General features: G+C 41.5%; 3 protein-coding genes, 1 long non-coding RNA gene and 1 other non-coding gene across 7 annotated transcripts; 4 read left to right on the top strand and 1 right to left on the bottom strand.

The window, feature by feature from the left end:
* Positions 1-9,384: 9,384 nt before the first annotated feature.
* On the top strand, positions 9,385-20,102 carry LOC122639919 (ataxin-2 homolog). 2 transcript variants are annotated; one of them, XM_043832960.1, is made up of 3 exons: positions 9,385-9,600; positions 17,202-17,483; positions 18,594-20,102. In XM_043832960.1, exons 1-3 carry the CDS (start codon positions 9,445-9,447, stop codon positions 19,863-19,865), a joined length of 1,710 nt encoding a protein of 569 aa, XP_043688895.1. In that variant the 5' UTR covers positions 9,385-9,444; the 3' UTR covers positions 19,866-20,102. The 2 variants fall into 2 exon arrangements, with proteins under 2 accessions (XP_043688895.1, XP_043688896.1); XM_043832961.1 differs by having other exon boundaries at positions 17,220-17,483.
* Positions 20,103-27,551: 7,449 nt separating this feature from the next.
* On the bottom strand, positions 27,552-27,979 carry LOC122639920. Its single transcript, XR_006329601.1, has 2 exons — positions 27,793-27,979; positions 27,552-27,663 (listed from the first exon to the last, which is right to left on the bottom strand). It is a non-coding gene; the product is annotated as an uncharacterized LOC122639920 (long non-coding RNA).
* A 5,617-nt stretch (positions 27,980-33,596) lies between these two features.
* On the top strand, positions 33,597-53,392 carry LOC122639827 (callose synthase 12-like). Of its 2 annotated transcripts, XM_043832819.1 has the most exons (3): positions 33,597-38,993; positions 40,042-40,051; positions 53,146-53,392. In XM_043832819.1, exon 1 carries the CDS (start codon positions 33,612-33,614, stop codon positions 38,985-38,987), a length of 5,376 nt encoding a protein of 1,791 aa, XP_043688754.1. In that variant the 5' UTR covers positions 33,597-33,611; the 3' UTR covers positions 38,988-38,993; positions 40,042-40,051; positions 53,146-53,392. The 2 variants fall into 2 exon arrangements, with proteins under 2 accessions (XP_043688754.1, XP_043688753.1); XM_043832818.1 differs by lacking the exon at positions 40,042-40,051.
* On the top strand, positions 36,625-36,705 carry LOC122641228. The gene has a single exon (XR_006329874.1). It is a non-coding gene; the product is annotated as a small nucleolar RNA J33 (small nucleolar RNA).
* Positions 53,393-58,290: 4,898 nt separating the features above from the next.
* LOC122640182 (two pore calcium channel protein 1B) lies at positions 58,291-235,750 on the top strand. The gene is made up of 24 exons (XM_043833336.1): positions 58,291-58,484; positions 72,161-72,304; positions 73,192-73,299; positions 89,093-89,188; positions 106,645-106,775; positions 108,905-108,965; positions 109,888-110,054; positions 115,109-115,214; positions 115,430-115,507; positions 126,781-126,842; positions 139,739-139,811; positions 165,925-165,990; positions 166,144-166,284; positions 166,841-166,898; positions 167,803-167,910; positions 168,949-169,012; positions 170,463-170,631; positions 189,101-189,165; positions 189,431-189,521; positions 210,377-210,463; positions 212,602-212,679; positions 229,017-229,051; positions 229,163-229,269; positions 235,673-235,750. The coding sequence occupies exons 1-23, from the start codon at positions 58,296-58,298 to the stop codon at positions 229,248-229,250; spliced, it is 2,265 nt and encodes a 754-aa protein (XP_043689271.1). The 5' UTR covers positions 58,291-58,295; the 3' UTR covers positions 229,251-229,269; positions 235,673-235,750.
* The last annotated feature ends 7,392 nt before the right edge of the window (positions 235,751-243,142 follow it).

Here is a 243,142-nt window from a genome sequence, read left to right on the forward strand (position 1 = left end):
TCACAATTTTCTTTGTAGACCAAGTGACCAACCAAGAAATATTCACTGTTAAACAAATGACAAAATATTATGTGCGTGGCGGTGTATGTATATGACTCACTTCAGTCATCAACTAATATCATTTTGGGAAAATTACAAGATGAGCTAACAATGGGTTTTGGTTTATAAAATTGAGGAAAATTTTCACGTACCTCCTCTGTGGTATCACATAATTACAAAAACACCTGTCAGTTTTGGAAAATTATGTGATCCTTTTGTAAAAAGTTAACAAGTACACCCGTCTTTTTAGCTTGGGACTAACAGTGTTGGAATTAAAAGGTAAATTGATCAAATTGCCCTCATATTCCTTGAATCTTTTAGGGTTTGAAAAAGGGAACACATCTCTTTTGCGATACCCGCAACTCATCTTCCCCAAATCAACCTAGCAACCACCTGAGGAGATGTGTTCCCACTGCCCCATGGTTTTAATCAAGTTGAAATTCAGAACCTAAATCCGAGCCGGGAGTGCTGAGAAATTTAGGTTATAATTTCAAGAGGGCTTTTGCTTCTGTGATAATTTTATTAGAGAAGAACCCACAATCACGTTCGTCCGAAACCATACAAATCCTATTACAGTCAATGAAGTCAGCAAACACTGTTTGTTGTTCCTGCATTTTCTTTGATCAAATCTATATTTAAGAGCAGGTGTTTCCCTCCTTTTAGTCTTTGGGGAACTATGCTTATTGAAATTAGCAGGAAAAAAATGGTAGCCTTGTTGCGTTCTTACAGGTTTTTAACGAGAACTGTAGAATCGCTTTGGATGAAAAATTAGATTACATGAAGTCTGATTTGGCCGCTTGTAATGCTGCCCTGGAGGGGTATTGTTGTGATCTGGGGTTTTTTGGTGATGCCCAAAATGGAGCTTGAGATCATGTCTATCTTGGATGTTCGACCAGAGTGCCAGACGAATCTGAGTTTTGGATTTTTTGCAAGCCCGTATGCACTGAAGAGGCTTGTAACAAGATCATTAAATTGAAGAAGCTGATGGGTGGTTTTGATTTACCATCAAGAAGAACATTTTACGTTAATCTGATTAATGGTTACTTGAAAGCAGTCAGTTTAGAATTTGTCTCTGCAACTGGTATAACGTAGTTCGCAAGAGGGAAAAGATTCGAATTTTGCCAAAGAAACTTATGGTGGGGGATTGTGAAGGGTTTTCTTTAAAAGGGAACACATCTCCTCTGATTAAAGCTGTGGGGTGGTGAGAACACATCTCCTCTGGTGGTCGTTAGGTTACGATTTGGGGAAGATGGGTGCATTTGTTAACTTTTTACAAAAGTAATGGACACGCATAATTTTTCAAAACTGATGAGTGTTATTGAAATTACATGATACCTCAGGGAGTTATATGAAAATTTTCCAAAAATTAACCACTAATGTTTATGTTAATTTGAACAAGTCAAGTCGAGTTTGGGTATTACAAAAATAGCCAGAACAGTACCTCACCGTCGCCGCATGTATTTTTTGACAATTTTGTCCTTTCATTTTTCCTCCCCTCAATTACCCCATCGTTGCCAACCTCACCCCTTCCCTTCCTTGTTAGTTCGTGTAACACCTACAACTCTCTTCAAACCCCATTTGGTTCTCACCACTCTCTTCCGGGATTCCCTCCCATCCTTCCTACAATTAGAAGCAAACCAGAATCTACCCCTAATTTGTGTAAATCGAAAATTTCAAACCCTAGTTCGCTTCAATTCTCCCTCTCTACCCTAGCACTGGAGCTTGAATCCTTCTTTCCATCCACGTTGCTTCAGTAGAACACATTGAAGTAGAGCTGTACGTCTGGCAACTGAATTTCCTCAGTGCATTCTGCATTCTAACTCGAGCTTTTGCCGATTCTGTGGCAGCTATGTATTTAGCATTGCCGCAGCCCCATCAACGGTATTTGAAGGCAGTCCATGGTGACGTATCCGGATGTAGTTGTAATAGCTGGATCCTAAGCTTGGAGTGTGAGCCGTTGGGTAGCTTCATTCTTCTCTTTCGCATCATGGTCTGGCCTAGCGTAATTGTAGAGGCGTTGTTCTGCACAAAGAAGGCGTGACAGGGGACTGGTGGGGCGCAAGGAAGAATGGGGTAGGGTGGGGGCAAGGGAAGGCTGTGGGTTACAAGGAATTTGGGACGGGGTGGACATGGGGTGGGACAAGGGAGGGTGGGGCTAGCCGGGGGGGGGGGGGGGCGGGGGCGGGGGCGGCGGGGTTGTCTAGCAGTTGTAGGGAAGGGAGGGGCCGAGTAACTGATTCTTCTTCCCTGGTAGAGGTCGGGTCTTTGTCGTCTCCTGCGATCATTGAAAAGAAGAAGAGTATGGGACAATTGGATCAAAGCTTTACAGTGTCTGATTCTTCGCAGCAAACCAGAATCCCTAACCCCTTTCCGAGGAACCCCCATTCATCCCTTTTTCTTCTTCCTACAACACCACCCACCCCCACCCCTTGCTGCAATTGAACTCACCCAAGAACCCACACCCAGCGATGGCAGGAGTGAGCCAATCCCCTTCGTTGTTCTCTCGATCGTGGGCTCGGATATGGTGGATCACTATAAATAGAGCGTGAATCTATGAGCTCAAGTCCAACAATGGTCCCCAAGAGTACAACAATCTGCCCAGTTTTCAACTTCTGTGCGAGGAGAGTCTTTGGGTTGTAGGTTTGCATCATGCTATTTTCTGTCATTGCCCACCCGAGGTCGGCCTCGATAGTGAAATTTCTCCCTACAATCCTCCTCTCGATCACCCCATGGTCAAGTTTGGGTCTTCTCAGGTCTCATCGGAAGAACTGTGATCGAAGAAGGGGGGTGGGGGTAAAATTGTCAAAAAAAAAATCTTCAATACAGGGAGGAATACTATTTTGGATAGTTTTGTAAACCTACCTAAAAGAGTGTATTTTTCTTAATTGAAACAATGAGTAGATAATTTTGTAAGAGCAAACTTGAGTTTGTCTAATTCTATAATTTTCCCTATTATTTTTATCCCTACAAGACAAAGACTTTCTCCCTAAAATTTTATTTGTGATCCTTTTGTAACCTGGATATGAAACATGTATTTATAATTCAGTTCGGTCTAGGTCTGGATCTAACCACTAAACCGATGAATCTAACTGAATCCAAACCCAATTACCCACCTCGTTAAAACCCTAATAGCTTTTATCTTTTAGTTTGTAGTCGGTCTGGATCCGGATTCGATTTTCGATTTCGGTTCCACATTGACACCCTTACCTTCCACACCCATCTTTCAACCCAACTCAGAACTCCCACGTGCACCTACTCTCTTCTAAATGTATCCATCCCTTATCACTTACTTTACATAAAAAAGAAAAAAAAAAATTATCATGTGATCAACTCCTCTGCCTTTGCTTGGGTTGAATTCCTCAAGGTCAACATGAAATTGTATGGCAGAAGTAACCGCTTCAAAGTCTTCCCTCAACCAATAAGTTATGTTTAGATATAATGAGACAAAAATCACGATAATGCAATGATTGACTTATGTGCCTATCTCTTTTCTCAAATTCAATTTTTTTATTAAAAGGGAAAGTTTTTCGTCGTGGCTCTGCACCAGAGCAGGCCAGTGGAAACACACACAAGAGCATCAATAGGGGTGGGAATTCAGCTTTTCATGTGCCAGGGCAGAGTGATCATTTTATGGGGACCTGATTTTGGGTCATTTCCCCCCCCCCCAAAAAAAATTAATAAAAAGGGCAAGGCATCATTGTTTGGTCGTGTAGCGCCTGCACCATTGCGAGGCTAATGAGAGCACATGTAAGGGATTTGGTTGAATGGGATTTTTTTATTTCATTGAGAGCTGAACGGTAAATTCATGCAGTCCTATGTTTATTGCGTTCTTTTTCCCTAATAAAAAATGGTAAAAATTGATGTCGGATACGAATCGGCCGATACGGATTACTAAAACCATGCTCCCAAACACAAATAGAAGTAACCACGAAGCTTGCTTAGCTTAGGAATGGCTTCCAACACCACTTCTCATTCCCCAAATTTTTTATTTTGGGGAAAAGAACATTACTTGGTTATGTGGTTCCTGCCTAAACACAGAAGTGCGTGAAAGTATCACGCTGCCCCCCCCCCCCCCAAAACCCATGAAATAAAAAAATGTCATTGCTTGCCCCTATGCTGCATTCGTTCTCATTGGCCCGCACACTGGTACAGATGCTAGAGGCCCAAACAACGGTCTCTTTCCCTTATATATATATTTTTTTTCAAAAACAAAATGCACATCCACTGCGACTCACACAACAACACTGCAACCCATTAAAGAACCCATAAGAAGAGCTATTTGTTACTACGACAAAGATCATATGTTGTTGGTCTGGGAGAAGGTAGAGGTGGGGTGGTGGTATGGGATGGGGCCGTGGCTTACGGCAGAGGCGGGGCGTGGGCAAAGGATAGAGATGGTGGTGGGTCGCGAGGAGTCGGAGAGGTCGGAAGCTTTCATGAGGACTAGGGATATTCATCAGTGAAGCATATTTTTCTACAAAAAAAACTCTTATTCAGTAAAGTGGGTAAATCATCAGATGATCCCAAAAATGACATTTTGGTGTGAATTGTCAGGTGGCCGATTAGCCCCATTAAACTGATCAAGATCGGAATTGGAATCGGCTATTCGGATCCGATTCAATTACTATAACCATTTCTCCTATGCTCTTTTAAGATATAAGTATATTTTTTAAATGTCATAACCCAAGTCTCTATTTTCCTAGTATTCTTTATGGGAAAAAAATTTCCTTCAATGTTGGTTAAGGAAAAATACACTAATTTAAGGTTATTATTACTTTATCTTCTTACTACACGGAGTCAATACTACCCTCATACCTTTCTTCATACCCGTCCCAAGACACCCAAACCTAAGGGCAAAGGATTCTTCATTCACCATGAGTAAAGAGAAACTCTGCCTCCATTCTTAAGGGGTACTAAATTGCTGTCTAGTTGCGTGGGTCCGACATCTAGACATAGGAGCATATGAAATTACCACCCCACCCCTCATGGAATAAAAATTTCCATCCATGTGCCCTACGCACGCTCTCATTGGTCCCTACGCTAGTGCAGGACCACACGACTAGACAACGATCTCTTGCCCCATTCTTAAATTAATACGAAATTGACCATGTCCCTTTCCTACAAAAGTTTTAGGAATTGGTATCAGATAGGGGATTGGTCTCGGCCAATACCGATTTCAATTGCCTTGGATCAGACATATTTGCACTTGATTTTCAAAAAAAAAATGTTTTTTTAAAGTTTTTTACCCTTGGTCCATATCAATCCATCGATACAGGATAGCCCCAGAATCAGTATCATCCACAGTCAATTTTGGTACAAATCGCCTGATTCGGGCGATCCAATACCAGGCGATCCAATACCAATCCCTTGAACCGTGCTTCCTTCAAAAAGTAACACCTCTGCCCATATCTCTTCCTCATTTTTTCCCTAAAAAAAATCTTCACGAAATCCCATGCATTTTGGTAGTTAAATTAAAATTAAGAAGGACAAAAAATTACTCAGACACAAGAAGGGCAAAATGATTGTCCCGCCCCCCATGAAATGAAAAACCCCACATCGGTTGGATGCTCCCACGTGCGCTCACCCACTATTAGCAAAAACGTATTTCAAACACGTTCTTGTTTTTAATGATTTAAATGCGTTTTATCGTTTGTTTCTCACACAAATGGAAAAAAAGGTAAATATCAAGCATTCCCATTTTAAGCGTGTTTAAAATACATTCCCCTTTATTTGGTGTTTTTTTTAATGCAATATTGCTTGTCATCTGCACTGACTCGTTTAACCAATGATATCTTTCTCTCCCGAACTCCGATCGACCTGATTCTATCACTGATGTAAAAATGACTCAAAAGGCTACTTTTTTCATGATATCACCTTCAGCTCAAGGTCAATGCATGGACCTTGAAATCGAGCTACAAACTGATGCATCTACTGAGAAGGGTTTCTAAAGTGATGACTCCCAACTCCGATTGAACATGCATCACTTCATGAGTGTGAGTGTGTTGGTTACATTGACAATAATGAGCAACACCATAGCCAAGCCACATTGCTCAACAAGACTTTCGACATTATGGTGTATGAATTAGGAATTGATATGGAATGACACTAGATGACATGTCTTGGAACTTCCAATGGGTTGTGTAATATATATGGATTAATTTTGAATGTTATAGTTATTTTGAACATTAGACTCGAATAAAAAAAATGCCGTAACCGATGCACAAGGCTCCTCCTACATTTAGCAAGGTATGGGGAAGGTCAAATGTACGCAGCCAGACCCCTATTTCCAGGGAGGCTGTTTCCAGGACTTGAACCTGTGACCAAACGTTCAGCAAGTGAGCACTTAGCCAATGCGCCAAGCACGACCTTCAGATATTCAACTAAAAATTACTCAATTTCTGTGAAAATACTACCTTTTTTTGTTTACGTTTTTTTTATTTTTTTTAATTTTTTTTTATTTTTAAATTATACATGTTTAAAACCCCCACCGCCCATATCTTGTTTTATACCTTTTTTTACCATTTTATTTTGCCGTTTATTTGCACTTTTTTATCGTTTAAAACCCATACCATTCGTTTCCGTTTTTTGTCGTTCCCATTTTTTGCTAACTATGCTATCACAAGCCAGGGCCTCATGGGTCACTCAACGTTTCCCTTCCCTATTAGAACAAGAGGTAGAGGGTTCTCTGATCATGTAGCAAATATATGAGGACAAGTCACTTCATATGAAGGAGAGAGTGTCAGGCACAAACGATGCGTGTGTGCCCTGCAACAGTCAGATAACCTTTTCCCTAACAAAATAAAAGGGAGAAAGAAAGCTACTCGGTCCTGTGCTTAACGTGGCGACCACGCCCAAACACAAAACCACCTTGGGGCGCCTATAAATGACCGCCTTGCCCCCATATAAAGGTGGATTTTTCAGGGCACGCCAAGGGGGTTCTGTGTTAGTGCACGGTCCCAGGCAAGGCACTAGATCGAGTGGCATTCTATTCACTATCCTTATATATTTCCCATTTTTGCTAACTGTGCTCTCACTAATCAGGGCCTCAATGCCACTCAACGTTTCCTTTCCCTACTAGAAAAATAGACGGAGGGTTCTCCGAGCATGTAGCAAATATATGAGGACAGTGAAGTCATTTCATATGAAGGAGAGAGTGTCAAGCACAAACGATGCGTGTGTGCCCTGCACCAGTCTGATAACCTTTTCCCTAAAAAATAAAAGGGAGAAAGAAAGCTACCCGGTCCTATGCTTAACGTGATGACCACGCCCGGACACAGAACCGCCTTTGGGCACCAATAAATGACCGCCTTGCCTCCATGTATAGGTGGATTTTCCAGGACACCCCAAAGCGGTTTTGTGTAAGTGCCTGGTGCCATGCAAGGCACCGGACCGGGTGGCGTTCTATTCCCTTAATAAATAAAAAGAGAAAATTACACTACTACCCTCTGAGATTTATATTAAATACAAAATGACCCCCTATGTTTCTAAATTATATAATCGTACCCCTTAAATTCTCATTCCATTAATTAAGTGTTACGATGTTTGGTTAAGTTTGCCTTTAAATGACTAATATACCCCTTTTAGGGTGCTTTCCTATACAATCCAGTTGTTAATCACCCAAGAGAAGCTCCTTCGTTAATTCAGGGACTCTTCGTAACTCTTCATCACCATAACCCTAGAATGGTTCCTCTACGGCCGCCCTAAGTAAGTAGAAGTCTGGCTTGACCCATGGGACCCCCGAAGATTCGGCGTAGCAAAAATGGTGCAATTTTGTAATGAGAATCCGGTGTTCTGATGCGGATCATCACTCCCTTAGGCGGTGATCATATTCTTCTGCCCAGGGTTTGGTCTTCTGACGAGAATCAAGCAATTCTGGAAAACCGCTGCTGCATTCCCAAATATGAAATCGATGGTTCCCTGAATCATGCATTCACAGTACAATTGCCGGAAAGAATGTGCGTATAGGGTATCTTGATAGGACGAGAAGTTGCAGCGGTAGAAAGCCGAATCGGAAGTTACTCGCACGGCCACTGCCTGGTGCTTCTCCGGATTTGATGTGTTGATCACCGTCAGGTCTCTTGCTAAGAACTTGTTTCCAACTATAGCTGCAATATCCATGATTTCATCAGTTTTTGAAAAACAAATTCACATAGATAAAGAGATTTCTTACTTAAAAAAAATTCAAGGACCCTTCGTCGGGCCATTGTAGAAACTTGGGCATCAAAGCGGTTTCAATGGCAGAACAAACCTCAAGAACCAATTTATGGCAAGTAGAAATGCGCAACCCGAATCACTTAGAGATGAGACGAAGAGGCTCACCAGTGGCTAACCTCCACATGCAGACGGCGACACGTTGGCGAACAGGGATCGCAGCGTGAAGCATGGTATCCTCCTTTGTGAAGACCGAATTGAGCTCGTCACATATGAAGTCGAAGGTAGCCCTGCTCATCTGAAACACGCGCTTGAATTCGATCTCCGGTAAATTGGGATGGTTACATTGGTCCCACCAAGCCCTCGAGCGGTCCTTGACCCCCAGAGACGACGGTGGTGACCGGTGGCGGCACCGCCACTGCTGATGGAGGAAGTGATGGTGGCTTCGGGATTGGAATTAACGGAAGCAACGGCAGCACCTGTAGCAGGGACAAAGAGGCGGGAGCGCTTGGCACGCAAATGGGCATCGGATTCCTCCTTGTCTGATTAAGACTCTTGAAGGTGAGACTAGTAATCAAGCATGCCTTGGGTTTTTTGTTTGTGATTGGTCTCAAAGACCTGCTTCTCGGGCTATGAAGCCTTAGCCCATTCGTTCTGGTCTGATCTGTCTTGCTCTTCCAATAAGAAAAACGAAGTAAGGATCTCCTTCAAGCCCTTCTTCCCTTCCTTGGTCTTATCTTCATCTTTGTTGTTGTCGTCTCCATCCTTCCTCCGCCGTCCTCCCTCCATGAGAAAAAAGAAGTAAGAATCTCCTTCAATCGAGAACAAACTTAACCAAAACTGTAAAACTTAAATAACGGATTTGAAACTCAGGGGGTGTAGGTGTATAATTTAGAAACACAGGGGTTCACTCTGTATTTAGTACAAACCTCAGGGGTGGCAGTGTAATTCTCCCAAATAAAAACCTTAAAAAACCATCGCATTCGATAATTTAAAAATGAAAACTCGAAAAGATAAGCAATTAATCTGATCGCAAGGGAATCTTCCTTTCCCTTTGACGTTTATATATTCGCCGCTTCCGCCCTCTAGAGAGTTCCTTCGCCTGTAAGCGAAAATTTGAGAGAGAGAGAAGATTTATCCTCTTCGCTTTTATATCATCTTCCCTTCTTTCGCTGCCCCAAAAAAAGTCCGTCTTCTTTCAAACCCTAATTTTCTCTATCCGATCCTCATATTTATTGTACAAACGGGAAGCGAATGGCGTCAGGATCATCTGGTAGAACTGGTCACGGTGGTTCTAAAGGGTTCGATTTCGGCTCTGACGACATTCTCTGTTCTTACGACGATATTGATAATCAAGAAGCTCTTAGCGGCAACCACAGAGATCCTGTGATGAGTGGCAGCTCGGGAAAGGTTCTCTCTCTCTAACACTCTATCTTATCTTCTCTTCGTTGTTATGTTTAAGATGTTTAAGTCACATGGAGTTAAATTTCGGTATCACTAATGGAAAGAAAATGGGTACCGCGTAAATATTGTGAGAAATTAAAACTTTTTGGTTACCGCATAAATTTCGTCTGGATTTTATTTTCAATTTGTTGATTCTGTTCGTTTTGCTGGCCATAAAGTATATGAAGTTTCGTTCTCAGGGAGATCCAGCTTTCGATAGATTTAGCTGTAGTCATAATGCGAAGGTCATGTGTATATGACTATATGTGTTAGTAGGGAAAGTCCCTTGCTGTGCCTGTAGATTTGGAACCTCGGAGGTTGTGTGGGACAAATGGACGGTGATGCAGAAATGGTATCATCGCAAATGTTGAAGTCAAAATCAGTTCATGGGTTCAGTAATTACCTGATCAATGCTGACCGTTTAGTTTTCCCGTCATATAGGATTGGTTGCTGAAGCTGTTGAATTCCGAGGACAGTGTTGCTTGTGTGGAAAAAAATAGCTACTTGAATGGCTGGTGAATATTTGTATTAGTTTGATTGTTAAGCTTGAATGTTTTGGAAACTGACCGAGCAAGTTTGTTATATGTGGGAGTAAATTGTTTAGTTGCCTGTGACAGAGGCCCAAAGATTGATGAGATTAATGTTTAGTGATTTGACAGCCTGATCTCATACAGAAGGGGTTTAGTAGGTCTCACCAGTGATTTCTTACTTTCAGAATACTAATTGTGATCCAATGGCTCAAATCTATTAGTCAAGATTCTTCCCCACCTCCGTTCAATTTGTTAAATAGGATCACCAAGTTACTGTATAATAGGATAAACAGGAAAATACTTATCTTTTCCTTTCCCTCCCCCCACCCCCCTTCTAGATGTTTCTATTAATCTTCCTAAAGAGAAATGAATTTCTTGTGTTTTGAATGGCCTTTTGTCTCTTGAACTTCTTAGGATGTCTTGGTGGGTTAAAATAACATCAGAAGGATGTTTCTTGTACTGATGCTTCTTCGTCAACTCTTGGTTGTGTAAAACTATTTGGTGTGGAATCAATACGTCATTGTTCTATAACATCCACACGATATTCTTGAAGCGTCTCAAAGATCTGATATAGGGTTTCTTAAACGCTTGCTGGAATAGAATGTTGTGGCTCACTGCTGACCATGAGCTCTGATTCCAATTGATGTGTTAAACTAACCTGTTAAGATAGCTTTAGGAAACTAAACCACAGGACAGAATCTCAGTGATTAAGTATCAGGTAGAAATAAGACCAAAATTGATGGTAATCAAATAATTTAACATCCAACTATCAGATGAGGCTGCTTGATTAGGGCTTATATGCTGCAGAATATGTGCTCTAAAATTCAGACCGGTCTAACGGTTGGATCTGCCGAAACTGAGTAGGGATCAAAATTAGTAGGTATGGGAACCAGCAATTAGATACTGGATAAGAACAGAAAGAACTTTAGATACAATGATCGGATGGACTTCCAGTTCTGGTCGAATGATGCCCTGAAGATGGAGAAGAACTTCTGAAAATATAACCCAATCTGAAGGATGAATTGACTGGATCTACAGTTCAAAAGTAGAACTCTGGATACAAAGGCAGTAACTGGGTGGAAACTAAAACAGAATTTGAATAATTAACACGGGGACTATCAGCAGCAATAACAGGGGAACTCAAGCTCAAAACCAGACCCCAAACAGCAGTTCAGACCACAAGACAAAACACCCTCTCTTGCTGGAAACTAATGAAAGTAATGGAGGAAGAAGAAGACGGGAGGAAGATATGGCTGAGGCTTCACCAAGAAGGCCTGCGGGTTGTCTCAGCACCAAGGAGTGTTGTACTTCATAAGAAGAGAATACAGTATTTAATAGCCAAAATTGTGGGGGCTGTGCCCTCGTCTTTATTTATAGTAATGAAACTGGATTGCAAACTGATTAACTCTCCCTACTTGGATACTAAGTATCTTAAGAGTAGTAACCCTGAAAATAGCAACTCTTCTAGAAAGAGGATCTAATTGCTTTTACACAAAAAGGAAAGAAACGAAAATAGAAACTAGTAAGTAACACAATACTTCTTAGCTAAGGAACTAAAAATAGAAACATACTAATAAAATAACAACACTTCTAAAATCAGCCCCCAACAGAATCTTCCAGCAGCATCTAGTCGTCAAACAAAGGTCCATGCATGCTGGAGCCAAGATCCACATATGCTAGACCCAGATCTGTGTAAACCAGTACCGGAACCAGAATCATAGGGCAAATCATCCCTGGTTCTGGCCTCTCTTCTTCATGCGTGTGTAAGGCTTGAGCTCTGCATTAGTGATTAGATGTGCTTTTACAATTAGGAAAAATAGTGCTGGTGATTGGTAAAAAGAAATACTTTATTCCCCCATTTGATGCATGACAACATCAAACAAAACAGGTATACGAGTACCATTTTTTGAAAGCTTTGATCAAATCTTCCATGTGTGGGTTTGGGAAGGTTCTAGGGACATGAGCGAACATAAGGCAGACCCTGGGAGGATTAAGGTGGAATGTTTTGCCCATCTGAGGGCCTATTAGGACAGATGCAGATTAAGGGATTTACCAAGCAACAGATGGGCTCTAGGATTACCGGTATCATTGAACTTATAAAGTTTCCATACCGAGGCCCTCAGATGGGCTCTAGGATCTTTAGCCCATCAAACTTATCAATTTTCCACTTGAACTTCTCTGGAATATGGACATCCGGGAAGAAACACCTTCCCTCTGTATCAACTATTTGGTCTTCCGTCCCTTCAACATTCTTCAGGGTGTTCTCTAGTTTCTCCATTTTCTCTGTTAACACCCTTGTCTCAACAAATTCAGAGAATACCTGAGGTGTAGGATTGGAATTGATTATTATATCATCTTCATCCAGGAACATATTTGGATTATCTTAGGCATCCACGCATGCATTACAAGTCAGAATATGGTCCGAAAAACCCCTATAATTAGATGCTTCAGCTCTTGCATTTCATTATACATTTGCTCCAAGTTGATCAGAGGATTATCGTTGGTACTCAAGTTGGGTTCAGTTGACAATCCCTGAACGATCCAAAATTTGAGTTAGATCCATGATTCTGAGTTTGAACTCACTCAGAAGACTTATCTTACACCAATTCAAGTTGAATGGTGTCTGGTTGAGTTTTCCTTTAACATGAATGATGTGAGATTAAGGCCCCGTTTGGTAACACTTCCGTTCTAGGAGAATGTTCTTTTCATAGAAGTGCTCTTTTTCGATTCCTTGCTGTGAGAATACTCTCGTGGAAGAGAAACAATGTTTGGTAAAACTGTTCTAGAAGTGCTCCACAAATAGAAAAAGAACAGAAACAGTGTTTGGCAGACATTTTACAAAATCACTTCTTTTGTACAAAACCACCAACCAACCAACCATCTGTGCAATGTGTTTGAAACTTGAAACAATGGATTGGGAGCAGTGAAGGAATCATCTTAAAAAAAGGGTACAACCCCACCATTCATTAATTAATGTCGTTCTTCACAAGTAGAGGGGCCTACCACCAATATAGCTACCATGAATATTGATGATGATGATTATGGAGTTGGCCCATGTAAAGTATGGAAGCAGGAAAAGGCCCCAAATATATTTATTAGACAACCACACACAGGTTTTAGGGAGAATCTGGTCATGTGTGGATGAAAAGACAAAAAAAGGTAATAAAGAGAAAGTCTAATAGTTCACCTTGTAAGACAGTCCTCTGGATATAACTCACCTTGTCGTTCAATTGGTATGACCATGAAGGATGTTTTCAGTTTTGACTTCAGGAATTAAGGCAAAATTTTATGGATAATCACCCTATTATAAAATACAGAAAAGAAGAAGAAGAAGAAAATATGCAGTCTTTGTATTGGAGATCGAAAAAAATTACAGAGGATCTCAATCGAACAGAGGGGATTTGCAGGTTACTGCCTGCTGTTCGTTACAGAAACCAAAGCTAAAATCTTCAGTCTTTGTATTGGAGATCGGAAACAGTTACAGAGGATCTCAATCGAACAGAGGGGATTTGTAGGTTACCGCCTGCTGTTCGTTGCACAGAGAGAGAGAGGGGATCGTACCTTGTGAATGAATTGATGGAGTTGCAGAGAGAGGGAGACTAGCTCAGCCGTGGAGTTGCAGAGGGTTTCAGGCATGAGAGAAGGGTATAGCGTGAGAGAGAAGGGGTTTGCTTGAGAAAGTGGGTTTTGCGTTTTGTGTGAGAGAAGAGTTTTATCGGGAACACAACTCTATTTTTTAATCTTTAAGTTGAGCTGAAGAATCGAAGAAGCTTCTAATTGGTATTTCTCAATTCCTGATCTTCTCATGTTTTTTGAACCGGTTCAGTCCGTGAGAACACAAGATTGGAGCATGTGTGCCAAACGCATTTCTACTCTATGTGCACTCCCGTAGAACAAAAGAACACCAGAAGCACTCTCCAGGAGTGTTACCAAACGGGACCTAAAACCAAGATCCAACTTAGGTCGGATTGAATTGAACTGGAAGAATTGTTTCTAAGTTTCTTTTGAAAAAAAGTAATGGAAGAATACTTTCCTTGACTTCAGTTTCTTTTGAAAGAAAGTAAAAGAGATCGTACTTTGAGCAAGATTGTACTTTTTTTTTTGGCTGAAGGTAACATTTCCTAAGCAGTTACTTTAAACTAACGTTTAGGAAATCAGGAGTCTCATATTGATTAGCTGAGGTAAAATTCTTGTCCCATAGTATCAAAATGGGATTTGGTTAGACATAGAGGGACCCCTTGTCCTTGGTACAGAGTTGTTTGGTTTCGTAGCCACATTCCTCGGCATAGCCTCACTGCTTGGTGCACCCTTGCAAGCTGTCTTCCTACCCAAGCCTTTCTTCTTCATCGGCATATTCAGGTCCCCTCCAGCTGCTGTCTCTGTTGGAATGGGATTGAAGACGTCGATCACCTATTTTTCACTTGCCCATTTGCCTCCTCCATATAGACCCGAGTTCTTCGCCATTGCTGGCCTGATCGGCGCACTCCTCTTCATCTCAGCAGGGAATGGATTTGGATCGACATGACATACAAAGGGAAGTCGATTTGCGACTCGGCTGGCAAGATCGTCTTTTGTGCCACTATCTCCCACATTTGGATGGAACGAAACCTCAGAAGATGGACATCCAACTCCCGCTCCTTAGACATGATTTGGAAGGCCATCTTTTTTGATGTTTCATCTAAAGTTAGATCCCTCCCCCTCATGGATGTTAAGGATTCCCCAAGGAACAGGCTCATTGTTGTCTCCTGGGGTCTCCCTTCTTCCATTTTGCGCCCTAACTAGTCCCTAGTTTTGGCTTTTTTGCCCTTGGGCTTGTATATTCCTTCTTTTTTCTTCGTAATATATTTTTATTCATCCAAAAAAAAATTTGGGGTCTCAAATCAAGTTGAAATCTCAGGAAAAGAGTAGTTGGGTACGGGCACAATTAGTGAACCCCTATTCCAAAGGCCTCCAAATAGGCTAGCTGATTTCTGATAGTTGCTGTTTCAGGTTACTGAGAACATTAAAACTAATTAGCATAGACAATTTAGTATTTTTATAGAAGAAGCCACCCTAATTTATCCTCATCTCTCGAAGTTCTGCCATGGGACTGATCTTGGAGCTCTAAAAGCCTCTTTTTATACCCATGGGTTGATAATCTTTCGAGTCTCTCTAACATCTACTGATCTTCAGTCAGAAACTGATGCAGTTCAAAAGAACAAGAAGGCCAGCAGCAAATCAAGCCATCAAACTGGACCAAGAATGGACAAATATGTTCAATATGGAGTGTCAAATGGGTTATATGGACCATGGGCTTAGTGTTTTTGAGTCCTCTATTGTCATGGGCCAATTCTATAAGCCCAAATATTAGGGATTTAGGTCCTATACAGGATTATGTAGTTAGTTTCTAATTTGTAGCCGTCTAGAAGCTTTCTATTTTGTTCTCTAGAACTCCTGCTTGTGCATGAAGTTACTATTTTCTTGTAATGTTGCAAAGTTATAAATAAAGCAGTAGGGAGATCATACTACCGGCTACGATTTCAACAAAAAACTATAGCTCTTTGCTGTGATTTTCTGTAATTTATGTGAGATGCAATGGCAACCTTGGTGGGAAGCCAAGTAGACTGGTGAGATACTGGTCAAGCCCTAGGTGGGAGGCCTAGAATATATCTTCTTCTATTCTTCTATTTTCTTCTCTCAAGATATTATCCTCCTCAATAAAATAACTCTCACCAGTTGTTTATTCTGTTTTGATTTTTTAATTGTTTTGTCCTCTTAACTCCTGTCGAATTTTTCTCAAATTTTAGGACATATTCTGTTGCTGAAACAGCCTCCAGCCACCCTATCGATTCCACATGTTGTTGGCAGTACACTGCCCTCTTCCAGTGTCCTACGGCAACACCATATGTTGCTGTTTTCATACTAGCTTCTGATTCCAACCTTTCTTCGCTTATATCCTTCTGTGTTTCTATTTTCAATACCATTTGCTATTCAAGTCCTGTTTATTAACTAATCTTTTTTTTTCTATTCTCTTTGATTCTCACTTAATAATCTTTGTGACAGTTGCTAATCTCTATAGTTTCTAATTCTGAATCTGTTTTCAACCACTTTCTATTTTGTTTTACTAGTTACTAAACCCATTCCCTAGTTTCTATTTTGGATTTACTTGCTATTCTTTGTTCTAGTTGCTGTTTTACACTTTTATTGAATTTACTAAATCTGACTACTGTTTTCCAGCAAGTGCTATTTTCATGTCCTATTGATTACTCCAAATCTGACGCTTAGATTGGCCCAATTTGATTGGTACATTCCTAATCATGCCTAGTCCAATTGACCAGACTTTGTTCCTCATCACATGATCCCTGATCAGGTTGATGATATTTCTCTTTTGGAGGGTTATTGAGAGACCTGCTGTTCTAGATCTTTGTAGGCTATTGATTCCCAGCTTTGGGTAAGTAGATAGCATTAGAAACACAAGGAAAAGACACACTTAGTTGAGCTGGAGTTACAGGCTTGAAGTAAGTCGCCTGTTATCAATAAATTTTAATTCAAACTTGTCGAGCTCAAAAGCCAGAAGACTAGCTCTTGCTAGTTATTTGATCACAGGGAGATGGTCCTCAATCGGATGGATGGTTCAGAAGGTCCTAATGCTCTTGCTTCACCATTTGTGATGGCTTTGCTGATCAACATGCATCTCAGGAATCATAGTTGTCAATGCGTTCAGGTGACCTTTGCTGGAAGGGCGCATTGGTTGCCTAGGCGCCTCGTTGGTGTAGCCTTGTTCCTCCCCCCCTTCCCCTTACCAACGCCTAGGGACGTCTAGATGCCGTGAGGCCCGTGACAACTATGACAGGAAAAACTTATTTTTTTTTGTTTGCATTCTGTGTTGTTAATGTTATTGTACTCCTACATTCATTTTTGAATTGTATTTTCATCTCTTTTAATTGTAGGAGGAATTTAGTTGTCATATCAAGCTATAATTTCATTCATTATGTTTCGAGTTTGTTGTTATCCTGTGTAATTCATTAATTTATGGTTACTGCACTCTATATTGAGTAGGACTTCCGCGAATGCAACATGGGGAGATCATCATCATTACATGCCTATAATCATCAAGAAGAATCCCTCAATCAGGATCTGATTTCTACTGTAGAAAAGACGGTGAAAAAATATGCTGACAATCTACTTCGTTTCCTCGAGGGAATTAGTAGTCGTTTGTCACAACTGGAATTATATTGCTACAATCTTGAGAAGTCTGTGGGAGAAATGCGTTCTGATTTGGTTCGAGAACACAGTGAAGCAGATTCAAAGCTTAGGTCTCTCGAGAAGCACCTTCAAGAAGTAAGTGTATACCTTCATGAATTTATACTATTTGCTAGTAACTCCCAAAAAAATTATATATACTGGTTGTAATCCTAATATTAACAATTTAGTTTAACAGACATCCAATATGTGTTTAGATACTTCCACTTCACCTATCAATGGTAACCCGGAAGCTAACATGACACTCTTTAATCATCTTGTCATTCTGCAAGCTTGTGGCTTTTTTTTTTGCTTTTTTTGCTGAAGGTCAGCAAGCTTGTGGCTAACTGACTTTGCTTCAGAAAAATATGCCATTTGACAGTTCACACTTAAAAGCAAGCATCTATGCATGGTGAGAGATATTGGCTTATGTAATTAGAAAATTTATGAATGCGCCAAACATTTGTCTGTGTAGAATTTTCCCTTACAGGTACCAATTTGTACAACTGTATATAGTGTCCATGGATGTAACTATATGCGTGCTTTCTGTCTACTTATAGTGGTTAATGCTATTGTTTGATTATCGAAATGTTGTGGTGCAGGTTACCATGTTTGGATGTTCTTTCTCGTACTTAGGTAGTGCAAGTGAAGGCTGTGAATTTTGAACCGAAATTGTTTACCGAAATCAAACACCATTTAAACCAGAACTGATAAACTGATGAATAATCTGTTCAGTTTTGGTTTTGAAATTTGAAACCGAATAATTAATTGGTTTGGTTTGGTTTTGAACCAATAAACCATCGGTTCTAAACCGGTTGAAACCTATTAAAAGTTTAAAACCAATAAACCATTAAACCGTTTATTGGAAACTAATTAAACAAACCAATAGGTAAACCGATAGTAATTAACTGAAACCGGTTAATAATTGGTTCGGTTTCGATTTCTGTCCATCATCAACGAACCAATTAACACCCATGGTGTAAGCATCATATGTGTACTGGATGACTTCAATGACCACCTAATTTTAGTATAAATAAAGATAAATCCTCTATTGTGCGTATGTGATTTTTTGGTGGTATCTTGGAAACAGAAATACTATGCATTCTTGAATGGTTTCTTCTCCTCATTTGAATGGCTTGTTTATGTTTGTCTTTAATTCATTCAATCAATCTTGGGCAGTTGGCATTACTGTTTCAATGCTTTTTTCAGGTCCACAGGTCTGTGCAAATCCTTAGAGATAAGCAAGAACTTGCTGATACTCAGAAAGAACTAGCCAAGCTTCAGCTTGTACAGAAGAAAGAATCCTCAAGCATTAGTCATTCACAACACAAGGAAGAGGGAGGTGCACAATCTGCTTCTGATAGCCAAAAAATTGATAGCATGCCAGAGGGGCAGAACCTACAGTTGGCTCTTGCTTTACCCCACCAAGTGGCTGTATCGGCCTCACTCCCACCTAGACCTGTGGAACAGCAGCAGGTTTTGTCGGCTCCACATCAAGCCCTTCCTCAGAATGTTCATACTCAGGTTCAACCACCGTCCTATTATCCCCCACAGAATCAGTTGCCTAATCCGATGCCCCAAACTCAACATCAACCTCAAGACCAATATTTGCAAGCAGATCCCCAATACCAAAGGCCCCAAATGCAAGACTTGTCCAAGCAGGCACCACAGCCAACACAATCATCACAGCCTCAAGTCAGTCAGGCCCAGCAAATGCACTCGTTTCTGCCTTACCAACAGCAGTGGCCACAGCCGTTTCCCCAACAGGTACAACAACCACAACCACAACCACAACCACAACAACCATCTCTGCAACCCCAGGTTAGACCACAGACAACACCAGTGTATTCATCCTACCCACCAACTCAAGCTGCAAACCCATCTCCTGAAAACTACTCAGGAAGCATGTCAATACAGGTCCCATTTTCTGGACTTCCTCCATCTGGAGTGGGCCATGCAGAATCTATGGCATATGGTTATAGTGGGGTTATTAGACCAACAGTTCAGCCGTCACTTCCTCCACAGCTTAACATTCAGAGGCAACAACAGCCTCTGACGAACCAGAGTACTTTTGGAGTCAATCTCAATGATGGCTCCTTCTCAGGAACTGGACCCCATCCTCAACAGCCTCAAGGGCAAGGATACATGATCTATGATGGTGAGGGTGGAAGAACTTCTCATCCACTGCCCTCACACTACACACAAGGTGGCTATCCTCCAACACATGCCTCTCTCCAGAATCCAAAGCCTCCTGCTGCTGGTAGTCTCTTGGTCCGCCATCCAAGCTCATCACAGATGATGCGCAGCCATATGTATAGTGAGATGATTGAGAAAGCTGTGAGCATGGGTTTCATGAGAGATCATGTTGCAGCTGTGATCCACAGGCTGGAGGAAGGTGGCCAACCGGTGGATTTTAACAGTGTTCTTGACAGGTTGAATGTGCACTCATCTGGAGGTTCTCAGAGGGGATGGTCTGGCTAACTCCATATCTCTAGTCCACCTGTGTAGCAGCAAGTACTTCTATGTTTGGTGCCTCGAATAAGATTGACATGGAATGTGGAACTTCTTGATGCAGACCTTAAGTACCCAGATAATTGTATATTTGTGGCATTATTCCATGGCTTGGTCTTATTTTATTGCTAGGTCTTGGATGTTTATCATGTTTATTTTTTCCTTTTTTTGTCGGGATTGGTAGATGCTATGATACTTTTGATGTCCTCGTTCAATGTTCTCAATAATACTGTTATATATATTAAAAAAACAAAAAAAAACCTGATCGATTTCTCTTCTTTTGTGGGCATATTAATGATTTTCCAATGAGCCCTATGTGATTTTGATACATTCATGGTCATATTTTAGTTTCTTTCCCAGAAGAAGTAAAGGCTTTCAACCTAACGAATCCAATCATTCAAGTAACACCATCTAGGAAGGCAATTTCTAGTCTGGAAAAGCTCCTAGATGGGCCTCCACAAGAAGGAAGATAAGTAAATTCTTTCAAATATATTTATGCCCAAAGGTTTCACGCACGATTGCGTATGATGCATGCCATGCTTGCAACCGATGGATGGAGATGAGGGCCGGCCTGTGTATTATAAATGATCATGTCCATCCAATGGTTGAAAGCATGATCATGCACCATGCACGGAGATTAGCTCATCTCCAGGGAGGCCAGCACACCCAAGTGCTGCCAGCCATTGGGCTGTGCTGCACACATCCCTAGGTGTGCGTCGAGATGTGTGGCACAGCTCAGCCGTTGGATGCTCCCTGGCAGCACTCTGGGTGCTGGGCTCCCTGAAAACAATCCTGATCCCCATGCACGTTCGTGGTCGAAAACTCTCTCTTATAGTTGTTTAATTCTTAGGGAAATAAAGTGCTACTGTTTCGGACCCTATTTCCTCATTAAATTTTTTATTTATTTATTTATTTTTTTGGTTTGGTAGAAGATTTCCTCATTAACATGCCATGTAATTTTATCATATGGAATTATGGATAAGTGTATGGTAATTTTGACCATTGGATATCTAGGGAATGATGTGAATTGACAATATCAAAATTCCATCGGAATCTAATCTGTCACGTGCAAGTGTTGGCATTTTAAGTGGCCGGTTAGGTGGGCCGAAATTTTATTTATTTGTCTCTTTCTACTTTACTTATATACTTGCTTTGGGTCCTTTTTTTATAATTTGGGTGAATAATAATAAAAGGAAAAAATGTGCTATATAAGAATAATAGCTATCTGATTGAATTAAGGCCCTAAAGTTGACATTTGATGAAATGGTGGAATCCCACTTGATAAACTATATATAAAAATGAGGTGCCATTGAGGGGAGATGCATCCTTTTTAACTTGTCTACAAAGTGATCGTAGTTGTGTTAGGTTACGTTACTTTTAGACACTAATCTTGACTTTGGAGGAGAAGATTTTTCCATAATATCGCACCTCCTCTTAAAAAAAGGCATGAAGCTTCTCAATGATATATTAATTTGCAACTGCAAGGGAGATGTAAATGTAATGCGCTCTTATGTTTATCCCTTTAGATGCCTTGCGCCTTTTAGGGACATTTTATACCACAAGCATGGGAGTTAAATTAGAAACAATCCTTTCTCCTATGTAACCCATAATGAATGCAATAATAAAATTACGGGAGAAGGTTTTTCTCAGCGGCATCAATAGGACGATCATTACCGCCTTTTATAGAGGACGGGACGATCAATATTTCTCTCCCTTCCTCCCCTCTTTTTGTTTGGGTGCAGCGATCATGCTGCCTCTCAAAATTCTTTTTCTCTAAAATTAATGTAAGAGTTTAAATTCTAAACTGGCGAGAGACTGCATCAATAGTGCTGCCCCATCCTGTTATGGATTTTTTTTTTTAAGAGATTGAGATTCATTGCAGGTTCTTTTGGACCATCAATTTCCCAACTTGCTCCTTGCATTCCTCCACATGTTTCAATAATTTTTGGCCCATAGAGTTAGACTTTTTCAATAATATTTTTAGCACATCTAACTTCCTAGGTGCTACAATTTAATATATGAGTTAGGGGCCTTAAGGGTACAAATCTCAACAACAATGGACCTAAAAAAGTGCCCAGCCATAAATCATGCTACCCTAATTTAATCTATACGCAAAAGTTTTTTTCATTGAAGGTGAAGAGAATATAGCCATTGGGGTATCATTACTTCCTCTGCTCTTATTGTACGAAGCCCGAAAGACCCTTAATACTATTTCGGAAGTCTCATCCAATCATCAAAAATCATAAATTAAGAGATTCTTTCTTCACTGTGAATAGGGCTGCAATAGGGTCGGGTTGGGCCGGACTTTATAGAACCCTAGCCCAACCCTAAGTCCCCTTAGCTGGGCCCAAGTTTGACCTGACCCTGACTCAGGGCCAGAAAAATCCAACCTTGACCCGCCCTCAGGGTCGGGCCGGGCTGACCTTGATTGGCCTTGATCATGGGGAGGAGAAGGAAATGCATGGGCTGGAATGGACAGGAGAGAAAATTAACAATTTTACGTAAAAAAAAACATTGTAATAAAATATATTATATCACTTATTTTCTTCATATATAATATATTATATAACAAAATGTAGGTGACATTTAAAGTTTGTAATATATATATTATATGAATGTATATTTTATAGTATAACTTAAAACAGGGTCGGGGCATGCCGGGCCAGGCTTAGTCTAAGACCTCAACCCTAGCCTGACCCGACCCTGACTCAGGGCCAGAAATTTTCAGTCCTAACCCGCCTCTGGGCCAAATATCTCAACCCAAGCCCTGTTTGGGCTCACGGTAGGTTCGAGCCAACAAGGCCAAACTTACACTCCTATCTGTAAGTGAAGGAAAACTTAGGCATAAGCTCTATTAGAAGAATGAAGAACATGATTAGAATATGTAAAATGATGAAAAAAAGATTGCTATGTTACTCTTGTACAAATTCCTTTATACCATTCTCATATAATAAACAGTGGAGCTCACTTTTTTTGGGTAAGAGTGGAGACATTGACATACTCTCTCCTTTCATGCCCATGTAGGCCCCATGTGTAATCCATATGAATGATAACATCATTCAGCCCCTTATTGGTGCACTGTGGAGATTCCTTATTACACTACCCTTGTAGGATGCCCTCCCCTTATAATTGTGTAAAAAAAAATATTTGTTCTTAAAAGATAGTTTTGTCTTCAGATTGAGCAGGAACTAGGCAACACTCAAATCACTCTTAAATAAAATACTAATGGGGCGGTGTTCTCTGTGTCGCAGTGCAGGCTGTGCCCAAGCACATGGGGATGGACGCAATGACCACCCTACCTCCCTGCATAGGCTGCCCATATGCCTGGGCGCAGCCTGCGTTGCGGCATAGAGAACATTCTCCCAATACTAATATACATATATTTACAAGTCATATGTATATAAAATAAATAATAATAATTTAATTTCTAAATAGTAATCTATTTAACAGTCACCTTTGACTTTTCATTGGGATGACTAGGGGTGTCAATGGGTCGGTTTCGGTTCGGGCTTTTTGGTTTCGGTTTGACTTTTATAGAAATCGAAACCAAACCATTAAGAAATGTTCAATTTCGATGTGGTTTCGGTTTCGGTGCGGTTTGGTTTCGTGTCGATTTCGATTTATGAAAACGGGTTGATATCGATTTGGTACCGGTTTTATATAACTAATAAGGTCCGGTTAATGCTAATTTTTCTTCTCTTTATCTTTTAAGTACATAAAATATTTCAAATACAATGCATATTTGTATCCTATGTCCTATGGCCTATGGATACAGTTGGTTGGGTAATCACTAACAAAAGATATGAGATAAAGTGAGAAACTATCACAACACATTTAGGGGGCAATGGGGCATTAGGCATTTATTGATTTACTCATTTATCGGGTTAGGTCAGTTCGGTTTGGGTTCGGGCCTAATGGTTTGGGCTACCGGTGCACCATCGGGCTAGCCCAAACCAAACCAAACCGCTTGCCTCTCTGGATCCACAAACCGAACCCGAACCATTAAGAGTTCAGTCCGGTGTGGTCCGGGCTGGTTCGGGTTGGGTATTGACACCCCTAGGGATGACGATGATTAAGTGATGTTAGTCTGACGCAACCTTACTTAGGCCTGATTTGGTATGATTTTTATTTTAATTTTAGATTTAATTTTATATAATAATCGATAAATAAGTTTTTTTATCTAGAAATTAAAATTGTTCGATAGCATTCATTTGAAATATTTCAAAATAAAAAAATCCATTTGGTAGTTCAATTTTTTAGAATAGATTCTCTATATTTTGGGAGAGGATTGTGGTGGTGGCAGTGGCAGTGGTAGTGGCAGGGGTAGGGTGGAGCTAGGAAGTCGGTGAGTAGGTGGAGGCGATGGTGGTGAGACCAGAGAAGAATAAAGGTTATGTTTTATTTTTTAGCTGAAATTACAATTTTGCCCATCAAATGAATCATGTGCTTGTTAAAAAACAAGAGTGAATGCAATTTAAATTTCAAAATTGAAAGAACTTCTCCTGTTTAAAATTTCAATGAAATTTGATTTCTATTTCACTTAAATAAGGTGCAAAAATCAAATAACTTCCAAGATAGAAATCACCCCATGAATGTGAAATAGAAATCATACCAAATCATGCCTTAGTGTGATTCCAAAGAACGTTTGTTGTGTTTGATTGTTTACCTCCCAACTTGGCAAGGAAAAGCAAGAGAAAAACTAAAGATGCAATTTTTATTATGTTTTACCCCAAATATTACCTGGACCAGGTAAGCCCCTGAGATACTAAAGATGCAATTAGTTACTGTTGCTGAGCGGTGAATGAATAACGATCCTTGTAACCATCGTCGTTTTTGCGACCCTGTTTCGACCCCGCAACACACACAAACTAGCAGATACTGGGGCCCCCATGTTTACCAGGGGAGTTTCCTCTTAGGTGGGTGGCCCCAAAAGGAGAGATGGAGTCGAACTCAGCTTCCTTAGGCCTCGTCCCTTGCCAACTGTGCTGTTCCATGGGTTCATAAAAAACCTTTTTTTTAAAAAAAAAAAATAGAAAACCCATTTGTATGAAGGTAAATACCATAAGGCTCTAGCCTACAATGCTGAAGGGCAGAGCAGGGCAGGGGCAGAGGGGCACAGGATGGGGTGCTGGTAGAGAAGGGTGGGGCATTGGGTCAGGGGGGTGGGGAGTTGCAGAGGGGTTGAGAGAGAGAGAGAGAGAGAAAAAAAAAAAGAGGAGGAGTAGAGGAAGTGGAACCGACAAAGGAGACGAGAGGAAGGGAGAGAAAGAGAGAAAACTATAAAAATAACCTTATCTAAAAGAAGTTGTAAATAATATATGGGGAAAGTTTTTATACACGAATGTGTAAGCCGTGTATGTGAGAGAGTGGGAGTTTCAAGGCATTAATTAATGGGTGAGGGTTTATGATTTTTCCATCTCTTTGTGAGAGGAGACACGACCATGCATGTTTACACGGCTATGTATAAAAACTTTCCCCATAATGTATCTAAGGGCAAAAAAAATGATGTTACAACAATCAATTGTAACCATCTCGTTACAAACAGCTTTACCCTTATTAGTTTAGCACATATACTCTTGTTATATTTCTCCATAATCTTGTACACATATAGGAAAGAGTGTTTTCCTAACACACTCATCTCACGTATGTCCATGTACGTCTACGTTACTCCAACCATAAATTGCTCTCTCTAATAGATTCTCAAGAGGCTCAATTTTTTCTACATGAAAATTTTTTATATGATTAAAATTTGACATGTGAGTAGCAAATCTATGATTCTAACTATCTATAGAATTTGGGTCCCATCTAATTTGCCAAGTCTTAGAATACAAGAGATCTCTTTTATTAAAAAAAAAAAAAAAGAATAAAGAATACCAGAGATCTCCACTTGGTGGTGTTTCCTACACCCTCTCACAAGACACCGTGAGAGCCCTCTCACAAGACACCGTGAGATGGCGTCTCTGCCCCCTGAATAGATATCCAAGCGTGCTCACACATTAGAAAACGTATGAAACACCACCAAGTAGAGATCTTTTTCCCATTAAATAAAAAAACCATATAATTAAAATGAAGCACCGAATTTAGCATTTGATCAAATCATGGAATCCTATTTTCCTCCAACAGTTCGGATTTGCCAATTTAACATTCCATTACCAAAATAAGATGCCACCGAAGGAGACCTTATTATTAATCTAGAGTAGAAAGTGATCGAGGATAAGATTCTTTATTAATATTTCACTTTTAGCCATAAGCCATCCATCAAAAGTGGCTTGAATCAAGCATCTCAAAGACGTTTAGAGAAGGAGATAAAAAAATATTAAAGAACTTCATATGAGAGGGAACTAGTATATTCTAACATTGTATGGATTCTTTTCCTTAAAAAAAAAGAGTTTATATTCTAAATTAGCCGAAGATTGCGTTAACCATGTTGCATATGCAAAATTTTCAACATATAGACATAATTGCAGATTTTTTTGGAACCATCAATTTGACAATTTGATCTTTTATAATTTGTATCCATCTATTGTCCTAAGCACATTTTTGTAGATTTAAATTTTTGAGAAAAAAATTTTGCTACTATCAAAAAAAATATATATATTTTTTGAGAAAAAGGCTCTCAAAGGCGGACGAAATTTTGCTATTACATCTGTAGAAGAAATGTTTCTGCTATTTTGCTACCAACAAAGAAAATGGGTCCTAATACTAAAACTTAGGAACGTATTGATGAACAGAAAAGTGAATTATTCCATTTCCTTGGCTGCCGGCCAACAAGATAGTAGGAACATTTTTTTTTTTTGGTAAGAAAGGTAGTAGGAACATTACTTCTACAAATGTAGCAGCAAAATTTTTTCCCTTGAAGCCTAAGATGTACACACTGTCTCTTGTAATTATATTAAGGGAGAATTACATTGCCAAGCCCTGAGTTTGTATTAAATACAGAGCAACCCCCTGGATTTTGAAAATATACACCTAACACCCCGAGCTTAGAGTACTTGTTACACTCAGCCCCCATCCGTTAGACCATTTCCGATTTTCCGATAGTTGCTGATGTGTTGATCATTTATGCCTTAAAATGACAAATATACCCCTAATGAGGTGTGAGCTTACCATTTTGCCCTTAAGAAAACTCAAACTTCACACCCCCTTCCCTTCCCTTCCCTTCCCCTGCTACTCAAACTTACCTGCGACAGGGAGGCCGCAGCAGAAAGGCACAAGGGTCACATTTGGGCGCAGTGACGATAGGAGGCAGTGAGTCCAGTGACTAGGGGGGCTGCGTTTGAATGCAGGGTAGATACCAATTAATTTCAGAATCTTCAATTCTGAAAAATCACTAGAAATAGAGTATCGCCCAGCAGAATGGGAGAAAACCAACTAGGAAAATCTGAAGCTCTGATTGGATCCAATTTTAGATTGAATGACCTTTCCACTGGTGAACAAACCCTCAAAAGGGGATCAAAAACTTCTGGCTGGATGTCAACTAACTTGATGTCGATCTGCCAGAAAAAATTTCCAGAATATTGATGTCGCAAGCTCTAATATGGATGAATCTGAACTCCAACTGATAAATAACCCCATCAAAGGCATGACAAGCATAGTAGATACAGAAGAGCTATATTTACAGATGACTAAAGAAGACATTCTTTTTTTCCCCACAGAGAAGAAGACTAAGTTCATTTCACAAGCAAAGTAACCAAAGATTCAAAATTATTTGCAGATGACTAAGAAGACATTCATTTTTCCCCCACTTTTCTTTTTACAGTTCTTCCTACTCAAACCTGTAGGGAAACTCAGAAAAAACAAAAAAAAACAAAAAAAACAAAAAAGGAAAAATGAAACTAAGCCAAGAATCACAAGTAATTGTTCAGATCAAGCTCTTTAGCAAGAACAAATCCTTCACCTAAGAACAGGAATGGCAGATTTTTGCTGAAAGCAGAAACTTCCACACCAGAGGAACAAAAAAACCAAGGTGGAATCTGCAAACAAGCAATCTATATTAAGGTTAAAACCCATCAGTGCCATGACGAAACTGTAAGAAGTGAAACATCATTCCAAGCAAGCAAAAGAAACCTAGGTGAGGATTCCATTAAAGCACACATAAAACTGTAATTCTTTCGGTCTCGGAGTGACGAATGGCATTTCACTTTGGCTTGTGGATGCAAATTTGCACATGGAACTGTAATTCTTTCGCTCTCCAGTTGGGTGAATTCGATTGCTAGGAACTTCACCACTCAAGCCCTAACAAATCATGGAAGAAGCCTGGAGCTGCTGGGTTGGCCGGAGTGGCGACGATGAAAGCAACGACGGCAGCGAAGGAGGAGAACAAGCCAAAGAATAGGAAATTCAATAGGTTTATGGTTCATAATCTTAGAAGAGGGCAAAGTTGATATTTTCCATTGAGCATTAATTAACAGGATATTAGAATTGGGCAAAGTTGGGATTTTACGTTGTTATTATTTAGTGCCCGTCCACTTAAGGGGTGCGATTGCATATTTTCAAAACACTGGGGGTCACTCTATATTTAGTATAAACCTCAGGTGATGGCACTGTAATTTTCCTTTATATTAATTATAGAGAGAAAAGCAATGCTTAAAAAACTAAGGGAAAATTACATGATTAGCTACTTTTGGACTTTCATTTACAAAATTGTCCACCTTATGTTTGAGTTAACAAAAATAGACAAAAACAAACTGAGTTTTACAAAACTAGACAAAATAGTGACTCTCCTTCCTTCCTCCTCGACAATTCCCCTCTGAAAAAATCTCTTTTTTTTTCCTCTGTTACTTGGGGTAGCAGAGAATGCCGGTGGCTAGGACAAGGGTAGGGTTGCAGGGAACAAAGGATGCCTGACGAGAAGGCAATGACAAGGATAAAAATGTTTGAAAAAGTAAGTGTGGAAGGGATAGATACTATTTTGTCCAGTTTTGTAAACCTTAACTTGTTTTTGTCTATTTTTGTTAACTCAAACATAAAGTGGACAGTTTTATAAATGAAAACCCAAAAGTAACTAATCATGTAATTTTCCCAAAAATCAATGTGACTATGTGAGGAAGTATAATGTACTCTATTTGTTCATAGAACCTCTCCCTAAATTATTTTATGGAAAAAGAACGTTATTTGATCACGTGGCCCTTACACCGTGACACAAAAGCATAACTATGTCATAGGCCATGTAGTGTATTTTGTTTGTTCAGAGAATCCTCTCTCCAAAATTTTTTAGGAAAAAAGAACGCTGCCTGGTTGCACTCTGTGCACCCACATAATGGGGGTGCAAAATAACCACCCGCATCTCTTGTTGGATGCCCTTATGTTCCCCCTTCCCCCCCCCCTCATTGGCTCCCACACCGACGCAGGGGCTATGCCATTGAGTAGAAGAGTTCTTTGTGGGGGAGCGTAGCCCCTACGTGCATAGGGACCAATGGGAGTATGCAAAGAAGCATCAACAGGACAGGCATTTTTCCCTTTCATGGAGGCAATGCAATCATTTCCTCCTCCCTCGCCCCACCCCTTGTCTGAGCGGAGGGGCCAATCTCCCCCACATAGATCTTTTCCCTTTTAGTTAATATGTAAATTAAGGGGAAAAGAATGACCTCTACGCATAGACACAAGTGGGTATGAAATGACCATCCCACGTCCATGGAAAAATGGAAATTCCACTCCCATGATGCTTGCATGCATGCTCCTATTGGCCCTCGTGATGACGCAAGGGCCACGTGAGTAACATTCTCTTGCGCATTAGTTAAATACTGTAAGATCTGCTGATCCGGCTCCTCTCTAGCGTGGCATAGTGTGCAACACACATCCAACGGCTGAGTTGCCACAATGCTGCATTGGGATGTGTGCTGGTACAGCATTGTGGCAACCTATCCGTTGGATGAGAGGAACCCAATCCAGGATCTACCTATTCTATAAATCTTGGCAACCTCGCACCTAAACATTTTTTGTTTTCTTTTTTGGGGTTCGTATCTCGAACTTGAACAATGTGCCCTGCCATAAATCATTTAAAGATTTTTATTTTATATTTTAGGAGAAAGTTTTCATACACCCGGCTGTGTATGTGAAAGGGTCTCTCACAAAGAGTTGAAAAAGTCACATATCCCCACCCATTAATTAATGCCTTGAAACTCTCACCCTCTCACATAGACAGTTTACACAACCGTGTATGAAAACTTTCTCTTATTTTTTAATAGCAATCATAGAAAGATCTGAAACGCTATTAAAAGATAATGGTGTAAACTAGAATGTATTTGGAGCGGTATGAAAAAACAATGGATATGCTCTTAAAAGGTCATTTTGATTTTTGACTTTGTTCTTATCAAAATTTTTTTTTTTTTTTACTTTGTTTCGACTTTCAAGATATGGGCTGGAAGTGGGGTTGCATTCAAAATAAACTTTTCTTATTAAAATAAGCACTTAGATATTATGCTCGACTGTGCACAAAGTGTTATAATACATCCTCTCCTTCAATATATCCAACGGTTGAAAACACAATCGTTTATATATAGGTAAATTACACGTCACCCCCTGATTTTCAAAGAAACTCAGATCATTCCCTGATTTTTAAAAAAACTCAAATATCTCCCTAATTTAGATCCCAATATGACAAGTTAGTCTCTACTGTTAGTTTTATGCTGTTAAGTGATGATGTCAGTCAATTAAATAAATTTAAATTCTTAAACTACCCTTGACCAATGTTGAAGATGAAGGAAGGGTAGTATTATAAATTTAATTCTAATGTTTTAGTACAAGGGTAAAATAGTTTTTTCACACCAATAACTAACAGCAGACTAACACCGTTACTGTAGAGGGGATGATTTGAGTTTTTTCAAAAACCAGGGGGTGATATGAATTTCGTTTGAAAACCAAGGGGTGATGTGTAATTACAAAAAAAATACTACAAGATGTTCTCTTTTTCCATAAAAATGTGTTCGCTCAAGAAGGGCTCTAAAAGACATAAATGAGAAGATTGTTTACGAAGAAAAACAAATATGGATTCGCATTTAAATACATAAAAAATATATAGGAACAAGCTTTATTGTTCCCTAGGACTCGCTTTGGGCCTTTCCTACGCAACTTAGGTGGAGGGCAACGAAGGCCTCCTTCCAGGGGGGCCCGAGCCATCAGTGAGATACCACTCTGGAAGAGCTAGAATTCTAACTTTGTGTCAGGACCTACGGGCCAAGGGATAGTCTTAGGTAGACAGTTTCTATGGGGCGTAGGCCTCCCAAAAGGTAACGAAGGCGTGCAAAGGCTTCCTAGGACCGGACGAGATTGGCCATATAGGTGTGTAGGGAGATTGCCATATAGGTGTATAGATTATAGGTGTATTAAGATTAAAATCCTATCCAATTCCCTATGATGCAGTGCAGTGTAGTTCGGGTGGAGATGTCGACACTTGACAAGCATGACATCCAACTGTCCAAGCTGCACCACCCCAGTTTTTTATTTTCTTTCTTCTGGAGCTTGGCACCGTTGGATGTCGCACCTACCAGGTGTCAACATCTCCACCTCGAACTGCACTTTTAGGGAATTGGTGAGGTTTTATTTTTTTGTATATATATAATATTTGGGAAAAATAACTTTGTCCGGTAATGAGTCTATCTCTTTCTATCCCCATATGAAAAGACACCTCTATCACTTTGTTTTGACGTGGAGAGAGATAGACAAGTGGAAATACTAGCGTAGGCCACATTCCCCAACAGAAAACTATTTCCCTATTGTTTACCATTTAATAATAGGGAAGCAATTTTCTATCGCAGAATGAGGCCTATGCCAATACTCCTATGTGTCTATCTCTCTCTTCTTTAAAATAAAAGGGGAGAGCTGTTTTTTCATATGGAGAGGAGAGAGGATAGACTCATGGGAGTGTTGGTGTAGGCCACACTCCTAGACAGAGTTCTTTTTCCCTTAATAATAATATGGGAAGCAGTTTTCTGTACGGGAGTGTGGCCTACACCAGCACTCCAATGTGTCTATCTCTCTCCCCCTTAAAACAAGGGGGCAGAAATATCTTTTCACATGGGGATGAGAGAGATAGACTCATGAGAGTGTTGGCGGAGGCCACACTCCCGGACAGAGAACTTTTTCCCTAATAATATCACTTATATAAAATGATTACAAGTGAAGTCATATGAATGCTTAGATGTTTATAAATATTTTTATAAAGTTTTTAAAATTTTCATGTTCTTCTTCTTTAGTCCAAATGTGAAATGCCCCCTTGGTGAGAAACAATAACCCTAAAAGGCTCAGACTGCCAATGTGGTACCCATCCATGCCACTCCTCCTTGCAGATCGCATTCAACGTTGAATCGTTGATACCGCCTTCCCTCCATCCCTTTCATCTCCCACTTTATTTTACCAAAAAAACAAAAAATTTATTTCCCACTTTATTTTCGAACTTGAAAAAGTACATAAAATTTCAAAAGCTTTTATGTTAAGTTATTAGGGTTTACTTTCCATGTAAAATAACAACCGTTGGGGAGATGTTGAAATGGTTGCGGTCGTTTGAGTGTTTGACGCGTCCTTCAGTGTACGTACCGCGACCTTTTTGTCTTATTTTAATATTTAAATATAAAAAATTCTTCCCTATCAAAAAAAAAAAAAAAAAAACTCTTACTTTGTTTGGTTTCTCTCTCTCTCACTTGTGGCCGCGTGGATAGAAAATTTAGAGATGAAGATTATTCAATGGGTGCATCTTGTTTCTCACCAAAATGTTGAAATGAGCAATTGTAAGTTTCCTTTGAATTTTCCTTTATTTTATTCTTAAAAGTTATTTAATGTAGAATAAAAAATATTTTTAAAATTATGGAATGATTTCGTGGCCTTGTACCTAGACATAAGAACGCATAAAATTATCACTTCACCTATTATGATATCAAAAGTTTCATTCATGTTGATGCTTCTTCGTCCATTGACCCCTGTGTTAGTGTAGTAAATAAACGATCAAACACTAATTTTTGCCTTCAAAATAATTTAAAAAATGATTTATTTTAATATTATAGGACGGAGTTTTCTATGTCGCCTTGCACTAATGCGAGCCGATGGGATCACACACATGAGGCATCCAAAGGGAGCGATAGGGTGGTTATTTCCCTGCATCATGTGAGAGGACATTGGAGAATGTTGCCACAACATTTTTTTTTCCTTATAAATTATGAGAAAAGAACACTATCTAGTTGCATAAGGAGCACGGTAGGCTTAAACACAGGATTGCGTGAAATGATCTCCATACCCCCATCAAAAAATGAAAATTTGACGATCATTTTGCACGATCCTTTGTCTAGATACAAGACTACAAGAAATACTCGACCTGGTAGTGTTCTCTTTTCTGGAAATTGGTTTTCGTTTTGACTTCTATTTCTTCTGCTATTCCTTCTTGAAACCCAAAAAAAAAACACGGACTGAGTTATGAGTCTTATGACTGGACGTCTTGACCTAGTCGTTTCCTTACCCGGTCACCCTAAATTCCAAAACGGATATAGCTGACAAAATTGAAAAACCGTAAGGTTCGTAACGCGCAAATTGTCGATTTTTATTTTCTCCAGTTATAGAAGATTTTTCTTTTTTATTTACTTTAAATTTCGGTTTAAACTTCCCACGTTGAGGCCCACACCGCGCCAAAAACCACGCTAATTCGATCCATCTGCACAGCTCAGGCCCTAAAAGTCAGAAAATCGCGCTTAGCGTACATTTTGCGAATCCGAATCCGAATCCGATGCTATGAGCTTGAGACAGCGACCACCTCCCTCCCGCACTGCCTCCGTCGGCACCGGAGGAGGAGCGCCGCCGCCACCACCACCACAGCCCTCCGCCTCAGCAGGTCCTCCAGCGGAAGAACCCTATAACATCATTCCCGTGCATAACCTTTTGCACGACCATCCATCCCTCCGTTACCCAGAAGTTCGTGCCGCTGCCGCTGCCCTCCGCACCGTTGGAGATCTCCGGAAGCCTCCCTTCGTCGTTTGGCGCGATGGTATGGACCTACTGGACTGGTTGGGTGCCTTCTTCGGCTTCCAACGCGATAACGTTCGGAACCAGAGAGAGCATCTGGTCCTTCACCTCGCCAACTCCCAGATGCGCCTCGAACAACCTCCGGACAACATCGACACCCTTGAACCTACTGTCCTTCGCAGATTCCGCAAGAAGCTCCTCAGAAACTACACCTCCTGGTGTTCTTATCTTGGTCATAAGTCCAACGTCTGGATCTCCGATCGCCGTGAGCCCTCCGCTTCTCACCACCGCCGTGAGCTCCTCTACATTTCCCTCTACCTGCTCATATGGGGCGAAGCTGCCAATCTCCGATTTGTCCCTGAATGCATCTGCTACATCTTCCATCATATGGCCTTGGAACTCAATCGCATCCTCGAAGACTACATTGACGAGAACACGGGAAGACCTGTTATCCCTTCTATCTCAGGCGAAGACGCTTTCTTAAACCGTGTTGTCACCCCTATCTATAATATTATTCGTGCCGAGGTCGACAACAGTCGGAATGGCACTGCCCCTCACTCCAATTGGAGAAATTATGATGACATTAACGAGTTCTTCTGGAGCCGCCACTGCTTCAAGCAACTCAAGTGGCCGATCCATGTTGGCAGCAACTTCTTTGTAACTAGGGCTCAGGGTAAAGGTGTCGGTAAGACTGGATATGTTGAGCAGAGAACGTTCTGGAATTTGTATCGCAGCTTCGATCGCCTTTGGGTTATGCTCATACTATTCTTTCAAGCGGCTCTTATCGTTGCTTGGGAGGGCAACAGTACTCCTTGGGGCGCGTTGGGCAATCGTGATGTGCAGGCTAAAATGCTTACCGTGTTTATCACCTGGGGGTGTCTTCGATTCCTTAAGTCGCTGCTTGATGCTGGTACCCAGTACAGTCGGGTGTCATGGGATACGATGTTGGTTGCGTTGAGGATGATTCTGAAGTGCGTTTTTGCCTCGGGATGGACTATTGCATTCATTGTTCTCTATGTAAGGATTTGGTCACAGAGGAATCAGGATGGGAAGTGGTCTGCGGCAGCAAATCGTAGGCTGGTGACTTTTCTTGAGGCTGCCCTTGTTTTTATCATCCCTGAGCTGCTTGCAGTGGCTCTCTTTATTCTGCCCTGGATCAGAAACTTCCTGGAGGAGACGAATTTTAGGATCTTCTACGCTTTAACGTGGTGGTTCCAGACAAGGTCCTTTGTGGGTCGCGGCCTCCGGGAAGGGCTTGTCGATAATATCAAGTACACCTTGTTCTGGGTTGTGGTTCTGGCTTGCAAGTTCACCTTCAGCTATTTCCTCCAGATCGAGCCCATGGTCGCCCCAACCAGAGCTCTTTTGCAGCTCAAGATCACTAATTTCAAATGGCATGAGTTCTTCAGTAACACGAATAGGTTTGCTGTTGGACTGCTATGGCTTCCTGTTGTCTTGATCTACCTCATGGACCTGCAGATATGGTACTCGATTATCTCATCCTTGGTTGGGGCTATGGTTGGGTTGTTCTCACACCTGGGTGAGATTCGAAACATCCAACAATTGAGGCTTAGGTTCCAGTTCTTCGCAAGTGCAATGCAGTTTAATCTCATGCCGGAAGAGCAATTGTTAAATTACCGAGGGACGCTGAAGAGCAAGTTCCATGATGCCATAAACAGACTGAAGCTGAGATATGGGCTAGGCAGGCCCTTCAAGAAGATTGAATCGAATCAGGTTGAGGCGCACAGGTTTGCACTGCTGTGGAATGAAGTAATTGAAACATTTAGGGAAGAAGACATCATTAGCGACCTTGAGGTTGAGCTTTTAGAACTGACACCCAACTCTTGGAACATCAGGGTCATCCGCTGGCCTTGTTTTCTCCTATGCAATGAGCTGCTTCTTGCTCTTAGCCAGGCAAAAGAATTGGTAGATGCACCTGACAAATGGCTCGTGAGGAAGATTTGCAAGAACGAGTACAGGCGGTGTGCGGTTATAGAATCTTATGACAGCATCAAGTACTTGCTTCTTGAGATTGTCAAAGATGGCACAGAAGAACATTCAATCATTACAACCTTGTTCCAAGAGATTGATCATGCAATTCAGATTGAAAAGTTCACACAGACATACAAGACGACTGCGCTGCCACAGATGCATTCCAAATTGATAACCCTTCTTGAACTCATTAACAAACCAAAGAAAGATATGGGCCGGGTGGTGAATGTATTGCAGGCCCTATATGAGGTTTTTATTCGGGATTTCCCAAAGGTGAAGAGGACCACTGAGCAGCTGAGGGAGGATGGATTGGTGCCTCTCAGGTCTAACACCAGCACAGAGCTACTATTTGAGAATGCTGTGGAATTGCCTGGTGTTGAAAATGCATCCTTCTACCGGCAGGTACGGCGTTTGCATACAATTTTTTCCTCTAGAGACTCAATGAACAATGTTCCAAAGAATCTTGAGGCAAGACGGCGTATTGCATTCTTTAGTAACTCCCTCTTCATGAACATGCCCCATGCTCCCCAAGTTGAGAAAATGATGGCTTTCAGTGTCCTTACTCCCTACTACAATGAAGATGTCATTTACAGCAAAGAACAGCTGAGGAGTGAAAACGAAGATGGTGTATCTATCCTGTTTTATTTGCAGAAGATTTATGATGATGAGTGGAAGAATTTCATGGAGCGGATGCGAAGAGAGGGAACAGGGGATGACAGTGAGATATGGACAACCAAGCTCAGAGAACTCCGTCTTTGGGCATCACACAGAGGTCAGACGCTATCTCGCACTGTAAGGGGAATGATGTATTACTACAAGGCTCTCAAGATGCTTGCCTTTCTTGATTCTGCATCAGAGATGGACATCAGGGCAGGGTCACAAGAACTAGCATCTCTTGGTTCAATGAGGGTTGATGGTGCTACGGATGCTCTAGGTACAAGTAGATCACCATCTTCCCGGAGTCTTAGCAGGGTGGATAGTGGCGTCAACCTGTTATTTAAAGGCCATGAATATGGGACTGCTATGATGAAATATGTATATGTGGTCAGTTGCCAGATCTATGGAGCTCAAAAAGGGAAAGATCCACGCGCTGAGGAGATTTTATATCTGATGAAAAACAATGAAGCCCTCCGAGTTGCCTATGTTGATGAGGTTCACACAGGGAGGGATCAGGTGGAGTATTACTCTGTCCTTGTGAAGTATGATACACAATTGGAGAGGGAAGTTGAAATCTACCGGATCAGGTTGCCTGGTCCTTTGAAGCTTGGAGAGGGTAAGCCAGAAAATCAGAATCATGCCATTATCTTCACTCGTGGTGATGCAGTTCAGACCATTGATATGAACCAAGACAACTATTTTGAGGAGGCCCTCAAGATGCGGAACCTGTTACAGGAATTCAAGACCTACTATGGTATCCGTAAGCCCACAATCTTGGGAGTCCGTGAACATATCTTCACTGGTTCTGTTTCTTCACTTGCTTGGTTCATGTCTGCTCAGGAGACAAGCTTTGTAACCTTGGGACAGCGTGTTTTGGCTAACCCTCTAAAGGTGCGAATGCATTATGGCCACCCAGATGTGTTTGATAGATTCTGGTTCTTGACGCGGGGTGGCATTAGCAAGGCTTCCAGGGTAATCAACATCAGTGAAGACATATTTGCGGGATTCAACTGCACACTTCGGGGTGGCAATGTGACACATCATGAATACATTCAGGTTGGTAAGGGAAGGGATGTTGGATTGAATCAGATATCGATGTTTGAGGCAAAGGTTGCCAGCGGCAATGGCGAGCAGGTTGCAAGCAGGGATGTCTACCGGTTGGGGCACAGGCTGGATTTCTTCCGGATGCTCTCATTCTTTTACACCACTGTTGGATTCTTTTTCAACACAATGGTGGTCGTCTTGACTGTTTATGCATTTTTATGGGGCCGCCTTTATCTTGCTCTAAGTGGCATTGAGGCTGCTATGATGGAGAACTCTAACAATAATAAAGCTCTAGGCACAATCTTGAATCAGCAGTTCATCATCCAGATGGGTCTTTTCACTGCCCTCCCAATGATTGTGGAATACACTCTTGAGCAGGGGTTCCTTGCTGCAGTGTGGGATTTCTTGACGATGCAGCTCCAGCTTTCATCTGTTTTTTACACATTTTCAATGGGTACTCGTACCCATTTCTTTGGCCGGACCATCCTTCATGGTGGTGCGAAATATCGAGCCACAGGGCGTGGTTTTGTTGTGGAACATAAGAGCTTTGCAGAGAACTATAGACTCTATGCTCGCAGTCATTTTGGGAAGGCAATTGAGCTTGGGGTTATACTGACTGTTTACGCTTTGCACAGCTCTATAGCAAGGAATACTTTTGTTTACATAGCCATGACAATCTCAAGTTGGTTCTTGGTAGTGTCATGGATCATGGCTCCCTTTGTTTTCAACCCGTCCGGATTTGATTGGTTAAAAACTGTATACGATTGGGATGATTTTTTGAACTGGATATGGTATCGTGGTGGAGTATTCACTAAAGCAGATGAAAGCTGGGAGACATGGTGGTATGAGGAACAGGACCATCTGAGGGTGACTGGTCTCTGGGGGAAATTACTGGAGATAATTTTAGATCTCCGTTTTTTCTTTTTTCAGTATGGGATTGTATACCAGCTGGGCATTGCTGGAGGTAGCACCAGTATTGTTGTTTACTTGCTATCTTGGATCTACATGGTTGTAGCTGTTGGTATCTATGTGATAATATCATATGCTCGAGACAAGTATTCCGCCAAAAAACACATCTACTACCGGCTGGTTCAGCTCCTTGTCATTGTGCTCATAATTCTACTGATCGTTGTGTTGATGCAGTTCAGCCGTTTAAAATTTCTGGACCTTTTCACAAGCTTGATGGCATTCATACCTACAGGTTGGGGTCTCATATCCATTGCTCAAGTACTCAGGCCCTTTTTGCGCTCTTCTGTGGTGTGGAAGACTGTGGTTGCCCTCGCTCGTCTATATGATATTTTGTTTGGAGTTATTGTTATGGCTCCTGTGGCGCTACTCTCATGGCTGCCAGGGTCCCAGGCTATGCAAACAAGGATCCTCTTCAACGAAGCATTTAGCAGGGGCCTCCAGATATCTCGTATTCTTGCGGGCAAAAAATCTAATCATTTATGATTTGTGGTATTCTTCATTCAAAAATTTCAGTCTTGATTTTGAAATTTCTTGTTGATGCTTATTTGTGTACAAAATGAAATAGTACTTTTAGGTTCTGCACTTTTACATCTGAATTATACAATTTGGATTTTGGGCTCTGTTTGTTTATATGTAAGATATTGTGCATGTTTTCCAGAGAATTTATGTTATTTTGCACTTAGATAAACATTATCAGCACTATGGATAACAGAAAATTTAGGAACCATCAACTTTTCCTCAAGATGGGCATGAGATCTATAATTGCATATCATTTTCTTGAAAAATATCTTGTATATGTCTTTTCAAATATTTCACATCAAATCAAAAAGGGACCTAGGTCATTTGAATTGTGCAATATGCATTTTGTGATGCTGTGCATTGAAACTCTTGTAATATGCTTCTATTAGCCTTTTCCTATGCTCCCAAAAGAATTTGCTCTTATTCATCTTTCATGTAGAATGATTTTGGTTATTGTGTGATTGAAGTTGGAAAATCTCTGATATATGAAGGATTCACCAAAACTATGACGGCTTATGCCTAAATTTTTGCTTTGTGCTCATCTTTTGCAGATACAGTATATAGGTAAATATGAATGCCCTTATTAACTTGAAAGTCCAAGAACCAGTCAATTCTCCAAGTTTATAATTCTTTTTTCATATGTTTCTTTATCAAGTGTAAAATTTTGACCAGTGTTGGTATACGGTGTTTGACCGTACACTCTTATATTAGTATCGGTTGGTTAGAGTTGACCCCTATGCACTTGCAGTGGTTCTTGTAGAGTTTATGGCGATTGAATTGAAAGAAGAATATCTCGATTAGGATTTCAAACTAAACAGTGAGATATTGCAAGTAGGTTACATTTTTAAGTGTCCAACATGATATTTACATTGAACATAGAAGTGTCTGCTGTGATATGGCATTTTTTCTAAGTAGATGTATAGAGCATATGTTTCAATTAGGGATTAAGTAGTTGGGTCTTAGATTATCAGAATGTGATAAAACTTGAAAGGAATGGATTTTAGAGCTGATACGGAAGTGAGGTTGAGGTTGAGGGACAGAGTGGTATCCATAAATCTTGACGTAGTACCGAAAGGATTCTCTTTTCTGAAACTCAAAGCATAGTAACATTAACTACCAAGGTTTCCCTTACCCCCCGCCGCTTGGATTTGATCCTGATGCAGTCCTTGGTTCGGAAACCCTGTTTGGGAATGCTATGGGCCCACCCAAATGCCAAATACCAAGTTACAAGGAAAGAATGGCAAATCTGTAATTTTATCACAAATTTTCAAACGGGAGCGGAAAACTTGTAATAAACCAGAATTCAAACGGGCTATTGTTTGACTCAATAGGGAAGGATACATACTGTAGAATACCTCGAACCAGTGGGAGATCAATTGCAACAGGATTAATAAAATAGGGAAAACAAAACTAAATAGAAAAATTTCTCTCTCTTTCTCTTCTGTTACAGGTGAAAGAATAAAATAAAAGGATATGATAGTGGTTTGGGTCTCTCACTCTTACCCAGACATCTCACCTCGAGGTCTCTCACAGCTACATGGTTAACAACCACACTCTGTTTTTCATCTCATCGTTCTTTTTCTGAAACGTCCCTCCCCTCTTCTTATAGAATGTAAGCGAACAAAGAAATAAAAACTTCTTAATTCTAATGCAGGTTGTATATAGTAACCTGATTACACCAAAAGACTTGAAATAAAACACTTAAATAACAACTTAAATTAGACCACATGCCTATAATTTAATGAGATCCTCCACGCTAAGTAACATACTGGCTTGAAGATAAAGCTCATTAAATCTTGCTAAATCTGTCCTCAACCAGGCCCACAAGTGCTGTCCTCTTATAATAAATATCTTCGTGTGATAATTCCCCAAAACAACTCCTACAAAAAATAGGATTTGTATAACTTCCATAACGTAAGCCATATCTCCTCCATATTGGGCCAACATGGGCTGATTTTAAGGACCTGTAGTTTCTCCATACATGGGACATAAAGATGGTAGTTTCAGTTTCCTAAAATAAAGGAAACTTGTAGTTGGAGATAAATTCCTGGAAAAGAAGCCGTAAGATACCAGTTGGCCTCAGGCCGGGACATATTGATTGGTCATTGCTATCTATTTTGAGGCCGTAGTTCAAGTTAGTGTTAGACGAGAGTTCGGTCAGCCTCCTAGCCAATCTGGACATCTGTTGCTCAATTTGAACCTTGTTAGGCGGGAATCTGCATCAATACAAGTGGGGATTATATTTATTGAGTGAGGGTAGACTTCGAAGTAACTCAAAAAAGAAGGATACAAGGGGATAAGAGAGGTAGTGAGGGGCATTAAGGGAAATTGAGGGAATAAAATAAAACAACCAAAATCATGTGGGAGGGGTTATCGTCTTCAACCTCCAGCCAAAGCAAGGAGGCGGAAAACCAAGAATCCACGAAGAAGAAAATGCCTTAAATTGTTATTGGTTGAGCCTGAAATTTCAGGCGTAGGGCCACCCAGGGATAAGGAGTGGTTTTCCAAGGTTGTAAAGAGGGAGGGAGGGGGGTGAATGTTAGGTATTTGACCAATACGCCAAAAGCTCCATAGTTGATGGAACGTGTTATCAAGCCCTTTAACCTATTCCCATACTAGACTGGCCTAATCTAGTGCCTATCCACTAGATCGAGCCCCATTAGGCACATAACAGACCACCACGCTTCCGTAAACGTTGTCCTCGGCGGTAGATAGCCCTTTCCAAGTGGCTCCACTCTGCCCTAGGTTTCTGCCTGGCAGTAGGTAGCCCTTTCTTGACGATTTTCACTCTACTCCAGGTAGCCCTTACCGTGACAAACCCATGACATGGTGCCTGGCTCTGATACTAAATGTTATGTACTTGATTGGTGCTCCAAAAGCTCTAGAATAACAATGAAGGAGATCGATGGACAGCATGGATAGCTGGGTTTTCATTGAACATAATAGGGAGGGAAGATAACAGAAGGAAGGGGAGGGGGCAGAAAAAGAGAGGAGGAAGAAGCAAGGGAACTCACCGAAGGAGATAAGAACATCCGAGAGAGAGGGGAAGGCGAACAAAACAGACCACGCAGGCACTCACAAACTCGATTCATTATTCCATTCTTCAAATCTGAAATCTTTGGTGGATACAAGTATATAAATAAGAAAAGACTCCTACAATTCTTCAACACAAATAGAAGTAATATTGGACTAGGAAACTATTACTCCTACATAACTTTCTACCAAAATAAAACAAAGTCAAATAAATTAAAGGCAGAAAGTTCTCTGTCCGGGAGTATGGTCTACACCAGTACTCCTAAGAGTCTATCTCTCTCCTCTCCATATGAAATGACATCTTTACCCCCTTGTTTTGAGGAGGAGATAGATAGACACATGGGAGTGCTGGCTAGGCGACACTCCCGGCCAAGGAAGTGCTTCAATTTCTTGATCTCATAACCATCATCTCCGGTTACCACATTATCAACATAGACTATGAGAATAGTTACTTTATTACCAACTCGTTTGATGAACAGTGTATGATCAGCATTGTTTTGCTTATTTCCCATTGAAACCATAGCTTTGTGAAGCCTACTGAATCAAGCTCTAGGTGATTGCTTCAACCCATAAAGAACACGCTTCAATTTATAGACCTTGCCCTTGGTCTTATCATCAGAGAAGCTTGGTGGAATATCCATATATACCTCTTCCTCTAGCTCTCCATGGAGGAAGGCATTCTTCACATCCAACTGCTGAAGATCCCATCCAAGATTTACAACACAGGACAATAACACTCTTACAATATTTAGTTTAGCTACTAGTGCGAAGGTCTCCTGATAATCAACCCCATAAGTCTGGGTAAAGCCCTTTGCAACCAGGCGGGCCTTATATTGATCCACAGTCCCATCAACCTTTTGTTTGACTACAAACACCCATTTACATCTCATTGGTTGTTTCCTTGGAGGAAGAGCTACAAGATCCCGAGTATTATTTTTTTTCAATGCTCTCATTTCTTCCAACATTGCTGCCTTCCACTTTCCATCTGTATAAGCTTCTTGCCAATTTTTAGGAATGGAAATACAAGAGAGGACACAAATGCACGAAAAGATGGAGAAAGAGAACTATAAGAAGCAAAGCGTGAAATGGGATGCTGAGTGCATGTCTTAGTACCTGCAATGAGCAATAGGTAGGTCGGAAGGAGAAATCTTACCAGGAGAAGTAGGGTTTGGATCCAGAGTCAGCAACTGGATAGGTATTGGTACTACAATGGATTAAAGCTGCCCTTTTCTAGAACATCCTTTTTGATAGGTTAAAATGTTGGAGTCGTCAATCCTCTTCTGAAATTTACCTATGATTCTCTGAATTGGAGGCAACTCCCCCTGAGCAGGAGCTTTCCCATCACCATTTTCCATAGTCTCCCCCTGTATAGGATTATCTAAAGGTGTAGGGGAACCAGGCAAAGGAGATGGGGCAGTAGCCAAAGGAGATGGGGCAACAACCAAAGGAGATGGGACAACAGCCAAAGGAGATAGGGCAGCAGCCAAAGGGGATGGGGCAGCAGCCATAGGAGGAGATGAAATCTCAAGAATAGTAGGCTCAAGTGAAGGAAACACATCTTCTTTAGAACTTTCCCTCTGAAGAGGTGGTGAAGAATAATAAGAAAGCCCTTCATGAGTAACATCCATATTGACTAGAGTACGACAGGAAGGGGAATGATAACACTTATAACCCTTCTGGGTTGTGGAATAACCCAAAAAAATACACCGCAATCCTCGGGGTTCAAGTTTGCCAGGGGACTTAGTATCCCTAGCATAACATACACAACCAAGTACCTTGGATGAAACCACAAAAGAGGAATTCCCAAGTAAAACCTCAGCTGGACTACAGGAGTCAAGGACCCTAGTAGGCAATCTATTAATGAGATAGGCTGCAATGAGAACAGCATCTCCCCAATATTGGGAGGGAACATGTCAAGCAAACATCAATGCCCTAGCTACCTCTAGTAAGTGACGGTTCTTCCTTTTAGCCACACCATTTTGGGCTAGGGTATTAACACAACTAGTTTGGTGAATAATACCATGGTTAGCAAGATATTCTTGGAAGTGACCCTCTTTATACTCTGTTCCTTTGTCACATCTCAAAACTTTGAGAGTGGCCTGGAATTGAGTTTGGATCATCTTATGGAAATGCTGAAAACATGAAAAAACCTCACTTTTTGTGTGCAAAAGGTATATCCATGTGTTTCTAGAGTGACAATCTATAAATGATACAAACCAACGATGCCCAAAAATGGAAGTCTTACGACTAGGGCCCCAAACATTAGAATGAACCACATGAGAAAAACAAGAATTTCTTTTGTTAGATCTGGAATAAGTTGAACGTGTCTGTTTGGCCAGAACACAAGCCTCACAATAGAATTCATCTTTATTACAACCCTTGACTAAAGCAGTAAACAAATGAGATAAAGTTCCTAATAGGGGATGACCTAATCTAGAGTGCCATTGGTAAAGTTCAGAAGAGACCAATGAATTTTGATGGAGTGGAGAAGGTAAGGTTGGTGGAGAAGGACGACCATCATCAAGCAGGTACAATCCACCTTGCACTTTACCACATCCAATCGTCTTCCCTGTCACCAAATCCTGAAAAACTCAACGAGAAGGAAAAAAAGGTTACTTTGCAATTAAGCTCACGAGTAAGACTACTAATGGAGAGAAGATTAGTAGTAAAATTAGGAACGTATAAAACTGAAGACAAGGTAAGGGAAGAGGTGCAGTTAATAGATCATTTTCCAGAGATGGAGGAAAGGGAACCATCAGCTACCTTGACTTTGTCCTTCCCTGAAGTGGGAGAATAACGATGAAAAAGACTAGAAGATCCAGTCATGTGGTCTATAGCACCATAATCTATGATCTAAGGATGGGATGCTACAGAAGCACTGTGACCACCAAATGGGATACCTAATCGAGCAAAATATGAACTTAAAGGAGCAGAGGAATTGGCAGTAGCTGATGTAGTAGTAGCGACAACAGTAGAAGTCTTTAGCATACGTAGGAATGCCTGTGGATCATCCTGGGATAGACCAAGGTCAATAGCAAGGGCTGTGGTAACAGTCTCAGTGTGATGAGCCTTGTCCTTTGATATTTTCTTGGTAGCCCATTTTGCTTCAAAGTCGGCTGGTTTCCCGTGAAGCTTCCAACATTTCTCTTTGGTGTGGTAGGGCTTGTGACAATGCTCACAAGTAACAGTGCCTGTAGTAGAATCACCAAGAGAAAGGTTTCCAACAGGTGCAGGAGTAGCCAGGGTAGCAGTCTGGAGGGCTGATTTGTCAGTGGTAGGAGGGTACAACATAACAGCCCTACGATTTTCTTTAGAGGAGACCAAAGCATAGGACTGTTCAAGTGTGGGAAAAGGGGAATGGCCCAACACTTGAACACGAATCTGGTCATACTCCGCATTCAAACCAGCCAAAAAACATAAACTCTTATTTTGTCCACATGCTTCTTATATGCAGCAATATCGACAACTATAGTGGGGTGAAAATCAGAAAAATGGTCCAATTGCTGCCAGAGAGTGTGCAAGGTAGCATAATATTCGGAGACTGATAACTCCCCCTGAATGGTATGAGTGGCCTTTTTTTGGAGTTCATACACTTGGGCATCATTACCAAGCTGTCCGTATGTTTCCTTTCAGGCAGACCAGATCTGATGAGCTGTATCAAGAAGAAGAAAACCACTTGCAAGGTTTGGTTGCATTGAGCCAATTAAATAAGACATGAGTACATCATTATTGGAGATCCACCTTTCCAGAAGAGGACCAGGTTCAGTTGGCATAACGGTGGTACCATTAATATGGTCAGTAAGCCCACGACCAGCAGTGGCAAAGAATGCAGAGTGAGACCATATCAGGTAATTGGAGCCATCCATTTTGATAGGATTAGGGAGAAAGTCACGGGTTTCAGCCCTACCATGCCCATCAACAGCCGAAGTGCCAGTAGATATTTCAGAGTCATCCATAAGTGCAGCAGAGAAATCCAAATCGTAGAGAAGGGCTGTTGTGATGAGAAACCCAGTAAATACTTCAAGAGAAGGGCCAGAAATTGAGGGAGAGACCTTTGTAATGATGATAATAGGTGTCTCCAAAAAACAGCTGCAACAGACAATCCAATCCCCTAGATCGATGCAGGCAGGGTGCTGGTTCCTATCGATCAGAACTCTTTAGCATTTTATGAGGTGATGGAGGGCAGCAGCTGGATCTATTGATCACCTCATCAGTGGTGCCCTATTGTGAGAATAGAGAACAAAAGAAGGAAAGAGAGGAGAGAGGAGGAAGATCGAGAGAGAGAAATGAAAGAAGAAGCCGAGAATAGAAGCATAGTTGTCATGGCGTCGCCATGGCGTCTGGCGCTGAGAGGGCTGCATGGCGACCTACGCCATGGCGACCCTCTTTGATTTCTTCTTCCGACTCTCTTTCCCTCTTCGATTTCTTCTTCCCTCTTCGATTTCTTCTTTCCCTCTTCAATTTCTTTTCGATTTCTTCTTCGATTTCTTCTTCCTGTCTTCTTTCCCTCTTCGATTTCTTCTTCCTGTCTTCTTTCCCTCTTCGATTTCTTCTTTCCCTCTTCGATTTCTTCTTCGATATCTGAATTTTCTTCTTAAAACTTGAGAAACAATAGAGAAAAAATAAAACATGGCTTGAGTATACATCTATTAACACATTAAAAATAGAGAAAATAAAAAATAAAACATGGTCGACATGCTCGCCATGGCGGGCGACATGTCGATATATCGACGTGACACCCCTCCACCGACTTGGATCGCCGTGACGCCGTGACAACTATGAATAGAAGAGAAGGAAAGACCCTAATTCGAAACCTGCTCTGATGCCATGTTAACAGATTCAGAATTAGAGTAAGGCTTGGATGATTAAAGACTGATCCCAAGCAATGTATTTATAATAAGAAAAGACAATTACATGGACAGAATTGTCCCTTATATGACCGACTCAATACAAAGAATAATTAAAAGAGGAAAAGACCTGAATGCCCCCCACGGTATTCCGTCCCATATAACCAACAACTACGCTGGTCCAAATGAGAAGACCAAGCTCCAAATCCCGAAGAAGAAGAGGAGAAAGTGAAGGAGGAAGAAAGGGAGGGAGAGAAGTAGAAGGAGAAGGGGGAAGGAGGAGGCCAACCTCACTACCAGACTCTAAAACCTGGTGAAGAAGAGTTAAAAAAAGGAGGAAGAAAGCAAGGGCAAGAGGCGGGGGGTGGGGGGAGAGGAGCACGGCCGGGCTGCTCCTCAGCGGTGGCGCTGGGTTTTGCTTTTGTCGTTAGGATTTTTTTTTCAAGTGAGGGATAATTATTCAAGGGAAATCAGATGTTAGTGGCAGTATGGATACTTCATATAACTACTCATCCATCCCACTTTAATTCTCAGTAAAACATCATCATCTATATCACCTTCTTTATTTATGGCTGACCCCAGGTATCTAAAATAGTCAGTTTGCGGTATTTCTTTCTCCTGAATTTTCACATGTGATGTAGTCCTAGATAGGTACAAGACCTACTAGGAGCCAGGTAGATCAGACCCTCACAAAGGTGCTGACTGATTGGGGTATTTAGGGTCGAATCTAGGGTTAGGTTTATGAGAATGGATTTGAATCTTATATGGTTTTAATGGGCAAGTCTAGGAGAAGCTAATAGTGTAGGTTTGAACAAAATTAAAAATTCCAGAAATTAGGATTAGGGTTTCGGGTTTTGGGTTTTAGAATTTAGGTTGAAATTAGGGTTTAGAGTGGAGTTTTGGGGCTGAGCTTGGGATCAAGTTTCCTAAACAGTGAGGGGAAGACTCGATTGAAGTTTGATGAGGAATGGATGGCTGGAAGTATGAATTCTGTGTTTTAGGTTTTTTTTTGGGGGTTTAGTGGGAATGAGGGAATTAGGGTTTTGATGGACAGTTGGGGCTGTAGGTTAGGTCGAGTGGAGGAGACGTTGTAATGGATTTGTGGTTGAAGTTCGAATGGATTTGAGTGGAGGGATAAGGCTGGACAGATTTTAGAACAATTAGGGTTTATGGGGATCGATTAGGTTTAGGTGGGAGGATTAAGAAGAAGATGGGAATGCTGAAACAGTAAGTAACTTACTGATTTAAGATCTTCAATGGCACCAACCTCGAAGACAGCTTTGAAGAAGAACCTCCCGATCTAAAAAATGCAAGGAGTCACTGGAGATCCACCAGCCCTTCACCTTGATGTTACTCACAAGGCAAACTCATGTAGAGCTCAACAGCAGCTGCAATGGCAGCAGCAAAACAAATGTTTTTTTCAAAACTAAAACTGTGGGGGAGCCTCCCATGATTTCTATATTAACAATAGAAGGCCATAGGCCAAATCCTAATTTAAACAAAACACTCCCTCACTAAATCGTGGAGGGGTGGACCTAATTAAAACTGTTTGAAATTTTAAGAGTTAAAAGACTTATCTACCCCTAATAACTTAAAAGATTAAAAGAAAAGACACTTAATTAAATCACTTAAACTAGACCAACTTAAATTGAACCAATTGGATGCAACCAATTTGAACCGGTTTAGTTAAAAACATAAAAATAAAACTTAGTATAGAACTAATCTAAGGCTCCTACTATGACCCTATGCCTAGGGTGGTTTCTTCAACTTGAGGAGGCTTGGATCTACATCTTTGGGGTGAACCAATTGAGCAATACACAATTGAGCTTTCTCCAAAGGGGCTGACTGGCTGAGGGCCTCTAGCACAAATGAAGTTCCAAGCTGCTTTAGAACTAAATGGACCAGAAGTGGTAGAGGACCAAATTACTAGGTCATCCCTCTTTGAGGGTCTTCTATGAATGGAAGAAAGAGCATCCCACACATTGTTAAGCATTGGGTGAAGAGTGGCCGGGGGTCCCAGCCATTTTCAGAAATAATATCAGCAACCAAAGATTGTCTATTCAGACCACAATTGTAGATGACTCTTGGAGAGACCAAGTGAAGAAGAATCCCGAAGGTTGTCTAGTCAAAGACAAGTAGAGTTGCCATTACCAATCTGAGAACTAATAGCTCCTAAGGCAATAGGCCTAAGAGCAAGGATCTTGTGCCAAACCCATGAGGCATCTGAAGGGACTGAGTCCGTCCACATGGAATCATTCCGAAAAGGACCTGATTGAATCCAGTCAACCCAAATACTACGAGTTTAGAAGCAATCTTCCAAATCAGCTTTATGATACTGGCTGAATTCACATCTTTGATACAACGAAGCCCTAAACCTCTCTCTTCTTTGGGAAGGCAAATGGAGGTTCAGCTGGTGGGATGGAGAAATCTGGAAATTTCTTTACCTTTCTAGAGAAAAGAAGCCGTAAGGGGTTCCAAAGACTTGATAGTGGAGGAGGGAAGACCGAATATGCCTAACCAGTAAATGTATAAGGATTGCAACACTGATTTGACAAGAACTAACCGACTGGCATAAGAGAGAAGCTTTCCTTTCCAAAGTTGAAGCTTTTTCCGCATAAGATCTAGCATGGGGGAGTAGTGATGTACAGTAAGCCTAGCAGGCATAAGTTGTAGGCGCAAATATTTAACTGGAAATTGCCCAAGAGAAAACCCAGACATATCAATCAGAGAAGCTTTCTTAAACTCAGTAACCCCTGCAAGGAATAATAGCGACTTTGTGGGGTTGATTTGAAGGCCTGAAAGATCTTCAAAGTGTTGCAGGCAAGCCATGATATTCTCAAAAGAACTAATGGAAGCTTTGGAAAAGATCATAAGATCATCAGCAAAGGCAAGGTGGGTTAGCTTGAGAGCTTTGCACTTGGGGAGAGGAGCTATAAGCTGCTGACCTTACGAGTTTTAATGTTTCTTGAGATAACTTCCAGAGCCAAAGTGAAGATATAAGGGGAGAGAGGGCAGCCCTGATGAATTCCCACTGATGAGGGAAAATACCTAGCTAGGCTTCTATTTACTAAAATTGAGAATTTTGGAGAAGAAATACATTGAAGCCCATCTTGTTCAAAACTTTATCAATGAAATCCCCCATCTCAAAGAGCCAAAGGCCTTGTGAATGTCAATCTTCATGAGGGCTGCAAGGGAGTGAGATTTTCTGTCAAATCCTCTTACAATCTCATTGCATAGGAGATTTTTTTTTTTCAGAAATGCTACGACCAGGAATAAAAGCTGACTGGTTTTCACTGACAAGGAAATCCACAACAGCCTTTAGTCTAATGGCAAGGATCTTAGCAATGAATTTGTAGAGAAGGTTGCAAAGAGCTATTGGCCTAAAGTCACCCATATTTGATGCACCCTCTTTCTTGGGAATAAGGCAGAGGAAAGTATGGTTGATTCCTTTGATTTGATTGGAATTGAAGAAAAAACTCTTGACAACCTTTATGAGGTCCTCTTTGATGATGTCCCAAGAAACTAGAAAGAAACCCAAGCTAAAGCCATCAAGCAGCCACAATTTCGTCTTCAGATGGAGTGGCCTGGAGAGAGGACTGAAGCTCTATTGGAATTGATTTATTCAAGAGATTGTCTGGGATTAGGCCTGAGTCCCCTTGAGAGCCACTAAACAGATTTTTAAAGTAGCCAACTGCTAAATCCTTAATGTCTTTGACCCGATGAACAGAAGAACCATTTGTATCTGTAAGCTGAAGAATAAAGTTCATATTGGTTCTAGATTTCATAGAACGAGGAAAATATGCCTAGTTGGAGTTACCTAATTCCTGCCATTTAATCCTGGATTTCTGCCTTAAAAAACTTTCCTCTTGGAGTAACAAAGATGAGAGCTCATAGGAGGTAACTTTTCTTCTTCTGTTAGCTGGGTATTGAGGAAATCAATTTGAAGTTGATCCTGTGTGGTAGAAAGCTTGTCTCTACAATCAAAAAACCCGCTGAGAGATATTACCAAAAGAGATAGTATTCCAATCTTTTGAGAGCCAATTTAACATTCTTAAGCTTCCTGGCAAAGGTAATGAGGGGGAAGGAGAAAGCTTGAACAGGTCTATCCCAAGCCTCCTTAACAATAGGTAGGAAAGAAGGGTGGGAAGACCACATCAAAATATTTGAATGGTTTGGGCCCAAAAGAAATATAGGGTTGAATAAACAGGGAAATAGGACAATGATCAGAGATACCTGGATTGTCAAAAGTAGCATGAGAGAGGGAAAGGAGGAGAGCCAGGCTTCATTTCCCATCACACTGTCCAACTTGCAAGCAATACAGGGGTTACCAGCTCGTTATTGTTCCAAGAAAATTTAGAACCAGCCAAATATCACTAGCTCCAATATCCTCAATGCAGTAATTGAAGGCAGCCACATAATCTAAGTCTAAATGATCCCCTCCTTGCTTCTCATGATCATATCGAACAACATTGAAATCACCTCCCATACCCCACGGGAGAGTAGCAATCGGACCTGCTAGAGAGTGAAGATCATTCTAGAGGGATAACCTTTCATCTGGGCTGTTAGAGGCATAAACCAAGGTAAAAAGGAAATTGGAATGACCAAGGCAATCCGAGAAATTGAGGTGAAGGTATTGGGAGGACGACGAAAGAAGAGAGATTTTGATTTTTGACGGATCCCAGATTAGCCAAATATGGCAATTAGGGTGAGAAGGGTAGTTGGCTAAGAGAGATCAACCAGGGGCAATGGAGCAGAATTAGCCTCTTTTATGTGAGTTTCTAAGAGGCAGCAGAAGCAAGCATGAAGAAGTTTAATTCTAGAACAAACAGCATAATGTATGGAGGGGGAATTTAGACCCCCGGTATTCCAAATTTCTCCTTGATTCATTGGAACAACCGAGGGTAGGAGCGCAAAGGATAATGGGAGGGATTAGCCAAGGGGATTTTGGGAGTTGAAGGAATCTGGGAACTGAAACGAGAAGCAGAATAGTCGGGTGAAGAAGCGGAGGCAGAGGTTATTGGGTTTGGGTTGGTTTGAGGAACCCGAGAGTCCATAGGTGGTTGGTTTGAGGAACCCGAGAGTGAGGGGTAGAAGGAATTAAAGTGGACGGGCTAGGGTGGGAGGGCCCAGTGTCAAGAGGGACAGATTTAGTAAAGATAGGAGGGTTATAAGGGGTGGGGACCACAGGGAGCGAAAGCAGAGGAGGGTTTAGGACTTGCCTCGATAAAGAGCCCAGGCACGAGTCTTCTCGCCTCGATGGAGAGTCCAAAATACCTGTGCCAGAGCAAAGAAGAGCTGAGCCATCGCCAGACTGCAGGGACAGAGGTACATAGAAGCTTCGATCATCCTTGCTCAGAGAGGATCAATTTATCAAGGAGGGAGTTCAGAAAGGCTTCGATCAAAGTTGACCTCAAGAGGGAAAAAAGCCTTGATGATTGCGACCTATCGGGGATAACCGTCCAGAAGGAGTCTCGAGGCTGGAAGTAGGTACTGCAGAGTTGTCAGAGCACAGAGCTGCAAAAAGATTGTATCCAGTGCGTAAATCACTGGGTGGTAATTGCCCAGCGGACACTGCTGCTTGAGAGCCTGGTGCCGGAGTCGGAGTTTCTTGACGCTGCTTTCTCTGGCGGTTCCTGGTCCTGGTTCTTTCTCTGGAGTGAGGTGAGATTTACTCCTCTTTTTATTGGAAGAAACACAATGGTCTGGTTAGAATATTGAAGTATTCCACTGCTGCTAGTGGCTTGTTTGTCCAATCCAAGTCCTGTGATGGTTGCGGGGGGGAGAGATATTATATAGGTTCAGTAAAAGTCATCTTATTTGTGTCTCTGTTGCACAGTTATTTACACTGAGAGGGCAATCTGGACAATTCAATTGGTTCACCTTCTGAATGGTCCATATTTTATGCAGCCAGCAAAATTTTAACATATCTTCTAGAGTAAAACTTGTTTTTTGAAAATGGTGGTAACAATCAGCAAAAGTAGCCGACACATTGTTTGAACTGTGTGATGTTGTGTAGAGCCGTAGATGGGCTGTGTATATTATAGCATCAAGCACAATAAGACTTTCTATGTACAATTCACTATCAAATGGTTCCAAGAATGGCACAGAAGTGTTAAAGTTTAACAACTATTCCAATTTGACATAAGTGTCTAAATTATTTCATGAATTTATATACATGCGTGCCTCTATTTTTATTAATCTTACCTGCATTTCTCACCGAATTAATGTGTATGATTTTGCAGGTTGGAGGGGGACTAGTTGTAAAAAGATATTGAGTAGCGGTATTTTTTTTTCTTCCGAGGGAATTTGTTGGTGTGTATGGAACTGTGGTTGCTGCTATTTGTTATTCTTTTTTTCATCTTCCAGGTGAGGGAAGGACAATCGGACTGCTTTTTGTCTTTAGTTGCATCTTCCCTACTATTGTAATTAATTGAGTTTACACTTCATGCCTGGAGTCTTTTCTGAGCACCCTGTTACTCATTGGTAGAAGCATTTACTAAGATGTGCTCATCATCATCATCCTCCTGGTTTATAAGGTATGATCATACATCCCCCTTCTGCAGCTTAGTATTGTTCATTGATAGCTTTTTATATTCTGCAAAGTAAGTTTACACTTCTTTGTTTAATCTAAACTGTGGGAACACAGTTTAGATTTAAAAAATGTAAAATGGATGGCTCATATTTATCTTGTGATTTTTGGAAACATCACCTTCCATTGTTACAGATAATTAACCTTTTTTTTGTTTTATTTACGTTGTGTAAATTTTGAATACAATCAATATTCATCGGAAGAGTAACAAGCTAAGTTAATTTGGTTGAGTATTATCTAAGTAAAGGGGAGGCTCTAAGTAGTCAGCAATGATATCTGCTGTCCCTGCAACCTTGCAATGGCAATGACAGTGGCTCAATTCCTCCCTTTTTTCTAAGCTAAAGACAATTTCCTTTACATCCAGGGAAGTCTTGCAAAGAGGGGGACCAAGGAGGAAAACAATCCCAAAACATCTGATCACCCAGGCTCTTCAACTCAAGCCGTTTAGGCTCATCATCACCATTTCTCCAATTCACCTTACAAACCATGAAGCCAACCGTTACCACTTTATACTGATTCTATTTTGTAGTTGTATTTTAAAGAATTTAAGATTCAGAACCCGTCAATGTATGTTTGTAAAGGTTTCGATTCCTCACAATTCATGCACATTCTTCTTTCACGTGCATGTTTTAGGTTTTTATGACCGTGGAAGGAGCTGATTGATCGGAGTCTCAGGCAGTCTACCGAAGTAGAGGACGAATTTTATTGTTGGACATCATCTATGAATGCTCTCATTTGATCTCCAAACTCTCCTTCAGTTGTGTTTTCTACACTGTTGTTTTGCCAATCTTTGGTAGTTTTTCTTGAAACTTGTTGAGTACTACTCTTAGAGTCTCCATGTGTCCGTGTAGTTGAGTGCAACAGCTGCTGGTAGGGTCTACTTGAGCTATTATATTTTGAAGGTTGATTTGCAAGAATTTAGTTTGCACTAAAGGGGGTTAACTACGATCATATGGAGAGTAACTAGTAGGGATGTAAACGGATCGGATTCACCTTGGATAATGCTATATTCGCATCCGATTAGCTTTTGGACATGGATATAGATCAGATATTTTATTCGCTTACATGTATATATAGCTTTTCAGATAGCTATAGCCTATCCGTATCCGCCTCCGTTTAGCTTTCGGGCGGATTTGGATAGTGTTAAACGGATATGGACACGGATTTAGGCTATTCATTTACATCCCTAGTAACTAGTGACATGCCTTATCCTGCCTTCAATCTTAACTTTTGAAGTCTTGTGATTATAGTTTCCATTGTTCGTAATCGTGTGTGAGATAATAGAGTATGACTATTTAAGATATTCTCACTGCTACCATTTTTCTAGGTTAGGGTTTTTATGCATCAGTGCATATCATATTGGTCGGTACATATTGGTATGAATATACATTTGGATGTTGGAAATTTGAGAGATTTATTGGTAATGTTTAATAATGGAGAGTCCTTTTAATTGTTTTGATTCATATATATTTTTTTATGGATGGATATGGATATTGGTTATTTGTATGCTTAGATAAAATTTTTGGAACTTTGAACTATAGTTGGAAAACCAGGTTTTGATTGGGGTGAGTTGTTCGAGTCGAGTTAAAATTTTGGAAAATCTGGTCAAGAGTCACATAGACTAGGTCAGGGTAAAATATGACCAGACTGGATCATAAATCGTTTGAGTCAAATAAGACTCGGTATTGTTACCCGAGTCATGACGAACTCGGCGAGTTTAATCATTTTTTAAAACGCCATGAATCTGATTCACTTCTCTTGTTCAAAATGCATTGATACAGTCAGAAACCATCAACTCCTCTACTCTCTTGTCTTGTTCAATAGTATAAATTCAAAATGCATGCATTGATACGTGATTCCCTTTTATTTTTCCCTGGGTTTTCCATTCTTTTCTATAAATTTCTGTTTTTTACTAATTTATATATATTGCATTCAAAAATTAAAACATGTGACTCACCTTGACCAGGTTTGACAAGGCCTAGTCATCAGGATTTTCTGAAAGACAAGTCGAGTCAGAAAATTTGGGTTTCCAACTATTTTGAACACCATAATATTGCATAGAACCGATCAAGAACAAGAACTGTTCCACTCATTAATAAACGATTATATGGATTGCAATTTTGGAACTGATTGGATAAAGATCTTAACCCCTTAAGACCGAAACTAATTAGGAACCAGATCAATTATCCATAATCGGACCAATTTACATCTCAAGTGAAAGGGTTGAAGAGATGTATGGAATTGGTAATTGCATCCACCATAACGCCAACCATGGTAGGATCCCAACAATTGTACAACAAAACTCTCTGAGGAGGCCGCAGAGCTGATAAAATTTATTTTGAGAAAACAGATGTATAAGACATACAGAGTACGCCACTATCAATTCTCTCTCCTCCTTGATCACATAGATATTTGATATACAAACTGTGACACGTCCATTGGGTTGGCATAGGAGATTCCATCATTGTCTAAACTAAAAATTGACTTGTGAGCATGTTCACCAAATTTCAGTCTTAGATATATTTTAGTTAGAATCTAAAACAACTTGTCATGTGGCTGTAGTTAGCTTGCCGACGAGATATGTTTTCTAGTTGGACCAACTCGAAAATACAAATTAATTTCTAAACTATATGGTGGAATATGACAGTTCAAATTCCAAGTCAAACTCAATTAAAAAGTCTTTTTCAAATTGAATGTGTTTGGTTGGATGGATATTATTGGGGGCTAACTTGAATAAACAAAAGAAAAAAAAAAGCAAAAGAATATATATCTTGTGGTCACCATCATCTTTGAGTCGGGTTCTACTTTCTAAATATGGAAATGGAGATTAAAATATAAAGAGAATCGCGTGGAAAGATTAGAATCATTTATTTAGGATAAGTTAATGCATGTCTGGACTTTCTACTTTGAATAAGCTAATGGGATAAGATTTAATTTTTAATGATAAGAGAAAGATCTATATGCTTCTACTTATATTCGCATTTCAGATATAAACAAATAGTGAGAGTAGTGAAACCTCATATGATATATCCAAGGTTTACCAAATAAATAAAAAATCCATATATTCAAGGGAAAAATTCCTGTTAGGCCTCCTACATCTATATATATTGACATCCAGATATAGGACCATGCAAAAATGATGCTCTTACCCCTTAAAATAAAAATTTGTATCCCATTGATGCCTCTATTTATCATTGGCCCCCACACTTATGCAGAGAAACTATGCAGTCTGACGACGATCTTTGCATATATTTAGTAAGGGATTGTGTTATTAACATTTGACATCTCCTAAGCCCGAAGATGTCAATAGATTTTTAATCTTATTTTTTTGCCTTTTATTTTATTCCCTAAAATTATTTAATGTAGGAATAAAAAAAGATTTTAAAAAATTGAAAGTCATTTAATATGACATTTAATGCAGTTCTTATATCAAATGACATATTTAACCTAATTGAAATATCGAACGAATTTCCCTTAGTCCACGGTCAATGAGAATCCATTCAGGGAGGTGAGTTAAAATGCGCATAGGGTATTTTTGGAAAAATAATAAAATCTAGCATCAAGTGGTGGATAGAAATTTGATCCTTGCAAGACTTTGAGAATAATTAAACGAAGGTATCAAGTTCTAAATCCATCATTAATGGTATTAATTAGACACTCTTACATTTCATGAAGATAAAGAAAATGACCAATATGCTTAATGAGGACTGAGAAGAGAGTGAAAAACAAATAGAATTTTTCTGCTCCATCAAATCTACTTCTTTGCAAAAAAAAAAAGGCCAAACGTTTTCTATGCCGGGGCGCAGGTTGTGCTGCGACATAGAGAACCTTAGCCAAAAAAAAAATAAAAAATCTAGTTCTTTGCTATTGGCGTGGAAGAGACGATTATTCCATATCAACCCATCCTATTCATGACTTATTTAGTAGTTTTTAAGTATACGACTTGGATTGGCCATATCATTATTATTACTATTTTTTTCGGACTGCTATAATTTAGCTCACTAGGGAGATCCATCCATAAGGATTTTATTGGGGACAGACCCACAAAGGGCCAAGACAACAAACCCATAAGGGTTAAAAGGGATTCACGAAAGACCCACACTTATTCTAGAAAATACTTGACTTAGCTGCAGGCGATAGGAGAGGAGGGATCTCGAGCTTGAGACCAAAATACCCCATGCACCACGGCGATCAATGACCAGATCATTATTGGTTGACACTAATAGGCATGGTTTGAGGTATTGGATCGGATCGGGATCGGCCAAGACCGATCCCGGTACTGATCCGATCCAGCTGTATGGACAGGGATAAAAATGTAAAAAAATCTGATTTTTATAAAAAAACAGAGGCAAGAGTGTCATATTTGCCCGAGTTTGGGCGATCCCAATCCGATCCAACCAATACTGAGATTACAAACCATGCTAATAGGTGCCTGGTCGATTACCGATACCTGATCGGTGCATGGTACAACCATGGGGGCATAATGATCAAAATACCTTATGATGTCGGTATCTTTAATGGTAAAGTAAAACAATTTTGCTGTTCAAAAGGTGGCCAATAAATATAAACCGCCTTAACGAGCGGAGGATATAGTAGTTGAGGTTCCCGTTGCGTAATTAAGTCAAAAAGTTTTCATCCATCACCGACCGGTAAGACGCTTGGACTTGCGCTGTTCAGTTAAGCGTTTTATGAAAGCTTCTTGAATAGTTGAATCTAAACCGACACACACTCTGTATTATTCTCTGCAATTCTTTACAAACCTAACTGGTCTTTACTGATACATTTTACTATACTCACCAACAGATGACGCGTTCTCGAGAAATTCCTGGAGAACTAGAAGAAGGAGAGGCAAGGAAGATGGAGACGCCATTGCTGGATGGAGAGAGTAGTAGAAATCAACAACCTGGAAAGAGGACGAAGGTGTACCAGAGAAGATCAGATGCCATCACTCAAGGAACGCCTTATCAGAAAGCTGCTGCACTTATTGATCTGGTCAGCTCACTTCTCTGGCTGTGCAGTTGGTGTTCTATTGAGGATCTTGTGAATAACTGAATATTTTATTTTATTTTTGATTATGGATGAGCTCACTGGGAATCTGAATCCAACAGGGTAAGGTAGTTCTAGGAGTTTGGTGCTAATGATAGTTAGTTATTGGATTCTACGAATCAATGGCGGACTGCTTGTACACTTTTTAATTCTTTAGTTAAATATCACTGGATGGTATTTGGTGCGAGAGATGAGCATTGCTGATTTCGGGAGTTGAGAGGAGAAGAGTAGGCTTACTTCTGGTGGGTCTCATGGTTGGGCCTCCTTAATGATTTTCACTGATCTCTGGCCAGGAAAGTGGTCTCTTATGAGACAAGCCATGCTAACTGTCCTAGGTTTTAAGAAGATTCCTAGAACCGAAGAACAGGTTGTGTAGAACCATAAGTTTATTAGATATGGCATCAGAAAGAGTTTTGTTTGATTTTGGTTTTCAAATTCTATTCAATTCAGAAAATGTTGTTGGTGTCTTTTTACTGTTGAAAAGAGTTTTGGTTGGGGTAACTATTTAAGGAGTTTCATTGTCTAGACACCCCCCCCCAAAACCATGTTGGATCGTTACTCTAGATATAGGAGTCATCTAGACTATCCACCTTTAGAAATATGCATAAGAGAAACATATATGTTTAATTGGTTGCCCATTCGGAATAATTTTCAAAGCATTTAGTGCTTAAAGTTTGTTTCCTCTCTCTTGGCCATTAGATTCTGTTCTTTGATCAGCTATTTTTGTTTTAACCTCTTGGCCATTAGAATTTAGAATGAAGTTAATGGAATTCAAAATCGACCAATGTGCTGACCTCTTACAAAGACTGCACAAAGTTCCTATTCATCTCATTGCTTCTATTTTATTCTTGGCCACCAAAAGGGTCCAATCTGTAAGGAGGTTATGCCATCTGGTTGAGCTTTATATTTGGTCTAAAATAGTTAAAAAAAAAGGATTTTACAAGTTGAACATGTTGGTGATGCAGAACCAGGGTTCTACAATTTTAACAGTCTTCATAGAGTGAATCAAGCCCCCAAATTGACCTAAAACAATAGGATTTATTGGTATTAGGAGAGAGAAAGCTTGCTGTTTTGGTTATGGAAATGGTAAAGTGCAAAGGGAAAATTAGGTTTATGTGTTAAATTAGGGTCAGCATTTAGAGGTGTTGGTTGATGGGATAATAGGCTTGTCAGAATGACAGAGAGGCCAGCCTTTATTTATAATGAATAAAACCCTAATATGAGAGAGTACAAGTACAAAAATATCCCTATGGACATAGCTACCCTTACACTCAAATTACAATACTCCCCCTCAAGTTGGTGCATATATATCACGCATGCCTAACTTGCACACAATTGGATGAAACAACTTACTACTTAAACCCTTAGAAAAAACATCAGCTAATTGGTTCCCAGATTTGACAAAAGGAACACTAATAATTCCATTATCTAATTTTTCCTTAATAAAGTGAAGGTCAATCTCCACATGCTTCGTACAATCATGCTGAACTGGATTGTGAGCAATAGTAATGGCTGATTTACTGTTGCAATACAACCTCATGGGCAATGGAACACAAACACCCAAGTCTTGCAGAAGACTCTAGAGTCATAACAACTCACAAATATTGTGAGCCTTAGCATAGAATTCTGCTTCAGTGCTGGATCAAGCAACTACAGCCTACTTCTTGTTTTGCTAGGTAACAAGATTGCCACCTAGAAACCAACGGTTATTAGGAGAACCTGCACAATCTACTTCAGTAAAGGCTTCAACACGAAGATGGTCATGGGGAGAAAACAATACTCCTTTGCCCGGGGCAGACTTCAAATAGTGCAGGATGCGAAACACAACTTCTAAGTGTGTGGAGTAAAGATCATGCATATACTGGCTGACCAGACTCGCAACATAGATAATGTCGGGCTGAGGTATGAGAAAGGTAAATGAGTCTGCCAACTAACCTCTGATATCGTTTGCGATCAACTGGTTCACCATCCTTGCTCAAGGGATGACCATTAGCTTCAATAAGAGTGTTAGCTGATTGCAGCATTGTTGTCATAGTACAACATCATAGGAAGATGAACAAGAACACCAAGGTCTTGTAGCAAGCCTTTTAGCTAAAGTAACTCACAAATGCCCTGTGCCATAGCACGGAACTTTGCTTTAGCACTCGAATGAGCCACCACATTCTGCTTCTTGCTATGCCAAGTGACAAGATTGCCCCCTACAAAAGAACAATACCCAGAGATAGATTTTCGATTTGCAGAACCAGCCCAGTCAGCATCGGTATATGCCTCTACCCGTAGGTGACCATGAGGAGACAGAAGAATGCCTTTTCCAGGAGCTGACTTCAAGTAGTGAAGAATCCGAAGAACAACCTCCATATGAGAATAATAGGGGTCATGCATAAACTGACTCACAGCAACAGCAATGTCTGGATGTATGTGTGAGAGATAAATCAGCTTCCCCACTAGTCTTTAGTAACGGTCTTTATACAGGTTCACCCTCCTTTTCTTTGAGACGGACAGTAGCCTCCATAGGAGTATCTAAAGGGTGACATCCTAACAAACCAGTTTCAGCCAACAAGTTTAGGACATACTTCCTTTGGGAGAGAAAGATGCCTTTAGAAGACCTGGCAACCTCAATCCCTAGAAAGTAACGTAGCTTCCCTAGATCTTTAATCTCAAACTCCTGCCCAAGCAACTTCTTCAACCGGTTGATCTCATCACCATCGTTGCCAGTAACCATAATATCATCCACATAGACTATAATAACAGTGAGTTTTTCACCAGCCCTCTTTATAAAGAGTGTGATCAGCATTACTCTATTTATAGCCCACAGAAATCATGGCCTTGTGAAACTGACCAAACCATGCTCGAGGTGACTGCTTCAGCTGATAAAGTGCTCGCTTCAATTTGCACACTTTACCTTGATTATTGTCACTAGAAAACCCTGGTGGAATATCCATGTACACTTCCTCATCAAGTTCTCCATTTAAGAAGGTATTCTTCATATCCAGCTGTTGTAGATCCCATCCAAGATTGACTGCACAAGATAGCAAAACCCGAATTGTATTCAACTTTGCAACAGGAGCAAAGATCTCTTGGTAGTCAATCCCATATGTCTGAGTGAAGCCTTTTGCAACCAGACGTGCCTTATATCGATCCACAGTCCCATCAGCCTTTTGTTTGACCACAAACACCTACTTACATCCCACTGGTTTTTTCCTTGGAGGAAGGGCTACAAGATCCCAAGTATTATTTTTTTTTGAAGCTCTCATTTCTTCCAACATAGCTGCCTTCCACTTTCCATTTGTATGAGCTTCCTGCCAATTTTTAGGAATAGAAACAGAAGAAAGAGAGGACATAAATGCACATAAAGACGGAGAAAGAGAACTATAAGAAACAAAGCGAGAAATGGGATGCAGGGTGCAAGTCCTAGTACCTTTGCGATGAGCAATAGGTAGGTCGGAAGGAGAGGTTTCACCAGGAGGAGGAGGATCTGGATCCTGAGCCGGCAATTGGATAGGTATTGGTGCCACAGTGGATTGATGCTGCCCTCTGTTGGAGCATCTCTTTTTGTAGGTGATGGTATTAGAGTTGTCAATTCTCTTATGAAAATCACTGATGGTTCTTTGGACTGGAGTCAACTCCCCTTGACTAGGAACATCACCACCATTATTTCCTACAAGCTCCCCCTGTAAAGGAATCCCTTCGGAAGAAGGGGCAACAGCCAAGGGAGATGGGACAGCAGCAATAGGAGATGGAGAAGGAGGAACTTTAAGGGGAGGAAACACAAACACATCTTCACTAGAACTAGAACTCTCCCTCCTAAAGATGTGGGGATGGATAATAGGAAAGACTTTCATGAAAAACGACATCCATACTGACCAGAGTACGACGGGAAGGGGGATGGTAACACTTATAACCTTTTTGGGTTGGAGAGTAGCCCAAAAAAATACACCGCAACCCTCGAGGTTCAAGTTTGCCATGAGATTTCGTTTCTCTGGCATAGCACATACAACCAAACACTTTGGGAGGAACCACAAAGGTGGAACACCCATGTAAAACTTCAGCCGGACTGCGGGAGTCAAGAACACGGGAAGGCAACCGATTAATGAGATAGGTTGCAGCCTGGCCAGCCTGGCTGTGTTCCTCATCAACCTGGCCAGCCGGATTCTCAAAAGGTTGAGACGACTTTGAATGTACACGTCCCTCTTCCTCCATATAGTCATCATAATGCAAAGTCGACCTCGAACTAGGGAAACCAACGGTAGATCGATTACAGCAGGATCGATACAATGAAAAGGACAAATTTAAAAAAACTACAACTCTTTTTTTTTTAATTGCTACTTTTTTGTTACATATGAAGAAACATAAAAAAGGATAAGAAGGGTTTGGAGGATTCGGCTCTCACAGCCAGGCTCCTATTAGCCCTAGGATTTTGGCTCTCTTAGCCTGGTCTCCCAGCCTTCATGTCACAACCATTGGACAAGAGAATCTTTTGCTTCAATGCAATTTGTTTTCATTCAACTATTCAAATCGTCCCCTTTTGGCTTCTAAAAGCCTTACATATAAATAGGCAGCAGTAACTTGCTCCTCAAGTAACAAAAGAAATAGAAACTTAACATAATTAGAAACTAATATTTAGAAACTAAATTGGATCTTCTAAATAAAAGCTAAGCGTACTTTCTAAATCTGAAATTAGAGACTACATAAGACTATTGCAATGAAATACAACAACAACAACAACAACAACAACAATCATAACCTTATCCCAACTAAATGGGGTTGACTACATGGATCTGAAAAGATCATGACAATAATAGAAATAAGAGCAGGAGAAGGAAATAAAAAGGTACAAAGGGGTTAAAAAAAAAAAAATTACTAAAGGAAAAAGTCTACGCAATAGTCAAAGCAGCATCCCAAGAACATCCCTCTACGAGGGATCGACTACATGGGTCCTTGTCCTCTAAACAACTCTATCCATGGTCATACTAGGATCGAGCCCTACCATATGCATATCCTTTCATATTACTTTTCCAATAGTCATTTTAGGCCTGCCCCTACCTCTATTAGCTCCTTCAAATTGAGTCTGGTCACTCTTTCTTACTGATGCATCCATGGGTCTCCTTTGGACATGACCAAACCACCTCAAGCAGCTCTCACGAAGCTTGTCCTGTATGGATGCAACTCCTACTTCGGTTCTAATACAAACATTCTTTACCCTATCTCTCTTGGTCTTGCCGCACGTCCTCCTCAATATCCTCATCTTATCTATATTACTCTTCTTAACTGCTCAACATTCCGCTCCATATGTCATCGTTGGTCTTATTACTGTCCTGTAGAATTTTCCCTTAAGCTTAACAGGCATGCGTTTGTCACATAAAACTCCTGATGCTCCTCTCCACTTCATCCATCCTACTTTAATTCTGTGGGAAACATTATCCTCTATATCACCCTCTTTATTAATGGTTGACCCTAGGTATCTAAAATATTCACTTTGTGGTAGCTCTCGCTCCTCAAGTTTCACCACTTCATCACCTCTCCTTGTTTAACTGAAGTTACACATCATATATTCTGTCTTTGTTTTGCTTAACTTAAAACCTCTTGATTCCAAGTTTGATCTCCATAACTCCAGCTTCGCATTAATCCCTTTTACTGTCTCATCTATCAAAACAATATCATCAGCGGATAGCATGCACCAAGGGACCTCATCTTGAATATGCCTGGTTAAATAATCCATGATGAGTGCAAACAAATAGGGGCTTAGAGTTGATCCTTGGTGTAACCTAATTGTAATTGGGAATTCACTACTTTGTCCCTCTGCAGTTTTGACACTTGGCACCACGCCCTCATACATGTCCTTAATTATATCCACATAGTTACTTGAGCTCTTTCTCTTTCCTAGGACATGCCAAATGAGATCTCTAGGAACTTTATCATAGGCCTTTTCTAGGTCGATAAAGACCATATAGAGATTCTTTTTGTAAGCTCTAAAGATTTCCATAAGCCTCCTAAGAAGGTAAATAGCTTCTGTCGTGGATCTCCTTGGCATAAAATTAAATTTGTTTTCCGATATATACGTTTCTCTTCTTAGGTGAGCTTCAATGATTTTCTCCCAAAGTTTCATGGTATGACTCATTAGTTTAATGCCTCTGTAGTTATTACAGTTTTGGATATCACCTTTGTTCTTATAAATTGGGACTACAATGTTTCTCCTCCAATGATCTGGCATTTTCTTTGTACTCAAAATCTTGTTAAATAGCTTGGTTAGCCAAGATACCCCTTGTCCTCCTAAGCTGTTCCATACTTCAATTGGGATCTCATGCGGTCTTGGTGTTTTGCCTACGTTCATCTTTCATAGGGCCTCTTTAACTTCGGCCTCACCAACTTGTTGTAGCTGTCCATGACGTGTGTTGGCTTCAAGACTATTCGTTTCCACTTCCGAATCCACCCCATCAGTCAAGGTAGCTCCATTTAGTAGATTTTAAAAATATTCACCCCATCTCTCCATAATGTCTGCATCCCGTATTAGTACTCTACCATCCTCATTCTTAATGCATCTAACATGGTCCAAATCTTTGCTCTTCCTTTCTCTTATTTTAGCTATCTGATGGATTGCATTTTCCCCGTCCTTTGTATTAAGTTTTTCATAAAGTTCATCATATTTCTTCGCTCTTGCTTTCCCCATAATCTTCCGAGCTTCATTTCTGGCTGCATAATAGCTCACTTTATCCTCTGCCTTGTTAGTCCTTTGCCAGGTCTTAAAACGATCTTTATTAGTCTTAATGGCTGCTTGGACCTTGTCATCCCACCACTAAGTCTCTCTAGGGCCCAGACGCATACCCTTTGAAATCCCAAGGACTTCCTTAGCAACCTTCTTGATACAAGATTACAAGTCATCATATTAGTCCACATCTCATTGGTATCTCCCTCAAAATCCCACTTCCTCGTAGGGCCATTTTATCGGTACATGATTCTAGGAGAGCTCCTTGTAGTCGGCCCCATCTTATCTTAGGACAAACCTGTTTCACCTTCTTACGTTGCCTCGTACCAAGGTACATATCCTAGACCACCAATCTATGTTGGGTGGTTAAGCTCTCTCCTGGTATAACCTTACAATCCTTGCATAAAAGTCTGTCATACCTTCTGGTTAGGAAGAAATCTATTTAACTTGCATGTTGCCCACTCTTGGAGGTAATTAAATGTTCATCTCTCTTCTTAAAAAAGGTATTTGCAATGCACAGGTCAAACGCTTTCGCAAAGTCTAACACTGATATCCCCTCTTCATTCCTCTCCCCAACTCCATATCCTCCGTGAACCTCTTCATAGCCTTTATGATCTCTGCCCACATGTCTGTTAAGGTCACCTCCAATAATAATTTTCTCTCCCTGACCAAAACCTTGCATCAAACCATCCATGTGTTCCCAGAATTGTAATTTAACACTCTCATCTAATCATGCCTGCGACGTGTACGCGCTAACTATGTTGATAACCTCATTGTCTAGCACCAGTTTGATAGATAGGATCCTATCTCCAAATCTTTTAATGTCCACTACTTCGTTCTTAAGGTCTTTGTCCACAACTATGCCCCCTCCATCTCTCCCGCTTTCGTCTCCCAAGTACCATAGTTTGAAGTCATTTGACGCCTTGGCTTTGTGACTCTTTGATCTTGTTTTTTGAATACATGCAACATTAATCCTTCTTCTCCGCATAACATCTATCAGCTCCAAACTCTTACCCGTCAATGATCCGATGTTCCAAGATGCAAATCTAATCCTACGCTTACACACAAGATTAGTATTAAATGACATGATATACGGAAATGTAAGGGATAATAAAAAATATATAAATAATTAAAACAAATAATAGGATCCATGCAAAAGGGGATTGGCTTGGCAGAATATAGTGCTGGCTGCCTACCTGACGTACCAATAAAGATAAGAATATATAAAGGGTATTGCAATGAAATATTCTTTCTAAATTTGAAAATAGAAACTAATCAAATTAGAAGAGTGAAAAGAATCTCAGCAATCCTCCTCTAAGCCAGCTGTCAAGGCGGGCCCACAGCACTATTCACGTGAATAGTGCCACGCGAACAGTAACTTCTCCTGAATTTTATTTTTGTTATTTTCTTCTTCGTGCTTTGATCTACATCACATCCACATTAGTACCCATCGAACTAGCTATGGTGGGGTCGGGCTTACCCCCGGTCTGATCCATTTCTGGTTCACCTCGATCCCTCACCAACTGGTAAAGGGGATCCTCTTCCTCATCTGAGTCCTCTTGGAAAATGTCTGGTTCGGTTCTTTATAATTCTCTTCCATTTTTTCACGTATGTGCTTCATCCTTAGTCTCTTATTATAGTGCACATACACCAACTGCTCTAGTCATTTGTGTCCCAATCGGTTCCGCCTCTTGGTGTGTATCAATGAAAATATACTCTAGTTGCGCTCGAATCCGGAGGATGAACAAGTCTGTGAGAGCTTGCTATTTTTCTCAAGTTAGGTGCACTTGAGCTATATTGCACTTACCAGTCGGCTGTATTACAAATATATTATTAGGAATATATATAGGTATATGAAAAAAATTAGAATTTATAAATGTAATGCCAGTAGGCAGTAGTGGACCTACTTGGGTCTGACTTTTGTCTACCTTCCACTACAGCTTTTCGACTGAAACTCATGGAAGCATCTCTGAATTATTGGATCTGTTTTGGTTTCAATGTTCAAATATGCCTTGAATTTGTATTTACTATTTAATAATTAGTACACAGTACAATAAAGTAACTACTAAATATATTCCTTTGCTTACTACCAAGTCTTACACTCTCACCTTATTATTTGCATCAGTCTGTATTGTTGCAGTTGGCTCCAACTTCTCAATGACATTTTCAAGTGCTACTGGTAGTTCTGATTCAAGTCCAAGATTTTTTGGTATTGATATTTGAGAGATAGTATGCTGGTAATGACATATATAACTTGTTAATGCTTTTGTAAATGTAAATGTAAATATGACTGTAAAGTGTAAAGTATGTTGAACTCACCAGCTTTAGGCATTAGATGACTCTAGTGCTTCTCCCATCGATTAACAATGACCCTAATGTATGCCTCCGAACTTCGGGGTATCACAGTTCTTACAAATTCCTTCATCTTCTGAAGGGCAACATAAATGTGGTCCAAGGTAGGCTTTTTCTCTGTATCTACCATCCTTAATGCCCTTACCACTAGCTCTAATATAGCAACCGCTTTATTCAAGTCACGCCAGAATTGGTCACTTGCGATGGTCTTTTGTTCTGTCCTCCCTTTGTCCGTATTTGACCCTGTCTAACCAAACCACTGTTCACTGGCAAACGTAGACCTCAAACCGACAACCTTGGTCGGAAAGATCTTCAATGCAATGTAGTTGGTGGCAAATCGAGTTAGACCAGGCCTCACCAAATCACTATTGCATTTCTCCCTCAACATTTGTAATGAATTACCATGGTTATATACAAAAGTGATCACTTGTCTTGCCCTCCTGATCACACTTGCTACCACAGTTTTCTTCCCCATGTCCTTCAGCATTAGGTCAATGGAATGCGCAACACATAGTGTCCAAAAGAGGTGGATCCTCTTGCTTTTCTTATTCATCAACTTTTCTCTAGCCTTTTTGAAGTTAGAACCGTTATCTGTCGTAATTTGGATAATGTTCTTTGGCCCTACCTCCTCCACAACTTTCTTCAGTTCCTTGTACAAAATGTAGCATCCTTTATGTCCTTTGATGCTTCCAAAGACTTCAAGAAGATTGTCTTACCATTACAGCTGACCATGAAGTTGATGATGGACTGTCTAGTAGGTCCAGTGCAACCATCAGCCATAAAGGTAACTCCATATATCTCCTACCTTGGCTTTAATGTATCAATATAGTCTTCCAAGTCCTCCTCCTTTGGCAAGTAGACATTCATCACTTCGTATGGTGTGGGCCCCTTCATTACTAGGCCAGCCCTTCCTGCAGCGTCGAGGAATGCATGATAGAATGTTCCCTGAGTTGCATTAGGTGGGATGCTATTATAGATTACAAACTTGCTAAAGGTACCCTGTGCTGCAACTTGTTTATTACCAAACATTTGTGGGATGGTTGGCTGATATGCATCTTGTTGCCTATATATGGTGGGATCCTGCTGAAGAACGGGAACTGGGGAAGGTGCTCGTGGTTTGGGTGGGGGCCGCGAGGGTTCCCTCACACTCTGTGCTCTCCTAAAAGGAGGAGGAATCTCCCCCTCTCCATGTCTATGCTTTTTCCTCCTCTCACTTCCTTGCACTGGTTCTATTGCAGCTGAGCTAGATCCACAAGGTTCTCTAGCCTGCTCATATGACCTTATATTTTCAAAATGGAAAGATTGTCGACTAGCTGCCAAAGTTTGCTAGTATTGTCTCCACTCAGCCTCTGACCGGAAATCCCCATGAGGCCTATTATCACTATTAGAGTCATCTGCATCGACCTCTACTGCTACTCTTAACACTGCCTCATCAAACTCTCGCTGTTGCCGTTCCCTTTCAACCTTCTTTAATCTTCCTCTTCTTAAGTGCCTTGATATGGCTTGCTGTACCTCATAAGGAATTTGTGTGCATTTGGCCACATCCTTATACCCACCAGCCAAATGTTGCTTCAATCTAGTGGCCCCTCCAAAATTAAGCAACTTCCCACAATATCGACACTTGGATTTCTTTTTATCTGCCGACATTGGGTTTCCATGTTGCCATGCTACCCCACCACGGTCAGCCATTGTGTTACTTTTTACACTGTTACATTAAAAAGTAATGTATTAAAGACTTAAAGTAATGTCAAGCTACTAAAACAATCAAATGGCTAAATCATATTTATCCTCTAACTCTAGTATTTATTTCTTGGGAGAAAGAACGTAACCTGTGCTGTGTGTGGGCGTGTACCTGCGCCTGAACACAGCCCAGTGCGAAAAGACCGCTGCACCCCTGGAAAGGTGAAAAGGTCCAGAGGTGCAACGGTCTTTTTGCGCCCGGCTATGTCTGGGTGCAGGTACACACCCACACACAACACCGGTTAGCGTTCCTTTTCCCTTATTTCTTAATTTAAAATAAAATTTAGAATTTCTATTAAAAATAATTATTATACCTTAAAAGTATAAAACATTATAATGGAATGATGCATTTGACACCATTTTAATTTTGACATATTGTACATATGTTGTAAATAATTTTCCAACAAAAACAGGTATTTTTCATTAATATTTGATATTTTTTGAAAATTTTATAAATTCTGAGAAATAAAATAATATAATCTATGGGTGAAAAAGAAAGTTACTTTGTGAGGCTGTAGAGCATTCAATGGTGTCCAACATACATAAAAATCATTTCCATGCAATCACTATTGACCCTTTTTTTTCAATTATTTTTGCAACAAATTCAATTTTTTTTCTAGAAAATAAAAAAAATTAATAACAGAAATAAATTGGACTCCATGAAGTCACAGATCGACCAAAGTTGTGTAACATATATTAAATTGACACCAACCACGAAGATTTGAACATATTTTTTGGAAAAAAAGAGATTTGGGGAAAAATGGTACCTTGAAATCCTCCAAACTTCTTTAGATTTGTTGTAGATCTTTCAAATTCGATGTTTGATGAAGCTTCTCCGCGTAATCCAACGAATTTTCCGTCAAAAATTGGCTCGAAACCATGGAAGGAGGGTTTTTTGGAGGTGTTAGCTGAGACTAGCGAGATCTCGATCTGGTCTCGGTCGAGAGAGGATCCTATTTATATTGGGTTTTGTTTAAGTGAACCGAGATCTCAGCTGAGATAATGTAATTCTCTTCTCCCGCCTTGTATCTCGTCTCGGCTTTCCAAAATAGCGAGTTATTAGCGAGATCTCGCAGAGATCTCAGCAAGTTCTTGTTTCATGGCGGTAGCTAGGGTTTGGATCCCAAGGTGGATACTCTCTCTGATATCATGTAGGTTGATGGGATAATTCGTTTATCAGAATGACATAGGCACGCGTTTATTTATAATTAATAAAACCCTAATATGAGAGAGTACAAGTACAAAAATTTCCCTATGGACATAACTACCCTTATACCCAAATTACAACAAGAGGTAATGGTGGTGAATGGAAGGCTGGGAGGCTAGGACAGTGTTCCGGTGAAGGTTCAATAGAGATTAATGGTGGAAAAGATGGCTGTTTTGGAGGTTGAAGAATCTGCTATAGTAGGTGCACAAAGAAGAAAGAATAAGCTTCAAAGAGGGGGGGGGGGGTTGCTGTTAACGTGGTACTAGCTCTAAGCTTTGAGAGAGAACTTATTTTCTTTCATTTGATTTGGGTAGGTGGTGTAGGCCTTTAAAAGTTGAATGCTAAATTTCAAATACCCAAAACACTTCTAGAGAGACTCTAGAAACAACAATGTAATTCTCTTAAACGCACTAGAATTCCATAATATAAAAAAACCGATAAAACCCCAAAAGGCCCACAGCCCATGTACGTAGTAACAACTAACAACTAATTACCATATTGCCACTGTTACACAAAAACAACTTTGATTGATATAATTCCTAACCTATTAAACCTAATACAAAGCCCCTATACCTCGTGTACAGATGTACTACCTATTAAACCTTAATGATATAAACATCAACTCTAAAGAGTACCCGAAGTGGGCTCGACAAGCAAAAATACCTGAAATACCTGGCTTGTAATAGTGTCTAGATATCTCTCTTTCTCTCTCTCAGACCACTTTCTCAGCATAAACTTCTCTAACTTTTCTAAATGGAACATTTCTGTCTTTGAGGAGAGGTGCCACTTTCTTTATTGACAAAGCTGAGCTATAGAAAGCCTGGGCTGCTATCAAGAGATTGAAGCTTCAGTTTATTAAGCACAATATCTATCTTGTGTAAATTTATTGGCAAAGCGTGAGGACATGGGAGCTTCAGTGTGTTAAAAGTATGCAATGTATTCTTGGAAGTGTCATTCCTTCCAGGTTGCTCAGTGGGACCTAGTCATTTTTATTAGTTCATGTCCATCCGTTTTGGGTGCAGTTAAGGAATATCATATTCTACTAACTCTGCCCTCTAGAAATGGCTATTTCTTTTTAGTCTTCCAGTTATGCTGATTTTGGAATCCAGTGGTCATGGACTAAGAATTTGACACAATGTTTAGTATTTACATACTATAAAAGGATTCTTCACCCCCTGATGAATACTATATGAAATCCTTTGATATGCTTTGAGTGTCTGTGTTTCTGTGCCATAACAAGGATGAGTGTTTATCTTTTTCTCTTTTGGACGTGAATTTTATGGACATCCATGCTTGATTTTCTGGAGACTCTACACTTTGTTGACTAATTGTAAAAATTTTATGGAGTTTGTTTTTGTTTATTTTGCTGGAAATGGATGTGAATTTTGGTTTGCTCAACCCTGGAGATTCTATGTTAGTTCTACTCAATGGATACGATAGTCAATTGACAAACTTCTGAAATTCTCTAATTTCTTATTGTACTGCTGCCAATTTCCTTTAATTAATGTCCGAGGAAATTTCATTAGGAAAAGTTATCAAGTCATGATCAATTAGTATTTGCAGTTAGTTTTGGTCGATTGTTGTTCGATTCTTGATTGATTTTGAAAGTTCACCTTTCAGGCAGAAGATGGTATTGGTATACCTGAGGAAGTTCTTGATGAATCAAGATTTGAACGTGCAGCAAAGTTCTACTTCATCTATATTCAATTTGATTTCCTCTGGTCTCTTAATCTTTTTGCCCTGATAGTGCTGAATTTCTTAGAGGTCAGTGGGTTTTGATTAGCCGTATCTCTAATGGAAACATCTTGGTCCTGAGTTCCTGGACCCATATAACAGTCTGGAGCACTAAAGCACCCTTTTTGGGACATGTGTCTAAAGTAAGGAAGTTTGAGGCTCAGCAGAGGATGGGGGTGAATCCAGATGCTTAACTATTCCAGTGCTTAGCCTGATTGTCTAATGTCCGACATTTAACAACAATCGTTGTCAAGGCGTCCAGGCATCCCTTGCTGGACGATCGCCTTGGGTGCCTAGGTGACGCCTTGTCACTTTCTTGGTGTTGCCTTGATGTCCAGGCCCCCTCCAATGCCTTGGGTTGCCTAGACGCTGTGACAACTATGGTAACAAAAAAAAAGGGAGGGTGGGAGGGTGGGAGGGGGGGGGGAGAGAACAAAGTACATCCGTAAAACTGGCTATAGATCTTTGAATTTTGATCAGCAACAGAAACTATGTTAATTGAAATGTGTGAGAGGGCTGTACCAACCACTCAGAGCTGAAGCTTCATAGAAGTAAAGGAGAATGGGGTGGTGAAGAGCTACCATCCCCGTTGAATCCCACAACGTTTTCTCCAAAGATGGGTGGCTGATAGTTCTCTGCTCACTTTCTGGAAGAGGTATACCTTAAGAGGGGGGGAGGGACCATTTATGGTTGGGTCATGATCATCAGAGACATGAGGCATTGCCTCAGTGCTCTTCTACCAGTCCTATGTTTATGGCACTACCATCTGTTACTGCTTTTTGTTATCTGTATTGGTACTACTGGCATGGTGGGAAAGTTGAAGGATAGCTGAGGTTTTCTGTTGGATTTGTTCTTCTTTATATTTTTTATGCAAGAACTAATGTTCATGAAAGCCCTTCTGCTTGAGATATTTGCAGAAACCTTTATGGTGTGCCAAGTATGGTCCAAATTCTTGCAACAACAGAGAATATTTCTTCCTTGGGCAGTTGCCGTACTTAACTGGTGCTGAGTCCCTCTCTTATGAGGTTAATATGATTGATCCTATTGGTTACGTGAATGCTTTTTAGATGCTTTGTCATTGATTATTTTATCATTTGGCATTTATGCATAGAAAGGTGTTTCTTATTGATTGAAGTGGAACTTGAACATTGTGGTTGTATTTTAAATATGTTCCATCGAAATCATATATTTGATGATCGTGTGGTGATATGCTTTACTTGCCAATGTGGTTTTGTCAACCTCTGGACCCAGAGGTCTATTACTTTAAGGAAGAATTCTATTTGTTCATGTTACTTTTTTGCCCCTCGAGGTATATATATGTTTTGCTATTTTCTCGGTAAATGGATCTGGTTGTTTATGAGTTTTTTAACCTTAATATCTGCATGGAAGATATCCAAGGCTACCTGTGGTTTGATATTCTTGTGGATTCCAATGATGTAGAGGCTGCAACTTTGAAAAGCTTCTATAATTTTTCTAAAGTATCTGTTTATCTGAGCAACATGGATCCTATGGGTCCTGTGTTATTGGGATCCATAATATTGGATCTTGTAGAATTGTTAAAAGTAACTTTGTAGGATATCTCTTTCTGACCTTTCAATTCCTCCCTCGCGGAGGAAGAGACCCTTGCTGTTTCTGAGCTGTCCTCTGCGCTCTCCCAAGAAGAAAGCTTCCTTAAACAAAAATCCCGCATCAAATGGCTTGAACTTGGTGACTCAAACACCGCCTTCTTCCACCGCTCCCTCAAAGCCCGCTCCAACTCCAACTCCATCCTCTCTCTTATCTCCCCTGATGGCTCGACTCTCTCCTCCATGGATGCCATCAAGTCCGAAGCTGTGGCCTACTTCAATGGTATCTTTTGCCCCCCTCCCACCATCCATTCCACCCATTCCCCCTTCCCAGAGGATCTCATTAACAAATTTATCCCTCCTCATCTTCTCAATTCCCTTAGCTCCATTCCCTCTGACTCGGAGATTGCCTTTGCTGTTCGCTCCCACAAGGCTAGCAAAGCTCCCAGCCCTGATGGGTTCAGCATGGGATTCTTCTCTGCTTGCTGGGATATCATTGGTGTCGAGCTAACCATGGCCATAAAGAGCTTCTTCTTCAACCCTCACCAGATCCGAAGTATTAATCACACCTTTCTCTGCCTTATCCCCAAGTCCCCTGGAGCCTCTTCCATGGCTGATTTCAGGCCCATCTCCCTTTACAATCTCCTCTACAAATTCATTGCTAAAGTTCTTGCTAACCGCCTCCATTTGGTCATTGACTCCCTCGTTAGCTCCAACCAGTCTGCCTTCATCTCTGGTCGAGGTATCTCTGACAATATTATCCTCTGTCAGGAAATTGTCCGTGGTTTTGACCGCAAATCCCACTCCCCGTCTACCCTTCTGAAAATGACATCCGCAAGGCTTTTGACTCCATTCGCTGGGATTTCATTACCAATGTCCTCCTCAAAATGTCCTTCCCCCCCCCCCCCCATCTTTGTTAACTGGATCCACTCCTGCATCTCCTCTCCCTGCTTCTCTGTGCTTCTGAATGGCAGCCCCGCTGGGTACTTTTCGTCCTCCGTTGGTATTCGCCAGGGTTGCCCCCTCTCCCCCTTCCTTTTTTGCCTTTCCTTGGAGGTGCTTTCTCGTAGCATCCAATCCAAAACTGACTTCCATCTCATCTCCCCCATTCCCAAGTATAAGCCTACCAGCTTGACCCACCTTGCCTTCGCCGATGATCTCATGATCTTCTCTAAGGCCGACCCTCTCTCCATTGAGTCCATCATGTCCTCCCTTCGCCTTTTCCAAGACCTCTCCAGCCTTCGTATCAACCTCCTCAAGTCCCAAATCTTCCTTGCTGGGGTATCAGAAACCACCAAAGCTTCCCTCTCCTCCCTCACTGGCTTTTCTCTTGGCACCCTTCCCGTTCGATACCTTGGCCTTCCCCTTATCTCTGCTCATCTCTCAGGCCTCAGCCCACCACTGCTCCCCCATTTTAGACCTTCTCCACAAAAGGCTGCAACTTTGGAAAGCCAAGCGTTTCTCCTATGCAGGTCGCCTTGAGCTTATCAGATCGGTTCTCCAATCTTGTTACATTTATTGGAGTGGTGTCTTTGGCCTCCCCAAGGCTATTATTAAGGCAGCGGAATCTATTATGTGTACTTTCCTTTGGAAAGGTGTGGACTCAGCCAGATTCCTTCACCCCAAGAGCTGGTCTTCTATTTGCCTTCCTAAATCGAAAGGAGGGCTTGGGATTCGAAGGATAAAAGATGTTAACATTGCAGGTTCGATCAAGCTCATCTGGAAGCTCCTCTCCAACAAAACCAGCATTTGGTCTTCTTGGGTGTATGCTGGGCCTCTCCGTAGAGACTCTATTTGGACTGTTAGCTCAGTGGCAGACTCCTCTTGGGTTTGGTGCAAAATTCTTCAAGTGAGACATATCGCCAGAGAGGCCATTACTTGTAGGATCGCTGATGGCTTGTCTACCTCTCTTTGGCTGGACAAATGGCACCCTGCAGGTGTTCTCTCTTCCCTTGTCAGTCCCCGCGACATTTACTCCTCCGGATTGGGAAGATTAGCCCTCGTGGCCTCCATCATCAGCAGAGGTTCCTGGTCCCCCCCTCTCCCCCCCTCCCCTGGCAGATTTGTGGAGCTCCCTCCCCCCTATCTCCCCTGGACATCGAGGTAGAGGTGACACAACCTTATGGCTCCCTTCCCCCTCTGGTAGCTTCAGTTCCTACTCCGCTTGGGACATGGTTAGACATAGAGGGACCCCCTGTCCTTGGCACAAAGTAGTCTGGTTTAAAGGGCACATTCCCCACCATAGCCTCACCGCTTGGCGTGCCCTAGCAAACTGCCTCCCCACTCAGGCTTTCCTCATCCATCGGCATATGCAGGTCTCCCCCAGCTGCTGTCTTTGTTGGAATGGCATTGAAGATGCAGATCATCTGTTCTTCTCTTGCCTTTTTTCCGCCTCCATCTGGAGCCGTGTTCTTCAGACTTGTTGGCCTAACTGCCGTAGCCCTCTTTCTTTTAGTAGGGAATGGGTTTGGACTGATATGACGTTCGGAGGAAAGTCAATTTGTGACTCGGTCGGCAAGATTGCTTTTTGTGCCGCCATCTCCCACATTTGAATGGAACGTAACCTTAGAAGATGGACTTCCAACTCCCGCTCTTTTGATAAGATTTGGAATGCCATCTTTTTTGATGTTTCTTCTAAAGTTGGTTCCCTCCCCCTTTCTGATGTAAAGGATACCCCAAGGAACAGGCTTATTGTTGTCTCCTGGGGCCTTCCTCTCTCCATTTTGCGCCCTAGCTAGCCTTTAGCTTTGGGTTTGGCCCTTGGGCTTGTATATTCCTTCTCCCTTCTTCGTAATTTAATTTTCTATTCATCCACAAAACTTTGCAGGATATCTTGCCTCTTTTTCTGGGAATCTCATTTGAAGCCACCATAAGGGGTATTTCCGGTGATCCCCTTCACATACAAACATTTTGGTAGTGTATAAGGGCTGAATTTGTTGTGTGCAATGGTACAGTTCTCCACAGCTAAGGGGGACATGTCTTTATTTTATCAACATTATTTATCCCATTATGCAAAATCCAAACCAGAGATTTATATTTGACTGCATGTGCTGCATGTGTTGTCATAATCGAAAGTCCAAACCGGATACAGGTAGGGGTTCAGCCCTCACGGGCGCTGATCAAACGATCGCTAAAAACCAAACAGAATCATTCACAATAAATCATCAAATTCAAGTTTTAAACATAAAATATTCAAACCATAGCATTAACTCTCAAATGATTCTTACTAGTGGCAGTGTAAAGTTTGTCCAAACTGAAATCTCAAAATCCACTCTATCAGAGTTTACATTTCAAATTGTTCCCTACTACACCCATCTAATAAAATAAAATAACAATAAATGAAAAACAAAACTTTGAGTCACCCTAGAACTCTCAACTTAAAGCATACCTCCATCTCAATCCTCTGTGATGACAGAAAAATAGGGGTGAGCTAAACAGCCCAGGAAGACAAAATTAGTAAGAGCACAACACACAAACAACAACCAAACAATCACATGCGACTAAACAAAACCCTTTTAGGTTTTTCAAAAATAACACTTTCACAAAACACTTTTAATTATAACCACTCTTTATTACTCTAGCCGACACTGAGGGAAACAGGCTGCCACTGCCCATAACACAAGAGAAACACAGCCCACTACAATCACTCTCTATTGTCACCCGCTATGTGACTATATGTATACACCATTGTCACCCACTCTGTGACTATGGATATTTCCGTGGCCCCACGGAACACTCTATCTCTTTGGTGGTTATGACTCTCCACGGGCACGGTGTAGTCTATTTACCCTCAAACAATCCCTCGAATTACACTCTTTAAACAACCTCATTCTTTAGATATAGAGTAATTTTCATGGACACCCCCTGTAAGTATTCAAAATGGCACGGACTTACCAAACGTTGGAAAAATATCACAGAGTACCCTTATTTTATGTTTTTATTTCAATTTAGTCCACTTCGTTAGTCTGTGCAGTTAAGTTGCTGTTAACTTTTTTTAAATGACGAAATTGTCCTTACCACAGTGTGAACTCCCCATAATACCCTTAAGGTAAAATCCCTTATTCTATCTTCATCGTCTTCGTTGGGCGGAAGGAAGAAGCGTTTCAGGATTGTGAAATTCTCCGGTGTTTGCAGGCCTTCTCCTCCTGCAACTCCTCTTTGAATCGTCGAACTCAGATACTACATGAAACCTACAATCCAATCCACAAAAGCTATTAGAGACGAAGATGAAGAAGAGTATACAGGGAAAACAAAAACCCAGAACAAATTGTGATTTCTTCTGATTTGTTAGTAGAAGAAAGAAATTGAACCTGTTGCACTGCTGGCAGAACCGTTGCTCCATACCAAGAACCACCACCTTGGGCGCCTTGGAGTGCATCTCACACACCTTATGCCGGCGGTGATAATCCTTGGAGTTCACCAGCGCCGCGTGGCAGCCCTCCACCTGGCACCTCGGCACCACCACAGATGTCGACGACGGGGAGGATGAGGAGGAGGGCCGAGCACCAATGAGTCCATAAGGCTTCCCCAAGTCTTCCTTGAATTGTCCCTGCACCCACCGTGATCTCCTCTTTCCTTTTCCCTTTATCTCTCTCTCTCCTAAGATGGGCCACAATCTCTTCAGAGACTCTCACGTATAGACGTAGCTAGTACTAAGAGAATTATAAGAGAAACTTCCTTCTACCTCAAGGAAGGTTCCAAGGAAACCACTCAAGCTAGAGTTTATGTCTAACCAAGACTACTGAACTCTAAACTCAAAAACCCAGATAATTCACATTAACCACAAGTTCTGAATCCCCTTCTTTGTGTTTGAAAGAATACCCAAATGTCTGATTCCACTTTCCAATCCACAAATTCCACAGAAAACGATTTTGCTGAAGCTTATGATTTTGAATTCTCAGATTACCTTGTCTTAGATGAATGGTGAGAAGGAAGTACCCCTGCATCCATGGCAGAAACACCAATTGGTTCATTTCATGATTCCATTCCTCCCATGCCAAGACTACTGAACTCTAAACTCAAAAACCCAGATAATTCACATTAACCACAAGTTCTGAATCCCCCCTTCTTTGTGTTTGAAAGAATACCCAAATGTCTGATTCCACTTTCCAATCCACAAATTCCCCAGAAAATGATTTTGCTGAAGCTCATGATTTTAAATTCTCAGATTACCTTGTTTTAGATGAATGGCTAGAAGGAAGTACCCCTGCATCCATGGCAGAAACACCAATTGGTTCATTTTGGTCAAATTGCAGCTCTTCTTCGTCCGGCAACGGAGGAACACAGGAATCGAAATAAATGGAATTGGAGCTGCAGCGGAAGTAATTTGGGTTCTGTGAGATCACATCCCCTACTTTCCACTCTCTCACTGATTGAGAGATGAGAGGAGCGGTGAGGGGCTGCCGGCAAGGGAGGCGTGAGATTGAAAATGCCAATCGAGTTAGGGTTTGGGGAGGGGGGTAGATTGTTGGAATAGGGAAGAAGAGGGAAGAAGGGGGAAGGTTGATATTTTAGGGTTAAAATGGATATTTCAACTTTGGAGTTAAAATGGATATTTCATTTTGTTTTTTTAAATAACTAATGGGGTTAAAATCGGCATTTTAACTTTGAGTGGTAACCCTGCTTAACGTCAGGGGGAAGATTGCCATTTTGACCAAGTTTGGTAAGTCCATGCTATTTTGAATACTTAGAGGGGGTGTCCGTGAAATTTTCCCTTAGATATAACACGTCAACACTCATGCAAAAGCATCCAAGCAATAATCATTAGCCCTTAGGTACCACTTCCACAATTATACATCACACAAATCAAGATTTAACATCACTAAACATTGCACAGAACCACATATCACTCATGATCACAATTTCAAATCACCATATATTAATATATTTCAGCAACAACAAGCATACCAAACAGAACTTAAATCAACCATACCTACACCCACTATACTCCACTTACCTCAGTCTGTAAAAGTATTACTTCAACCCTCCAAGTTCTAAGCAGTTGAATTTAGTCACAACCTGCTATTGTATAATATCCTTTATTAATCACGTAACCCGAACACTAATTCAGTACCTTACTTCCCAAAAAGTCAATGAAGTCAACCTTCTCAGACGAAGGTCAAACTCTAGGAATCAATCCCCCACGACAAATATTAACACCCTTCAAAAGATGAGGAAGACTGGTTGGATAATTTGAGAGTAATTAGAACAATTCAGATTTGAGAAGGAATTTCCAGAAATCAGTAAAACTGAAATTAAGTTCAATCCATAGGTCAAATTCTCCCCGAATTCGGATTGGAACTTCCCCTAGGGTAGCTCTAATAACCCCCAAAATATGATCACAAATTAACGGCCAGAAGTAATTAGAGATATAAAATTCTGGAATCAAGAAGTTGCAGGTTTGAGAGATTTTTAAATAGCAGCACTAAAAGACTTCGGAATGACCCAAAACTTAGGTTGAGTTTCACTCCTAGGCAGCCCTTAAAAACCCCAAAATATTGCCCTGATCTTCCCAGTCAATAGGTCTGCGATTGGGTCTCAAGAACAGCCCAAAAATCTCCCAAAAACAGGGTATGTTCAGTATAGAAAACCAGAAAATAATCAGTGATTGATCTTACCTGCCGTTGTGGATCTTTTAGGTATTGCAATAGGGCAGAATCATTGAAAATAACATGAGTAAAATCATGGAAACATAGATCAATACATAAACTGATATACTATGTCCTTCAAAACGGAAACAATTGAATCCTACTTGGGGTCATAGTTGTCAAGGCGGCAAAGCGACCCAAGGCGCTGGAGGGGTGTAAGCGCTTAGGCGAAAAGGCACCCGCCTAGGCGACCAGGGCGCCCCCAAGTGTTATTTTTTATTTCCCCCTTTTCTAACATTATTTACTGTGCTACAATATTTTAGTATGCTACAATATATACCTTATATCATAAAAAATCAACATTAAGCCTTCTCAAGTCATCAAAAATCAACATTAAGCCACATTAAGTCACATCAAGTCATCAAAAATCAACATAGAACTAGAAGACAACAGAACTGAAGAAGCAAGCTGTTGGAAGTTTGAAACAATCAACATACATTTGGTTTATACTGTTCTTAGAAAATATGATCTTATCTATAAGTAATTAAGCCACATTAAGTCACATCAAGTCATAAAAAATCAACATAGAACTAGAAGACAACAGAACTGAAGAAGCAAGCTATTGGAAGTTTGAAACAATCAACATACATTTGGTTTATACTAGTCTCACATTTGGTTTATACTGTTCTTAGAAAATATGATCTTATCTATAAGTAATTAAATTGTTCACGATTTAGAGAAATGTTCTTGTTTTATAAGAAGTTTGACTAGTCAGATGATTTTATTTTTACATGAGACTTTTAGTATTAGGTAGAGCACAAAACCAGCTTTCCAACAAAATTGAAGAAGTTATGTTCTGGTCAAACCTTATTTGGTATGCTCGAATGCTATCAAAATCACTCTGAATGAAAATATTTTCTTAGATATCAAAACAAATGAATATTTTACCGCACTTTTGGTTTTTAGCAATGTTTTACCATATCAAAACAGAAGAGTATTTGGGTTGATTGGATTTATTCGGGTCTTCTTCGGCAAGACTCCATCTGGACTGTTTCTGTCTCTTCTGATGCTTCCTGGGTTTGGCGCAAGATCCTGGAGTCCCGCCACTTAGTCCTTCCCTCCATCCACTCCCACATTGGAGATGGCCTCTCCACTTCCCTTTGGTTGGATCACTGGCACCCTAAAGGGATTCTTTTGCATCTGGTCACGCCAAGGACGATTTATGCTTTAGGTCTTCATAGGATGGCTCTTGTTGCGGACAATCTTCATCACAATGATTGGGCTCCTCCCCCTACCTCTTCCCAGCCTCTCTCTCTCTTCTTTGGGATGATCTTCAGACCATACAAAGAAGCCCCCCTTCTAGGGGTGACTGTGTCTCCTGGTCAGCAGATGGATCGATGAAATTCTCTTCCAAGGCAGCTTGGAACCTTCTCCGATTCAAAGGCTCGATGGCTGGTTGGAGGAAGCTCCTCTGGTTCAAGCATCACATACCTCACCATTGCTTCACTGCTTGGAGAGTCTTGAACAACTGTCTTCCTACTCAAGCTTTCCTTTGCAGGCGTCACATCCATGTTCCTAATGCTTGCTGCCTTTGTTGGAACAACATTGAAGACTCAGATCACCTGTTCTTTGAGTGCCCTACCTCCAGAGCCATCTGGAAAGGTATTCTGTCCAAGTGCTGGCCTGCACAAAGAAGAATCCTTCCTTTCTCTAGAGAATGGATTTGGGTTGATATGACCTTCGGAGGGACCTCTATTTGCGACACTGTTGGGAAGATGGCTTTCTGTGCTGCCCTAAACTACGTATGGATGGAGCGAAATGTCAGGAAATGGACCTCCAATTCTTGTTCATTTCAACAGATTTGGGATTCCATTTCCTTCGAAATCTCCTCCAAATTATTGTCAGCCCCTTCTTCTTTTTGTACTGACACCCCAAGGAACAGACTTATTGTTGTCTCCTGGGGTGTTCCTAATGTTTCTTTCTCTTCTTTAGCTGCCTCTAGCTGAAGTTTGTTTAGCCGTGGGCTGTTGTATTCCCCCTTTGGGGGCCCCTTGTTTTCTTTCTTTCCTTGGTAATGAATTCTTTTATTCAACCAAAAAAAAAATAAGATTTATAGAATTTTTAGATTTGAGAAAAAACCCCAGCATTAGAAAGTTGAAAATTTTGCTTACCGTCGAAAATCCATTTTTGTTCTTGAACTGGGGGATTGACTTTTTATCCTTTTGGAATTTGATTTTTCTTTATTTATTATTGGATTCAAATAGGGGGTATTTGCTTATTTATGAATAATATCTTAAGTAAATGAAATATTTTTTCATTTACTTAAATGATATTTGGCATAAATAAGGGCCAATACCGGGTTCGATACCATTAAAAACCAGTGCAAGGCGCCTTGCAATAAGGCGGAGGTCGCCTAGGCCCCAACAAAACCGCCTGGATGCCTAGGCGATGCCTTTCTAAAACCAGAAAATAAATCAAACCAATAGATTGATTTGTCTGAATAGGTAGGGGAAGAAATTGTTGATAATGCTGTAATTTGGTGTAGATGCTTGGTTGTGTAAAATACTAGTGATTAATCAAGTCATGTTGAAGAATGCTCTCTACCGTTTCACCTAAAAGCTCGAGCTGTTAGGGAAGGGCAGGATTAATTTATACATCAACACTCCCCCACACATGCAGCCCAAGATTCCATGGTCTTTTCACGTGGAGCCCACATGGCATTTCCTTCGCTCAGCATTGAGGGAGAAGAAATGTCGGGAAAGCTCTTCCGATGCACTTCCCAGGAGTCTAACACTTGACCTCCCTACTCTGATACCATGTTTGCTACCGTTTCACCTAAAAGCTTGAACTGTTAGGGAAAGGTAGCGTTAATGTATACATCAAAAAAAAAAAAAAAAAAAAAAAAAAAAAAAAAACCCAGGATAAGCACAGAATAGTTGGCTGGAACTGCAGCAAAGATGTCTTTATTTCATGTTCAGCCATGTCGGCTGTGTTAGGGACAATTCTGTCCGTGTATTTTCATTCTCATATTATTAATATAAGTCTTAGGGTCTACCTTAGACAATCTAAGCATTATTCTCTAATTCTAAACTCTCTCAACATGGCATCAGAGCAGGTTATGAATTAGGGACCTTCCCCTTCTCGATTTTTTCCCCCCTTCGATTTTCTTTCTTCTTCTTCTTCCTCTAGCTTGATCCCTTTGCTTCCATTCTCCCACTAGGGCAGCATTGATGAGGTGATCTACAGATCCAGATGCTGCCCTTAATTACCTCTTTCCATGCTGCAATTTTGTGATCGATAGGGACAAAAAAATACCTGTGCGATATTTGGACCTTCAGTTTTTTTGGATTGTTTCCATCTCTACTACAAGGGACCAATCCTCCTCTTTGAAGACCAAGAACTGCAGCAGCTTCTCTCCTCAGATACTGTTCCTATCTTCCCTTGCATTCAAGACCTCCTAAGATCGATTTTTCACAAAATCAGGGTTTTTTTCAAAACCCTGACAATTGTCGATCTAGGAGTTTGTGACTTCTGTTGGTGCTGAATTTTTAAAGGCTGGTTCTCCACTTATAAAGACAGATTCGACTCCAATTTGATCCTCAACAATTCAGTTTTTGGGCCTATTCTTCCGTATATCGATTTCAGTCAAACATGGTTTTTTTCAAAACCCTGAAAAGATCAATCTAGGGGCTACGCTTGTCTGCTGCTGCTGATTTTTGGAGAGACATTCTCACATTGAAAGGGAATTCTCCTTCAATTTTCAGCCCTAAATTTGAAGGATTTCTTGGGTTTCTTATCACCACAGCCCTCCTCTGCGATTTGGGTTTTTTGATTGCATTATGGGTGACTCTGAAGTCTCTACTGGTACCTCTGTTGCTGATGGGCTTGGTAGGAATGACAACCGTTATCTCCTTCCTAATCTTATCAAACTGGATGGGAGTAATTATTTGATCTGGTCTCGTTCGGCATACTTTGCTATTGCTGGCTGTGGGCTTACTGGCCATATTGATGGTACTATCACCATGCCGATTGCCCCTTACACTCTCTTGACCAGATGGATCTCCAACAATGGTATACTTATGTCCTATTTGATTGGCTCAATGCAATCAGACCTTGCCAATGGTTTTCTTCTCCTTGATACAGCCCATCAGATTTGGTCTGCTTGCAAGGAGACATATGGACAACTCGATAATGATGCACAGGTGTATGAACTCTGGAAGAAGGTCAATAATACTACTCAGGGGGAGTTATCTGTCTCCAAATACTATGCTACTTTGCACAGTCTCTGGCAGCAATTGGACCATTTTTCTGATGACCATCCCACTACAGTTGCTAATATCACTGCATATAAGAACCATCTGGACAAAAGCAGGGTATATGTTTTTTTGGCTGGTTTGAACATGGAGTATGACCAGATTCGTGTTCAAGTATTGCGTCATTCCCCTTTTCCCACACTTGAACAATCCTATGCTTTGGTCTCGTCTGAAGAGAACCGTCGGGCTGCTATGCTCCACCCTCCGGTTACTAACAGATTAGCCCTCCAGTCTGCTGCCCAGGCTACCCTTGCACCTGTCGGACATGTTTCTCTTGGTGATTCTACTACAGGGATTGTTACTTGTGAGCATTGTCACAAGCCTTACCACACCAAAGAGAAGTGCTGGAAGCTTCACAGGAAGCCAGCTAATTTTGAGGCTAAACGGGCTGCCAAGAAGAAGACAAAAAATAGGGCAAACCACTCTGAATCTGTTCCTACAGCCCTGGCTACTGACACTGGTCTATCCTAGGATGATCTACAGGCTTTCCTACGAGTGTTAAGGTCTTCCGCAGCTGCTGCCTCTACTACATCAGCTCCTTCAGGTTCACACTTTGCCCCGTCAGGTTTCCATTTGGTGGTCATTGTGCTTCTGTAGCTTCCCATCCTTGGATCATAGATTCTGGGGCTACAGATCACATGACCGGTTCCTTTAGCCTGTTCCATCGGTATTCTCCCACTTCTGGGAAAGACAAGGTCAAAGTAGTTGATGGTTCCCTTTCCTCCATATCTGGAAAAGGAATCATCAACTGCACTTCCTCCCTTACTTTGTCTTCGGTTTTGCATATTCCTAATTTTACTACTAACCTTCTTTCCATTAGTAGTCTTATTCGTGATCTTAACTGTAAAGTGACGTTTTTTCCTTCCCATTGTGTGTTTAAGGATTTGGCCTCTGGGAAGACGATTGGATTGGTTAAAGTGCATGGTGGCTTGTACCTGCTTGATGATGGTCGTCTCACTCCACCCCCGTGTCCATCCCCACATCTTCAGGGGGAGAATTCTGGTTCTAGTGAAGATGTGTTTGTGCTTCCTGCCCTTGAGGTTCCTCCTCTCCCATCTACTTTGGAGTTTTGGCTGCTGCCCAGCCTCCGTTGGAGCCTATTTTAGCTGTTGTCCAGCCTCCTTTGGAGCCTACTTTGGCTGCTGCCCAACCTCCTTTGGCTATTGCCCCTTCTGCCGTAGGGATTACTTTACAAGGGGAGCTTGTCGAAAATAATGATGGTCATGTTCCTAGTCAGGGGGAGTTGACTGCAGTCCAGAGAACCATTAGTGAATTTCAAAAGAGAATTGACAACTCGAATATTATCACCTACCAAAAGAGATGCTCTAAAAGAGGGCAGCATCAATCCACTGTAGCACCGATACCTATCCAATTGCTGGCTCAGGATCCAGATCCTCATCTTCCTCCTGGTGAGACTTTTCCTTCCGAACTTCTTATTGCTCATCGCAAAGGTACTAGGACTTGCACCCTGCATCCTATTTCTCGCTTTGTTTCTTATAGTTCTCTTTCTTCGTCTTTTCGTGCATTTATGTCTTCTCTTTCTTTTGTTTCTATTCCTAAAAATTGGTAGGAAGCTTATGCAGATGGAAAGTGGAAGGCAGTTATGTTGGAAGAAATGAGAGCCTTGAAAAAAAATAATACTTGGGATCTTGTAGATCTTCCTCCAGGGAAAAAACCAGTGGGATGTAAATGGCTGTTTGTGGTCAAATAGAAGGTTGATGGCACTGTCGATCGATATGAGGCACGTTTGGTTGCAAGAGGCTTCACTCAGACATATGGGATTGACTACCAGGAGACCTTTGCTTCTGTTGCAAAGTTGAATACAATTCGGGTTTTGCTATCTTACGCAGTCGATCTTGGATGGGATCTACAACAGCTGGATGTGAAGAATGCTTTCCTAAATGGAGAACTTGGTGAGGAGGTGTACATGGATATTCTAATCAAGGTAAAGTGTGCAATTGAAGCAAGCACTTTATGGGTTGAAATAGTCACCTAGAGCATGGTTTGGTCGGTTTCACAAGACCATGATTTCTGTGGGCTATAAGCAAAGTAATGCTGATCACACTCTCTTTATAAAGAGGGCTGGTAAAATACTCACTGTTCTTATAGTCTATGTGGATGACATTGTGGTTACTGGCAACGATGGTGACGAGATTAACCGGTTGAAGAAGTTTTTTGGGCAGGAGTTTGAGATTAAAGATCTAGGGAAGCTACGGTACTTTCTAGGGATTGAGGTTGCCAGGTCTTCTAAAGGCATCTTTCTCTCCCAAAGGAAGTATGTCCTAGACTTGTTGGCTGAAACTGGTTTGTTAGGATATCACCCTTCAGATACTCCTATGGAGGCTACTATCTGTCTCAAAGAAAAGGAGGGTGAACCTGTTGATAAAGGCCGTTACCAAAGACTAGTGGGGAAGCTGATTTATCTCTCACACACATGTCCAGTCATTGCTGTTGCTGTGAGTACTGTCAGTCAGTTTATGCACGACCCCTATTCTTTTCATATGGAGGCTGTTCTTCGGATTCTTCACTACTTGAAGTCAGCTCCTGGAAAAGGCATTCTTCTATCTCCTCATGGTTACCTACGGGTAGAGGCATATACCGATGCTGACTGGGCTGGTTCTGCAGATCAGAATTCGGAAATCTATCTCTGGGTATTGTTCTTTTGTAGGGGGCAATCTTGTCACTTGGTGTAGCAAGAAGCAAAATGTGGTGGCTCGTTCGAGTGTTGAAGCAGAGCTTTATGCTATGGCGCAGCGTATTTGTGAGTTACTTTGGCTGAAAGGTTTGCTAAAAGACCTTGGTGTTCCTATTCATCTTCCTACGATGTTGTACTGTGATAACAAAGCTGCAATCAACATTGCTCACAATCCAGTACAGCATGATCGCACCAAGCATGTTGAAGTGGATAGACATTTTATCAAGGAGAAGTTGGAAGACGGATTGATTTGTGTTCCCTTTGTGAAGTCTACTGATCAGGTTGCTGATATTTTCACCAAGGGATTGTCTGGGAAATTGTTCCATCCTAATCTCGTCAAGTTGAGCATGATTGACATATTTGCTCCAACTTGAGGGGGAGTGTTGAATTATATACACCAGAATACCCCCATGTATTCTGGTCTTTTTCCTGTTTTTATTTCGTGTTCAGCCATGTCGGCTGTGTTAAGGACAATTCTGTCCATGTATTTTCATTCTGATATTATAAATATAAGGCTTAGGGTCTACCTTAGACCATCTAAGCATTATTCTCTAATTCTAAACTCTCTCAACAATAAAAATCCTTGGCAGCAACTGAGTTTAATCTTCAGCAGTAGCAGCAACTCGCAAGGTCCTTCTTTCTCTATTCTCCTTCTTCTTCTAGGTTTGCTGTTTGCCTCTTTTTTTTTGTTTTTTTTCCCTTCAGTTTGCTATTCTCTCTCTCTCGGCTTCTCCCTCTCTCATGATTTTATTCTGCCTTTTTTTTTCTTCTTTTCTTTAGACCTAATCTCCTATTTAATCTCTAATTGCTAAATCTACGCTGATAACAATCTCTCTTTATCCTTTCGCGACTCAGACTTCTCCCCCCCTTCCCACGATTTATTTGCTATGGTAGGATTCACCATAGGCTTAGACTAAAAAATAAAAGGATTTTAAATAAAATACTCCTCCTTTAAGGCTTGTAAGACTTGAACCCAAGACCTCATATCAACTAGAGTCACAACCAATAGCCTAACACTTCAATTGCTTACTAAGTCCATAATCAATTTAAATATAAGAACTAAAGCACTCTTTAATTTTTAAATTTCTCATATACCCTTATGTCGACCAATACTAGGTCATAACTAAGATCAGATTATACACATAATGGTATTAAGGAAAGAATAATCGTGAATTTATGGAATTGCCCCTGAGGTGTAAAGTTACGAATACCTCTGGGCATAGATAATTAATTATTTATTAACACTTTCAGGCTTTCAAAATTCTGGGACATTACATATGTAGTTGTCATAGTTGTCACGGCGTCTAGGTTCCTAGTCGTTGGAGGGAGCCTGGACAGAAGGTGACACCAACAGACAAGGCGACCAAGGCATCCCAGACACCTGCCTAAGCGATGTCTTGACAACTATGGTAGTTGTAATTATGGACTGGGGGTGCTAGTTAAATTGGAATATAGTGCCTTTTTTATATGATGAATTGGATGGTATAAGGAGTTTGGACCACTTGGCTTGTAGTCTATATATGCTTCAACTTGTTCATCAGAACTTTTGTACTGAGTCCTTCGTATTACTGGATTTCTTTTTCTTTTGTTTTGTTGTTACTCTTGTCACAGTTATCATCTGCATATATGCAGTTTACATAAGTCGGTGTCTTTTGCAGATCATAACTCTCCTCGTACTAGTCGTGCATACCTTATTTCCTATTGCTTATGAGGGAAAATATCTTTATTGGAAGAACCCTTTGAACAAATTGAAGGTAGGTGCTATCTAATTTCATGATGAATATATTGTTCAACCCTTTATGCATATACTTCTAAAATGGATTCTTGATTTTTTAATGGAGTTGTGCATGAAAGTTTCAGTTTGTTTTATGAACATGGCGAGACAAGGGTTTGTGTCCCTAGAAGGTTATGCTTATGTCAAAATTTCCTTTCCCTCCAACATCAATGGGTAATGTGCCTCTGATTAGAATAAAAGTGGAACCAAAAATTGCCCAACTCAAGGGTTAAAGGTAGTTTTTTCTGGCCATAGGACCAGGAATGGAATATATGAATTTTAAATCATATTGTCACAAGAATGATTTCATACCTAAAATTTCAGAAACTGTTGTGGATGTGTGAGACATGAATCAGTGTCTCAAAAGCATATGGGACCTACATGTTGAGGCTTTGGATGGCAAAAATCTCTACTGATAGCTAAGAGCTTTGATAAGCCCCAGATCCCAAATTGTGAAGCAAAGTGAGGCATTTGCCTCAGGACATTAGGTTCACCGTTTCTTAGAGGCATGTATATACTGAATTATCTTTAAAGAAGGTTAAAATCGTGAGATGCAAAATTTACTCTTTTGCTTTGTTTCTCTTTGGTTCACTTCTTATTTTTTTTTCGGGTATCATTGATGTCAAGTATTTGCTTCCTATGACAACAAGTAAGAATCAAATAAGTGTTTCCCTAAATAATCACTCTAGAGAATAGTTCAAAGTAATGAAAAGAAATAAGAAAAGGAAGAAGAAGAGAAAGGAAGAAGAAGAATACACAAGAATGCTTGGGGAGAGAAATTGATTTCTCTCCTCTATAACTTGTGAATATTATGTAAGATTACATCAATACCCCCACACTAAAATAAGAATACTTGGGGAGGTAAAAATACGAGATTATTTAACAAGGTACCCATAATATCCTTACTCCATGAACTCTAACACTTCCTCCCCCTCAAGCTGGAGAATAAATGTCATACATGCCCAGTTTGCTCAAGAGGGTACTAAACTGGAGTGCCAATTGGTCGCCTGTCTTCACAAAAGGAGTCCAGATGGAGCTAGAGTCAAATTTTCTTTTATGAAATGTCGATCAACCTCAATGTGCTTTGTATGGTTGTGTTGCACAGGATTGCGAGCTATACTTATGGCCACCTTGTTGTCACAATATAACCACATGGATTCCTCAGTATCGCACCCCAATTCTTGAACCAACCTTTTCAACCATAGAAGTTTGCACATTCTATGAGCCATGGCTATAAATTCTTCCTTTGCACTTGATCTAGCCACAACTGACTGTTTTTTTTTTCTTCTCCATTTAAGTATTTAACTAGGTTTCCACCTACAAATGTGCAATATCCTGATTGAGACCTTCTGTCAAAAACAGATCTTGCCCAATCAGCATCAGGTGTAGTCTTCAATCCTCAAATAATTGGTGTACAACAACCCTTTTCCTGGGATGGACTGCAAATATTTGAGGATGCGATACTCAGCATTCAAATTCCCATTCTTGGGGTCATGCATAAACTGACTCACTACCCCAACAATGTAAGCAATATCAGGGCGAGTAAGAGAAAGATAGATAAACTTCCTTACTAACCTCTGGTACTTTGCTGCATCGATTAGGGACGGTCCACAGTCTTTACCTAACTTGTGATTTTGATCAATAGGTGAGTTTGCTGGTTTACAACCCAACAATCAGGCCTCCTTCAACAAATCCAACACAAATTTCCTCCAACAGATATTTATCCCCTTCTATGACCTTGACAGTTCAATTCCCAAGAAATATTTTAAGGGTCTAACCGTCTAAGGTCCATAATCTCAATTGTTGAGTTAAGTAAGACTTAAGTCCCTATATCTCTTCCTGGTCATTTCCAGTCACCACAATGTCATCCACATAGATGATTAGAGCTGTGTTAGTATCATTAACCTCGTCGCGTCGGGTAAATAGAGTATGGTTAGCCTCACTTTGGGTGTATCCATTCTTCAGAATAGCTTTTCTAAACCTCTCAAACCAAGCCTTCAGGGACTGTTTGTGGCCATATAGAGCTTTCTTAAGAGGACATACTTTCCCTTTAGCTGAAGGAAACTTGAAGTCTGGAGGGGTTTGCATATACACTTTTCCTTCCAAGTCACCATGGAGGAATGCATTCTTCACATCCAATTGATACAGTGGCCAGTGTTTGTTGGCTGCCAATAATAAAAGGACTCTTATCGAATTGTGTTTAGCCACATGGGCAAATGTCTCTTGATAGTCAATTCCGTACACTTAACTATATCCTTTGGCCACCAATTTGGCGTTATATATCTCAATAGTGTCATTTGATCGGTATTTGATTGAGTAGATCCATCTACATTTAACCGGGGTTCTCTCATTTGGAAGATGCTTCTTGGAAGCTCCTAAGTACAATTCTTCTCAAGGGTCATCATTTTCTCACCTCCTTTCACCTTAGGTCAGATATGACCTCAGTGACGTTCTTGGGAATAGGAGTTGAGGAAAGAGCAACTGAGTAAGCAACATGCCAACACCTGTAGAGATTGCATCATAGGAAACGAACTTGGCTATGGGATTAGTACATGCTCTTGTTCCTTTCCGAACAACAATGGGAAGATCTAACTCAGAAGGAAGGGAAGAAGTATTACTTGACTCAAAGACGTGAGGTTCAGGATGAGGATCCGAAGAGGATTCTTGGCTGGTCTTCCTTTCCCTTCTTGTGTATACAAGTAACTCCTTGTGAACCTTCTCAATGCCTTCTCAATGCTAGGTTCTCCTTCATTATCAGCTCTCCTTGAATGGTCTAATACATCAGTAATATTTACACCCTTTTGGTTTCCTACAGCAAAAAGAAAGGGAGGAATTGATAAAGGTTGAAAAGGGTGGACAACAATAGCAATCTCTTCACTTCCACTACTCTACCCTGGAGAGGTGGCATATGGGGAATAAAGAAGGGCACAGATTCAAAGAAGGTGACATCTTTTGAGAGAAGATGCTTCTTGGAGGATGGATGGTAGCACTTATAGCCTTTTGTAGAAGGGGCATAACCAAGGAAGATACATTTAAGAGCTTTAGGATCAAGTTTAGTCCAAGTAGACTTACTAAGGTGCACATAGCACATACACCTAAACACTTTGGGAGGAAGAGAGAAGGCAAAAACATGGGGAGATATGATTTCTAAAGGAGATTTGAAACTGTTAGAACACCAGAATCCTATAACCAGACCAGAGTAAAAAGAAGAGAAGAAGAGAGGAGAAGAAGCACACGTGTCCCAAGAGTGGGAGAGAACCTGCGGCTAGAACAGAATGTTCTCCCGCAAGTTTGTCCCTCTTATAATTATAATAAAAACATAATTATAGGAAGAACAATAATGCCCCTACAACTAACCGATAGTACAAAAGACTTAAAAACCGACAGAAAATAAGGAGAAAGACTAAACTGCCCCTAACACCAATACTTCAACACTCCCCCTCAAGCTGGAGCATTTACATCACCCATGCTCAGCTTGTTACAACAAGATCGAAAACTAGGTGATCAGACGAAGAAACAAACGGTGTCTCGACCAACTTCTTCAAAACAACACTGCGAATGAAGTGACAATCCACTTCAATATATTTGGTCCTCTCATGGAAGACCGGATTACTAGCAATATAGATGGTTGCCTGGTTGTCACAATACATCTTCATAGGAGTCGGGACTTGAAAACCCATCTCAAGAAGTAATGACCGAATCCACATCAACTTAGTAGTAGTATGTGCTTAGCTTTATACTCTGCTTCAGCACTAGACCTGGCATCCGTGGTTTGTTTCTTGCTTTGCCACGTAACCAGGTTCTCGCCAACAAAGTACAATACCTTATTTAGACCGATGATCACTGGCTAAACCTGCCCAATTTGCATCAGAGTATACAACTAACTCCATATGTCTATGTGGGACGATAAATAAGCCCCTTCCCAGAAGCACCCTTCAAATATCGAAGAACCTGAACAGCTGCATGCCAATGAGACTTACAAGGAGATTGCATGAACTGCCTGAGAACCCCAACAACAAATGATATGTCTGGCCTAGTGACAGTCAAGTATATTAACTTCCCAATCAAGCTTCTGTAGGAGTGGACCTCTTTAAGAGGTTCCCCATCATCAATCCCAAATTTTTTATTAGGATCCATAGGACTATCCATTGGTTTGGCAGCAAGCGTACTAGTATCAGTCAAGAGATCTAACACATACTTTCTTTAAGATAGGCTGATCCCCTTTCTACTTCTAATAACGTCAATCCCAAGAAAGTAATGAAGCTGGCCCAAGTCTTCATGGCTGTAAATAATCCTTTACCTCATTAATGCCACTCTCATCATTTCCTGAGACAATGATGTCATCTACATAGACAACAAAACAACCAATTTCTGTCCTTGGCGACGAACAAACACTGAATGTCTGAAAAACACTGAGAAAAGTCATAACCAGTCACAATAGCCCTGAACTTCTCGAACCACGCATGAGGGGACTGTTTCAGCCCATAAATAGCCTTGTGCAACCTACATACATGTCCATCATTCTCCCCCTGAGCAACATACCCTGGAGGTTGCTCCATATAGACCTCTTCGAGTAAGTCACCATAGAGGAAGACATTTTTAATGTCAAGCTGAAATAACAGCCAATCAAAGTTTACAGCCATAGAAATAAGAAGGCGAACATAATTGAATCGTGCCACAGGAGAGAGAGAGAGTCTCAAAGTAATCAATACCATAAGTTTGGGTGTATCCCTTAGCCACCAGGCGAGCTTTATGGTACTCAACATAACCATCAAAGTGATACTTAATAGTATACACCCACCTACACTTTACCAGGTCTTTGCCAGGAGGTAACTCCACCCAACTCCCATGTATGACGAGTCAATAAGGCATCCGTTTCCACATCCATGGCTTTCTTCCAAGTAGGAATAGCAAGGGCTAAGGTTTAAAGTATCGGTATCGGGTATCATATCGGTCGGGTGATTTTAAGAGACGTATCGTATCGTATTGTATCGTTTCGGACATACGTATCGAACAAAACAGATGCACATAGAAATGGTCAAGATACACATGGAAATACACTATTGGAACAAAAAACAATAGAAATAAGCAATATATAATAAGTGTCATGCATAAACAGTAATATGGTAAATAATGTATAACCAAACAAGTGCATTAAATTGCAGTTGTTATAAAAGATGAGGTTTCTTACATGTTGTAATCGTCTATAGCCATGAAGAGTATTGGATGATGCAAAGGATTATGTTGTAGCACTCCTTGATTTGTGTTTTAGTTTAAAAGTGTGAAAACCAAGATTAAATGCAAGATTTTAGACTCTTGGTTGAGAGTTTTCCTTCATTATTTCGTTAGATTAGGAGTTGTATTGGTATGTATCGGTACATATCGGTAATGTATCGGTATGTATCGAGCCGTGTCGGCCGATACGTATCGATACATATCGATACGTATTAAACCATCCACAAAACCCTTTACTAGCCGTATCGATGGTATCGATATGTATCAATCGTATGAGGTGATACATTTCGATACAATTCAAGACAGTTCATTTTTTTTTAAAGGAGACGTATCAGTATGTATCGTATCAGTATCGATCGATACCGATACGTATCGGTCCGTATCGGTCGATACTTTAAACCATGGCAAGGGCCTTAGTGTGGGTGCGAGGAATGGTATGAGTAGATAGAGAGTGAGCAAAACTATGGTAACAAGAAGGGAGATGGGAGAGTAACACAAACTTATCAATGGGATATGCAACTTAAGATTTTTGGGTGTATGACCGTTCACCTTTACGAGCGGCAATTGGCATGTCATCTGGCCGCACCAAAGGTTGAGGATGGTACAGGAAGAGATGGGGATGGACCAATAGTATCTGTACGGAGCTGCCCATTATGCCTCTTGTGCCGATATACCTGTAGAGGAGGGGTAGGTAGAGGAACAACCACAGGAATGGGAGGAGGGTCAGACACAGTCAAAGGTTCACCCGACAAGGTGGGCTGATCAGAGAAGTAGGAGGTACCTTCAAAGAAGATGACATCAACACTGACAAATTGGCTCTGAGTAATGGGGTCATAACACCGGTACCCCTTCCGAGTACGGGAGTAACCCAGATAAACACACTTAGTTGACCTAGGGTCTAACTTATCACCCGGTTGATGGAGATTATGAACAAAGTAGACACATCCAAAAACTTGAGGCGGTAAGTTAAAAATCGGAAGTCAGGAAATAACATAGAGAAGGGAGACTATCGACAAGCATAGAAGAAAACATTCGGTTAATTAAGTAACAAGCATTAAGAACTGCATCACACAAAAAATGTTTAGGCACTTGCATATGAAGCATAATAGCACGGGCGACCTCAAGCAAGTATCTATTTTTCCATTTTGCTACCCCATTTTGTTGAGGAGTATAGGAACAACTGGTTTGGTGAATCATTCCTTTATCAAGACGAAAAGAGGAAATTTCATTTTGAACAAATTCCAAGGTATTATCAGAACGAAAAACTTGAATGGAAGCTTTAAACTGGGTTTCTATTTCATTGCAAAAATTCTGAAATACATGTAAAAATTCAGAACGATCCTTTAAAGATATAACCAGGTGAGCCGAGAGTAATCGTTCACAAATGTGACAAAATACCGAAAACCATGTCTATTACTTGCACGACAAGGACCCCATATATCTGAATGGACCAAAGAAAAAAGAGACGGACTACGGGGCATAGTACGAGATGGATAAGAAGCATGATGATGCTTTCCCAACTCGCAGTCCTCACCCTCTAACCTATCTAAAGACTTAAATTGCGGAAATAAATTTTTTAACCTGGACTATATAAATGTCCTAATTGATAATGCCATTGGAATGGCGACTCTCCACTAACAATTATTGCAGCAGCAAAAGCATATGGGGCAACATCATAGAGATAATATAGGCCATCTTTCTCACACCCTCCACCAATCGTCTTCCTCGTGTGAAGATCCTGAAAAAGACAGTGAGAAGGGAAAAATGTTACTGAGCAATTCAGATTTTTAGTGAGTTAACTAACTAAAACAAGGCTTAGGGGAAATTGAGGTACATGTAATACGGAAGAAAGGGAAAGGTTAGAGTTAATGCAAACAAATACCACGCCCAATAAGTGGTGTAGAAGATCCATTGGCAAGGATAACAGATTAACAGGTGGAGTATAAGAGTTGGATGAAATAGAATTAAAAATAGATGACTTACCAGTCATGTGAGCAGAAGCCCCCGAATCAATAATCCAGGGTGTGGAAGTGGTGGAAAGCAAAGCAGGTGTACCTGCATGAGCATGTGGCAGCGGAAGTAGATTCCCCAGTAGTGGAAGTGGATGACTCAAGACTCTTTATGCGGCGCATCAACTAATGAACCTCATCACGAAGAGCAGTGGAGGATTCTACCATGTTTGAACCTGGTTTAGTATCATTGGATGCAACCATGTCTGTACCTTCTTCAGGAGCTGCATGATTGGTCAAGTGTTGTGCCCATTCGGGTTTCCCATGCTTGGACCAGCATGTATCAACAATGTGATTGGATTTCCTACAATAAGAACACTGCCGGGCAGCTTTGTCAATATGCTGCCCACCAGAGCCACAACCGCTAGTACCACGTCCTCCCCCTGAACCACGGCCTCTGCTAGTAGTGAATGCTGAGTTCTCCTTGGGCGTGGTATCTGATTTGGAACTAGGAGAGACAATATGCTGTAGTCTAGAGTAAGTATCATTGAGAGTGGGAACTGAATCACTAGCAAGTAAGTGACCCTTCACATTCTACCAGAAAACGAAAAAAGTGACCCTTCACAGCTTTTAGATTAGGATTCAATCCAGCCAAAAATTTTGAGACAAAAAATTCATTCCGTTGGGCCTTCAATTTTTCAATATCAGTGGTAAGGGGCTGAAAATCATTCAATTCTTCAACGATCCTCTTAAAAGCATTGTAGTACTCTTGAAGGGATTTATCGGACTGTTGGAACTAGAATAGCTTCTCATGAAGATCATAAGTACGGGTCATACTCTTCTCTTGAGAATATGTCTCTTTCAAGTCATCCCACACTCCCTTAGCAGTCGTGTGAAACATGACATTGGCAGCAATATCGGGTTCCATGCTATTCCACAACCACAGCAGAATAATTGCATTCTTCTTCACCCAGGTACTGTAGTCCTTAGAATCTGGAGCCGGAGGGTCAGAAGTAATATAGCTAAGTTTGTCCTTAGCCATACTGTAGACACGGACAACTGGGGCCCACAGTAGATAATTGGAACTCCCCTTGAGTTTGATAGATGTAATCTGAACATTGACATTATTTGTGGAATTCTTTGTATCAGCCATAAGGAAAAAATCTTCAAAAAACCAATAAGGGCAGCAGCAGTCGATTCAGAAAAATCTTCAAAAAACTAACAAGGACAGCAGCAGTCGATTCTTGAAACAGGGCAGTAGCAGTCGATTTTTGAAGAGATAACCAAGGAGCAGCTAACCCAACAAACTCCAGTATGTAGAGGTAAAAGGGAGTAGCAACAGCAACTGACTCCAGTATGTAGAAGAGTTTGAATCTTCAACAGTAAGAAGAAACAAACCAGCAGAACAGAAGGCAAAGTTGAAGAGACCAGCCAAGGGGAGATCGATGTCAGGGTTTTGGGAAGAATACTACCTACTTCAAATATGCTGCATAGGCATGAAATCTGATGTGCAATCAATTGCAATTAGCAACTAGGAACCATAGCATCACAATCTTCAATAAGCATAGCTCCATAAACAGCCATACAGAGAAGATTGACATTGTCAGGGTTTTGCCTTTGAATTGATTTATAATAGACGAGAGAACATTCTAGAATAGGTACAAGGACAGAATTACCCCTAGGACAAAAATACCCTTGAACCCATTTTACAACACTCACTGATCTCTGAGGAAAGATAAGGGAGCATGAACTACAGGGTTGGTGGTACCCCTGTTTTTCCTTCCCTGCTTATAACCCTGTTCACAGCTTCAAACCTTCATCAATATGTCTTCTAGTTGATGGGTGAACAACTTAAACAACACTTCTTGCATGGTGCAGCCACTGTTGGAGGCCTCTACTCATTTAGGGGAGAGACAAGTTTCTGGTCGACCCTCAAACCAGTTCTGACACCTATTTCAAAGTAATAAAAGGAAATAAGAGGAGAGAAGAGAAGAGAAGAGAAGTAGAAGAAGAAGAATACACAAGAATGCTTGGGGATAGAAGTCGATTTCTCTCCCCAATATTTACTAACTAGCGAATACATGTAAGATTACATCAATACCTCCACACTAACACAAGAATACCTAGGGAAGTGAAAATACAAGCTTATTTAACAAAGTTCCCTTAATACACTTACTCCATGAACTCTAACAAAAATTGCCAGCGATACCAAACACTGTGTCCAAACAAGCCTGTGAAGATAGGTACTCTCTTTCCCTTGACACTCAAAGAGTGTTCAGCCTCTGCCGTGCTTTGCTGGTTCTTGCCTCCCTAATGGAAAAGTCCAGTGGCTGCCTTACTAGCACAGCTTAGGTAGTTCCTGCTCAAATTTTGATCTTGGGTCTTCATTTAACATTGGAGCACCACCAAGGACAAATCAGAAATGCTAGAAGTATTTTCTAAGTGTGCATCTCACCCCAGACATTTTACCCCAGAGATTGATCAGGTTACTTGGAAAGGTGTCTTCTCAGCTTCAACTTTTCTCCAGTTACACAAATTGTATGTTGGAAATGCCTATGCAGTTTTTTACCATCTACCACAGACAGCTATATATGATGTTGGTTATTTACTTATTTTCTCATGGGCAGAGCAGGCACAAAAGTAGCTCTTTCTCTGACTAGACTATCTGACTTTGATGCTTGCCTTGATGCCATTTTTTTTCTCATCAAACAATGATCCGTTTATATCTATTATGCTTGTAGTTCGTGTTAGAGAAATTTCAAAGCATGATGCATTAACATTATGAAGTGTATCAAAGTTGTTTAATGTTGTAAAGCTGGTGAGAAGGAGGTGAAAAATACATCTTCATCCTCATCCTCATCTGGTTGTGGCTGAACTGAACTTCCATGAATGAAATTTTAGATACATAATAATATTGTAAAGCTGGTGAGGAGGAGGTGAAAAATACATCTTCATCCTCATCTGGTTGTAGCTGAGCTAAATTTCCATGAATGAGTTTTTTTTTTTTTGTGAATAAAAAAATATATTACCAAAGCCCCCAGGGAGGGCCAGAGGAAAAAAGGGGGGGGGGGGAGACCCAAGACCCGACTAAGAGCGGGAATGGGAAAGCAAAATAGCACTATCTAAACCCTAGGATACAACAATATGCTTGTTCCTTGGGGTATCCAAAAAAGCCTTTTTAGTAACTAAAGTAAGTTTAGAGGAGACATCCCAAATGATGGCTTTCCGAATCAAGTCAAAAGAGCGAGAGTTGGAAGTCCATCTCCTCAAGTTCCTCTCCATCCAAATGTGATAGAGGGTAGCACCAAACACAAGCTTGCCTACAGTGTCGCAGATAGAACAGCCAGGGAAAGTCATGATGAGCCAGAGCCATTCTCGAGCGAATGGAAGGTGTCTTCTACTGCGATGCCAAATGAATGACAGGGCTTTTTTCCAGATGGTAGAGGTGAAGGGGTGGGCGAAAAAAAGATGGTCAATGTCTTCGGTACCATTCTAACAAAAAATGCAGGAAGGGGGTACAGGGATTTTTCGAAGAGTAAGGAAAGCTTGGGTAGGGAGGCAGTGGGTAAGGGTTCTCCACGCAAGGAAGCTGTGGCGGGGGATGTGGCCTTTGAACCAGACTAGCTTGTACCAAGGGATAGAGGGGGCATGGTGTCTAATAAGGTTCCAAGCAGATCTAAAGCTAAAGAGACTGTTTGAGGAGGGGAGCCAAGTAACCTTGTCCGCTAGAGCCGGGGAAGGGGAGAGGGGGTAGGGAATTCCAAACCAGGGAAAGGGAGATGGGGGAGGTAAGGGGGGGGGGAACCAGGAACCATTTGAGATGATGTAGGAAAGAGGTGCCAGCTTGGGAATGCCAGAGGAGTAGATTGTTCTCGGGCTAAAGAAGTTGTAGAGGATACCGATGGGGTGTCAGGGATCAAGCCAGAGGGATGTGGAGGATCCATCAACAATGGAAGAAGAGATGGCTCTAAGGGCCAGCGGGCGAAAGAGAAGGATCTTATGCCAGGCCCAGGAGGAGTCAACGGGAATGGAGATAGTCCAAATGGAATCATTCTTTAGGAGGTGGGAGTAGACCCATTGGACCCAAATGAAGTCTTGATTAGAGGAAATTTTCCAGATAAGCTTTAGGATTCCTGCAGTGTTGGAGTCCTGGATCTGACGGATTCCGAGGCCTCCTTCAGATTTTGGGAGGCAGATAGCTTTCCAGCTGACAGGGTGAAGGAATCTGGCGGTTTCCTTTCCTTTCCAAAGGAAGGCACAGAAGATGGATTCCATAGCTTTGGTGGTGGCTTTAGGAAGGGCAAAAATGCCACACCAGTAGATGTAGGAAGATTGTAGAATGGATTTGATACATTCGAGCCTACCAGCATAGGATAGGAGTCTACCTTTCCAGAGTTGGAGATGCTTGCGAATGTTGTCAAGCATAAGGGTATAATGGTGACTGGAGAGTCTAGCAGGGATTAGAGGAAGGCCTAGATATTTCGAGGGAGCCCAGAGAAAGCCAGTGAGGCGGAGGAGGTGGTCTCTGTCAGAGGTAGAGACACCAGAGAGGAAGAGTTTGGATTTAAGGAGGTTAATATGGAGGCCAGAGAGACTCTTAAAGAGGTGAAGGGAGGACATGATGGGGGAGATGGAAGAGGGGGAACCTTTGGAGAAGATCATAAGATCATCCGCAAAAGCCAGGTGGGAGAGGTTGAGGCTCTTGCATTTGGGGATCAGGGAGATAAGGTGAAGGTCAGTTTTGGCTTAGATGCTTCTTGAAAGAACTTCCAGGGCCAAAGAGAAGAGGAAGGGGGACAGAGGGCATCCATGAAGGATTCCAACTGTGGAGTGGAAGAAGCTAGCGGGGGAACCGTTGACTCTAACCGAGAAGGTGGGGAAGGAGATACGAGCCAGAATCCAACGGATGAAAGCAGGAGGAAAACCCATCTCAGAGAGCACATTGCAGATGAAGTCCCATCTAAGGGAATCAAAAGCTTTGTGGAGGTCAATCTTCATGAGGGCGGTGGGAGAGTGGGATTTTTGGTCAAAGCCACGCACAATTTCAGAACAGAGGATAATGTTATCCACAATGCTTCTGCCAGCAATGAAGGCAGATTGGTTGGGGCTGACCAGGGAAGGGATGACAAGCTGGATCCTGTTGGCAAGGATCTTGGCAATGAACTTGTAGAGGAGATTACATAGAGAAATAGGTCTGAAATCAGAGAGGGAGGAGGCACCATATTTTTTAGGGATGAGGCAGGGGAAAGTCTGATTTACCTGGGCAAGTTGACTGGGGTTGAAGAAGAAGCAGCAGACGGCTATGATGAGGTCATCCTTAATAGAGTCCCAGCCGCTAAGAAAAAAATCCCATGCTGAACCCATCAGGGCTGGGGACCTTGTTTGATTTGTGGGACAGGATAGCCTTGGTGATCTCCTCATCCGAAAGGATGGAGAGGAGGGAGCTAGCGAGGGAGGAGGGGACAAATTTGTTGATGAGGCTAGGGGGGAGGGGAGAGGGAGGATGGAGAAGGGGGTTGAAGAGGGAGGAGAAGAAGGAAGCGGCCTCGGTTTTAATGTCATGGACAAAGGAAAGGGGGGATCCATCTCCACCAATGAGCAGGGTGATGGAGTTAGAGCTTAACCTGGCTTTAAGAGAGCGAAAAAAGAAAGCCGAGTTAAAGTCACCCAGCTCCAGCCATTTAATCCGCGATTTCTGGCGGAGAAAGCTTTCCTCCATAGAGGAGAGGGAGGAGAGCTCATCAAAGAGCTTTCTCTCATCCTCAGCCAGAGAAAGGTTGAGGGGATCCGACTGGATGCGGGATTGCACAGAGGCAAGGTCCGTATGGCAGGAGGAGAGACGCGAAGGGATGTTGCCAAAGGTGGTGGAGTTCCAGATTTTGAGGCTGGATTTGGTGATACGGAACTTCTTGGCAAAAGCAATGAGGGGGAGGGAGGGGCAGTGGACTGGGGTGCTCCAAGCATTAAGGATGGTAGGAAGGTAAAGATGGTGGGAGGTTCACATGTCGAAGAACTTGAAAGGTTTGGGGCCGAAGGACGAATAGGGCTGGATGAGGAGGTGGCAGGGGCTGTGGTCAGAAAGGCCCTGAAGGAGGAAGTTAGCTAGGGAGTGGGGAAAGGATGAGAGCCAAGCCTCATTGATGAGGAAATGATCCAGTTTGCAAGCAATACGGTCGCTTCCCCCCCTACGGTAGGGGTTTACCAGACCAGCGAAGATCATTTAAACCAATGTCCTCGATACAATCATTGAAGGCCTTGACAGACTGGAAATCAGGGGGGCGGCCTCCAATTTTCTCAGATTGGAATCGAACAACATTGAAATTTTGCCTCAACAGCATTTGGAATATTTTGCCTTCTATCTCTAGGAGACCCCATAATAGAGGTGATTGTGTTACTTGGCTTCCGAACTCTTCGGGCTCGGGCTCCTTTAGTTCCAAAGCTGCTTGGGATCATATTCGCTCTTGCAACCCTCTTGCCCCTTGGAGGAAGTTGGTCTGGTTCAAGCACCACATCCCCCGCCATTGCTTTACAACTTGGAGAGTTTTTACAGATTGTCTTCTAACGCAGGCCTTTCTTCGGCACCAGCACATTGTGGTCTCCCCAAGCTGTGATCTTTGTTGGAATGCGGTCGAGGACTCAAATCATCTCTTCTTTGCTTCTATATGGAAAGGCTCCTCGCTAATTGCTGGCCAAGAAACCGAAGGATTCTTCCTTTTGACAGAGAATGGGTTTAGGTTGACATGACTTATGGTGGCCACACCCTTTGAGACACGGTCGGAAAGCTGGCTTTTTGTGCTGTCATCAATCATATTTGGATGGAGCGTAACCTCAGGAAATGGACGACCAAATCTTGCTCTCTTCAGCAGATTTGGGATTCCATTTTCTTTGAGATTAAAGCTAAACTTAGCTTGTCTCCCCCCTCCACTTGTATTGATACCCCAAGGAATAGACTCATTGTTGTATCTTGGGGGCTTACCTCTATCTCTCTTCGGGCTTCTGACTCCTCTCTCTGAGTCTTTGCCTTTTTTGTATTTTTCTCTTTTTCTTCTCCCCTCCCTCCTAATTTGAGGGCTGCTGTTTTTCTCTTTCTCTTTGGTAAAGAATTTTTTATTCACCCAAAAAAAACATTGAAATCTCCTTCTATGCCCTAAGGAAGAGAGCCTATTCCATCCTTAATGATAGCCAACTCATCCTAAAGACGCGGTCAGCAACCCGGTTTAAGGCATAGATGAACGAGATGTAGAAGGAGTGGGGGGAGTTTGGGAAAGAAAGAAGCAGGTGAACAAGCTGAGAGGAGCGAGAGATGGAGATGTTGATTTTGGATGGGTCCCAAAGAATCTAGATACGTCCATTTGAAGAATGGTTGTAGTTGGAGAAAAAAGACCAAGAAGGGGCAATGGATGCCACAATGCGAGAAGCATTTTCGGGCAGCACACGGGTCTCAAGGAGTGCACAGAAAGAAGAATTAGAAGATTTGATGAGCTCTCTGATGTCTTAGTGCTTGGCCAGGGATTTAAGACCCTTGACATTCTAGAAAAAGTCAGTGGACATAACAACTAGAGGGGGGGGGGGGGTAGGGGTGGGGGTTGTGGAGCTGTAAACACAGTCGGGTGGGGGGTGGTGGGCCGGGAAAATGTGCGGGTAGAAAGTTGAGAGGTGCGGGTTAAGTGGGTGGAAGAGGGGCTGGGTGAGGGGGGTCTGGAGTCGAGTCAGGTAGAAAAGTTAGTTGATGGTTGATGTTCTTGGCTTAAAGAAAGGGTAGGAGATAAATGGGGGGGGGGGGCGGGGGTAGAATGGGGAGGTTATATGAAAAATAAGAGGGGATCTGGTTTACGGAAGAAGGTTTGGTTAGGGGTAGAACCGGTTGGTTCGAGAAAGGGGGTTTGTTGGGGGAAAGCAAGGGTAGAATGGGGAGATGGTTGGGAGGTGGGCCAGGGGGTAGGACAGAAGATGAAAAGGACAAAGGAGGGTTATCAGGGGGAAAGGACGAGGGGTTACCATTCAAAATACCTCGCAGAAGGGCCAGACTCCCATCGAGAGAGGAGCTCCTAAGCGACTGAGCCTTGGGCTGATCTGCAGCAGAGGAGGTCAGCGAGGGGAGGGCTTCAAAAAGTGAAGAGACCATGGCAGGAGGGGAACAGCCGAGAGAACCAGTAGCCAAATTGGTGAAAGTATCACAGCCCAATTTGTCCTGCAGGGAGCTCTGAGCAACAGAGGAAAGCCCCTTTATTGCTAGGGTCTTAGGCAGACCAATGGAAGCAATCACGATTGTCGAAGCCGGAGAAAGCAGTGTACGAGGACTAACGGTCGAGGCGCCAGGTAGGGTCTCAGACTGCAGCGAACCAACAGAAGCAGCCAACAAAGGCTCAGGCATGGTAACCGAGGGGGTTTACCTGCGAGCTGGAGAAGCAAAGGTAGGGTCGCCACGGAGACGTTGTCTGCGGCGGGGGCGAAGTCTTGCTCTGCCTCTGCTAGGAGATCTGAAGTCATTCGAGGCTAAGGGAGGAGCAACGGAGCTTGCTAAACGTGGTTGACTGTTAGCAGAGGAGGGACTAGGAATTGACCTGTCGGGAAGCATACCTGGAGGATTCGAGAGATTGGCGATGGCCTCAAGGGCAAGTGTAGATGGGAGAACTGTAGAGGCATCGACGGAATCTTGACGTTGAGTGGGCTGGCCGTCAGCAGCGGAGTCAACAGGGGCTTTTCCAGAGCAGCTGCGAGAGTGATGCCCAAAGACCTTGCAGTGTGGAGGGATCCAATCGAAATTGACAGGCTGCTCGAAGCTGAATCCATCTTCTTCAACGATGGTGACGGAGGAGGGCAGAGGATGTTCAGACGAGAAGTCGATGCACATTCTTGCAAAGGAGAGACGATCCATTTTGAGGGTTCGAGCGTCGGAATAAAGGGGGAACCCCAAGACTGAGCCGATTCTGCTTAGGCAATCCTGGCTCCAGTAGTGGAAGGGGAGACTTGGCAGGGCAACCCACAAGGGATTGGAGCTGAAGTCGACCTTGTGGAGTTGAATGTAAGGGTCCCACTGATGGAGGAAGATTGGTTTGGAGCCCACCAGCCAAGGAGTCCCTTCCAGAGCTCTGGCTTTGGCATTATCGGAGAAGAACTTGAAAACGAAGACACCAATGTTGAGGAGGAAAATGTCTATCGAACCGTGAGCTTTCCATTGCTTGGTGAGGGAAGCTCTGACAATGTTAAACGAGGGTCTCGTACCAAGGAAGTGGCCCATTAGGCAGGCTTTCCATTTGGTGATTTCAGGGGAAAGAAGATTGTTGGGGCACAGAGCGAAGGAGGCTCCATCATCGGTAACAGGTTTGACATAGTGGAGGGGAAGAACAGAGGGGGAGGGGGAGGTGGAAAGAGAGAACAGAGACGATCAAGGTTTGGGCTCAAGAGAGGAAGGAGGTGCAAAGGTTGCAGGCGGAGGGTCGGGGGAGGAGGTATCGAGGATGGTGGTGGCTGTGTGAGAGATGGAGGTTGGAGGCCGAGAAGGGGAGGGGAGGGTGGTGGGGGAGGTGGAGGTGGAGGTGGAGGGGTGAGGTGGCGGAGGGGGGGTGGGGGGAGCTCATCGGGGGAGGAGGTATCGGGGTGGGTGAAGTTTTATCCCAATGGGATTTGTGAAAAGGAACACGAATGAGTTTTTAGATACATAATTCTTTAAATCTTTTTAATTCTCTTTTCTCTGTCTCACACACGGATAAATCATGTGATATATTTTCTTTTCTACCCCTTTAAGTCATCTCACTTCTTTGACCATGTCTTTCTTTAACAAGGTTAATTATGTTATGTTATCGGATAATCTAAAATTCACTATGCATCTTTCTTTAACAAGGTTAATTGTGTTCCTACCTGTCAAGTGAAAGTGAATGAGTCGGTCTATGTGATAGAGGACCCCACACCCTTATGATTGGGTAATTTAACTCCAAATTGGAAGAGTAAGCGCCCAAAGTTAAAAAAATTATAACATTGCCGTCCTGGATTTCAAATTCATTTCCCTGTTATGCCATTTTAGTAAAATTTGAAAATTTCAGTTAAAAATTTTAACTGATTTCCTCACTCATTTGAGCCTGAAATTTATCGGTAGGGTCCTCTATCAAATGGGCCCACCCATGTACCGGGTGGCAGGTCGTGAATGGTTATGAGTCACTGGGCTTATTAATGTTAGATCGCCCTTATTTTTATTTGCATGCACCCTCCCTTGGATTCAATTCATTAATGCATTTTCTTACTGCTTTTGCAGGTCACTTTTCTGTTAGTTTTGGTCGCTGATTTATTTGTTTATGGTATTTACATATCTCCGGTACCCTTAGATTCTCTACCATTGAGGATTGCTCCATATATTCGTGTTCTCTTTTTCATTTTAAATGTTAGGTAGGCTCTTAAGCTGTATATTTTCTTCCTTCATGAGCTCATTGGTGCACTTTTGGAATCTGTACTGTTCTCTAAGTGAAAGTATTGCTGTACAATTTGATTGCATCTGTCTTCGGACCTTATTTTATAAGTTGATTAAATGAAGCTCTTCAAACTCATTGATTCTGTTCAAGTCATCCTCTTCAATACTCATCTTTGTATGATTTGAGATTGAACTCCTGTAACCCTCTGATCCATCTTTAATGAAGTTCCTGTTATTGATGAAAAAATAAAAAAGAGAAATGAAAGGTCTCTGTGGCTTAATGTTCCTATAACATTAAACTTCTTGTCTCAGTGGTTGAGTTCTATAGAAAAATGAGTCGTAAAAATGCAAAATTTGATTGTTTTAATTTGCAAATTAATGATAAAATCTTCCAAATCAGTTTAGAATGTTGATTTTTCTTGGTTATCTGGACCTTATAAAAAATGATTTAATACGTTGTAAATAATGTTTGATACGGAGCTGAGGGTATACCAGCGTAGGAAGAAGAATCTGGTCCTATTAGAGGCCCATTGGTTTAAGTTATAACCATCCCAGTTAAGTCCTATTCTGTCCATCAGTTTAAGTTGGGTTCAGGCCTACACTTAGGCCCATATTTTGGTAATAACTTAAGCCCATCACAGGCGATCACTTAAGCCAATCACAGGCCATTGGTTACATTAGAGGCCCATATTTTGTTTGGGCATGGGTTGGTGGAGATTCTGGACAACATATCGTGTGGTTCCATGTTGGGAATATCTACTTTTATAATTTCTATTTTAATGTTATTCTTTTCCTCTTTGGTGCAAGTCATTATATTTCCTAGGAAGTTTCTATTTTTGATTGTAGGCTACTTGCGGGCCTCAGTGCGACGGTAAGGTTGCTCCATTGTGACCTATTGGTTGCGGGTTTGAGTCGGGAAACGGCCTCTCCGTGAAGCGGGGGGTAAGGCTGTGTACATTATGACCCTCAGACTCTGCAGGGGCAGGAGCCTCGTGCACTGGGTACGCCCTTTTTATCTATTCAAGTTAATAAATAGAAGAGAAGGGAGACCCCTCCCATGATTTTGGCAAAGCATATTAATCTTCTTCAATGAGACAGCAGCTCCTATGGTGAGGTAGCAGCAACCAAGGTGGTGAAACCTTGGAATGGTGGGTGGTGAAGCCTTACCAAGGTCTTGCTGGTGAAATCAGACCATATCTCTCTTTCTTTCTTTTCTCTCTCCTAATCCTTCTTTTTCTGCTGATTCACTGCACAACACTTACTGTCGTCGGATTTCTTCACTGTTACAAGGATTTAAGTCTGAAGTTTGAAGAGTTTTACAGCTTGTGGCACAGTATTCATCAGGTTCTAATTTCTGTTTTGGGTTGTGTTCTAACAGCTATCGGTTCCTAGATTGGGTTTGGTTTCTCACTCTTTATTTCCCTCCATTCCCTTCTATTCTACTGGTTGTTCTATCATTATTTATTCACTGTTCTACAATGTTCATCTTCAGTTCTAAGTTTACTGTTCCTATACTAACCTATTCTGGTTGAAGGATTTCGTATGTTTATTCTAGCCCATCCCGCGATTGGATTGGCCAATGTATCTGATATTATTTGCTTCTCTGTCCCCCCCTACCTTTGACCAGAATTGGAGGGTCCTCTGACCCACGGATTGTGAGATATCATTGCTCTTAGAAGTTACTAATTATTTTTTTACTAGAATTTCTATTTCTGTTATATACTGTTCCAGCACATCTAATCAGATTGATATTTGGAGGGCTTGAACAACCTATTGAGAGGTCTAATTGCTGAAAGTTTGATTCTGAGATGTCATCTTTCTATATTTTGTCATTTTGTTTTTTAACTTGGATTACTGTGATTATGCCCTGCAGTTATTAGTGTTCTCTAAACCTTGATTTTATTACCTAGAATACATTAATGTTTCTATTTGGTGTTGTGGTGTACTCTTGATTTAGTGTTTGGTTCATTTGATTTGCAGAATTACAACTTAAAAAATTGACAAATGGTGGAAATTGTGCAATTGGACAACTTTATGGACAAAAATTCCTTATTCAGTTGCTATTTACTTGATAATTTTTCTTCTATTTTATTTACTTTGGACTCAGGGAATTACGAGCATGCATCATCACGTTGGCTGGAATGATGGACATGTACCTCAATGTCCTGGTAACTTGTTCGTTACTTTCACTATAGTGCTATTGTTCTATAAGTTAGCTTTATTCGAAGTCTTGTTAAAGTATTTAGTAATTCAACAACTTTGGATGTTGACATATTGTCCATGTCATCCTTGAGGTCGGGCCTTGGTGCAGCGGTAAAAGTTGCTCCATTGTGACCGGTCACGGGTTTGAGTCTGGAAACAGCCTCTCTGAGAAATCAGGGGTAAGGCTGCGTACATTATGACCCTCCCCAGACCCCGCAGTGTCGGGAGCCTTGTGCACTGGATACGCCCTTTTTATTGTCCATGCCATCCTTAATTGATGTAGCAAGTTGCAGCCCACAAGCTTTACACCACTGGCACAATCAATAGGTCAATTTAGGTTAAGATACAGAGGGGAAGGGATAAGATTCAGTACATGTGGACCATATGATTGATTTTGGCTTCGAAATATGGACGATGACCAATTTACATGGTCTACTATCTGCCTATTGTCAAGAATTGCCACGTCAAGTTGTCAACCATCTATGGATAGATTGTGGGCCTGGGCAATATGGTTGCAGTAATCAATGTAATTTGACAAGTGGAAAATTCAAAGGGTGTTTTAACTACCCACAGTCAAATTGACAAGATGAGTCTTCCATGTGGTTTAAAAATGGTGGACCTGCTAGAGAAACCTTTCCTCCCGGCAGCTGTGAGAACGATTTCTTCCTTTTTTCTTATAGAGGCTTTTGAGCAGAGCTAGTTAGTTTTGGCTGATGCACTGGGTTCGAGTCTGGAAACAGCCTCTTTGCGAAAGCAGGGGTAAGGCTGCGTACATTATGACCCTCCCCAGACCCCGCAGTGGCGGGAGCCTCGTGCACTAGGTACGCCCTTACAGATATTTGTGTGATGATGTCTACTTGGTGTTGACTTTGTTTTAATTTCTTACAGGCTCTTGGACTTTTGTTTCTTTTATTCTCCAGTTGGTTAGCTTATGTCATATTTGAAGATACTCAGCAGGGAAAGACAGTATTTTATTCCTATGGTGCCACCCTATATCAAATGCTTGTTTTATTCACCACATCTAACAATCCTGATATGTGGATCCCTGCATACAAGTAAGTGGGACTTCTATAACGTGGTCATGTTTCCTTTTTTTTTTTTTATTGGGTTCATTTTCATTAGTACTACGTCTACTAAGTTGTAACTCATACTGCAGTGTTAATTGTGATCATAACATGCTTTTATTATTTACTGATACTGATTGGGATGGCGTGTCATTATTAGGATCATTATCTTGCCTTTCATTTAACGACGAATATGTATTGCGCTATGACTGCTTTCAAGTGTTCTGCAAGGTTAATTATCTTGAATTTTTTCTTCAAGATTAAACTTCTCTACATGGATAATCTTGTTCAATCTAGAGTTTGGATGCTTTCTAATGCATACTTCATTCCTCATTGGTTTTAAAACTGGTATATAAGTATTCATGTGATAAACATTACAAAAGGATACCGGGAGGATACTGATGGGACTCAAAACTTGTATAGGAAGTTAAGAATCAATTGTCCTAATTTCATATACTTTATGCAGGTCGTATTGTCGTAACAGCCCTCTTTCAAAATTTTGGCTTGTAGGCATAGTTCAAAATCTCGCCAAAATTTCGGCCAGGCCGAAACGAGATGCTATGTCGAAATGAAAAAATGCAATATTTTGGAAATTTTGGTCTAAAAAATGCACTGTTTCGTCGAAATTTCGGTCATTTCGTTTCGGTATTTCTGTCATTTCGGCATTTTACACTTAGAAATGGCCAAACAAAACTCAGAAAAAATACAGTATTTCGGCAAAATTTCGTTATCTCGGAAATTTTAGTCTGGCCGAAATGGCCTTCCAAAATGAGATTTAATACTATGCATGTTAGGCCCATGTAAGGGGTTGTGCCATTAGATAGGGTTGAGATGGTTTTGTCATTAAAATGATTTTGTGTAGCAGCAGTTGTGTTGTAAATTTCTAATTAACTGTAAATGGCTTATGTGCATGGGCTTGCATGAATTTTGGGTTTTATGGGCCTTTTTTTTTTAATGCGTTTCTAGTGAGCTATTGTAGGATTGTTTCTCTCTTATTGACCTTCTAGAAGTACCTTGGGTGTTTTGAGTTAGGTTAGTTGTTTTTCACAAGTACTTTCTATTTTTTATCTAATAATTGGAATAGTAAGATTTCACTCCTCCATTATGTGCTGCTATGTTGATTCACAGATAATAAAAGTGATGCAGTAATGCAGATGACATCCCTTGGAAGAAGAATTTTCAGATTTGGGTTTGGTTCAGTTTTTTTGGTCAAGTTGAACCCACCATTCAATAAGTTAGGCCCAAATTTAAGTCCCCAATGGGTTATGTGCCAAGTAACTTTGAGTTTTCTATTGTAACGGACCCATTCAGTAAGCCCCAATATTAGGTATTTAAGGCCTATACAGGATTAAGTAGTTAGTTTCTATTTTATAATGGTAATTAATTCTAGGCTAAGTTAGTATTGCTAATTTGCTATGTAGTTGTTTCCTTTTTCTTAGACTTTCTGATTTTTTGAGAGTTGACATATTTATTGTAAAGGATCTGTTTCGTTTAGAAGGGTTTCCTATTTATATGATTTAGCTTTCAACTACAATAAATAAAGAAAAGGGGGGAGGGGGGGGGGCATGCGCCCGCAGATTTTGGTTATTGTTCAATTTAACTTCGGTAGTGATGCTGAGAGTAGCTCTTGTGGTGAAGCATGTGCAACCCAAGGTGGTGAATCGTTGGTTTGGGACTGGTGGTGAAGCCTTTCCCGCAGGTAATGTAAAGCTAAGTCACAAGTGACTCAACCGCACAGGATCTCAATTACAACAAAATCAGGATAATAGTATCAATCTCAGCAACAGTACATAAACAACCACCCAACATTAGGTGAATAGTAGGGTAAAATTGCCCTTACAACTCAACAGTATCTGGCAAGATTTTAGCATAATCCCAGCCAAAGAGAATAACAAACAGCATCTATAGAAAGCCTATCACAGGATATAAACAAGGTCCAAATAACCAGAAATAAACAATACTTGGAAACAGCAATCCCAAGTGTTGAAACAACAACAACAACAAACTCAGACTTATCCCAACTTAATGGGGTCAGCTACATGGATCCCCAAAAATAAATAAATAAATAAATAAATAAATAAAAAAAATAAAAATGAAAGATAGTAAGAGGAAAGAGGCACAGCCCAGGACATCGGAAGAAACTCAGCTAAATGGGGTCTACGACATGGATCCTTCCCCTCCAATCGGCTCTGTCCGAGGTTATACTTGGAACAAGACCTAGACTATGCATGTCCTTCCTCACCACTTCTCCTATGGTCATTTTATGTCTGCCGCTAGTTCTTTTAGTTCCTTCGATCGAATCATATCACTCCTCCTTACAGGGGCGTCTGTAGGCCTCCGTAGAATATGACCATACCACCTTAAACGACTCTCTCGGAGCTTGTCATTGATCGGCGCAACTCCCAAGTCTGCTCTTATATGTTCATTCCATACTTAATCCTTCCTTGTTTTTCCACACATCCATCTTAACATCCTCATCTTTGCTACACTAAGCTTATCAATATGACACTTCTTAATTGCCCAACATTCTGCCCCATACATCATGGCCGGTCGAATGTTGGGCAGTTAATAAGTGTCATATTGATATGCTTTGTGTAGCAGAGATGAAGATGTTAAGATGGATGTGTGGAAAACCAAGGAAGGATAAAGTACGGAATGACAGACTTGGGAGTTGCGCCGATCAATGATTAGCTTCGAGAGAGTCGTTTAAGGTGGTAGGGTCATATTCTACGGAGGCCTACAGACACCCCTGTAAGGAGGAGCAATCACAAGTGTTGAATGGGGCCAATATTCCTATAGACTAGAGCCCCAATATGTCTGAACAAGCCCCCTCCAAAACTCATCCTAGTACGATGATTAATTGCTGAGATATGACCAATTCACGAAATTAGAAAGTTGGTTCAGACAGAGTTTAAAGTATTGGTCCGTATCATATATGTATCGGCCAATACATATCAGTATCGGTCGGTACTGATGCGATGCATAGCGATACATCTCTTTTTTTTGTTATGCGGACAGATAGGATACTATACAACCGATACGTGTATCGATACCATCGATATGCCCACTGATATGTATCGATGTATCAGATTATCAGCTGATACGGCTCGATATATACCGATACCATCGATACTGTCAATACAAACCATAAAAAAGCTATTTGAGTCATAGACTCGATACAACACACATTCTGGAGGGAAAAAGAAGGGAAACTCTCAACCGAGAGTCTGAAATCTTCCATTTAACCAAGTTTTGTCACACTTTTGGAGTTGGGGCTTCTAGTTTACACTAAAAAATGAATCAAGGAGTGCTACAACATCATGCTTTGCATCATCCAACAATTTGAGGTCAGAGATTGAAGGAGATTTCACTGAAAAAGGTAGGTTTTCTGAAAAAACTTGATCTTTGTGTTTAAATCATGGTTTTTAATCCTAATTTTTGCTATAAGTCCATAGATTTAGGTAAAACTAAGTTAGTTGATGAACCAAACTCTTCATGGCAATAGGCTATTACTACATGTAAGATTCCTCATCCTTTATAACAATTTCAATTTAATACACTTGTCTGGTTATACCTCATCCCACGGTACAACATGCACTCTTTAACAATGACATTGTCACCGACTCACCATTGGTGATCGAGTCCAAGCCACAATTTCATTGGTCCCAGGCAGCCTAGTGATTCTGGTCCCTATACTAGAATGTGTTATTGAGTTCTATGGCTGTAAACTTGTAATATATTGTACTTGTTAAGTGTCTATGATGACACTTTTTTAATTGTGGAATGCTTTCTAACTTTATGGTTTGTAACGTTAAATGGTGTCACAGTTTTTAATTGTGCAATGCTTTCTAACTTTATGGTTTTTCATTTCTAATGCATATTTTCATTGTTTTTATTGAATGCTGTGTGTTCTAGGACTAAATTGTGTATAGAGAAAGCTATATAAGGGAAAGGGTACAATAGGCTGCGACATATATTAGCAAACTAGGGTTTGAAGCCAAACTACCACTTATGGGTTTTTTCCCCCAATCTAACGATTCAAACATGTGTAAACATGCTTAAATAGGCAACACTGAAGTTGCAGGACAAATTTCCAAGTTTTAGCCACCAAAATGGTCATATTTCAAAATTTCCACCAAAATGGACTAGATGTCGGTGGGATTTCGGCCATTTTTTTGGTAAATTTCGGTTTCGGGCCAGACCAAAATGGATGAAATCTTGAACCTTGTGTGTGTGTGTATATATATATACATAAATATAGTTTGGTGGTAGGGTACCTGGTAGAAACTAGAAAGATAGATAGAGAAAATCATGGCATGACGTACCTGGGTTCCATCGCTTAGAGTGGAGCGAGGGTGAGGGCAATTGTGAAGTTGATTTGCGCTGGGAGTGAAAAAACACTTTGTGGGTGTACATTTACTGTAAATTGCAAATAGGATGTACTGTGAATCTTGATTTGCAAAAACTAGATGCTGCCTTTGTGCAGATTCCAATATACCCTTCTCACTTAATAACAGTGGGGGGCCACAGACACTTCCTCTCCTACTCTGACCAGGTGGGCCCCATGTGGACCCCGTATGGATGATACCATTTTCCAGACCCTTGTTGGTGTAGCATGCAGATTCCTTCTTATACTGGCGTCGTGGGAAATCCTCTCCCAATTCATAATTACTAAAATTGTGTATTGAATTTACTGAAAATAGTATCTTAGCAACATTATGATAAAAGCTTCTACTGTATCCTATACCTTTATGCTTCTATAATGATTCATATACAGCTCAATCAAAGTTTGTTTGTTCCTCATATTATCTTTTTAAACCACTTGTATCTTAGATGAGGCTTGGAGGCAGTGAATATTTGTCCATGGTATTTATTTGAATTTTGGTAATATGCTCCTGCCTAATTCTGCTTGCTTGCTGTAAAGAAATTGGAAAAGAAAAAGAAAACACCTTTGTTTCTTTCTTTAGTTCCTTTCTGGTGTGTTCTATTGGTATGGTAATTCTGTACATAAAATCTTTAACATTGTTTCCTTATTTCTTTTCCAGGGATTCGCGTTGGAACTGTCTGTTTTTTGTTCTGTATGTGCTATTAGGGGTGTACTTTCTCTCGAATCTGATTCTTGCTGTTGTATATGATAGCTTCAAAGGTCAGGTATATAATCTTTCCCTTCACTTTTAGCATGCTCTTGTAAGTATAAAGGGTATGCTGATATGTTGCATCTACATTTATAATTGTTGATAACAGTTGATTATTGTCCCAAAACCAAGTTTCTTCAACTACGTCAATATTTGTTTCTAAAAAAAAAAGACTTATTCTTGTTTAAGTATCACTTAGTCACTCATCCTTATGCTTCCTCTTATCTGCAGCTTGCGAAACAAGTTGCTGAGATGGACTCTACAAGGAAGAGGATATTGGAGAAAGCATTCAGTATAATTGATAGAGATGTAAGCCTGGTTGTCAATATTTTATTGATCTCTTTCTTTTTTGGGTTATTTATCTTTTATGTGTCTCTATTTTGTGGCAAGCTTGTACTATCTGTATTTAATCCCAAAGAGTTCATGTTTCACTGTCTATTCTTCTTCTTTCCTTCCTTAAACCTGTTTCTGAGAGGTAAAATTTTGTTCTGTTTGTCTCAATGAAAGACAAGTCCTGCATTCTATAGTCCCCTTTTGGGGTTCCTGTTCTTGATGATTTAGTTGTCTCTAGTGTCACTCTCTATGTATTGCTATTTTCATGTGGATGATTTTACTTAACTTTTGTAGGGATAGTTGATATATCTCTTTCTTTTGTTTATATGCCATTTAGGTCTAATATTTCAATAGTAATAATTCTGATAAAAGTAATTCAACTTTATACAGTTATATGTAGAGGCTGTGGATTAAGGTCTTATATACCCCCCCCTAGATAGATAACAACAAATTTTATTTAAAGATTTGAAGAATTCAAATCAGAACCAGATTGAATATCACCACCAAAAATAATGAAGAGAAAATGCATGCTAACAAAGGATGAGTACAGAATATGTAGAGAAAAGACTAGTCCTCCAATAAAAGTATGCTTGCAGACTACTAACTCAATCTCTGCGTACATTGCCTAGCCAACTGATCTGCCATGTAATTTGCAGTCCTAGGCTTCTGATGGAATGGGCAGTTCACTTTTGAAGGCAATCTCTTTATGCACGTAATTGCATGAGCCAATCCCCATGGGCCTTCGTTATGTTGCATCATCCAAGAAATAATACTGGATGAGTAACGTTCTACCATGTTGTAGTCAAAACCTCTTTGATAGCATACTCCTCCAAAGGTCTGCTCTAACAGATTTCCCCGCCACAATTGGGCTGAATTGACATGTCCTATGCTTGATCTGATCACTCACCCTACCCCAGAAGGCTCTGGTGTCCCATGGACAAGCCATCAAAATTTAGCTTCAGTGCTTCAACCTTCATTCTGGAGGTGGGGACCAGAATACCTACCTATCTTCTTTCTATGTTGGAATTGACTATATTTCCCAATTTCTTGGGAATCAATTTGATGAAAGGTTATTTTGTTATGATGTTGATATCATGTTCCTTTCACCAGAAGAGTTAAATTGATTTAAACTTTTATTATGTCTTCCTGTATTTTTTATCAAATTGTTTTACCCATAACATTCGTCGAAGAAGGCTATGAAATAGCCAGCTGGGCCTGATGCTCTATCTCCATTCATTTCCATGATAGCCCTCCAGATTTACAGTCTTTGCCTCTTTGTATTTTAGCCCCTTCTTTAGTCCTTTAATAGTTCATCAAAGTGGAATATCTCCAAAGAAGGTTGAAATCTTCTGATGAAATGGATTGGATCATGCTATTTCACTAATAGGTTTTCTATTCTTGTGGAGTGGAGCAATAGAATTCTTCAAGGTTGCTTCAATTCCATGAGGGCATGCGGCAATATCTCTTCTTTAGTCCTTTAATAGTTCATCAAAGTGGAAGATCTCCAAAGAAGGTAGAAATCCCCTGATGAAATGGATTGGATCATGCTATTTCACTAATAGATTATTTAATTCCATGAGGATATACGGCAATACCTTTCTCCCCTCTTATTCTTGTGGGGCTTCCCATAGGCAGTGGAGATTATTGGGGTATGTGTATGTCCTGATGTTTTGAAGTAATGTTAGGTTTAAAAATTAATTATTCCAAAAGTGAGTTGAAGCAGTTGATGAGGTTTAATTATGTTGATCATTTAACTACTTGCTTTCAAGTGTTAGGACTGTAAAATTGCACTTCATTTTTTTGGCTTTGAAATTACCTTTTGGGAAGTTCAATCGAACAAAATTAGGTGTGGGAACCAGTCTTGGAAAATATGGAGGAAAACTTGGTGCTTGGGATGGGGCCGACAGGCAATATTTTCCAAGAGGGGGGGGGGAGAGTTACCCTTTTATGGGGTGAATAAATAATTCATTACCAAAAGGAGAAAGAGATACAAGGAGCCCCTAAAAGAGGGGAAAAAGAAAAAAACATTACAGGAGTCAGGAGAGCTATACAAAGCAAAGCAAAACCCAACCGTCGAGGAGAGGCAACAGATGGTTGTAGTAAGGAGATAGGCAAACCCCAAGAAACAACAATTAGCCTGTTCCTTGGGGAATCAACAACACTTCAAGAGGAGATCAAAGATAGCTACTAGAGACCTCAAAAGAAATGGACTTCCAAATCTGCTCGAAGGATCTAGATGTAGAGGACCATTTTTCAAAGATTACGCACCATCCAAATGTAATTGATGGTGGCATGAAAGGCAAGCTTGCCGATGACATCACAGATAGACTTGCCAGTGTAAGTCATATCCACCATTCTACCCAAATCCACTCTCTTGCTAACTGAAGGATTTTTGTTCTGCTAGGTCAGCATTTGGTCAGGAGACTTTTCCAAACTATAGAGGAGAAGAGGCAAGAAAAAGAGAAGTGATCATCTTCCTTAACATTCCAACAGAGGAAACAGGAAAGGGAGACAGGAATCTGGTGATGAATGAGAAATGACTGTGTTGGGAGACAAACGCTATGACAAGGGATGTAGCCCTTGAACCAAACTATCTTGTGCTAGAGAGATAAGGGGCCACGAGATCTGATAAAATTCCAAGCTGATTTAAAACTGAAGAGGCTGTTGAAGAGGCAGACCAAACAACAATATCCCCCTACCACGGGGTCTTCTGGAATGGAAGGAAGGGTGTAATAGGTCTAAGATTCAAGATCTTAGACCAAACCCAAGAAGCATCAGGGGAGAGAGGAGCCGTACAAATAGAATCATTGCGGAGAAGACCTGAGTTTGAGGCTCTTTTGGCAAGTGTTACAACTTACTACTATTATAGGAAGGATCTGGTAAGTACCATTTAGTGGACTAGTGTCAACTTTGCTTGCATAAGGGAAAAGTAGGAGTGGGTCTAATTATCACAATGATCAAGGTTTTCCTATCTAAACAGTGGAAATATGGACAGGTAGTTTCTGCATTATGGAGAAAGATCATTGCTTCCAAGTATGAGAAATGAGTGGTTGATAACATAGCTATTACTTCTCATGGCACCTGTTTTGTGGATTCACACATGAATGAAACTGTAGACCCCAGTACCAGTTTGATGAGGGATAGTTACATATGGGCTGAGCAAGAACAAAAGTTGTGTCTGGTTTCAAGAAATTAGAGTTGATTTTAGACGTAAACAAGGTTTTTTGAATTTAGAATTCACATTCTTCATTATGGCCTCACTGGAGAAAACTAAATAAAAAGGGCTTATAGGATTTAGATTTCAGTGAAAAGATTGAATTGCATGGGTGGATGTGTGATGCTAATTGAGAGATGTGATTTCTTTCTTAGTGTTTTGGTGGTCTTTGTTTTTTTTTTTTTTTTAAATGGACTGTCTCGGATGGTTTTGAAATGTATCGGCTGATACGATACGATATGACCGATACATATCGATACCATGATACATTCGATAAAGGGTTCTATAGGTGCTTTAATACGTATCGGCTGATATGGCTCGATACATACTGATACCATCGATACAAAGCATAAAAAAAACCATTTTGAGTCACAGACTCTATACAACACACATTCTGGAGGAAAAAAGAAGGGAAACTCTCAACCGAGAGTCTGAAATCTTCCATGTAACTAATTTTTTTCACACTTTTGGAGTTGGGGCTTCTAATCTACACTCAAAAACGAACCAAGGAGTGCTACAAAACATCCTTTGCATCAGCCAACAAACTGAGATCAGAGATTGTAGGAGATTTCACAGAAAAAGTAAGTTTTCTGAAAATGGTCAAGATACACATGAAAATACACTTTTTTTTCTCCAAAAGTGTATTTCCATGTGTATCTTGACCATTTTCGTGCGTATCTGTAGTGTACCATACAATACGTCTCTTAAAATCACCTTTCCGATACGATACCCGACACTGATACTTTAAGCCTTGGATATGGCACTTGATTGATATCATCTGTCTAAAGCTCGGAATGATATGGTTTGGGTGCCGTTGATGGTGAGGTAAAGGATATAAGACGGGATTTAGAGGATTCCAACTTCACATTACGAGCCTTTGCAGCAACAAAGCAATTATGTTGAATATTATGCATTGTGTGAAGTGTAGCCTTGATATGGACCTTTTACAATAACAACTTACTGCTTTGAAAAATTGTTGAAACCCCAAATAGTGTTATGTTTTAGAGTAGAAGAAGAAGAGAGAAAAGCTCCAAGAGAGCAAACACGATTTGGGGTTATTGAGTTATGTCTCAAACTAGAGGCAAACTAGTTTATATTGAAAAGAATAGATAATTACACAGAGGCCCCTGGCCTTATACAAATGACTTAAAGAACATATAAAAGATGTGGTTATATACAAATATACCCCTGACTACTGTTCTTAACACTCCCCCTCAAGCTGGGTGGTATATGTCAAACATGCCCAGCTTGTCCAACAAGCAACCAAAGTGGTAAGAGCTAAGTCCTTTAGTGAAGATGTCGGCCACTTGTTCATTTGCCTTCACAAAAGGAGTGCAAATGGTTTTTGATTCTATCTTCTCCTTGATAAAATGTCTGTCAACCTCAACATGCTTTGTCCTGTCATGTTGAACTGGGTTGTGGGCAATACTTATGGCTGCCTTGTTATCACAATATAAGCTCATAAGTTTAACAGTCTCAAATCCCAATTCTTGAACAAGTTTCTTCAACCACAAGATTTCACACACTCCGTGAGCCATGGCTCTAAACTCTGCCTTTGCATTCGACCTAGCCACCACAGGTTGTTTCTTACTTCTCCAAGTGACTAAATTTCCACCAATAAAGGTACAGTATCCAGAGGTGGATCTTCTATCAGAAATAGATCCAGCCCAGTCAGGATCAGTGTATGCTTCAATCCTTAAGTGATTATTTCTAGAGAAGAGAAGACTTTTTCCAGGGCATGACTTCAAATATCTGAGGATCCTGTAGACTACATCAAGATGTCCCATCTTGGGTGCATGCATAAACTAACTTACCACTCCAATAGCATAGGCTATGTCAGGTCGGGTAAGGGAAAGATAGATTAGCTTGCCTACCAATCTCTGATATTTTCAGCATCCACAAGAGGTTCACCACAGTCTTCCCCTAGTTTGTGATTCTGATCAATAGGGGAGGAGACTGGTTTGCACCCTAAGTAGCTTGTCTCTGTAAGCAGATCAAGGACAAACTTCCTTTGGCAAACATTGATTCCTTGCTTAGATCTTGAAACTTCAATCCCCAGAAAACACTTCAATGGACCGAGATCTTTGATCTCAAATTGTCGAGCCAAGTAAAGTTTAAGCTTTGAGATTTCAGCCTCATTGTTTCCCGTGACTACAATGTCATCAACGTATACAATGAGAGTTGTAATAGTGCTGTCCTTCCTTTGTATAAACAAGGTGTGATCGGCTTGACTTTGAGTGTATCCATTCTGTAAGATAGCTTGTCTAAACCTCTCAAACAAAGACTTAGGAGATTGTTTGAGTCCATAAAGAGCCTTCCTAAGACGACACACTTTTCCATTGCCACCAGGATGCTTGAACCCAGGAGGAGAGTGCATATAGACCTCTTCTTCTAAGTCCCTATGTAAGAATGCATTCTTTACATCAAGCTGGTAAAATGGGCAATCAAGATTTGTAGCCACTGAGAGAAGTACACGAATGGAATTATGCTTGGCCACTGGAGCAAAGGTCTCCTGATAATCAATGCCATATACCTGTGTATAACCCTTGGCAACAAGTCTTGCCTTATACCTCTCCACAGTACCATCAGATTTGAACTTGACTGTGAATACCCATCTACATCCAACAGGAATTCTCCCCTTTGGGAGTTCAACGAGATCCCAAGTGTGATTCTTCTCAAGAGTCACCATCTCTGTATTCATTGCTTCTCTCCATTTTGGGTCAGCCATAGCCTCTGCTACATTCTTAAGTATAGATATGGAGGAGATAACCACAGTGAAGGCAACACCTGCAGGTGAGATAGAATCATAGGAAACAAACTTGGCAATAGGATTAGTACATGCCCGTGTTCCCTTGCGAAGAGCAATGGTATACCTGTCTCAATGGATGGAGACGAAGGAGGATTTTGGCAGGTCTTCTTTATGGGAAGCCATGAAGAAGGATTGTGGCTGGGCTTCTTTGTATACACCAACAGCTCCCCCTGTTCTCCGTTTACTTGTATACTAGGAGGCTCCCCCTTAACAACAGTATCCACAGAACTTTTCTTTCCCTTGTCAATCTGAAAAGGAGGATAGGAAAGGGAACAAATTCAGGAACCTCTGCAACCTCACCACCAAGGGATGAATACTCCCCCTGAAGAGGTGACTGAAAATACGGTATGGTTTAAAAAAAATGGACATCTTTTGAGAGAAGCCACCGATGGGTAGGATAATGATAATATTTGTATCCTTTGGAGGTAGAGGAATACCCAAGAAAGAGGCACTTCAGGGCCTTAGGATCATGCGGGCAGATTAGCTAATATGTACATAGCAAATGCAACCAAACACCCTTGGTGGAAGAGAGAAAGAAGAAGAATGTGAGGGTAAGACATCAAGAGGAACCTTGAAGTTCAAGACACTGGAGGGCATATGATTAAATAAGAAATACAGCAGTGAGTAAGGCATCAGACCAAAAAGTTTTTGGAATATGCATTGTAAACCAAAGAGACCGAGCCACTTCCAGAAGGTGGCAGTTTTTTCTTTCAGCAACCCTGTTTTGTTGTGGGGTATCAACACAGGCCACCTGATGGATAATGCTATGGTCAGAAAAATTGGTTTCCAAACCACCATACATATACTTCCCACCTTTATCAGAACGGACAATTTGAATACGAGTTTGAAACTGGGTGTACACCAACTCATAAAAATTTTTAAATGCAGCATGGACATCACTCTTCTGTTTCAATAGGTAAATCCAAGTAACTCGAGAAAAGTCATCTTTGAAAGAGACAAAGTAGCGGAAGCCACGCAAAGAAGTAATGGGGGAAGGTCCCCAAACATCAGTGTGAACAATGTGAAAATGTGAAATTGATTTATGACCAGTAGATGGATAAACTGTCTTACAACTTTTTGCAAAAAGACAAGGTGCACAATGAAAAACATGATTGATAGGAAAAGAGGTAAATAAATGTGGCAACAGTTTCCTCATAACAGAAAAGGAAGGGTGTCCCAAACGACGATGCCAAAGCAAAATATCTTCCTGTGTGTGTCCGCCATCCTGCCCATACACATAAGATTGAGCTATCGCAGCAGGGGAGACACAGGTGTCCAAAACATATAAGCCATCTGCTTCACGTCCACTGCCAATTGCCCTCTTTGTCACCAAATCCTGAAAGAAACAATGGGTAGGAAAGCATGTGATAAAGCAGTTCAAAGATTTAGTCAATTAGCTAACTGAAAGGAGATTAGTAGCAAATTTTGGAACATGAAAGACAGACTTCAAAGGTATAAATGGAGTAACCTGGACATCATAGTTTAAAATCTCACGATATCTCGGGCTGGTCGAGATGGCCGAAATATCCGAAATATACCGAAATATGGTATTTTTTCTGCCATATTTTGGCACTCCATCTCAGTGGGTTTTTGGCCAGATTAAGGCCTAATACTTCATGTACACCCTTATTTAAGCTACATAAACACATTTAAACCTTCATATTGCAAAAAAAAATGAACTCAAAGTGGTGTTTTGGGTTTGCACCCTTGATTGACAGTATACGGTCGCCGACCCTGATGTATAAGTAGTTAAATACACATTGATTAGGTATTAAAAGACATAAGAAATTTAAACAAAGTAATGAAACAAAAATAACTCGTAAGTCATAACTCATAACTCATAAACTCCATAATAGTCAATAGTTCAATATTCAATAGTCAATAGTTCAATACTCAATAGTCAATAGTTCAATACTCAATAGTCAATACACAAAGTCATAAGTTCACAACTCACAAGAGTGCATGACTCGCAAGAAAAATCACGAAATATCCCAAAAATCACGAAATACCCTGAAATATCCCGAAATATCCCGAAATATCATTGAAATATGAACTTTTTCCATTTCACCTTGTCATTTCGTCTCGGTACTGTCGAGATTTCCGAAATATCCCGATATATCGGCGATATTTCGCGAAATCTTGAACCATGCTGGACATCTCCCTTACTAGAAATGGAAGAGGGGGAACCATAAAAAATTTTTACCTTACCTTTCCTAGAACAAACAGAATAGGAATCATAAAGCTGAGATCTACTAGTCATATGATCAGTGGCACCTGAGTCAATGACCCAGGAAGTGGTGCCAAAGGAGGTAGAGACCTGTAGACAAGCGGAAGTAGTAGTAGTAGAAGAGGAGGAACCATCCATGTGGGCTACATTCCGGCGAAATGCAGCTGTCCTTGGAGAGAGGATGAATCAGACTCATGAACTCCAACATGGGCCCTCGGCCCATTCTTCTTCTGTCCTTTCTGTCCCCCAGATGAAACAGAGGGTGGCTTCCCGTGAAGATCCCAGCAAAAATCCTTCTTGTGCCCAAGCTTGCCACAATAGTCACAGGAGAATCTCCCCTTGCCAGCTCCCTTAATGGAGGGAGTATAGTCTTGAGGAATGGATGAAACAAGAGCAGAGCGCTCAACAGTTGGAGTGGTCTCCATAGCACCCCTACGGGTCTGCTCACTCTGTAGATTACCACACACCTCCTCCTGTTAGGGAAGACAAGGTCGGCCAAGGATCTGCACCCTTTAAGGTTCAAACTCAGGGTTAAGACCTCCAAGAAGGAACAAGATCCTCTCCTTCTCAAACAACTGATGCACTTTGGGCTCATCAACAGGACACAATTGGAGATCTCTTTAGTGATCATACTCCTCCCAAAGTCCCACAACAAGACTATAGTATTCAGAGATACTTTAATCACCCTGTCGCAAGCTAACAATTTGTTGGAGGAGTTGATAAACCTTTGTAGAGTCTCCCACCCTATCAAAAATACGAGCAACACTATCACAGATATCTGTGCCAGTCTCCTTGCTCATAAACCTTCTTCCAATCTCCGGCTTCATCGAAAAAATAAGCCAAGTCATCACAAGGGAGTTTTCAGTTTCCCATTTGGAGTACTCTGGATCAGTAGAGAGGGGAGTCTTGATGCTCCCAGATATGTACCCCAACTGCCCTCGACTCCGAAGAATCAGCTTCATAGACTGTGACCGATCCAAGTAATTTTGGTTGTCAAGCTTGACAATGGGAAGTTGAACATTTGGGGTATCATATGACAGAGATGGAGGCAAGGCTGTTTCAACATTTTTTTCACCCATTTTGACCTTCAATCAAACACTTGGAAGACCTAAACAACAGCACCTCAAGCAAAACTTCTTCTTCTCAAAAAACAGCAGTAAAAAAAGGAACAAATAGTGACAAAACACTTGAAACAAATTGTAGAACCTCACACGATCATCAAACAGCAGCGGAGTAAAAAGGAGAAACCTTCCTTACCCAAAAACGATACTGAGTAGCCCAAAAAATCCTCCAAACAAAGCTCTATTGAAGAACTTTTTTCAACAAAGTCCCCTGGCTGGCGGAAAAAACAGGCAGAACAGCCTGGTCGAAATATAGTTCTGGCCCTTTGATGCTTCTAAGAGACTTGAGAGGATACAATGGAAAGAAAGGGGACTTCCAAACGAAACTAGAACACTTGATTGCTCTCCATTTGGATTCCAAACTAGGGAGAAACAGATCTGTGAAGATACCCTAGGGTTTTCTTTAAACAGCAACAAAACCCAAGAGAAGAAACTAGCTCTTAGCCTTCCAAACAACCTGCTATCACCAAACTCCAGGAACAATATGCTCTGATACCATGTTATGTTTTAGAGTACAAGAAGAAGAGAGAAAAGCTCCAAGAGAGCAAACACGATTTGGGGTTATTGAGTTATTGGAGTTATTGAGTTATGTTTCAAACTAGAGACAAACTAGTTTATACTGAAAAGAATAGATAATTACACAGAGGCCCCTGGCCTTATACAAATGACATAAAGAACATATAAAAGATGTGGTTATATACAAATATACCCCTGACTACTATTCTCAACAAATAGTACTAGTTTAGTGCTATAAACCAACAGAAAAGAGACCCACTGTGTGCTATCCGATACTTCTTGTAACCTGGAATACCGACATCGCTATGATGACAGGGGTAAGACTTAAGAGTATTGGACTTGTGTTCGTAAAGCACCCAAATGTTGGACACCTCAATTAGCCCCCTTCTTTTTACACATTAGTAGTCTAATACCCCATTTGTTACATTTTGGCCTACTTCCAAAACCCAAGCCCATTTTGGATGTATATCTCTGTATCCTAAGATTTGGGGACAGGTGGACCCAAATTCTTGACCCATACCTGATCCCTGAATCCAAACTCATGTAAAATAAGGTCCAACCTATGTGCCTTACAAGAGATAAACTTAAAAAAGCCTGCAGCAACAGCTCTTAGTAATAATCAACTTCTTCTTCCTTGATCTTTAACCACTGCTCCTGATCACCCCTTCGCAGTCTTTTAATTCACTGTTTAACTTTATTGCAATACTCTTTTCATGTAATAGATTACGTTCCTTGGGCTGCCCACAGCTGATGTTTCCTGTACATCTTCCAATCAAGATACTTCTTGATAATCAATAGGACATGTTTTCAGAAAGTCTCTGTTCACTGTATATCAATCTCAGCACCAGTTAAGTAGAGACCAATAGTTATGTAATACATTTATCTGTCTATCTATATGAAAGAGATAGACATGCCTTATTTGACTATTGCATTTAATTAATTTTCACCTTGCCACAGTCATTTTCAGTTTATTTAGGTTGATAATGACTATTGTGTTACCAACATGTAATTTGTAGGTGTGGCGGAGTGTTAGTCTAGTTATAAGATGCTATTTGTTTTAACTGGATTATTCTTTGCCATTATAATGAGTTTTGTAACATACATATTACCAAGTTATCTTCATGATTCCAGAAGTTCAGTTATAAGTCTATCTATGCAGTTGATTTCCAATTGGACTTATTTAAAATAGCTGAATTCTGATGTCGTTCTAGCAGAAATAACTTGGTTGGAATTCTACATATCTATTATAATTTTTTTTCCCGATTCATGTATCAAGTTCAGCAATGGAGTTCCCCTTGATGTCATAAAATCCTGCTTCTATTGCCTGTTCTAATTGTTTTTGGTTCGATATTTCATCAACAGAACCGTGGGTTTCTTAACAAAGAGCAATGCATTAAGCTGTTTGAAGAGTTGAACAGATACAGGTAAAAGTAAAATGATCTTCTTAGCTTCTCCAGGTCAATAGCACTTGTACCAATCTTATTCTTCTGCCAGTATATTGCCTCAGGCAAGTATTTTTACACTACTAAGAGTTTGAGAATATTTGTTTTTGAGTGTACAGAAGCACCCATGTAGAAATGGAGGTAATTTTCCTTTAATTATTTTTTTCTATGCCCTGCAATCTCACTTTCTTTTCTTTAAATGTAATAGTATATGTAAATGGATAGCAATGGAGTGGTTAGATCGGTGTCTCTACCTGCCCCGCCTCTATTCGGGTGAGTTTGTTTTTTTTTGGTGAATAAATATGTATTACCAAACCCCAGGAGGGGGCAGGAAAACGGAAAGAATATACAAGGGAGAGGGAGAGGGAGAGGGAGAGGGAGAGGGAGGGGGGGGGGGAGAAACAAACCAACCTACGCAGAGGTGGAAGAAAAAAGAGAGGGCAGGTCAAGGCCCCAAAAGACAGCAATATGCCTATTCCTAGGGGTGTCCCTCACAGCATGAAGATGGCCACGGCTGAGCTTGGAAGAGACTTCAAAGGAGATGGACTTCCAACCTTCGATCTGATTTGGAAAGCCATCTCCTAAGATTGCGCTCCATCCAGATGTGATGAATAGCAGCTCCAAAAACCAGCTTTCCAATGGTGTCACAAATCGAGGACCCTGAGAAGGATTTGGCCACCCAAAGCCATTCTCTGTCGAAGTGAAGGGGTCTCCTGCTGCGGTGCCAGATGGAGGAGAGGGATTTTTTCCAAATAGTGGAGGTAAAGGGGCAATCAAAGAAGAGATGGGGGATGTCCTCAAGACCATTCCAACAAAGGGAGCAGGCAGGGGAAGCAGGGATGTGACAGTGAATGAGGAAGGCTTGGGTGGGAAGGCAAAGGCGAAGGGATCTCTGGGTAGTGATACTGTGGCGGGGTATGTGGCCTTTGAACCAGACTAAGTTGTGCTAGGGTACAGTGGGGGCGGTGGGTCTGACAAAGTTCTAGGCTGAGCTGGTGCTGAAGAGGCCATTGGAGGAGGGCAACCAAAGAGTTCTATCATCATGGGGGGGGGGGGGGGGGAGGGGGGAGAGCAGGCCAAATCCGCGAGACGATGGAGGGGTTGAGATAAAGGGGGGGGGGGACCAGGAGCCAGAAGAAATGAGAGGATAGAGGGGTGGTTTTTGGAAGGCCAGAAGAGTAGATCGCCCTGGGGCCAAGAACACATAAAAGGATACCAAGGGGGTGCCAAGGATCGAGTCAGAGGGAGGTGGAAGATCCTCGAGCAATGGAGGAAGAGATGCCACGGAGGGCAAGGGGGCGGAGGGCAAGGATCTTCCTCCAAATCCAGGAGGCATCAGAGGGGGTGGGGACAGTCTAGATGGAATCGGACTTGAGGAGGTGAGAGTAGACCCAGTTAACCCAGCTGGAATCCTGATGGGAGGAAATTTTCCAGATTAGCTTAAGAATGTTAGCAGTGTTGGAGTCTTTTATACGCCGGATCCCAAGACCACCCTTGGCCTTTGGGAGGCAGATAGACTTCCAGCTAACAGGATGGAGGAATCTAGAAGCGTCAGTCCCATTTCAGAGGAAAGCACAGAAGAGGCGCTCCATATCCTGGATGGTGGCTTTGGGTAATCCGAAGATCCCACTTCAATAGATGTAAGAAGCTTGGAGGATAGAGCGGATGCAAACAAGGCGGCCAACATAGGAAAGAAGTTTGCTTTTCCATAGCTGGAGGCGCTTGCGGATGTTATCCAACATAGGAGCGCAATGGTGGTTGGAGAGTCTGGCCGGAATGAGAGGGAGGTCAAGGTATTTAACAGGGAGGGAGCCAATGGAGAATCCAGTGAGGTTCAGAAGGGAATCTCTATCTAGGTCAGAAATACCAGAGAGGAAGATTTTGGATTTGAGGAGATTTATGCGAAGGCCCGAGAGAGTCTCAAAAAGGTGGAGAGAATCCATAATAGCAGCTATGGAGGAGTGAGAGGCCTTGGAGAAGGTCATCAGATCATCTGCAAGAGCGAGATGGGTGAGGTTGATGTGCTTGCATTTAGGAATGGGAGAGATGAGATGAAGATCGGTCTTGGATTGGAGGCTGCGGGAGAGGACTTCCAAAGCAATGGAGAAGAGGAAGGGGTAGAGAGGGCAGCCTTGGTGGATGCCCACTTTGGAGTGGAAGAAACCCAGCCAGAGAACCATTGACAAGAACCGAGAAAGAGGGGGAGGAGATGCAAGCATGAATCCAGCGAACAAAGGCAGGGGGAAGCCCATTTGAGAGAGCACTCCACAGATGAACTCCCAACGAAGGGAGTCAAAAGCTTTGTGGAGGTCAATTTTCATAAGGGCAGTCGGAGAGTGAGATTTGCGGTCAAAACCCTGCACAATCTCAGAACAAAGGATAATGTTGTCCGCAATGCTTCTCCCAGAAATGAAGGCGGATTGGTTGGGGCTGACTAGGGAGGGTATAACAGTCTTGATTCTGTTGGCAAGGATTTTGGCAATGAATTTGTAGATGAGGTTGCAGAGGGAGATAGGTCTGAAGTCCGAGAGAGAAGTGACACCCTCTTTATTGGGGTGAGTTTGTTATCATCTAAGAATGTTTTGTTTTGGGTACATTTTGCTATGGCCGATTTACTTAGAAGAAGAGTCGTGAGGAGATGCAAAAGAAGAGAGGTATATAGAATTGTAAGGCAAGAGGACATCAAATGGAAGCAGCTTGCTAAGGTTAAATGGCTGACGGAAGTTTATGCCTACACCTGATATTTTAATAAGGTGGCTACTCCTTGATTCATTGAGACTCAGATTGTAAGCTTAAGGTGAATAGGGTGGGGACTTGGGATAAAAAACTATTAAGAGAAGGTTGTTAACTTGATTGTTTTTTTTTTTTGGTGAATAACAAATTCATTACCAAAAGGGAGGAGAGAAAGGGGGGGGGGAAGAATACACAAAGAAAGAAGGGGAGGGAGCTATACAAGGAGACAATCCTAAGGAACCGGGCTATCAGAATGAAGAGGGAAACATCAAAACCCCAGGAAACAACAATATGCCCTGTTCCTTGCGGTATCAACAAGAGACTTAAGGGGGAGCATTTGAAGCTTAGAGTTAACATCAAAGAAGATGGCTTTCCAAATAATGTTAACTTGTTTGTTATCCACAGCTCTTTCAAGAGAATGAAAGCTTTGAGCTGGATCTAAACGGCATTAGGTTAAAAAGGACATTGGGGGATTTAGCTGATAGTTTTGTGCACCATGATCTTTAGGATATGCTGAGTATGTTTGGGGATTGCTTTTGTGAACTCCTTGAATGTTGGCTGTAAGTGTTGGAAATAAGATGAGAGGTTGTTGGGTGAAATCATATAAAAAATGAAGGTTACCATATTCCTGGCAGTGCGTTGGTAGCAATTGGCAAGTGAATGAATAGAAACATTGTGGAGGGAAACGAGATCCGGGTTTTTGTTAGGGGAGTTCTAAGGGACCTGCAGTTACGAATAATGTGACCATGAATCAATGCTTTCAGTTGGTTGATGTCCAACTTGCATAGCAAGGTAATTTGATTGGGAAAATGAACCTTTCTGTTAGACTGGAAATGCTTCATGGTTGCAGATTGGAGTAACAGACCTGATTGAGGGGTAAGGAAAGCAACATTAGATGGAAGGTTCAATGTTAAGTAATGTTGATACTGTTTTAACATGTTCAAGGTCAAGATGATATTGGGAAGGGTGTTGACAAGATCTGATCAGTTGTGGGCTTGTGGCATAACCAAAAGGGGCCCGTCATTGTTGATGTGGAGGAGCTTCAGGTTGGGAAGTAAAGATAGATTGTTGATTTCAGGTGTTGTGTGGTGGCTAATCTGGTTAGAAGGCAATGGGAGAATATTTGGGGGAAAGTGTACTGTAGATCAAGTGGAGAGGAAAATTTGTATTACCTTGATCTTATGTGTTTGTTTGTAAAGTGATGGTAAGAATATAAATATAGGCTCCACCAACTGGTACACTTAGAGGAGCCCCTTGTCAATCACTTCTATTCCCACATCAGGACACCTGTAGCACTCTTAGCTAGTGGGATTTGGTTTGAAATTGTTGCAACTGCTTATCCCAAAAGCTCAAGCTATTAAGTAAGGGAAACAAGAATGTAGATCAACAGAAACAGTAGACCATCACATAACTGTGCACAACAGAAGAAAAGAGAGGAACAATAAAGAGAACCGAAGGGATGAAAAGGAAGATCAAGACAATCCAGATAGATGGGAGATAGTCATAGTAGCACCCACTTCTTTGCCCACTAGGATCTCTACTTTGTTTTTTTTTGGGTGAATAAAAAATTCATTACCAAAGAGAAAGAGAAATACAGCAGCCCTCAAATTAGGAGGGAGGGGAGAAGAAAAAGAGGAAAAAACAAAAAGGCAAAGTCTCAGAGAGTGGAGTCAGAAGCCCGAAGAGAGATAGAGGTAAGCCCTCAGGATACAACAATGAGCATGTTCCTTGGGGTATCAATACAAGTAGAGGGGGGTGACGAGCTAAGTTTCGCTTTAATCTCAAAGAAAATGAAATCCCAAATCTGCTGAAGAGAGCGGGATTTGGTCGTCCATTTCCTGAGGTTGCGTTCCATTCAAATATGATTGATGATAGCACAAAAAGCCAGCTTTCCGACCGTGTCACAAAGGGAGTGGCCACCATAAGTCATATCAACCCAAACCCATTCTCTGTCAAAAGGAAGAATCCTACGGTTTCTTGGCCAGCATTTAGCGAGGATGCCTTTCCATATAGAGGAAGAGAAAGGACAAGCAAAGAAAAGATGATTTGAGTCCTCGACCGCATTCCAACAAAGATCACAGCTTGGGAGGACCACTATATGCCGGTGCCGAAGGAAGGACTGCGTTGGAAGACAATCAGAAAAAACTCTCCATGTCGTAAAGCAATGGCGGGGGATGTGGTGCTTGAACCAGACCAGATTCCTCCAAGGAGCCAGAGGGTTACGAGAGTGGATATGATCCCAAGCGGCTTTGGAACTGAAGGAGCCCGAAGAGTTCGGCAGCCAAGTAACACAATCACCTCTATTATGGGGTCTCCTAGAGATAGAAGGCAATATATTCCAAATGTTATTGAGCGCAGGGCTGGAGGAGGACGGGGGAGACCAGCCACTCGGATCAAGAATATCAGCCACCAAAGATGTACTAGAGAGACTAGAGCCATAGATAGTTCTAGAGCTGACTTGATGAAGAAGAATTCCCAAAGGGTGCCAGTGATCAAGCCAAAGCAAGGTGGATGCTCCATCGCCAATGCAATTGGATAGCTCCTTGAACAGAAGAGCGACTAGATAGGATCTTGCGTCAAACCCAAAAGAGGCTGAGACTGTCCAAATTGAATCGGATCGGAGAAGGCCCGAGTAAATCCAATCCACCCAAATGCTCCTTTGTCTAGAAGCAATCTTCCATATCAGCTTGATTATGCCAGCAGATCGAGCTAATCAACAAAAGCATGAAGGAAAGAGAAATTTGGTGAACTGGATCGACAATCGAGGACTGCTGGATCGAGCTAATCAGCAAAAGCATGGGTACCGTAAGCCCATGCCCGGTACGCATGCTTTAGATAGATCTCAACCCATCGACTCCACAATTGTTATTAATGTAGTATTTGGGACATCTTTCCAAAATTACCCGTGTCAAATACATGTAAGACCACCCTAGATAAATGCAACTATGAGAAATTTACCCTTTGACACTACTTAAGACATTAACATTCCTTCTTGGGCTGGAGCATCTAGATCACCCATGCCCATCTTGGAATACAGTCGTAAATGCATTCATAAAGAAGGCTTTACTAAAGTTGTCACCCAGCTGATTTGAAGAACTGACAAAGGGAGTAGAAATGATCTTACGCAGTATGGCTTTTCTCACAAAGTGACAATCAACTTCAATATGTTTGGTCCCACTGCCTGATTATCACAGCACATTCCATTGGTTTCTTAACACAAAATCCAAGTTTGTGCATGAAAGATTTCACCCACATCAGTTCACAAGCTGTCTGTGCCATAGCTCTATATTCTCCGTCAGCACTAGATCTGGCCACAGGTGATTTGCTTCTTACTTCTCCATTTTACCAAGTTTACTCCAACACAGGTCCAATAACCAGTAGTGGTTCGCCTATCCTCAACAACGTCCCCCCAATCAGCATCAGAATATTCAACTATGTCCAAGTTGCGATGACTCCGATGAGGTCTATAAATCAACCCTTTACCTGGATAACTTTTTAGGTAATGAAGTATCCTACGAGTTGCTTCCTAGTGGACCTTTTTGGCTGCTCCTTGAACTGGCTGATAACACCACTCAGATATATAAGTTTACTGACCTGCCTTCTGTAGCTATGCTTGTCTTCAAAGATTTTACCATCATCAATACCCAGCTTCAAATGTGGATCCATAGGTGTATCAATAGGTTTAGCACCCAACAGATCTTCAATCTGAACCAACCGATTACATTTGATAGAGAGAACTAGGAAGAAACACTGTTAGTAATGCTTTGATACTATGAAACAATACTAGACCATCACATAACAGTGCAACAGAAGAAAACAAAGGAAGAACAGATAGAACCGAAGGGAAGAAGAGAAGAGAAGCGAGGGAGAATATCATTGACCCCACAGCTATTATTAATATAGTATTTTGGAAATCTTTCCAAAATGATGAGCGGAAGTAGATGCACAATGAGATTCACCCTGGATTGATTGGGTTAGTGCTCTATATCTGATCTCCTGTGACAAAAAAATGTAAGATTAATAAACCCCTGATAAATACAAATATGGCTGATATGTACCTGCCGACCTGCGCACTGCTTAACACATTAGCATGGTTATTGTTAGAATAATGTACACCAGAATACCATGGGGGTATTCTGATCCTTTTGGGGTATTTTTTATGTTATTTAATGTGTTAAGTTAATATTGGCTGTGTGGGTTTAGTCCCACATCGCATAGCTTACTTTATTTGTAACTTCCCCTATAATAGAGGGGCCTTGCTATCATTAACACAAGCCATTCCATTATTTTATTCTCTCTCTGTGACCCACGGTTCATCAAACATGGTATCAAAGCTGGTCTGATCTAGGTTAGAGAGAAAAAAAAAAACCCTATATCTCCCTTCTTCTCCTCCAATCGATCTCTCCCTTATTCTCCCTTTTCTCCGTTTTCTCCTTCTCCTGTTCTTCTTCCTCTCAGCCTATAAAGGGGCAGCACTAATGAGGTAAACAGAATATCGATGATTTAGTTGCTGTCCCCCCTTTCTCTTCTATCGTTTATTATTAAAAAAAACCCTGCTGGAGCCACATCTGCGATTTGGAGTTCCCCTTCTTTGAGATCAGATCTCTATGAAAACTGATCCTCTAATTTTGGAACACCCTATGCAGCCTTTTTTCCAGCCCTATTTTGCCCTATTCCAAAACCTAACTTCCCTTTTTTCTTTATCTCCATCTTTTATTATTTTTTTTCTAGCCTCAATCCCCAAATCGATTTCACCTTGTCAGGGTTTTTCAAAACCCTGACTCCAATCGATTTTGGGGTTTCTCTTGTCAGATGCAGCCAATTTTTCAGGGATAATTCCCAACTAATCCAAGCCTTAATCGACCTCAGTTTGAACATAATCTGATGGCTGGATCTGTCCCTACAGCAAAATCTTCTCATCCTGCCTTTTATGGTTTCCTGTCAAAACCCTAACTCAAATTGACATTAGGGTTACAGGTTTGAGTTCTTGCTGCCTTTTTAAGGGATGATACTCGACCTACAGAAACCACTCGACCTCTGTATTTGCCTCTTTCCAAGTGTTTGAAGACCCCTAACCCCAATCGATCCTTCTTTTCAGGGTTTTTTTCAAAACCCTGACCCATATCGATTTTAGGGTTAGGGTTGTTTGCTGCTATTGGAGTTTTTGTTGGTGTTTCTACCATCAAAAAGGACATTCTACTTTAACTATTTATCGCTTGAAGAAGGTCTACTGCACAATATAGCTGCTGCCCTATTTTTCTGCAATTTTTTGGTGTTTCTCCCACGTGAAGATCAAGTCTCAATTACCAAGGAGATTGGTTATTCGAACTGGAGATCCATTCCAGCAGTGGTGGTCAGCATCTATTACCAGAAGACATCACCTTTGACAAGTCATCATCGCTTTTGTTGAAACCCCCTTCCCTACAATCGATATTCACTTTCAAGGTTTTTTATAAAACCCTGGCTATAATCGATCTAAGGGTTAGGGCAGTCCACTCTTGCTGATTTTTTGAGGAGAGTTTTATAAACATCAGAGGAGTATTCAGCCCATTCTTCAGCATCATTCATCAGGTTTTTTTGTAAAAATTACAGTTCATTCTGTTGGCTTGGTTTCTTCAATTATCAACCTATTTCTCTCACTTATTCCTCTATGGGTGGTTGCTTCAACTACCTATGGATTTGTCTGGTTATTTATCTTATATTTGCTGGTTATTTTGAGCTTCACTACCTACCTGGCTGGTGTTATTGATTGGCTTCTGTAAGCATGACTGGTTGATGTGTTACTGCTGCCTTCATGTGGAATACTGCTGCCCTATGATTGTGTCTGAGTTTCCTATTATTGGGGATCGACTTTCTTTCGTGATGGAAGACTCGAATCTGCTACCCTGGAGATCAGCTTATTTGGGACCACAACAGTGTGTTCCACGGTTATTGGCTGCACCTACGAACCTATTCAGTTATGTGGAGCTTTTCTGGTTCATATCCGGCACACTCTGGAGCTTGAATCCTTGCATTGTTACTGATTCAGATCTGATCCAGTTTTGTTGAGGCTACATCCATTCATTTCTGTCCAGATATCTTCGTTAGTACTGTTTAGCATGTGAGAGTTTATACCTTGGAGGTTTTTGCACAATTGTTCCTCCTTGTTTGAAGATTGATCAAGCCTTGACAAATGGAGCCTTTCCTTTCATCAAATCAGATCTGTATCCTTATCTGATCTGAATATTGGAGTTAGGAGTTTCTCCCTTGCAGGAGTTTCCATCAAAAGTGTTTGTTTGATCAGTTGAAGATGGTTGGAAATTTATCTGTTGCATTATTGGCTCCGTACTTCATTATCCCACTGCTGTTTTTCCTTCACCACCTCCCAAGACATACCTTTGGCATTCCCCATAACCACCTTGGAAGTTAATGGTATTCTTTTCTTTACCATTTCTTCTTTTTCCATTACCCTTGGCAGCCATTGAAAAATTCTGGAATGTTATGTTTTGCCCTATCTCTAAAATCATCTCTCTTATGTCCACGTGCACTACACGTGAAGGGGGGATTATATACAGTATACCTGCAGCCATTGCAGAGAGCAGAACATGCAGGGACACTTGGTGCAAAACATAGAAGGTCAGAGGTTTCACCATTGCCAATGGGTATCTACTTTGTTATTGGGTTAAAGTTTGTCAAAAGGGGGAGGTTGGCCTTAAAGTTTTGAAGATGTTTGGTTATTGCCTGCCCATATGAGATCCTACAGTTTAGTTGTTTTTTCCGTTGCTTGACTCATTTGCCGGCTACCCTAGTTACTTATCTTCAAGATTATAATTCAGAGATTCATTATTGGACAAAGATTGGTGAGAGATGCCTTTTTGCTGATCAAGTCTGTCCAAGTTTGAAGGTCTATTTTTTTCAAGTTCTTGAAGGTTTATTTGGGTGCTGCATTCATTTTGGAGCTGGATTTTGCTACAACTAATTTTTTCCCATTTTATTCTAGTTGGGCATTAGTACCTTGTATGCGCCAACTTGAGGGGGAGTGTTAGCATTGTTATGGAAAGAGTTTTTTTCTTTAGTCCAAGTTGGATCTTCTTTCTTTAGTATTTGTATAATCCAACTTGAGGGGGAGTGTTAGAATAATGTACACCAAAGTACCGTGGGGGTATTCTGGTCCTTTTGGGGTATTTTTTTATGTTATTTAATGTGTTAAGTTTATATTGGCTGTGTGGGCTTAGTCCCACATCGCCTAGCTTACTTTATTTGTGACTTCTCCTCTATTATAAATAGAGGGGCCTTTCTATCATTAATACAAGCCATTCCATTATTTTATTCCCTCTCTCTGACCCACGGTTCATCCAACAGTTATTAAAGAGGTTGATCTTTGTTCTTGTGTTTGGGATTTCTGATTTTCTATTTGTCTCTCTTTCTTTGATGGGTTTGTCTCTTGCTCATTCGGTCCTCCTTATTTCTTCTCTTTTTTTTTTTGTCTTAATTTATAAATATCTATATGCTCTCTGTCAATCTTTTTTTTTTTTTTTTTTTCATTGAATGCACACAAATCGTCCGACTTGTGTGCATCCGATCAGTCCTCCAAGCTTCCTACATCTATTGGAGTGGCATTTTTGGTATTCCTATTTCCTAAAGCCGCCATCAAGGATATGGAGCGCCTTTTTTGTGCTTTCCTCTGTTAAAGGAATGATTCATCCAAATTCCTCCACCCTACTAGCTGGAAGTCCATCTGTCTCCCCAAATCTGAAGGAAGTCTTGGTATTCGTCGCATTCGCGATTCCAATACCGCTAGCATCCTTAAGCACATTTGGAAAATCTCCTCTCGTCAGGATTCCATCTAGGTAAATTGGGTCTACTCCCATCTTCTCAAAAAGGATTCCATTTAGACTGCCCCTGTTCCCTCTGACTCCTCCTGGATTTAGCGTAAGATCCTCCTTCTCTGTCCCCTTGCCCTCCGTGCTACCTCACCCTTCATTGTTGATGGGTCCTCCACTTCCCTTTGGCTTGATCCTTGGCATCCGCTTGGGGTTTTTTTTAATGTCTTTGGGCCCAGGATGATTTATTCTTTTGGCCTTCCCGAAGATACCTGTCTCTCCTCCTCCTTTCCCTTGGCTCTTGGACCCCCCACCCATACCTTAATCCCTCTATTCTCTCCCACATATGGCCGTCCCTCCCCCCCTCCTCATGTGGATAAGGTTCTTTGGCTCCCTTCTCCCAATGGCCTTTTTAGCTCCATCTCTGCTTGGAAATTTGTTCGCGACCCTTGCCCCACCGTCCCCTGGCACAAATTAATCTGGTTCAAAGGTCATATCCCTCGCCACAGCTTCACAGCCTGGAGAACTCTTAGACTTTGCCTTCCTACCCAAGCCTTCCTTCTCCATCGCAATATCCTTGTCTCCCCATCTTGCGCCCTTTGTTGGAATGGCCATGAAGACATACCCCACCTTTTCTTTGCTTGCCCATTTACCGCCACAATCTGGAAAAAAGCCATCTCCATGATCTGGTCCCGCTGTAGGAGAGCCCTGGCCTTTGATCTAGAATGGCTCTGGTTGGACATAACCTTTTCCGGGACATCTATTTGTGACACTATTGGAAAGCTGGTTTTGTCTCCTAGGGTCTTGATTTGTCTCTTTTACAGTTTACCACCTCTGCGTAGGTTGGGTTGCTTTGTCTTGTTCCCCCCCCCCCCCCCCCTTTTTTCCCCTCTCTTGTATATTCCCCCCCACTTTTTTCTCCCTGCTCCCCTGGGTTTGGTAATATATTTATTCACCAAAAAAAAAAAGTTCTTTCACTTCATCACTCCCACCCAGAACTGCCAAATGTCATGCCTATCTTTCCCTATCTAAAATTAAGCAACGATCTTATTTTCGTTGAAGATCTGATGTGTTTTTCTTTCTCCTTCTTTCTATGTGGTTTCCCACTGGAGGCGGGGATAGGGTTTGGGAGGAGGGCTACTTCGGTATTATTCCAATGGAAATTAGAAAATATGTAATAGGATCATTGGCTGTCATTTCATTTGTTCTAAGGATTATGTTTTGTATTGTTAATCAAGCACACTTTCACTTAGTGTGATGATAAAAGCATGGGCTGCCGAGAAGACACCCCCCATCTCTTCTTTGACTGCCCCTTTACCTCCACCATTTGGAACAAAGCCTTATCCTCCATTTGGCCACGTCGCAGAAGGATCAGGTGTTTTGACCGAGAATGGCTTTGGCTGCTCAAAACCTTTGCTGGGAACTCCATATGTGACACTATAGGGAAGCTGGTTTTTAGCGCCGCTATTCACCATATCTGGATGGAGAGGAATCTCAGGAGATGGACTTCCAACTCTAGATCCTTTGATGTGATTTGGAAAGCCATCTCCTTTGATGTGTCCTCCAAGCTCAGCTGTATCCGCAAGAGGCCCTTCATGGACACTCCTAGAAATAGACATATTTTAACTATTTGGGGCCTTGATATTGCCCTTTTGCAGTCCTCCTCCTCTGTGTAGGCTGGAGGATCACCTCCCCCCCCCCCCCCCTCTCTTCTCCTCTTCTCTCCCTTTTTGTACATTGGTTCTTCGGTTCTTCCCTGCCCCCTCCTGGGGTTCGGTAATATACTTATTTACCAAAAAAAAAAGCATGGGCTGCCAGCACTAAAGATGTTGTTTTGAGGCTGAAGGTTATCTCATTGCACAAAAACGTGCTGAAGGTTAGGGCTGACTACGTAGATCCCTCCCAGGACCCTGTGAAAGCAGGATCCATACTGGTTTACGGCCCTTATTAGTCTGCATGCTTTATTCTGGGCAGAAAAGGGGGAAAAAAAAGAAATTTTAAGTATGTTGTTAACGAGGAGTTCTAATTGTGTAACCATATGCTATATTACTATGTAAATAAAAACCAGAAGGGTAAACTTGCCCAATCATGCTCCCTTTTCCTGTAATGTCCCACCCTAAATATTTTTTTTTAATCCTGACCCTTTATTGGAAATGGAGTATTACTTAATCATTTATGTCTGTGATTTTATGTTTCTTCTTATATTTTAGTTTTTTCTAGCTGAACTAATTTCTCCGGCATCATTGCTACCATTGAGTGTTCCTCTTTATTTACTAGTTTACGCCAATGTCATTTGATATTGCTCTGTTTCACACCGATCAACTTAATTTATGTTTTACTCAGGTCCTTGCCTAAAATCCCTAAGGAAGAATTTGAGCTAATATTTGATGAGCTGGATGATAGTCATGATTTCAAGGTATCTTGTGAAAGTTTCTGAAAAATTGATACTTATGCTTTTCTTTTATAGTTGCATACGTTGAAGTTTTGTTCTTCCAGTGATATTGTATTATTGCATCTTTCATTTTGACGTTACATGTGATGAAAGAACGAGAGAGAGAGTCTCTCAAACCTTCAAGAGAAAGGAGAACTTGAGAGAGAGGAGAGATTGCAAGAGATGGAGAGAAAGTTAGATTTATGATTATGTCAAATTTTACCCCACGCCTCCTATTTATACATTCATCTATAGAAGCCCTAATATACGTGTAAAGACGAAAAATGCCCCTGGCATACATTACTACAAACACCAACAACATGCATAGAAATCCAGCTGTTCTTTCGTGCTGCTGCTCCAAATCTGGAGTGTTTCTGGTTGGTGGCCAGCATTCAAATACCTTAACCAATCCTCTTAGCATGGATTGAGGTTTTAAAAGCCAAGATGTGACACAAGTTGTTCCACTTCTCAAACTGTGACGCGTAAGCCTCCAGGCATGGACTTACGCCTCATGAGGTATCTATAATCTAGCTGTATGACTATTTATGTGTCTGTTAGGAAGAGTTTTTCTTTGTGAGTTTCTTTGTTATCGATGTGTCTATTTTTCTTGTTTCATTTGGTGTCCATGCAACATATAGCAATGTAAAATTTTAATTTTCATGGAGAAAAGTACCAGTGTTAACAACATAATGTGATTTCTTAGTAATTTAGTAAAGTAGCACAGTGTTTTCTCTTTTCCTTTTGGTAAAGTGTAATTTGTGGTCCTATAGGAGTCGTGGACCCCTATGGACCCACTAATGTGGTTGTCAGTTTTAGTAATAGACTGGACTCATGATAAAGGGTCTGTCTCTATCGTGAGTGAAGTGTAGTTATATTTTTTTTTGGGTTTTCTTAGGAAGTTTCCTATTATATCTATATGCTCAGATTAGGCTGAGTAGTAGAATGGGGAAGCCATAGGGGAGGAATCTCAGAGAGATGAGCTTGAGGGCGTGACCATGAAGTATCGACCGAAGTATCGATCGGTATCGGGCGATACCGATACGATACATACCGATACATATTTTTTTTTTAAAATGAACTGTCTCGAATTGTATCGAAATGTATCGACCAATACGGGCCGATACGATACGATACGACCGATACGTATCGATACCATCGATACGTCCAATAAAGGGTTCAGTGGGTGGTTTAATACATATCGATATGTATCGACCGATACGGCTCGATACATACCGATACGCACCAATACATACCGATACATTCCATAAAATGCCATTTTCACTCACAGACTCGATACAATTCCTAATCTAATGAAAAAATGAAGGAAAACTCTTAACCAAGAGTCTAAAATCTTGCATTTAATCTTGGTTTTTCACACTTTTAAACTAAAAAACGAATCAAGGAGTGCTACAACATCATCCTTTGCATTATCCAATACTTTTCATGGCTATAGACGATTACAACATGTGAGAAACTTCATCTTTTATAACAATTTCAATTTAACGCACTTGTTTGGTTATACATTATTCACCATTTTAGGTTTTATGCATGACACTTATTATATATTGCTTATTTATATTGTTTTTTGTTCCATAAGTGTATTTCCATGTGTAGCTTGACCATTTCTACGCGTATTTGTATTGTTCGATACGTATCTCCAAAACGATACAATACGATGCGATACAATACGATACGTCTCTTAAAATCACCCGACCGATTCCGATACTTTAAACCTTGGGCGTGACAACCCTTGTTTACTACCATGCCCACCTTTAGGACAACCATGAAGCTTCCAACAAGTCTCTCTCGTGCGACGAGGATGCCCACAATAGTCACGCTTAACAGGTTCTTTAGCAAGAGCAACTGGTTTACTGGGAATGCTCAGATTAGGCTCTGTAGTAGTAACAAGTGCCGTTCTGGTGGTTGCAATAGAAGGCATCATCATTGAACGGCGACACTCCTCATGTTGGACTAAATTGTAGGCGTCAAGTAGAGTAGGGAACTTATCACGACCAAGAACTTGAACGCTGATTTGATCATACTCCATGTTCAGCCCTTTGAGAAAATCATATACCCAGGTTTAAAGTATCGCAACTTCTCATCTCGTCTCGTCTCGGCCGATACGTATCGGTATCGCAGGGTATCAATATGATACAATGAGATACGTCTCTTTCTTTTGCAAATAATTGGTATTGATCAATATCGCATTGTATTGGCCGAAATGGCGCGATACAATACGATACAATTGATACTTACCAATGCTCTCGATACGATTGATTTAAGGGTTGAAAATGAAATTTAAAGTATCGGTAGGTATCACATTGTATAGGCCGGTATGGTGCGATGCAATGCGATACATTGCAATATGTCCATTAAAAGGCACATGTGACTTCAGAATCGTGATTCCAAAAACCCAAAAGCATCAACCACACCTGGACTGACAAGTTTTCATCCAAAACTTCAATTTTGTGTCATCTTTCAAATATCATGTTTGAGGCTTTGATTCTATGCTGAAAAACTACTCAAATCAAGGAAACAAACTGGAATATTGCTTATTTATATTGTTTTTCGCTCCTAAAGTATATTTCTATGTGTATCATGACCACTTCCATGTGTATCTGTAGTGTGTGATATGTATCTTCGATACGATACGATATGATACGTCTCTTAAAATCACCCCACTGATATGATATACGATACTGATACTTTAAACCTTGCATATACCTGCTCCATCTCTTGCTCTTTGTGAAAGGCACCAGCATTAGTAGTACAGGCCATGGAAACAGGATGGTAGAAATCCAATTGCTGCCATAGATTTTTGAGAGTGGAGTAGTAAGCAGGTAGGGATAACTCCTTGTGAGTAGTCTCACGAACTTAAGGACGAAGTTCATAGATCTGAGCATAATTGTCTGTCTGTGCATTGGTCTGTTTGACTGCATGTCTGCATCCCATAATTCCTTGGCAGAGTTTAACAAACAAAACTGGGGCTGATATTTGGTTCCGTTGAGTATTTGAGTTGAGTATAAAAAGACATGATGAGAGCATCATTTGCCAACTAGTTATTTATTGTAGGAATCTCAGCTGGTTTGGGAATTTCACCATTCAAATAAAAATATCCCAGAAATTTTTTTTTGGGTGGATAAAAATTCATTACCAAAGAGAAAGAGGACTACAACAGCCCCCTAGAAAGGGAGAGAGGAAATACAAATGCACAAATACACAAGAAGGCGTTAAAGAAGAGGCCCAGAGGGAGGAGAGAGGAAGACCCCAGGAGACAACAATATGTCTGTTCCTTAGAGAGTTAGAGTATCATTACAAGAGATGGACATAGCTGACAGCTTTGCTTTAATGTCGAAAGAAACGGAATCCCAAATCTGGCGAAGAGTCCTGGAGTTGGAATCCATTTCCTGATATTTCGCTCCATCCAAATCTGATTGATAGCAGCACAGAAGGTTAACTTCCCCACAGTATTGCAAAAAGAAGATCCCGCAAACGACATGTCCACCCAAATCCACTCCCTTGCCCAAGGAAGAATTCTGCGTCTTCTGGGCCAGCACTTAGCAAGGATTCCTTTCCATACAGGAGGAGAAGGGACACTCAAAAAATAGGTGGTTGATATCGTCGACCGTGTTCCAGCAGAGGCAGTTAGAGGAGACAGCCATTTACCGGTGAAGGAGGAAAGACTGTCGAAAGGCAATTAGTGAAGGCCCTCCAGGCCGTGAAACAATGCCTAAGAATGTGGTGCTTGAACCAAAGAAGTTTCTGCCAAGGTACCTCTGGAGCGAATGAAATCCCAAGCTGCCCTTGAGCTGAAAAAACAAGAGGAAGATGGGGACCAAACTACTCGATCTCCCCTCTCAGAGGGATTTCTAGAGGGGCAAGGCATTCCAAATATCAGTAAGCGCTGGGAAATCTGGGCTTGGAGGGTCCCAATCATCAAGACGAATGATATCTACAACCAAGGCCTAGAGAGACTGGAGTTATAGATGGCAAGATGATGAAGAATTCTCATGGGGTGCCAGTGGTCCAGCCAAAGCTTGGTGGATGCTCCATCGTCAATATGGGATTGTATAGCACCAATAACACTAGGACGAAGAGCCAGGATCTTGCGCCACACCAAAGAAGCATCTGACAAGGGTGAAACCATCCAGATGGAGTCAAACTAAAGCAGCCCAAAGTAGACCCAATCCACCCAAATACTTTTCTCCTTATTTACAAGCTTCCATATCAACTTTGTGGTTCTACCTGAATTAACATCTTTGATTCTTCTTAGGCCCAGCACTCCCTCCTTGGGAAGGCAAACAGAAGCCCAACTAATAGGGTGAAGGAATCTGGATGAGTTGTTTCCTTTCCAAAGGAAGCAACCATGAGAGACTCAAGAGATTTGATGGTTGTAAGCGGAAGACCAAAAATATCCGATCAATATGTATAGGAGGATTGGATGACTAATTTGATGAGGACCAGCCGACCCGCATAAGATAGCAGTTTATCTTTCCAAAGTTGGAGCCTCTTACTGATGGCGTCAAGCATTGGGGTGCAATGGTGGGCAGAGAGCCTTGCTGGGATCAAGGGAAGACCCAAATATTTGATAGGGAGCTGACCCATGGAAAAACCAGATTTCTCCGCCAGAGCTATTTTATCAATCTCAGAAACCTCGGCTCGGAATAAAAGTGATTTCCTAGGATTGATGTGGAGGCCCGAAAGAGATGCAAACTGCTGGAGACAACTCATAATGGCCTCAATAGAAGAAAAAGAAGCCTTAGAGAAAATCATGAGATCATCTGCGAAAGTCAAGTGGGAGAGAGCCTTGCATTTGGGGATGGGTTGGATGAGCTGCTGATCAGTTCTACATTGGAGGCTTCGAGAGAGCACTTCAAGGGCCAAGGTGAATATGTAGGGGGAGAGAAGGCACCCTTGGCGGCTTCTGGTCTTAGAAGAAAAGCAGCCCGTTGGGCTGCCATTGACTAGAACCGAGACACAAGGAGTAGATATGCATTGGTGGATCCAATGTACAAAGGGGGCCGGGAACCCCATCTTGTTCATCACCTTCACAATGAAATCCTAGAAAATTATTACCTCTGATAGTAAGAAGGCATGCTCGTAACCAGGTAAGATAATTGGTCCCATTTAATTTTGGAGGTCCAATCTGAAGAGTAGGGTTATGGCCATGGGTTCCAAGACGACCTACCACACCACCCTCAACTTCCCTTGTGGAGATAGAAGAGCTTTCCGCCATAGAATGAGGTAATAATAATGGTAAAAAAATAATTAGAATCACTCACTTATAGGACATAGATGGATGTGCAACAATATAACCAAGGAAATATACCACAAGACAAGTGGGAAGAGAGTTGGCAGTGCAGAACACCACAATAGGAGGTTGCAGAGAGCAACAAGAGGCCTTGACAATGAGCAGTAGGTGTTGAGAAGCTCTGACGAGGGCAGGGCCTAAGAAGCCCTAGGGAGGCGGTGACAGGGATTGAGAAGCCCAAAGGCGATTACGAGAAGGTTAAAGGAGGGGCCAGCGGGGTTAGGTGTACCCTAGTGGTGAAAGAGGGGCGGGAACCTTGATGGCGGTGATCATGGAGGGCCTAGTGGCCATGGTGACGTTAGTGGTTAGTGGTAAGTAGAGGTGGCACGCCTGTATGTATCCATGCTCAGCGTGTTGGGGGTACGGTGTCTTGTCTTCATTCGCTTGGTTTGTGGTTGATTCCGAAGGGCCATTAAGAGGTTGTAGGCCTCGAGGCCTGGAGGAATCGGCCCACTTGCACGTTAATCTACAGTTTTGGCGGGACTTCGACGAACAAGTAGGTCCAGGCGGGGGTTTGGGGGTGGCAACTCTTGAGGAAATTTTTTTCCAGTACTATATGGGTATTTGGGTAAAATTCCTGTATAGGGTTTCACTATAAATATGTTGCAAGGGTTTTTTCTCTGTAAAGAAATCTGAGAGAGGTGTGAGGACGAGTGGCTGTAACCCTATTCTCCATTGATAATCAAACAGATCTCATCTCACTGTAGACATAGGCAATCATGCCGAACTACGTAAATCCTTGTGTTCATTATGTGATTGTTGTTTGCAATTTTCATTCTTTTCTACATCGTGTTAGGATTCGTTTTCAACAAATTAGTATCAGAGCCTCTAGGTTTTCCGTTTTTTTGGGTATACTATCATGATCGCAAGGAAGGGATCGAGTGTCAAGTACGACATTGAGATGTTCAATGGGAGAATGACTTCATTCTCTGGCGGCGAAGGATGAAGGATCATCTGATACAACAGGGTTTGGCGAAGTAACTATTGGGGAAGTCGAAGAAACCGGAGAAAGTGAGTGATGAAGATTGGGAAGAGATGGAGGAGAAGGTGGTAAGCGCAATCCATCTGAATCTGTCAAATGACGCCCTACAATATGTCGTGGATCTTAAATCTACACCGGAAGTTTGGGCGAAACTTGAAAGTATCTACATGACTAAGTCCTTAACGAACAAGTTGTTCGTGAAGAAGCAGTTGTATTCTGTACAGATGGTGGAAGGTACGGATTTGTTGGAACATCTCAGCACGTTCAATTAGATCATAGGATAACTAGCGAGTTTGGAGGTTTCGATTGAGGATGAAGACAAAGCACTATTGTTGTTACCGTCCCTTCCAGCATCATATGATCACCTAGTAATGACTCTCTTACATAGGAAGGAGACTCTTGAGATAGATGAAGTCACGGCTGTGCTTATGTTTAATGAAACTAGGAAGAGGGCGAGCGGTATTAAATCTCAAGGAGAATGTCTCTTTGGGAATGTCAAGGAGTAGGAAAGGGGGAGACCAAATCAGAAGGGATCTGGGAGTGGAGGTCGATCGAAATCAAAAGGGGGGAGGAAAACAAAATTGTCTTGTTACCACTACAAAAAGGTAGGCCATCTAAAGAGAGACTGTATGAAGAGGAATGCAGACTTAAAGAAGAAAGGTGTAGATAAGGCATCTGAGGAAAAGCTAGTGTGGCTGATAGCTCAGAAGGGGATGATGGAGATGTACCCTCTATATCATCAGATGATTCTTTAATGTCGCTTGGCATTCCCCTGGCTTCAAAGTGCAACTGTTGTGGGAGTCCACGGAGGGAGACTACTGATTACTACCTGGTGTCTGGTGGTACGGCTTCTAAGGTGTGGGGGTACTTCTCTTGTATTTTTAACATCTCTTATATTCCCTCACAGGATGTCCGAGGTTGAATCTCTCATTGGCAAGAATCAGCAAGTTGTAATAGTCTTAGCGCTTATATCACAGGAATCCTGCCTTCTTTGGTCGTCTGGGAGCTTTGGAAGGAGAGGGACTATAGAAGGCATGGGGAAACGAGGCATACTGCTAGTTCAATAGTGGAGTGCATTAAATCCTGGGTGAAGGGGGTTCAGCTTCCCTCCAAGGTTGGTCGTCTAGGGTCTGTAAGGGATGGCTTGATTCTACAGTGTTTTGGCCTCTTGGCTCCAACACCAAAGCTGACTCGCCCTATACCAGTTTATGGGTGTCCACCCTTTGCCTCAGTAAAGCTTAATATGGATGGTACTTGTAGGGGGAGGGGGTGGAGGGGTCATCAGGGACTCGAAGGGTGTAGTCTTGACAGCTTTCTCTAACTATTATGGTGCTTGCACTAATTCGATTGCTGAACTAAGAGCCTTGAGGAATGGCTTGTCCCTATGTTAGGCTTTGGATCTCTTTGACCTGGTGGTTAACTTGGATTCTGCATCCATTGTCAGAATGGTTAACCAAAAGAGGTGTAGCTTGTGGAAGGGTTGGTATTGGTTCCAGGAGGTGTTGGCCTTAGTTTCTTCTGCCCGGGCTTTCGTGTCCTTCGCTTTTCGTGAAAGTAACAGGGCGGCTGATTGGTTGGCTAATCTTGCTTGTGATTCGGGGACGTCTAGCACTTTCCAGCAGGGCTGTCTCCCTACATGGGTTTTTCCGGTCATTCTTCGGGAGGACAAGGCAGGGCTGCCAGTTCCCAGGAAATAACACTAGTGGTTTTGTTCCTGTCTGTATGGGCTTGGAGTTGTGGTGAGGCCAAGAGTATGTTTTCTCCTTGGGTTAGGGTAAGGTGGTATATCCCCCCGTGTATGCTCTTTTTATTTTTGGATTTTAATAAAATTCTAGGGACTGGCCGGGTCCCAGGTAATATTTGGGTTAAAAAAGAAAAGAAAGAGAATCAACTCTCTTATTCTTGGATTTTAGATTTGGTTGTTCGTATCACATGTGTCTACACAGGGATTGGTTTGATACATACAATGATACAAATCATACAATATTGGGTCTGTTCTGTTGGGGAATGATGCGGTATGCAAAACCATTGGGATAGGTACTATCAAAATCAGAATGTTTGATGGGATAGTAAAAACTCTATCAGATGTGAGACATGTTCTAGAACTAAATAAAAACTTAGTATCTTTGCGGGTACTAGACTCCAATGGCTGTAGGTTTACAGCAGTAGGTGGAGTTCTCAAAGTTATTAAGGGAGCTATGGTTGTTATGAAAGGGCAGATAACAGGAAACCTATATAGACTTATAGGTAAGTGACAAGTGAAGCATTTGTGACTACAGATGCAGAGTCTGATACAGATGACACTCATCTGTGGCATATGCGGCTGGGGCATATGGGTGAAAGAGGTATGACGGAGCTTCACAACAAGAAACTATTGAAGGGAGTGAAAACTTGCAAACTGAACTTCTGCAAGTATTGTGTGTTCGGGAAACAGTGCAAGGTTAGTTTCAGAACTGCAAAACACATGAGCAAGGGTGTGCTTGATTATGTACACTTCGATATATGGGGCCCTTCACCAATCAAATTTAAGGGTTGGGCATAATATTTTGTAACCTTCGTTGATGATTACTCAAAGAAACTCTAGGTCTACTTCATGAAGCATAAAAGTGAGGTGTTCACTAAATTTAAAGAATGGAAGGCTGAGGTAGAAAGGAAGACAGGAAAGAAAATTAGTCAGCCAGTTCCTTTATGATCCACAGACTGCTCATCTCAAGGTAGTATATCGGATCCTGAGAAACATAAAATTTGGCCTTGAAAAAGGTATCTTATTCTCCAACAATGGCAATCTCAAACTCGAAGCCTTTATAGATGTTGATTGGGCTTGTTTCAGTTGATGATCAGCATTTGACTTTCAGATATTGCACATTCCTTGGAGGTAACCTGGTTACTTGGAGGAGTAAGAAGCAATTAGTGGTCTCAAGATCTAGTGCTGAGGCAGAATACCAAGCGATGGCACAAGGTGTCTGTGAACTTATGTGGCTCAAGGTATTACTCAATGATATCAGAGTGACTATTGACGAGCCTATGAGACTTTACTGTGACAATAAAGCAGCCATCAGTATAGCTTATAACCCAGTATAGCAGCTTGATTATCACACCATAGTTGCATAGGTGAGTCGTCTATAAATCCAAGCTCAGTCAACAACTGTTTCACCCACATCAACTAACATGTAACATGTGCCATGGCTCGATACTCTGACTTTGCACTGGATCGAGCCACAACAGTTTGTTTCTTGCTTTTTCATGAAACAAGATTCCCTCCAACAAATGTGCAATAGCCTGTTGTTCACCTTCTGTCAACAGGAGATCCTGCCCAATCAACATCTTGAAAACCCTCAATCCTTCCATGTCCATGATCAGAGTAAAGTAGACCACGTCCAGGAGCCTTTTTGAGGTACCTCAAGATACGAATAACAGCATCCCAATAATATGTCCGAGGAGCAGACAAGAACTGACTCACAACACTGATAGGGAAGGTAATGTCAGGTCGAGTCACAGTCAAATAGTTTAGTTTTCCAACAAGTCTTCGATACTTCTCAGGATCACGAAGAACATCACCAACATCAGCTGTAAGCTTCAAATTAGGATCCATAGGAGTATCTAGAGGTTTAGATCCTAACAATGTTGTCTCTGAAAGAAGATCAATGGCATACTTTTGTGGTGAAAGTGTAATCCCTTTCCTTGAGTGAGCCACTTCCACACCCAAGAAATATTTTAATCTTCCCAAATCTTTAGTCTGGAACTTCTGCTGCAAATGTACCTTCAGCTTCTCAATCCCTAAAAAGTCATCTCTTGTAATGACAATATCATCCGCATGTACAATAAGAAATATTTTCCCTGCATCAGAATGTCGGAAAAATACATAATGATCACTACTACAACGTGTCAGTTCAAACTCCAAATCAACTTTAGTGAACCGACCAAACCAAGCTCGAGGTGACTGCTTCAGTCCATACAAAGATTTCTTGAGCTTGCACACCATACCACACTCCCCCAAAGCAACAAACCCAGGAGGTTGCTCCATATAAGCCTCCTCATGAAGATCCCCATGTAAGAAAGCATTCTTAACATCCAACTGAAATAAGGGCCAATGATGAGTAGCTGCAAGAGAGATCAAGAGACGTACAGAAGTAAACTTAGCCACAGGAGAAAAAGGTGTCCAAATAATCACCCCCATACTCTTGCGCATAACCCTTGGCCACAAGGCGAGCCTTCAAACAAGCCAAAGAACCATCAGGATTCACCTTCACCACAAAGACCCAACGACAACCAATAGCAGATTTACCCGAGGGTAGGGGAACCAGATCCCATGTCTGATTGACCTCTAAGGCCAACAATTCCTCAGTCATAGCAGCCTGCTAGCCAGGACTAGATAATGCCTCTGCAACAGACTTGGGGATAGGATGTTGCTCAAGAGTGGTCAAGCAAGTATGAAAAAGAGAAGATAAACCGGAGTAAGACACAACATTGGACAAAGGATGTTGGGTACAACTCCGAACACCTTTGCGGTGAGCAATGGGTACATCAAGGTCAGAGAAAACAGTAGGAGAAGAAGGATTAGGAGAAGAAATATCAGGAGAAATATCAGGAGAAGAAGAAGTACATGGGGAATGATCCACCGACAAAGAAGATGATGGTGAAGGAGGAGCAGGGGGGGCTAAGTCTTCCAAAGATGGCGATGGAAAACAATATTCTGTGGGACCGGTGGAGTTGGCGGCAATGGTGGTGGAGAGACCTGTGGAACAGAAGACGGAACAATATACAAAGGAAAATCATCGTCCAAGTCAGAAGAAACTACCGGAGAATCCGTATAAGGAGTAGACTCAAAGAAAGTGTTGAATGTTCACGGATTACCCGTTGATCCGTGACCTGAACCCGGATACGTTTAAGTGTCCAGGTTCATTATGCACATGTTGCACATGTGATTTGACTAGGATTTTATTTCCTTTATTGTAATGATCTCTGATTATAAATAAAGAGGCTGTGGGCATGTTGTTCACAAGCCATTATTCATGGATTTCAACATGGTATCAGAGCCAATCCGGGAATATGGGATCTAAAAGTTTCTTTCCTTTTTTTGTTTTTTTTCTCTCTTCTTCCATCGTGAAGTCACCCTAGCAGCAGTACCACTGCCAACAGCCCCTCCGCCAGCCTTCCACCAGCCCCTCACACCACCGCCAGCCCTCCGGCAGCCTTTCCCCACCTTTTTTTCACACAACCGCCTCCCTCCTGCGACTCTCTCGCTCTCTTTTTTTCTCGCGAGAGGACTTCCCGCCTCCTTGCGATCCTTTTAGACCCTCCCTTGGTGGTGAGTTGTCTCCCACCAAGGGCTCTTTTTTCCCTAAAATTTTTTCCCCTATGTAATAAACAAATCTGCGATTTTTTTTCCATTATTATTTTTTTCTGACCAGTTACCATGCTTGACAACTCTGACGTTACGTCTGCTTCCTCTGGCTCAGACGGCACATCGCAGCATGACTTTGTTCCTTTTCCAGCCAGCCCTATAAAGTTAAATGGGCCCAATTACCTCCTGTGGTCTTGTTCATGCTTGTTTGCAATTGGTTCCCGTGGTCTCTCTGGCTACATCATTGGAACCTCTGTCAGGCCTGCTGAAACTGGTTCTGCCCAAGATCGGTGGGAGAATTTTAATTTTCTGGTTATGTCCAATTTAGTGAATTCCATAGAGCAAGAGATTGCTGGACGTTAGCTTCTTCTCGATTCGGCGGCCAAGATATGGAAAACAGCCAAGGACACGTATTCTCAAGTTGGGAATGCCACTCAGTCCTATGAGCTTCGTCAAAAGATTCACTCTACCAAGCAGTTAGAGTTGTCCCTTTCACAATATTATAACACCTTGTATACTCTGTGGCAACAGTTGGATTTTTTGGGCATCTTTACTGCAACTATTGTTGCTGATGCAACAGCTTACAGAAAATGGGAAGACGGTCTTCGTGTTTTTGATTTTTTGGCCGGGCTCAATATTGAATTTGATCCGATCCGGTCTAATATTCTAAAGCGTGATCCTCTACCTACTCTTGAGTAGGCATATGCAATTCTTTCTGTTGAGGACAGTCGACGTATAGCCATGGTTAATCCTGTCCCTTAGGAACGATCGGCTCTTATTTCTAGTTCACAGTCTTCTGCCCGTGGCAATACTTCCTGTTTTGTTCCTAGTAATCGGCCATCTGGGGATCGTCCTCCTATTAAATGTGATCATTGTGGAAAGGAGTGGCACACAAAGGATCGTTGTTGGAAGCTACATGGTTGCCCTGCAGAAACTCGGGGCAGGGCAAGGGTGGTTCCAATCGGTCTACTGGCACACATGCAAATCAAGCATCCACTGAAGAACAATCTGCTCAGTCTCTTTCTCAAGTTATGGCTGAACTCAATAATCTCAGGGATATGGTGACTCGTTTGGACATGTCTTCTTCGGCATCTACATCCTCTTCATTGGCTGCCTTTACTGTTTCTGTGCCGTCTACTACTCCTACCACTCCTTCAGGTATTTCATTTGGTGGGAACTGCTCCTCTGTCATTCCTGATTCTTGGGTGATTGACTCTGGGGCAACCGACCATATGACAGGTTCTTCATCTCTTTTTTTCAAGTATTCTCCTTTATCTGGTCATACTAAAGTCCATGTTGCTGACGGATCTCTTTCTTCTATCTCGGGAAAGGGATCTGTATAGTGCACATCTTCTCTTTTCCTTTCCTCTGTCTTGCATGTTCCAAAATTCTCTACTAATTTACTTTCAATTAGTAGTATAACCAGAGATTTAAATTGCAAAGTGACTTTTTTTCCCAACCATTGCTTGCTTCAGGACTTGGAGACGGGTTATATGATTGCATGTGGTAAAGTGTTTGGTGGTCTTTATGTACTTGATGGTGCGCCGGCAGCCTTGACATCTCAGTCTTCCTCTACTGAATCTGATTTGGCAATTTTGGAGTTGAATAATTGGCATAAACGTTTGGGCCATCCCCCTATAGGGGTTTTATCTGATCTTTTTCCCAGTTTGGTTAAACGATGTAATAAATTTAATCTTTCTTGTGATGCTTGCATTTTAGCCAAGTAAACTCGGACGGTTTATCCTATTTCTGATAGTAGAAGTTTATCACCTTTTAATTTGATTCATTTTGACGTTTGGGGCCCGGCCCGGTGTGTTTCTACTTCTGGCTTCAGTGGTTTGTCACTGTTGAAATAGGCTACTTACCCGATTAGGGTAACTAGTCCTAGTCATATTTTGTTTCTCTTTCTTTTATTTTTCTCTTTTTTATTGTTTTTCCTCAGCCGAGTTCTATTTAGGTATTCCTAGTTGTATTAGGAATTCCTAGTAGGATTAGGACTGAGGAGTTATTCCTATTCTTACTTTGATTGGTTGTAATTCAATTTATTATAAATAAAGGGCCTGGGTGATTGGTTTTGATCACTCAGCATTCATGTTCAAGGCTGTTTACATGGTATCAGAGCCACCTCTGATCTGAAGAGCAGCTCCCCCCTCGATTTTTTCTGTTTTTCTTCTCAAACTCTCTCGGCTACTGGTTTCCTTCTTCTCCAACTCTCTCGGACTCTCTATTTCATTCAGGGAAGCATCTTTGAGGCTATTCAATGAAGAATTAGCTGCTGCCCTCAGTGACACCTCACTGAAGATTATACAAACACTGGTGTGATCTGAATCTGCCGCAGGTTTCCTCCAAGCCTTGGAGATCGAGTTGTTGCCTTATTCAAGCTGGATTTCTGTTTTCTATTTGGAGATTGATCCCTGTACTTGCTGATCTACACCTTACTTATTTCAGATTGCAGATTTGAATCCAATCCACATCAGATTCAAACCTGCAATTACTTTGCATTCAGATATTCCTAAATTTTCTTAAATTTAGGGCTTTTTATTGGCTCATCCGAAGGGGCCAATTTTTGGAGGGTACCTTCTCCACTACAAGGGAGATACTCGATCTTGTTTCAGCCTGTTCTGACGGCTGAAACTCATACAGTTTCAAAACCCAGGGTTCTACTCGATCTTGTAACCAGCCCTATTAGGGTTTCTTATTCCATCATCAGAAGTTTCTGATTTTTTGAAGGCTTATTCCCCACCACCTGCAGGGAATTCGATCCCAGTTTGAGCCATTTTTTACGGCTAAATTTGTGGGAATTTACAAACCCGTACATGATGTATGACATCACTTCAGCTGACTCTGATGGATCTTCTCGACCAGAGTATCTTCCTTTTGCTTCTCCCACCGAACTAGATGGGACAAATTATTTAATGTGATCCAGATCCACTTACCTTACAGTTGCTGGCCGTGGCTACACAGGACACCTTACAGGCACTACTCCTATCCCTACTGAAGAAGGAGCTGCCAAGACTAAATGGTTATCTACTGACTCCATGGTCATGTCATAACTTATTCATTCTATGCATTCTTCAATTGCACCGGGCTACCTTCTCCTAGACACTGCTGCCCAGATATGGAAGGCTGCCAGAGACACCTATTCATAGGTAGGGAATGATGCTCAGGTCTATGAATTAAGGAAGAAAATCCATGACACCAAGCAGAATGATTTATCCATCCCTCAATACTATGCTGAACTCCGTAAGTGTTGGCAAGAACTTGATCATTACTTTGATTATCAGCCCACTAATGCCACTGACATTGCTGCCTACAGAAAGCATATTGACAAAATTAGGGTTTATGACTTTTTGGCTGGCCTTAATGTAGAATATGACCCAATTAGGGTTCAGATTCTAGGCAAAGATCCTTTCCCTACATTGGAACAGTCCTATGCCTTGGTTAATAGTGAAGATCGCCGAAGAACTGCTATGCTTAATACTACACTTCCGGATCGATCAGCCTTGCATACTGGGGCTGGTTCTACCCCTACGGTTGCTGATACTTCTAAATCTGAGAAGACAGCAGTTAAATGTGAACATTGTGGCAAGTTGTGGCACACTAAGGCCACTTGTTGGAAGATACATGGCAAACCAGCCGACTTTGAGGCTAAACGTGCTGCTCGCAAATCGAAAAACAAAGCTAATCATACTGAGGCTGTTAATCCTGCCCCTCCTACTGACACTGGACTATCCAAGGATGAACTTCAGGCTTTCTGTCGTATGTTACAGGCTTCCGCTACTTCTACTACATCAACACCTACAAGTTCTTCCACTCCTCCAGGTTCACATTTAGCCCACTCAGGTATTTCTTTTGTTGGTCACTGTACATTGGTAGTCTCCTTTCCCTGGATCATAGACTCCGGTGCCACTGACCATATGACTGGATCCTCCAGTATCTTTACTCGTTACTCTCCTACATCTGGTAAAGATAAAGTGCGGGTGGCTGATGGCTCTCTCTCTTCTATCTCTAGAAAGGGCTCTATCAGTTGCACTCCTTCCTTACAGTTATCATCTGTTTTACATATTCCCAATTTACCACTAATCTTCTTTCCATCAGTAGTCTTACCCGTGATTTAAATTGTAAAGTAACTTTTTTTCCTTCACACTATGTGTTTCAGGATTTGGCAACGGGGGCGACGATTGGATGTGGTAAGATGCATGGTGGATTGTACCTGCTTGATAAAGGGAGCTCTATTTCATCACCACCTTTGGCTTCTCCCATACATCAAAGCATGTTAGTTTCTTCTAAACTTCAACAATGGCATAAAAGACTAGGTCACCCTCCTTTAGGAACATTATCTCTTTTATTTCCAGCATTAGCTAAAGTATGTCATAAAGACGATTTTTTTTGTGAAATGTGTTGGCTAAACAACATCATTCTACTTATTCCATTTCTAAAAAAAAAATTTCTTCTCCTTTTGTATTGTTCATTCTGATGTTTGGGGGCCTAGCCGAAAACCATCTCTCAAAGGCCATCGTTGGTTTGTTTCTTTCATCGATTGTTATTCTAGGAGTACATGGGTCTATTTAATGCATAACAAAAATGAAGTTTTCTCTTGTTTTCAAAATTTTCATAAGATGATTCAAACCCAATACACTGCCACTCTCAAGATATTGCACAGTGACAATGGTAAAGAATACATGAATGGTCAGTTTCAGCAATACCTTGCTGCCCATGGTATACTCCATCAAACCAGTTGTGTCGATACCCCAGCCCAAAATGGTGTGGCTGAAAGAAAAAACCGCCACCTTCTTGAGGTGACTCGGGCTCTTCTATTTGCCCATTCTGTCCCTTCCCAATACTGGGGAGATGCTGTCCTGACTGCTGCCTATCTTATCAATAGGCTCCCTACCCGAGTCCTCGACTCTGCCACCCCTGCATCTTTACTGCAGGGTTCTTCCTCCTTTGTCGTCCCACCTAAAGAGTTTGGCTGTGTCTGTTATGTTCGTGATACCCGTTCTCCGGGCAAGCTCGAACCCCGTGGGAGTCGTATTTTTTTAGGATACTCTCCCTCCCAAAAGGGATATAAGTGTTACCATCCTCCTACACTTCGTGCCTTCACCAGTATGGATGTTGTCTTTCACGAAACTCTCTCCTATTATCAATCCACACCTCTTCAGGGGCAGACTTTCAGTGAAGATGTGATGGTTGACCTTCCCATATAGACCCAGACTCGGGTCCAACCACCTGTTGTTTGCTCCCCTCTTCCCTCTGATGGTTCCCCACCCTCTGATGGTTCCCCACTGGATTTTCCCCAGGGGGAGAAATTAAAAGATGCTGAAAATCCTATTGGTGATAATTCCCTTCAGGGGGAGATGACTCCAGTCCAACAAACCATTAGGGAATTTCAAAAGAAAATTAACGACTCTAATCTCAAAACCTATCACAGGGGACATTCCAAATACAAGCAGCTTCCATCCACTGTAGCACCAACACCACCACAGTTGTCGGCTCTGGAACCAGATCAATCTCCAGGTAACATATCTTCTCCTTCGTCTCCTGATTTACCTATTGCTCATCGTAAAGGTATTCGGGCTTGTACCCAGCACCCTATTTCTCATGTAGTCTCTTATGACTCCCTTTCCCCATCATTTCGTACATTTGTCTCCTCTCTTTCTTTTGTTCGTATTCCCCAAAATTTGCAGGAAGCTTTTACAGATGGAAAGTGGAAAGCAGCGATGATGGAAGAAATGCAAGCTTTGAAAAAGAATGATACATGGGAACTTGTGGTTCTTCCTCCAGGAAAGAAACCAGTTGGATGTAAGTAGGTGTTTGTGGCGAAACAGAAGGTAGATGGCATTGTGGATCGATACAAAGCACGTTTGGTTGCAAAGGGATGTACTTAGACTTATGGGATCGATTATCAGGAGACTTTTGCACCAGTTGCGAAAGTAAACACCATCAAAGTGCTACTTTCTTGTGCAGTTAATCTTGGCTGGGAGTTACAACAATTAGATGTGAAGAATGCCTTCCTCCATGGAGAACTTGAAGAGGAAGTGTACATGGACATTCCACCTGGTTTCTCTTGTGATAAGACCAGGGGGAAAGTTTATAAATTGAAGCGTGCTTTATATGGGCTGAAACAGTCCCCCCGTGCTTGGTTTGGACGATTTCATAAGGCAATGGTCTTTGCAGGTTATAAGCAGAGTAACGCTGATCATACCTTATTTATCAAGAAAAATGGTGAAAAGGTAACTCTCTTAATAGTTTATGTGGATGATATTGTGGTGACCGGGAATGACAATCATGAAATCACCCAGTTGAAAACTTATCTTGGGCGAGAATTTGAAATAAAAGATCTGGAAAAACTAAAGTACTTTCTAGGGATAGAAGTTGCTCGGTCTTCTAAAGGCATCTTTCTTTCTTAAAGAAAGTACATCCTAGATTTATTGACTGAGACTGGGATGCTAGGGTGTCATCCTTCTGATACCATGGAGAACTTGGTGCCTCACCGGCAAGCTATCGTCCAAGGTAATGTTCACATCTCAGACAGGCCAGATGTTCTAGTGTTGGCACCCGCTAGTGATGGTCGCTTTTCAACCAAATCGGTCTGGAATGAGATCAGGACGGTGGGGTCAGTTGCTGCCTATGCAAAGTGGATATGGAACCCCTCGCTCCCAACCAAGGTGGCTTTCTTCTCTTGGCAGCTGTTGAACGGCAAGATACCTACGGAAGTTACCTTAATGTCAGTTGGGATTCCCTTGGCCTCTCGTTGTTATTGTTGTGGCTCCCCCCAAAGGGAGACTACTGATCACTGCCTAATAGGTGGTGTTACAGCGGCTAAGGTGTGGAGGTTCTTCTCTCGCCTTTTTGACTTGGTGCCTCACCCAGGGCAGGATGTTGGGGGTCGGCTAGCACTATGGCATGGGTTGGCGAGCTACAGGTGCATCAGTGATTACATTGTGGGGCTCTTGCCGGCTTTGATATTGTGGGAGCTATGGAAAGAAAGAAACAACAGGAGGCATGGGGAAACTAGGCGTACTACTGCCACTATCATTGATCGTGTTAGAAGGTGGGTAAAAGAGCTCCCAATCTCCTCACAAGTGGGCAAACGTGGGTCTGCAAGGGATGGGCTGATTCAGCAGTGGTTCGAGTTAGTGGTTCCGCCGGCCAAGGCCTCTCGGCCTATCCCAGTTTTTTGGTGCCCTCCTTCTGTTGCTGTCAAGCTAAATGTTGATGGAGCCTGTCGGGGCAATCCAGGGGTCGGGGGAGGAGGGGGAGTCATCTGGAATATTGAGGGAGAAGTGCTGGTAGCTTTTTCTAACAGCTATGGGATGTGTACTATTGCTATTGCAGAGCTGAGGGCTCTGAGGGATGGCCTCCGCTTATGCCACGATCGGGGATACGTAGATGTGCTTGTTCACTCGGACTCGAGACCTCGTTACACAAATAAACCATAAGAATTGTAACTGTGGCAAGGGTGGTACTGGTTTGATGAGATCCTCCGGTGATGGCAGCAACTAGGGCGACGGTGACATTTGCTTTCAGGGAGAGCAACAGGGCCGCTGTCTGGCTGACCAAGCAAGCTTGTGCTTTGCAATGCTCCATTACCTTTCAGCCGGATAACTTGCCGCTAGGCGGCTTTCGATGTATAGTGAGGGAGGATAGAGAGGGCTTGCCGGTCTTTAGAGCGTAGGACATGGCATGTTCTTGTAAGCTGTATAGCTTTGGGTTGGGGTAAGGCGGGACGTCCCCCCCTGTATTCGTTATTCTTTGGTGGCTTAATAAAATCTAGGGGCTGGCCCGGGTCCCAGAGAAGTTCGGGTTAAAAAAAAAAAAGGGTGTCATCGTTCTTATACACCTATGGATGCTACTACCAGACTTAAAGAAAAGGAGGGAACTCCTATCGACAAAGGTCGTTATCAAAGATTGGTTGGTAAGCTCATTTATCTATCTCATACAAGACCTGACATAGCAGTATCTGTGAGTATGGTTAGTCAGTTCATGCATGATCCGCATTCCTCTCACATGGATGCTGTTATCCGGATCCTTCGGTATTTAAAATCAGCACCGGGTAAAGGTATTCTTTTGTCTCCGAATGGTCATCTTTGTGTCGAAACATATACTGATGCAGATTGGCTGGTTCCTTTGACAGAAAGTCCATTTCTGGCTATTGTTCATTTGTTGGTGGCAATCTTGTTACGTGGCGTAGTAAAAAGCAGAACGTCGTGGCAAGGTCTAGTGCTAAAGCAGAGTTTCGTGCTATGGCACAAGGTATTTGTGAGATGTTATGGCTCAAAGGTTTATTGCAAGATATTGGTACTCCTGTTCCTTTCCCCATGATGTTGTATTGTGTCAACAAGGCGGCTATTAGCATTGCTCACAACCCTGTTCAGCATGATCATACCAAGCATGTGGAGGTTGACAGGCATTTTATTAAAGAAAAGTTGGAAGGAGGACTGGTGTGCGTTCCTTTTGTGCAATCTGCTGACCAGCTTGCTGATGTGTTCACTAAAGGTTTAAGTGGAAAGGTTTTTCGTCCTATTTTGGTCAAGTTGGGCATGGTTGATATTTATGCTCCAACTTGAGGGGGAGTGTTGAAATAGGCTACTTACCCGATTGGGGTAACTAGTCCTAGTCATATTATGTTTCTCTTTCTTTTATTTTTCTCTTTTTTATTGTTTTTCCTCAGCCGAGTTCTATTTAGGTAGTCCTAGTTGTATTAGGAATTCCTAGTAGGATTAGGACTGAGGAGTTATTCCTATTCTTACTTTGATTGGTTGTAATTCAATTTATTATAAATAAAGGGCCTGGGTGATCAGTTTTGATCACTCAAGCATTCATGTTCAAGGCTGTTTACAGTCACCTTCATTGATTGTTGTAGTCGGACCACTTGGGTCTACTTGATGCACAATAAGAGTGATGTTTTCCGTTGTTTTACCTTATTTCATAAGATGGTTCAGACCAAGTTCAATGCCAAGGTAAGAATTCTTTGGTCTGACAATGGCAAAGAATACATGGATGGTGCCTTTCGGTCATACTTGGAAACTCATGGGATTATCCATCAGACCTCTTGTGTGGATACACCTGCTCAGAATGGGGTCGCTTAACGCAAAAAAAGGCAGTGGTTGCTCGGTCAAGTGCTGAAGCTGAGTTTAGAGCCATGGCATAAGGCATTTCCGAACTTCTTTGGCTCAAAGGACTTCTCCAAGATCTTGGATTGTTAGTTGACCTTCCAATGAGACTCTATTGCGACAGCAAGTCCGCAATCAGCATTGCCCATAATCTAGTCCAACCTGATCGCACCAAACATGTTGAGATTGATCGGCACTTTATCAAGGAAAAGCTAGAGTAAGGGGTCATCTGTGTTCCGTTTGTTCAGTCTAGTGATCAAGTGGCTGATATTCTTACTAAGGGAATTGGTAGTAAATTATTTTGTTCTATTGTTAGCAAGTTGGGCATGTTTGACATGTATGCACCAACTTGAGGGGGAGTGTTGAATGTTCACGGATTACCTGTTGATTCGTGACCCGGACCCGGATGCATTAAAGTGTCCAAGTTCATTATGCACATGTTGCACATGTGATTTGATTAGGATTTTATTTCCTTTATTTTAATGATCTCTGATTATAAATAAAGAGGCTGTGGGCACATTGTTCACAAGCCATTATTCAAGGATTTCAACAGAAAGAAACATCAGCAGTGACAAAATATTTTTAGAACTCAAAGGAATAACAATGATAACCCTTTTGAGTTCGAAAATATCCAACAAAGATGCATTTAAGAGCTCTTGGATCCAACTTAGAGATTCCTTGACGATGATTACGAATGAAACAAACGCTGCCAAAGACACAGGGTGAGGGGGGGTAAGGCAAATAAAGGAGTAGAAGGAAACAAAAGGGAATGAGGTATCCTACCATGTAAAACAGAGGAAGGCATGCAATTAATGAGATAACACGTAGTCAAGACAACATTAGCTCAAAAAGGTTTGGCAACCTTCATTTCAAACAAAAGAGACCGAGTGACCTCCAACAAATGTCTATTCTTTCTTTCAGCCACACCATTCTGTTGTAGGGTGTCGACACAAGAAGATTGATGGATAATGCCATGTTGAGTCATAAAAGTAGAAAAAGGAGCAGGAAAGTATTCCTTAGCATTAGCACTACGAAGAATACTAAAGGAGTACTAAATTGAGTCTTAACTTCATTCACAAACGCACAGAAGATAGAGAATAATTCAGAACTATTCTTCATTAAATAAAGCCAAGTAACTTTGGAATAGTCATCAACAAAAGTAACAAAATAACGAAATCCCAACTTGGAGGCAACCGGACAAGGGCCCCATACATCTGAATGAACTAAAGCAAAAGATTGACTAGACCTTTGATTGACTCTTGGGGGATAGCTCACACGATGAAGCTTCCCAAATTGACAGGACTCACAAGGTAAACATGAAAGAGATTGAAAACGAGGATCCAAAATGCGTAGACTCTGCAATGATGGATGGCCCAAACGACAATGGACTTGGTGAGGAGATGCCAGGCTCGAACATGCCACAGATAAAGTGTCTTCAAGTAGGTATAGCCCCCTTGACTCACGACCCCTACCAATTGTCTTCTTCGTCTTAAAGATGCATGAATCAGAGAAAAAGGTTACAGAACAGTTATAAGTTTTAGTAAACTTAGTAACAGACAGAAGGTTAAAAGGAAACTCAGGTAAATAAAGAACAGAAAATAAGGATAAAGGAGTGGCATGAATAGTGCCTGTACCAGTTACTTTAGCTAAAGAACCATCAACTAAGGTGACACTAGAAAAGGATACACAAAAGAAAGAAAATATACCTGAGACCCTAGTCATGTGATCAGAGGCTCTTGAATCAATGATCCAGGGGCGAGAAGCAGTCGAAGACATGCAATTGCATTACTTTTCTGTCCGAAAGTAACAGTGGAAGGCAGGGAGGACTAAGAGATCTGGAACTGGGTAAAACGAGCATAATCCTCATCAGACAACGTCACAGTAGTCTTACCCTCAGAAGAAGATGAGGGAGGTGTAGTCTCAATAGTGGCAGCAGAGTTGGCAAACTGTTGCTGTGGTGGTTTGCCATGAAGTTTCCAACAAAAGCGTTGGATATGCCCTATAGGTCCACAATGGTGACATATCCTCACCATACCAGAAGATTCGGATCCTAAAATGGGTGCTTTCCCAAGCAAAGGAGGCATAGGAGCTTTCCCAGAACCTCCTCCACGCCCACGACCACCACCAGCCCCTGGTCCAGTGGAGAGACCACGGTTTGGTGGGAAAGAAGCTAAGGCTGAACTGTCAACGTGCACAGAATCATGAGTGCTCTCTCGTGATACTCAGAGAACATGAGAGAAAGCCTCAGAGAGTGTGGCTACCTTGTCACCACCAAGTATCTGGGAACGCACAGAGTCATATTCCTTCCCAATAGCACCTAAAAATCCCATTACTGCGAGCTGCTCTCGCTGGTTCTGCATTTGCTGCATATCAGAAGTAATGGGAAGCAAAGAGTTCAACTCCTCATACATCCTCTTGTACTCGGCAAAGAACTGGACTTTGGGACGGTCCTTTCAATCAGACTGATAGAAATTCTGAAAAAACTTGTAAATACGACCTATGTTGTTTTGCCCAGAATACAGAACATCCAAATATTCCCACAAGTCCTTCACTGTGTCAATGTGAGTGACAAGATCAACAATCTGGCGGTCTATGGAGTTCAAAAGCTGTCCCAAAAGGCCAAAATACGTGCATCAACTGTGTCCCATGTAGCATCATCCTTAGGCTTGGTTTTGGTTAGGTGATCCTGCTGATCCCTACCAATCAGTACCAGCCTAACAATCTTCTTCCATTGTTGGAACTTGGAAGTTGTTGATCCCCTCTAGCTTCGTCTCAGTAATCCGGCTAGATGAGGAAGAAACAACTTCACCAACAGCAGCCTTCGATGATTCACCCATTTCAACAAACATAAGGTGAACAATAAGATAACAACAACACTAAGATAGCAACAAAACCTGAGAAAGTCGATCTCAGCTCCAAAACCCTGAAAGCTGCAAAGAGAAGGTAATCTCCACTCCAATGAACCACAAGAATCAACAACCACAATCCTCAAACTCAAGCCTCAAACAAAATCGATTTCAGCCACCCAAAACCTTGAAAAATCAATCTCAAAACTATGAAAAGGGTGCCCCAACCTTCAAACTTCAAAGGGAGATTGATCTCCAATCTTCAACACACCAAGAAACAATCTCCAAACAAGGAAAGGAGTGTTCAACCTCCAAAATCAGGCTGGAATCAGCTCCAATGCAAAAAATCGATCTCAAGCAGCAAAATCCTCACAAAACCATGACAGAAAAATCGATCTCTGCTTTTTCTCCAAAAATCGATCAAAAAACATGATCCAAACTGCTTTCTAAGGCCTTGAATGTCTTCTCCATGCCATAAACCAGAAATCACCAACAAAAGAGCCCTAGTTCCCAGTCTCCATTCGAGAACTAGTCTCTAAACAGTACAGAAATGCAGCATAGGGTGCTGCTACCCTCTCAAACACAAACTGAAGGCTTCTCAAAACAGAAACTGAAATGGATCAATCACAAATGATTGAAACCCTTGAAGAAGGAAGAGACAAGACACTAGGAAGGTGTAACAGTCCCTAGAGATCTTGCTCTGATACCATGGAATAAAGAAGAAGAAGAAGAAAGAGAACAATGGAAATTGGTTAACACTTGGGGAGATTTCCACTTAGTGTTGGAGCTCCCACATCATTTCATATATATAGTGATTTAAGAATTAAGATACACAAGAGACACATTAGGAAATAACAAAACAGAAAATACCTAAACTACCCCTGAATATAACCGAAACTTAAAACAGCCTCTACTAACAATTTGTGATGAAATTAATATATGTCAGACACCGGAGGTTGATCTACAACCTCATGGTGTCGAATTTTTTTTCTTCTATATATATATTATTTTTTTATTTTTCTGCTTCAAAATTTTGATTTTCCTACAACAAAAATCTAAAAAAAATATGGGTTATGTACAGTGTATGGTGATCAATTAAATATATGTTAGACAATGTGTATGTGTAATTAACTATGTTATACATTAGGATTCAACCGTATACTACCAATCAATGGTGCAAATCCAAAACACCACTTTTGGTGACTATATTTGCAATTTGAACATTTACATGTGTTTATATAGCCTAAAATAGGGTTTCCATGAAGTTTCAGGCCTTAACTTGGCCTAAAACCCACCGAAATGACCTACCAAAACCATGCAGAAAGAAAAAATACAATATTTCTACCGAAATACCAAAACGAAACAAGATTTTAAACCTTGCTCATCCTTACCTAACATTCCCTATTTTTAATCCCTTCTCCAATCTATAATTAAAAGTGGCCTCTTTCATCCCTGACAAGCCGAATCATTCTCTCATAATTCTACTCACTCTTCCACTATGAACCCACCAAGTACACCCAGAATCCACCAGGTAAACACCACTGAATCCACAGGGGTAGTATTGAATCCACAACTACTCCAGAAGCCTGTGATTGGCTTAGGAGAGAGCTTACATCATCCAACCAATAGGAAATAAGAGCTTCATTGTCCAATCAATAGGAAAGCTTCAATATAAACTATTACATAACAACCAATGAGAAAAAAAAGAACCAACTCAGACTAGAATTAAATATTCCATCCAAGATAGGCTTTGCAATATACTTCTAGAAAAATCCCACGATTAGACTGTTTAAAATGCCAAAGAAGAATCTGGAAACCTCAGCCACAGGCTGTCATGTCGCAGCAAACCTGACTGTCATGGTGGCTGTCACAATGGGCTTTGAGCTGTCATGGCATCAAAGGCTTCTGCCTTGTCAAGTCAGATCCAACATTTGATTTCTTCATCTTCCTTTGCTAGTACTGCTTCCAGAACCTTGGTTCTGCATCAATGTAGCTTTATGATGTTATATCAGTGATATTATAGTTGAATAAACTAAGGACCGAGTTTCCCTTCACCATGGCGCCATTGGTACTGTCAGATTGCATTAGGGAGGGGTAATTTTGACTTCGTAAATATGGGGTGGGAGTGTAATGATGACAAAAGACTGCAATCATGGGGTCACATCACCAATGGAGAAGGAATTCTTCTTTCTCTACAGGTGAAGCAAAACTTAGTCCTTTAACTAATATTGTGTGCACATGTTAGCACATACATAAACACATATATGCGTTCTATTTATGCTCTCTCAGAGTCTTGTTCTCTCTGGCAAGAATCCCATGAGAAGTCCTGATGAATGAGCAGTTGGAACACACGATTTGTCCCCTGTTCCATTCTTATTCTAATGTTTAGTGCTAAATTTTATTTGCTTAGCAGTTTGGATGGTAAGTTCATCCATTATGTGTTCTATTTAACTTTTCTGTGCTGATTCTTTTCTTGGGTTTGATATGTTTCACCTGTAGATTAATATGGATGAATTTGCTGAAATTTGCAATGCTATTGCATTGAGATTCCAAAAAGAGCCCCCTGTAAGTCTATTCAATTCTTCTGTAGATGTGAGATGTATCTTAACTAATTAATTTTATGACTCATATATTTGTTTAAGAATGCTGTTTAGTTTGTTTATTGTGAACATTGAAGTGTTGTAGACCACTTCTGTAGTATTTTTCTTCTGTCTGCAGATATCTTGTCTTGAGAACTATTCATTTTACCATTCGCGTGCATCTGAAAAGTTGAAAGCGTTTGTTCGGAGCAAAACATTTGAATACATAATCGCTTTCTTTCTCATGCTCAATCTAATTACCGTCATTATTGAAACAACGGTATGATCACATTTTTTTTAACTTAGAATAGTCATTCTGGGTGCTCCTGGCAACAACTTAGTTCATTTTTTGTAAGATTAATCTCCTTATTTTATTGAAACCAAGAATTTGAAATGTTGATAACTTCTCTGGCTTTGATGTTATGTCTTTGATTAATGGGAACAGTGAATACAACAGCCAAATTTGATTAATGTGTTCAGAAGGTTTTGTGAACTTTGTTAAGTTCACAAAAGTCATATTTCGGACTTTGTGTGTGTCAAATTTATAAACCCCCCATACATCTCATTGGTCATTTCAGCGTGAAGTAAAAGTGTGTCCAAGGTTGTGGAAAATACAAAGATGCCACAAACCTTCATCATTTTGTACTAGAGGTTATAGGCTTTTTTGTGATTTTTTACCATATGTTTGACCCTTATTACATGCTGGTGTTGGACTGATTCATGTCCGATGAGATTGTGTGGTGTCTAATATTTTCTTACGTGTGGCAACTAAACCTTTATAACATCTGGCAACTTGTGTATATGTTTGCTAAGTTGCAAGTATTTTGGAGATGCAGCTTGATATAAAGAACAGTTCTGCTCAGAAGATTTGGCAAGTGGTTGAGTTTGTATTTGGTATGAACTTGATAAACCCTATGTTTAACAGCATTTTTTTTGTAATTAAGATATTTTTCATTATTGACAATGTTCCTTCATTTCATATTTGTTATGTTAATTCATCCCTTATGCAATTGTAATGTTGTATCATGTTCTATTATTCCATTTACGCAGATAATTTGTTTATGCTTATTTTATTAGGACATGACATTGAGAAAACCATTATGAGCTACAAAATAAAGGTTTAAGGGTCATGCTCCAGTGTCATGTTAAAGAAAGTTAATCTTCTTCATTTTGGAACAATTCATCGCTGATTATGAATCTTATGGGCAAGTATGGATGACTAAATCATTCGATTAGAAGTTTCATACTCCATGAAATGCCACAAATGGAATGGCTACACTTTATTGGCTTTTGTGGCATACTGTGAGTGCAAGTCAGACAATACAATTCCTTCGAAAGATTAAAAATGAAACTGAACTAAATCATGAAGAGCCTTGTCTTTCTTCCATACTCATCCTCTTCCTTCGTACCTCTTTCTCTAGTTCTTTGTGGCAACAGAACAATATAATTCTATGCTGCTGGTGAGAATTTCTGGGCATGTGCATGCTGGAGTGAGTAATGACACTGGATGCTACCAGGAAGAAGAGGAAGCAAGTTTTTATGGTTTTGGTTGTCTATGACCCTTTTGTAATAAAAAATCAACATGGTGTTTGAATCGTTGATGTGGCATGCTAAGCAAGCAGCTGAAGCTTATTACTTGCTTGGACTGTGTCATCACACAATCTCACTGTTGGTAGTAGTGCATTGTTTAGGAGAGCAGCATCCTAGATAGAATATTTGGCCAATCTGTTAACTTTCTGCCTCAAGAGAGTAAATAATTATTAATGCTTTGGCGTACTAAGTGCTTTCTTTCCTGCAGGCTGGATTTATGTCTTGGAAATGGCTTTAAAAGTTTACGCACTTGGGTTTCACAATTATTGGATGGAAGGTCAAAATCGCTTTGATTTTATTGTCACATGGATAATAGGCAAGTGCAAACCACCCCTTATGGACAATCTCAACTTCTTTTCATTTTGATATGAGTAACTGACAGTCTGACAGTCTCATATTCCTTAAGCATTTCAAGATTACACGCCCCATATTTGTACATGCTCATTGATTTCTTAGTTCGTAATATTAGGTTAGTTCATATGATTTTATCATCTGGAATGTTTTCCCAGTGAATCATATTATTATCTCAGGGTGATAGAGAAACAAAACACTTATCTTCCTTTATCCATTAAATCAGTTCAATGTTCACTCATCACCAGTCAATTACTTTTTTTAAAAGGTTAACTCGGTTCCCATGATAGGATTTATGTATGCGAATATAAAGATGTTGGGGAATATAATTGTCAAGGACAAGGTGCCTTTGTTGAAACTTTGAAGAGTTTCAACTTTTCCAAGCTTAGATGAGCTTGTAATTGTGCTTGAAAGTGCACATGTTTACCAACTTCTGTCGTTCCTGGAGTAGTTCAACAGTTGGTACACGCTTCTGTTTACGTCAACGTTGGGGAAAAAATTACTGGCATAAGGGAAGGTATGCTTGAATTTTGATACAATTTTCAGTATGCCAGAGGATGTACATAATGTTAAATATGCTTGATTTTTCAACAACTGAAAAAAGGGGAAATAGAAATAAAGATTGTTTCTATTTTTCTCTAGCAATAACTCGTGGCACACCAAGCCATAAAATGGTTCTATGATCCAATTCTAGTGTTCTTTACTCGATGTAATTTTAATTCCTGTATTAGTGTATTCCACTATACGTGATAGTGTGATACTCATTTGATGAAAGTTTATTTCGACTTTGTAATGTGTCATTATTCGTTGGATTTCATTTCTTTGAACTTTGTAACTTGTCATGATTTATTTAGTCTTTGGATATTCTTTCGCATAAAATTTTCATTTCCAGCTAGTGTAGAAAATAGAGTTTTCTTCTGCTGCTGTATTCTTTCTGAAATTCATGAGGAATTAATTAAGATTTCCATTTGATAAATCTCATGGTTGATTTTTGTTCTTGCAGTTGTTGGGGAAACTGCAACTTTCTTCTCCCCACATGGCCTTCCTTTTCTTTCGAATGGGGAATGGTAGGCATTGAATTCCCTGACTTTGTATCCCTTGGTTCTTATTACTTCTTATGCTCCTTTCAAAGGAATATTAAAAAATATCTACGGTGTTTTTGAAGCATAAGTTTTTTTTAGAGGTTTGGAAATACTACTCTCTATTTGGATGTGCATTGACACTACAGAGTTGGACTTTTTCTTTATGTCAGTGTACATATGGGTAGAGAAGGTAGTTGATTCGGTCAATGCTTGGGGTTGGAAGTTCGAACCCTGAGATTATGGATTCAGTTTGGACTTTATCGCCTACAGAAGTTGTATTCACTTACTAAAAAATTGTGTTATTTCTCTTCAAATCCAATTATAGTTGTGAACTGATAACCACTCCCATGATATTTTACTCTGGAATGTTTGTGTGTGAGATCCTTCATTGGTATTCCAGATTCATCTTGACCTTACAAGGTTTCAGTAATTTTTAGGCCCTTTCATGTGTATCAAGTGGCAATTACAGTCTCTACAAAAATTTTGTCTGCTTGGTTTTGCATTTGGCTTCAATTCAACCCATTTACTGACGTTTGAGGCTTGCCTCCCTATCTCTATTCTGGTGGTAGGTTCTAATGACTTACTTACTATGGTACCTTGTTGCAGTACCATGTTGGCCAAATAGAGGCATACCAGGTTGTGAGACCTTTGCTGGAATGGTAAATATCCTGATCCCTTTCACATGGAGTATCAAGTTTGTGGCTGGACCGGACTGGCCCTCGACCCATTTTGGCAACCAGGTCACTGGTTCATCTGATCAACAAAACTGCTCAACATGCTCAAAAACTGCTTTGACTTAACAGGTTAATGAAATCTTTCATAGAAAACTGAATGGGTTGGGGGGTGGTAAATCCACCCATTCTGGTGATTGAGTGACTAAGTTGACTCATAATATGGGCAAGGTCTCAGGAGTCGGGATATAGATGTCAAAAGTTTCCTCAGTGGCATCTGTTCAGAAAAGGTGGTGGCAGGAAATGTGTTGGGACATTGATGTTCCTCCTTTGATTGACATCTCTCTCTCTCAGAGTTTCACCCTCGTTTGATGACTGCATTTTTTTCTCATAGAACCCCCTGTATAGGCACCTTCTTGCAATTGGTTTAAGCAGCTATCAGGATCAATGGCCCTCCGAGCCACCTGCATGTTTAGTTTTGTCACCCTGTTTAGCCTAGTGATTAGGAGATTATTGATGTTGTTTGCTTCATCCTTGTTGGCTTTGTGCACAATGAAGACTCTGCAAATAAATACATGCTCAAAATTAACATGCACTTTTCTTGGCTTTCCAATTCAACACTATGTAACAGAGGTTAAGCCCCAATACAGCTAGGTTGATTTGCTTCTGAATCTAACTGATTTCATAAGGAGTGAGAGGTGAATTCGTCTCTTTACAGTATACTGGACTTGAAATGCTGACTTGTTTTCTTGGCTTATTCACAGGATTCGTTACCTTCTTATTGCAAGATTACTGCGATTAATCAGGCTTTTGATGCATGTGAAACGTTGCAGAGCTTTTGTTGCAACGTTTTTATCCCTCATTCCAAGTTTGATGCCATACCTTGGGACTATCTTTTGTGTGCTATGTATCTATTGCTCTCTTGGTTTGCAGGTATGGGGAGTATTCTCCCGGATACTTTTCTTTCCTCTCCATTTTTGTGTTTACTATGATTTATATGGAATTGGATGGAGAACTAAATTAGAGAAAGGATTATATCATCTTCCCTAAACTTTGCTTATGATATCAGATTCTCCCCTAGATATACTTTCTTTCCACTAAAACCAGAAAATGGAAGATATCCATCATAAACTCCCATGACATTGCAAAATGTCATTTTTACCCTAAATATGGTATTTTAATTCCAACATTTATTCTTCTTCAGCAGGACTGATCCCATATCCCTTTTCCATTTTCTGTTCTTCCCTTCCCTCTTAGTTGGGTTGTTCTTTTACCAAACCATGCTAAAACAATGCTGGACACCACTATTGACACTGAACAATACCATTGAAAGAGAATGCCGTGGCAGTTCTTATAAACCTTGGTTAATTTTTTTGAAATGCTGGAACTGCTGTCATTGTTAATAATAGAATTAGATTAAGATGGGGATCCATAGTTGTCAAGGCCCTAGGCGACCCAAGGCATTTGAGAGGTGCCTAGGAGATGAGGTGCCCGCCAAGGCACCTTAGGCATGAAGTATATGTAATATAGCACTGATAATTGTGAGAATATCAAAGCATCAAAACCAGCAGTAATGGACTGACTTCTAGACTCACTACGAGACGGAAAAATAGTATGGTGATGTTTGCCAGGCTCACAAGCTTCACACTCGTGGCAAGAGATAGATTTGCAACTAGGGACCATATGTTGAAGCTCGGATAAAGAAGGTGTCCTAGTCGGTAATACCATTGTAATGGGGAAACGCTAGTGGAGGTAGCAGACGCCACTGTAAATGAAGAAGCAACTTCAAAGTAGTAGAGACCATCCTGCTCATGTCCTCCACCAATCGTCGTATTTGTCTTGAGATCCTGAAAAAACACAATGAGAAGGTTAAAATGTAATAGAGCAATTAAGGCTCTATATGGTGACGTGTCATTCCGGTGCCATTTCTGTTTTTTCCAATTTTTGAAACAGAAACAGGGTAAAACATGTATGGTAGCACCGGTTCATTTTTTGGATTGAACCAGTAAAAAAATGGATTTGGCACAGTTTTGAGAAACAAGAAAAAGGAGCTTCGGAAAAACAGAAACACAAATTAAAAGCAAAAATGTGCACGATACAGACTCAATATTCACAAATCACCACCTCCACCTCCACCTCCACCGCCGCCACTGCTACCACCATCGCTGTCACCACCACCCACTATTGCCACCACCATCGCTGCCGCCGCCACCCCCACCACCTCCACCTTCACTGCCACTGCCACCACCACCACCACCACCACCACCACCACCACCACCACCACCACCACCACAGAATAGAAGAAATTCTTCTCTTAATATGCAATCCATACATTTTCTTTCTTTTTTTTCTAGTGCCAAAAACAATTTTTTTCCAGTTTTACCATGTCATTTGTTTTTTTTTGGGTGAATAAAAATTTTGTTACTAAAAGAAACAGCCCTCAAATAGGAGGGAAGAAAACAAGAACTAGCAACCGAAGCTCAAACAGGGGAGCCCTCTGGAATAAGGGAGATAAAGGAAAGGCCCCAGGATACAACAATGAGTCTGTTCCTTGGAGTGTCAATACAAGAAGAGGGAGCAACCAAACTAAGTTTAGATTTGATTTCAAAGGAGATGGAATCCCAAATCTGGTTGGTAGATCTAGATTTGGAGGTCCATTTCCGAAGATTGCACTCCATCCAAATGTGGTTGATGGCAGCAGAGAAAGCCATCCTCCCAATCACATCACAAAGAGTAGATCCACCAAAGGTCATATCTACCCAAATCCATTCTCGGTCGAAAGGAAGGATCCTCCTATTTCTTGGCCAGCATTTGGAAAGTATACCCTTCCAGATAGAGCAGGAGAAGGGGTAGTCAAAGAACAGATAATTTGCATCTTCGATCCCATTCCAACCAAGGCCACAATTGGGAGAGACCATGATGTGGCGGTGTCTGAGGAAAGCTTGCGTTGGGAGGCAGTTGGAGAAGACTCTCCAGATCGTGAAGCTGTGTCAAGGGATGTGATGCTTGTACCAAACAAGTTTCCTCCAAGGAACCAGCGGGAGACGAGTTCTAACAAGATCCCAAGCTGATTTAGTGCTGAACTTACCCAAAGTACTAGGCAGCCAAGAGACACAAGCATCCCTAGAGTAGGGTCTTCCGGAGATAGAGGGCAGTAAGGTCCAGATAGAGGTGAGAGCAGGGTTAGAGGAGTCGGGGGGATCCCAACCATTGGCATTAAGAATATCAGCCACCAAGGCATTTCTAGGCAGCCCAGAGCCGTAGATCATTCTTGGACTGACATGGTGAAGCAGGATTCCTAGAGGATGCCAGTGATCTAACCAGAGCAGGGTGGAGTTCCCATTACCAATGTGAGATTTGATAGATCCAAGAACCAAGGAGCGATTATCAAGAATCTTGCGCCAGGTCCAGGAAACATCCGAAGATATGTGGACAGTCCGAATAGAGTCCGAACGGAGAAGGCTCGAATATATCCAGTCCACCCAAATACTTTTTGCCTTTGACACAATCTGCCATAATAATTTGATAATGCCAGCTGAATTCACATCCTTTATCCTTCTGATACCTAAGCGTCCTTCCACTAAAGGATGGCAAACTAAGTCCCAACTAACAGGTCGGCGGAATCTAGTAGCATCGGAGCCTTTCCAAAGGAAAGAAGACATGAGGGATTCCAAAGACTTGATGATAGACTGAGGCAACCCATAGATACCAGACCAGTAGATGTAGGCATAGTACTATATCTCGCGATATATCGGTATCTCGGCCTACCGAGATATCCGAAATATCCGAGATATCGCTGAATATGACCGAAATATTGCATTTTTTCTCGCAATATTTCGGGGTCCATCTCGGGGTTTTTGGCCATATCTAGGCCTCGAAACTTCATGGACAGCCTTATTTAAGCTTAATAAACACATTTAAACCATAAAATTGTAAAAATGTGAATTCAAATTGGTGTTTTGGGCTTGCACCCTTGATTGACATACGGTCGCCGACCCTAATGTATAAATAGTTAAATACACATAGATTAGGCGGTTAATATTTAATAATAGTATTTAACTTCATCACATATCAAGTTAAAGCCAATACACATTGATGAGTGCCATGATTCTCATAAACTCCATAATATTCAATAACTCGCTTAAAGCCTTAAAGGCAATACACTAAGTGCCAAAGTTAGTAAGTCACAAGACTCGCAACTCGCAAGTCACAACTCACAAGTTCATAGATCAATGAAATCACAACTTAAGTTACAAATTACAAGTGCTAAAAGCGCTAATAGTAGTTGTGTGCCTCCCGGATCAATCCCACTCATGCCTCGAGCCGAGTCGACGCCCATTGCTCTCTGTTTGAAGGACATATGTGGACCACGGTATAGAATCGGAGAAGAAACGAGTGTAGTCATCCACAAGTGTCACGTAAATGGAATCATCAACATTCGTAGGTAACCTATCCTAGGATATAAACTAGGGTTACCAATCGATCCATCGTGAAGAAGATGATCCACTGGATATGATGTTGGCGCCGCGCAAGAGGCGATGGGCATTGGCCGCATGTATGGCTGGTGAGGTTGGTAGTTAGGTCCGCTAGGTATGCAAAGATGTTATTTACAAAAGATGATCCAAGTATGTCCTCGGACTGGGATCGTAGTCATAGTCCCCTACCCACTAAACGCCCATATGATGATGATCCATATCTATATCCATAAGGTTGTGATGCACCGTAATCCGATGCCAATGGAGTGGTATGTGCGAAAATTAAAATAATTATTTAAGAGCAGAAAAATAAATCCGACACCGTGAAGCCGTAGATCGCCATTGGTGTCTAACATATATTTAATTCATTACCATCTAAGTCATATTACCCCTAATTATTTCCTATTTTAATAGAGGAAAATGAATTTTTAAAACCAAAAAAAAAAAAAATACATATGGAAAAAATTTCGAACATTGTGAGGCTATAGATCGGCTTCGATGTCTAACATATATTAATATCATCACCATCCAACAAAATTTGTACATAGTCTTTTAAAAAATAGTTTTAGAGGAATAGAATTTACCTTAAATAGTGGAAAAAGCTGGATGATGAGCTTAGATGACCCTCCGATGAGTTTACGGCGAAAATCCGACAACAATGTGCTTCAACAATGGCTAGAGTGTTGGATGAGAGCTTGGAAGAGTGGAAGAATAGGCAAAAGACTGAAATTCCTTAGCAAATGCAGCTCTCGGGAAATATGGACCGAAATTTGCGAAATATTGTATTAAAGCCCCCTTCACGTGACACTTTAAGCAAAATATATATTTCGCCGATATCTCACGAGATATCGAGATATTGTCGATATCTCACGAGATATCGCCGATATCTCACGATATCTCACGCAGATATCGACGAAATATGGTATTTTTTCATTTCGACTGATTTGCATCTCGTAAGGTCGAGATATACGAAATTAAGCGATATTTCGCTGAAATATCGCGAGATTTTGAACCATGGATGTAGGAGGCTTCGAGAATAGACTCGATAAGCACCAAACGACTCGCATAAGAGAGAAGTTTGCCTTTCCAAAGTTGAAGCCGTTTCTGATAAGATCCAAGATAGAGCGCAATGATGAGCCGATAATCTGCCGGATCAATGGAAGGCCCAAATATTTCACAGAAGTCACTCAACATCAAGCCACATATACCCTTCAAAGCAGCTTTGACATCGCCAGGAACCCTACCAGGAAGAGAAGGGATTTGAGGGGGCCGATCAAGCCCGTATAAAACTTGAAAATGCTATTCGTGACCTCATTAAATTTCTCTCATTCTTCTTTTGTACACCGAAACCCGTGTCCTTCGAGAATGCCTCTCGTATCGCAGCGCTTCCATCGCTCCGCTTGGTCCTTCATCTCTAACTACTCTCATTCCCCAAATGAGAGGATCTGGTTCCTTTGGGACTCGTCCAAACTTCAGGTTTCCTTATCTCATTCCTCCCCCCAATTCATTCATCTTCTCCTTGTCATCCCCAACTCCTCCCTTTCTTTCTACCTCACTATTGTCTATGCATTTAATCGGCATGTTGACCGGCTCTCCCTTTGGGATGATTTTGCTCTCCTCAAAGTTGGGACTGGCTCTCTCCCTTAGGGAGTGGGTGGAGATTTCAACGTTGTCAGATTTCAATCTGAGAAATTTGGTGGGGGCCCTACTGACTCCCAATCTGTGAATGCGTTCAATGACTGCATTGAAGACTCGGGCATCGATGATCTCCATTGGTTTGGATGCCCCCTTACTTTGCACAACCGTAGAGGGGGAACGGATAGGATTGCCTGCAAGCTGGACCGAATGCTTATTAATGAAGCTTGGCTCTCCTCCTTTCCCCACTCCATTGCCAACTTCCTTACCCAAAGCCTCTTTGACCACAACCCTTGCCATCTTCTTATCCAGCAATATTCTTCCTTCGGGCCAAAGCCTTTCAAATTCTTTGACATGTGGACTTCTCACAACCTTTATCTCCCAACCATTCTAAAGTCCTGGTGTACTCCTGTCCGTTCCCCCTCCCTCCCTCTCATTACTTTTGCCAAGAAGCTTCGCATCACCAAATCTGCCCTCAAATCCTGGAACTCCTCTACCTTTGTCAATATCTCCTCTAGAGTCTCTGCCTGCAGATCTGATCTTGCCAGCGTGCAATCCAGCCTTCAATCGTATCCACACAATCCTTTGTTGGTTGAGGATGAGAGATACCTTTCCTTAGAGCTCTCAACCCTTGCTTCCAATGAAGAAAGCTTCCTGCGCCAGAAATCTCGCATTAAATGGCTAGAACTTGGGGACTCTAACACCGCTTTCTTCCACCGCTCTCTTAAAGCCAGACTTAACTTTAACTCCATTACCCTGCTACCTTGCTCATTGCTTAGGACGGATCCCCCCTCACCTCTGTGTGCGATATCAAGCTGCGGCTGTCTCCTACTTCTCCTCCCTCTTCAACGCTTCCCTTCCCCCCCCCCTCCCCTCTTCCCCCCCACCTTATTAACAAATTTGTTCCTTCTTCCCTGGCCAGTTCCCTCCTTGCCATCCCTTCTGATGATGAGATCTCTAAAGCCATCCTTTCCCACAAGTCCAACAAGGCCCCTGGCCCCTGGCCCCGATGGATTCAGTATGGGTTTCTTCCTTAGCTGTTGGGACCACATAAAAAAGGACCTTATATTGGCTGTTCGCAGCTTCTTCTTTAACCCTAGCTAGCTTGCCCAGGTCAATCAGACATTCCTCTGCCTCATCCCTAAAAAAGATGGTGCCTCCTCCTTATCTGATTTCCGTCCTCTCTTTGTGCAACCTCCTCTACAAGTTCATTGCGAAGATCCTGGCTAACAGAATCCAGCTTGTCATTCCTTCCTTGGTCAGCCCCAATCAATCTGCCTTTATTTTAGGTAGAAGCATTGCAGGCAACATCATTCTCTGCTCTGAAGTTGTGCGTGGTTTTGACAGAAAATCCCATTTGCCCGCTGCCCTAATGAAGATTGACCTTCATAAAGCCTTTGACTCCCTTAGGTGGGACTTCATCTGTGAAGTGTTATCTCAAATAGGCTTTCCCCCCGCGTTCATCCGCTAGATTTTTGCCTGCATCTCCTCCCCCTCTTATTCCGTTATTGTGAATGGCTCCCCTGCTGGCTTCTTCAACTCCAAAGTTGGGATTCGCCAAGGCTGCCCTCTTTCCCCCTTCCTCTTCTCTCTGGCTTTGGAAGTCCTCTCCAGGAGTATTCAAGCCAAATCGGACCTCCATCTCATCTCCCCTATCCCCAAGTGCAAACAACTCAACTTCACCCACCTCGCCTTTACTGATGATCTTATGATTTTCTCTAAAGCTTCCCCCTCCTCCATCTCGGCCATCATGTCCTCCCTCCACCTTTTCGAAAATCTCTCTGGCCTCCGCATCAACCTCCTCAAATCCAAACTCTTTCTCTACGGTGTTCCTGTCTCTGATAGACACACCCTTCTCTGCCTCACGGGCTTTTCTCTAGGCTCCCTCCCTGTGAAATACCTCGGTCTCCCCCTCATCCCTGCTAGGCTCTCTAGCCATCACTGCACCCCCATGCTCGACATCATTCTCAAGAGGCTTCAGCTTTGGAAAGGCAAACTTCTTTCCTATGCGGGCAGGCTCGAGTGTATCAGATTGGTTCTCCAATCTTCCTATATCTATTGGTCTGGCATCTTTGGCCTCCCCAAAGCCACGATCAAGGCTATGGAAACCCTCTTCTGTGCCTTCCTTTGGAAAGGAAAAGAAACCACCAAATTCCTTCACCCCATCAGCTGGAAATCTATCTGCCTTCCCAAGTCTAAAGGCGGGTTTGGCATCCGCCGCATCCGCGACTCCAATACCGCAGGTATTCTCAAGCTCATTTGGAAGATCTCTTCCAAACAGGACTCCATTTGGGTTTAGTGGGTTTACTCCCATCTTCTCAAATCTGACTCCATCTGGGCTGCCCCCACCCCCTCGGACTGCTCTTGGGTCTGGCGTAAGATCCTCTCTCTCCGGCCCTTAGCCCTCAGAGCCACTTCTTCCTCCATCGCTGATGGCTCTTCCATTTCCCTTTAGCTTGACCGCTGGCACCCCATTGGAGTCCTCTATAATTCCTTTGGGGCTCGTTCTATCTACTCCTCTGGTATCCCCAAGTCTGCCCCCCTCTCTTCCATCATGTCTCTTGGATCTTGGTCGCCTCCCTCTCCAGTCCCCCCAATCCTCAACCAGATCTGGCACTCCCTTCCCTCCCCTTCGCCCCTTGCGGACAAGGTCATTTGGCTCCCCTCCTCGAATGGCCTTTTTAGCTTTAAATCTGCCTGGAACTTTGTTAGGCCTCACGCCCCTACTGCCACTGGCATCAGCTTGTCTGGTTCAAAGGCCACATCCCTCGCCATAGCTTCCTAGCCTGGAGAGCCCTGAACCTTTGCCTCCCAACTCAAGTTTTTCTCCTGCACCGGAGAATCAATGTCCCTACCTCTTGCATCCTTTGTTGGAATGGGGTTGAAGACATTGACCACCTTTTCTTTGATTGCCCCTTCACCTCCACCATCTGGAAAAAGGCCCTCTCTTCCATCTGGCCTCGCAGCAGAACCCCCCTCCCCTTTGCCAGAGAGTGGCATTGGCTGGTCATGACCTTCTCCAGAAGCTCTATCTGTGACACTATAGGTAAACTTGTGTTTGGTGCTGCCCTTTATCACATTTGGATGGAGAGGAATTTCAGGAGATGGACCTCCAAATCTAGATCTTTTGACCTGATTTGGAAAGCCATCTCTTTGGATGTCTCCTCTAAAATCCAGCTTCTCCCTCACAAGAGGTTTTTGGACACCCCAAGGAACAGGCATATTGTAAATTCCTGGGGCTTAGATAGTGCTCTTTTGCTGCCCCCTCCCCCCCCCCCCTAGCTGGGTTCGGGGCTTTTCTCTTCCCCCTCCCCCCTCTTCTCCCCCCTTGTATATCCCCCCCCCCTCTTTCCTTTTCGCCCCCCTCGGGCTTTGGTATTATATTTTTTATTCACCAAAAAAAAAAACTTGAAAATGCTACAAACAGTTCATGATAGACTCAAAAGAGGTGATGGAAGCCTTGGAGAAGATCATGAGGTCATCCACGAACGCCAAATGAGAAAGCTTGAGAGCTTTGCATTTTGGAATAGGGGAGATGAGCTGCTGATCTGTGCATAATTGGATTTCCCTGGATAGGATTTCCAAAGCTAAAGTGAAGAGGTAGGGGGAAAGAGGGCAGCCTTGACGCACACCAACAGTAGAGGCAAAGTAACCTGCGGGGCTGCCATTAACAAGCACAGAGAACCTGGGGGTGGAGATGCAGCAATGAATCCAATGAATGAAGGCCGAAGGGAACCTCATCTTGATCAAGACTTTGGCTATAAAATCCCATCTCATAGAATCAAAGGCTTTATGGATATCAATCTTCATAAGAGCAGCAGGGGAATGAGTTTTCCTTTCAAAACCTCAAACAACTCATTGCACAGGAGGATATTGTCAGAGATACTCCTACCTGGGATGAAAGCAGACTGGTTTTCACTGACAAGAAGATCCACCACAGTCTTGAGCCTGAAAGCAAGGATCTTAGCTATGAACTTGTAAATCAGGTTGCAAAGGGCAATGGGCCTGAAGTCGGTCATCACAGAAGCTCCCTCTTTCTTAGGAATGAGACAAAGAAAAGTGTGAATCACCTCAGAGATCTGGTTGGGGTTGAAGAAAAAACTTCTAATGGCTTTGATGAGGTCATCCTTGATGATATCAGCTTGATAGAATGAATTGCAGTCATAATTTCCTCCTCATTGGGAATAGCACTAAAAGACTGAATGAGCTCATTTGGAATGAACTTGTTGAGCACATTATCAAGGATTTGTTCAGTCTCATCCAGTGAACCCGATAAGAGATTCTTGAAGTAGTTCACGGCCATGTCTTTGATATCATTCACATTAGTGATTGGAGAACCATCAGGAGCATCCAACTGAAGAATGGAATTGTAGTTGGTTCTAGATTTCAAGGAGCGATGGAAGTAGGCTGAGTTAGAATCCCCCTGTTCCAGCCACTTGATCGTGGACTTTTGCTTCAGGAAACCTTCTTCTTGATTGAGGAGCAAAGCTAATTCAAGGGCAGCAGCCTTTTCATCGGCAGCCAATTGGATATTGAGATTATTCGATTGGATTTGCAGCTGAATATTTGCAAGCTTGTCCTTGCAGTCCTGAACATTTTGAGCAACATTGCCAAAGGTGCTAGCATTCCAGACTTTGAGGGCCGATTTCACATTCCTGAGCTTTCTTGCCAAAGCTAGGAGAGGGGAGGAGAAAGCTTGGACAGGCTTGTCCCAAGCATTCTTGACAGTGATCAGAAAAGAGGGGTGGGAGGACCACATGTCAAAGTATTTAAACAGCTTTGGACCAAAGGATTTATAAGGTTGAATGATAAAGCTATGGGGCTGTGATCTGATATACCAGGAGAGTCAAAATTTGCAAAGGAGGATGGGAAGGAGGACAGCCAAATTTCATTCACTAAAACCCGATCCAATTTGCAGTCTATTCTGGAAAGACCAGCTCTTTCATTGCTCCAGGAGAAGGGGGGACCTGTCCAACGGAGATCATCCAAACCCAAGTCGTCGATACAATCATTGAAATCAGCCATTGATTCAAGGTCCAGGTGATCCCCTCCCTGTTTTTCAAATCCAAATCTGATGACATTAAAATCACCACCGATGCCCTAGGGGAGAGAGCCTATGAGGCTAGCAAGGCTGCGGAGATCAGACCAAAGAGACTGTCTCAGAACAGGGCAATTGAAAGCATAAGTAACAGTGAAGAAGAAAGAAAATTGGTTTAAGCAATCCAAGAAGTTTAGGTGGATGAATTGGGCTGAAGAGGAGACCAAGGAGATTTTGATTTTAGAGGGATCCCAAAGCACCCATATACGGCCATCAGGATGGTGAGAAAAATTGGATAAGAAGGACCAGCCGAGAGCAATGGAGTTGGAGATCTTAGCAGCATTTGGTTCTTTGACATGGGTCTCAAGCAAGCAGCAAAAAGTAGCTTTAAGTTGACGGATTTGGGAGCGAACGGCAGCATGTTTACAAGGGGAATTGAGACCCCGAGTATTCCACACAAGGCTTAGATTCATTGAAGCAGATTGGAGGATTGCAACTCAGTCCCGAGAAGCCGGGACATGACGCTGGCGCTACAGGAAGCAGAGGAGCTATGGTGCCGCTGGTTGTAGGAGGAGGCAGGGGGATTTAAGCTTGCAGAGGCCAAAGGAGCAAGGGAGTTGCAGGGGTTATTGGTAGGAGGGGAAGCGGGTAGGGACAAAGGAGAAATCAGGCAATTAGGCACTGGATCAGGCAAACGGGTACCCAACCCAGATGGGTTAAGAGGAGAAATGGGCAAGAAAGAGGAGTGGGCCCCAGAAAAGGAGACAGACGTGGACTTCTTTGATTTTTTTTCTTCATCTTCTCTTTCTTGCCTTTCTTTTTGGATTTACCTGTTTTAGGGGAGGGCATATTGGGGAATTGGGAAATAAGAGATGGAGAAATGGACAAAATAGGGGACTGATCCATCAAAAGAGAAGATGGGAGATTGTCATTAAATGGGAATTTTCGGGAAGAGGAGGGGAAAGTTGGGAAGCAGGTGGGCAAACCAGAGGATTGACGAGAGCACTCGCAGAGGAGGGGCCTGCAACCGGAGGCAGAACCTGCAAAGTCGACGACAGATCGCAAGGAAGAGGATCTTCCGCAGAGATTGCAAGGTAGGCATCACCAGGAGGAGGATCTTCCTCAGAGATGGCATGGCAGGTATCACCAGCTATAGAAGACATGCGAGATCGACTGCGGGGAACAGCAGAATCAATGATCTGCTCAGAGCAAGTGCCAGGATCCGTAGGTATGGCACCCTCTAAAGTTGCAAATCGGTTTTTACCGATGGGTAAAGAGGGGAGTCTAGAATACTGCCTTGGCTGACCTCATGGACATTTCGGTGCCGGCGGTGAGCTCTCGAGCGAGTACATCCTCTGGAATGGAGAGATTCCAAGAGTTGGGGGTGCTCAGAACTTGGCTCAGGGGCAGTCTCCGATGGGCGAGAAGGGTCAGATGGAGCACAAAGGCTGGAATCATGCCCAAATTTCTTGCAGAACAGGCATTGAGGAGGTTTCTAATCAAAATGAACTTCCTGTTCAAACGAGTGTTCGTCTCCATCGTTCATAGTGATGAAAGTTGGCAAGGGTTCATCTGCAGAAACTTCTACGCAAATGCGAGCATAAGCTAAGCGCAGCTTTCTCATAGTATGCATGTCCGAGAACAATGGTTTCCCCAGCACCGATCCCACTACACTGAGGCCATCTGTACACCAGAAGTGGAGGGGAAGCCCAGGGAGTGAAACCCAGAGAGGAATGGAAGAGAGGTCTACACGGCGTAGTTGTAGGTGCCGATGCCACTGCCGAAGAAAAATGGGTTTCTTCCCAACTTGCCATGGCCCACCTTCAAGTACACGGTTCTTGTCATTTTCATCAGAGAACTTGAAAATAAAAAAACCATTATCCAGTAGAAAGATATCAAGAGTGCCAAGAGTTTTCCATTGCCGAGAAAGTGAGGATTTGACGATATGGAAGGAAGGTCTGGAGCCAAGAAAGTGACCAACTAAGCAGGATTCCCAAACCTTGGCTTCATCGTCCAGAGCACCAGAGGGGCACGAAGCTATTTTAGAAGACCCAACAACTAAAGGAGCTACAAAGTGTAGAGGGAGTCCTTCAGTCGAGGGGGAGGAGATGGGAGGGGAGTTGAAGAAAGAGCTCCGCTGAGGAGGTTCAGAAGGAAGGACAAAAACAGTAGAAGGGTCGGGGATTGGTGGAGGAGAGGGAGAAGGCATTCTGCTGGCAGGAATAAGAGAGACAGGTTGCCGGAGAGTGCAGGTTGCCAGATTAGAAGGGTTCACATGTTGCCGGAGAAGAAGGGTTCACAGTCTTTTTTTGACCTGTAAGTTGCAGCCTTTTGTTGATACAGAATTACTCCAAAATCGCAGAAACACGAAAAAATTGTTTCCGACTCAGAAACAATAGTTTGGAACAGAAACGTTGCCATGCAGAGCCTAAGTTGCTTCATCAACTGACTAATAGACAAAAGATTAAGAGGCATTTTTGGAACATGAAGAACATTAGATGATGAAAGCATAGAAGATATTGGGTCTCCGTAGAGTAAAGGAAGCTAACATTGCAGGTATCATCAAACTTATCTGCAAAATAGTGTCTAGACAGAAAAGTATTTGGACTGATTGGGTATACACAAGATACTTAAAATCAGAAGCCATTTGGACTGTCAATTGCCCATTAGATGCATCTTGGGCTTGGAGGAAAATTTTCAAGTATAGACACCTTGTTAAAGACACCATTCGATCAAGTATTGATGATGGATGTGATTTATTTGTGGCTTGAAAATTAGCATCCAAATGGTGTCCTCATTTCTAGATACGGTGTTCGAATCAGGTATGATGTTGGTTCAGATAGGTTGGCCGTTGGCCAAGGTTTCTTCTATTATTCGAGATGTGGAATTTGATTTCCAGGGCCTAATACTTCCAATAGCTTAATTGAAATTTGGTCTAATCTTCCTTCCGCATTGGTAAGGCCCTGATGGAGTGGTGATTTAGTCTTATGGCTTGCAAATTCTTCAAAGAAATTCACCTTTGCCTCTACTTGGAATTTGATTAGATCAAAATCAGTCCCTTGACATAGGATTGTCTGGTTCAGTTCAAACATTCCTAGGCATAGTTTTACTGTTTGTCGGGCTTTGACTCAATCTCTTCCTACCTTGGAGTTCCTTCACAAGAGAAACCTTTCCAGCCTAACAAGGAAGTCAGCGCGTTGAGATTTGAGAACATTGATGTCAGAAGAAAGTGGCTGATGGACATTGAGTTCCTCCCACATACCTTTAAGTGTACTGTAGTAGTCACCAACTGACTTCCCATTCTACTTGAAGGAGAAAACTTTTCATACAAGTCATATATTCTGCACATATTTTTGTCTCAAGAGTTCTCTTTCAGTTCATCCCAAACACCCTTTTGTTGGATTTAACCCGATGGTGCAGCGGAATCGGATCGGGTCACATATTTTTCGTTTAGATCCAAGAGATGGAGAAGCAATTTCAAAACAATTCATGGTTACCTTAGAGTCGCAAACATAACTCTTCCTATAGATAATAGGTCTTCCAAACTTGTGCAAACTTGGAGATTGAAAATTTGCTCAACACTTTGAAGCTTGAAATCAATCCTTGCTAGTTGAAGTAGAACACAAATCACCAAAAAAACCTTGAGTTCCAAAACTCAAGTTTCACTCCTTGCACACACCACCACAAGAGAGGGGAGAGAGGAGAAATTGTGGGAGAGGGAGAGGAGCCACACCAAAAAACGTTGGAAGCTCCTCCCCTCTTGCCTTTTTATAATTTTTAGTGAGCTATTGGTCTCATGGTTGCCTTCCATATTGGTTTTTTGGCCAACCTGCTATTTTGGTGATTTAGTGAATCTCTACTTTTTGCAACTCCAATTTGCTACTAAAGTTGAAGACAGAGAATCTCAAAAAGGAATATAATCTTTCTAATTTATGGTTTGTGAGATATTCTCATAATATCTCTTGCCATAATATAAAAAGATAATCTACCATAAATATATTATTCTCCCATGTGATGCCATGTGTCCAATAAACTCTTTTACTTGCACACAAGCCCTTCCACTTTCCTAATATCCCATGATGAACTATAGGGTATGTACTTTAAAGCTATTTATCCCCAATTCATCATGTACATTGATTAAGAGAATATGTGATAGTGATCGGACGGCCGAAAAAAACTTCGAAATAAAAAATTCAATATACTAAATATAATAATTTTTATATTAAAATAAATTCTCAAAACATTTCGAATAAACACTGGATCCAGATTTTATGTCCGACCAATCACTGACTTTCTCTCTCCTAGATATTCCTCGTAAACGGGTAGTTGATTCCATGTTGAGACTCCTCTTTGCTTACAATGCAGGATCACGAATCCAGTGTACCGGTTTATAGTCCTAACGGACATCAACCATTGTCTTACCAAAATCCGTAATGCCACACTGCAACAAATGGAATCTCTCAGGTCAAAGGGTCATCGAGTGGCGGGTAAGTATATCAGTCACACAACTAGTAGCACTACATATGATATACGTACCAGATTCATATCTACATACGTTCTCGACGTGTACCCACATCCATGCACTGAAATCACCATTTCTATTGACATGCGATATGGCGACCATATAAACGGGATGTCCAGTCCCGTCCCCAATCGAGACCAATTTTAGGTTAACACCTATGGAACATTCTTATAAACCCAAATAAAATAAGAAAATATTAAATTCAATAATTTAATAATTCGGGTTTGATGGACACCCACTTCCAACACCTTTGTGGTCTTGTGAAACATGACATTAGCAGCCATGTTGGGTTCCATGCTGTTCCAGAGCCAAAAGAATAATGTGACATTATCAGATTGCCAATCTGTATAATTATCTTTAGTGGGAGCAGGTGGAGTCATTGTTAAATACTGCATCTTCCGTTTGGCTGTGATGTAGACTTCTACTGCCCAAAGAAGGTAATTGGAAGCACCATTCAACTTAATAGAGGCTATTTGGACATTAACATTTTCTACAGGAGACTTGGATTCTGCCATTAGTTTGTGAAACAAACAGAAATATAATGCACCTGAAAGTGGCAGAGAGGATCAAGCCTTAAGCTGTTAAACCAAGGGCCAATACTGTCCTAAATCAACAATGCAATTGAAGAACCAAACTGGCACGCTGGAAGGTAAACCAAGGGCCAATACTGCCCTAAATTAATCACTGAAGTTGAAGAACCAAAGTGTAGTATACTTAGGCAAATTATTCTGCCACTGAAATAACAAAACAGAGTGCTGCAGAGTATTAGGAGATTTCCCAATGCAGCAACCAATCAGGGCTCAGATCAGGCCCAATATGAGATCAAAGGATCTATCTGAGATGGTCTTCAAAAGCCCTCAATAATCAAAGAGATCCAGGGACCTGATCAGAAGTAATTACAAAAATTAATGTTGCCTGAAATTGTAGGTGTTAAACACCACAGCCAAGAGAGAGAACCAATTACTTTGCAACCAAAACTTTGATCAGCCTCCAGCCAAGGTTGAATGACATATATAACGCAAGCTTGAATGCCTTAAAAAAGTAGTATGATGGGTAGATTGGGAGTAATCAACCAATCAAAAAGTACCAAATTCCATAAAAAAAGAGTCTACCGCCAGCATTCCTTGATGATTAGCAACAATGGAAGACAGAGAGGAACTTCATAGCAATAAGTAATCCTTGTTTTTCATTATCTTAGCAACTAGGGTTTCAATCAAAATCCTTGTACAGCATTGGTTCCTGTGGACCACAAAAGAGAATCCCAGAGAAGACTCTCAATATGAGAAGAAGATGAGAATCACTAGATCTTAATGGTCTGATTCCATGTGAGAATATCCAAGCAACAAAACCAGCAGTAATGGAAGATAAGAGAGAGAGAGAGAAGAGGAAGAGAAACCTAGAGAGAAGAGAGAACCACCCCCGGTTGAGCTGTGAGCAGAATACTCAACCGTGGGCTACTTGATTTTATTTATAATTAACTATGCCAAGTACAAACTGACTTGCAAGACTTAGATAATAATAATTCCCAAAACACCCCTTACTAATGCTTATAGGCAACATGGATGCCATATTAATGCAAGTTTGATATAATTATTCTAGTAGTGACCTAATATGAAAAAACCAACATATAAGAACCAAAGCAAAGATATTATATAAACATATCCATAAAAAAAAAAAAAATCAAAGCAACAAAAATAAATCAGCATAGCAAGGCCTTGAGCTTGACAAATATGCGGGGATCAATGATTTCACCACCTCATCAGTTTTGTTCATGTCTCCCATCTCATGTTAGAACCGCCTTACCATGACTAAACAAAGGAGATTAAATGACCTTTATGCCTCCTCTTGCTTGATATGACAGGATGATGATTCTGTTGTGTGCCTATTATTGAAGATCTCATGTTTCATTACCAACTAGACACTTTATAGGGGGAACTGACGTAAAGGAGGGGGAAGGGGTTGATGGTCACATTATTGCTCTCAATTCAGTTGGACCCAACTTATAATTGATTGCACTCCAAAATTTTCCCCTTTTCCTTCATCTGGTGCCTTCTAAGCTTCAAGCATGGTTGGTGATAGCAGGAAAGGGTTCATTGAGTTGCCGTTCCACTTTCTGAACTATCAGAAAAATCTGCTGGTTGCTTGATCAAAACAGCCATATGTTATCTTTTTAAAATGTCATAATATTTATTTTTTGGTACTGAAAATAATAATAGCCATAATGAAAAAAATAATAGCCAACTAACCATTCATCCAAACTTGTCAAAATAGATCCAGATAGAGATGATCTTGAGACCTTTCCAGATTTCCTATTTCTGAAAGATATTAGGCGTAAACAGTTGAAACCTGACTGGAATTCCTAGAATCATGACACTTAACAATTTTCCTAGATTAAGATCGGGGCTAAGAAATTTGATTAATTTTTAAATAATCATGACATTGATTACAAATTTCCTGAATTCAATTGGTTTTAAAAGTTCTGAAATTTTAACGGCTTTATAAGATCTATGCCAATACGTTAGGGAAACAACCTGCAACACAGAATCCACTTCTTTTAGAGCCTTAGTTGAGTGCCCCTGTTTTGTTGGCACATCGTCTGCCCCTTTTCTTTAGATTATCTCTTATTCTTTGAAAAAAGGAAACTTGGTATCCTCTGATTGACCATAAGAGATGATAGAGTCATTGTTCCCAGTATCATTCGTTCATCATTGTCATCCTTGCACTTGAGAAGAGGGTGGAGGGGGGAGAGAGAGAGAGAGAGACAGAGAGCAGGCGGGTAGGGGAGCTGAGATTTCCAATGGACCCCCACATGGTTAAAATTGACATATAGAAGGTTTTGAGACTTTCTGATATACAACTTCTACTTTATTTTTGGTACATGTGAAATAGAAAAAGTTGGTGAAGGTGATATTGTAGGCAAACTTTTGGGGAGATAAGTCAACTGTATCTGGTGACATTCTTTTTTGGATTTCTAATTTATATAATCAATTTTTAGAAGTTGGAACATATCCATAGACGAATCTTTTTCTCCCAAGTAGCAAGTCTTGGCTCAAGTACCTCCATATTCTTTTTTAGTGATACACTTATACTTGATAATCCATATAAATAAGTTGCTATGGTAGTTCTTTTAATCATAATTAGTCAGTTTTCTGCGTTTAAGTTTTATGGTATATAATATTTTGTGACATCATCACCTTCACTTCTCTTCTATTTCCTTCCATGTGCAATTTGAAATTATCTGACTTGAAAATGTTTCTGAATGCTAGTTTCCTAATTGACCATAATTACCATTGAACACTGAATTGATTCATTTGAACAGATTCTTGATTCACAGATGAATAATTCAGGAAATAAGGTGAATCAAGCAAATGAAATCTTTGGTTCACTTTCTTTAAGTAAGGGCTTAATATCCATCTTCTTCATGGATCTTAAGAAATAAAGTTCATGAAACTAACAAACCAAAAAAAAAAAATCATGAATATCATCAATCAAATTAAGAGATAAGAAAATGGACCTTGTTAACTAGCAGATTGACCTCCCAAACATTGCAAATCAATGTACCAAGCTGGGTGAATGACAAAATCAAAGGATGAAACCAATCAAAATGTATATCTATCACCTATGGTATAAACGCTTCTGATGCTTGGACATAAAAAGGGAAACGGAAGCTTTCCATGTCCCAGCTATTCTATGAAGGATATGTTTCTCTAATATTTTGTTTCTCTTTTGTAGATATTTGGTGGGATTGTCAACTCTGGAAATCCTAATTTGGAAGGAACAGGTCTTTATGAAAATGAGTATCCTTTGCCTTGATAATATCATCTTCTTTACATATTGTGCCTGTCTAATGTTATTAGATTAGCAATTATCCTATTATGGCATTTTGTTTGGATCTTCCTATTTTGGGTGATCAATAATAGCACATTTCACCGGGAAAGATCCATTATTTGCCCCATTGGCTTATATTGTGGACCATCTTTTTCCTTGTCCATTGCTCCTACAGGTTGATTTATATTTGATCAGAATTCCCAGTTGCTAAGTTAATTTTCTTGACTAAGTCAGCTATCTGCTTTTCAATTTTAATGACTACCCAACTGGGATGGTGACACTTTTCAATTTGCTAGTCATGAATGACTGGCAAGTGTGGATGGAGGTACTACAAACGTCTCATGCTTTTGTCCTATATGATTGTTTTAATTTAGTTTATTTACTTCTTTTTTTTGTTTGAAGATAAATCTAGCTTAATCAAAAGATTTGAGACACCGTTAGCATGTACAGATCATGTCAATCCTTTTCCTGGATGGTTTCATTAGTTGTATATTTTTTTTTCCCTACTCACTACTTACGTTCTGACCATACCAACCCTCTTAATAAAACAAGAAATGTGATATTGCTCCTTCAACAAATCGTATACAATAAGATCAAGTGTTATCCATTTATGTATGGAGCTTGAACAGCAGCTAGGTCTAGAGGGAAGTTGTGAGTGTTACGTTCATGTATAATTTTCATACCAAGTGATATATCTGGAAATCCCCTCCAGTGATTCTTTATCTTTATTATTTACATTTCGGGCACAATTGTTACTTTCCTAAAAGTGCTTTGTACCCTCCATCCCTTTCTCTCTCTTCAATCCTTCGTTGGTCTCTGTACTATCCTTCTCTCCTTTTATAGTCTCCATTACAGATCAAAATTATAATGTATAAAGATTGTAGAAGTGATGATGGTTTGATCAGGGGACAACTAACGGCATGGATCAAACGCATATCAATGAGTTCTCATGCAGCATTATATATTCAATATTCTATTTCTTTCAATTGACTTGGTGAACAAGGGCTGAGGAAGATGTTTTGTCTCATAAACAATTGACAAATGGGAATGGAAGATTCCCAGAGACATGGTCTGTCAAACAATCTCTGTAATCTTCATCAAGGTGCTACAATTGGTTGGGGCCTTAAAAATTATGAAATTCTAGAATGTGCAGACAGAATGGGAACCAACTGAAGAGTGAAGACAATGAGTGCCCTTAACAAGTTCAATGACTGGTTAATGGCTTGGAGGTGATTGAAGAGATTTTAGGGAACTGAACCCCTTAATCAAGTATATAAAAGAAGATGTAATGTCGTGCCAAGAGCAATCCAAGAAGACCAGCTAATTCATTGGGCGGAGTGCATGGAGGAAAAACTGTTTGAGCTAATTGAAAAAATGGAAAAGATTCCAGACAAATTGATGAAACTAGGAACTCATGTCAGGCACTGAATTTGGAGGGATATGTCCCTTAATTCAATTTTTGCAAAGAAACTTGGCTTATTCTTCATGTGAGGGAATGATCATGCCCAATCCTTCTTTAGATGGCTTGGGGAAAATGACAGTAAAGCTCAAAGGTACAAAGGGGAAATGTAGTAAAGTTCAAAGATTGAAGAATAAAGGTAGTAATTAACCTCCTGGATTGGGAGTCTAGAAATGCTTCTTCTATGAAGGCAAGTGCAAGGAGAAATAGCCAGACCTGTAGCAACTGCACATACAAGAGTTGATCTAAAACATGATGAGTACATCTAGCTTCCTTGAATTTTATTGAATACCAAACGGTTCTTATACCATTTGTTTCCTGTGCCTGTCTTGAAGGGATATTGATTGGGACCTTGAGTACTTGTAACTTTAAAGGAAAAGGGTTCCTACTTCAGTAACACTAGCAGGCGAGCAGAAAGGCTACAGGACCATCGATTCTTCGGATCTCAGCTGACAGACCTGGGAGATTAGACAGTAGGGAACTGGATCCTAGATTGACTGCCACAACTACGACCAATCCCTCCTCATCTTCCCACCTTCAACTCTCTCCGAATGTTAAAACGATAGTTTCCACAAGCTATTTGAATAGGAGGGGAAGAGGAGTGGGGCTTTAATCTGGGGGGTGCCTAGGGCCTTTCCTGCGTAGCTTAGGTGAAGGGCAAAGAAGACCTCCTCCCAGGGGGCCCGAGTCATCAGTGAGATACCCCTTTGGAAGAGCTAGACTATTACAGTCTTCTTTCCCGACCCGATTCTTTCCTTGGTTCTGGGGGGTGCCTTGGGGTGGGGCTTTGTTCTGGGGGGAGCCTTGGGCCTTTCCTGTGCAGGTTAGGTGGAGAGCGAAGAAGACCTCCTCCCAGGGGGCCCGAGTCATCAGTGAATACCCCTTTGGAAGAGCTAGACTATTCCAGTCTTCTTTCCCGACCCGATTCTTTCCTTGGTTTGCTTGACCGGCTAAATTGACGGCTTTCGTTCCAGGGATCAGTCATCTTGAATGAACTCGACTTGGTATGAGGGGAATGCTAAATCTGAAGCAAACCATTAAGCTACTTCTCATGGAGTGAGTATAGTGCTGCCCTTTAACCTAGAAGCACCAATCTCTCGTGTTCCACAATCAATAGTGAAATCGTGTGATTCCATTCAATAATATGGTGGAAGAAGATTTCCAAGGAGGGGGACTTCATTTGTGGTCTACCCTACAACAATATTTGAATCTTCATAGCTCATTTTAGTTCATTTCAATTGTATTAGGTAAGTAACACTTGACAACCATAAGATTTAGAGAATGATTTGGCTTATCAAATATGACAGAGGCCAGCTTTATTTATAATGTATGTGCGTAGTACCAAGGTTAACAAATACATAAAGTAGTACAAGGCTAGGTAGTAAACGTGTTTGGTGGCATGCTTAATTATATCCTTAACACTTCCCCTCAAGTTGGCGCCTAGATACTTCACATGACCAACTTGCATATAATAGGATGAAACACCTTACAAGTTAAATGCTTTGTAAAATCATCAGCTAGCTGATTTTCAGACTTGACAAACGGAATGCAAATAGAGCCTTGTTCAAGTTTCTCCTTGATTAACTGTTTATCTATCTATATGTGCTTAGTTCTGTCATGTTGAACTTGGTTATGAGCTATACTGATTGCTGCCTTGTTGTCATCGTAGAGCCGCATAGGTTCTCCCGATGTGACCCCCAGATCACTGAGTAATATTCTAAGTCATATAAGTTCACCACTGGTTGTTTCTAACTTTTCCATGTAACTAGATTCCCTCCTAGGAAAGTACAATATCAAGAAGTAGATCTTCGATCATCCATAGAGCCTGCCCAATCAGCATCAGTGAAGGCTTCCAATTTCAGATTGTCATGATTGGAAAATAAAATTCCCTTCCCAGGAACAAATTTCAGGTGTCTCAGAATCCAGTGGATCGCGTTTAGATGTGCAGTTCGTGGATAATGTAGAAACCGACTCACTACTCCCATAGCATAATCAATATCAGGTCTTGTATGAGATATGTATATCAATCTTCCGACGAGCCTTTGATACCTCTCCCACAGGAATCATCACCATTGTTGCTACTTTGATGGTTGACCTCATTACAACCAAGCACACCAGTTTCAATGAGAAGATTTAGAACATACTTTCGTTGGGAAATAAAGATACCATTGTCGGATCTGACTACCACTAATCCCAAAAAATATCTGAGTGGTCCTAAGTCTTTGATTTCAAACTCCTTGGCAACTGAGCCTTTAACTTGGATATTTCTTTGTCATCGCTGCTTATTACTACTATATCGTCGACATAGACGGTGAGAGCAGTAATCTTACTGCCATTTTGCTTTATAAACAAGGTATAATTAGCATGACTTTGTCTATATCCAAATTTCTGTATGGCTTTCAGAAACCTACCAAACCAAGCTCGCAGTGACTGTTTGAGCCTATATAGAGATTTCCTCAACTGGCAAACCTTGCCATTTGTAGATGGTGAGGTGAAACCTGGAGGGATATCCATGTACACTTCTTCTTCAAGGTCACCATGGAGGAAAACATTTTTAACATCCAGTTGTTGGAGACTACACCCAAGGTTTGCAACACATGATGATAGGAGTGCCCAAACTGAATTAATCTTTGGTACTAGAGCAAATGTATCTTGATAATCAATGACATACGTCAGGGTAAAGCCTTTTGCAACCAACTTGGCTTTGTATCGTTCAATACTGCCATCTGGCTTTTGCTTTACAGTAAACACCCATTTGGATCCCACTGGTTGTTTTCCTATCGGAAGAGGAACAAGGTCCTACGTGCCATTTTTCTCCAGAGCCTGCTTTTCTTCCATTATAGCTCCCTTCCACTTAGGATCAATGATAGCTTCCTTTCAACCCTACAAAATAGAAGCAGAAGACAAAGAAAAAACAAAGGCATGATAGGACGGGGACTGGGTCTCGTAAGAAACAAAGTTAGAATAGGATGTTGAGTACAAGCTCTTACTCCTTTCCTAACAGCAATAGGAAGATCAATATCAACGAGAGGAGCTTCATTACTTGACTGGGATGATGGAGATGGATTAGGAAGTATCAATTGACATGGTAGGTCGGTAGTTGGTTGTATTGTTTGAATCTTCTGCCATGAATAAGTAAGCAAGTCCGGCTTGGATGGCATTGGAGTATCAACCTTTCTCCCCCTCAATATCAACTTTTTCCCCCTCAATATGAACAATATCAATGATGAAGGAATTAGAAGGAATCTCTTCTACAATACTCTCCCCCTCAAGAGATGACTGGAAGTAGGACTTTGATTCATGGAAGGCAACATCCATGGTAGCGAAGAGTTGGCAGTAAGGAGGGTGATAACACTTGTAGCCTTTCTAAGAGACAGAGTATCCACGGAGAATACAACGGAAAGCTCAGGGATCAAGCTCAGATCGAGAGGGGGTGGAGTTTTGAGCAAATCAAACACATCCAAACACCCGAGGAGGAAGGTGAGAAGCAAGGAAGGTCGGGAAGACAGCTAATAGGGGTTGGAAAGTTAAGGACATTGGAAGGAACCCTGTTAATCAGATAGGCTGTAGTGAGAACAACATCTCCCCCCCCCCCCCCAATAAAATTTAGGAACATTCATGGTAAATAAGATAGAGCGGGTAACATAAAAAAGATGTCAATATTTCCACTCAGGAATTCCATTCTATTCTAGAGTACGAACACAAGATGTTTGAAATATGACTGCTCATCTAAATAGTGATGGAAGGTATTGTCAATATATTCAATACCGTTATCACGGCGAAGGATCTGCATCTTAGCCTAAAATTCGGTCCGGATCATGGCATGAAAGAAGCGGAAACAAGAAAAGGCCTCGGATTTGGTACGGAGGAGGTAAACTCAAGTCAGGCGAGTGCAATTATCAATAAATGAAATAAACCATTTGTAACTACCTCGAGCGACAGTGCGAGAGGGTCCCCAAACTTCAAGTTGAATAACTGAAAAAGGAACATCACTTTTATTCAAACTGGGAGAGTAAGAAGAACGAGTATGTTTGGCCAACTCACAAGTATTACAAACAAATTCGTCAAGATGACCAAGTCGGTGATGCTAACGATGCAGTTGCTGAAGAGCACTATTTGTCCAAAGAGTATGAGCAGAAAATTTATGAGGCACAGTGAGATGCAGATCCGGAGAGTACAGCCCATCACATTGTTAGCTTTTAGGGTGGAAGGAGGAGAAGAGAAGAAAAAGATAGAGAGTGCTCCACGGTTTTGGTTTGGTGTGTTATGTTTCAAAAACAAGAGACTAACATGTTTATATTGAAAAGAATAAGTAATTACACATAGGCCCTTGGCCTCATACAAATGACAAAAAGAATACACAACAGAGGGGTTATGTACATATATACCCCTGATACAACTATTCACTATTCTTAACACTCCCCCTCAAGCTGGGTGGTATATGTCATACATACCCAGCTTGTCTAACATAAAACTAAAGTGATTAGAGCCAAGTCCTTTGGTGAAGATATCTACCACTTGTTCATTTGTCTTCACAAAAGGAGTACAAATAGCCTTAGAGTCTATCTTCTCCTTGATAAAGTGTCTGTCAACCTCAACATGTTTTGTCCTGTCATGTTAAACTGGGTTGTGAGCAATACTAATGGCTGCCTTGTTATCACATTATAGACTCATAGGTTCAGTCGTCTCAAATCCTAATTCTTGGACAAGTTTCTTCAACCACAAGATTTCACACACACCATAAGCCATGGCTCTAAACTCTGCTTCAGCACTTGACCTAGTTACTACAGGTAGCTTCTTACTTCTCCAGGTGACTAAATTTCCCCTGACAAAGGTACAATATCTAGAGGTGGATCTTCTATCAGAAATAGACCCGGCCCAATCAGCATCTGTATATACTTCAATTCTCAAGTAACCATTCCCAGAGAAGAGAAGACCTTTTCCAGGGCATGACTTCAAATACCTGAGGATCCTGTAAACTACTTCAAGATGTCCCATCTTGGGTGCATGCATAAACTGACTCACCACTCCAACAACATAGGTGATGTCAGGCCAGGTGAGTGAGAGGTAGATTAGCTTACCTACTAACCTCTGATACTTTTCAGCATCCACAAGAGGTTCACCACAATCTTCCCCTAGTTTGTGGTTCTGCTCAATAAGGGAGGAGATTGGTTTGCATCCAATGTAGCATGTCTCTGTAAGTAGATCAAGAACAAACTTCCTTTGGCAAACATTGATCCCTTGCTTGGATCGTGAAACCTCAATCCCCAAAAAATACTTCAATAGACCGAGATTTTTGATCTCAAACTGCCGAGCCAAATAAAGCTTAAGCTTTGAGATCTCAGCTTCACTGTTTCCTGTGACTACAATGTCATCAACATAAACAATGAGAGTCGTAATGGTGCTGTCCTTCCTTGTATAAACAATGTGTGATCAGCTTGACTTTGAGTATATCCATTTTACAGGATAGCTTGTCTAAACCTCTCAAACCAAGCCTTAGGAGACTGTTTGAGTCCATAGAGAGCCTTCTTAAGTCGACACACTTTCCCAGTGTCACTAGGATGCTTGAACCCAGGAGGAGAGTGCATATATACTTCTTCTTCTAGGTCACCATATAAGAATGCATTCTTCACATCAAGTTGGTACAATGGCCAATCAAAATTTGCAGCCACTGAGAGAAGTACACGAATGGAGTTATGCTTGGCCACCGGAGCAAAGATAGTATGCTGTATAACCCTGGCAAAGTCTTGCTTATACCTCTCCAGGACTTGAACTTGATGAATACCATCGCATCCAACAGGCCTTTAGGGAGTTCAACATCCCAGTGTGATTCTTCTCAAGTGCCAACATTTCGTGTTCATCGCTTCTCTCCATTTAGGAACCTGCTACATTCTTGGGAATAGAGACGGATGAGATCAGAAGGCTATGCCTGTAAGGAGATAGAATCATGGATGGGATTAGTGCATAGTTCCTGCGTGGGCATAGGAAGATCTGAGAATGTAGAGGAAGTTATACTGTCTCGATGGATGGAGGCTCGGGATGAGGAGACGAAGAAGGATTTTGGCAGGTCTTCTTTATAGGAAGCCATGAAGAAGGATTTCTCCTATCCTTCGTATACACCAGTAGCTCCCCTGTTCTCTTCCGTGCACTAGGAAGCTCCCTCAACAACAAGTATCCACTGAAGGTTCCTCATCAACAACAATAGTATCCACATAATTTTTCTTTCCCTTGTCAATCTGAAAAGGGGAAATAGGGACAAGAGAGGAGAAAGGAAATGACACAAACTCAGGAACCTCTTCACCCTCAACACCACCACCAAGAGAAGACCACAGAGCCAAACCAGGAGTAGGAGGAGAATAGCATTTATACCCCTTGGAGGTGGGGGAATAGCCAAGAAAGATGCACTTGAGAGCCTTAGGATCTAATTTAGTGCGGGTAGATTTGCTAATATGTATATAGAAAATACACTCAAACACCCTTGGAGGGAGAGAAAAAGAAGAAGACCTTGAGGGGAGGACATCAAGAGGAACCCTGAAGTTCAAGACACTAGACGGCATGTGATTAATAAGAAAGACAGCAGTGAGTAAGGCATCAGACCAAAAAGTTTTTGGAACATGCATGGTAAACCAAAGGGATCTAGCCACTTCAAGGAGATGGCGATTTTTCCTTCCAGCCACCCCATTTTGTTGGGGGGTATCAACACAGGCCACCTGATGAATAATGCCATGGTCAGAAAAAAAGGTTTCCAAACCACTATATAGTATACATATACTTCCCACCTTTGTCAGAGCGGATAATTTGGATCCGAGTGTGAAATTGGGTAGACACTAACTCAAAAAACTGTTTAAAAGCAACATAGACATCACTCTTATGTTTCAAAAGGTAAACCCAAGTAACCTTAGAAAAATCATTAATGAAAGAAACAAAGTAGCTGAAGCCACGCAAAGAAGTAACAGGGGAAGGCCCCCAAACATCAGTATGGATAAGATGAAAAGGTGAAGTAGATCTATTACGATTAGATGTATAAACTGTTTTACAACTTTTGGCAAATAGACAAGGTTCAAAATGAAAAACATGAGTGACAGGAAAAGAAGTAAATAAATGTGGCAACAGTTTCCTCATAACAGAAAAGGAAGGGTGCCCCAAACGACGATGCTAGAGCAAAATATCCTCCTGAGTACGTCCACCTTCTTGCCCACAAACATAAGCCTGAGCTTGCACAACAGAAAAAGCACCAGTCTCCAAAACATGCAAGCCATTAGCTTCACGACCACTGCCAATCACCCTCCTTGTCACCAAATCCTGAAAAAGACAATGGGTAGGAAAGAAGGTGACAAAGCAGTTCAAAGATTTAGTCAATTGGCTAACTGAAAGAAGGTTAGTGGCAAAGTTGGGAACATGAAAAACAGACTTCAAAGGTAAAAGTGGGGCGACCTGGATATCTCCCTTACCAGAAATAGAAGAGAAGGAACCATCAGCAATTTTTACCTTATCTTTCCCAGAACAAACAGAATAGGAATTATACAGCTGAGACCTACCAGTCATATGATCCGTGGCACCTAAGTCAATGACCCAAGGTGTGGTACCGGAGGAGGAGGCCTGCAGTGCAGTGGAAGGAGGAGTAGTAGAGGAACCATCCAGATGAGCCACAATCCAGCGAAATGCAGCAATGTCTTCTTTGGAAAGAAAGGATTCAGCAGATTCAACGACTCCAACATGAGCCTTAGGCCCCTTCTTCCGCTACCCTCTCGGTCGTCCAGATGAACCAGCAGGGGGCTTCCCATGGAGATCCCAGCAAAAGTCCTTTGTATGCCCAGTCTTGTCACAATGGTCACATAAGAATCGGCCCTTCACAATTCCCTTAGCAGCCCCCTTATCAGCTCCCTTAGTGGAGTCCTGGGGGGTGGAAGAAACAAAAGCAGAGTGCTCAACAACAGTGGGAGCAGTCCCCATGGCACCCCTACGCGTCTCCTCACTCTGTAGATATCCATACACCTCCTCCAGTGAGGGAAGACTTGGGCGGCCAAGGATTTGCACCCTAAGAGGCTCAAAGTCAGAATTAAGGCCTCCAAGGAGAAATAAGACCCTCTCTTTCTCAAACAACCGATGCACTTTGACCTCATCATCAGGGCATAACTGAAGGTCCCTATAGTGATCATTCTCCTCCCACAGACCCACAACAAGGCTGTAGTACTCAGAGATGCTTCTATCCCCCTGGCGCAGGCTAACAATCTGTTGGAGAAGTTGGTATACCTTTGTAGAGTCCCCAACTCGATCAAAAATACGAGCCACACTGTCCCAAATGTCCTTGGCAGTTTCCTTGCCCATAAATCTTCTTCCAATCTCAGGCTTCATGGAGAAAAGAAGCCAGGCCATCACAAGAGAGTTCTCAATGTCCCATTTGGAGTACCCTTGCTCAGTAGGGAGGGGGGCCTTGATGCTACCATTGATGTAGCCCATCTTCCCCCTACACCGAAGAATCAATTTCATGGGGCGGGACCAATCCAAATAGTTTTTGCTCTCAAGTTTGGCAATAGGAAGTTGGATATTGGGGCTCTCGAACGAAGAGGAGTGAGGTGGAGCTGTTTCCACAAGGGGTAAGGATTTTTCAACATTTTTCTCACCCATATTGAAGCTGAAATCAATCACTTAGGCTAGGGTAACAGCAGTACTTCAAGCAAACAGATATTGCGCAAAACAGTAGGCACAAACAGGGCAGAAAAATAGCCAAAAACAGCTTAAAACACTTATAGATCTTCAGAAATTGTTCAAACAGCAGCGGAGTAAGGATGAGTATTGTTCCTTACCAAAAAACGATGCAAATAGACCATAGACAATGGTCAAACAAAGACCTATTGAAGACCACAGAGCCAAACCAGACTCTAGCTGGCGGAAATTCTGGGCAGAACAGCAACCACGAAATCTTTGTGGATTGAATGAAAGCTTGCAAACAGCTTAAGAGAAGTAAAGGGAATCAAAGAGGACTCCCAAACGAAACTAGAGCACTAAGAAGCACTCCATTTGGATTCCAAACCAAAGAGAAACAGCTTGGAGAAGATAACCTAACCTGACCTTGGAACAGTAGCAGCAACTAAGTGAAAGAGGACCTTCTTCACACTCCAATCTTCCTTCAAACACTTGCAAACAGCAGAATCAGCTTTGATACCATGTTAGCTTTTAGGGTGGAAGAAGGAGAAGAGAAGAAAGAGATAGAGAGTGCTCCACGGTTTTGGTTTGGTGTGTTATGTCTCAAAAACAAGAGACTAACATGTTTATATTGAAAAGAATAAGTAATTATACATAGGCCCTTGGCCTCATACAAATGACAAAAAGAATACACAACAGAGGGGTTATGTACATATATACCCCTGATACAACTATTCACTATTCTTAACACACATACCCTACCATAGCCAATCGTTGCTCTCATCACCAGATCCTGAAGCACACAATGAGTGGAATAGAACGGGACATAATAGTTAAGTTCAACTGTCAAACGATAAATGGAAAGTATATTTGCACAAAGATTAGGCATAAAATAGAGGAAAGAGAGACGGTAGGAGAACAATATACGGACCCTTTCCCAGTAATAGAGGATAAGGATGCGTCCGCAACACAGACTTTGTCTTTACCTGAGCAAGGGAGGTGTGAACGAAACAAATCAAAAAAACTAGTCATGTGATCTGAAGCACCTGAGTCAAGAAGCCATGAGGGACTAGAACTGGAAGAGACATTTAATATACGTGACTGGGTAAGATGGGAGGTAGGTGCAGTGGAAGGAGCCGAAGTAGATTAAGAGGCCGTGCCAAGTTGAGACATCATGCGTTGGAGGGAAAGTAACTGATTCGAAGAAAAAGGAGCTGCAAAAGCGGAGATAGGTTGTTGAGAACTATCAGCGGCTTCAGGAAGATGCACATGGGAGCGAAAGGAGCCTTGTTTCCCACCACGGCTTCCTTTAGGACGACCATGAAGTTTCCAATATGTCTCATGAGTGTGATGGGCTTGCCACAGTAGTCACACTTGACCGGTTCTTAAGTAGGCGGTTAATGTTATTGGAAGAACTAGGTGGTCCAATGTGGGTAGATCCTGTTGAGTGGTGACTAGTGCCGAATGATCAGGGATCATAGTATGCTTTATAACAGAGCAACGTCATTCTTCATGCTGAACCAAGTTATAGGTCTGAAGGAGAGTTGGAAATGTGTCCCTGCCTAAGACTTGAATACAGATTTGATCATATTCTGGATTCAAGCCAGTTAGAAAGTCATAGACCGTTTCCATCTCGCACTCCTTTTTAAATGTAGTAGCATTTGCACTGCAGGCCATAGGAATAGATAAACTCTAACTGCTGTCATAGAGTAGTAAAGGAAGAGTAGTAGGCAATGAGGGACAAGTCCTCCTCTGTGGTTTCTCGGACCTGGCGACAAAGCTCATAAATTTGAGCATATGTTTGTTTATGTTTGTTGTATAGCATCCAATAATTCCTTGCTAAATTTAAGATGACAAATTGGGACTGATATACGGCTCCATAGTGTTCAGAAGGAAGGACATAATAAGGGCATCATTGGCCAACCAGGTATTCTTTGCAACAGCCTTGATTAGCATTGGAGTGTCACCCATGAGATACCCGGAGAAATGATTATCTCAAATAGTAAGTAGGGAAGCCTGTGACAAGGCAAGGTAATTGGTCCCATTCAACTTGGTTGGACCTGGCTGGAGAGATGGGTTATGGTGATAAGTTCCAACACGACTTGTGTCTCTACTCCCAACTCCTCCTAGAGAGGTACCACTACTCTTCGTCAATCGTCATAGAGCCGAGGTTCAATCACAAGTGCAAAAGGATTGTTGTGAATGACTGCAAAAAGAAGTGATAGGAGCTACCATAGCATGAGGAATCAACGTCCAACAGTAGCAAATAATAACAGTGACCAAAAATAGCAGCGAGAGACCTAGGCAAGGGAGGCCATGCGAGGGGTTAGGCGAACCTGCAAGGCTAGCGAATCATGGACAGGGTCCTAGTGGAGGCTATCGACAATGGACAATCTGGTACTGAGCTTGGTGGAGGCCAGCGGCTAGGGCGACAGGCAGCTGGGTTTGGCAGAGACCAGTAGCGATGGGCAGAGGTCAGCGGAACTGAGAAGGGCCCCCGGGGGCCAGTGATATGGGACGGAGGGCAGGCATAGTCTCCGGCAGTGGCGCAGGACCAGGCAGACGTGGCAGTGGCAGGTACTAGTGGTGGTCTTGGGGCATGTTCAGGTAACCATGCTTGTGTTAGCTTTTAGAGTGGAAGAAGAAGAACAGAAGAAACTTCAAGAGAGCAGCCACAGTTTTGGTTTGGTGTGTTATGTCTCAAAACAAGAGACTAACATGCTTATATTGAAAAGAATATATAATTACACACAGGCCCTTGGCCTCATACAAATGGCACAAAGAATACATAAAGAGGGGTTATGTACATATATACCCCTGATACAGCTATTCTTAACACTCCCCCTCAAGCTGGGTGGTATATGTCATACATACCTAGGTTGTCTAACATAAAACTAAACTGATGAGAGCTAAGTCCTTTGGTGAAGATGTCTGCCACTTGTTCATTTGTCTTCACAAAAGGAGTACAAATAGTCTTAGAGTCTATCTTCTCCTTGATGAAGTGTCTGTCAACCTCAACATGCTTTGTCCTGTCATGTTGAACTAGGTTGTGAGCAATACTTATGGCTGCCTTGTTATCGCAATATAGACTCATAGGTTCAGTCGTCTCAAATCCCAATTCTTGAACAAGTTTCTTCAACCACAAGATTTCACACACACCATGAGCCATGGCTCTAAACTCTGCTTCAGCACTTGACCTAGGTACCACAGGTTGCTTCTTACTTCTCCAGGTGACTAAATTTCCCCCAACAAAGGTACAGTATCAAGAGGTGGATCTTCTATCAGAAATAGACCCGGCCCAATCAGCATCTGTATACACTTTAATTCTCAAGTGACCATTCCTAGAGAAGAGAAGGCATTTTCCAGGCATGACTTCAAATACCGAGGATCTCAGAATCGCATCAAGATGTCCCATCTTGGGTGCATGCATAAACCGACTCACCACTCCAACAGCGTAGGTGATGTCAGGCCGGGTGAGGGAGAGATAGATTAACTTACCTACTAATCTCTGATACTTTTCAGCATCCATAAGAGGTTCACCACAATCTTCCCCTAGTTTGTGGTTCTGCTCAATAGGGGAGGAGATTGGTTTGCACCCTAAGTAGCCTGTCTCTGTAAGTAGATCAAGAACAAACTTCCTTTGGCAAACATTGATCCCTTGCTTGGATCTTGAAACTTCAATCCCCAGAAAATACTTCAATGGACCGAGATCTTTGATCTCAAACTGCCGAGCCAAATAAAGCTTAAGCTTTGAGATTTCAGCTTCACTGTTTCCCGTGACCACAATGTCATCAACATAAACAATGATAGCCGTAATAGTGCTGCCCTTCCTTTGTATAAACAATGTGTGATCAGCCTGACTTTGAGTATATCCATTTTGCAAGAGGGCTTGTCTGAACCTCTCAAACCAATCCTTAGGAGACTGTTTGAGTCCATAGAGAGCCTTCCTAAGACGACACACTTTCCCATTGTCGCCAGGATGCTTGAACCCTGGAGGAGAGTGCATATACACCTCTTCTTCTAGGTCACCATGTAAGAATGCATTCTTTACATCAAGCTGGTACAATGGCCAATTAAGGTTTGCAGCCATTGAGAGAAGTACACGAATGGAGTTATGCTTGGCCACCGGAGCAAAGGTTTCCTGATAGTCAATGCCATACACCTGTGTATAACCCTTGGCAACAAGTTTTGCCTTATACCTCTCCATAATACCATCAGACTTGAATTTGACTGTGAATACCCATCTGCATCCAACAGGGATTCTCCCTTTAGGGAGTTCAACAAGGTCCCAAGTGTGATTCTTCTCAAGAGCCAACATCTCTGTATTCATTGCTTCTCTCCATTGTGGATCTGCCATAGCCTCTGCTACATTCTTGGGAATAGATATGGATATGATAGCTACAGTGAAGGCTGTACCTGTAAGGGAGATAGAATCATAGGAAACAAACTTGGCAATGGGATTAGTACATGCCCAAGTTCCCTTGCGGTAAGCAATGGGAAGATCTAAGTCTGAGGATGCAGAAGTAGAGGGAGGTATACCTGTCTCAGTGGATCGAGGCTCACGATGAGGAGACGAAGAAGGATTTTGGCAGATCTTCTTTATAGGAAGCCATGAAGAAGGATTTCTCCTGTCCTTTGTATACACCAGTAGCTCCCCCTGTTCTTTGTTCACTTGTGCACTAGGAGGCTCCTCCTTAACAACAGTATCCACAGAATTTTTCTTTCCCTTGTCAATCTGAAAAGGGGAAATAGGGACAAGAGAGGAGAAAGGAAATGAAACAAACTCGGGAACCTCTTCACCCTCAACACCACCACCAAGAGATAAACACTCCCCCTGAAGAGGTGACTGAAAATACGGTATGGTTTCAAAGAAATGGACATCTTTGGAGAGAAGCCACCGACAAGTAGGAGGATGATAGCATTTATACCCTTTGGAGGTGGAGGAATACCCAAGAAAGATGCACTTTAGAGCCTTTGGATCCAATTTAGTGCAGGCAGATTTGCTAATATGTACATAGCAAATACAACCAAACACCCTTGGAGGAAGAGAAAAGAAAGAAGACCGTGAGGGTAAGACATCAAGAGGAACCTTAAAGTTCAAGACACTAGACGGCATGTGATTAATAAGAAACACAGCAGTGAGTAGAGCATCAAACCAAAAAGTTTTTGGAACATGCATGGTAAACCAAAGGGATCTAGCCACTTCAAGGAGATGGCGATTTTTTCTTTCAGCCACCCCATTTTGTTGTGGGGTATCAACATAGGCCACCTGATGAATAATGCCATGGTCAGAAAAAAAGGTTTCCAAACCACTATGCAGATACTCCCCACCTTTGTCAGAACGAACAATTTGGATCCGAGTTTGAAATTGGGTATACACTAACTCATAAAAAATTTTAAATGCAACATAGACATCACTCTTGTTTTTCAAAAGGTAAACCCAAGTAACCCGAGAATAGTCATCAATGAATGAAACAAAGTAGCGGAAGCCACGCAAAGAGGTAATAGGGGAAGGCCCCCAAAAATCAATATGGATAAGATGAAAAGGTGAAGTAGATCTATTACCATTAGATGCATAAACTGTTTTACAACTTTTGGCAAATAAACAAGGTTCACAATGAAAAACATGAGTGACAGGAAAAGAAGTAAATAAATGTGGCAACAATTTCCTCATAACAGAAAAAGCAGGGTGCCCCAAACGACGATGCCAAAGAAAAATATCCTCCCGAGTACGTCCACCTTCTTGCCTACAAATATAGGACGAAGCTTGCACAACAGGGGAAGCACCAGTCTCCAAAACATACAAGCCGTTAGTTTCACGACCACTGCCAATCACCCTCCTCGTCACCAAATCCTAAAAAAGACAATGGGTAGGAAAGAAGGTGACAAAGCAGTTCAAAGATTTAGTCAATTGGCTAACTGAAAGAAGGTTAGTGGCAAACTTGGGAACATGAAAGACAGACTTCAAGGGTAAAAGTAGTGTAACCTGGATATCTCCCTTACCAGAAATGGAAGAGAAGGAACAATCAGCAATTTTTACCTTATCTTTCCCAGAACAAACAGAATAGGAATTATACAGCTGAGACCTACCAGTCATATGATCCGTGGCACCTGAGTCAATGACCCAAGGTATGGTGTCGGAGGAGGAAGAGGCCTGTAGTGCAGTGGAAGTAGGAGTAGCAGAGGAACCATCCAGGTGGGCCACAATCTGGCAAAATACAGCAGTGTCTTCTTTGGAAAGAGAGGATGGATCAGATTCAATGACTCCAACATAAGCCTTAGGCCCCTTCTTCCGCTGTCCCTTCAGTCCCCCAGAGGAACCAGAAGGGGGCCTCCCATGGAGATCCCAACAAAAGTCCTTGGTATGCCCAGATTTACCACAATGGTCACATAAGAATCGGCCCTTCGCAGCTCCCTTATCAGCTCCCTTAGCAGCCCCCTTATCAGCTCCCTTAGTGGAGTCCTGAGGGGTGGAAGAAACAAGAGCAGAGCGCTCAACAGTGGGAGTAGTCCCCATGGCACCCCTACGGGTCTCCTCACTCTGTAGATATCCACACACCTCCTCCAGTGAGGGAAGACTTGGTCGGCCAAGGATTTGTACCCTAAGAGGCTCAAAGTTAGAATTAAGGCCGCCAAGGGGAAATAAGACCCTCTCTTTCTCAAACAACTGGTGCACAACCTCATCATCAAGACACAACTGAAGATCTCTATAGTGATCATACTCCTCCCACAGGCCCACAACAAGACTATAGTAGTCAGAGATGCTTCTATCACCCTAGCGCAGGCTAACAATCTATTGGAGAAGTTGGTACACCTTTGTAGAGTCCCCAACCCGATCAAAGATACGGACCACACTGTCCCAAATGTCTTTGGCAGTCTCCTTGCCCATAAACCTTCTTCCAATCTCAGGCTTCATTGAGAAAAGAAGCCAAGCCATCACAAGAGAATTCTCAGTGTCCCATTTGGAGTACCCTTGCTCGGTAGGAAGGGGGGCCTTGATGCTACCATTTATGTACCCCATCTTCCCCCTAAACCGAAGAATCAATTTCATGGATCGGGACCAATCCAAATAGTTGTGGTTCTCAAGCTTGGCAATAGGAAGTTGGATATTGGGGGCTCTCAAAGGAAGAAGGGAGAGATGGAGCTGTTTCCACAAGGGGTAAGGGTGTCTCGACATTTTTCTCACCCATATTTGATCTCAAATCAGCCACTTAAAAGGAGTAAACAGCAGCACTTCAATCAAACAGGTTTGTCTCAAAACAGTAGGCACAAAAACAGGGCAAACAATAGCCAAAAAGGCTAGAAACACTTGTAGATCTTCAAAAAATACTCAAACAGCAGCGGAGTAAAGATGAGTAATGCTCCTTACCCAAAAATGATGCAAATGGACCATAAAAAATGGCCAAACAAGGTTCTATTGAAGAGCAGGTGCCAAACAAGAACTCTAGCTGGCGGAAATTCTGGGCAGAACAGCCAAACCTAGATGCAATGGGAATGAATGGGTGCTTGCAGAAGGTTAAAGAGAAGCAAAGGAGATCAAAGAGGACCCCTAAACGAAACTAGAGTACCAAGAAGCACTCCATTTGGATTCCAAACGAGAGAGAAACAAGCTGGAGAAGATGACCTAACCAGTCCTTCGAACTGCAGCAGAAAACAGGTGAATGAAACCATTCTTCACACTCCAAACTTCCTTCAAACACTTGCAAACAGCAAGATCAATGCTCTGATACCATTTTTAGCTTTTAGAGTGGAAGAAGAAGAAGAGAAGAAACTTCAAGAGAGCAGCCACGGTTTTGGTTTGGTGTGTTATGTCTCAAAACAAGAGACTAACATGCTTATATTGAAAAGAATATATAATTACACACAGGCCCTTGGCCTCATACAAATGACACAAATAATACATAAAAGAGGGGTTATGTACATATATACGGATATACCCCTGATACAGCTATTCTTAACAGCTTGACCGGTGAGGCCAGAGCCTCAGTTGCTTACGAAGGTGATCCTACTGGTGGTGAAATAAAAGTTCCCAAGGGATTGGGGCTCTGATACCAGCCTACCAGGTTGAGAACCAGAAAATTTAGAGAATGATTTGGATTATCAAATATGACAGACGCTGTCACACCCCAGCCCGGCTAATAAGGGCCAAGTGTGACTAGATGTCTCTGACATCCAACCAATCCCCAAGGATCGCAAGTGCAGTACTCCATTTACAAACATATCTCACAAATACAGTAATCAGACGCAGCGGAACAATTTAAATAACAGAGGTAACATCAGTAATAAGAGAAGTCTAAGTGATATTTCATTTATATAAAGGATTTAACTTGTGTTACAGTTATACAGTTCTCAAAAGTACCACAAAGTAAAACTATACAAGAAACTATACTATAACTATACAAAAGTGTTTATAAGCACAAAAGAGTGGGGAGATAGCCTGGACTGTCAGGCCAAGATCAAGAAAATGTGCAATCATCACATGCGCACGAAGCATCGTACACTTCATACTCCAGCGCCGCAACTCCACCACCAGAAGTAACCAAGTCATCTTAAAAATAAGGATATCCACAGGGGTGAGCTCCACTGAGCCCAACAAGGGAAACACACAAGCAAGTGCAAATAGTTCATGATGAATGACCTAGAACTAAGAATGCTTTTAACAACAATACTAAGTCTCATGGGGTATAAGTGCTATTGTAATAGAATGCTAGCCTCGGTCTCGGAAACACATAACCAGACGTCGGTCACCCGAGCGAAACCATTCTACTATGGTAGAAACCCGCCAAGTTTCGGAATGAACACATCGGACCCCAGCAGACCCCCAATAACTAACCCTACTGTTTGTTCCCACAGCGGAGTGTTCACGCTAACATGGGACAGTTAATGGCATTCCGTAATTTACCCTTCGGACCTACCACGGGTTATCCAATACCTCAACCCCTGTTGGTAAGGGTCGTAGCACTGGGTTCATGCCAATCCTAACCATATGCATACTATCATGATGACATATGAATCATAATAGATAATACAGCAATTTTGTCCAACAACATCATCATCATAATAAATTCCAAGAATCAAGTAATAAATGCAAATGCAATATGGAAATGCAACCTAAAATCATGCACATCTAATGCAAAGAAGTTAAAGCTAACAAAAATACATGATCAATGTTATTAATATGATGCATGACATGGCAACCATAACAAACCGAAATTAAATATCACAAACACGCCGAAATTAAAGTCAAAATCCCCTTACCTGCAATGACAATCTAGTCTAGGGCAGTAAAACTCCAGTAATCCAGACAGAAACAGTCAAAGACAGGCTAAAATAGACCTAAAATAACACAAAATGTCATATATTAAGAAGGTCAGGAATGAGCTTAGGTCAAACCCAAGCTAAGGGGCATTTTGGTGCAAAAATATTGGATCGGATTCAGAGGGCAGAAATGGGGTTTTGTTCCAATTGCATGGATCTTCACATGCATGGGTCCAATTTCACTTTTTGGACAATTTTTAAGGTGGCTCAATATAAATTTTAGGTTAATTCCAAAAACCACAATTAATTTGGGGGTTTGGCCAATTATCCCTAATTAGCAACCTAGGGTTTAATTAATTGGACAATTCAGCTGTGAATTGGGTTACTACAAGTAATTCACAGGTCACAGCCACACCTGAACCAATATTTGATTCAATTTAGGGTTAAATCATGGGATTTGGTCAATAAAACCCATCAATTCCAAGCTTTAATGGCTGAATTGGGGTTAGGGCATGGTTAGGGCTGAGAATTAGAGAAGAAGAAGATGGGAAGGGATGAGATTAGGGCTGGTTAGGTACAAAATTCTAATTAGAATCATTTTAGAGAAGTAATTTAAGAATCAGTTTTTGGCTTAAGTAAACAAACAGCCCTTAGTTAAACCACTATATAAACAAACCTATTACTACTATTCACTATTCCTAAAGAGACCAAAATCGTTTCCAGCCCTTAGAAGCTTAGAGAAGAAAGTAGAAAGAAGGAGAAAGGAGGAGAAGAAGAAGGAAATAGAGAGGGCTACCCATGGGACTTTCCTTCTCCACCTGAATTTGGGAAACTGGACTGCAATTTAGTCATCTTGCTGCCTACCATTAGCTGCCTGTAAGTTGAAATCAGAACACAGCTTTATTTATAATGTATGTTGGTAGTACAAAGGCTAACAAATACAGAAAGTAGTACAAGGCTAGGTTCACACATATACGAGATGGCATAGTTATCCTATCCTTAACAATAATACAGGAAGATTGTCGTTGTAGGCATGGGTACATCCATAGTTATCAAGGCAAAGCCTTGGCGTCCAGGCTCCTTGATCACCTAGGTGGGTGCCTTGCGGCCTTGTTGGTGTTGCCTTGATTCTGGACCTCTTCCAACGCCTTGGTCACCTTGCCGCTGTTGCATAAGACTGTCGAATGTTATGTGGACGACCTTGCAGTCAAGAGCCGAGACAAAGAAGATCACCTGCAATACCTCTGAGCGGTTTTCGAAAGGTTACAACAGCACAACCTGAAGGTGAACCCGTTAGGCTCCTTGGTCGCCTAGGTGGGCGCCTTGCTGCCTTCTTCTTGTTGCCTTGATTCTGGACCCTCTCCAACGCTTTGGACGCCAAGGCTTCGCCTTGATAACTATGGGCACATCTAATCATTAAGGGAGATATTGCACTAGTTATCAAAAGGCTATAACCAGAAGGTCTAGTTCCATGACAGTGATATCCATCTCATAAAGGAGAGCTATGTTTCTGTGTAACCAGCGGAATATCTCATTCTCATTGAAGCCAAGGTCGGTCAACTCCCTAGCAGACTTCCTTGCCAAATCTGGGGTGGATAGGCATGATTTGTACATGGGGAGTATCAACTATCAAGTTGTATGAACTGAGCTCAGTTCTTGTTGCTTTTTGTAATGGCTCCACAAAGGGTACATACAGTTGTATAGATAGATACCCTGCTTTTCTGGCCAGTGGCCCAATATATTGGTTATTTCATAACAGAAAAGAACTTTCATTTTATACTGGAAATTACTGACAGTTCCATATTTTACTGTTTCAGGGCTACAAAGAATTGACAGGGACCTCTTGGACTCTTACATACTTCATCAGCTTTTACCTTATAACAGTGATGCTGCTTTTGAATCTGGTGAATTTCTGTCGATCGTCTTTCTCTTCTTCTTGTCTGCTATCTTCCTGTCTTTTTTTTTTTGCTTTTCAGAATCCTGCAGTAGTGTTATGTGAAGCATGAAAGTTTAAGATTGTGAAATTCACACTTCGATTGAAATGTAAATGTGTAGAATTTCTACTCTTAATTCTGTGAGTAATGCTCAAAGCAAATTCTTTTTTTCTGCTAATTTGCTCAATAGATACAACTCCTAGCTAAGCATCCCTTATAAATTCTTTTGTTGATGCAAAAGGGGTTAGGTTGGAACTCTAGGTTGGCCATCAACTCTATTCTTCTTCTACTTATGGTGTCAAATAAGTTCTATGACAGCATGCCATGTTCGTTTCAGTATTGAAACTTTCACTAGGTTATCCTCATTTCTGGGGTTCATTGGGATTCTAATAATTAGTGGCTGGGTGGTAAGCGTTTATAATCAGGGGAATGAGTCAAGTGGTCATAAATGGTGTGTTTTTCTACTAATTTTGTTTTCCATTGAAATGAGGGGCCTGGGATGTTCAAATTTATCGGTTTACTGCCCATGGGTTTAGGAAGGTATCTGCCTAGTGTTCCAGTGATTACTTGTTAAACGCCAAAGCCTGTGGCTCCAAGACACTCCGATGACCTTGTTGCAGGAATATTTCACAAGGGGGTTCATCACTTCCTACCATTGCTGCTGTTTTTCTGACCTTGGTCTCTGAAATATTGTTGGCCTAGTGCAGAGTTCTTTCTTGTTTGTGGTGTTATTGAAACACCAGTACTTTTGTCTGCATTTTTCTTTCTCACTACTGCAGTTGCTTCTTGATTAATACCAACTACCAAGTCATCTATGTTCTGGCCATGACAGGGAGGCCTGCTCTTTCTTATTCGTTAGGAAGTGCTCAAGGTTTTTCAACATATTCAGATTTTCTAACTGTTAACTCTCTGTCTCTCTCTCTCTCTCTCTCTGTATGTGTGTGTGTGAAAACTGAAAAAAAAACCGGAGGAAAAGTGACAGATTTCTATTAGACAGTTTCTTCTTCCCTATCAAGCGTGCAACAGTCAATGCTTGTTCATTCTAATGTAACAATACATATGGTTATTCACATGAGTTCATAGTTGTCAAGGCGTTGCCTAGGCGTCCAGGTGCCATGGTCGCCTTGAATTTTTTTCCCTCATCAGCGCCTTGGGTCTCCTAGACGCCGTGACAACTATGCATGAGTTAAAGATGGTGCCCATCAAGGTTGGCACATGTGGACGTGGAGTTTACCTCATGCAAATTTTGAACTCCCAACAGTTTTTTTTTTTTTTTTATATATAAAAATTACACTGAGATAGATAGAAAATGAAAATCATGCCATAGATTATATGTATGGTCTAAATCCACATAAACCTAACACAAAGACAAAACCCCACAGCATACTACATTAAACACCGATTACAGCCCCATGAGATGACCACAAGAAGCCCAACTAACCACCAATAACTCAGCACTCAAAACTCAAGAACAAAACATAACCAGTGAAACCACATCACTTTCATGATTAAGACGTGTAGTTATAATCTAAAGTTCCGAGAGAAGGAATGAAAAAACTCGCTTAACTACTTTAGTAATTCCATCCCACATTTGTCTAACTGAAAAGAATAGGATCAGTCTTTAGCTGAACAATGAACAGAATTCAATCCCCATGTCACGATTGCAAATGTCAATTCTGCTGATGTATATTCAAGAAAAAGTGGTGGAGAAATTCAACTAATTACACTGTTTATCTGTGTCATTGATGGAGTACACTATTGTTTTAAAAACCTAATAAAAGAAAATTTTAAAAGATATTCCAGTGCCCATATTGGAATTATTATCCCAGTTTCTAACTTTCTATACATTATTGTTGAAAACCCACCAAACCTGTTCTATCTTGTAATGGTCCTTGTGATGGTCTTAGAGTTACAATCAACACAGCATGCAAGAAAATGTTTGCAATGAAAGCATGAATGTTCTTCCTGTATGTATATTTATTTTGCTGTATAGTGCAATTTTGTGAACATGTTCTTGTTAAAATGCAGATTTCATTGAATTCACTCATTCCATTTGATTTCTTATAAACGACGACAGTAAACCTTCTCTTTTCTCATCTTATTTTCAGGTCGTAGCTTTTGTTTTGGAGGCATTTTTTGCAGAAATGGAACTTGAAACCAGAAATGAATCTGAACAAGATGGCAAGGTTTGTACCATATGATGAACTTAAGCAGCAGTACAGCACCATTTGACAGAGAATGGCAGTAACCACTATAAATGAGTCAAGCCCTTTCCATTGGTGTGAAAATCCTTAAGAATAATGCTTTATTGTGAATATCATGTGTTGTTATTCATTGAGTGAATTTTTCTGATCATCGACTGCAATATCAGAAAAGTAATACTTCATTTCTTCCACAATGATTGTTCATTTTCACTAATTTCACTGTTGTAATAGGCACTTGGAGCTCAAATCAAGCAAAACCAGCCAAGTGCAAAGTTACCGCCTAATTTTTGGTGGATTCTCGGTTTCACCAAGCACCGCCACCACCGCCGGAGGACTTCCCTCTCTCTCGCCTTGCCTCCGGCGGCCTTCTCTATCTCCCGTGACTCCCTCTTAAGTTGCCTCCCCTTTCTCTCGCCTCTTGTGACTTCCTTTCACTCTTCCGCCCTTTCTCACCCTTGGTGGTGAGTTATCTCCCACCAAGGGGTCGTGCACCTGATATGGTTTAAATCCTTTATTTTTTGGGATTTGTTTATGCTTTTCTTTGGGATCCTCTCTTGGTGTTTTTTTTTTTTTTTTTTTGTGAATAAAAAATTCATTACCAAAACCCCGAATGGAGGGTGAAAAGGGGGGGATACACAGGGAGGAAGAGAGCAGGGGAACTATACAAGCCACAAGGCCTAGGGGGCCTGGCTAGGAGAACGAAAGAGAGAAGAATCTAAGCCCCAGGTAACAACAATGTGCCTGTTCCTTGGGGAATCTAAAAGAGAGCCATGGGGAAGCATATGAAGTCCAGAGCTGACATCGAAGAAGATGGCTTTCCAAATCAGGTCAAGGGACAGGGAGTTGGAAGTCCATCTACGAAGATTCCACTACACCTAGATATGAGAGATAACAACCCCAAACACAAGCTTGCCAGCAGTATCACAAATAGAGCTACCAGAAAAGGACATATCAAGCCATAGCCACTCCTGGCCTAAGGGAAGGAGGCGCCTACAACAGGGCCAAATGAACTGTAAAGCTTTTTTTCAAATAGAGGAGGCTAGGGGGCAAGAAAAAAAAAAAGGTGATCGACGTCCTCAATATAGTTCCAACAAAGGATACAAGAGGGGAGATAGGGATGTAGCGGAGGAGGAAAGATTTGGTAGGGAGGTAAAGGGGTTAAGGGTTCTCCAAGCATTAAAAGAGTGTCTAGAGATGTGGCCTTTGAACCAAACAAGATTATGCCAGGGCAGAAGTGCCATGAGGTCTAACAAAATCCCAAGCAAAGAGGGAGCTAAAAATACCATTGTGGGAGGGGAGCCAGAGAACTTTGTCTGAAACTTTGTCTGAATGAGAGGGATAGGGGGGGTGGGGGGGAGAGGCCCAGACTTGAGAGAGACCGGGGGAGAAAGGGAAAGGGAGGGGACTAGGAGCCATGGGAGATTATTGATGAGAGAGGGGCAGATTTGGGGATACCAGTTAGAGTAGACCCCTCGGGTACCTAAGATATTGTAAAGTACTCCAGAGGGATGCCAAGGATCAAGCCAAAGGGAGGTGGAGGTACCATCAACGATCACAGGTGGCACTAAGGGCTAAGGGACGGAGGAGAAGGATTTTGCGCCAGACCCAGGAGGAGTCTGCAGGCTGGGGGACAATCCAAATGGAATCATTTTTGAGGAGGTAGGAGTAGACCCAATTAACCCAAATTGAGTCCCGCTTAGTGGAGATTTTCTAGATTAGCTTGAGAAGGCCTGCAATATTGTAATCGTGGATTCGACGGATGCCAAGACCTCCTTCAAATTTGGGGCGGCAGATTGCTGCCCAGCTAATCGGATGGAGGAATTTGGAGGACTGTTGGCCTTTTCAAAGGAAAGCATAGAAGAGAGATTTCATAGCTTTGATTGTGGATTTTGGAAGCCCATAGATACCACACCAGTAGATGTAAGAGGATTGGAGGACGGATTTGATCAGAACAATCACCCAGCTAATCTCCGGGTGTTGATCTGTTGATTTGGGTATTTTGTTCGACCAACAACTATTGGTGATTCCGATATCTCCACCGCCTAACCTGGACATGAAGGAGCAACTCAGCGTGGCTTCCTTCCGTTCCCTACTAGTGCCATTAAATTAAATGGGAGCAATTATCTCATGTGGTCGAGATCTTGCTTTTTGTCTGTTGGTTCCCATTGTCTTTCTGGTTACATCACAGGAACTGTTACTATGTCTACTGATGCTGGTCATAAATGGATATCAAATTTTCTTGTGATGTCTTACCTTATCAACTCTATGGATCATGACGTTGCTAGCGGTTATCTTCTTCTCGACGCTGCTGCCAAGATTTGGAAGACAGCCAAGGACACTTATTCTCAGGTCGGTAATACTGCCTAGTGCTATGAACTCCGTCAGAACTCTGAAGATACATGCCACAAAGCAGCAAAAATTAACCCTCTCCCATTATTGTTCTAAACTGCGTGGCATGTGGCAACAACTAGATTTTGATGGGTCATTTACTGCCATTTGTGATGTTGATGCAATTGCGTTCAAGAAGTGGGAAGAAGACCTTCGAGTATTTGATTTTCTTACCGGGCTGAACATGGAGTACGACCAAATTCGAGCTAATGTCTTAAATCGTGATCCCTTCCCAACTCTTGAACAGACATGCGGTGGTGCAATCAGAGGAGAGCCGTCACACTGCAATGGTGCTCCCAATTTCCCAGGAGCATTCTGCTCTCTTCACCAGCCCACAACAGCCTGTTAGGTTTTAGAGTAAAAAGAGAAGAAAGAAGAAAAGCTCTAAGAGAGACAAAGTTCTAACACGATTTGGTGTAATCTGTTATCTCTCTCAACTAGAGACAAACAGCCTTATATTGAAAAGAATATTTAATTACACTCAGGCCCTTAGCCAAATACAAATAACACATAGAATACATAAAAAGGGGTTTATGTACAAGTATACCCCTAAAACAACTATTCTTAACACTCCCCCTCAAGCTGGGTGGTATATGTCATACATACCCAGCTTGTCTAACATAAAACTGAAGTGATGAGAACTAAGTCCTTTGGTGAATATGTCTGCCACTTGTTCATTTGTCTTCACAAAAGGAGTACAAATAGTCTTAGACTCTATCTTCTCCTTGATAAAGTGTTCATCAACCTCAACATGCTTTGTTCGGTCATGTTGAACCGGATTGTGAGCAATACTGATGGCTGCCTTGTTATCGCAGTATAGACTCATAGGCTCAGTTGTCTCAAACTCCAATTCTTGAACAAGTTTCTTCAACCACAAGATTTCACACACACCATGGGCCATGGCTCTAAACTCTGCTTCAGCACTTGACCTTGCTACCACAGGTTGCTTCTTACTTCTCCAACTAAGTTTCCCCCAACAAAAGTACAGTATCCAGAAGTGGACCTTCTATCCGAAATAGACCCGGCCCAATCAGCATCTGTATAAACTTCGATTCTTAAGTGATCATTCCTAGAGAAGAGAAGTCCCTTTCCAGGACATGACTCCAGGTACCTGAGGATCCTATAAACTGCATCAAGATGTCCCATCTTGGGTGCATGCATAAACTGACTCACCACTCCAACAGCAAAAGTTATGTCAGGTCTGGTGAGGGAAAGATAGATTAGCTTGCCTACTAATCTCTGGTATTTTTCAGCATCCACAAAAGGTTCGCCACAATCTTCCCCCAGTCTGTGGTTCTGCTCAATAGGGGAGGAGATTGGTTTGCACCCTAAGTAGCCTGTCTTTGTAAGTAGATCAAGAACAAACTTCCTTTGGCAAACATTGATCTCTTGCTTGGACCTTGAAGCTTCAATCTCCAAAAAATACTTCAATGGACCGAGATCTTTGATCTCAAACTGCCGAGCCAAATAAAGCTTAAGTTTTGAGATTTCAGCTTCACTATTTCCCGTGACCACAATGTCATCAACATAAACAATGAGAGTTGTAGTAGTACTGCCCTTCCTTTGCATAAACAATGTGTGATCAGCTTAACTTTGAGTATACCCATTTTGTTGTAGGGCTTGTCTAAACCTCTCAAACCAAGCCTTAAGAGACTATTTGAGTCCATAAAGAGCCATCCTAAGACGACAAACTTTCCCATTGTCACCAGTAAGCTTGAACCCAGGAGGATGATGCATATACACCTCTTCTTCTATGTCACCATGTAAGAATGCATTCTTCACATCAAGTTGGTACAATGGCCAATCAAGATTTGCAGCCACTGAGAGAAGTACACGGATGGAGTTGTGCTTGGCCACTGGAGCAAAGGTCTCCTAATAGTCAATGCCATACACCTGTGTATAACCCTTAGCGACCAGTCTTGCCTTATACCTCTCCACAGTACCATCAGACTTGAACTTGACCGTGAAAACCCATCTGCATCCAATAGGGGTCCTCCCTTTAGGAAGCTCAACAAGGTCCCAAGTGTGATTCTTCTCCAGAGCCAACATCTCTGTGTTCATTGCTTCTCTCCATTTTGGATCTACCATAGCTTCTGCTACATTCTTGGGAATAGATATGGAAGAGATAGCCACAGAAAAGGCTATACCTGTAAGGGAGATAGAATCATAGGAAACAAACTTGGCAATGGGATTAGTACATGCCCTAATGCCCTTGCGGTGGGCAATAGGAAGATCTAAGTCTAAGAATATAGAAGTAGAAGAAGGTATACCTGTCTCGATGGATGGAAGTTCAGGATGAGGAGACGAAGAACGGTTTTGGCAGGTCTTCTTTATAGGAAGCCATGAAGCAGGATTTCTTCTGTCTTTCGTATACAGCAGTGGCTCCCCCTGTTCTCTATTCACCTGTGCACTGGGAGACTCCCCCTCAATAACATTATCCACAGGAGGCTCCCCCTCAACAACAGTATCCACAGAACTTTTCTTTCCCTTGTCAATCTGAAAAGGAGAAATAGAAACAGGGGAGAAAAGAGGAACTGAAACAAACTCTGGAACCTCTTCACCCTCTACACCACCTCGAGATGAACACTCCCCCTGAAGAGGTGACTGAAAATAAGGAATAGTTTCAAAGAAATGGACATCTTTGGAGAGAAGCCACCGACGTGTAGGGGGATGATAACACTTATAACCTTTGGATGTAGAGGAATACCCAAAAAAGATGCACTTTAAAGCCTTAGGATCCAATTTAGTGCAGGCAGATTTGCTAATATGGACATAGCAAATACACCCAAACACCCTTGGTGGAAGAGAGAAGGAAGAAGAACAGGGAGGTAAGACCTCAAGTGGAACTTTGAAGTTCAAGACACTAGATGGCATGTGATTAATAAGAAAGACAGCAATGAGGAGGGCATCAAACCAAAAGGTTTTTGGAACATGCATGGTAAACCGAAGCGACCTAGCTACTTCAAGAAGATGGCGATTTTTTCTTTCAGCCACCCCATTTTGTTATGGGGTTTCAACACAGGCCACCTGATGAATAATGCCATGGTCAGAAAAAAAGGTTTCCAAACCACTATACATATACTCCCCACCTTTGTCAGAACGAACAATTTGGATCCGGGTTTGAAATTGGGTATACACTAACTCATAAAAATTTGAAAATGCAACATGGACATCACTTTTGTGTTTCAACAAGTACACCCAAGTAACCCGAGAATAATCATCAATAAAAGACACAAAGTAGCGGAAGCCACGCAAAGAGGTAACAGGGGAAGGCCCCCAAACATCAGTATGGATAAGATGAAAAGGTGAAGTAGATCTATTACCATTGGATGTATAAACTGTTTTACAACTTTTGGCAAATAAACAAGGTTCACAAGGAAAAACATGAGAGACAGGAAAGGAGGTAAATAAGTGAGGTAACTGTTTCCTCATAACAGAAAAAGAAGGGTGTCTCAACCGACGGTGCCAAAGCAAAATATCCTCTTGAGTACGTCCACCTTCTTGCCCACAAACATAGGATTGAGGTTGTACAGCAGGGGAAGAACCAGGCTCCAAAACATATAACCCATTAGCTTCATGACCACTGCCAATCACCTTCCTCGTCACCAAATCCTGAAAAAGACAATGGGTAGGAAAGAAGGTGATAAAGCAGTTCAAAGATTTAGTCAATTGGCTAACGGAAAGAAGGTTAGTAGCAACGTTGGGAACATGAAAAACAGACTTCAAGGGTAAGCAAGGTGTAACTTGGATATCTCCCTTACCAGAGATGGAAGAGAATGAACCATCAGCAATTTTTACCTTATCTTCCCAGAACAAACAGAGTAGGAATTATACAGCTGAGACCTACCAGTCATATGATCCATGGCGCTCGAGTCAATAACCCAAGGTGTGGTGCCGGAGGAGGAAGAGGCCTGTAGTGCAGTAGAAGTAGGAGCAGCAGGTGAACCATCCAGGTGGGCTATAACCCGGCGAAAGGCAGCAATGTCAGCTTGGGAAAGGGAGGAGGAATCAGCTTCAATGACCCCAACATGAGCCTTAGGCCCCTTCTTCTGCTGTCCCTTCAGTCCCCCAGAGGAACCAGGAGGGGGCTTCCCATGGAGATCCCAACAAAAGTCCTTCGTATGGCCAGATTTACCACAATGGTCACATAAGAATCGGCTCTTCGAAGATCCCTTAGCAGCCCCCTTATCAGCTCCCTTAGGGGAGTCCTGAGAGGTGGAAGAAACCAGAGCAGATCGCTCAACAGTGGGATTGGTACTAGTCCCCATGGCACCCCTACGGGTTTCCTTACTCTGTAGATATCCACACACCTCCTCTAGTGAGGGAAGACTAGGTCGGCCAAGGATTTGTACCCTTAGAGGCTCAAATTCAGGATTCAGGCCACCAAGAAGAAATAGTACCCTCTCCTTCTCAAACAACCTATGTACCTTGACTTCATCATCAGGACACAGCTGAAGATCTCTTTAGTGATCATACTCCTCCCACAGGCCCACAACAAGACAATAGTACTCAGAGATGCTTCTATCACCCTGGCGTAGGCTAACAATCTGTTGGAGAAGTTAGTACACCTTTGTAGAGTCTCCAACACGATCAAAGATACAGGTTACACTATCCCAAATGTCTTTGGCAGTCTCCTTACCCATAAACCTCCGTCCAATCTCAGGCTTCATTGAGAAAAGAAGCCAAGCCATCACAAGAGAGTTCTCAGTGTCCCATTTGGAATACCCTTGGTCGGTAGGAAGAGGGGCCTTGATGCTGCCATTTATGTACCCCATCTTTCCCCTACACCTAAGGATCAGTTTCATGGATCGGGACCAATCTAGGTAGTTGGTATTGTCCAACTTGACAATGGGAAGCTGCACATTTGGGTGCTCATATGAAGGGACAGAGGGTGATGCAGCAATTTGGTCTGCAGACAAAGGCAAGGCTGTTTCCACATTTTTGTCACCCATATTTACCTTAAATCAAATACTTAGTAAGTCCAAACAACTGTATTCCAACCACAACAACTGCTCCTTGAACACAGCAGTAAAAAAGAGGCAAAAACAGAGACCAGAAAACTGAAAAAGGCTTGTAAAACCTCAACAAAGCAGCAAACAGCAGCGGAGCAACAAGGGCAAGTCTTCCTTACCCAAAAACGATGCTGTATGGCCCAAAGAATGTAGCAGACAAAGCTCTATCGAAGAGCTGGATCACTTCAAGAACTCTGACTGGCGGAAATGGTTGCAGAATGTGTCTGGCCGAAACTCAGATTCTGTCTTCTGATGCTGCCAGTAGACTTGAGATGATCAAATGGCAAGAAAGGGGACTTCCAAACGAAGCTAGAGCATTTGGTTGCTCTCTATTTGGTTGTCAAACAAGGAAGAAACAGCTTGGTGAAGATACCCTAAGGTTTCCTTCGCAAACCAGCAAGAACAAGGAGATGGAGGTTAACTCTAGCCTTCCACGCAACCTTCAAACACCTTCAAACTCCAAGATCAAATTGCTCTGATACCATGTTAGGTTTTAGAGTAAAAAGAGAAGAAAGAAGAAAAGCTCCAAGAGAGACAAAGTTCAAACACGATTTGGTGTAATCTGTTATCTCTCTCAACTAGAGACAAACAGCCTTATATTGAAAAGAATATTTAATTACACTCAGGCCCTTAGCCAAATACAAATAACACATAGAATACATAAAAAGGGGTTTATGTACAAGTATACCCCTGAAACAACTATTCTTAACACAGCCATCTTATGGGGGTCCACCTTGCTCTACGGGTGATCGTTCCACTGTTGATGGCCCCTCGGTGAAGTGTGATTTTTATGGGAAGGAACGACACATCAAAGAAAAATGCTGGAAGTTACAATGGCGCCCCAATGATACATGGGGACGTGGACAGGGTCGTTTTTCTATAGCCAGGGCCAACCATACTCCATCTGAGGACACCACATCGATCAACCACTTTCTCAAGAGGAATTTCAGCATCTTCGTCATCTCATGATCAGGCTGGACACCACCTCTTCATCCGCTCCTTCTACTGTCTTGGTTATTTCATTGCCAAGAGCCTCAGCTTTATCCACTTCTACCCCGTCAGGTATTTCGTTTGGTGGCCAATGTGCCTCGGTCATGTCCACTTCTTGGATAATTGATTCAGGCACCACTAACCATATGACAGGTTCTTCTTCTCAATTCCTTCGGTATTTTCCTTTATCTGGTAACAATAAAGTCTGTGTTGCTGATGGTTCCCTTTCTTCTGTTTATGGGAAGGGCAACATTAAGTGTACTCCTCTTTCTCTTTCTTTTGTCTTACATGTTCCTAAATTTTCCACCAATTTGTTGTCCATAAGTAGTTTGACTTGTGATTTACATTGCACAGTGACTTTTTTCCTTACTCATTTTTTTTGGGTACATAAATATGTATTACCTTACCCCAGGGGGGGACAGGAAGAAAAGAATATACAAGGGAAAAGGGGGGAGGGGGAGAAACAACAACCAACCTACGCAGAGGTGGTAAGAAAAAGAGAGGCCAGATCAAGGCCCCAGTAGTCTGCAGTGTGCCTGTTCCTAGGGGTGTGCCTGTTCCTAGGGGTGTCCCTGACAGCGCGAAGATGGGCACGGCTGAGCTTGGAAGAGACTTCAAAGGAGATGGCTTTCCAAATCAGATCGAAGGATCGAGAGTTGGAAGTCCATCTCCTAAGGTTACACTCCATCCAAATTTGGTGAATAGCAGCTCCAAAGACCTGCTTTCCGATGGTGTCACAAATCGAGGTCCCAGAGAAGGACTTAGCGACCCAAAGCCATTCTCTGTCAAAGGGGAGAGGTCTCCTATTTCGGTGCCAGATGGAGGAAAGGGCTTTTTGCCCGATGGTAGAGCTGAAAGGGCAGTCAAAGAAGAGGTGGGGGATGTTCTCAATACCATTCCAGCATAGGGAGCAAGCAGGGGAAACATGGATGTGACGGTGAATAAGAAAGGCTTGGGTTGGAAGGCAAAGGCGGAAGGCTCTCTAGGAGGTAAGGCTATGGCGGGGAATGTGGCCTTTGAACTAGACAAGGTTGTGCCAGGGGACAGAGGGGGCGGAGGGGCGGATAAAGTTCCAGGCTGAGGAAGTGTTGAAGAGGCCATTGGGAGAGGGCAACCACAAGAGTCTGTCATCATGGGGGGGGGAGGGGAGGGGAGGGGGGGAGAGCAGGCCAGATCCGAGCGACTATAGAGGGATTGAGGAAAGGGGGGGGGGGACCAGGAACCAGAGGAAATGAGACTGGAAAGGGGGGCAATTTTTGGAAGACCAAAGGAGTATATAGACCTGGGACCGAGGACGCAGAAGAGGATACCAAGGGGGTGCCAAGGATCAAGCCAGAGGGAGGTGGAGGAGCCACGAGCAATGGAGGAAGAGATCCCACGGAGGGCTAGGGGGCGGAGGGCAAGGATCTTTCTCCAAATCCAGGAGGCATCAGAGGGGGTGGAGATAGTCCATAAGGAGTCGGACTTGAGAAGGTGAGAGTAGACCCAGTTAACCCAGATGGAATTATGGCGAGTAGAGATTTTCCAGATCAACTTGAGAATACCAGCAGTATTGGAATCTTTGATGCGCCGTATCCCAAGACCTCCCTCGGATTTTGGCAGGCAGATGGACTTCCAGGTGACAGGGTGGAGGAACCTGAAGGCATCGGCCCCTTTCCAGAGGAAAGCACAGAAGAGGTGCTCCATCTCCTGGGTAGTGGCTTTGGGTAAGCCAAAGATCCCACACCAATAGATGTAAGAAGCTTGGAGGACAGAGCAAATACAAACAAGGCGGCCTGCATAGGAAAGGAGTTTGCTTTTCCAGAGCTAGAGGCGCTTGCGGATGTTGTCCAGCATAGGAGTGCAGTGGTGCTTGGAAAGCCGGGCCGGAATGAGGGGAAGACCAAGGTATTTGACTGGGAGGGAGCCCAAGGAGAAGCCAGTCAGGTGCAAAAGGGAGTCTCTCTCCTGATCAGGAATACCAGAGAGGAAGATTTTGGATTTGAGGAGATTGATGCGGAGGCCGGAGAGGGTCTCAAGGACACGGGAGGGCAGCCGGTTATTAAGCTATGCAGCAGAAAGGACTGCATCACCCCAAAACCGAGGAAGGACTGCCATAGTAAACATAAGGGATCTGGCAACTTCCAAGAGGTGTCAATTCTTTCTTTCCGCGACATCATTCTGAGCTGGAGTGTCGACACAAGAAGTCTGGTGGATGATCCCATTATCAGACAGATAAGATTGAAATGAACCCTTCATATATACCTTCCCATTATCGGACCTCAAAATCTTCACCTTGGCATCAAACTGAGTCTGAACCATTTTATGAAATAACTGGAAGTAGGATGAGACATCACTCTTCTGATGCATAAGGTAAACCCATGTAGTACGACTAAAGCAATCAATGAAAGTAACAAACCAACGAAGCCAGAAGTAGAAAAGCAACAGATTGGGCCCTACACATCAGAATGAATGTGTCCCTCCAGGTTCCTCCACCCTGTCTCCCTACTCATTGTATTGCCCAAGACTTGAAAACGGGTCGTACGATTAGCAGTGGTAAGGTAATTGGTGGTCTTTACATCCTAGATAGCTCTTCATCAGTTCCATCAGCTTTGGTTTCACGTTCTGACTCATCTAATTCTGCCTTGGCTGAACTACATAGATGGCATCAATGTTTGGGCCATCCTCTTAGAATCTTATCTACTTTATTAGCCAGTTTAGTTAAAAGTTGTAATGCAAACAATTTCTCTTGTGATGCTTGCATTTTTGCAAAACAGACTTTAGCTATTTTATCCAGTTTCAGAAAGTAAAAGTTTAATTCCATTTGGTTTGATTCATTCTAATGTGTAGGGTCCAACCTGTTGCTGTTCTACTTCTGGCTTCGTTGGTTTGTTACTTTCATTGATTGCTTTAGTCGTACTACATGGGTTTACCTTATGCATCAGAAGAGTGATGTCTCATCCTACTTCCAGTTATTTCATAAAATGGTTGAAATTTGGTCGATAATGGGAAGGTATAGGTTTGATGCCAAGGTGATAAGATTTTGAGGTCCGATAATGGGAAGGTATATATGAAGGGTTCATTTCAATCTTATCTGTCTGATAATGGGATCATCCACCAGACTTCCTGTGTCGACACTCCAGCTCAGAATGGTGTCGCGGAAAGAAAGAATCGGCACCTCTTGGAAGTTGCCAAATCCCTTATGTTTACTCTAGCAGTCTCTCCTCGGTTTTGGGGTGATGCAGTCCTTTCTGCTGCATAACCGGCTGCCCTCACGTGTCCTTGACGCTCACTGCCCTCTGGAGGTCTTATTGGGCTCCTTTTATTTTATTGTACCCCTGAAGGTGTTTGGTTGTGTGGTTTTTCCTAGAAATCACCATGTTAGTGGGAAATTTGATCCCAAGGGACTTAGCTGCATTTTCTTGGGATACTTTGCCATAGTTTGAGAACTTGCGAGATCTCGCCGAGTTTCTCTGTTTTTCGAAATCCCGAGACAAGACTGCCTACGAGTCTCAAAATGTCAATATCTCGCTGAGATCTCGGATCTCGGTCGAGATCTTGGTTTGACATAGGAAAATGCCCATCTAGGTCCTTTATATGAGTGTCAGATCTCGAGATCTTGCTGAAAAATCTTGGTATACAGACACCTATCTATGCCAGGAACCAAGACAGACAAGACAGACGAGTTAGCATACGAGTTGTAAAAAGTGCAACAACTCTACCGAGATCTTGCCGAGTTCTCGAGAATCTCGATCCAAACTCTTTTGACGATCTCGAGATCTTGTGGAAAATCTTGTATAAAGACACTATCTATGCAACATGTATCACACTTATTTAGGCCGAAAGACCTTATTTATGCCTAAATAAGCAATACCCTATTATTATTTTATTTCATTTACTTAAGATATTATTCATAATAAGCAATACCCTTAGTTAAAATAAAATTCAAAAGGAAAAAATCGGAGTCAATTTTCAACTTTTAATGTTGGGTTTTCAAATCTAAAATTCCATAAATCTTAATATAAAACATTGCTAAAAGCTAAAACTAAAATATTCATTGTTTGATGTCCAAAATATATTTTCATTGAGTGAAAGCAATTAAGTTTGACATATAAATTTTCAATCTTTTGGAAAATTTGAATTTGATTTTTAACTATTATTATTGGATTCAAATAGGGGGCTATTTGCTTATTTATGAATAATATCTTAAGTAAATGAAATACAAATACAAAAGCATTTATTTAAATGATATTAGGCATAAATTGCCTAAATAAGTGTGTTTGTCTTGTGTCTGTCCTGGTTTCTAGCATAAGTAAGTGTCTATCCTGCTTTCCCACTAAGTGAAACTCCTATTTGGACTTTGTTTTTGCAAAATCTGAGTGCCAATGTGTTTAGATGGCCTAAAATAGGTTGAATACCAAGTTTTAGACCTAAACTAAGTCTAAAACCCACCGAGATGAGGCTTCGAGTCGAGAAAAAAAAAAGTGCACCAACTCGGCGAGATCTCGACTCGACTCAGTTTTTCAAGGGTCCAAGTTGGCACCGAGACCCGAGTTTTCGAACCTTGTACTTTGCCACCCAGAAGGGGTATAAATGTTATCACCCACCTACCCGGAAATTACTTGTCACCATGGATGTTGTCTTTCGGGAATCTGAGGCGTATTTTTCTTCCCACAAACCTCTTCACTCATCGAACCATTGGTAGATGTTTTTGTGCCTACAATGAAAGACACCACCATAGAACTTGAAGATGATATAACTAGAGCAGAACAAATTCAGGGGGAGCCACAGTGTACAATGAGAACTTTTTCTCGAGGAATATGGCATAAAAAGACCAGCACCACTGCTCCCACTCAATCGGCACAACCTGTTCCAAGTTCTCCTACTGGTAAGACTGATATTGACCCTAATCTTAACTTACCAATTGCTATTCGTAAGCCATAGAGAACTTGTACTAAGCATCCTATTTCTAACTTTGTTTCGTATAATTCTCTCTCTCCTCCTTTCCATGCCTTTGTTTCCTCTTTGTCCTCTGTTTCTATTCCTAACACCTAGTAGGAGGCATTAGCAAAGAAGCAATGAATGAAGAGATGAGTGCCCTAAAAAAGAATGGCACCTTGGGATTTAGTATCTCTTCCTCTAGGAAAAAAACCCATAGGCTGCAAATGGGTCTTCATTGTAAAGCAGAAGGTTGATGGATTTATGGAAAGATACAAGGCAAGGCTAGTGGCTAGAGGTTTTACTCTAACCTATGGGATTGATTATCAGGAAACTTTTACCCCAGTTGCCAAAATGAATATTGTCAGAGTAATCATTTCCTGTATCGTTAACCAAGGATGGGATCTTCAACAACTTGATGTAAAGAATGCATTTCTTCACAGGGAACTAGAAGAAGTCTAGATGGAGACTCAAGGCAAGGTCTCAAGAAAGCTTTATATGGCTTAAAACAGTCCCTAAGGGCTTGGTTTGGTTGGTTCCATAAAGCCATGGTGTTGATTGGCTATAAACAAAATAATGCTGATTACACTTTGTTTATCAAGAAGAGGTCAGCATATCACAGTGTTGATAATGTATTTTGATGACATTGTAATCATTGGAAGTGATTCTTAAGAGATAGGTAAATTGAAAACCTATTTGGGAACAGAGTTGGAGATCAATAATCTGGGAAGACGAAGATATTTTCTTGGGATTGAGGTAGCTCATTCAGCTCAAGGATCTTTCTCTCACAAGGGAAGTATACTCTTGACCACTTATATAAAACAGGAATGCTTAGATACAAGCCTGCAGATAATCCTATGGAACCTAATATTCATTTACAAAAATAAGGATGGGGAGTTGGTGGACAAGGGCAGTTATCAAAGGTTGGTTGGTCGTTTGATATACTTGCCCCATACTCGTCCAAATATAGCATTTGCGGTCAGCATGGTTAGTCAGTATATGCATGACCCTCATTCTACTCATCTTGAAGCAGCATATAGAATTTTGAGATATTTGAAGTCTGCTCTAGGACAAGGTGTCCTTTTCTCTCCTTAGGGTCACTTGCAAGTTGAGGCCTTCACTAATGCAGGTTAGGCAGGATGTCCAGATGACAGGAGGTCTACTTCAGGATATTGCACTTTTGTTGGTGGGAACATAGTAACTTGGAGGAGCAAGACGCAAGCAGCTGTTTCTCAGTCCAGTACAGAAGCTGAGTTTAGAGCTATGGGCTATGGCCCATGGTATTTGTGAGCTCCTTTGGCTGCAAGGGCTTCTTAGTGACTTAGGTGTGCCAATGAAGCTGCCTATGCGTTTGTACAATGACAGTAAATCCGCAATCAGCATTGCTCACAACCCGGTCCAACATGTGGAGATCAATCATCACTTCATTAAGGAGAAGCTGAAGCAAGTTGTCATATGTGTCCCATTTGTGCAATCGTGTGATCAGCTAGCAGATATTTTTACTAGGAGTACTAATAGTAAAAGTTTTGTACCCATTGTAACCAAGTTGGGCATGGTTAATATTTATGCACCAACATGAGGGGAGTGTTGTAATTTGGGGAACAAGGGTATTCTGGTATTTTAGTCTTTATTATTCCCTGAGGGGTATTTTTATACTTCAATGACCCTCCCCAGACCCCGCAGTGGTGGGAGCTTTGTGCATTGTGTACACCCTATTCTGGAACATGCTTCCATCTATTATAAATAAAGTTGGCTGTGGACATAATGTACACAAGCCATTATTCCATTCTCTACACTGACTTTTAAGGTAAGTTAGTCGTGTCATTAATTACTTCCCAATTTTATTAAAAATTTCCAAATTTGTCCCTCAGTAATCACTTTATTATTCATTTAATTTTGTTTTTTAAGTTTTAATAGAACATGAAAAATGTCAATTTGGGAATGTGAGAATCAATGCATTAAACACTGCAATGCACAAAGAAGTTGGAATATAGAAAAACCCCAAGGAGGAAGTCTTTGCAGGACAGAGAAAGTACCTACCTGCTGAAACTTAGGGGGTTCCTGTTTTTCTTTTAACTTTTGTAGCTCTTTGTATATTTAATTTCCTTTTTCTTAAAGAATATATTTCTCTTCATTAGATGTTTCTCTATTCTCATTTTCTTGGGAAAAAGTAGAGATCATGAATAATGAGTAAATCTGAGAATAATGAGGATGCTGACTTAATGTTACATTATAAATTTAGAATTCTAAGGGTCTATCTGTTTAGACATAAATCTTCTGTTACAGGCAGATTAATTTATAAATTAGTTTCAACATTTTTATATACCTGGTTGTGTTGCATCATGCATGAACCCCTGTGCTTCAAATTATTAACTCATTGCATTTGTGAAAAGGTATAAAATTACAGCAAAATGTTGCATAGTTTTGGAAATTTTGATTAATTGAATTGTTCTTGAAGTGGAGGGATGTTCTTTAGAGCTATAGAGAACATGGTATTTTGATGAATTACCAGTGTTCAGTGTAATTTAACAAGGCCTTATCTTTCTATCTCATGTTTCTGATTTAGTAATTCTTCTCTTTGAAAAGAAGATAGAACTGCTTTCTTTGAATTACCACCAATGTTCTCCCCTTCCCTTTTCTTTGGAAGAAGCGATAATCTTGTGCACTACAAGGGGTGCACCTTGTTGCTACAGTTACTAATTTCGTATAGATTTACTTATTTTCTTAGAAGTAAAAAATGTACTTACTGGGGGGAGGAACCTGGGGTGTCATTATGAACACTATTTCCAGTTCATATGACTCCATGACAATTAGCCATAGGTGCAACAAGCACCATCTTAATTAATTTCACTAATTTGGGTCCATTGTTATTTGACACAATCAAGTGCTGGTTTTTCCAATGCCAGTGCAATTATTGTTTGTGGTTATCATGATGTTCAATCCATTATAAGATACTCCCATATATGATTTGTTGTTCAGTCTAGTCTGAATCATATACATTTCTTGTTCCAGGAAGCAGGGAGGAGGGGCAGGCCACGATATGTCGGGTAGATATTGTTCTTCTGGGGGGCTCATTATTTGGACCAAAGTAATCATTTCTTCAGTTTCAGTCCCAGAAAGTTGATTTTGACACCATTTTCCACATAAATGTCATGCAGCTCAAAAACACGGAGTCAAAGGGTTGATGCTCTTCTTCATCATATGTTGAGTGCAGAGCTAAGTCAAACTCAATGCCCCAATCCTTAGGCTTTATGCTCCTTCTCTGGTAATCTGCTTTACATATCTCATCTTAATTTAATTTGTTCAGGTGCTTGAAGCATTGCTTTACAACAATATTTTTGGACTAGTATGCTTTTTGTAAGGGAATTATACATTGGGATCTATTTGTCACATGTTATATTACAAAGGGTATACGTGTCAATCCCATTAAAATAGGGTGGGAGAATAATCCATGATAGCTATGTCCATAGTTGTCAAGGCGTCGCCTAGGCGACAAAGCGATTTTCAAGATCCCAGGTGACTGGTCGCCTAGTTGTCTAGGCGCTTAGATGTGACATCCAGGCGGAAAATGAGGGGAAAAGGCAAAAGGTTCAGTGGATTTATTAGAAAAAAAGATGTTCAGAGCAGATAATGTGTCTTCTAGTCCCGGAAAAGAAAAAGTAGCAGCAACAGCCACTACTGGAGAACTGCCGCTGCCATCACTGCTGGAAAAGAGGAAAAAGAACCTAGAAAAGAAGAAAGAAAAATAAGCAGCAGCAGCGACCAGTCGGCCATCATTGTCGCCCTTCCTGGAAGGAGGTGAAGAAGAAGAAAAGAACAGAGAGACTTTTGCATACCCGTCACTTGATTGCTGGAATGTCACTGAGTTGCATAGCAAGGTTTAAAGTATCGGTATCGGGTATCGTATTGGTCGGGTGATTTTAAAAGACATCGTATCGTATCATATCGGACATACGTATCGAAGAATACAGATACACATGGAAATACACTTTTGGAACAAAAAACAATATAAATAAGCAATATATAACAAGTGTCATGCATAAACACTAGAATTGTGAATAATGTATAGCCAAACAAGTGCAATAAATTGAAATTGTTATAAAAGATGAGGTTTCTTACATGTTGTAATCGTCTATAGCCATGAAGAGTATTGGATGATGCAAAGGATGTTGTAGCACTCCTTGATTCGTTTTTTAGTCTAAAAGTGTGTAAAACCAAGATCAAATGCAAGATTTTAGACTCTTAATTGAGAGTTTTCCTTCATTTTTCGTTAGATTAGGAGTTGTATCGAGTGTGTGAGTGAAAATGGCTTTTTATGGAGTGTATCGGTACATATCGGTATGTATCGGTAATGTATCGGTATGTATCGAGTAGTATCGGTCGATATGAATCGATACATATCGATACGTATTAAACCACCCACAGAACCCTTTACTAGGCGTATCGATGGTATCGATACGTATCGGACGTATTATATCGGCCCGTATCCACCGATACATTTCGATACAATTCGAGACAGTCCATTTTTTTTTTTAAAAAAAAAAAAAGAGACATATTGGTATTGTATCGTATCGGTATTGACCGATACCAATACGTATCAGTCTGTATCGTATCATATCGGTCGATACTTTAAACCATGTTACATAGGCGAGGGTGACAGTTCGACTTGCAGATGTGAGGGCAATGGACTCAACTCTGTCGAGCCGAATGTTGTGTTTGTTACACAAACTCTTATAATTTATACAAAATTGATAAAATGTGATTGCTATGACTCAATGCCTTGGGTCGCCTTGTCGCTGTGACAGCTATGGATCTGTCTTCGTGTTGATGATCTGACAAACTAAGGCTCTATTTGGTTTGATTTGAATTTCGCATTCAAGGGGTGCTTTCAAGAAATTAGGGTGTCTGGTATTTTTTTTTTTTTTTTTTTTGAGCAACCCTCCCAACACTCGCACTCATCTTTTCCTCTAAACCTCTCTGACCCTCTCCCTCCCATGTCTGACCACCCTGTTGTGGTGCCAACACCACCTAGGGCCTCACCCTCCACCTCTCACCATCCTGAATCGCTCTCTTGGTCCTCTCTCCTTAATCAATCAAACCCATCCCTTCGAGATGGCTTTCCCCTCCATTTCGTCCCGCCCACCATCATCGGTGGTTCCAAAGCTGCTCATTATGAAGTTGATCTCCTTGTCAATGAAGCAAAGAAATGGGAAATTTGCCTTGTTGGACATTTTATGGGTACTCGTCCCCCCCCCCTTTCCCTTGGTAAAATCATCCCTAACGAAGCAATAGAAAAAATGCGGTCGTTTTGAAACTTACCTCATAGATAATGGCTTCCTCATATTCAAGTTCTCAAATGCCAATGACAAATGTCGTGTGCTTGAAAGTGGTCCTTGGAATGTCGGTAGAAAGTCGTCGTTCCTCTGGCAATGGAATTAGTATCTCTAGCTTAACCACCTTGACCTCAGCTCCCTTCCTCTTTGGGTCTCTCTGCCGGGACTCCCTTTGCATTTTTTGTGTGAAGAGGGATTGAGTGTCGTGGGATCAGTTCTTGGCAAGTCCCTCTACTCTAATGGGAGAACAAAAATACAAGATCGCCTAGCTTTCACTCAAATTTGTATGGACATTTCGGCTGACTCTCCTTTCTCGAGTCTCGACTTCCGTAATAGTGGTGGATGACGAAGGCTTCTCCTTTCTCCCAAGCTATTCACTTCAACTGGATGCCGCCTCATTGCCTCTCTTACAAAGTATTTAGCCACTCCTCTACAACATGCCAAAACAACTCTCACCCTAAGCCTTCAAGCCAGCCCACCGCTACTCCTGTCCCGGAAAATAACCCTACCTCAACTGTCGACATCCGTGCTGCTGACCTCTCATCTTCACCAAACCCTCTGTCGAAGCCATCTCCGTTATAGAACCCTTGCACCCAGACATCTCTCCATCCACCATCGTCACCGGCAATCCATCTTTTGGTCTAGTCTTAAATCCTCTCTGTATCCTCTGCCTGCTGCAACCCCACACGTTTCGAATTTCTCCTCCCCCTTGCGTGTTCGTCGGCGTAGCCGGCTACGGAAAAAGCTCCGACGTCATGTCTCCACCTCCACCTCTCCCCGTCGCCATGACCATGCTCAACCTTCCTCTTGCCCGCTGGTCCTTCACTCTAGGACCAATGGTCAAAATCGTTTCTTTGCGTTTGGAATAGTGGATGACACTTATGACCAGATGACCTCTGCTCCGTCTGATACTTTTTGTGTTCCCTTTCCCTTTGACGTTGAAGCCCCTCCACCTCATTTGCCTTATGTTCTTCCTTCTGGTACCGCCATTTTTTCCCCTATGGCCTCTGAACATTCTACTTCAAGTTCTCGAGCTCGCATCTCTCCTCTCTCCCCCCTCCCCTCTTGCCTCTCCCAACTCCTTTAACCCCTTTTGTGGGGGAGGGGGGGCATTGATGTCAGGTCAAACCTTTACCCTCCAGTCAGCCCCCCCCCCCCTTTCTCCCAGGCTCCAAAACCAATTTGGGCCTATTTCCAGACCACCCTCCTCCTCTTTGAACCAGATCGGCCATATTATTACCACTAGTCCTTTGAGATCCCATCACCCACTAGGGTATTCACCCTGGACCCATGTGAATAATAACCCGACCCACTCTCCCTCTTCTTCCTCACCCGACACCGAACCACCATCTGTTAACCCATCTCCTCTCCCTCCCCTCTTGCCCTCTCCTAACCTGACCCATGGCTCTTTCCCTCGCAGTCTACTAGATGGACTATTGTGGACTATTGGTTGGCCACGTGTCTCATTTTCAGTTCTAGTTCACATCTGACACTAAGGTTGGGAGATGGTTCTGGGTAATCGGGACGGTTTTTTATCGGTTTTGATCCTCAGGGGTCTCCTAGAACTGTCCTGTTTATGAATGGGACAGGATCCGATCTCTACGATATGATTGCAATTCCTTGATGGTTCTAATCCCTCAAAGTCTTAAACAATCAAATATTACACATTCCTAAGTATACAATAAAATTTTAAAGCATACAAATAATTGAATATATTCGTAAACATAATATAATCAGACATCACTTTGTTAAGAATACAAACACTCAATTAAGCCTCAAAATAATTTGATAAGCCTTAGTTTTCCTTTGCAATTACAATATAACTCTTATCTTATATAAGTTATAATTATTAAGTATTAACTAAACCTAAATATGTAATTTAGGCATGTTAAATATGTCCTGGCGGTTTCGGTTCTAGCCAATTTCTTATTGGGCTTTTCGTTTCTGGACCCATTGGGAAACCCGTCCCATAACCATCCTGTCTCATTTAATAACGGTCCCAAAACCAGCTCCCAAAACCATCCCATTTAGTAATGGGACGGGTCAGTTGCTAGTTTTAGCAGGATGTTTCCAGTTTTGGACCCAAATTGACACCCTTACTCACAGACTATATCCGATATTGTCTACGGGATGTATTATACAAAGTCGGTGGGTGGGGATTTTAACGCCGTGGTGCCCCCGTTGGAGAAAGCAGGTGGCAGCCCGACTTGTTCGATGTCTCTGGATGAGTTTGAGTTTTGTGAGTGGTGCTGGACTTATAAATGCAGGGAATGCTGGTAATATCTTCACCTGGTCGAATAATCGTTCAGGAGTAGGAAGGGTCATGGCCAGATTGGACTGGTTTTTGGTGAACGCTGTGTGGGTTGGGGCTTTCCCCCAGTGTGAGGCGAACCACCTTAATCGTACGTGTTCTGATCATGCTCCTATTTGGCTCTCCTTTTCTGCTACTTGCAGCCATGCATTTTCAGCCTTTAAATTCCAGCAGATGTGGTTGTTGCACCCGGGGTTTCTTGACTTTGTCAAGGGTCAATGGGCTGAACCGGTGGCTGGTTCCCCCCTTGTTGGTTTGTTCTTAAAGCTCAAAAGGCTTCGTGGTGCTCTCCGTAAGTGGAACAAGGAGGTCTTTGGCAATGTGCATCAAAAGGTTAGGGATGCAGAGGACTCGATGAGCAGGGCAAAGGCAGCCTTTGATCTGAGAGCCAATGAGGAGGCTAGGGAGGCACTGGAGGAGGCCAGGAATGTCCTACAGGGGGTGTTGCTTTAGGAGGAAATCTTCTGGAAACAAAAGTCCAGAGTTACTTGGTTAAAAGAGGGGGATCGTAATACAAAGTTCTTCCATTCCATGGTTAATACCAGGAGAAGACAGGCCAGGGTGAATAAAATCAAAGGAGAAGATGGTGAGTGGATCTCCGACCCTGATGGGGTGCAGGCTGAGGCGGTGCATCACTTCTCAGGAGTCTTTGCTTCTCAGAGATGTTTGGTTGATGAAAGTTTGTTGTCGTTGATTCCCGCGGTTGTGATGGAGGCTGAGAATGCTACTCTCCTGCTTACCCCCTCATTGGAGGAGGTGAAGGGGGCTGTGTTTTCCTTGTCGAGCAATAGTGCGCCGGGCCCAGATGGCTTTTCTGGGTAGTTTTTCATGGCTTGTTGGGAGGTGGTGGGCCATGATGTTTGGGCTGCTGTGGTGGATTTCTTCAAGGGTGGGGTGCTCCCTAGAAGCTTCACCTCGGTCAATCTGGTGCTCATTCCCAAGGATAACCCTTAGGTAATGGCTGACTTCTGCCCTATTAGCCTTTGTAACTTTTCTTATAAGATTATTGCCAAGATCTTTGTTTCCAGGTTGGCGGGGTTGCTCCCATCCTTAGTGGAGGAGGAACAGGGTGCTTTTGTACAGGGCAGGTATATCCATGATAATATCTCTATTGTTCAAGAGGTTGCTCAAGACTTAAATAGGAAGGCTCGAGGGGGTAATGTGATCCTCAAGCTAGACATGGCGAAAGCCTATGACCGGTTAGAGTGGAAGTTCCTATGGCTTGTTCTGTCCAGATTTGGGACAGAAAGTAGCTACGAAATGGGAAAGATATCTTGTTTTTTTCAACTCCGAAACAAAACTAGCTACGAAATGAGAAAGATACATTGACTCGGCCGAGGTCTCGACCGAAACCAAACCAAACCAATGTTATAAAGTGACTTATGTCGACCTAGACCAGTCGAGATTTCAATAAGTCTCAGTCATCTCGATGGGAAACCAAGACAGACACTTATTTATACCAGAAACCAGGACAGACATTTATGCACTTATTAAGTAAATGTTTTTATATTTGTTATTTCATTTACTTAAGAAATTATTCAAAAATAAGTACATACCCCCTATTTGAATCCAATAAAAATAGTTAAAAAATTAAATTCCAAAATGATAAAAAGCCAACCCCCAGTTCAAGAACAAAAATTGGATTTTTTGCGGTAGGTGCAATTTTCAACTTTTAAATGCTGAGGGTTTTCTCAAATCTAAAAATTCCATAATTCTTGATATGATAAAATATTTCTAATAGCCAAAAGTGCGATTTTTTTTTATACATAAAACAATATTTTCATTCAGAGAGATTTTCATAGCATTCGCGCACACCAAATAAGGTTTGATCGGAACATCTTTCAGTATAAATCAGATTTAAGCAATCTTGGATTTAACCCAACAAATCCACCCCCCCCCCCCTCCCACACACACACACCCTTTTTAATGGTTGTCTATTGTTTGTAGTGTCAGTGTCCATTCAAGTAATTTCCCCTATTTTTGTTGTATTCCCGTTTTACTCGAATGCATTCACTTTCTTATAGGTGGCTACTTGAATCAATGTGTGGACTCCTGATCTTTATTTTGGCCATGTTATTTCTTAACATACTGGCTGTCTCACTGGAAGGGAGATAGAGAAAGAGCAACTATTTACTTGATAATGTTGATCATCAGTTGGCTGCTGACATGTAAATGTGTGGATGACTTTTCTTCCTGGCATGGAGCTTGGTACTCCTTTCAGTTGTATTGAATACACTTGTTTTGATGTGTATTTAGTTTGTTAGTTGATCTTCGTTTTGTTACAGCTAAACTCGAAATGAAACTGTCAAAGCTAAGCAAACTCTTCATTGATAAATTCCACCCAGGAACTGTATTTGAAATCTTGTTAAAGATAATCGATCCTGATGTTACTTTTATAAAAATCGAACCCAGGTTCTTGAGAAAGGGATACCCTTCTCTCTGCAACTTCAGAGTAGAACCCGAGTGTTCAATTTGGCCATAATCTGAGACAGAAAGTAGTGTTAATTCCCCTTCAATTCCCTTAGTTGATGCATCTACAGCTGCAGCTGAGCTCAGGTATGATTCACAAGTCTCACTTTTTCTTGAATCCCAAGAGGGGAAAAATCCAAAAACAGTTCTTGCAATGCATCCCCACTCTTTTAATAAACTCCAGTTACGTTTCTTAAGAAATCTGTTACTCAAAGAGGGAAAATTGAAAGGTGACTTCCAGTAAGCAAGTGAAGCATGGAGGTTTTGTCTACTAAGAAACAAAGTGCTGGATATTTGTGGCCTTTGAGAGTTTAGGGAAAAGGAACACTAACAGGTCTTTGGGCACAGTGTGTACCTGTACCCATGGAAAGATGGAAAGGATTAGGATTGCGTTAGACTTTTCGTGTTGGGCTGTGTTTGGATACGGGTACACGCCTAGGCACAGCACCAGTTAGCGTTCTTTCTCCCTAGAGTTTAATTAGCCCTGTATGTGAAATTTTCAATCCTAAAAATAAACTTTTGTAATCAATACACCAGCAGGTGCCTGTTTTTCTTTTCCTTTTTGCTAATACATTTTGGTGACAGTATTGTAGAGACATTCACCTTCTAGATGAGATCTGAAGACCTTGATCTTACAATCAAACTTATTTTCTGCCGCCTTGAATTTTTAAATTGATCAAAAACTTTTGAAATATGTTTTATTAATTCATTTTCTTATTAACATTCCCAAGTGTCAAATAATATATAATCTTATTTTTCCCATCCGTATAACATGTTTTTTTTTCTTTAGTGAGGGTAAAATCTTATTTTTTACATGTGTATGCAGTCATGTAAGACAATGATAGCTCTCGAGAATGAAATGACAGTAAGTAGCTTTCATATTATTATAAGGGGAAAGGAACACTAACCAGTGCCGTGTATGGGTGTGTATCTGCGCCCAGACATAACCCGGTGTGAAAAGACTGTTGCACCCTTGGATGTTTCCATCTTTCATGGGGTGCGGCAGTCTTTTAGCGTCGGGCTGAGTCTGGGCACAGGTACACGCCCACACACAGCACCAGTTAGTGTTCTTTCTCCCTTATCTTGTAAATTCTTTTTACTCTTTTACTTATAGCACATGCTACATATATTCAATAATATTATAATAAAATACTAATTTTTATTTTTTTTAGTGTATTCAATTCATAAGTAGGAAAACCACCACCCTCATAAGTTATGATTATTTTAAGGTACGTTCTTAAGTCAGTATTCCCAAATGAACTTTTACATTAAGCCAAATATTTGATAAAATAGTATATGAGACAAGTGGTACCAATCAAACTTAAAGACTACAAAAACATAAAAGGTTTGACCTTAGCTCTCATGACCTTAAGTCTTAAGAATTATATAATATATAGGGTTAGAATGTGAATTTGTTCCGGTTCCAATGGTTCCTAATTGGTCTATCGGTTCTGGAATAGTTGGGAGACCAATAACTTAATTGGTAGATCCGGATCTAGACCAATAACTAATCGGTAGATCCAGAACCAGACCAATAAGCTATTGGATGGATTGTTTCCGGTCCGGTTCCCAATTCTGATCTAAAATAGACACCTTTACCCATGCTCTTAAATGTGCATCAATAAGAAAGGGAAAAAATGGAAGGTGTTCTCTAGTGTTAGGAATTTTAAAAGAAATACCATTACCATTGTGGCTTTTGATGCCCTAGCTTGTCTTGGGTGTGACATAGCAAGCCCAGCCTAATATTAATTTTGTAGACCTAGACCTAATGTTCAGGTTTGATGATGACTGTACTGGGTTAACATGGGTCTGGCATTCGGCCCAAGGATTTAGTTCACGGTATCAGGACCGGTATTGGTCACCTTTAATACTGATACCAATATCGATTCAAATTAACCATACTAGCCACATTAGATGATTTTGCCCCTCCAAATTTTCAATAGCATATTCTTATACTATTTTTCCCTCTTTAGTTTTTGTTCCACCGATACGATCCAATATCAGTTCCTTAATCCATGATTAAGCCATATATAGTTATACCCTATGCTAAGGCTGGTCCATTGAACTGACACCTTTGTCCTAGTTCATATGTCAAGTTTCAGTCAAAACAGAGTTCACCAGATAACAAAACGAAACATAAAAAATCCAGGATTACCATGTGCAAACATACATAGGTAGATATGCCATTGGAAATTATCGCTAGGCCCCACACCAAGGCAGACAAGGACCCACAAGGGGCCAACAAGGGGGGGGCTCATTGGGCAACACACTTATTACTATGTTACTATATTACTAATTCAAAAAAAAGGAGGTAGAGGCCGGATCAAACTCTTGACTTTCCTTGGCCTTATACCAAAACCAACTGTCTAGCTGCCTGCCAATGAACTAGAACCTCATCTCCATGATGATGATGATGATGATGATGATGATGATGATGATGATGTCTTCTCTTTTTGTCTTTGTTTATATTGATAAATTGAAGCAGTTGAATTTTGATTTCTTTGTTTGATAAATATGAGACTGAGACTTCTTCAATCACCAGCAATAAAAAAAATTAATCATAATTTATTATTTCTTTCTTGTTTCATTATGACTCAAAACTCCAGATTAGACTTTAGAATGGTTAGATAACCTAGAAACTATTATTTAATTATATATAATATCTGATATTTGATTACCGACACTTTCTGCATTAGATACGGTTAATTGCATACTTTATGTAAAAAGCAATCTATTCATTTCATCTTGTAAAGGGTTACAGAATATAGCTAGGAACCCCCACCCACTCCTTTTAGGGAACATAATTGAATAAATTAATAATGGAATCTTTAGATTTCTTGTATAGGAGGGAGAAAGGACAAAAGCAAAATGACAATCTCTGTAGATCATAACTTGATGAGCACCACCATATAAGAGAGAGAGATAGCAACTCAACATCAAACCACACCCACTTATAAATTCTATATTTATGCTTCTTTATGGAAAGTTGATATCAAAATCTCTTTCAAGACATGTAAACAGTGCTAATGAGTGTATGCATTGGCATTATGGGGGTGGGATTTTCACCTTTCATGGGGATAGGGCGATCATTTTATCCCTTCTCTGTGTTTAGGCGTGGGTAGAACACTCCGTCACAAAGAACTTTCTTCCTGAAAAAAAAAATTAGCTCAAAAGAGCGAGGAAATGGTTCTGTACATGGGAGGCAGAGAAGTCATTTCTTAATATGTATGCATGTGTGTGTGAGCTAGCAGACAGCACCAATGGAGACATGGGATGGGACTAGGGCTGTAAACGGATCGGATTCAGCTCGGATAGTGCTATATCCGCATCCGCATCCGATAGCTATTGGACGGATTCAGATAGTGCTAAACGGATACGGACACAGATACGGATCGGATATTTTATCCGCTTACATGTAAATATAGCTTTTCGGATAGCTATAGCCTATCCGTATCCGCATCCGTTTAGCTTTCAGACGGATTCAAATAGTGCTAAACAGATACGGACACGGATACGGAAATGGATTTCGGCTATTCATTTACACCCCTAGATGGGACATCTTACAAGAGAGACATAGGAGTTTTTTAAAAAAGGGAAGAGAGAGTGGATGGTAGCTTACGGTTATACTGGCGGTATGCCCAGCCTTTTCCCAATATATAATAAAGAGTGAACCTAGTTTTTTTTTTTAAGAGGAGAAAAGAATTTTACCTTGTTAATGAAACAATTGAGATTAAGGGTTCTAATTTTGGGGGTGAAAAGCAATAACATTCATTCCCAATGATATTTGCAGTGTAGGAATAAAAGTCTCAGTCCCTTACATAATACATCAGACAGACCAAATAGGAAAATTATCTCATCTAGTTCCCTGTCCGGCCCAATTCCCCAGTTCCTCTAATAGTGGGGTGGTGGACCTCACCCGGGCAAAGTATTTGGGCAGGAGTAGGATAGTCATTCCAGCCCCCTATTAGAGAACCGGAGAACTAGGGTGATGGACCCCACCTGGGCAGAGTGTTCGGGTAGGGGTAGGGTAGTCATTCCAGCCCCCCTTGTTAGAGGAACTGGGAACTGGACCGGGCAGAGAACTAGGGAGATAAAGATCCGACCAAATAGGTAAGGTATGACTAAAAGTTACACAATATTTGGTCAACATGCCCACTGTGCAACATGATGAACACACTAAATTACGGGATCATGTGATATATGAATTAGGGGATTCAGTTCTGTTTCGGGTCAGATTGAGCTAGTTTCAGGTTGTTGCTAGGTCAAACCAAAATCAAACATTAAGTGGAAGTTTGGTTTGGTTTTTTATCGGGATGGCTTAACGGACTCTTATCGGTCTATTTCGGTTCAATCTGTTTTGTCATAAATATGCATTAAAAAACAATTAATAAATTTTTTTAAGGGCAAGAGATCTCTACTTGATCGCATGGTCTCCACACAAGCGTCTGGGCCAATGAGTGAGCACCGCCTGGGTATCTACCCAATTGGCAAAGGCTTCATCTCATGATGCTCTGTGAGAGGGTATAGGAAACACCACCAAGTAGAGATCTTTTCCCCTTTTTTTATTTATTTTTGGGAGAAAGAATGTCACTCGGTCACGCAGCGCATGCTGTCCCTACACTCTGACACAGGGGCGGCAAAATGACCACCACACCCTGGTCATTTCCGAGGTTCCAGGGGATGCAGCAGTCATTTCGTGCGCCACTGTGTCAGGATGCAGGGGCAGCGTGCGCTGTGTGACCGGGTGACGTTCTCTTTCCCTTTATTTTTTACCAAGTTTTTTCAGGTTCAATTCGGTTTCAAGTTTCAGTTAGACAATTCCGTCAGTCCAATTTTCTATTATTTCATAAAGCCGAAAATTGAAACCAAACCAATAAATATCGTTTGGCTCAAACTGAACCGATTGACTCCGATTGATCCAACCAATTCGGGCTGGAAATGGACTCTCAAATGGGAAATATTGTGATCTTATTAAGTTGTTCTTTTATTGGTAGTGAAGAGACTAGAGAGTAAAGCTTTCTCAGTTATTGACCTAAGTTATTTAGGATCCAAAGAAAAGATAAAAAAGAAGCATGAAAGATCCGCGCATTGTGAGTTTGCAAACTCTCATGCTATCTCACAAAAAGTGGGATTCCATACATATTTTTGTTTTATTTTTTTATCTATTATAAAAATGTGGGAATCGCATGGATGGATACTTTTTCAAACTATTAAGTGGCGGTGGTATATAGATTCCTTCCCATTTTGGCAGTGTGGGAAATACTCTCAGAAAAGGAAATACACTAATCTTTAGGGAGCGGGTGAATTCCTTGAAAGGTATCATGATCCATGTGCCAAAGCGAGGACCAATGGAAATGTGTAGAAACATCAATAAGGGTGAGATTTTCGATTTCAAGAGAACAGGGCAATCATTTCGCACTCCTCTGTATCTGGCACAAGAGCCACGTTGCCTTTTAGGATTCTTTTCTCTAACTTAATTTAGGGTAAGAGATCGTTGCCTGATCACATGGCCCTTATATCAGCGCGTGGGGCAATGAAAGCATACGCAAGAGTGTTAACATAGATGGGATTTCCTGTATCATTTCACAGGAGCAACGCGACAACATCTGAAATTTTAACAGTAGCCGGAGGAGACATGATATCCGGGCGGTGATGCTGCCCTCACGGCGTGATTAGCGAGAGAAAGTAATGTTTGAAACTTTGAATTGACTAAGGAAGCTGTGGAAGAATATGTTTTTGAGAAAAAAAAAAAAAATAAAGGAAATGTAGTTTACTAAAGCTCATTAGAGAGTGTTCTTTTGCCACGTGGAATATTCATTTGGTCTTTTCCATCTGTTGGAAAGATGGGATATGATGTGGACAGCAACATGGAAAATTTGCGAGGGTTTTTTTTTGGGTTAAACATATATGGCCATCATGTACAAAAGCTTTCCCTTAAGTTCCATTTGGTTACAAGAAAAATGCAAATATTTTCTTAAAAGTGAAATATATTTTATAGAAAAATCATTTTTTGCGTTTTATAAGAAAATTTCAAATATTTTTTTTCACTTCCCTTGCAACTAAACTGAGCTTTAGTTTTTTCCCAATACTTCTTGTATTGCAATTTGTTCCCCCATGTATGAAAAATATATTGTATATTTGTATTTGTGTAAGGATGCAGGGGTGGTATGTCTAGTGCGACCGGGTGACGTTCTTTCTCACTAAACACAATATAGTAATTGAATACTTAATCCCCTATTAAATCTCATAAAGATTATCATAGAACACATCAATGTATCAATGGCATATCATATCATCAAACATAAAATGTAATGTATCATCTATTATAAAAATAATAAAAAATTTACAATAAAATTTCCATAACAAGAAAAGGTATACATCATCCGTCATACAACCCATGAAATCCATAAAATGTAATTCATAAGTCATAAGAAGAAAAAATATAAATCATTCACATCTTGTTGTCTCTGAACCATATATTAATGGATTACTCTAGATAAGCAGAATAAGAACTTTTATATGTAGGAGAGTGAATATTGACTCTATATATATAATGAGAGTGTGTGTGAGAGACGCACCTAGTTTTACTCTAGCAATTGGTCCAATGATTGCAACCAAGTAACCGAGGTCCGAGAAACAATGGAAGGGAAGAAAGGTTTTGCACTTTCACACAGTGGAACTGTGGGGACAAAGGGAGGCTTGGAGGACCTAGTTTTACACTTTTACTCCAACGATTAGTGACTTGTTGATTGCAGTGAAGAGGAGCTCGGTTTGAAGGAGTGGAATAAGGGTTTGCAACGGTCGAGGAATGAAGGGATGAAGTTTGAAGAGTTTTTGGTACTTGGTTTCAAGAAACAGGTTAGGTTGAAGGGTTTTTGGTAATTTCCTTTTTATGTTTCAAATAGTAAAAAGCGCATATATTATGTCTTAAATACGAGATACTATAAATTATGCATATTTTTTAGACTTTTTTAAAATATGCGAATAAATAGGTTATTTTAACTAAAATATGGGGATGCAAATAA

The sequence above is a fragment of the Telopea speciosissima genome, chromosome 9, assembly GCF_018873765.1.
Source record: "Telopea speciosissima isolate NSW1024214 ecotype Mountain lineage chromosome 9, Tspe_v1, whole genome shotgun sequence".
Classification (NCBI taxonomy): Eukaryota; Viridiplantae; Streptophyta; class Magnoliopsida; order Proteales; family Proteaceae; genus Telopea; species Telopea speciosissima.

Coding starts and splice junctions, on each gene's coding strand:
- LOC122639919 (XM_043832960.1), top strand. CDS start 9,445: ATGGCGTCAGGATCATCTGGTAGAACTGGTCACGGTGGTTCTAAAGGG. Junction 9,601..17,201: donor TGAGTGGCAGCTCGGGAAAG/GTTCTCTCTCTC, acceptor TATATTGAGTAG/GACTTCCGCGAATGCAACAT. Junction 17,484..18,593: donor TCGAGAAGCACCTTCAAGAA/GTAAGTGTATAC, acceptor TGCTTTTTTCAG/GTCCACAGGTCTGTGCAAAT.
- LOC122639827 (XM_043832819.1), top strand. CDS start 33,612: ATGAGCTTGAGACAGCGACCACCTCCCTCCCGCACTGCCTCCGTCGGC.
- LOC122640182 (XM_043833336.1), top strand. CDS start 58,296: ATGACGCGTTCTCGAGAAATTCCTGGAGAACTAGAAGAAGGAGAGGCA. Junction 106,776..108,904: donor TTTTTCATTTTAAATGTTAG/GTAGGCTCTTAA, acceptor CTTTGGACTCAG/GGAATTACGAGCATGCATCA. Junction 167,911..168,948: donor TATTGTCACATGGATAATAG/GCAAGTGCAAAC, acceptor TTGTTCTTGCAG/TTGTTGGGGAAACTGCAACT.